Source organism: Apodemus sylvaticus, chromosome 10 (genome assembly GCF_947179515.1).
Source record: "Apodemus sylvaticus chromosome 10, mApoSyl1.1, whole genome shotgun sequence".
Classification (NCBI taxonomy): domain Eukaryota; kingdom Metazoa; phylum Chordata; class Mammalia; order Rodentia; family Muridae; genus Apodemus; species Apodemus sylvaticus.
Genome location: NC_067481.1, coordinates 849,257 through 1,134,197, shown reverse-complemented (window position 1 = coordinate 1,134,197; position 284,941 = coordinate 849,257). Strand labels below are relative to the sequence as shown.

The following is a 284,941-nucleotide window of genomic DNA, read 5'->3' as shown; positions in this document are numbered from 1 at the left end:
CCACTAGTGAAATTCACAAAATGCAGAAAAGCCCCCAGAAGGTCACAAGTTGGTATGGGAAGTGTCAGCAGTTGAAGCAAAGAAGAAACCTGTCTGTGGTGGGATGGGTATGAGAAGAAATGTGGTGTGGCTACTGGCTATCTTTAATTCCATGCCTTCTTGGAAAAAATAAATAAAAAGAAGGGCTGAACTGGGGACTTGTTTGCTGGACACGAGTAAGAACCTTAGGTGGGGGCCAGGGAAGGGGAGAAAAAGCACCGCAGAAATGGAAGCTAGCTCCCCCAGGAAACAGAGACCACAGTGAGGGGCTCATAGGCTGCAGGACAAAGGATAGTGAAACGTCCAAGATGATCATGGGAAGGTTTGTCTACACATGGTTAGGATAAAGAGAACAATCATCTCACAAGAATCCCTCAGCAAGACAGGAAGAGACCGAGTGGTGGACACATGCTCAGGGGGTGACAGTCCAACTGCTGTCATCTGAATGAATGTCCGCAGTAGCCTACATGCTTAAGGTTTGCTCTTGGAGTGATAGTTTGGGAAATGGTGGAACCTTTGAGGGGCTGGTGTGAAGCCTTAGGTCACAGTGGGACCTCAGCCCCTCTTTGCTCTCTATTTGAAGAGATACAGGGCTCCCCTCCTTCAGATGCTCACACCATGATGTACTACTTGCTGCCTTGCACCAGGACCCAAGGGCACAGGGCCAGCTGATCACCAGTAAAATCTCCAACATCGTGAGCTAAACAAGCCCCTTTCCTTCCTAAAGTGAATACCTCAGATACTTGTTAAAGAAACCGGAAGCCGGCTAACAAACAGCCCAACTGCTCACACCAGAGGGTGTGCCAAGCATGCTGTCAAAGATGTAGCACAAAGAAAGAGAGACATCTCTCCATCTGTAGAGTTAACTGTCAAAAAATTAAAAGTGGATGTTGATTCCTGTGCTCACTGTCTGGGATTTTCTTGTTTGTTTTGTCAGATTAACACAACTTGTGTCATCTAAGAAGAGGAAGGATCATTGGAAAGAACAACACCATTAGACCGGCCTGTGGGCAAGCCTGTGGGGTGGGCATTCTCTTGATTGGTGATTGATGTGGGAGGGCCCAGCCCATTGTGGGCAGTGCCAGGCCTGGGCAGATGGCCTCTGTATATACAGAAATCAAATAGAGCCAGCCAGTCAGCCGGGTTCCTCCATGGCGTCAGCCTTCATTCCTGCCTTGATTTCCCTTCATGATGGACTGTAAGCTGTAAAGTGACAAGAGTTGTTTTTGGTTGTGATGGTTATCACAGCAATAGAAAAAAACAAATTATATTATATTCCAGCTGAAAGGCAGAACAACAGAACTTAGAAACATATTCACTGTTTGGCAATAGGAAGACACTTGCTACATGAAACTCCGTTCTAACAATAAGACACTTGTAATTTGGGGTTATGTTAAAATTAGAGGGGACTGGAGAGATGGCTCTGCAGTTAAGAGCACACTGACTGCTCTTCTGAAGGTCCTGAGTTCAAATCCCAGAAACCACATGGTGGCTCACAACCATCTGTAATGAGATCTGATGGTCTATTCTGGTGTGTCTGAAGACAGCTACAGTGTACTTACATATAATAATAAATAAATTTTTGGACCAGAGCGAGCAGAGGTCCTGAATTCAACTGCAAGCAACCACATAACAGCTCACAACCATCTGTATAGCTATAGTGTACTCATATATACAAAATAAATAAATAGATCTTTTTAAAAAAAACTAGAGTCTCCTGTTTGTCCAAAATCACTACTAAAAGACTGACGAATTGATGCAGAGGGGAGAGTCATGATGCACAACTAACTGACACAAAGACTCACAGACAGAATATATTTTTAAACACGCCTACCAACACTAAAACCAATCAAAGTACAAGAAAAAGACAAAGACTTGAATATTTTATTAAAGAAGAAATCTAAAAACAAAAATGTGTTTAATCTCACTAGCCATCAAATAAATTAAGATTCCTAAACAAATGCTTTAATTTTTTTTGTTTTGTTTTTTGAGGTCTGATGTCATGTAGTCCAGGCTGCCCTTGATCTTGCTACATACCAAGGATAGTCTTCAACTCCTAATCCCCTGGCTTCAACCTGTTCTCTCAAATGCTGAGCTTACTGATATATGCTACTACATCTAGTTTTTTTTTTTTTTTTGGATTTGGTTTTTTTGAGACAGGATTTCTCTGTATAGCCCTGGCTGTCCTGGAACTCACTCTGTAGACCAGGCTGGCCTCGAACTCAGAAATCTGCCTGCCTCTGCCTCCCAGAGTGCTAGGATTACAGGTGTGCACCACCACCACCTGGCTACATCTAGTTTTTTAAAAAGATTAATAATTTTATGTGTTTAGGTATTTTGTTTATATATTAAATATATAAATATATATATTTACTGTATGCATGCCTTGTGTCATAGAGTTACTGGATGCAGAATTACAGACAGTTGTCTGTTACCATGTGGGTGCTGGGGATCAAACCCAGGACCTCTAGAGGCGCAGTTAGTACTCCTAACCACTGAGCCATCTCTCTAGCACCTTGCTTTGTTTGTTAATATGGTGTTGAGGAGCAAATCTATGGCCTCATGTGCATTAGGGAAGGAAGTGCTCTGCCCAATGAGCAGTGAGTGTCTCCATCCAGACTTTCAAAAGTCAATAACAAGAGGGGCTGGAGAGATGGCTCTGCGCTTGACAGCCCATGGTGCTCTTGCAAAGAACCTGGGTTTGGTTACCAGCACCTACATGTAACTCATAACCTTCCATAATTCCACTCCCAGGGGATCCAACATCCTCTTCTGATATGTATGGGCACCGGACATGTATGTGGAGTACCTACATAGAAAAAGGCAAAATACAAAAAGAAAAAATAAATGAAAAAAAAGAAATTTAAAAAACTAAACAAATGGGATCAGATAAAATGTAAAAAGAGCGTAGTACATGTTGGTGAGGGTACAGGCCACCACAGCTCTTGTAATTTACAGGTAGAAATGTAAATTTAGGAGTATGTGCCAAAGTTGAATTTATGTGTAAATCTCTGTATCCATTACTTTGTGTCTATGTGCTTATGGGAACTGGGACCCTGGCCACACACAAGGTAAGCACATTCTGTATGACTAGGCTACACACTCAGCCCTGTAACAGAAATGGAAAAGGTGTGTATTACGTGAGTACAGCAAAGAAAACCTCTGCAATCAGTAATTGGAAACCACACAAATTCCCATAACCAGGAGGATCAGCCGGCCACAGTGCAGCCATACGGAGGATTTACAATGAGAGCCAGTGGCCACACACACTGGGCGAGAACGCCGCATGTATCAAGGAGTGGGAGAGGCCCCCCAGAGAGCACACACTGTGTGATTCTCTTCTCTGCAGTGTAAATTCAGGCAAAGGTGACCCATTCTGTCAAAATCCAGGACTGTGACTATGCTGAGCGTGGGCTGTGGCTGGAAGAGGGAGCATGGGCTTCAGGAGCCTGCCAGTGTCACATCTTCACCTGGACTCGGGCGACATGACGTTCAGGAGCCTGCCAGTGTCACATCTTCACCTGGACTCGGGCGACATGACATTCAGGGATTGTAGAAATCCACTGAACTAGGTAATAGCAGAATGTGCCCCATTCTATACATATATTTCACCTCAAAGAGTTAAGAGGAAAGAAAACATGACAAAGGACCCAAGGAACAAAAAAGAAAGAGTCCATTCTGACCACTTTGACAACACAGCAGGTTAACAGAACATTAAGTCGGAAAAGTATGAATTCAAAGAGGATTTTGAGAGTATTTTCTTCTTTTCTGGTTTTAAAAAAATATTTTATGTATTTTATGTGCACTGGTGCTTTGCCTGCATGTGTGTCTGTGTGAAAGTGTCAGATCTGCAGTTACAAACAGTTGTGAGCTGACATGTGGGTGCCGGGAATTGAACTCTGGTCCTCTGGGAAAGCAGTCAGTGCACTCAAGCACTGAGCCATCTTTTCACCCCCCCCTCTTTTTTTCCTTTTTAAAACTCACTTATTTTTACTTTCTGTTTATGAATGATTTATCTGCATGCATATATGTGCTGCATGCACACATGTGATGCTTACAGAGTCCAGAAGAAGGCACCAGATGCCCTGGAGCTAAAGTTATAGGCAGTGGTGAGTTCCAGCACCAAGTGGATGCTGCCGTAAGTCGGACCTAGGGCTCTGGAAGAGCAGAGAGTGCTCTTAACTGAACCATCTCTCCAGCACCTTAAGGAGATTTTTAATAAAATGTAAAAACTAAATTGGTAAAAAGAAAATAGCAAATAAATAAATAAATTGAAATGACATCATTCCTGAATTAACAACCACAGAAACAGCTGTAAACAATTTATTAAAATCAAAATGCTCGACCAAGAAAGACAAGATAGTCATGGAAAGCCAGAGGAAAGAGACAAAAAAGATTAACTAGGACAAGTAGAAAGAGGCGAATGATCATGGACAATACAGAATGACATCCAGCAGAAACGAGCGGGGCAGAATAGAAAACTTGTGGTCAACACTCATGTTAATCCCTCATGATGTGCGAATGTTAGGGTGCTTGGCAAGGAACGTTAAGACTGCAGTGGAATGAAAGGTGGCCATGGACAGCATTGAGACAGAGATAATGTCTTAGATTGTCGATGTGGACAAAGCATTACACTGTGTCCTCTGAAGTAGTGGGGGGAGGAGGCCAGAGAGTTCATGTCAGAGAGAAGGGACCTGAGAAGATCACTGGCACCAATGTCTCTGAAGACCAAGAAAGGAGCCAAGAACCCTGGAGTGCAAGAAGGTTTTGGAAGCTGAAAAAGATAAGAAGACGCTTTCACACGTCAAGATAAGAAGGGCTCCACATAGAAATGATGTCCTACTGACACCAAACTGTGTAGAGAATAAACTTCTGCTGTTTTAAGCCAGTTTGTACTCATTTTTCATAACAGCAAATGGGAAATTAATGCAAAAGCAGTTGGAGATATTTTATGAACATAAAGCAAATTCCTCTGAAATTAACAAAGTATTTTTTTAATCTAGGAATTCAGAATACACACATATCAAAATTTTTGAGTCATGGCCTGATTGAGCAAGGTAAGGCAAAGAAAAACAACCTTCAAAAATTCCTAAAGAAAAGGCAAATCGCCCATCTAGCAAATCAGCTGGCATTATGTTTTCACCATGACAGCATCATCAGATACCAGAAAGATGGTGAATAAGTTACCAGGTATTGAGGGGGAGCATAGTCTAAGAATACTGTGTGCAGCCAAAGACAGACTCGTATTCTCAGTGCGAGCAAGTCGAGAAAGTTTTAAACTTGGGTGTAGCTATAGTTAAGAGTTAGCCAGCACTGAATTCATTTAAATGCTGCACAAATACTGAGCACTGATATTAAATCTACAAAACAAAATTGTGTGTTACAAACCTCTGCAGTATGGAAATTGCAAAACCCGGACATGGGTGAAGAGAGCAGAGCATGAAGCTGTGAACGCCTCACCTTCCACCATCAGAGCGTGGAGAAAGACTCTCCTTCTGGAATGTCCTTATAACAAACTAATGACCCAAGCTTTATAACGTTTATCTCTCCTCTACTTGTTCATTTTCCTGTCTTTTATCTCCCCTCCCTATTTTACTCCCTCCCATTCTGTTTTGTTTCTTCCCCCAGACAGGGTCTCATATTGTAGCACAGGCTGGCTTCAAACTCATGGCAATTTCCCCGCCTCTGCTTCTTGAATGCTGGAATTACAGGTGTGAGCCACCATCCCTGGCCTGCTCATCCCATACTATTTTCTTAGCCCTAAAAGAAATATGTAGTAAATCAAAACGCCACAAAGGCCACAACTACGGCATCAGTCCTCCACAATCTCTTAGACCATGTTGAAAACAGAATACAAAGAAAATCAACAGAAGCGCAGTGGGCCTTGCTCAAGCCAACCAGTAGCAATCCTGCTCACACGTCATCAACATTTTTCTCTCTGCCCACATCAGTCATCTGCTATGGGACTCACGACCCCTTTGGGGCTTCTTAAACGTTTCACTCTTTTGCCTCTGCTGAAGCCTGGGCTTCACTGAGCAGCAGGACCTGAAGACAGGGCTGTGTACACGTCCTCGCCCTCGCGGCAATGCTGTCCAACAGAGCTTTGCCCTAAAGGAAAAGATCTGTGTTGTCCAGGCTGGCAGCTACTGGCATTGGACCACACAGTTTTAGGCCCTTGCTAGTCCTTGTGGCATTGCCAGGGGGCTCGAGATGCAGGAGGCCGTCACAAGCCCAGAGAAGAGAGGGTGGCAGGCCTCAGGACAGGGTCTGTATTAGAAAGGTGGGTTAAAACCCCCACAATGACACCATAGGTAGTCACAGAAGTCTGTGCACAGCCACAGTCAGAGAGATGGATCACTGTGTGACTATTCCTGGATGTTCTGCTCAGGATTCTGCCACTCTGTCTCCTTCCTCTGGGGAGCAAGGTCTCAAACTCCAAACTTCTAGGACAAACACCGCTCACTGCCCTGGAGCCTGAGACGCTCTGGTCTCACCTGTGTCCAGTCTCCTAGACTCCCAGTCTTTTAGTTGGGTTCCTTCCTACACCCTAGCCAACTCTACAGGGTCTCTTAGACTCCTCCTCCTGGAAGTCCTGTCCATTAGGACAGAGAGCTTGGTGCTTGGAATCAAAGGCTGGAGTCTATCTAGTCTCGCTACTCTCTGCTTGCAGTTCCACGCACCAAAAGGTCATAGCCTTGGAGACTGCTGTCTCTTCTGCTCCATGGTCCGCTGCCTCTTTGCCCACGCCTCCCGTAATCCCACGCATTTCTCCCAAACACGTCGCTCGCACCTGCGATCTCCCTCGACGCCCACCCTGAGCCGCTTTGCGGACTCCGCCCACAGAGCGCAGCCTTCCCCAGCATGCGGGACCTAGCCCTGCCCAGCCGCTCCGGGGACCAGACCCACGCTGGAGAGGCCGCTCACACCGACACCCCAGCGCTGAGCCTCCAGGTGCTGTGGCCGCGCGCTCACCCGCCGGGTGGCCGTAAGGAGACTCGGCTGCTCCGTCCTGCAAACTGGCCAGGATCTCTCCCTTGCCCACGTCGCTGTCGCCCACCAACAGGAACTTAAGAAGAAAATCGTAGGCCCGCACCGGGCTGCCCAGGGAGCTCATCATGCTGGCCCAGCCACCCCGCCCATGCCGGCCCCAGGCTGCACGCAGGCGGCAGAGGGTCTCCCGAGCGCCGCGGGCCCCTCGAACGCCCCACCGGTCGGGGGCGCTTGACAGATGCAGAGCCCCGCCCACCTTACCTCGCCATTGGCGAGCCTCAGTTGCTGAGGTGTATACACATGCTCATTGGTTAGCAAGCTCGCCCATCTATTTCTTAACGCCTCCGCACCACGCCCACCGCCTCTCTTGGGAGGACTTGTTGCCTAAGCCAATGGAGGTCCGAAGGCCGAGCCAGAAGAAACAGAAGGCGGAGAGGTTTGCTCCTGCAACCAATGGGAGAGAGGTATAGCAAGGAGGGGCGTGGTCACTGTTTACTCCCTCCTCTGTATCAGTGCTTAACAGGAGCTGGCTCCAGATTGTTGTGGGAGGTATTTGAGACTCTGCCTGGTAACATGGGTTTGTCCCGCAGCTCCAGAGAGTTTTGAATGCTAGTGTGAGCGCTTAGTACATGTACATGTGTTCGTGTAGGCATCAGATGTAACTAAAGTTACAGGCAGTTGTGAGTTTCAGCACCAAGTGGACACATGGGCAAATGCACATCTAAAGGTGTCTGCTAGTGGGTTCTAGTAGGTCTCCACAGGTTTCTGTCCATGCATGTCAGTGTGTGTGTGTCCATGGTGTGCCTGTGAGGTTTGCTGGCAGAGAGCACTTGATGGGGACCTGTCTGTCTTTAGTCTTTCTGCTCAGGAGCATCTCACCAGTTAGGAACTACGATATTTAATCATAGTTTAGCATCTCTGCTACCTACATCTTTATACAACCTGAAGTGGGAGCACCTCTTGCACTAGTGCCTCCTCTCTGTTACGGAGCATATGTTTCCGATGGAAAAGAAAAAGCAGTGGCAGAAAATCACAAAAGCATTTGTGAACATTGTTCTAAGAGCCATGGTGGCGTTGTGATTCAGGACAAGGCCGGTTTGGCTCAGAACAGGCTGGTCTCAGAGCAAGGTGGCTGCTACCTCCTGGCAGGAACATTATCCTTTCAAAACCAGTTGATGACAATAAGCCCTAATTACGAGATACTGTTGCCAGTTTAGAATGGGTAAGTGAGATTGGGTTTTTCGAGACAGGGCTTCCCTGGGTAGCCCTTGCTGTTCTGGAACTGGCTTTATAGATCAGGCTGGGCTTGAGATCTGCTTGTCTCTGCCTCCTGGGTGCTGGCATTAAAGGCATTAGCCTCTATTATCTTTGGCTCAAGATTACACTGTTGCTAACCAAGATAAACCCGAGTTGTAATTATTTTAGAGCACCATGCCATTGCAACATTGCCTAACTGCCCACAGAGAGCGCCTTTAGAAAGCCTGCACCCTGACAGCCTTTCCCTACTGTTTCATCAGCTGAAGTTGCACTAGAGTGTATTAGATAAATTCTACTTTTGCCTTTTTCTGTCACAACTCATATTTCACCAGTCTATCAGTGTCATCCATGTGGGATGACAGCATTTGAGGTAAGAGTTTAGCCAGTGTGATAGCTTTCCTATAATCCTGTGATTGGTAATCTCCTCAACTTGATAGGACCTGAAATCACCTAAGAATCACACTTCTTGGCATGTCTGTGAGGGTGTTTCCAGAGAGTATTGAGGGAGAAAAGATTAAGTCGTTGTCGTCTAACATGAAGATGGCATCTTACATTAAGAGGTACAAGGAGAAGAAGTATCACTTGACTGCCTTCCTTTCAGCCTAATTGTATACATTGTTGCCACCGCCACCTCTAGTGCTATCCCATCACACTCCAGCTTCCTGCATGGACTGAATACTGGTAGCTTTCCAGGAATCGTCCAGGTCTTCTACTGTAGACCCGGAGCTGAGTCATCTTGCTTACTGAGCTATTAGGCTCTCAGCCTCTCCATCATGTAAACTCTATTGTGCAATTCAGTCTTATAAATCACTCTTTATTAAACACACACACACACACACACGCACATGCACACGCACACGCACATGCACCACAATTAGTTTTGTTCCTCTGAGAATCCTGCCTAAAACAAATCCCAACAGTAAGGAGGCTGAGACAGAAGTATTGTGCATTGGAGGCTAGCCTGGGTTAACTAATGATTTTGAGGTCAATCAGGACTACACAATGTGACTCTGTGTTAACAAAACAAAACTAACCCAGACAGGCAAGAATTTTACCTTTGCTACTTGCATCCGTTCTGGCTTTATTCTTTATTATTGTTCTTTATTATTTATTCTTATTATTCTTTATTATTTCTAAATGTATGTGTATGTATGTCTGTGTTAATGTACACTATTGTGTATGTAGGTGTCCACAGAAGTCTGACGTCGGATCTCTTGCTGATGGAGTTATAGGTGGTTGTGAGTCACCTGATGTGGGTACTGTGAACCAAACTTGGGTTCTCTGGAAAAGCAGCAAGCACTCTTAAATGATAAACCATGTTTACAGCCCCCAATTTGGACTTCATAGTGTTCACTTTGGATTACCAGTTTATTTTTCAAAATGTATTAGTTACTGACTGATTGGCTGATTGAGGTGCCGGTGAAGCCACTATTTAGAAAAAGAAGAGAGGCCTGGTATATAGCTTAGTAAAGAGCTTGCCTGTGGTGGTTTGAATAAGAATGGCCCTCATAGTCTCCTGTATTTGAATGTTTACTCACCAGGGAATGGCGCTATTTGAGAGAGATTAGGGGGCGTGGCCTTGTTGGAGTGGGCGTGGCCTTGTTGGAGGAAATACTTCACTGGGGATGGGCTTGGAGGCTTCAAAGCAACACCCCAGCTTAGCGTTTTGTCTCTCCCTGGGTCTGCCTGTGGAACAAGAGATAAAGCTCTCAGCTACTCCTCCAGTGCATACTTCCTGTCATGATGATAGTAGATAAGCCCCTGAAACTCTAAGCAAGCCCCCAGTTAAATGCTTTCTTTTATAAGAGTTGCCTTGGTCGTAGTGTCTCTTCACAGAAACAGAGCAGTGACTAGCACCTCTCCCCCAACACAAAGTCGTGGATTTGATCCCCAGCCGTGAATAAACTGGGCTCTGTGGTACATGCCTGCGGTCCTATCGCAGGGGAGAGGGAAGTAGGTAGATCAGAAGTCCAGGGTCCTCCTCAGCTACATATAGATTTTGAAGCCAACTTCAACTATATGAGACCCTGTCTCAAAAACAAAACAGAAATACGAAATAATAGAAGATAGAAGTAGAATTTTGCCCCTTCTCCGAATCCCCTTCCCCTTCCCCCCCAAAACCCTCAAAAATAGTTGGCATTTATCTTCCCATCTTTCTGAGGTCTCATATTCCATTTTGCTGTGGCTTGTTGCCACCTCAATAGGACAGAGTCCTCGCCTGCTCTGAGTTTCTTACCCTGAGTAGCTGGTCTCGGGTGGGTACTAAAGAGATGGCTAATGTTAACAGCACTGGCTGAATTTCTAGAGGTCCTCAATACCCAGCACCCACGTGGTGTCTCACAACTGTTTGTAACTCTAATTCCAGGGAATCCGATGCCTTCTTCTGGCCTTTGCAGGTACAAGGCCCACACATGGTACACAGACATACATGCGGACAGAACACCGTTCACATATGATAAAAGTCCTCAGCTCACTTCCAGGAATTATACCCAACAGCCCCTTCAGCCCTTTCCTCATGTGGTACAACACCAGAACATTTCCTGGAGTGGGTGACGAGTGACACCTGCCTCCTTTTCTTCCAATGGTTCTTATCATGTCGTAGTAGTCACTTCGAGGCTTATCTTTACTTAGCTGAAACATGGAGGCTACTACCTAAAGAGAAAAATCCAAGATACCTTGATATACTGAAGGATAGGCTCTAGGCCACATATGTGTTCAATATTTATGGTTTATATGCAATGACTTTGAATTTGGATAGATTCTATAAATATCTTCCTATATACATGAAATCACCTCTAGATGATTTATAATATGTAATACAATGTAAATACTAACATTAGCTAGATTATTTGTAATAGTTTTTCTTACTGTTTATAGAATAATGGCAAGAGATGTTCTGCTCATATCCTGTACAAATATACTTTTTTTCATCAAATATTTTTAGGCTGTGATAGATTGAGTCCATAGGGTAAAAATCTACAGAGGTCCAGCTGAAATGCCAGAAAAGACTATAGCCACAAGTAGATGGTCATTTTCCACCCTGAGATACATACGAGGACCACCAAACAGTGCACTCACCCATCAAGGATGTTTATTTCACTGGGAGGTGGTGGCACACACCTTTAATCCCAGTGCTTGGGAGGCAGAGGAAGGCAGAGGCAGGCAGATTTCTGAGTTCGAGGCCAGCCTGGTCTAAAGAGTGAGTTCCAGGACAGCCAGGGCTACACAGAGAAACCCTGTCTCAAAAAACCAAAAAAACAAAATAAACCAAAAAAAAAGCATTCCCATCCAGGAAGCACAGAGCTTCCTGAAGGATACCTGTCCAACCCATAATTTCAATAACTGTATAAAGCCCGGGCAGAATGTAAAGACATGGATTACACCACTAGCAAATCTGTTCAACCCAAGGCTGGGCTTCCAGCTCTGTCCACCTTTGGTTACTAAAAATTTTTTTTTTCTTGTGGTCAGACTGAAACCTCTCCCTGAATTTCTGCCTGTGTCCTAGTCAGATCTTTCTAAGTAGCAGGAGTTACACAAGGAGGACGGAGCTTAGGCACCGCTTATCCAAGGACAAATAACTTCCTGGAATTCTGGGGCCTGTTCTTATATTTGCCTGGTCTTATACAATTTTTACAAAGCTGTTGCTCATGTAAGAAAACAAACCATATGTTTTCACTTCTGTAAACAGGCTTGCTTGCCCCTGATTGGACATAGTCAGGATGTGTGGTTGACTGCACACAGGTGATTACACATAGACAGGAAGTAGGTCAAGGTGTGCGCTTGCCCCTGGTAGCACAAAGGCAGGAAGCACTCAGCCCTGTGAGTTTTGCTTTTATAAGCCCCTCACTAGTGTAATTTGGCATTAGATCTTGGGAATCCCAAATCTCTGTTGTAGACCTGGCACCAGTACTGAATAAAGCCTCTTCTTTGTTTAAAATTTATTCATGGTCAGACTGGTGATTCTGAGCAAACCGAGACCCATAACAGTTTGAATAACGTATTCCCCAAAGCCTTGGGACACTTGGTTCCCAGGTGCTGGCACTGTTTGGGAAGGCTCAGGAGGTATGGTTTTACTGGAGAAAGTATGTCCCTGGGACAGGGGCTTTCAGAGACTCGCCCATAATGAGTGTGCTCTCTCTGCTTCCTGCTCGAGGTTCAGAATGTAAGCTGTCAGCTTCCAGTTCCAGCTGCCGTGCTTTCCCAGTGTGGCAGATTCTTATCTCTCTGGAACTGGTTGTTAGCTCAACAAGTCCTTCTTCCTGTACGTTGCCTTGTTTATGGTATTTTATCATAGCAGTGGTAACTAGTAGGAGTAACTAATACAGTCACTGGCCTTTTTTGTTTGTTTATTTTGTTTTGTTTTGTTTTTTATTATTTATATTTTCCTTTATTTAAAGATGTATTTATTTATTATATGTAAGTACACTGTAGCTGTCTTCAGACACTCCAGAAGAGGGTGTCGGATCTCATTATGGATGTCTGTGAGCCACCACGTGGGTGCTGGGATTTCAACTCAGGACTTTTGGAAGAGCAGTCAGTGCTCTTAACTACTGAGCTATCTCTCTAGCCCCTGTTTTGTGTGTGTGTGGTTTTTCAAGACAAGGAGGGTTTCTTTGTGTAGCCTTGGCTGTCCTGAAACTTGCTCTGTGTGGATCAGGCTGGCCTCAAACTCACAGAGATCTGCTTGCCTCTGCCTCCTAAGTGCTGAGATTAAAGGTGTGTGCCACCATCACCCAGATCACTTGTCATTTTCAATATGCACCTTCACCAGAGCTCAGAAATCCTAAACAATTCACTTAATAAAATTCCTGAAGTTGACTTGTTAGGATTCTCAGCCTCAATATGCCTTTGACAGAAACAAGTTCTAGAAACTAGTTTTCTGAAAGCCAGGAGAGTTCCTTCTTCATGGCAAGTAGAGACAGGAACAATCCTAAATTATAGATGTCAAATATCAGGTGATTGCATCATGGACCCAGGAGAGTGGGCACCATTTCCAATTTTATTAACTTCTTTAGGCTTTTTAGTCTTCTTCCTGTGTTTAAAAGAATGCCATAGTTTATCCTGATGCCAAATAATCCTGTTCAGTCTTGCCTATAATGGTGAAAATTTTGGAATTAAGACTTACCCACCATGGTGGATTAAATATGCTTGGCCCATGGGAAGTGGCACTATTAGGAGGCGTGGCCTTACTGGAGGAGGTGTGGCTTTGATATTGGAAGTGTGTCACTGTAGAGGCAGGCTCTGAGGTCTCATACACATGCTCAAGTCTGGCCAGTGTGACACTGTCTCCTCCTGGCTGCCTTCGGATCAAGATGTAAGAGTTCTCAGCTCCTCTAGCACCATGTTTGCCTGTACACCACCATGCTTCCCACCCTAATGATAACGGACTGAACCTCTGAAACTGTAAGGCAGTCCCAATTAAATGCTTTCTTTTATAAGAGTTGCCTTGGCCATGGTGTCTCTTCAGAGCAATAAATCCCTAAGATACCCACCATATCTAAATGGACATTCCAAGAGAGAAGCTAGAATTTTAACCTTCAGTATCTGTGAATGTGATGCCTGTCATTTTAAAACAGGATTTCTGCACAGCTAATGAACTGAGATGAAGTCATGAGGGGGGACTCTAATTCAAGTCTGAGCATGAAAGGGATTCAGAGGCCTTTGCAGTTCATAGACCATACTGAGCACCAAGCTACCCACCTACCTTTCCATCCTCTGGGTATGACGATAGTACTGAGAATCCAGCATGGGGCACAAGAGCTGGAGCTTTACAAAGTCCTAGAATCCAAGTCTCTCCTCAAGGTCTGCCACTGTTCCACCACAAACCTCTCATCATATGACACAGACACTCACCGCTGTCATAGCCACCGCCCCTGAACTTTTCCATTGCTGCTCCCAAACACATGTATCAAATATCCTTAGAATTCCCCTGGGAGAGAAAAAACCTGGTTTTTGTTTTTTGTTTTTTTAGATTGAATATTAAATGTTAATGTGTTTTTCACTTTTAAAATTAATTAATGTAGACATCAGATTCACAATCAAATGGGCTTAAGAACTTTTTTTTGTCATGCTAGCCCAGAACCTCACACGTGCTAGGTCAGCATTTTACTACTGGGTCACATATCCAGCCGAGCAAGACTCTCTTTTTATAAGAATGTCTGATATAGACCAAACGAAGCTCAAGAAGAAGGAAGACCAAAGGATGGATACTTTGGTCCTTCTTAGAAGGGGGAACAAAATAACCATGGGAGGAGACACAGAGACAAAGTGTGGGGCAGAGACTGAAGGAAAGGCCAACCAGAGACTGCTGCACCTGGGGATACTATCACCAAACCCAGACACTAATGTGAATGCCAACAAGTGCTTGCTGACAGGAGCCTGATATAGCTCTATTCTGAGAGACTCTGCCAGTGCATGACAAATACGGAGGTAGGTGCGCTCAGCCAACCATTGGACTGAGGACAAAGTCCCTAGTGGAGGAGCTAGAGAAAGGACCCAAGCAACTGAAGGAGCTTTCAACCCCATAGGAGGAACAGCAATATGAACCAACCAGTACCCCCAGAGCTCCCAGGGACTAAACCACCAACCACAGAGTACACATGGAGGGACTCATGGCTCCAGCTGAGGATGGCCTTGTTGGACATCAAAGGGAGGAGAGGCTCTTGGCCCTGAGAAGGCTCAATGACCTAGTATAGGGGAATGCCAGGACAGGGAATCGGGAGTAGATGGGTTGGTGAGCACAGGGGAGGGGGTGTGGGGGGGATGGGATGTTTTTTGAGGGGAAACCAGAAAAGGGGATAACATTTGAAATGTAAATAAAGAAAATATCTAATAAAAAGAAAGAAAGAAAGAAAGAAAGAAAGAAAGAAAGAAAGAAAGAAAGAAAGAAAGAAAGAAAGAAAGAAAGAAAGAAAAATGTCCGGTATCCAGTTAGACCAACACCATTTGTTGAAGAAGCTTTATTTTTTCCATTGTATGGTTTTGGCTTTTTTTTTTTGTCAAAAATCAAGTATCTGTAGGTGTGTGGGTTTATTTCTGGGTCTTCAGTTCAATTCCATCGATCAACCTGTCGGTTTCTATGGCAATGCAATGCAGTTTTTCTTACAATTGCTCTGTAGTACAGCTTGAGATCAGGGATGGTGGTACCTCTAGAAGTTCTTTTATTGTACAGGATTGTTTTTAACTATCCTGGGATTTTTGTTTGTTTTTCCATATGAAGTTGAGGATTGTTCTTTCAAGGTCTGTTGAGAATTGTGTTAGAATTTGGATGGGAATTGCATTGAATTTGTGGATTACTTCCGAACCAGAGACTGAGGAAATTGGTCCAGCTTGAGACGCATCCCAAAATTAAGTACCAATCCCTGACACTATTAACGTTAATCTGTTAGGCTTGCAGACCAGAACCTAGGGTAACTGTCCTCTGAGAGGCTCCACCGAACAGCTGACTGAAATAGATGCAAAGGCCCACAGCCAAACACTGGATGGAGCTAAAAGTCTTATGGAAAATTTGGAGGAACAATGGGGGGGGGCACGGAGGGGATAGGAACACTACAGGAAAATCAAGAGTCAACTAACCTGGACCTTTGAGGGCTTACAGAGACTGAACCACCAACCAAAGAGCATACACAGGCTGGACCTGGGCCACCCTGCACATATGTAGCAGATGTGCAGCCCGGTCTTCATGAGGGGTCCCCTAACATCTGGAGCAGGGGCTGCTCCTAAAGCTGATGCCTGTCTGTGGATCCCCTTCCCCTAACTAGGCTGCCTTGGCTGGCCTCAGTGGGAGAGGATGCACCCAGCTTTACAGACTTGATGTGCCAGGGTGGGGAATACCCAGGGGGCATCTCCACCCTCCTAGAGGAGAAGGGGAGAGGTTTGGGAGAAGGACTTTGTAAGGGGGGAACCGGGAGAAGTCGGGGCAGCGATCTGGATGTAAAGTGAATAAATAAATTAGATAAAAAAGACTGACTGAAATGTCTCCTGATGGAGAAGAAGGCTGACAGTCACATAATGGAAGGAGCTGGACACAGCTGCTAAGGAGTGTCAGAGTCCTGCTTGCTCTCCTGCCCTGTCTGCAGATACCAGCTCCCTCCTGGAAGAGAAAGCACAGCTCCTACTTTTGCCTTGTGGGGATGAAATAACTTGATTTGCTCAAGCTCCATTTCCAAAGCCCATTACAGATCCACCACACTGGTAATAATAATCCACGTGTGCCCCTGAGCCAATCGATGGCACTGGGTGGGGAGGAGGTATGCAGCGCAGGTCATCAACCAAAGGAAAAGACTTCATTATGCTTGAGTCCCTGCATCCTCGGAATACACATAAATGCAGTCTCCACCTGAATATATCATTCAGGGCTTGGCTAGCTAGGCCTAGAGAGGAAGAGGCTCCCAGCTGGAAGAGACCAGGTAGAGATGGTGGGAGCCTTTCCCAGACTGCCTTTCACATCTACTGACCCCTCACAAAAGCTCCAGGTCATCTCTGACTAAGTGTCCCCCTCAGGTACCACTGAAGGAAAGCCTAGGGAATCAGGAAATTACCTGTTTCCAAAGGGCCAGGTTGCTTATGCTGCAGGCCTAAGAGGACTCCACTTTCAGACTCTGAGCTTAAGTGAGGAGAGCTCATGTCTCAATACAGTCCTTCTAGATTGTGTGTGTGAGTGAGAGAGAAAGAGACAGAGAGAGAGAGAGAGAGAGAGAGAGAGAGAGAGAGAGAGAGAGAGAGAACAGACAGAGAGGGAGGGAGGGAGGGAGAGAGAGAGGGAGGGAGGGAGGGAGGGGAGAGAGAGAGGGAGGGAGAGAGGGAGGGAGGGAGGGGAGAGAGAGGGGGAGGAAGGGAAGGAGGGAGGGAGGGAGGGGGAGAGAGGGAGGGAGGGAGGGGAAGAGAGAGAGAGGGAGGGAGAGAGAGGGAGGGAGGGAGGGGAGAGAGAGGGAGGGAGGGAGAGAGAGAGAGGGAGGGAGGGAGAGAGAGGGAGGGAGGGAGGAAGGGGGAGAGAGCGCATGTGCTCTGCCTCCCAGATGCTTGGGAAGTATTCACCCTGGTGCTTTGCCCCGTCCACTCACATTTTGAGTACGTGAGTATGGTAGCTAAAGAAACCCCATTTTGTGCCAGGCATCTCTCTTGATTCCTAATTGCCATTTGTCTCTGACAGATAAGTTCCCAGCAACCTTGACTCCTGCCGTCCAGATGTACAGCCATGACTATCTGCTTGTTATGCTATGACAAACTGCCAATGATGGCTTCTGTGACCTGCTTGTGCAGATAATCAAGGACTATTTTGAGGTCACTGTGACAATCTAATCTTGGCAGAACCGAACAGGGTTTTTGCCTTTAAATAGTCTTCCAGTGGCAGTGCACATCTTTAATCCCAGCACTCAGGAGGCAGAGGTAGGTAGATCTCTGTGAATTTGAGGCCAGTCTGATCTACGGGCCTAGTTCCAGGACAACAAAGGTTACACAGAGAAACCCTGTCTCATAAAACAAAACAAAACAATAAAAGAAATGAAAAAGAAAGTAAAAGCCCTCCTTTCCTAGCGTCTGCACAGCGCATCTCTGATTTAGATTAATGACTGCTAGCAGCCTTAATAAATTTGGCTAATAATAATTTGAATTGAGTTTGAGTGTCTTTTTTTTTTTAATGGTCTTGAACTCCAAACACTTAGGATCTGGGGACTAGCTTGGACTCTGGAACCCAGCAGAGATAGTGTGGGGACCACTGTTGCCCGTGGCTGGGGCAAGGCAGAACCTCCACCACTTTTGCTGTCTCATCTGTCCCTTACCTGGCTCTTAGTCACCCTTCCTATTCCTTACCCTTATCGGATCCTCTTTGTCTGCTGAAGTTGGCCAGACTGTGATCTCTCCATGCAAAGGCCACTGCCACACTCCCTGCGACTGGACCTGTTGGCATGTTTGACATTTACGCCTCCTTCTTCATTGATTCAGCGTGTTGAGGATACCAGAAAAGTGTGATTCTGGAACAAGCTGTGTCTTTTTAGCACCCACGTGCACACAGGTCAGACTCTTGTTTGCAAAACCTTGGCCCTTTCCACCAGGTCCATGGCCACGCTAGGTCGTTAGGAGCCTGGCTGCATCCTTTGCTCATCCATCTTTCTGGATCCCTTAGTGAGCTGAATGAAGCATGTGTTGGCTTCTATTTATATAAGGATCCGGGAACAGGTAATGGTACAGAACATGAAGCCGGAAGCGCTCAGCACTGAGAAGTGGGAGCAGCAATGTCCCAGGCTAATCAGAACCCAGACTTTAGAAGTACTGTACACAACTTACTCAGTTTTACAGTTAAGCTGCTTTTTCTTTTTCTTTTTTCTTTCTTTCTTTCTTTCTTTTTTTGTTTTTTTGTTTTTTTTTTTGTTGTTGTTTTTTTTTTGTTTTTCGAGACAGGGTCTCTCTGTGGAGTCCTGGCTGTCCTGGAACTCACTTTGTAGACCAGGCTGGCCTTGAACTCAGGAATCTGCCGGTCTCTGCCTCCAAAGTGCTGGGATTAAAGGTGTGTACCACCACTGCCTAGCCTTAATTTGCTTTTTATTGGACTCCAGACTACAGGATACTCAGAAAAGTTAAAAGCAATTTGGGAGGGGGGGCAAGGGTGGGGGAGATATCCTGGTGATGGAACCCTGAGTCTCAAATGTGCTAGGTAAGGCTCCGCTGAGCTACAATTCTATGCTAGGGATCCCAAATGGCCGAGAAACACCTAAAGAAATGTTCAACTTCCTTAATCATTAGGGAAATGCAAATCAAAATGACTCTGAGATTCTACCTTACACCAATCAGAATGGCTAAGAACAAAAATTCAGGTGACAGCTGAGTTTTTGAGTGCTGGTAAGGATGTGAAGAAAGAGGAACATTCCTCCAATGCTGGTGGAATTGCAAGCTGGTACAACCACTCTGGAAATCAGTCTAGCAATTTCTCAGAAAATTGCAAGTAGTATTACCTGAGGACCCAGCTATACGACTCCTGGGCAAATACACAAAAAATGCTCCAATGGATCATAAGGACACATGCTCCACTATGTTCATAGCAGCCTTATTTATAATAGCCAGAAGCTGGAAACAACCCAGATGTCCCTCAACAGAGAAATGGATACAGAAAATGTGGTACATTTACATAATGGAGTACTACTCAGCGATTAAAAACAATGACTTCATGAAATTTGCAGGCAAATGGATGGAACTAGAAAATATCATCTTGAGTGAGGTAACAGAAGAACAGACTTGGTATGTACTCACTGATAAGTGGACATTAGGAAAAAAGCTCAGAATACTCACAATACAACTCACAGACCATATGAAGCTCAAGAAGAAGGAAGACCAAAGTGTGGGTGCTTCAGTCCTACTTAGAAGGGAGAACAAAATAATCACAGGAGGTAGAGGGAGGGAGGGACCTGTGAGGAGGAAAGGAGGATAAGGGAAAAAGGGGGACAGGATCAGGTATGGGAGGAGATGGGGGGAAGAAGTTTGGAGCATCAGGAAATTGAGGTGTATAGCAATGGGGGATGGGGAACTGGGGGTAGTCACCATGAAGTCCCAGATGCCAGGAAAGAAAGAGGCTCCCAGGACCCAATAGGGATGACATTAGCTGAGATACCTAACAAAGGGGAGAGAGAACCTGTAGAGACCATATCCAGAGGTTATGCACTGATCCTAGTTGAGGGATGGGGCCACCCACCCATCTCAAAAATATTAGCACAGAATTGTTCCTGTGCAAAGGATATTCAGGGACAAAGAGTGGGGCAGAGACTGAAGGAAAGGCCATCCAGAGACTAGGGATCCATCCCATCTGTTGACACCGAACCCAGACACTATTGCTGATTCCAAGAATTGCTTGCCAACAGGAACCTGGTGTGGCTGTCCCCTGAGAGGCTCTGCCAGAGCCTGACAAATACAGATGCAGATGCTCTTGGCAACCATCAGACTAAGCACAGAGACCTCAGTGGAGGAATTAGAGGAAGGACTGAAGGAGCTGAAAGGGTTTTTCAACCTCATAGAAAGAATAACGATATCAACTAACTAACGACCCCCCTCCAGAGCTCCCAGGGACTAAACCACCAACCAAAGAATACACATGGAGGGACAAATGGCTCCAGCTGCATATGTAGCAGAGGAGGAGAGGCCCTTGGTCCTGTGAAGGCTCAATGCAGCAGTGTAGGGGAATGCCAGGGTGGGGAGGTGGGAGTGGGTGGGTGAGTGGGTGGGAGGGAGAGCTGCCTCATAGAAGAAGGGGGGAGGGGGAGTTGGATGGGGGTTCAAGAAGGGGAAACTGGGACAAGGGGATAACATTTGAAATGTAAAAGAAAATAACCAATAACAAAATATTAAAATTAAAAGGTATTAAAACTCTAAACCCACACAAATGTCTCTTTTTTTTATAGACGGTCCCTTCTTCTCATAGGAACCATCCTTAGGGGTAGTACATCAGAATGTCACTTGGAACATCTGGCTTGAGAGCTGTCATTGTACATCAGCTATTTTCATTCTATTTAGCACTGTTGGAGATTACTTGGCAGGGTGGAGGTTAATATCCACCCTGGGGGAGTTGGGCGGGGTCACTGGGCCATGTCCTCTCTTGGGGCTTACACATATCTGCTTGTTATTAACCATAATACCTCTATAACATCTATCGTTGCCTTTACTTTCAAGACTAGAGACTGCTGTGGGTACCAGGGCCCCAGTCTGTCTAGGGACCCCAGGAGAAGGTAGAAGACATATTAGATTTCCCTAGCTAAAGGATGGGCTCAATGGGGCCTGATGACTATTTCCCTCATCCTGTCCCCTTGACGGTCCTCCAAGGTGCTGATCGTCCATTCTTGTCAGTCCTTAGGGTAACAATAGGATCCACTCCATCTACTTTTGTCTTGTTTGCATAACTGGCGGTTGACTTTTTGTGTGAAAGATTTGCAAAATTTTCTGGAAAGAAAAGAGAGCTTTCTGTTAAGCTCGTTGTTCATCTTGGTGTTTCCTGAAATGAATAGATTTCATCAGATGTGACATGTCGGGTCCCAGAAGAGCCCCACCAGGCTGAGATGCATGGACCACAGACATGGGCATTCCAAGAAGGCACAGGATCTCTACTGGGGATAAAAGGCATTTATGGGACCATATGTTGTGCAAGGAGCTTATGATGGAAGAGCTAAATAGGGTCATGTCCTCAGGGTTTGTCCACGTGGTGACTGGAAGAATTTTCCACAACCACTTCCTGTATTAGAAGTCTTGTTTCTGACACAGTTCCAGAGCTGAGCCCTAGGACATGTCTTCTCAGGAATAACCCTGGCCAGTTTTGGCATAGTGGTGTCCCTAAAGACAGTTCAGGGAAGGTCCAGACTTCTGAGACCACAAGCCACTATGAACCCAAACCTATCCCTCATAAAATGCACCACCCTCCCAAGGTCACATAGTATGAACACCAATGCTTCCCCAGAAGAGAAGATAACTCCACAGATGTCAGAATGGAGAGCAAAGGTGCTTCTATGAAACTGTGGTAAATATACAAATTTGAACATTTGGGGGTAGTGGGTGAACATCAGAAGCCTCTGTTAGAACCACTCCTTGAGCTGGGCGGCTTATGCACAGGAAGCCATTATTTTTCACAGGTCTGCAGGCTCCAAGCTCAAGATGAAGGTAGGCTTGGTTTCTGTTGAAGGCTGTCCTCTTAGCTTTTAGATGGTGTCCTTCTATTATCTCTTTAAAAAGCCTCTCTCCCCATTTACTAGAAACTTCTCTTTCTTTTCCCCTTGGTCCCCTTCTATTCTTTTTTTTTGTTTGGTTTTGCATTTTGAGATAGAGTCTTACCATGTAGCCTAAATTCACATGAAACTTAGTCTTCTATCTTGGTTTGCCAAATGCTGGGATTACAGAATTCTGTCTCCATGCCTAGCCTCTCTTCCTCCTCCTGTGAAGCCATTAATCCTGTAGGATGCCTCTGCCATCACAACCAAATTTAACATTATTTTTTTCTTCAAAGTCTCCATCTACAAACACACTGAGATTACATCTTCAACATGATTGGTTTTCTTTTTCAAGACAGGATCTCTTCATGTAGCACTAGCTGTCCTGGAACTCTCTCTGTAGACCAGGCTGGCTTCTAACTCATAGATATCCAAGTTCTTTTGTCTCCTGAGCACTGGGATTAAAGGTGTGCACCACTACCACCCAGCTGCTTCAACATGATTTTACTGAGACATAGATGTTCATCCATAAAGAGGCTAATGGTGGGAAAGGATTGTGTGATCCAGAGAACCGGAAAGGTCATGGAGGGTGGAGCAGAGACGCTGGGCCAGGAGGTGTATGCTGCTGTCCCCTCAGCTAGCCTTTCACAAGACTACTCACTCTTAGCTTTTGGGACTATCAGAGGGCATCTATCTGAACCCCAGCTTTTCTGACAACAGGGGCAGATGATTCTAGCTGGATGAGGGAGCTGAACTATGCAGTGTAGGAAACCGAGTAGCAGTCCTGGCCTCCACACTATCTTCCCTCTCCTCAGTGGTAACCACCAAATATGTTTATATAATATCAGGTGTTGGGAACAAGACACTCACCACTACCAACAGTTGAGGACCACTGGTTGAGAGCAATGTGATTTGCATGTGGCGATCTCTTATCTAAGAAACCATTCTACCCTCCCAGCACAGGACCTGTTCCAAGGGGTAGGCTCTCATCATGGGGAGTAATGTTTACTCCTTTTCTTTTGTTGTGAGGGGATATATACATGATGTGTGTGTGTGTGTGTGCCATGATGTAGGCGTAGAAATTAGAGGACAATTTTTAACAATGAGTTTTCTCCTTCCATTGTTATGTGAGTTCCAAGAATGGACGTCAGGTCACCAGGTGTGTGTAGCAGCAAGCCCTTCACCCTCTGAGCCATCTTCCTGGCCTGAGGGTAATGTTTTATGGTGAAAGAGTCAGTTTGGAAAGATGGATAAGTTCTGGAGATGATGGTGGTAATGTTCGCTTAAGGACCTGAATGTACTTAATATTACTGAAGAGTAAACATGACAATGGTAAATTCAGATTTTCTGTTTCATAAGTTTTGATTCAAGTTAAGATTGATTTATTTATAAATAAATGTAAGTACACTATAGATCTCTTCTGACACACCAGAAGAGGGCATCAGATCTCATTACAGATGGTTGAGAGCCACCATGTAGTTGCTGGGATTCGAACTTAGGACCTGTGGGATTCTGGTGGCTGTTGAAGCTTGGTCTTTTGCTTGTATTGTAATGCTAAACACTGGCTCCCAAGGCCTGGCTGTGAGAGAGTCTACACATACCCAAGTTCATACTCCAAACCCTCAAGTTATCCCTGATTGTTGAATAAAGTTGCCTACAGCCAATAGTTGGTCAGAAGAGAGATAGGCGGGTTCTTGTGTTCCCTGGCTTGGGATCTGAGGAGACCTCCAGGGGGAGAAGAAAGGAGAGGAGGAAGCCGCTATGTGATGAGTCAGTTCTGAATACATGGCCACGAAGGCTGGCCAATTTGAGTTAAGAGCAGCCCAGATGGAACATAGCAAGTTATAATTCATGGTTATTGATGGGGAAATAGATTCTAATTGCATAGAGGGTAGATGTCCCATAAAAGTTGCATGTCTTTTATCCAGGAACGGAATGATCAAAGATGGGGCACCCCCCACCCCCCATTGAGATGAAATATTTTCTACAACAGGTGGCCACCTCCTGCTTTTAGCTTGCACTAGGTTGTAGAGTCTGTGGTGGCTGTTCAGAGTGGAAAATAAGGTTGGGTAATGGACAGGGTATCCTGGCCTGGATCACCCTTTGTACCTCTAAACAACCCTCAGGGTAGGGACAAATTACAACTCCCACCTACACCAGAAGCAACAGTGGCTCAGAGAAGCCACATGAGTAAAGGACCACCAGGGTTGCATCTCTAGAGCTGGTTGATACAGCAAATTAGCTTTGCCTTGTATGATGGTGCACACCATTAACCCCGGTACCCGGTACACAAGGCAGGCCTCTGTGAATTGAGCCTGATTATATATATATATAATCAAGGCCAGCCAGTGTAAATAAATAGCCAGGGTAGCCTTAGCTTTGTAGCAAAATATATCTAACATGAAAATTTTCATTTTAACCTTATTTTTCTGTGCTGGGGATTCTATCCCAGGACTTGGCATATTTCAGGCAAGTGCTTTACCACTGAGCTACATCCCTAGCCCTTTATAACCACTGTTTCCTTAAACTAAGCACATCATGCTATTATGTAACCATTACTACCACTGATTTCTAAAACTTATCCATCTCTTCAAGCTGAAACATTGTGTCCACTGAACACTAACTGAACAATTCCCCTCCTCCGGCTCTGGTGGCCCCATTCAACCTTTCACCTCTACCAGTGCTCACTCCAGAAACCTGTATCTGGTATATTTTACTTATCATGATGTCCTCAAGGTTTATGCAGATCAGAGTTTCCTTCTTTATATAAATACGTTTGTTCATTTATCATGCATCCAGCTGCTAGGACTATCTTGTACAGGTTTCTATGTGGATGTTTTGCCTTATCTTATATAGGAAGGGGGAATTCGAGCTCACACAGGAACTGTTTGGCTGTTTGAAGATCTTCAGGATGTGGGTTGTATCTCTGAAGAAAGCTTGCTCTGTAATTTGCAGAGCAGTTTGTGTGTTGTGACATCATTCCCCCTCCTCTGGCCTAGAACACAATTTCAGGCAGGAGGACCCTTATTGTAGAAAATGAAGATATTCTAGGCCATGTGCAAGAAATACCTTTGCATAAAATGAGATTTTTATCTTCACTGACTATAAAATAGTATCCCTTTTGCAGCTTTGTCTGGTGCCAAAAATCAAAATGTATCTAAGAACTGCAAATATGGATTGGCCGCGTTTATCTTAAACCAAGGGCTTGTACAAACAAACTCGTTCTATTTTCTCTTCCCTTCTGTGGAGAAGTAAATAGAAATTAACAGCTGGGCACAGAGTGGGTGTGTGCTGGCTGGTGACTCACCGAAATTCATCACGGTACTCCAGTTGCTCTCTTGCTATAGAAAGAACATCTATTTTAGGCAAAACTAACCTGTGGATGCCCCAGAAGTTCCAGAGCCCTGCCCCAAGGTCCATTTTAGAGTGAAGCTGCTTTCAGAGCTCTTGCCCCCTTGTCCCACCCTACCCCTGCCAGCATGTCTCATACGCAGCTGGGCAGCCCACCCCAACTCCAGGGCACCCACTCCTCCATCTAAAAGCCTGCCTTCAAGCTTTCCCTACCTGGTTTCTGCCCACAGTTCGCCCTATTCCGCCCATACTCCTTCCAAGCAGATCAACCTAGGTGGGTCCAGAGCCTACTAGAATTACCCAGTCTCCAAAAGCTTCTCTTATGTCCCTTTGTACTCCTGACTGACATCCTGCTGCCACAGGTCGGGGGGGCTTCCCCTAAATGGTGTTACAGTCCAAACTCTGCCGCGGGATAACCAGGATTCTTTGGTCCAGGAAGGCTCGGGTCCGGCAAAATGACACACAGACACTGAGGTGGTTTTTGGATCTGAGTGTATTATTCTGGGTATTCCCTGGTCCAGTCAAGTTAACATCTCAAATTAAGCATCACATTCATCTGTCAAAGCTTCAGTTTTTTCGGGAAGTACAGGGTGTTTGCCCATCATACGGTTGGCCAATTGGCACATGTGGTTAAACTGCTTCTTCATCGTGGTCCCACTGTTGCGCTAGCCCAGGAGCTGGGGAAGGACAGCTCCTGCACCTAGCCTCCCGGGTGCCAATGGCGGCATTGCAGAGTCTGGGGAGCCGCCTGGCCCGCGCCCAATCTCCCTGGAGCACCTCTGCCTAGTCTGTCCGCCGCATTCTCTGTGCTGTGCCCAGGGCCGCCCTAGGTGCCCTGCAATCAGCTCCGACTGCAGCCCCTAGCCCCAGCCTGGTGAGCTAACCCGGGAGTCTCTCTGAGTAGTAAGTATAAGCTGTATCCTGAATCACACCCGGATAAGCTAAGAATGTTGTTTTGGTCAAAGACTACCTAGGTGGGGTCTGCAAGACAAAAGCAGTTCCTCACAAGCTTCCATTGAGGCAGCTCTGAGCTCTGCACCAACTCAAATGAAAATTCTTTCTAGTTTGCCCAACACCCACTTGTTTGGCAAGGGCATTGTATAAGGTTCTTCAGATATAAATATCTTCTAGTCTGGGCCTATTGTTTCAAATCCACCTGTCCTGCAAGGGTGACTAAAAAAAAAAAAGGAACCTAATTTTAGGGTTCTTGGAAAATTCTACTGCCTGCTATTAATGCTTTTTATACCATATTTGGAGCCATACTTCATATATATCCTGTTGGGAGGTAAATGTAATTACATAAATGATTGGAGCAAAGCGTTTCAAAATTTTCTGGCTAGTGACTTACTACAAGATGGATTCTTTTACATCTTAATTTGCTTGGTTTTTCTTAGTCCTAGCTACTAGGCAGGAGGAGAGTCAGAAGTTAAGTAAAATTGCCAAGTGAGATTTTCGGCTTCTGAATAGGGTGTTCCACAAAGTCCCAGGAGACATTTCTCGCCTCAGTCTGTAAAATTTTGTTTTACAGATTTCACTGGGGCCACGGCGGCAATATGGCCCATTCAGACGTGGCTGACATCTACTGTTGGCCTCATGGTGGGTAAAGGATTGACTGGAGCCCCACTACAGAACAATTATTGAGTCCCCATGATCCCTCCAGCTAACATGATATCCCCAGCTGGCCAGAGCAATGGGGTAGGTACTGGATGAGATCTCTTCATTATAGATTTGCATGGTCAGGGAAGAGGCTGCTTCAATGTGTCTAGTATAGTGCTTGTACTACATGCAAGCCCCTGCCTCCAGACTCCATTATGTATCCTCATAGTAGCTGGCTGTGCCCCTGGAACATGGGCTTCTGGCAAAGTGTTCTCCAGAAGCTCCACTGTAATCTAACTGGGACAGCGAACAGTTTTCTCTTGCAAGAAAATACACTGGGGTTGGGGATGGGCTGGAGAGAGATGGCTCAGTGGTTAAGCACACTGACTGCTCTTCCAAAGGTCCTGAGTTCAATTCCCAGCAACCACATGGTGGCTCACAATGATACGTAATGAGATCTGATGCCATCTTCTGGTGTGTTTGAAGACAGCAATAGTGTATTCACATATATAAAAGAAAGAAAGAAAGAAATGCACTTGGGGGACTAGTAAGACAGCACAATGGTTCAGTAAAGGAGCCTACTATCGAGCTCATGACCCTCAGAACCCATGTGGTAGAGAAGAACTGACTCCAGAAAATTGTCTGCTGACCCGCTCACCCACACCCACTGTAGATAAATATATGTAAAAAATGTATCTAAATTCATTAAGAGATTATTCACCCATCTTGGGGTCCTTTTGGCAGCCAGGTGTGACTGATGGAGAGGCCAAGATCATACCACAGTCATGTGAGGAGCCTGACAGACCCAAGGAGCCAGCTCTAGTGTCAGGCATGACAAACAGAAGTGTGGTTGTGAGCCAGGCTAGTAGCAGCAGATGTCCAGAGAGTGGGTACCCCACGGTAGAGCCCTAGCAGGGATGCTAGTGTTCATCCCACTGTGTTCCTTTACTTCTTCTGCCGTGTTACCCGCTGGCCCAGACCCCTGTCGCCATGACTTCCCTGCCATGATGTGAGCTTCAAACTGTGAATAAACACTGTTCCAGTAATAATAATAATAATAATAATAATAATAATAAATAATAATAAATAAGCCATTGCTTTTTGTCAAGTATTTGGTCACATGTATAAGGAAATAAATTAACACAATCTCCTACCCATTCTTTGCGCTCTGATATGCTTTTGGCAGAACAACTGAAACAAATGATGAGATGTTTTTATGCTATATTGGACCTTGTTAACTTTGTTTTCACCCCTTAACAATTGAATATCAGAATCAATTGACACTTGCTTGGAACAGAACAGAAAGGAGTGGAACAGTCAGATTCTGTCTATCATCTATAAAAAGATTTTTGTTTGTTTGTTTGTTTTTGAATGATGCTAAACCTTGACTGCCTAACAGATTTGGAGGAGCTTCTGGAAGGAAAGTGAAAACCATGGTTTAAGGGTCTGAATGAAGTCTTCCTATGCGGGTGGGGGAAACACTCCCTGAAGCTATTCAGTTAGGTGGAAGTCCAATGGCAGAGGCAGGCTTCCTCCTTGCTATTGGCCAGGGAGGCTCCTGAGGCCCCCAAGTCAGAGAGGCCGCTGCCAGGCCTATTGACTGTGTACCAGAATGAAACGACAAGGTTAGAGCTGAAGACACTGCATTTTCTGGTTTCAAGACATGGAGAAATCAAGCTTGACGGAGCTGGCCACACCCTCTCTATTTGCTGTCTTTCATACTGGAAGGCACTGCATAGGCTATTGGGGAAGAATTGTTGTCAATAATCCTGCTTGGTTTTGGATTGCCATGACAGGCAAGAAGTGTCCACAGGGGCAATAGTGATTCAGCTGTTACACATTCAACTGAATTCCCATTGAATTTAAGGTCACCTACATTGGTGCAAACCCATGTTAGCTATTATAGCCAGTGTGTCATAAAAAGGCCAGAGTGAAGGAAAGAACACCCAACCCTGATGACCTCAAGACCAAAACCAGGGCCAAGGAACAGAATTCTACAACTCCTTGAGCATGAAATCCCACCAATCTGTAAGCTTGCCCCAAGACCAAAATTCCACCAACCTTAGGCCTCCCTGGAAAGCTCTTCCCACACCCTAGAAACCCTATATAGAGCCTGCCATCTGCCCAATTCCTCAATGTTTCTCATCCAAGTAGAGGCAGCCAGCTACCTGTAACCTCGTGGTTTTCCACCCAGCTTCTTTGTTCCATGAAATAATGACTCTGAGACTTAATATTTCATAAATAAATGTTTAGGTTGAAAGGATTGCTTGATCCCTGACCAGCTCATAACTTAATTACCTGTTTTTATTCTATTCTAAGTTCCACCATGTGTTTGGTTACCTCGCCTCCAGTTCCATTTATTCTATGAATGCCACGTGCCTGGTAATCTTTTCAGATTCATGAATCCGTCTCCCTAGATTTCAGGGCAAATCTCCCCAGCTTGCGACTCTTTCCCCAAATGCCCCAGCCCCTCTCTGCCAGAACACCCACCTCCTTTTTCCTGCCTCAGCTCATTGGCCATAGTTTCTTTGTTTGTTTTTAGTTACAGGTGAATGCTTTTACAAAGTGCACAGGAGAGTCTCTCTCCAGCCACACTCATGTGTTTTCCCCTTCCAATAAGTCTTGTGTGAGGTTTGTGGTGTGGTGTGACTTTGTGGTATCCCTTGGTTCCCAAATGCCAAGACACCTCCCAGAGCAGAGCTGTACCATTTTCATTGGGGGAAACCTCCCCCTGCCAGAGCAGAGCTATAACACTTAAAGCCTCGGCAGAAAGCTTGTGGCTGGAGATGTCACAGGCTCCAATGGAAAAGTTATTACTATTGTTAAATGGGTGTGATAAGTCTGTCAAATTGTCTTCTGAACATTTGTGTTTATGTCTTTAAATTACTGTTTTTGTTAGTCTCAGTTATTAAGACATGGGTATTATAGAGCTGTATAACCAGCTAAATACTAAGAAATAAAATGACTATTGCTGTGGCATAATAGTCTTAATTCTCCATCGTAAGTAGCAAAAAATAATTAACCATCCATTTCATACCATATTCTCCAGGGCCAAGGAAACATCGCAGAATGAGAAACAGAAAGAATTTAAGGGTCAGAAGAAACAGGTAGAGTACTGTGTAGTTTTTGTTGTTTAGTTGAAATATTCCCTTCTGGAAGAAAAGAAAGGGGATCCTAAGATTCATGGAGTTCAAGGGACTTTAAGATCCAGGAAGCTTATTAAGGTTGTAAGAGTCACAAAGCCCCTTTCCAGGTTATCTAAGCAGCTAGCAATTCTTAGGGGTAGGGGAGACTCTTCTGGGGAGCCTGCTTGCTTTATAAGTCATTATCTGAAGCAGCTGTCTCTGAGACGCCCTTGTACACATTGGCACTCCACGTTGCTAATGATAGCAACAACCTCTTTGTTTCACTAAGCAAGGCATGTGAGGTGTGGGAAACTATTAATTAAGGTCAAAGCCCACCCATGACCAGATAACCTTTGATCCCCTTCCCTTAATTAGTGGGGCTTCTCCTTCTCTGACCTTGTCTAGGGAATTCTAAACCCCAACAAATGCCTCGACCTGAGGAATGTCACATTGTCACTTTGTTAGATTGCAGGGTCAATTTCCTTTCTCCTGATAAGAACCTGTTCAGTCGTCACCAGAGATTCCTGACATGCCTCCCCATGTTAATGAGCCAACCCTAAGCTCTCAGCCAATGACCTCTGCCCATCCTGGATGTTCCTACACTCAGTCCCCTGAAACTGTATAAGCCTTGAATCGCCCCAAGTAAAGTTGATCTGCCTGCTGGTCCAGATGTGGTCACCGCTCCCACTACCCTCATGGACCGTATCGGCCGATGGATCCACGGGAGGAGAGACCCATGCGGAGGAAACGAGGAAACACTGTTTTTAGTTTTTAGCACCTAATCTTGAGAGAACAGACATTTGTTTACATCTCCTGGGGAAAGTCATGCAACTTTGAGAATGTTCTGGGGCCCCACTTGGAGCCTACCAAAATTACCAATTGTTTGAGGCTGGCTGTTCACAGAGAATTTTTTAAAATACCAAACAAAAGAAAATTTAAAAAAAAACAATAGAAATTGTCTTTAATCAAACAATAGTAAAATATTTTTCTTATGAATGAATAAATACAAATCTGACAAATTGTGCATATCCTTGTTCTATAATCAGCGTGTGTTTAGAAGGCGACATCAGTGAAAAGCACATGATAGAATTTACTTATTTGGGTAAAGTTTGCTCCGTGGGCGTAGTTGCTCGATGTCATAGCTAACGGCCTGTCTTTGATCCCAGGAGCACATCGAGTGATGGAGACAATGAACTCCTTAGTGGATATCCTCTGAGTTCTATATATAAACCATGGCACAAATGTGACACGCATATGCATAAATACTGTAATGAAAACTTTGGAAAGAACTGGAGAGATAACTCAGTGGATAAGAGCTTGTATGGCTCTTGCAGAGGGCCTGTTAAATTCTCACCACCTCTGTTGTGCAGCTCACAACTGATTGTCACTCTGCTCCAGGGGTTTGTGATAGCCTGACCTCTGACCCCCACAGCACATGCACTTACATGCACCTACACAGTCAAATACAGACAGTTAAGATAAAACTAAAGTATTATAATCTTTCTTTTTAAAAAATTATAAACAATTTATAAGGAAAATATGCTCAAAATATATTGCATGAACTTTTTTTCAAATAAAAAATAATTTATGAGCCAGGCGTGGTGGCAGATGCCTTTTAATCCCAGTGCCTGGGAGGCAGAGGCAAGCGGATCTCTATGAGTTTAAAGTCAGTCTGGTCTACAAAGAGAGTTCTGGGACAGCCAGGGTTGTTACACAGAGAAACCCTATCTTGAAAAACAACAACAAAAAATCCAGAGAAAGAAGCACAAAGAATTTATGCATATACATATACATATACATATACATATACATATACATATACATACATATAATTTTCTTGAGACACAGTTTCTCTATGTAGACCTGGTTATCCTGGAACAAGCTCCTTAGACTAAGCTGGCCTTGAACTCAGAGACCTGCCTACCTCTGCCTCCTGAGTGCTAGGTTTAAAGTTGTGTCCAATTGCCACCTGTCTGGACTTTGTTTTAAATGGCGAAATGCACTATGTACATGAGGAAGAGTATGACCATATGTCTACATTTCATTTAAGAGGAAGTTGTAAAGTGGCAACTTCAGTTATAAATCAAATCACTGTTCCAGATCAAGAGATACAAAGCCAGAGCTGCTAGATGGTCAGTGGGTAAAGACATCTGCCAATAAACCTCATGACCTGAGATCTATGTGGTGGGAGGGGAGCACTGACGGGGAGCACCACTACCCCAGGCTTTCCTTTAGGATGGTAGGAAGCAGCATCACCAGAAATCAAGGCAGTTAACTTCAGGATGGCCAACGGCTCTCAACTTCAAAAATGTCTTTATTTCATTTTCATTCTTGGAAACATATTTTCCCTGGGGAAGTTGATTTCTTTTGATTATAAACTATTAGTCCTCTATCTTTCAGCTTCCAGAGAAAACAGATGTTAATCCTTTTTGACATCTTTGCTATTCATATTATGGACTTCCTTTGCTTTGGGTATTTTATTACTTACCTGCTATTTGTCTAAGAATGAACATCTTATGATTTACAATGTTTCTGTGGGGCTAGAAAGCAATTATTTGGGTTCATTTCCCTGTTCCCACTTCTAAAGGCTTGCAAAGGCCTGTAATTCCAGCTTCAGGGGCATCCAACACCTCTGGTCTCTGCAGGCACCGGCACTCTTACGCAATGTGAACATACCCCCACATAGACACATGCACACGCTCACTGTGTGTGTGTGTGTGTGTGTGTGTGTGTGTGTGTGTGTGTGTGTACCATCCCAGAACCTAAGAGGCTCAGGCAAGAAGGGTCAAGAATTGGAGGCCAGGGACTGGAGAGATGGCTCAGAGGTTATGAGCACTGACTGTTCTTCCAGAGGTCCTGAGTTCAATTCTAGCAACCACATGGTGGCTCCTAACCATCTGTAATGGGATATGATGACCTCTTCTGCTGTGTCTGAGAACAGCGACAGTACACTCACATTAGGAATTGGAGGCCAGCCTTGACTTTAAAGACGCAGAGTCAAAACAGCTCTAATGTTTCTGGGACTTTAAATCAGAGGGATGGTGTGTTTTATCAGTCTAGAGCATGCCAGGTTTTTTTCTTTTGAGGGCTTAAACTATGAAAGGTTCTATTTTAAAAACAAAGCAAGTGCACCATCACACCCAAACACCACAGCAAGCATCCATTGGGTTTTATAGCTGTCGACTAAAAGCCAGAACCGGTTTTAGAACTCCCACTGCTCATGGTGACATGGGTATGCTGTGGTTTGCAGCTGTGTGGAAATGCATACGCAGTGTGAAGGGAAGATGGAGTGGCCACAGTCACTTTGAGACCCTTTTACCCACTATGTGCACTTGTCCTGACTTGCTGAATTAACCAGCAGGTAAATGCACAAAGAACTTAATACCAAAGAACACTTTCCAAGGTCCAAAATAGATTCCAGATCAGAGCTAATGTTACCCTGGCGGTCTGGGGGTGGGGTGGCGGTGCTCTTAAAAGTCAGATTTCACACATTAGCTTGGGTTCGAAGCCTAGGGCCCTTATTGCCACCATTAGTTTTTTTGATGTCTGTATGTCCAGGTTAGTCAGTATCACAAAAATCAAAAGTTTCCCGGATTCTCTGTTTCTGCTCTCAGTAGGTTCATCATTTTTCTCTGGCCACTGGATGCCATGTTGAAATCCCAGGCTATTATGGAATGAACCGCACGACCTGTTAAGGCAATGGTGAACACGATGCACTGGCTCTGTTCCCACCACTCCACACCCTGACTGGCTTCCAGTTCCATTCCTGTCCTTTTCAGTTTGTATCTTCCTTACAGTTTCTAGAAGTCCACTTACATCTTTGCAAAAACTTCTTGTTCTGTTCTTCATGTCTTTTAACCTCTCCTTCAATTTTCCTTTCAGTTTCTCCATGCCGCAACATCAGTAACTTTTCTGACCTTTTATTTAATGATTCTCTTCTCTTCTGTGTTTAATTTACATATAATTTACATATAGGTCTATAAAGATTTCATCCTGAGCTGGGTGGTGGTAGAGAGGCAGAGACAGGCCAATCTCTGAGTTCAAGGCTAGCATGGTCTACAGAATGAGTTTCAGGACAGCTATCCAGAGAAACCCTGTCTCTAAAAACCAACCAACCAAAACAAAACACCAAACAAAAAGCAAACAAACAAAACCAAGCTCACCCCACCACCCCAAAGCCACAGATTTTTTCTCTAATACCACATTCAGAAGCATAAGCAGATAAATGTCTGTGAGTTTAAGGCCATCTTAATCTATGTAGGGCATCTCAGGCCACCTAAGAGTAAACAGCCTAACCCCACCTTGAGATTTCATTATGCAGCTATTGTTTTTAACTTAAACAAGCTTAAATGATTCTTTTTTATCATTTGTACCATGTATCTTTGGAACTTTCTTCTTCCCTAGAAGATATTTTCAAGCTTGACTTTAAAAATTATATATTTTTATGTAGAGTGTTTTCTTAAGTGAGGGTATAGGAATCACTTGTGTGGAGGCCAGAAGAGGAGGAGGATCCCTTGGAACTGGGGTACAGGCTGCTGTGAGTTGCCATGTGGGTATCGGGAGTTGAACCCAGGTTCTCTGATGCAGCAGCAACTGCTCTTAATTGCAATCTCTTAAGCTCCCGAATTTCCTTTTTTAACATTAAAGGCATAACTGTCCCATTATGCACATGGTAATGCCAGCACCTGTCATTATCCGTGACCTACTGTTGTTTCTCTAGTGTGTTAGCTGACTTGGGTGCTATGCTGCTGCCAGGTTTAAACAACAGAAAGTTGGTCTTCACACATCTCAAGAGTGAATGTCTGAGATCAGAGTGACGGAGAAGTTAGGTTGCCTGCTAGGTCTGGCCATGGCTTTTTCTGGAGTCTCTATTTATGGGGTTGCTTGGTAATCCTGTTGGATTATGGCCCCACCCCGTGAGCTCATTTAATATTAATTACATCCTTTAAGGCTCATTTAATATTAATTACATCCTTTAAGGCACTGTCCCCACATTAGTTATGCTGGGATTAGTGACTCTATGCATTCTGAGGGAACACAAAGTATTCAGTCTACAGCTCTTGGGCAAGGCAGTCTGGTGAAAATGGTTTCTAACCCCCTCGTGGCCTTTAAGAATGAACTTTGGGGTGTGGTGGAGAAATGGCTCAGTGATTAAGAGCACTGGCTGCTTTTCTAGAGGACCCAGGTTCATTTCCTATCACCCTCACAGAGGCTAACAACTGTCTGTAACTCCAGTTCCAGAAGAGCCTACCCCTCTATGAGCACCAGCCATGCACAGGTGCACAGACATACATGCAGACAAGGCACCCATACACATGAAGTTAAAAAAAAAATACAGCTGGATGTGATGGTGAGTCCCTTTAATCCCGGAACCCAGGAGGCAGAGGCAGTTGGAGCTCTGTGACTGTAGGCCAGTCTGGTCTATAGAGAGAGTTCTAGGATCACCAGGGCTACACAGAGAAACCATGTCCTAAAAAACTAATAAATAACTGGGCAGTGGTGGCGCACGCCTTTAATCCCAGCACTTGGGAGGCAGAGGCAGGAGGATTTCTGAGTTCGAGGCCTGCCTGGTCTACAGAGTTAGTTCCAGGACAGCCAGGGCTATACAGAGAAACCCTGTCTCAAAAAAACAAACAAACAAACAAAAAACACCCAAAAAACTAATAAATAAATAAACAAATAAAAAATTAATTGATTTAATTAAATAAAAAGTTAACTCTGGGCCTGGAGTACTAAAACTGTGCTATGATTATCACTTTGGACCAGAGTATCTCTTTTGAAAGCCCAGAGTTGGCTCCTTTATTTTGTGAATACTTGTGGTGTTCCACGGCACTAGGGTGAACTTAACATGTTTCTTCCACAAGGTGGGGACAGCAGTTTTACAAGAGCAGGACAAGAGCAATGTACATAGTCAGTTGCCCTGCGTTTGCTCCTGTGGTGGGACCTGCTGGCCGGCAGAGACTAGTACATGCTCCTGAAGTTGAAGTTGCTCTCTTTACCGTGTAGTCAAAATATGGTTTCATCCAGTATTTAGCCACGCTGTCTTGCCTATCATGACTCTGATATCAAGAACAAAGGGCAGAAGTGTTTAGTGTTTCATATGTATATGTATATGCATATGCATATGTATATGATTGTGTATATGTATGTAATATGTATATGATATGTATATTATGTAGATGTATATTATTATGTATATGTAGATATATATGATATGTATATTATGTAGATGTATATTATTATGTATATGTAGATGTATATGATATGTATAGGTATATGATGTATGTTTATATGATATGTATATGGTATGTATATGATATATATGCCTATGTATATGATGTCTATGTATATGATGTCTATGTCTATGTCTATATCTGTGTCTAGACAGGTTCTTGTTATGTGGCTTAAGCTATCCTTCAATTTACTGCGATCCCCCTGCTTCCGATCCTAAATACTGAGACTAAAGGCATGGACTGTTGTGCCAGGCACCCCTGTCACTTTTGAGTTTACTGTCCCCTTTTGATTTCATTGTCCTTGAATTATGTAAAGGATTTCCATGAGATCTAGTGTTTCATTCTCTCAGTGCTTAAAATTAAAAGTAAAACTTGTGATTTTAAAAAATAATCTAAGTAATGTGAGTTTGGGTTGCAAATCTAATCAAGGGCAGACATTAACGACTTCTACCAATGGCACTGCCATTTTATTCAAGGATGAGGCTTCACGGGTGCCAGGTTCAGGATTGCACTTTACCTTCTTATAGCTCACGTAGACTTTTGGAGTCCTAGATTTATGAGAAAGGTGTTCTTCCACCTTTAACCCATCTAGTCCCATACTGCTACTTAGATCCATGTTTACCAAAAATAAAATACAATGAAATCCAGATTTAAATTTTTAAAACTCATTTTATTAGTATGTGATTTTCCTACATATATGTGTACTACGATCATGCCTGATGCCTCCACAAGCCAAGGGTTGAATCCCTTGGCAGTAGAGTTACAGACAGTTGTGAACTGTCATCTAGGCACTGGGAGTAAACCCGGATCTTCTGGAAGAGCAACCAAGTGCTCTTAACTGCTGAGCCATCTCTCCAGGCCCTAAACCAGCTCTTGACCCCATGGCAAGAACAGTTTTGAATTTTGACTTTTTACTCTGGGATTCTATCACCCAGGTACTAAGCCTACATTTCTCTCTATCTTGCCAGCTCTTTGATGGGATGTGTGGGTTTTTTTTTTTTTAAACTATTTCAACCAGTGTTTCTAGATGTTTTCAGCAGGCTAATGTACTGGCTGGTTTTGTGTGTCAACTTGACACAAGCTGGAGTTATCACAGAGAAAGGAGCCTCCCTTGAGGAAATGCCTCCATGAGATCCAGCTGTGGGGCATTTTTTCAATTAGTGATCAAGGAGGGGAGGGCCCATTGTGGGTGGTGCCATCCCTGTGCTGGTATTCTTGGGTTCTATAAGAAAGCAAACTGAGCAAGGCAGAGGAAGCAAGCCAGTAAGGAACATCCCTCCATGGCCTCTGCATCAGCTCCTGCTTTCTGACCTGGAGTTCCAGTCCTGATTTCCTTTGGTGATGAACAACAACGTGGAAGTGTAAGCTGAATAAACCCTTTCCTCCCCAACTTGCTTCTTGGTCATGATGTTTGTGCAGGAATAAAAACCATAAGACAAATTGTACCAGCATAGTGGGGTATTCCTGTGACAACCTGACCATGTTTGGGGGAGGATGTGGAAGGACTTTGGAACTTTGAGCTAGAAGATCCATTTGGTGTTAAGAGCTCTGTGGGAATGTAGTGTAGGAGCTTGGAAGACAATGTTGAGAACAGCGCAGAAGATGGAGGCCTGGCTTGTGAAATTTCAGAGGGAAGATTAAAGTCTCTTATCAGTGCCATTGCTATTCTGATTGTGAAGATTCTGTGGTTTTGGTTAGCTGGGACTGAAGAATCGGCTGTGATTAACAACATACCAGAATTACTAAAGCAAAACTTTGCATTATTGGACTATTGATACTGGTTAGCTAGAGCTAAGAAATTAGCTGTGATTAAGAAGAGACCAACGAGCCAGACAGTGGTGGCACACACCTGTAATCCGAGCACTCTGGGAGGCAGAGGCAGGCAGATTTCTGAGTTCGAGGTCAGCCTGGTCTACAGAGTGAGTTCCAGGACAGCCAGGGCTACACAGAGAAACCCTGTCTCGAAAAAAAGAGAGAGAGAGAGAGAGAGAGAGAGAGAGAGAGAGAGAGAGAGAGAGAGAGACCAGCATCATCACTGAGGTGAAATCTTCTGGGAATTGTTTTCTGAGAGCACAGAGGCTGTGTTCTAGAGATAGCCAAGGTTGTACCTTGTGCTGTGGCTGGATGTGGTAATGTGTAAGAGTTACCCAGGTGGTACTAGTTTTGAAGGCATGAAGGGGTCATGAAGAGCAGCTGAAGCTCTACACTGTGAGAGGCCACAGAAGGTCAATGGTGAAGGTGCAGCCTCAGTTGTAATTGATGGCCCAGGCTGCAGGGGTCATGCCAAGAAATTGAGGCTTGGCACCATGAAGAGAGCCTATGAGAGGCTATTGGTAAAATCTAGTTGCACCAGAATTCAGTATTGTTTTGGAGATGCCAGTACCATGAGATGACCACCAAGAACAGCAGCAGCAGTGGAGTACAGGCAGCTGGAGCCTAGAAGACAAGGTGTGTGCTACAGAGAGCAGAGCTGGAGAGGTGACCCAAGCCCTTGGAGGAGCCTAGAAGATCGTGAGTGGATCTCAGACATTGGACAGAGTTTGATTTTGCTTTTGATAGTGACTGTGCCCTGATATTTTTCTCTCTTGAAGGAAGAAAGTATTTTAGTGGAGCCCACAGTTAAGAGACTTAATTGTAAAAAGACTTTGGATTTTAAAAGAGATTGGATATTTTAAAGGGATTGAAATTTTAATAAGTAAGAATTTTCAAAGACTGGGAGGGGGGCTTTTAAAGTTATTTAGATCTTGGAGATGAATAAGAAAGTAAGGGTTGAGGCTTAATGGTTTGTGTGTCAAGTTGACAAGGGGTCAATCGTACTGACTGGTTTTGTGTGTCAACTTGACACAGGCTAGAGTTATCACAGAGAAAGGAACCTCCCTGAGGAAATGCCACCTTGAGATACAGCTGTAAGGCATTTTCTCAATTAGTGATCAAGAGGGGAGGGCCCCTTGTGGGTGGTGCCATCCCTGGGCTGGTATTCTTGGGTTCTATAAGAAAGCAGGCTGAGCAAGCCAGGGGAAGCAAACTAGTAAGCAGCATCCCTCCATGGCCTCTGCATCAGCTCCTGCTTCCTGACCTGCTTGAATTCCAGTCCTGACCTCCTTTGGTGATGAACAGCAGTGTGGGAGTGTAAGATAAATAAACACTTTCCTCCCCAACTTACTTCTTGGTCATGTTGGTCAACTGTGTCCATTTGATTGGGCACGGTTGTCCAGGTATTTGGGGTCTTAGTTGGGGTTTTATTTCTGAGAAGAGACACCATGACAGAGGCAACTCTTAAAAAGGCAAACATTTAGTTGGGGCTGGCTTACAGTTTCAGGGGTTTAGTCCTTTATCGTGATAGTGGGAAGTAGGGCAGCATGTGGGCAGACATGGTGTTAGAGAAGCTCAGAGTATTATACCTTGATCTACTGGCTCCCAGGAGGAGACTGACATCCTACAGTGGGTGGGGCTTAAGTATAGAGACCTCACACACAGTGACACACCTCCTCCCACAAGGCCATACCTTCTAATAATGCCACTGCCCAAGCATTTAAACACATGAGTCTATGGGGGCCAAACCTATTCAAACCACCACATTTGTTTAAGCATTTTTCTATTCGGGGCTGTTGTCTATCATCCCAGGACTTGGTCGGTTGAGGCAGAATTTCCCTGACTCTGAAGGCAGCCTGGGCTATATAGCGAAACCCTATGTCAATTTTAATCTTCCCTATTCCACCCCAGTCCATAATCAAAACACAAAAAGAATTATGTTTGCATCCTGTTAATAATTAAGTCAGTGGGCCTGGAGTAGGTCCATTTCCCTCCACAGTGTAAGCCAGTTAGAGGTCTTAACAGAACAAATCAACCATCATTGAGAAGGAATTTTGTGGGAGGAGGACCGTAACTCAGACAATATCTCTTTATCTCCAGCCTGCCAGCAGATCTGACTGATTCCAGATTTGCAGTTCCTTATGCCTCTTTCTTTAAATATCTATACACGTGTCCTGCTGGCTTTTCCATCTGAGCAAAATGGATTTTAACCTGCCGTGGAGGATCGGAAACCTGACTGAGACACAAGCTAATCTGCTAATCACATGCAATACAAAACCCCTGTATTGGAGGCAGTATGCCCCAGGACTTACACACTTAAAACAGTTTGGGTCCTGCACCGCAGATCACTGTCACAGATCCGGAAGCTCAGACAGATTGAGAGGCCACCTGGGGTGAGTGCTGGCACATGCTGGCATGTGAGCATCTCGGGTGTAAGTTAGAGCTTTGCCCCTGCAGGGGAAGGTTTCCCCAGGGAAAATGCCCTAGCTCTGCGCCATTGGAGGAAAGTTTCCTCTATATGAGTGTTACAGCTCTGCTCCACAGAGTCAAACTGCACAACGAACCTCATACAAGATATTTATTGGGAGGGAAAACCCAGGAGGGTGGCTACCTCTGCTTGGATAAGAAACAGTGGGGAGCTGAGCAGGACATGGGCTTCAAAGGGGGTTTCTTGGGGTGGGGAGCTTTCCAGGGTGGACTGGGGATTGGTGACATTTTTGGCCTAATCTTGGGGCAAGTTTAGAGCTTGGTGTGATTTCATGCTCAGGGATTGGTGTTTCTGTTTCTTGGCCCTGGACTGGGCTTGGAGTCAAGTCAGGGTTGGGGTGTTTTTCCCTTTGGCTCTGGTCCTTTTCTTAGGACAAGGGAGGGTTTGAGAGGGTCTTTATAACCATTACAGCTAGCAGAGTGAGGATAGACGGGGCAAGAAGGCAGTTCTGTTCAATAAGACTAGGTGACTGGTGTTGGTTCAAACTTCAATCTATTTAGGCATGTTTTAGTATAGGTTCTGTAGGTTGACAAACTCATGGAAAGGGTTTGGGAGAGGATCCGATATGGTCCAGCACATAGATCGTGCAAAGGTCACCGGGCAACCACATCTGCTCACAGGTTATGCATCCTTTCCTTTGAAGGAACAACCCTGTGTGTTACATTCCTGGTTCCTCTAGTGCTTACTTGTAAGCACAAGGACCTCTATCCCTCCCACAAGAGGGCAGGCCTCCCAGTCAGGGAAATGGTCCCGCGGTCAGCACATCCTTGAGAAAGAATACGTCATCCTAGCAAAACAGAGCTTCATCTCACTAACGGTTTCAGACAGAACCCGGATGGGCGGGCGTAACCCCCCTCCGTCTACACAGCTGTCTGGGAATTGTTTTGAACCGGTTTGAATTGAGAGAGTTCAGCACACCAGAGCAGCAAAGCTGGGCACCCCACCTGCTCACCCCGCTCCCGCTCCCTAGCGGTCGGAGAAAACTTGGCTGCAGTCGCTCTGCCTCTCAACCAATCCTAACCAGGCAGGCCACGCCCCTTCAAAGGTTTCCCCGCCCCTTCCGTCCTGTCACCCAATCCCGTCACTGGTCTGTGTCCGCCCCGCCCCGCAGCTGTACCCGCTTCTGCACCAGGCCTGAGCTGTGTTTGCAGAGGAGCTGCTCTCATGGAGACCCTGCTTAAGCGGGAGCTGGGCTGCAGCTCTGTCAAAGCTACGGGCCACTCGGGAGGCGGGTGCATTAGCCAGGGCCAGAGTTATGACACGGACAAAGGACGAGTGTTTGTGAAAGTGAACTCCAAGGCAGAGGTAGGGCCTCCGGCGCCGGGTCGGGAATCGGGCTCATTGGCCCGAGGCTAAAATGGGGCTCGGGTTTGGATCCAGGATGTGTGAGATCCTGAGCTGGCCCGGGCTGGGCTAGAGACTCGGTCTTCAGCGACAGTTTCTGGCCGCTGCCCACGCGTGACCGCCACAGCCAGGCTATTTCACTCTGGCCTCTGGCTTCCCTGCCTTTGCCTGCTGTGCCCGCTATGTCAGCGGTAGCTACGCAGGAGCAGCGCATGGTATTCAGAGACTGCGGTGCCCACTTCTTTGAGAAATGTCAGAGTACACGTGTTTGTCTGGAGCTTATTTCAACTCGCAGAGTCTTAAAACTCAGATTAAAGATCTTAAAGGATCAAAATAATGCACTCACCCCACCAGGTTCTGTTTGAGTGTAAACTTTTTCTGAAGCGCCCAATGGAAGATAGGGTGAGCCCCAAGGCTTCAGTTGTGTTCCTGGTCGCTGCTCTGTCTTTGTCATTTTAAGCTGTTCACTTCAGGTTTTGGTTGGAAGGGACGTGGATGGCTTCTGTAGAACTTGGCAAAGTCTTTTTAAACGAGACTGAAGGCATTTATCTTCTTGTTAAGCCCTACACCTCACACACCCTCCATGTTAGAATTGGTTTCTGTCACTAAGGCTGACTCAATCCTTTTGTTTCCCTTTCCTTCTTCCTTTCTGCCTTCCTTTCTTTTTCTTTTCTCATATATATATATATATATATATATATATATAAAGTACACTGTAGCTGTCTTCAGATGCACCAGAAGAGGGCGTCAGATTTTATCACGGATGGTTATGGGCCACCATGTGGTTGCTGGGATTTGAACTCAGGACCTTTGGAAGAGCAGTCCCTGCTCTTAACCACTGAGCCATCTGTCTAGCCCCTTGTTTCTGTTTCTTGAGTGCTGGGGTTGCAGGTTTTAGCCACGAGTCTAGCTTGCATTTGTGGTCATTTTTCTTTCACGAAAGGGATCTTGCCTCTACTAGCATGTGTGTTAACCTTTGCAATACCATTATTTTCTCAAGACTTGCCTTATCTTCAGACATCAGTTGAACTCTGTCCGTTGCCCTTGAAGTTTCACTAAATTGCCCTCAGCGACAGACTTCGTAGTCCTGCATGTTCTACAGCCAGGCTTCTCTGTTCTGGTTTTGCTTGTTGTTGGTTTTATATAGTACCCTTTCTTTACACAGTCCTTGGTATTCCAGCTTGATTTGTCTTTTCTTTGTGATGACAGGTTGAACCCAGGGCCATGAATATGCCAAGCAAGTGCTGTATCGCTGAGCTGTGTTCTCAAACTAGTGGTGTTTTTAAAAAAGTGTTTTCTCTTGTTTGGAGTTGAGTTCAGGTTCTTTTCTCTCTTTTTCAAATTTTGTTGTTGTTTAATTTCTTGAAACAAGATCTTACTATGTAGTTCTGGCTGGCTTGGAATTTGCTACATAGACCAGAATGGCCTTGACCTAACAGAGATGTGCCTACTTCCTGTGAGTTTATATTCTCTCTCTCTCAGGAAGAGGGTTTTGTTTGTTTTTTTTTGGAGGCACAGTTTCCATCTATATGTAGCCCAGGCTAGTCTAGAACTTACAATGGAATCCTCAGCCTCTCAAGTGGTAGGATTTGACATATTCGCCAGCATGAACTGCTGAGTTCTTTTTTTTTTTTTTTTTTTTTTTTTTTTTGGTTTTTCGAGACAGGGTTTCTCTGTGTAGCCCTGGCTGTCCTGAACTCACTTTGTAGACCAGGCTGGCCTCGAACTCAGAAATCCACCTGCCTCTGCCTCCCAAGTGCTGGGATTAAAGGCATGCGCCACCACCGCCCGGCTGAGTTCTTTTTTTTTAATATATAGATTTACTTATTTATACAGTTTTAAAGACAATATGCATGTATGTATATGTGGTATAGGATGTGTGTGTGGTGTCCAGGGAGACCAGAGACATCAGACTAGCGGCATCAGAACCTCTGAAGTGGGAATTACAGGTGGTTATGATCTACCTGGTGTGGGGGTTAGGAATTGAACTCAGGACCTCTGCAAGAGCAGTATGTACTTTTAACCACTAATCCATCTTGATAACCCCACATTTTCAAATTGAAGTCAGTGCTCTTAACCACTGAGCCATCTCTCCAGCCTGAGATGTGCCTCTTAACAGCTGCACAGTTCCTTTTAAAATGTTTCCTGCATTTTTTTTTCCTGTGCTGCCTTTTCACGTAGTCTCTGTCACCAGCATGTTGCCAAAAGTCTAGCTTCTCCTTCACACTCTAAAGAAGTTGGTGTGAAAGTTCTGTCAGGACATTGTTCTTATCTTCTCAGGAACTTTGGTCCTCTTAGTGATGAGTTCTAACATTTGTAACACGTTTACAGTGGGCTGTGTGTTGGCTGCTACCTCAGAAGTGTAGTTCCTCTCATTTTATAGGTGAGCAAACTGAAGCAAAGAAAGCATAAGTAGCTTGCCCGAGGTCACAGAGGCAGTAACTGTGCGCCCAAGTGGGATTTCCCCGGCAGCGCTGTAGGATGGGTGGTTACATTTTGGTGTGTTCACGGTGTGAAATAGTTTACAGCATGAAAGTATAACAAATACACCAGACCCCAGAGCCCACGTGACTGCATGTAAAATGATCACACAGCACTTAGAAGGCTGAGGCAGGGGTGTTGTGAGTTTGAGGCCAGCATGGACTACATAGCAGAACCCTGTCACATGAAAAACAACAACAAAAGCCAGGAACACAAAAAGCATGACCAAGCAGGCGTAATAGCTCTGTGCTGGTGGAAGCCAGAGTAGAGACAGCTGTCTCTGGGGGTGGGTAATGGCTGGACTCTTTTTGTTGGTATGTCTCAAGGCAGGGTTTCTCTGTGTAGCCCTGACTGGCCTGGAATTCACTTTTGTAGACCAGGCTGCCCTCAAACTCAGAGAATTGCCTGCCTCTGCCTGCCAAGTGCTTAGGATTAAAGGTGTGTGTCAAACCATGTGGTGGTGGCGCATGCCTGTAATCCCAGCACTTGGGAGGGAGAGGAAGGCAGATTTCTGAGTTTGAGGCCAGCCTGGTCTACAGAGTGAGTTCTAGGGCAGCCAGGGCTATACAGAGAAACCCTGTCTCGAAAAACCCACCAAAAAAAAGGTGTGTGCCATTACCACTCAGTGTGTCTGGACTCAATCTCTTGATGGTGATGCTTCAAGATTGATTGATTGATTGATTGGTGCTCATGGGAGGCAGAGGCAGGCAGATCTCTATGTGTTTGAGGCCAGCCTGGTCTACATAGCAGTTTTAAGAGAGCTAAGGTTACATAGACCTCCAAAAACAAAAAGCAAGCAAACAAGCAAGCAAGCAAACAAATGCAGTCCCACAGTGCAAAGTACAAGCTTGCTTATGCCTGTGCGACTTCAGCACTTATGGCCTCTGAAAGACCTGTCGGTTTCTGTCGAGTCCTCTGGCTAGGGTAAAATTGGTTTGAAATAGTAAGGCCAGAAGTAATCGTGTCTGCACGGTCTCTTTCCGGTGACCTTGGTCTCCTTCTCCATTGTTTTACCGACAGGCTAAAAGAATGTTTGATGGCGAGATGGCGAGCTTAACCGCCATTCTGAAGACAGGCACAGTCAAAGTACCCAAGCCCATCAAGGTTCTCGATGCCCCAGGAGGCGGGAGCATGCTAGTGATGGAGCATTTGGACATGCGCTCTCTGAGCAGGTCTGTCTCCACACCATCCCTTCTGGTTAAAAGCAAAGGCTTTATGTCTTCCTCCATGTGGGTCTTTTATTTTGGAATCTTGTATTGGGGTGTGGGGATAAGACTTGAGGCATGGCATAAAGTCCATGACTGTGCAGATGATGACTCTGTGTTATGAATGGTATGTGCTCTCTGTCAGATAAAAGCCAGAGAGATGATGCTCTCAGAGTGGGGCGATCACAAGAAGACTCAGCTGCAAAGTCTAAAAGACTAGGAAAGGTGGTCGAATGGCGGGAGCCTCTGTTTCAAAACCAAACAGAATTGAGTCCTTCTGCCTCCTCCTTCGGATTCTTGTTGCGTGCCACCACACCCAGTTCCCTCTTATTTCAGTGGAGTGAACTTTACGGTCCGTGTTTGACTAGCTTTAAGTGTCTTAAGTTCAGATGGATCCGCTGTCTGTGCGGTCCCCATCTGTCTGATGACACAGACATGTGTCATTCATTCAGTGCCTGTGTTTTGATTTTAGCCATGCCGCCAAGCTTGGGACCCAGCTTGCAGATCTACACCTTGAGAACAAGAGTCTTGGAGAGAGGCTGCTGAAAGAGGCTGGCACTGTGGGTAAGGGGCAATGTGAGCTCTAAGGGACCCCGGCTGAAGAGGGCTCAGGGATGGGGTAATGCTGCTGCCTGTGCCGGTGCCAAAGCAAAGGATGGTCACCCCGAGGCTGCGCATTTGCAGTGCAGTGAGCACCATGGGTATGATTGGCACAGTGTGTCCTAGACATACTGAAAAAATAGGAAATACTGATGGGTCTGAAGCCACCTGATGTTATGGTTGTTTTATGTCTTACTTTCCAGAAGGGAGTCTACTCAACGGTGTTTTGGCTTTCAGTACAAAGTGACTCCTTTAATCACGCTATCTTCTCCTCCATGAACACAGCATTCTCGAGGCTCAGAATGGCAGCCGTAATGGCACCCATCTAGGACACAGTGTGGTGTCAGCAGGCTGACAGTTGATACTCCATATGTACCCCGTGTGCTGACTCTGTTAGACAGAATAGCTGATGGCCAGAAAGCAGGCAATCCAGAATCTACTGTGTACAGTTCTGCTGACGGGTCCTGGTGACCTGTCCGTCCCCTGATAGTGTACTGGTAGTACAGTCAGCCTATCTTCTTGTCCTGTGAGGTAAACTAACAAACTCCATCAAACTGACTTTAAGACCTGTTGCTCCCAGTTTGCATGGAATTCATGTGACTGGGATTTTCTGAATTTTGGGTAGACACATGAAGCTGAGGCCATTTGAAAGCGTAGTAGTTTTATCTGTCAAAAATGGAAGGGCATCGCCACTGATAGACAACCTTTCCTGATGGGTTACAGGGTTGATATTTTTCCTCTCTAAAGAAATTAATTTTTTTAATTTATTGTTGACATTGTTATGAATCCCTCCCCATGTGCCCTCTGGTACTTGGTTCTGCTTCTAGATTAGCTAGTGTCCTGGTTGTTCAGTTCACATACACAGTTCTGGGTGGCCTGGGGAGTGGGGTCTTGCTTATAATGCAAGCATTAAGGGGTGAGGGCATATTGATTGCAAAACAACAAACCCACGCGCTCCAAGAGCAGACCCGAGGGTCTGAGACCCTCGGGTCTCCTAGAACAGGGGACCCTCGAGCCACCTTTCTTTGTGTCCTTTCTCATGACAGGGAAAGGAGGTGGCCAGGCAGAGAGGCAGTACGTGGACCAGTTCGGGTTTGATGTGGTGACGTGCTGTGGGTACCTTCCCCAGGTGAGTGGCTCAGAGCTCACCTCCACTTCACAGTCAGACTGGCCGCTGAGACCCAGCGGGGAAATTACCCAAGATCTCCTTTTCTGTGAGAACTTGTAAGTCTTTGCACCCTTTTTTCCCCTGATAATTTTTAAGAAGTTGACATGAAGTAAATAAACCTAATGTTAGATCAAGATGGATTTCAAGGAGGGGTGAAAAATTGTAGATTTTATTTTGCTTATTTTTATTATTTATTTATTTTATTTATGTATCTCTTTTTGAAACAGGGTCTCACTTTGTAACCTTGGCAGGCCTGGAACTCAGTATGTAGACCAGATGGCCCCAAACTCAAGAGCTGCCTGTTTCTGCCTCCCAGTTCCTGGTATAAAAGTGTGTGCCACCATGCCCAACTTATTTTTAAAGATTTATTTTAATTTATACACACAAACACACACACACACACACACACACACACACACACACACACACACACACGTGCATGTATGTGTATGTGTGGGTCCCTGCTGAGGCCAGAGAAGGAATTAGATCCTTTGAAACTGTAGTCACAGTGTCTGTGAGCACCCTGCCATGGGTGCTGGGTCCTCTAAAGAGCATCAAGCCCTCTTAACTGCTGACTATCTCATTATTTAGATATTATAAGTAGTGTGGAGATGATTTAAGTATATGGCAGGAATGTGTGGGTTCTATGCAAAGTACATTGTTTCATTTAAGAACCTGAACATCTGAGGACTTTCCTATGAGTAGAGGTGTTGGGCCCACTCCCCTTTGGATAGTAAACTATTGAACTCTCAAAAAGAGCACAGTGACATGGTATTACACTTTTCATGTTTCTGGTTTTAAGTCTGTTCCTCTTGGAGTCTCTGCCTAGAGAGTATTGCCTGATGCCCAGTAGATACAAAGTAGATAGGATGACAGTTGTGATGGCTAGTTTTAATTGTCAACTTGATACAATCTAGAATTACCTGGGAAACTGATGTGGTGGTGCATGCCTTGAATCCCAGCACTCAGGAGGCAAAGGCAGGCAGATCTCTGTGAGTTTGAGACCAATCTGGTCTACATAGTAAGTTCTACAACAGCCAGGGCTACACAGAAAAACCCTATCTGAAAAACCAAAACCAACCAAACAAAAATATCTGCCTGGAGTCACCTGGGAAGAAAATCATAGTGAGGAATTACCTGAATTGAGTTGGCCTGTGGGCATACCTGTGAAAGATTTTACTTGGATTAATTGATGTAGGAAGACCCACCCTGAATTTGGGCAGTGCTTTTCCTTAACTCTGGATGTGAATAGCTGTTTTTAGTAACTGCCTGCATAGTCCTTCCTGAAATGATGGCATATAACCTGTACTGCAAGATTAAAAAAGCACAAAAGCCCTGAGTTGGTTTTATTGCAGCAACAAATAGGAAAGCTCTTTGCCAAGACGAGTGAACACAGAATCTAGAAACTTTTGGATGTTTTATGGTAGGCACAGGGACTAATGTGTAGGAAGTGATATGTTAACACGCCTTGCACGGGGTTTCCTATGTGCTTAGGGTGTGTGTCAGCTGGCATTGGCCCTTCCTCTCCTACCTGTAAGTCATGATGCATGTGTGTTCACATGCAGATATATGCACATGCACATGCGTGCTTATGTGCATGGTGTCCTGTCCTCCTCTGAGCTGATTTACTCTCACATGACCACCTTCCTTCCTTCCTGGGTGGGAGACACCCATGGCCTGGACGTCCTTCCTTGGGAGCTCTTTTGAAAGAGGCTCCATATGACTTCTCTCCTCAGTCCCAGGCCAAGGTAAAATGTGGCCAGGTGGCTGCTGGAAGACGATTGGAAACAGCCATGAGCTCCAGAGGGTTGGCCGGCTCTGGCCTTTATGCCACTGTTGTTCTAATTAAATTGCTTTAGTTCATCTTCAGGCTTGGAAGGTTGCAGGCGGTCACCTGACCTGGCACACCCTGCTTACCATTCCTCCTGGGACACAGAGCCTGTCCTTCTGCTGCTTGGCATCTCTCACCTCTAACCTCCTGTGGCCGCCACCCCCTTCATGCTTCCTGCAGCCCATTTTACGTGGGATTTCTGGGCACATAAGCCTCCTTCAGTTCTGATGTTTTCTGATAAAGTCTGCTTTCTCCTTTACTGTCACCTGTGCAGGTAAATGACTGGCAGAAGGACTGGGTCACATTCTATGCCAGGCAGCGCATTCAGCCCCAAATGGACATGGTGGAGAAGAAGTCTGGGGACCGGGAAGCTCTTGAGCTCTGGTCCGCTCTGCAGGTGAGCAGGGCCTCAGTGCCAACAGCATGCCCCTCTGAGCCCTGGTAGACAGGAGGCACTGAGGCCGGGGTGGCATATAGGAAGCAGAGTGCTCGCCTGTGTCCCCATCTCTCTCCATGTCAGGCACATTGAGTACCTGCTCAGACATGTGCAGTGGCACTTAGGGAAGCACCCACGCCGCTGTATGACTGGTCACTTTGTTTAAGGCTCCATCTTCTTCCCTGCAGTTGAAGATTCCTGACATGTTCCGTGACCTGGAGATTGTGCCCTCCTTGCTTCATGGAGACCTCTGGGGAGGGAATGTAGCGGAAGACTCCTCTGGGCCCATCATTTTTGACCCAGCATCCTTCTACGGCCACTCGGAGTACGAGCTGGCCATAGCCGGCATGTTCGGGGGTTTCAGCAGCTCCTTCTATTCCGCATACCATAGCAAAATCCCTAAAACGCCAGGGTTCGAGAGGCGCCTGCAGTTGTATCAGCTCTTTCACTATCTGAACCACTGGAATCATTTTGGATCTGGGTACAGAGGATCGTCTCTAAACATAATGAGGAACCTCAGCCGATGAACTGGCTTCCCACGGAGGCAAGAGTCTCCTGTGGGTGTGCTGGGTCTTCTCATGAGACAACTGGACATCTAGATCAAGTCTTACCACCATACGCATCACTGTGAAGTGAGGCAAGTGCCTCGGGGTCAGGTGACCTGATTCCAGTGATTTGGTCAAGGAGCCCCTGGTTCTCCACAGTCCTTTCCTCTTCCCACTTATTCCATGACAGAATTTGCTTAAGATCCCTTGCTTCTTTCTTTTTCTCTATTTTTTTTCCCTATTCTCTCACATATTACATCCTGACTGCAGTTTTCCCTCCCTCCCCTCTCTCCTCAGACTCTCCTCGGCCGTCCTCCCCTCCCCCCAGACATCAACCAAGCACAGCATAACAAACCACAATAAGACCAGGCACATAACATCACATCAGGACTGGATGAGGCAACCCATAGGAGGGAACGGGTCGCACAGTACGCAAGGGAGTCAGGGGCACCCTCCGTTCCCATCGTTAGGACCCCCACAAGGTCACCAAGCTTCTCAGCCATAACCTATCTGCAGAGGCCCTCGGTCAGGCCCCTACAGGCTCCTGGTCACTGCAAGCCCCTGAGCACCAGACGGTCGATGGATCCTGTGGGCTCTGTGAAGTGTGGGTTCTCTCAGAGGAAAGGTTACAGAATTCTGATGTTGTGTACGTCGTCAGCCAGATTGCCTAGCTGGATTAGGTCTCACTGGTGATCTGAACAGACTTACTGAAGTTCAGGTGTAGTGAGCCACACTGCCAAGGTAGAACACTGTGAGAGACTGTTGCCGTGGTGAAGGGTGTTCACCATGCGGGGAAGCGGCCAGTGTACCCACCTCCCATCTTGTCCTTGCACATTATCAGCATCTCTGAGCTGTTCACAGTGATGCTTTGTGATGGTTAGACTTGATCTAGATAGACATGGAGCCCTCTTATGAGAAGATCTGAATAATGACCAATTCTCAAATCACTGACGTTCCACTTGCTTTGGTAGCACATCTGGACCCTGCTATAATCTCTCTCTCTCTCTCTCCTTCTTTCCTTCCTTCCTATTTTTTGTTTTGTTTTACAAGTCAGGGTTTCTCTGTGTAGCCCTGGCTGTCCTGGGACTTGCTTTGTAGGCCAGGCTGGCCTCGAACTTGGAGCTCCACCTGCCTCTGCCTCCCAAGTGCTGGGATTAAAAGTATGCACCACTACTATCTGGCTTTGTGCTTTTTTCTAAAGTTGTCATTCCTTTGCAACATATAAACATTAGATTAATATTTCTTTCTCTTTCAACATTGTAGAAATGGGAAATTTCATTAATGACCTTGATGTTGATAAATGTTGATAAAATAAAGTTTTGCCTAAATAAATAAAATTATAAATAAATAAAATAAATAAATAAAATTACAGTTGTTTCAGTGATGCTTAAAACTAGGATATTTCCAGCCAGGCAGTAGTGGCACACGCCTTTAATCCTAGCACTTGGGAGACAGAGGCAGGCGGATTTCTGAGTTCGAGGCCAGCCTGGTCTACACAGTGAGTTCCAGGATAGCCAGGGCTACACAGAGAAACCCTGTCTCGAAAAAACCCAAAACAAACAAAACTAGGATATTTCCACATTTATGTACTCAACATTTATCTTAGCTGGGTGCCAGAAAACATCATGTCTTACTTAGGGTTTCAGTCCTGAGACATGACCACGGCAACTCTTGTAGGAGAACATTTAATTGGGGGCTGGCTTACAGCTCAGAGGTTCAGTCCATTATCATCATGGCAGGAAGTATGGCAGCGTGCAGGCAGACCTGGTGCTGGAGGAGCCATGAGTTCTACATCTTAATCCAAAGGCAGCAGAGGAGACTGTCACCTCCACAGTGACACACTCCTCCAACAAGGTCACACCTAGTAATGCCACTCCCTATGGGCCTATGGGGGCCAATTGCATTCAAAATGTCCACACATTGTAATGCTATATAGTGATAATAGGCAGAACTATTGTTTTCTTTCTTTTTTGAAAGGGGATTGTATTAGTTACTTTTCTATTGGTGTGATAAAACATCATGCCCAAGGCAATTTATAGAAGAAAGACACTATTCAGGCTTACAGTTACAGAGAGTCAGGGGCCATGATGGAGGAAACCACGTGGCAACAGGTGGACAGACTTGGCTCAAGCTGGAAGCTGAGAGCTCACATCTCAAACTGTAAGCACAAGGCACAGAGAGTGAACCTGGAATAACCTGTAGCTTTCCTACCTCAGAGCCCACCCCCAGGACTTACCTCCTCCAGCAAGGCCATACCTCCTAAACCTACCCAAAAAGCACTACCAACTGGTGGCCGAGTATTCAAACATCTGAGCTAAGAGGGACATTTTCATTCAAACCACCATGGGATCTCATGTTGCCTAGGCTGGCCCTGGAATCCCTGGTCCTCCTCAGCCCTCTCTTTACCGCCTCTCCAGCTTGATTTCTGGTTTTGTTTACATTATTGTCATCCACACCCATAAAATTGACCCTAATACTATTTTAAGAGACTTAGTATCCCAACCATCTTGCCTCTGAATTGTCAATGCCTCTTTATAGCTCTCCCCGTCCACTCATGTCCTGTACTCACAGGTTCTTTCCGTGAGTAATCTGCTGTGACTCGCGTGAAGGAAAGTCCAAGGGACTGCAAGAGGGCAGGCTTTCCTTCTGAGATGACCCAGGAGTCTGTCCAGAAACTGATGACACATTCCCCTCAAATATGTCCCCGGAACTTTTTCGGCATCAGTTACACACAGTGGCTTAGAACCCTCCAGAGAGGAGGCAGACCCTACAAAGAACCTACCCGCCTCAAACCGCCCAACACCTAAGCTGCCAAGCAATGGAGCCTTCTTAGTCTGAAAAAGAATGGTCTGACCAACCTGAGATTCCATACAATAGTCAGAAGTTTCTGAGGGATTGCTAATGCTTCATGTTAGGGTGGTGGCGGGATGGGGGCTTGGGGGGGGGAGGTGGCAAATGGAGACACCAGTCCCATTTCCTCTAGATGGCTGTTCTGCCAGTCCTTTGTAGTGACATTTCCATGCCGTCAAGTCCGTTTATGTAGCATGGCCGTGAAGAATCATAACCAGTAGTGAGGGGGGCAGAGAGGGCCTGAGCGGGTTCAGGTTTAATGTGAACCTGCAAGATCAACTCCAAAGCCTCGGATTTATGAGGATGCAGAGAGATAATAAAGTTTTCCTCTGGTCTGAGTATGACCATCGATGGTGCTTGCAGAAAATGTCAATGGTAGCCCTGTCCTCAGAAATATTACTGCTCCCTACAGAGACTGCTCCTACTGACATCAATTAAGACTGCCTTCTTGATTTAGCTGCATACCACAACCCTGCCTACTGGTTCAGCTGTAAATAATAAACACATGATATTCTGGGATCCTGAAGCTTCACCACCAGAGAGCCCAGTACACAGCGTTTCTGTGTGTCCACGTGTCTGTGTTTTCTTCATTCCCTCACTACCCTAATTAGGTCAGTCCCTGGAGCCATGTAAGACCCAGTACAGAGAGGGAGACGGGGACATTATGCTTGGCTTTAGAGCCAGGTTAGAAAAGGTCCTTGGGGCGGAACCCTGCCTCTGGAATTCTCCACTCTGGCCGCCATGATTGGGAATGATCAGGCCACCTTCGGAGGCTGTCTCAATGAGCCTTGCTGGCCAGTGTCTGGGGAGCCCAGGTTCCAGTCATCCTACATAGGTGCCAGATACAAAAGGTATTCAAGAGCCTCCGGGGAACCCAGTCTCAGTTTGAGCCAGGGACATGTCCCAAGGACCACGGGGCTCACCAGCACTGGCAGGTTTTGCCCCTCTGTGGTATGAGGGAGCTCCTCAGATAAGCAATGTTAACCACAACCCCATGCATACGTTATCTCTTCATGTGCTTTGGGCGTCATCTTTTTTTGTTTGTTTTTTTTTTGTTTTGTTTTGTTTTTGTTTTTTTGTTTTTTGAGACAGGGTTTCTCTGTGTAGCCCTGGCTGTCCTGGAACTTACTCTGTAGACCAGGCTGGCCTCGAACTCAGAAATCTGCCTGCCTCTGCCTCCCAAGTGCTGGGACTAAAGGCGTGTGCCGCCACCGCCAGGTTGGGTGTCATCTTAATATGAGGGTGGCCAATAGAGGAACAGTTGTAGACACTGAGCAGCATGGTGCAGCCAGGTCTTCCATGACACATGCTGGGACGGATCTTGTCCCACTAGGGCCTGAGACTAGGATTCACAGGGTGGAGCCCCAAATACATTACGAGCTATGTCTCAGCACTGGGTCTGGTGCAAGTTAACTCCTCTATACTTTAGTTTCACCTTAGAGAAGGCAGGAACTGACTACAGACTTCTCTCACAGGGTCTTGTGAGGTTAGCTGACATTCACCTGTGCACTGGGAGGTGCTGAAAGCGCAGCATGGCTGATCCACCCACTAATCTTCCTAGTCCTCTTACAGCCAGCTGGAGACACTGCAGTGCAGGAGGGGGAGCAGCAGCTCCTGAACACTTGAGGGGTAGTGCAGACTGTTTCCTATGTCAGTCTGTGGATGTGTTCTTGGGTGTGTGTGTGCGCCCATGTACCCATGAACATATGTCTGCTGCTTTCCTAGCATGGCTGTCTGAGACTCAGGGTCACACCTATCCTGGGTGGAGTAGGCTGCTGCTATCACAACTTCCAGAGTAGCCTCTATCACTCAGCTGTCAAAAGGTGGCATCAAAAGGTGCCACTAGGGCCTAGCCAGGGCACCCCTATGGCTAGGACTCCACCCTTATCTGGACATCGAGAGCTTCTCCGTGGGATATCTGGGTCTCAAGGCTATGCCTTGGGTTGCAAGGATAAAGAAGCCCTGACCCAAATCTTCCTGTGCTCACTCCTGATTCTCCCAGTTGTGCAGAGAGCACAGGGCCTAGGGTGGACCCAGGTGGGTGCAGATGTTCTGGGATTTCACGTGCATTCTGTGAGGACACGAGAACACTCCCTTTCTGTCTCGCGTCTTTACAGAACACCCAGCACCAGGTCTGGGGTCTTGTTTTCCTAGGGTGGATGGAGCTGGAGGAGAAATTCTGGAATGAGCCTAGTAGGAGGGTGTCGAAAGCTTTTGCATCCCCCCTCCCACAGCAGCCCCGCGTGGAGCTTGCCCTGGAGAGAGAAATAAATGTCTCGTCCAATTCCACCCCCTCTTCCCCCTCCCGCCCCAGCCCGGGTGCCCCAGAAGCATGCAGGGATAGCACACCGGAGCTAGCTGTGAGCCAGTAGGCTGGTCTGACAGTGTTTTGACAGCGCTACGCCCCGCCCCCCGACCCGCCCGCTGCGTGTTTCCTTCTGGTCCAGTCCCCCTCCTCTGCGTCATCTCGCCTGCATTCTGGTCAACTCTCCATGGAGCAGCTGCTGCGCGCCCAGCTTCAGACCACGACACTGCGGGCCTTTGGGAGCTCCGGAGGGGGCTGCATCAGCGAGGGCTATGCCTACTACACTGACAGTGGCCCCGTGTTTGTCAAGGTCAACCGCAGGACGCAGGTGCGTTGCCTGGTATACAAGAATAAAGTCTGGGAAGGGGAAAGAGGAATGCATGATTCTGGGAAGTGGTGGACTAGACCTGGTGTCCTCACCCTCTGCTGAGGGGTCAGCACTGCAGGCAGGCTTCCTCTTGGGACCAGAGGGTTTATCTTGGCTGCATGATTGTTTTCTTGCTTTTGCTCCCACACAGGGGCTTTACATTTTCTGTAGTCACTGACCATGGGGGAGATGACTCTCAGCTGTAAGTTGCCTCTGCCCATGTCTGGTCTATGCTCTGACCTCAGCGCCTGGATTCTCCCAACAGGTGGAGAGGGGCAGGATTCCGAGGGCTAGGCTAGCACCATCCTCCCCCCAGATTCTGCAGGCTGTTTAAGATATCCCCGTTTAAGAATGTATAGAGCCCGGCATACATCTGTACCCTATCAACCTAGTACTTAGAAGGCTGAGGCAGGAGGATGGTGAGTTCCATGTCAGCCTCCACTACATGAGGAGAAGCTGACTCAAAAACAAAACCAAAACCAAAAACAAACTAACAACAACCAAAGAATGCATGGAAAACGGTAAGGCAACTGGAGACTGTTAGAGTCCTGAGAGCAAGCTATGATGGCACATCATGGTGCTCCCCCTTCTGTGGCGGGGAGGACTCCAGAGGTTCTATGCTCTGGGGGTGGGGGTCGTTCTGGATAGTGGTTGTAGTTTGGAGGACAGTCTTGGGGAAGAAGGGAGTCCTAGAGTAGCCCTTCTCAGTCCTCCCGGTATCATTAGAGATGGTGGTGAGGGGTAGCACCACCCTGCTTTCTGTGCACTGTTGGTTTCCTTTGGAGGTTTACCCTAGAGGCATGGCTGAAGTTTGCAAATGCCCTCCCACAACTGGACGCTCAGCACGCACCTCTGGGTCCCAAGCTTGGGTTGGCAAGTTGAGTAAACCTGTCTGACTTTCCTCCTTGAAAATGAGTTAAAGGGGAAGAATGATTTTCATGTGTGATAATAAGTATTTTGGCTTCAAGTTTCATTTTTTTTAATTAAAAATATCCCATTTGTTTTGTGTGTATGTATGTGTGTAAAAGCTCTGGTTTGCACATCCGTGATGTGCGTACAAGTCAGTGGATGACTTTTTGGGAGTTGGTTCTGTCCTTCCACCTTATTTTGTGGCAAGGTTTTCTTGCTTCTGCTGCCACACTCCCTGATCTAGGCCAGCTGGACTGAAAGATTTCATCCGATTGTCTGTCTTCCATTATGTGGTGGGAGGGCTGCGATTACAGATGCACACTACCACATCTGGATTCTTACGTGAGCTCTGGAGATCAAAGTTGGCTGATCAGGCTTGAATGTTTTTGCCCACAGCCATCTACTTTTAATTTTTAAAAATGTATGATTCCATATGTAAGAAGCATTCACAAACCCGGTGATAAATGCATTTGTCGGGGCTGAGACAACATTCATAGCAGAGCATTTGCCTCGTGTGGACAGTCTCCTGGATTCAGTCCTCAGCACCACAAATAAACAAGTAAATGAAATGCATGTTTGTAACCAGGTATAGTGAGCAATACGAAAGTTCGCCTAAAAATAAATGGGGTATTTGTAGAAATCACTTAGAACCAAGCTCCCGCGTTCCAGCAAAGGCCTTCAGGACAAGCTGGGTATATGGTTCTCTTTGCTAGAACTGAGCCAGGCCCTCCTGACCTCACCTTCTGACCTCTGCCTTCTCTGACTCAGATATGATCCCAGGTCACTTATACCACCCCAAGGCTGCCTGCCCCCACTTAGAGGCAGGAAGGAACACAGCCCTTGGAGGACTCAGACCCAGCTTCAGAAAGATTGTTGGCTCATGATTCACTTTGCCCACCTCTCCCATCCCCCATTGGCCCCTCCCTCCCATCCCCCACTGGCATACCCTGGTGACCCGTGCATCTTCTACAGCAAGGTTTTGCTTGTCTGGGTTTTCTCATAGGCCCCTTGAATTCTGACATCAGGCGTGTCCATCCAGTCCCTTCTTCCTGAAGGGGTCTCTTTTGAACACTGGCCTCGAGAGATGGATGTGGTGTTGTTTTTCAGTAGCTGAAGGCACTTGGTTTTCTGGCTTGTGCCAAGGGCCCTGAGTGCTTTGGTCTGGCTAGCAAGGTCCCTGTTGGGGTCCGGGGTTTCAAAGCTGACAGAACTCATGGTTTTTGGATGCAGGCCCGGCAGATGTTTGAGGGAGAGATGGCGAGCCTGCAGGCCCTCCGCAGCACTGGCGTGGTGAGGGTCCCTAAGCCCATGAAGGTGATTGACCTGCCAGGAGGAGGGGCAGTCTTTGTGATGGAGCATTTGAAGATGAAGAGCCTTAGCAGGTGAGTGCATTTGTGTGTATGGGGAGGGAGAGAGCCACCTGCACATGCAAAGACAGGGAGAGACGGACATAAATGTAGAGAGACAGGCACAGGAAGAGAGAAAGGAGTGCTGTGCACGGAAAGAGGCAGAACAGACAGAGACACAAGACACAGAGAGACAGAGGCACAGAAATAGAGAAAACAGGTGGAGAGGGATAGAAATGGAGAGAGAGGGATTGGGAGAGAGAGGGAGGGATGGGGAGAAAGAGAGAGAAGAGAGAGAGAGAGAGAGAGAGAGAGAGAGAGAGAGAGAGAGAGAGAGAGAGAGAACACTAGGTAGCAAGGGAGCAAGCAGCCTTGCTGAGATAGAAGTTGCAGAAATATACACACACAGAGAGAGAGAGAGAGAGAGAGAGAGAGAGAGAGAGAAGGGGAAAGAGAGAGGGAGGGAGAGAGGGGGGAGAGAGAAGGGGAGAGAGAGGAGAGAGAGGGGAGAGAGAGAAGGGGAGAGAGAGAAAGAGAGAGAGAGAACACTAGAGAGCATTCTCTGTTGAGCTGCTTACATAACTCAATCCAGTTGCCAGAGTCCTTTTTTTTTTTTTTTAAGGTCTGACAATGCAGTCCTGACTAGCCTGAAACTCACTGTGTACAGCATGCTGGCTGGCCTCTGCTTTCCAAGTGCTGGGATTAAGGGCATATGTCACCATGCCTGGCTGTCAGAGTTCATTTTTAAATATTTATTGTTATTACATATGCATACATGTATATTCTTACTATTTATGTACACATATATGTTTGCCTACATGTGTGTGCACCATGTGCATGTCTGGTGACCACAGAGGCTAGACAAGGGTGTTGGGTCCCCTGGAGCTATTGTTCCAGATGTTTTTGAGCTGCCATGTAGGTACTGGGGATCTGGGTCCTCTGCAGCCATCTCTTCAGTTCCAGCCCCGGGAAGCCATGCTTTTTTGGTTTTCCCTTATTAGATCTGAGATCCTGAAAGTGAAGCTTTTGTTAATTCTTCAACTTTCACAAGAGTAACAAAGCCAACTTGGTCTCTCTCTATTAAAATCTATAAAAATGATTTTATGTGTGGCGCTTTGGCTGCAGGTATGCTTGTGCACCACATTTGTACACAGTCCTCAGAAACCAGAAGAGGGGGTTGGATCCCTTGGACCTGGATTTACAGAAGGCATGAGCCACCCTGTGGATCCTGGGAACTGAACCCAGTTCCTTTGGAAAAGCAGCCAGTGCTCTGAACTGCTAAGCCATCTCTCTAGCCTCCAGAGTCCGTTCTTAAGACAAAGATGATTGTTGTCTTTCATTTGTTCATTTTGGTATGGATATTTTAGTTGTGAAGAGGCTGCATATAGTAAGTGTATTTGAATAAGTCCCTGGCTTTATGCTGTGTAGTAAGTATACTAATCCAGTTTGAGCTTAGAGAGGCTGATCAATTTCTGGCAACTTAATTTCTTTCTTTATTACAGCCATGCATGCTCATTGTATAAACTATTGAAGGACAAACTCTGGTAAAGAAGGCATCAGAATGTTCTAAGCAAGGAGTTGCCAGGGCTCATATCTCAGCGTGACTGTGGTCTCAGGGTCTATACTCCTTGTTAAAGGTGAGGACTGAGGCTGTTTTACTCACAGACTGAGGCTTTGTGCTGCATGGCCAGAGGCTGCTGAGATGCTACAGAAATCAAGGGCTTTTTTTTTTTTTTTTTTTTTTTTTTTAAAGAAAAGGTTTATTGTCTTGGAGAAATGGCTCAGCAGTTAAGATGCTGATTGCTCTTCCCAAAGTCCTGAGTTCGATTCCCAGCAACCACATGGTGTTACAGAAAGGGTTTATTGTTGTACTGTTTAGAGTTCCTTTAGAGCATTTAAAACATCTCTTGAAGCAGAGCATGCTATGTGTTGGCACTTGTTTGCTACTGTAACTGCTGCTGCCTTGTTTCCTTAGTCAGGCATCAAGGCTTGGGGACCAGATAGCAGAATTGCACCTTTACAACCAGAAGCTCATGGAGAAGGCCAAGGCTCGGCAGAACACAGTGGGTAAGTCCAGGCCGATTCATTTTGTTTTAAATCTGGGTCCAGCCTATCAGCTACCTTAGATGGGAATTCATGGTGCTTCTTGGTGGCACTTCAGAAATGGGTTGAATGACATACTAGCTTTCTTTACGGTGCATTAAACTTTTTAAAATCTCTCTCTCTCTCTCTCTCTCTGTGTGTGTGTGTGTGTGAGAGAGAGAGAGACAGACAGACAGACAGACAGACAGACAGACAGACAGGTGGGGTGGAGCGGGGTGGGGGTGGGGACTTGATGGAGCTAGAAGGGGTCATGTGACCCTTTGCAGGACTTGCAGTTGCACATTGTTCACCTGGGCACCAGGAACCTTTAGAAATGCAGCAAGTGCTCTTAATTTTGGGGCCACCTCTCCAGCCCTAAGTGCACTGTGAAAATGAGATGATTATGCAATTTTAGTGGAGCTGGTAAATGAATAGAATGGACTCCTGACCAACCAGTCCTGCAGTCTGTCCATTCTTGGCTAGGGTGCAACGTCCTGGCAAGCCTGTGCACTGGCTAGCCACTGCTGTGTGTAGTGAGCCCTCAGATCCCCTGTGTCTGAGCTATTTGTGCACAGCCAGGCATTCTCCCATGATCTGGTTTCCGTGAAAGTTGAGTAGTTTCATGAGATCAAGATCTCTGTTGACAGGCTGTGTGGCTGAGGATGCTGAGCCCCAGGGTGTGACCAAGTTCGGCTTTCACACAGTGACATGCTGTGGCTTCATCCCACAGGTGAGTGTTAGAGTGGGGGCATCCCCATTTAGCGATGACCAGTCCTGGTGCTGGCCACTGACCCCTTGTATGCCACGGAGTGCCAGTTTTCCACACACCAGGATGCTCGACTGTTGTTTCTGAAGGCAGAGTGCAGGCTGTGGTACTCAGGGTGGAAAGCTGAGGGGAAGGCTGCCTGAGCCAAACTTGGAGGGAGTAAACACTGCAGTCAGCTAGCTGGTCAGCATTCCAGGTGGGCACAATAGTGATGCAAAGGCCATGATGTAGGAGAGAACCTGGCCAGTTTAAGATCTGAAGAGGGCAGAGTGGACAAAGCTAAGGGTCCAGCCCTTATCATGCACGTTCTCTCCCAGGCTGTCTAATTGAGGTATATAATTGAGATGTAATTCCTGTAACACAAAAATCTCCATTTTAAAGTGTGCCGCCCAACGGTTTTTAGAACAAGCACAGTGTTAATGTAAATATCATCACTGTCTTGTATCCAAGTTCTGATCAGACCTGATTGCTTAGCCTCTGAGGTCCGATGAGGTCAAGTGTGTTCAGATGATACTGCTATAGATTCATTATTAGGTCTCATTCCAGAATATTTTCATCTCCAATGGCAACTTCCATCAGCAATTACTCCCCTTTCCTTACCCCCCAGCAATCACAAATCTACTGACCCTCTCTATGGTTTCGCCTGTTCTGGACATTTTATGTTGGGGACATTGTATAACATGTGACCTGTGTCCAGCTTCGTTCACTTTCCACAGTGTTTTGAGGAAATATAGATGTGGTTTGTGCAAGAACAGTTTTTTTCCCTTGGTAGATAATGTTTCACTATATCATTGGATCAGATTTTGGACTGGAATTCACAACCTGATATAGTCTCTCAAGTATTGTTATTAAAGGTGTGAACCATCGTGCCTGGTTTCATCCATTTTTAAAAAAGATTTCTTTTACTTATGTGGTGCTTGTGAGAAAGAGCATATGCCACCTATAGGTACCTGAGAAGCTAGAGGAGATGGTGTCTTATCCCTTGGAACTGGAAATAACAGGTAGTTGTGAACCACTGGATGTGGATGCTGTGATCCAAACTCTGGTCTTTTGGGAGAACAGCAGGCCAAGTTTCCAGTCTCCAAGCTTTCTTTTTATGGCTGAATAACATTGTAGCCTCTTGAATCACCATCTTAGAAACTTAGGAAGATCTAAAGAAGTCTTATTTCTTGGGCTGTCTACCTGCCCAATGTCTACCTCAAAAAAGCCATTTTTAGACCATATTTTGCTTTATTAAGAACAATTCTGTATAAGAGTCATCCCAATTTAAACCTGTTACTGCTTGAAGGGCCAGCATTTTTACATCTTTTCCTTGAAGCCTTCTCTGGCTAGTTGGGCTACTGTAGGTGGTAGTCAAGTGCTCCCTGGTGTGAGCTGGAGGTGAGTTTCTTATTTAGAAATGACTTGTGGCAAGATTTTTTATAAAGTCTAAGGCAGACTCAGGAATCCCAGCCAATAGGGAGCTGTGAATCTAGGTCCCAACCATACACAGACAGCTTTTCAAGACTCCCTAATCCCAGCCAAATCTGATTTTCCTGGTGTTACACACCTTACTAGAGAGAGCTAGGGACTACCAGGGCCTCTGTTACTGTAGGCAAGCATGGCTTGTTTGTCTTGAGTTACAAGTTGAGTTTAGGGGCTTCTTGTGGTGGGTCTTCAAAGATTTGGCTGATAGAGCATATCGTTTTTCTCAAATATTCATGAGTTAAGAAATGGAATAGTCTGTAGAAGTTGTATATAAAGCAGATAAGAATGGAGATGTTCAGAATGACGGAGGTTCGCTGAGTTCCCCTCAGACTCTGGGATCCTGAGGCAACTGTGATCAGAAGGGAATCTGCACACTGCCCTTCCTCATGTCTTTTACAGCCCCTTCCTGTAACCCATCCCTATCCCTGGGTCACTACAGGTCTACTCCCTGTCATTGTTGACTTGCTTGTGTTTTGTGACATTTTATATGACTATACTAAAATAGTAAGTCCCCCCTTCACCTTTTTCTCTGATCTTACCTATTTCACTCATGTAATTGCTCCGATATGTGTCCATATCACCTCTCTTGAGGTCACATGTCTCAAAAATCTGGTCCACTGTACAGACAAACTGTGGTCTCTGTTTATCCATTCATCTGTTGATGGATATCTGGGTTGTTCCTAGCTTCTGTTCTTACGAATAAAGCTGCTAGGAACCTTTGTGTACAAGTACTTGCTCTTGGTTGACTGTATGAGACCTGAGACGGAAAACCTGGGTTGTACAGTAGGTTCTTACTTAGGTTTTCGGAAACCGTCACATGAGGGCAGAGAGATGACTAAGAGATTAGTTCCCAGCAACTCATGGCTGCCTGTCACTCCTCTTCCAGGAGATCTGAGGCCTTCCTTTGCCTTGGCAGGCACCCATACATCCGCGACATATTCTCACAGAGACACATACACATGCATTAAAAAAAAATCTTAAAAACAACAATAAAAAAGAAACTGCCAGGGCTGGAGAGATGGCCCAGTGGTTAAGAGCACTGACTGTTCTTCCAAAGGACCTGAGTTCAATTCCCAGCAATCACATGGTGGTTCACAACCATCTGTAACAGGATCTGATGCCCTCTTCTGGTGTGTCTAAAAACAGCTACAGAGTACTTGTCATATATATAAAAATAAATAAAATCTAAAAAATAAAATAATTAAAAAAAAAAAAAGAAACTGCCCCATGTTTCCAAAGAGGTGGTACCAATTAAGTTCCCATGAACTGATATAAGAGTTCCAGTTTTTCATACTCTGATGGGTACTGAATGTTTTCTGAAATTGTTTGTTTTTAGTTGAAGTTATCCCAGCTAGAGAAAAGTGCTCACTCTGATATTCCATTTTGTATTCCGATCATCACAGATGAACAATAAATGCACATTTGCTAACTGTATGTTTTCTCCCCCCCCCTTCTTTTTTCTTTTTGAGACAGGGTCTCACTATATAATCCTGCCTGGCTTGGAACTTGAGATATTGACCAGGCTGGTTTTAAGCTTGCTATGATCCTCCTGCCTCTGTCTCCCAAGTGCTGAGATTAAAGGTATGTGTCACCATCTCCCAGCCAATTATTATTATTATTATTTTTTTTTGTTTTGTTTTTCGAGGCAGGGTTTCTCTGTATAGCCCTGGCTGTCCTGGAACTCACTCTGTAGACCAGGATGGCCTCGAACTCAGAAATTCACCTGCCTCTGCCTCCCAGAGTGCTGGGATTACAGGCATGCGCCACCATGCCTGGCTCCCTCCTGGTCAATTTTTTAAAACTTGAGCCTTGGGCTGGAGAGATGGCTCAGTGGTTAAGAGCACTGACTGCTCTTCGAAAAGTCCTGAGTTCAAATCCCAGCAATCACATGGTGGCTCACAACCTTTCGTAATGAGGTCTGACATCCTCTTCTGCTGTCTGAAGACAGCTACAAGTATACTTACATATAATAATAAGTAAATTTTTAAAAAAAATTGAGCCTGATATGTTGAATACCTGTAATCCCAGAAGTATGGAGGTAGAGGATGAACAATCAGGAATTTGTAGGTATCCTTGACTACATAGTGAGTTCAAAGTTGAGTCCCTGTCTCAAAAACCAAACCAAACCAAACCAAACCCACCTCTTTTTAGTGTCTGGGCAAGAGGTTCAGTTGATCAAGTACTTGCTGGGTAAGTGATCCCTGGCACTTCTGTAAACATGCTGGCCAGTGATCAGATCCCTAGCACTTCTGTAAACATGCTGGCCAGTGTTGTGTCTCTGTAATCCAGATCCATGGGGCTTGTTGGCTAGTGAATGTAGCCAAACTAGGGAGCTTCAGCTTTCAGTGAGAGGCCTTGTCTCAAAAAATAAGGCACAGAGTGTCTGGGAGATGAGTCAGTAAAGTGCCTGCTGTGCATGCAGCAGGATGTGAGTTTGGATCCTCAGACTTGGCATAAAGCATGGGTATGGTGCTGTGCATCTGTAACTATTGTGCTAGATGAGGAGAGCTGAGACAGGAGGATCCCTAGTGCTCACCGGCCATACAGTCTAGCCAGTTGGTGAGCGCTGGGTTCAGTGAGAAACCCTGTATCAGAAGAATAAGGTGCAAAGCTGTAGAGGAAGGTAAAGGACGTTAATCTTCCTTTTCCACATGCACACATGTGCATGTACAACTGAGTGCACACGTTACACACATATGCATACACACAATAGAGAGCAACGGAGGAAGGTCTTACATCAACCTCTGGCTTTTGTGTGTGTATACATGTGCACACATTACATATGGTAGATGGGGCAGAGCCCCAACAGCCACATTTTATATCTTCTCTCTGGCAATTCATACATTCTTAGACAAAAGTTCCTTATAAAATTACCTTATTGGTAAAATGTTACACAAAAGGGAAGTTACAGAAGGATGTTAATAGTAAGTTCAAAACAATGTTTCATTCTATAAACTCATTCTAAGTTCAAAGCAACAGTCTCACTTATCATAGTGCACACCTGTGGCCTCATCCTTGGACTGGACCTAGAATGAATGTTTTTCCTTTTCCACAATTCTGTCCCAAGCCTAGTTTTCTTCTCAGTGCAATTTATGAATGCTCATTGTTTTTCTTATTATGCAGCCCTTGCTCATTATTCGAGGAGGAGTGGCACATTCTACTCTTCATTCCAACTTTATTATATCCTTCTGGCAAAACTAAAACCATCCCCTTAATTATTTGAATCAAATCAGGAATGCTATAATATAATTATTTCATCTAAACAGCATCAATTTATGAAAATTCATCTTCATGTTGATCTGCAGGAAATTTGCCCAATAGGGTGGGCTGGTGCCCAAGAATCCTTAGGCTGTGTAATAACGACAGGAAAGGCGTATCAGCAGCGAGAAGCGATCCTGGGATGAAGTCTCTGGGGCTGTGCCTCTCGAGTGCACCTAATGCAGTCATGCATCTCCAGGAAACTCACTTGTTTGCTTTAGCCTTTCCTAGATGGCTTCTGTAACTTAGCAAGTTTATTGTGCTTAGCAAATTATCCACATATGAGTTACATCCACCATTTTTTAAAAACGGATTTTGTATATAATAGCTTGCATTTTGAAACATTGCTAAATCTACTAAGTTTTGGTTGCTTTGTATTTTGGTGAGAGTGTGGGTCTGTATTTTTCCCCCTCCTTCTCCCTTCCTTCTTTTCTTTTCCTCCTCCTCCCTTCCTCCCTCTCTCTCCCTCCCCCTCCCCTCCCCTCTCCTCCTCCTCCTCCTCCTCCTCTTCTTCTTCTTCTTCGTCAGGGTTGCTTTCTCTAGTCTTTGCTAATCTGGAGCTCAATATGAAGACCAGGCTAGCTTCAAATTTATAGATCTCTGTTGATACACACACACACACACACACACACACACACACATGTATGTATGTATGTATGTATGTATGTATGTGTTACTATTTTATTGGGTTCTTATATTACCCTTCTTTCCAACCCTTATTCCACCCTAATCCCTTTCAACCTTCCAAAACTATGTAGGAGAGAAAGAAGGTTAGAGGGGACAGGGGACACAGACCTCTTTTTATTACTTTCTGCTAGTTAAGGGATATTGAGTTTCTTGGGACTAGTCCAATCTTTGTCTTCAGGATATCTCCATCTTCTTGTCAAACTTCAACAACAGCAACCAGGAGCAGCAGAGGGAAGCAGCAGCAGCAGCAGCAGCAGCAGCAGCAGCAGCAGCAGCAGCCTCCACTACCTCCACTTCCTCCACCATCATCACTGCCACCACCACAACCACCTCCATCTTCTCCTCCTCCATCTCCTCCTCCTCCTTCTTGTTTTATAAAGTGCCTTTGCCTCTTTTGGGCTCTGGCATTTATACCCACTCCAGAGTCCCCCAGAATTAAACTATCTGCAGCTGGCAAAAATCATGCACCTTCTAGAGCAGGAGACAATCATAGTTATCGTCTGTGGATAAACTGAAGCAGCCCATATCCCACATCTGGGATTAAAACAAAAACATAGTCACATAACTAGATTTTTTCTGAGATAGGGTTTCTCTGTATAGCCCTGGCTGTCCTGGAACTCACTCTGTAGACCAGGCTGATCTTGAACTCAGAAATCCACCTGCCTCTGCCTCCCAGAGTGCTGGGATTACAGGTGTGTGCCACCACCGCCTGGCCATATCTAGGTTTTAAGAGAAACAAAAATTCTCACTGCAGAGATCTGCCTGCCTCTGCCTCTTGAGCTCTAGGATCAAAGGCATTGTCACCACACCTGGGTGAATTCCTCTTCTTACAGGGCTTCTAATCCTGCCATATTATGACCTCACATTTATGCCATTTAACTCTAAATTCTTCCCAAAAGCATGTCTAGACTGATCTTGAATTCACATTCCCCCACCTCCAGCCTCAGTCTCCAAGTGCTGAAAGCCTTATTTCTGAAAACAGTCACACAAATTTTAGGATGAAGACATAATTAAGACCTTATCAGGCTGGAAGTGAAGCTTCATCTGTTTCTATGTTCAGTTCCAACAGTCTTATTTTCATGTATTTAAAGCTCTGTTGCACTTTTATATGAATTTAGGAGTGTCACATACTTAATCCTCAAATCTTGAGTCAGAGGCAGGAGTTCAAAGCCAGCCTGGGATACAAGGTAAAACCCTAAACAACAATAGCAACACCCCACCCCACTCCCACCAGGAAAGGACTAGCAGATCCCATTTATTACTTGACCATATTTTCAATATGAAACAATTTCCTTTGTTATTTGATGGTAGTCTTTGCTCTGCCATAACTGTTGTCTGGCATGAATTTCTACTCATTTTTCTTTTTGTATTTGTCCTTTGACTATTGTGAGCAAATGTATACATTTTCTATCCGTTTAATATATTTCTGTATTTGTGTATAACCTGATTATTGGAATATGACTTTTTAAAAAGGTTTACAACTTTTATGTGTAGGAGTGTTTATTTGCATGTATGTATACATGTGCGTGATGTGCATGCAGTGCTCACAAAGGCCAGAAGAGGGCATTGGACTCCCAGGACCTGAAGTTACCAATGACTGTGAGCTACTCTGAGCTGGGAACCTACACCAGAGCTTCTTCAAGAGCAGCAGGTGCTCTTAATTGGAGAACCACCACTCCAACATATGGTTGGGTCTTGCTTTGTTGTTCCAATCTGTCTGTCTGTCTGTCTGTCTGTCTGTCTCTCCATGTGTGTGTTGCACTTGGGACTCATACAGACTATGCAAGCACTCCACCCCTGAGGTAGTTCTAGTCCAATCTCTGTCATTTAACTACACCATTTGTTTCTGACCATTTGCCCTTCGTGTTTGTATGTGGGTTTGGTTCTGCCAGCTTAGTATTTGTTTTACGGCTTTTTTCTAGTCCCCTTCATCCCTTGCAGTGGTTTGAATAAGGATGGCTGACACAGGCTCAGTATTTGAATGCTTAGTCACTGTGCCTAGGGAGTGAATTTGGTTGAAAAGATTAGGATTTGGAGGCAATTGGAGGAAGTGTGTCACTGCGAGTGGGCTTCGACGTTTCAAAAGCCCATGCCGGTCTGGTCTCTCTCTCTTGTCCTGTGGAGCAGGATGTACCACAAACATAAAGGGCCAAAGTTCCAAAACTGTGTGAGCAAGCCCTCCTCCCATTACATGCTTTGGTCCTGGTGTCTCTTCTCTTGGGTAAAGTGTTTCATGATCCACTTGTATTTTCAGTTGGCTCGCTGCTGTTTGCTGTGTTTTTAGTGGTCACTAAAGCTGTCCTGGGGCCGTGAGTCACACGGTCCCTCCTCCTGTTGCTCAGGTGAATGAATGGCTGGATGACTGGCCAACCTTCTTCACTCGACATCGGCTTCAAGCTCAGTTGGATCTCATTGAAAAGGACTATGCTGACCGAGAGACACAAGAACTGTGGTCAAGGCTACAGGTGAGCACCAAGTTTATTTCTCTGGGAAGAGGTTGTCCATTGTGAGCCTACAACATGCATGTGGGGGCCTCTTTGGATGAGTCAGAATAGGAAAAACTGACAGTAGAGAGGGCTGGCCAAGTTGTAGGTATATTAGCCACCACCTTCTTACCATGTAGGTGGGGGAGGGATGGGACAGACCCCTGCTTCGAGGTCATCAACCATTTCACTTGTCCACTCTCACTCTCATTTTTGTCCCCCTGTCAAAGACCCCAGTGTGTCACCCTTAATGAAGGCCTGTGTTCTTGCATCACTTGTTTCAAAATAGAACTCCAAAATATTAGAAACACAATTCATCTATCAGTCTAGGGTAGTGGTTCTCAACCTGTTGGTTGTGATCCCTTGGTGGCAGGGAGGTCAAAAGACCCTTTCACAGGAGACAAATATCAGATATCCTGCATATCATATATTTATATTACAACTCATAACAGTACCAAAATCACAGTTATGAAGTAGCAACAAAATAATTTTATGGTTGGAGATCATCACAACATGAAGAACTGTATTAACAGGCCAAAGCATTACTGAGGTTGGGAACCAGTGGTCTAAGGTGAACATGCATCAAAGAAATGTTATTTAATAGATGAAGTGCAGGCACATATGTGCAATTACATTAAAACACAGTTTAGAGGGTAGGTGCCAAGCACATATTCTATAGCATAAAACCCAAACAATTCTGAGGTAACAATTTTGGACTCATTTGGCAGTGACCAGAATGCTAGACAAAGTTACAGTGCAGTCAGGAGTCAGGCACTGTTCCTCACGGGGGCCTGGCAGATTATTTGGTTGGACTCTAGATGAATCCACGGCTCTCTTTATTTCCAAGCACTGGATAAGGAGCCCATGGGTCTCTGAGTCCCATGTTTGTAATAATTTCTCTTCTAGGTGAGGATCCCAGATCTGTTTTCTGGGATAGAGATTGTCCCTGCCCTGCTCCATGGAGACCTCTGGTCTGGAAATGTGGCTGAGGATGAACAGGGACCCCTTATTTACGATCCAGCCTCCTTCTATGGCCATTCTGAGTTTGAACTGGCAATTGCATCGATGTTTGGGGGGTTCCCCAGCTCCTTCTTTACTGCCTACCATCGGAAGATCCCAAAGGCTCCAGGGTTCGACAAGCGCCTGCTGCTGTACCAGCTATTCAACTACCTAAACCACTGGAACCACTTTGGGCGGGAGTATAGAAGCCCATCCCTGGGAGCGATGAGGAAGCTGCTCAGGTAGCAGAGGGCCGGACCTAATAAAATGTCAAACTGGCTCCCTAACCGGGAAAATTTTGAGTCGGCCTCCAACAAATTCCTCAAGCGGCCGTGAGGTTATGGCAGCACAGCAGGTTCCAGGGAGCTACGCACGTAGCTCAGGCTGATGCCACAGCAGCACTGTTTCTGGCACGCTCCCACCTTAGCAGCTGAAGGCCCAGGTACCACAGGTGAATAGGGAAGGAAAACACCGCGCTCTTGTGGCTCTGGTCATTCAGTTGCAACTGCTACCCAGACCCTGTCCAGAACCTCACTTTTTTCTATTTTTCGACATTATTTTGGGTATCCATGTGCACAAATATGTGTGTATAGATCAGAGTGCAACTTGTGGTTCTCTTCTTCCAATATTTGAGGACCCACAACGTATCTGAGAAGACTGCTCGGACATAGATTTAAGCCAATAGAAAGTCTTTATGAGCTGGTCAGTGACTACACTGGGTTATTCCAGATCCCAGCATAACAATGAGACTTCTCAGGGTGAACTTTTTTTTTTTTTTTTTTTTTTTTTTTTTTTTTTTCCGAGACAGGGTTTCTCTGTATCACCCTGGCTGTCCTGGAACTCACACTGTAGATCAGGCTGGCCTCGAACTCAGAAATCAGCCTGCCTCTGCCTCCCAGAGTGCTGGGATTACAGGCATGTGCCACCACTGCCTGGAGAGGGTGAATTTTTTTTTTTAAAGATTTATTTATTTATTATATATAAGTACACTGTAGCTGTCTTCAGACACTCCAGAAGAGGGCGTCAGATCTTGTTAAGGATGGTTGTGAGCCACCATGCGGTTGCTGGGATTTGAACTCAGGACCTCTGGAAGAGCAGTCAGTGCTCTTAACCGCTGAGCCATCTCTCCAGCCCGAGAGGGTGAATTTTTAACCACAAAAAATATGTTTTGGGTTGACATAGTTTAGTTATCAACAACAGTTAACCAGAAGCAGAACTAGAGAAGCACAAAAGCAGGATTGGCACATTCAGAGATCCCCCCCCACCCCCCCCCCAGGACCGATGGAATTTGAAGGATCAAGTCTCTGTTTTCAATTTGGCTGGCGGGTGCTGTCTACATGCTGAGTTTTACAGCCTGAATGACACTTTCATTGTGGAGTCAGATGTGAGGTTTGTTCTGCTGGTGAGCGCAGTGCCAGCAGTGTGCAGCCCACGCCTTTTGTCCGGACTGCTTTGGGTGGCCATGATGGTGCTGGTGATTGGTCATGGCAAAAGCCTTCATCTTGGAGCAATACCCCATTGCCTCCTACAAGCTTAAAGCATTGCCCTCCTTCCCGCCCCCTGCAGGCGCTCAGACATCATTGCCCCATTCTTGCCCCAACACTCAAAACCCTCCCCTGCGTTCAGACACCACCCCTTCATTCTGGCTCTTTCTACTAGTTCAGCATTCCTGCACTGTCCACGCTAGCTCAAAATCTTCCAGGTTCCCGCCCCCAATTTCAAACCCAGTTCTTTCCTTAACCTCGTTGTTCACGCACTCAAACTCCAGAAGGCTTCCAACACCCGAATCCACTCTGTCCAACGGCTAGTAAGGATAAGACCCGCCCGCTCCTCCGGCCACACCCTCCTTGGCTCCACCCACTTGAGGCTGTAGACATTGGAGGCTTAGTTTTCCTGGTGCTGCCCTTCACTCTGCAAGCATTATTTGCAGGCTGAGCTGTGACTTCGCGCGAGCTGTTTTGTTGGCTTGCGCGCTCCGTAGTTGGGGTCGAAGGTCTCAGGGCGGGGCTGGCCGCTCTCGTGCTGTATCTCCTTTCTTCCCGGTTGCCGGTAGGGATCTTACGGAAGCTGCAGGCACGATGGTACTGAGCAATGAACCTGCTGCGAGCGCCGCCGAGGAGGAGGTGGAGGATGATGCGCTTGTCCGCGCTTCCACCCTGGAAGCGTTCGGCGAGAGTGCGGAGACCCGCGCGCTGCTTCGCAGCTTACCGGCGGTGCACGGCGAGCGCGCGTCCCGGGAGGTGGCGGAGGAGCGGTTCCGCGGTGCGGGCGGGGCCCCGAGTCTCTATCTTGAGGTCTTTGCATCTGGGAGGAAGGGACCTGGGGGCCATATCGCCTGCCCGCCCTGCCGTGTCCGGGAACTGAGCAAAGCATACTTGGGACCTCTCTGTGGATAGCAGAATCGTTGAGAGCGAATCTGCCACCTACGAGCGAGCGCTCGTGGCGAGCAAAGAGGAGCGGGCTTGCATGGGGGTTGTGCTTCTATGGCGCTCCGCTATGAGACCAGGGCTCTGCAAACTCAGAGCACCAGGTTTATCCAGGACCTCCGTTCCAGGCAGGGCAGGAGAGTGGACAGTGCCATTAGATTCCTTTGGTGGTTCTAAATCCCTCAAATTTAGGTTAGCCTTTACAGTCGTTTGTAATGGGTACTGTCATAGTTTTTGTCAACCTTACACACACCTAGACATACCTCGGAAGAAATTTCAAGTGAATAATTGCCACCACCGGATTGGCTTGTGGACATGTCTTTGCGGCATTTCTTTAATTACTAATGATGAAGGACAGCCCGGCCCACTATGGGATGTACCATCCCTGGCCTGTGGGTCTAAGCTGTATAAGAAAGATAGCTGAACTCGAACCTAGGAACAAGCAAACCAGCATGACTCCTCCGTAGTTTCTGCCTCTGTTTGCTTTAATTCATCCCTACACTTTCTTCAATGATGGGCAGTGAAAACCAAATAAACCCTTTCTTCCTCAAGTTGGTTTTGGCCAGTTTCCTCACAGCAACAGAAAACAAACTAAGACAATGTTCAGATGGGCCCTTCGATAATTAGAGTTTTGTACTTGAACAAAATCATCTCTGTGGATTCCTTAGCTAAAAAGATTCTCTGTCTTTTTTTGGTTTGGATGGACTCTAGTTTTTTGGGGGGTGGTGGTGGAAAGACAGAGTGGTGGGCTTTGTGGAGGGGTCTGAAGTGGCATTGAGAAGTGCGGAGGCAGAGAAACCACTGGGTTGGGTAAAAACAGATTAGGGGTTGGAAAGTAGGTGACCAGGGTTGGGGAGGAGTGGGAGGGCACTGTGCTTAGCAGGGGGAGGACTCAAGAAGTGGAAGGGGGCTTGACAAGGAGGGGAGGTGGAGTTGTAGAGAGTGAAGAAAGGGATGGAAAGAAAAGCAGTTGGAGCATCAGCAGATGTAGAGAGGATCCGAGGGGAAGGTGTGCAGAGCAAGAGAGGAATAGGAGGTGGGTGTGGCCACAGTGGTCCTCAGGAGCCTGGCAGATGCTGGGCAGCTGTGTAGCATCTGTTAGCAAGAAGCCAGGTGTGTCCCTGGGCGTTACAAGGACTAGGGAAACGCTAGCTGTCCCATTAGAGTCACGGACAGGCAAGGGTTTCTAAGGCTCACGTGGTTTGAGTTTCATGTTATTTTCCTTTTAGTAATTATGGACAAATACCAGGAGCAGCCCCACCTTCTGGATCCACACCTTGGTAAGCATAGATTTTGGTGGTTCAATATCAAATGATTGGGAAGGTCTGTGTGTACTGCTGGCACCAGTGTGTGCTGTCAGCAGGTGTCCCTAGGGCTTTTGTCTTTTTTTTTTTGGATTTGGTTTTTTCGAGACAGGGTTTCTCTGTGTAGCCCTGGCTGTCCTGGAACTCACTCTGTAGACCAGGCTGGCCTTGAACTCAGAAATTCACCTGCCTCTGCCTCCCAGAGTGCTGGGATTACAGGCGTGCTCCACCACCGCCCGCCTGGCTTTTGTCTTTTTATTTATTTTTTTGTCTGATATCAGCCTTGATCCTGTGCAGGTGTGTCTAAGCTGCTTTCTGCTTGTCGCTATTGAAAGGACACATCTTTTCTTTCTTTGTTTCTTTCTTTTTTTTTTTTTTTTTTGGTTTTCTGAGACAGGGTTTCTCTGTATAGCCCTAGCTGTCCTGGAACTCACTCTGTAGACCAGGCTGGCCTTGAACTCGGAAATCCACCTGCCTCTGCCTCCCAAGTGCTGGGATTAAAGGCGTGCGACACCACACATCTTTTCTTGTGTATGTTTTAGTGTGATATGTGTGGATAGCTGTTATCTTCCTGGCAATTGTGCAGGGTCCTGAGCTTTACAAAGGCCCTATTTTACCTACACAGCAGCCAATGAGGTCATCTGTCACCTCCACCTTGTAGAGAGACACTAAGGCTTGGTTTCAGGACATTAGTGTAAGAGTGTTGCATAGGACTATTCTCTAAGCCAGACAGCCACCATCTGGAGTTCAGCTGTGCACACTGATTATCCAAGTTGGGCTTATTGACTATTTACATCCCATCATATGGAGGCAAGAAGGATCACAAGACCCTCACTTGAGTACCCATAGCTCTCTACCACCTGTTGTATACAACTCTGCCCTAAATGCAGGTGGCCTTGGGAAGGGCCTAGACTCCAGGTTTCAACCTATGGGTTGTGACCCCCACAGGGGTCACATCAGATATCCTGCATATCAGATATTTATATTGTGATTTATAACAGTAGTAAAATTAGAGTTATGAAGTAACCATGAAATAATTTTGTGGTGAGGGAGATCACTACAACATGAGGAATTGTATTAAGGGTCACAGCATTAGGAAGATTGAGAACCTCCCTCTATTTATATGTGTGTATATATGTGTATATGTATATATATATGTATATATGTGTGTGTATGTGTATATATATTTATATGTGTGTATGTGTATATATGTGTATGTATATATGTGTGTGTATGTGTATATATGCATATGTATATATGTGTGTGTGTGTATATATGTGTATGTATATGTGTGCGTATGTGTATATGTGTATGTATGTATATATGTGTATGTGTATATATGTGTATGTATATATATGTGTGTGTGTGTATGTGTGTGTGTGTGTATAGGTTAGACAAGATTAGGAGAGGAGAATCCCATCTATGTTAGTGTCACTTTTATAACTGTGTTGACATTTTTTCTTAACCCAGCTAGCTCCCAAATTGAGATAGAACTACTTTATCTATTTACCAATTTTAAGGCACAACAACTGAACAGTATTAGTCTATTTTTAATCTTCTTAGCTAATCCTAGGGTGCTTACATTTACCCCTAGGAAGAAATTTTAGCAGCAGAGAGTGACTTTTGTTTGCTTTTCATTGCTTTTGTTATATCTGAGCCTATTTCATGTTAATTACATTTTTGTTTGGCTTTTCTCCTTTTCTGTTTGAGACAGAGTTGTAGCCCTGGCTGGCCTCTAATTCATGGAAGTTCTCCAGCCTCAGCCTCCCGAGTGCTGGGATCACAGGCATGAACCACAACTCTTGGCTTGGTTTTTCTTTTTGAGGTAGGGTCTTGCTAGGTAGCCCAGGCTGGCTTCAAGTACTCTTGATAATTTTTTTTAAGTCTTGTTTTGAGCTTTTGTTCCTTTTTTCTTTTTTGGGAGGCTCCAGCCGATTTAACCATTGTAGTAACCTTACAGTCCCTGTGTAAGGTCTGTTATCATAAGCCACACAATAAAAATGAGGAAACTGAAGTACAGGTCTGAAAGGTGAAGTAGGTTGCTCCATGCCACACAGCTGGTGAGGTTGCTGGCAGAATTTATACATCTCCTCCTCCCCTTAGCCTCTTCAAGATGCGTCTTCAGAGGGACCAGTTGCGGGCAAGTGGTTGATGTCAGGCTGAAGGGCTGGCTGTGCAGAGGGTGGCAGAACAGTAGGTGCCCTAGCCTCATCTGATAGTTTTGTCCCCATGTAACAGGTGGCACTGTCCAAGAAGTGGAAATGCTGTGTGAGCTCTTCAGGTAGCAGCTTTGACCTGCCCTTACTGCCAGGACTTCTCTGCCGTGGGGCAGAGTGTGGTGCTTCCTGTGTTCCATCCGGTGCTTCATAACGGTTGCTGTTCATTCTTCTGGGAAATAGAAACAGGCCCCTTTTTGAAAAAGATGATGCTTGCTGGTGCTGGTCCTTTTCTGTGTGTGACACACTTTATGCCTCCACTTTTGCCTTTCAGGTTTATGTGTGGTATGTTAGCCATTGTGGTTTAATATATTTGGGTTTGGATGTTATTAGTCTCTTCTTTTTCTTTGTTTCTGAGACAGGGTTTCACTATGTAATCTAGACTGGTGTTGAATTTACAATTTTACCTGCCTCAGCTAGCGTTAAGATTATAGATATCTGTCACCAATTCAGTCTCCTCCTTTGTGTTTGATTTTTGATAGTAAGCCCAGAATCTAATTTTTAATTGATTATGTAAGGCTTATTTATTAATTATTATCTAGTAACCCTTCTTCCTGTTTGAAATACAATTTTTAAATGTAATTTCTATTTTTATGTATATGTGCATGTGTCAGAATTCTTGGAGTTGCAGGCAGTTGTTAGCTGCCCAACGGGGGTTCTGGGAACCAAACTTGGGTCCTCTGCAAGGGCACAAACACTCTTAACCACTGAGCCAGCTAGCTCTCCAGTCCTGAAATACCATTTGATGCCTGTATTCAGTATTTATATACTGTATTCAGTACTTACACAGCTTATATAAAAGCTTTGGATTTTAGAACTTCAGTTCTGTTTCATTTGCCCCTGTATCATTTGTTTTTGTTAGTTGCTTTATGGTATATTCTCTCTAGCACCATAGTGTTTATTTTGTTATTTTGTAATCCTTTCATTAGTGCAGATAATATTCATTGTTTTTTTCCAATCTCCAGAACTGACAGGTCTTCTTGGAGCTTTGTTTGGTACACAGATTCATATAGAGGAGATGTTTTTATGAGATTCTCATTTGGCTATTATGAATAACACTGCTTTAAACCTGCATGTTCCATCTTTGGGCGGCTGTGTTTTAGTTTTTCTTAGGTGGCTATCTTAAGAATGGGATTTCTGGGCTGTGTAGTAAATGTGTATCTTGTGATAGGATGCCATACTATTCTATGAAAGTTGAGTCCTTGTGCATCCTCACCAACAATGTATTCGGGTTGCTGTTACTTTGTAGCCTCTCTAGGCAGTGTTTCTGATTTCAGTGAGCAAGTGATCTTAGCCCACTGTGGTTTTACTTTGCATTTATTAGGTTCAAACTCTTTTCTATTGAGACCAGTGACACAGCACACAGGTTGTTTTGTTGAGTCTTCCATGCGTGTTTGAATGAGTCTGTTGTATTGTTGGAATAAGGTGGATGATAGTGCTGTTGGTGTCCTTACTGATTTTCTGTTTGCTTGGTCCTGTTTCTGCTTTCAGTGTTTGCTTTGCTTTGGGGTTCTGGCATTTGTTGTATCAGTCACTCAATTGTTTAGCCTTCACAATGAATTGATTTTTCTAATTAGAAATATCCTCTACGTTTTGTAATATTTTTTCTTAAGCCTCTCATGGTAGCAAATACTCTGTCTTCTTTTTGTCTGGATTCAGCCTGTCTTCATCTTTTAATAGCTAAGAGGGTGTTTTCATTTAGCAATGTTGTCAGCATAGCTAGGTTTGATCAGCTCTATTGGGATTTGCTTATTCTTTATCCTCTTTCCTTTTTGTTTTTTTTTCTTCCTTTTTTTTTTTAACCCTTTTATTTTATATTAATAGTTTTTGGTGTTTGCTGTTTTTTTTGAGAGATGGTCTTACTATGTAGTCCTGGCTTGTTTGGAATTTGTGTAGACCAGGCTGGCCTTAAACTCACAGAGATTCATTTGCTTTTGCCTCTGAGTGATGGGATTAAAGACATCTGCCATTGGCTAGGTATTCTATTTTATCTTCACTATATGTAAGTAGGTTTTTTTTTTCCCCTCCAAGATAACCCAGAACTCATTACAGTCTACCCTCAAATAATGTACATTTCATTCATGGTGCAGAAGCTTTGAGAGAAGATTCTTTTGTTTCTTCCTCCTGTTTTCTGTGCCACCTTCTTAATCACAGAACTTACTTTTGTATCTGTTACAAGTTTTTCCTTAAACACTCAATTTTTAAATAAAATATTTACTTTTATGTGTATGGGAGTTTCACTTGCAAGTCTGTGTATTGTGTGTGCAGTGCCTGCAGAAGCCAGAAGGGGGTGTTGGAGCCCTTGCAATTTTAGTTATAGATGCTGTGATGCACCATGTTGGTGCTGGAAATCAAACCCTGATCCTTTGGAAGCGCATCAGGCAGTACTCATAACTGCTGACTCATCTCTTCAGCCCCTCAAAAAATTTTTTTTGGAAGACTTTATTTTTAATTTTGTGTATATGTGTGTGGGTATGTGCGGGTCCTTGTGGGGGCTTGAAGCCCCCTGGAGCTGGAGTTACAGGGGAACCAAACCCTGGTCTTGAGCAAGAGCAGTAAGTGCTCTTAACTTCTGAGCTGTCTCTCAAGCTGATACTCAAATGCTCAAATGTTTTTTTAAAAGAAATAAAAATTGAGGCTGGGCATAGTGGTACAGTCCACATGTCCAAGCACGTGGGAGGCAGAGGCAGGCAGATCTCTGAGTTCAAGGCCAGCATGACCTACATAGGGAATTTACGGCCAGCCAGAGTTATATGGTGAGATCGTTGTCTCAAAATACAAACAAAAACCCTAACCAAACAACCCAAACCAAAACCAATCAAACCAAACCAAACCAAACCAAACCAAAACCCGCAAAACAAAAAGAAATGAAAAATGAGGAAGTCTATAACCTTTATGTATTTATCCTTTAAAATACATCTCTTATAAAACAAAGAGTGTACCTTTTAACTCGGAGTGACTGTGCCAGCTCCCTCCTACCACCTCGGGTCTTTGGTGCCCTAGGAAAGTTGACAGGACACAGCACAGAGTCTTGTTTGTGGTCGATGGTATGTGAGTGTCTCTTGGGCATTGGATTGGCTGGGAGGCCGGTAGGATAGTCAGTGGGGTGTGGCCGGAGCTCTCATACCGCGAACAGCCAAGTTGAACTCTTCTCTCTCCCTGTCTGTGCTCTCCTTTACCCTCTCCCTGTACTGGTTCTGAACTTAGACTTTGAATGGATAGGAGAAAGCTGTGCTCTGCATGACCCTTTTTCCTCTTTTAGTTCAACCTAGCCTATCGGTAAATCAGAGCAGTTTTTTTTTTGTTTTGTTTTGTTTTGGATTTGTTTTTTTCGAGACAGGGTTTCTCTGTATAGCCCTGGCTGTCCTGGAACTTACTTTGTAGACCAGGTTGGCCTCGAACTCAGAAATCCGCCTGCCTCTGTCTCCTAGAGTGCTGGGATTACAGGCGTGCGCCACCACCACCCGGCTCAGAGCAGTTTTAATAGGCATCATCTGTAAAACACACTGTCGTATACTTGAGATAATTTCCCGGTGTTAAAAATGGGAACATGTGTTAAGGTAAATTTTTTTTTTCAGAGATGCCTTTCATATCTGTTTTTCCCTAGAGTGGATGATGAACTCATTGTTGGACCTAGTACAGGACGAGACATCTGTGCCCAACCTTGTACACCTGGCTTTTAAATTTCTTTATATCATCACCAAGGTAACGTTTGTATAGTGCTGTGGAGTGGACAGACACTTTCCTCATCCAACTGGGGAACGTGGTTCTTCAACACAAGTTGTGGGTTTTCATTTTCTTTCTAGCCTGCATTGGGTCTCGGGTCTTAGTGATCTTGGGGTCCTTAGTTAGAACAAAAGGTTTCTTATAAGGAAAAAGCAAAAAGCCTTGATGGGAATGGAAGTGGTGTTGCTTCTTCTTCTTTTTTCTTTTTCCTAAACAGGTTCTCACTCTGTAGCTCTGGCTGTCATGGAACTCACTCTGTAGACCAGGCTGGCCTTGAACTCACAGAGAGCCACCTGCCTCTGCCTCCTGAGTGCTGGGATTAAAGGCATACACCACCATACCCAGCAATAGAAGTATTCTTAAGCTATAGTGTGAAGATGATTTACTGAGGAATCTTATACTTCCCCTTTGCAGAAGAACATCTGGGCTGATGGTCTGCTTTCTCCAGACGTAGAGATTCAGGAGAGACTCTGTGTAAAGTTTGAGTCTCAGGGAACATGTTTTAGCATTCTTACAGTATAGCAGGGTGAGGCTTTTGGTTGTTGATAGAATGCAGCTTGTTTTATAAAAGTGTTAGTGGGGCCATTTGAGGCTCATAGGGACTTTGTTTTCATAAATGTCAGCGAGTAATCTCTTATCAGGATAGAAGCAGAAGTTTTTAGTTTGTAGCATATCTCTGATGCACACAGTGCGACTTGTTGGACAAATTGGGACAGAACACATATAATGAATAAGTAAGAGATAGAGATAGCTCTCTCATCCCTTTGGTCTTGCTGAGTTGTGTCACTGCACTGTGACAGGATCTCCTCAGTCACTGGGCGGCACAGAGAATGAGTTCTGATGAATGTATCAAGGTAGCTATGCTGCTGCTCATTCTGTGATCTAATTGTACAGTGTACTCCATATTCTATATACTCCAATGTTGTTTTCTTTGGCAGGTTCGTGGATATAAAGTGTTTCTGCGTCTGTTTCCTCATGAAGTAGCTAATGTTCAGCCTGTGTTAGACATGTTTACAGGTCAGAATCCTAAAGACCATGAGGTAAGTTCTTCCCAAGCCCTCCCGCTGGCTGCCCTGGCACTGGCAACTCCATCTTCCAACTTTCTTTGGTTTTATCTTAGGCTGTTTTTAAAATTTTTCCTTCTGCTTCTTTAGCATCTACACATATTAGTTTATGTTACTCTCTTTTAGAACCTATCCATTATATGAAGCAAAGAGTATGCCTTTTTTTCCTTTCACATTGGCTTATTAATTTTCACAGTGCCACAAAGAAGTCCCAAATCTTTACAATTCTTTACCTGCTTCTCATTTTTTTTTAAAAAGGAAAGCCCTAGAATATCAAATTATGTTTAAAAAAATTTTAACTGAATTATTTAAAGTTATAACAATGATAGAATGTGCCAGTCGACCAAAATTCTAAACTATTGAACCTTTGAAGTAAGAATGAACCGTGACCGGATCTCACCCGTTTCACAGCTGTTCCAGCTGAGCAGCTATCACTAATGCGAGTGCCCAGCCAGTGCCACTCACACGCTGCAAGCACACGTTCTGTACATCTGACACGCCGAGGTTAAAGCCGTGTTTTACCAACTTTTAAAATTAATGCAAAAAACCTTCCACAATGTCAATTGTGTTGAAAAACTCCAGTAAAATTAGCCAGCCTGTTGATCTGTCATGGTCCTCTGACTAATAGAGCACAGACATTTTATAACTATACAATTTATAATAAGCAACTAATAAATTCTGAAATGTTAGTATTAAATAGTTTACCGTCTCCTTTCTCTTATAGATTTTTATATTCATGCATCTCATTTATCTTTCTGGTAGACTATTAAATTCCGGATTTAAATATGACTAAGCATAAACTAAGACAGATTGAGTGTGAATGTCTCAGCCGGGTACAGGCTGTTAACGTGGAATCAAGCTGAACCTGAGGCATACATGGAGAAAGTCGGATTTGACATTGGGTTCTTCACAGTTTGGCTTGTCCATGGCTCAGATTATGAATATGTGCCATAAAGCTAACCGCATCACATATGGAACGTCCAATACTTGAAGAAAGGCCCCTCCGATGTTAAACCTTGCAAGATGTGGAGTCTGAAGTGGTAGGAAGCCATATTAGCAAGGTTTTAAGACCTAGTCAATGTAGACATATGCGTGGAACTTTCCATTTAAATTACAGTGTCTATCACCAAAAGAACCTAGGCTGGCAGTGCTATAATCCTAATCAAAAGGGTAACATTCCATCAGTCTTCTTCTGTTAGTCACTAGACTGTCTTCCTATTATCTGGAGATCACAGTAGACCCCACTTCAGGCCATAAGAGGCGTTGCCTGAATGTAGTGTGTGTCCAGTACTCAAGCTGCACTCAACATCCTAAGCGTCACTGTTTAATTCAGTGTGACTGTGTTAGGTCTCTAAGACCATGACAGGTCCATGGTGCCCTAGGAAGGCTTACAGGACACAGCACAGACCTGTGCTTATTGTGACAGTGGGCTTGGGGATGTCTTAGGGCCTACAGTAGGCACTGGGTTGGTGGAAGGCCACTTGGGTGGCAGTGGATTCTCTTCCTCTCTTTAATTATTATTTGAGATAAGTTCTTGTTATGTAGCTCAGACTAACCTGAAACTTATTATGTGGCATAGACTGGCTTTGAACTTGAGATCCTCATACCTCAGCCTCCTGAATTTTGGGATTAGAAGTGAAAGAGTAGATGCCAGAATGCTTGGCTGCTTTTTCCTTTACTTTCCCTTCCCTTTCCCCAATCCCTTCCTTCCTTCTTTCCTTTCTTCTTTTCTCTTCTCTTCTTTTCTTTTCTCTTCTCTTCTTTCTTTTCCTTTCTTTTCTTTCTTTCTTTCTTTCTTTCTTTCTTTCTTTCTTTCTTCCTTTCTTTCTTTCTTTCTTTCTTTCTTTCTTCCTTCCTTCCTTCCTTCCTTCCTTCCTTCCTTCCTTCCTTCCTTCCTTCTTCCTTCCTCCTTCCTTCCTTCCTTCCTTTTCTTTCTTTTCTTCTTTCTTTCTTACTTTCTTTCTTTCTTTCTTTCTTTCTTTCTTTCTTTCTTTCTTTCTTTCCTTCTTCTTTCTTCTTCCTTCCTTTCCTTTCTTCCTTCCTTCCTTCCTTCCTTCCTTCCTTCCTTCCTTCCTTCCTTTCTTTCTTTCTTTTTCCTTCCTTCCTTCCTTCCTTCCTTCCTTCCTTCCTTCCTTCCTTTCCTTCCTTCCTTTCCTTCCTTCCTTTCCTTTCCTTTCCTTTCCTTTCCTTCCTTCCTTCCTTCCTTCCTTCCTTCCTTCCTTCCTTCCTTCCTTCCTTTCCTTCCTTCCTTTCCTTCCTTCCTTTCCTTTCCTTTCCTTTCCTTTCCTTCCTTCCTTCCTTCCTTCCTTCCTTCCTTCCTTCCTTCCTTCCTCTCCTTCCTTCCTTTCTTTTTTTGAGATCGGGTATTATTGTGTCGCCCTGGCTGGCCTGGAACCTGTTATGTGAATCAGGCTGGCTTGGAGCCATCCACCTGCCTTGCTTTGTGAGCGCAAGGATTCAGGGTGCACCCCATCATACCCAGCAGCTTTGCCTTCTGTTGGAATCATCATGATTGTGCTTTAACTCCTCAGACATGGGAGACTCGCTACATGCTTTTTACTGTGGCTCTCTGTGACCTGCCTGATCCCTTTTGATTTTTCACGCCTTGATGGGAACCTGCCCACTCAAACTGGAGAAACTCGAGTACCCATAATGGACCGAATTCTGCAAATAGCAGAGGGTAACCATGGTCACAAACCTCTTACAGTTAATTGTCTTGAGATGAGAGTTTAGTTGGATAAACTTTTTGGTGCACATATTTATATTTGCTTTCACTGGCATTACTGCTCTCAGTGATCCTCAGCGCTGAAACTGTGATATTATGTAGAGGTCAGACGAATTACTTTAGCAAATCTCATTTCTCTACAGATAATACAAATGTTTGTTAAACGTAACGGTAATATGTAAGGGGTTTCGGGGCAAGAGATGGTTAGAGAAACTATTCACTTTACATTTAATTTTGAATATTGTGTAAATAATACACAATTGTAGGAAATCTAGAAAATGAAGATAAAAACGCTAAATTGAAACTTGTCAAATTCTTGCAGTCTTACTTGGTGGTCAGTGACAAGGCGCGAGATGCAGCTGCTGTCCTTGTGTCCAAGTAAGTCTTGTTGGCTGTGCAGGACTGTTGACTGAGATGTGACTGTCCATTGTAAGCCTGTTTGTCTTACGTACTATTATGTATTTTGTGTGTGGGTGTGTAAAATGAATTATTTTTAATATAAATGTTAATAGTGAATTAATCCGGCGGCTGTATTTCTTACCTTTGCTCACCCCCACTAACTATACAGAGAAACCAAGATTTATTTTGAGCTGCATCTCCATACTGAGCAGTTAAATGATTTATAATAACCCCTATGCTAACCTGGCTCCCTCCCAGCCATGATCCCAGATACTTGCATATTATCATTGACCTGGTTCTTTGGGCTGCAGATGTTGTTTCTCATGGGTAGCCCGTTTTGCAATTTGAATTATTTTTTTGTGGGTAGACCCTAAAAGGCGGACAGGTTGATGTTTGGCTTGCTGTGAACGACCCTTATGTCTGGGTATCGTCCCTTGTATCCCTAATCTCTCTAGAACTTTTATCATAAAGGGATATTGGATTTTGTCATATAATTTTTCTGCATATAATGAGATGATCATGTATTTTTTTCTTTCATTTTGTTTATATGGTAGATGACATTTATTGATTTTCATATAGTGAACCATCCCTGCATTTTTGAGATATAGCCTATTTTATCATGGTGGATGCCCTTTTTAATATGCTCTAGGACTTGGTTTGAAGTTTTTGTTGAGTATAGTTTCTATTTTGTGGAATAATTTGAGGAGTATTGGTATTAACTCTTCTTTGAAAGTCTTGTCCAATTCTGTGCTAAAACCATGTAGTCCTGGGCTTTTTCTGATTAGGAGACTTTTTTTCCCCCTCCTATTTTCAAGACAGGGTTTCTCTGTGCAGCCCTGACTGTCCTGGAACTCACTCTGTAGACCAGACTGACCTCAGAGTCAAGAGGTCCGCCTGCCTCTGCTTCCCAAGTGCTGGCTTTAAAGGCATGTGCTGCTACTGCCCAACTTGGTTGGGAGACTTTTAATGACTGCTTCTACTTCACTAGGGATTGTAGGTTTGTTTAAGTTGTTCCTCTGATCTTGATTTAACTTTGCTTAAGTGGTACCTATTGAGAGAATTATCCATTTTTAAAGTATGTCATGGATGAATTCTCTGGATTTCCCTGATGTCTGTTAGGTTCCCCTTTCATTTCTGATTTTGTGAATTTGTATATTTTCTCTCCATCTTTAGTGAATTTGAATAAGGTTCTGTTGAACTATTGCTTTTTCTCAAAGAACCAACTCATTGTTTTATTGACTTCAGCTCTGATTTTCATTATTTCTTGTCATCTACTTCTTTTGGGTGTGATTTCTTTTTTTGTTTTAGAGCTTTCAGGTGTGCTGCTGCCCCCCACCTCTCTCTCTCTTTCTCTCTCTCTCTCTGTAAGTGCTCAGTGCCATGAGCCCGCCCCTTAGAACCACTTTCATCGTGTCCCATAAGTGTGGGAGAGAGTTGTTCAGCTTCTGTCAGTTTTCTGTTAGCTTGGTGCTGTTTCTGTTCTTGGTACCTAGCTTTAATCAGTTGCTGGTAGTCTGATGGGAGGGATTCAGGGAGTTATTTTAGTTTTCTTGGATCTGTTGAGACTTGCTTTGTGTCCAAGTGTGGTCAATTTTGGAGAAAGTTCCATGAGATGCAGAGAAGGCATACATACATATTCATGCACGCATACATACGTATATACATACTATAAATATATACATACTATACTATTTTAGAATAGTAACCAGTTGTCTTAACTCTCTGCCAACCCTCCTCCTAGTTTCCAGTCCAGCCGCATTTCTGCTCAGATGGAAAGGTATCCTGGGACTCACAGGAGCCACACAGCTCTGAAGGGAGAAAGTATCTCAGTGGAAGGGCACCCTGGAACCATGTGGCTCTGAGAGGAAGCCTCAGAGGGGCTGCAATTCCCAGGGGAGGGTCTCGCCTGCTGAGCTGAGGCACTCCAGAGCCTCAGCCCCGCTACTTCTCCTCATTGCTTTTCTTCTTGTTTTTTCTGACAGAGAGTCACACCAGGCAGGAAATCTCAGGAAAGAGATTTATTGGAGGGTCCAGGCTGTGCTGGGATGAGTCCAGGAATGGCTGCCCTCTGCTTCTGGGAGCTCACATCAGGGAACTGGAGGAAGGGAAGTTCTTTATAAAGGATTTTTCAGGGCAGAGATTTCCAGACTGAGGATTGGTGGAATTTCAAGTCCTGAGCTTGGGGAGCTGCTCAGGAATTGGTGGCTTATATCTGGTTTCGTCTTTGTTGGGTAGGATTTTGTTCCTGTGTGGTAGTTTGAATAAAAATGCCCCCCATAGTCCCATAGGGAGTAGCACCCTTAGGAGTTGTGGCTTTGCTGGAGGAAATGTGTCTCAATCACTTCCTGCTGCCTGCTGATCCTGACGTAGAACTCCCAGCCCTTCTCTAGCACCATGTCTGTCTGCCATGTGCAGTTTGGGCTTTTCCTCCCAAGACTTTGCTCTCCAAAATAAGGACTCTGAGACCTAAATTTCATGAATAAATACCTAGGCCAAAAGCTCTGGTTTGTTTACTGACTAGCTCATAACCTAATTACCCATTTATTTTATTCTGAGTGCCATTTGGCTGGCTACCTTATTCTCAGATTTATGTGTTTATCTCCTCATCACAGTTTAGGGTGACCCCCTCTCCTCTTCTGTTTTCCAGAATTCCCCTCCCTCCCCACCCTGTCTCTTGTCTGTCTGTCTGTCTGTCTGCTGGGACTCCCACCTCCTCTTTCCTGCCTCAGCTCATTGGCCATAGGCTTCTTTATTGGCAGTTGAATGCTTCACAGCACAGGAAATTCTCTCCACAGCTTCCATCCTGGTGCGGAACTTCCCGCCATGATAATGGGCGAAGCCTCTGGAGCTGCAAGCTAGCCCTAACCAAGTGTTCCTTTATAAGGATCGCTGTGGCTATGGTATCTCATCACAGCAATAAAGCCCTACCTAAGACAATCTGATAGGTGCTTATGGGGGTGGGGTTCCTGGTAAAATGCGTTTGTGGGTGTTGGGAACTAACACTTAGGAATGGAGATAGGCTAGGGGGTCTGAGGGATTCCCGAGGGAGGAGAGCAGAGTGTCAACCAGAGTCTGCTTATTTTGTCTCCTTGGAATGGGATAGATAATGAAGAAGGGTCACCCGAGGTCTACAGCAGAGCTGGGAATGAGATCGGATCAGCAGGGACAGAAGGTGAGGGGTGAGCTACACACAGCCTACCTGGTCCCCTGGCAGGAGTGGCCTTTGGGTTGGCAGGGAGTGCCTGCTGGTGTTGGGGGCTCGGATAAAGCCGTGAGTCAGGGGACAGAGGTTAGGAGGGTAAGATCCATGGGGTCCACAGGAGATGGGGGAGGGAGTGGGGAAGAGTGCAGCAGGTGCTCTGTTGAAGAGCTGGGGGTGAGACTGGGGGATTGGGTCTGAGGAATAGAGGGAGAGGTGAAAACCTGCAGTGCAGTTTGTAACTTTTTCTTTTTTTTAAAATTTGGTTATTTTTACTGTTGAAGCTTATTAAGAGATTTAACAAGTAGTCATTTATGTTTCTCTGTTTTTGTTGTTGTAACAGAATTAATTTCATCTTGAATTTCTTTTGGTATAGGGTAGAGGTTCTCAATCTGTGGGGTTTGAACAACTCTTTCATAGGGTTGACTAGCAGATATCCTGCAATATCCTGCATGTCAGATAGTAACATTATAATTTATAACAGTAGCAAAATTACAGTTATGAAATAGCAATGAAAATAATTTTATGGTTGGGGTCACCAGAACCTGAGGACTGTATTAAAGGTTCAAAGCATTAGGAAGGTTGACAGCCACTGGTATGGAGTTTGTATCAGGAGGAGTTTTCCTTCTAATAGCTAATGACCAGTTCTAGGATAATTTTGTAGATATTTTGTATTTCCACTGATCTTTATCACTTTGTATTAGTTTGAAGCATGTGTGATGTTTAGAGAGTGGGGATTGTTACTTCCCCTTTGCTATTTCACTCTGAGGCTATGTCCCAGGCAGTCCAAACACTAGGATTCCTGGTATAGCTGGCTGGGTGGGAATCCTTGAGCTCTTAGGTAGAATTCACAGGTAGGCAGTGAAAAACTGCATGGCTGGTCTCGGTACCTTTTGTCTACCTTAGCGTTCGGTAGCATCAAACTGCAGGAATAAACAGGCAGAAGCAGCAACAGGTGGTGTCCTCTCAGTGCAAGCTTCTGTTAGTAGTGTCCTTAGTTCTACAGGTGCTGCAGTTCCCGAGAAAGCCAAAGGTACTCGACCCTTAGTTTTATGAGTCTCCTCATTCCTTGGCAGCAGCTGGTGTGCAGGTGCAGGGATTGGGATTCCTATGTGCTATGTCATGTCCAGGGTTAAAGCTTTCTGGCCTGGGTACTTTGAGACTCCAGGACTAAAGCCGTGATGGTTCTCAGGAACACTGGGGCAGTAGTTTTTCATTTCTGGCTCTAAGTAACCTCTGCCTCGTAGTCTCAGTTCCCTGCTCTTGTCTTCTCTTTACTTTTGCTGTTATTCTTTCCCCATCCGTGTGCGTGTCTGTCCCACTGCCTGTCACTGTATGACGGCACAGTTACCAGCCGTGCGCATGTCTGTCCCACTGCCTGTCACTGTATGACGGCACAGTTACCAGCAGTGCGCATGTCTGTCCCGCTGCCTGTCACTGTATGATGACACAGTTACCAGCCGTGCGCATGTCTGTCCCACTGCCTGTCACTGTATGACGGCACAGTTACCAGCAGTGCGCATGTCTGTCCCGCTGCCTGTCACTGTATGATGACACAGTTACCAGCCACGAGCTTGGCTGTCCCGCTGCCTGTCACTGTATGACGGCACAGTTACCAGCCATGTGCGTGTCTGTCCTGCTGCCTGTCACTGTATGATGGCACAGTTACCAGCCGTGTGCGTGTCTGTCCCGCTGCCTGTCACTGTATGATGACACAGTTACCAGCCGTGCGCATGTCTGTCCTGCTGCCTGTCACTGTATGATGGCACAGTTACCAGCCGTGTGCGTGTCTGTCCCGCTGCCTGTCACTGTATGATGACACAGTTACCAGCCGTGCGCGTGTCTGTCCTGCTGCCTGTCACTGTATGATGGCACAGTTACCAGCCGTGCGCGTGTCTGTCCCACTGCCTGTCACTGTATGATGACACAGTTACCAGCCATGTGCGTGTCTGTCCTGCTGCCTGTCACTGTATGATGGCACAGTTACCAGCCATGTGCGTGTCTGTCCTGCTGCCTGTCACTGTATGATGACACAGTTACCAGCCATGTGCGTGTCTGTCCTGCTGCCTGTCACTGTATGATGACACAGTTACCAGCCGTGCACATGTCTGTCCTGCTGCCTGTCACTGTATGATGACACAGTTACCAGCCGTGTGCGTGTCTGTCCTGCTGCCTGTCACTGTATGACGGCACAGTTACCAGCTGTGCGCATGTCTGTCCTGCTGCCTGTCACTGTATGATGGCACAGTTACCAGCCGTGTGCGTGTCTGTCCTGCTGCCTGTCACTGTATGATGACACAGTTACCAGCCACAAGCTTGGCTGTCCTGCTGCCTGTCACTGTATGACGGCACAGTTACCAGCTGTGCGCATGTCTGTCCTGCTGCCTGTCACTGTATGATGGCACAGTTACCAGCCGTGTGCGTGTCTGTCCTGCTGCCTGTCACTGTATGATGACACAGTTACCAGCCACAAGCTTGGCTGTCCTGCTGCCTGTCACTCTATGACGGCACAGTTAGAGTTGTTGCTGTTCAAAGGCAGCTGCCTTTGTTGATTCTAGTCCCTGTTGCTGGCAGGCACCAGTCTTCTGGCTCTGCCTCTTTTGTAGTTGTCACTGAATCTGGATGCTCAGCTGCTTTTAGTGTGGCCAACGGATGGCTCCATGTTGCCTTTTCTTTAGCTGTCAAATCGGTAGCTCGTAGTAAGTGTGCTTACAGTTTTCGAATGTTTAATGGTGGACTTTGCTATGGGAATAAATCTGTCCGTATGAGTCCTGGCAGGATGAAGGTAGAAGACAAATACTGGACTGTGTAGGTGCTGACTAGGAAAAGAATTTGGTCATCTCCTGCTAGAGTGAACAGGTGACACTGAGGTCGGGCAAGAATTGGACCATGTTGTATGGAAATAGGGAATCTAAACCCTCGAGCATGTCTTATGAGGTGTGGCCCGCAGGAGGAGAGCCTTTGCTGTAACTCATATGATGGTGAAGGGTGCCAGCTGTCCACGTGTGCTTGGTTCTACATACTCTGGGAGGGGCTGGAGCAGCTGTGATGTACTTGCTGACCAATATGTGCTGAGGGGGTTTGTTACCCAGACCGGCCCTCTGGTTGACTGGATTTGGGACCCAGTGTAGATGGTCATGGCACTAGAGGGCGAGCGGATGTCAGAGCTCCAGTCCTGCCTCTGCTCTGGCTGCTGCTTCATGTGACTCCCTCATGGGTATTGCATGTGGAATGCCCTAAGTGAGCCCCTCCGTTCCCAGGACCTATAGCCTCCGTCCTTGGTATACAGTTCCACTACTCAGAAGTGACCACCTTACGATACCTGCTGACACTGCCTTGTCCAGGTTCCTACTGGAAACTGTAGCCAGGGCATCCATCAAGCCTGCTGCCTGCCTGCTTTGGTCTGAGACTGTAGCCAGGGCATCCATCAAGCCTGCTGCCTGCCTGCTTTGGTCTGAGACTGTAGCCAGGGCATCCATCAAGCCTGCTGCCTGCCTGCTTTGCTCCTATGGTCCCTGGTTCCTGTACTCACAGCTGTGCGTCTCCTGTTAGCTCCTTTTCCCCTGACACAGCTTTCCCACTTGACTGTGCTCCTTCTTGTTCAGCTCTCCTGTGCAGCTCCCCGTGAGGGTGTCGTTGAGCCGCCTTTGGGGAGGCAGCACCTTCTGGTTCCTCCTCTTCAATTTGTCTTCCAGTTCCTTCCTTCCCTTGCCCTTCCTTCCCTCCCTTCCTCCCTTCCCTTATTCTTCCTCTTCCCTTCCCCTTCCCCCTTCCCTTCCCCCTTTTCTTTTCTTCTTCCCCTTCCTCTTCTTCCCTTCCTCTTCCCTTCCTTGTGTGTTTGCTCCATTATAGGATCTGTCTAGAGTCACTTGAGTCAGAGGTCTGGATTCACATTGTCAGCCGGATGTTGGGTGGAAGGAAACAGGCTTGTGCAACTTGAGGTTGTGTGACCCATAGAGGTTGTGATAGAGAAAGGTCCTTGGGTTGGGGTTGGTTGTTAGATTAAGTTGTTGAGAATATATCTTGAGTTAAGGGTCATGCTTGGAAGGAGCTGGAGCTGAGAAGTAGGTAGATGTTCCCTGGCTGTGGTAGGGTGAAGATGCCCATTGATTGTGAAGCTGCTGGTTAGTTGGGGCCCAGGAGAGAAGGAGGTAGGGTGCGAGGCCTGTGAGTAACTTTTTGAGAGACCCTGATGGCAGTCAGCTGCTGGACCATTGTGGTCAGGGACCTGGTTTCCGAGAGAGAGAGAGAGAGAGAGAGAGAGAGAGAGAGAGAGAGAAAGAAAGGAGAGATCCGGGGAGAGGGGCATGCAGGCTGAGAAGTCTGGAGGCAGATCCCTCATGAGGGATCTGAGGTGACTGGCAGATGTGTGTGGCAGGTGGTGGATTCGGGCGAGTTTTCAGCACTGGAGTCTCACTGGTCATCTCCTGTGCTTGTATTCCCCTGCAGGTTTATCACACGTCCTGATGTCAAACAGAGGAAGATGGCTAGCTTTCTGGATTGGAGCCTCTGTACCTTGGCCCACTCTTCCTTCCATAGCATTGAGGGCGTCATCGCCATGGATGGGATGCTGCAGGCCCTGGTGAGCACTGCTCTGGGGCTACAGGAATTGGTGCTGCGCCCAAACCGACGTTCTGATGTTCTGTTTGTCTCCAAACTGTTGGTTCCATTCACTCTATGTTCCAGTTACTGGAACGTGGTGGGAATAATTTGTATCACAAGCTTGTTTCATTTTCCACTGCTGTGAGCTTAGTGTATAAGGCTGGAAGGGAGGGGTGGCTCCCAGGAGAAAGCTGAAGAACTGTGCTTCACCACTAGAGGGCAGTGGTGCCCGCAGAACTGCAGCCTTTAGTTTTGTTGTAAAGCAGTTAGTGAAACTATCCTGAGTGAAAGGAGACAGAGGGCTTGAAACCTGTTAGCATACGTGGGTTACTGAGTTTCTAGTGCCTGAGTGTAAATTCAGACACGGACCCATCTGGAGGTCCACTGTGCCCATCCTGCCTGCTGCTGGCCTTCTCGGCTTGTCTGTTGTGTAGGACTGACAAAAGAAGCTCTGGTGTGAAATCACAGTGAGGACCTAGGAAGCTCCTGGACTAGTATTCAGGGGGTCACAGATGGACCCCCCTTAAGGCTTTGCTTGGTTTTGATGGTCAGCATTCAAAAGGCCATGGTGCCTCTCCAAGTCTCTCTAGGGTTAATGTTAACCAAGTTACAGAGGCTCTCTGAGGCCATGGTATCGAGGGTCCGTATTTTGGACAAAGACATGGATAGCTCTATAAGGCTCTGGTCTCTAGGGTTTGGCATTCTGGAGGGTGCAGATAACCTTCTGAAACTGTAGGCTCCAGGGTCAGGAACCTCTTCCCTGCTTTCCTTTGATTACACTGGATGAGATTTGAGAGTAGTTCTTGTCCTTGTCTTGGAGGCAAAGGAAGTTGACAGGTCACTTAGAAGTCGGATCCTTTGGAGAAGTTTGGAGCCAACCAGGCATACTGGCATCTTGGGCTGGGCTTTCTACACACCTTAATACAGGTCCTGATGTGGGGTGGGAGGTGTCTGGCCCGGTGCCAGTCACCGTGGGAAGGGACATGCGTCCTGGAATGGGAACGCAAGTAGTGAGGCTCTCTGGACTCCTCTGTCTGCTTCTGAAGCTGTGTGTGCCTTGGCTGTGGGAAGGAGAGACGTGGGGAGCTCTTCCCCTTCAGTGAGGTTCCCGTGGTCGTCAGAGGTCTGCCAATCGAAGTATGCAAGAAGGAAACCTGAGAAAATAAGATGTTTCTTGTGTCCTGTGCTTCTACTCTGCCGCTTTACATCACTTTAAAACCAAGATGTGATGTGCTTGCTCTGAAGACGCTGTCTATTATAATTGCAGGGCCCAAGAGATGGCTCTTTTGTTGCTTTTCCAGAGGACCCTAGTTCCCAGCACCTACCCATGTTAGGAGGTGCATACACAGCTCCCTGTAACTAGTTCTGGGAGAGCTGATGTCATGTCATCTTTTGTCTTCTGAGGGCACACGAATGTGCATGTACTTACACACAAATGTGCATGTACACCCAGATGCACATCTATAAATAGAAATTAAAAAAGTAAAATGAAAAAAAATTATGGTTGTCCCCACTTTTATCAGTTGTAGTGTGTACATGTGGACACACACAAAATAAGTAAAAAAAGTTACGATGAGATGTCAAGTTCTGCCTGTGGCAGCCATCTTTGGGGTTTGCAGGGACAGCTGGACAGCCCATATCTTGGGAGGCTTTGGTTCCAGCTGTGGGGAGAGGTGACTTGAGAGGCTTTATTGTGATTTTCATTTTGATTGCAGCAGTAGAGGTTGGTGCAAACTGTGGCTTACCCTGAAAGACAGCGTGAGGAGGGAGGAGGGAAGAATGGGGCAGAGGCCACAGCTGTGTGACCACTATGCCATTGATTTATAAGTGGTACAGGCCGGAAGGTGGTGGCGCACGCCTGTAATCCCAGCGCTTGGGAGGCAGAGGCCAGCCTGGTCTACAGATTCCAGTTCAACCAGGGCTATACAGAGAAACCCTGTCTAGAAAAAACCAAATCCAAAAAACCAAAAAAAAAAAAAAATTATGGTAGGTGTTGTACATTTGTGTTTTAGGCACTTCTGGTGAAGAGGTAGATAGAAATAGCTTATTCGAAAGGTTTGGGTATAAGTAGGTTCCTAATATTTTTGGCATGAATCTTTAAATTTCTTCTTTTCTCTTTACATTTGTTTGTTGCACGTGTGGAGACCAAAGTGTTGTTAATTGTTGAGCCATCTTTTGAGCCCAGCAGCAGCAGCAGCAACAACAATGATAAAGACTTTGAAACAACTTGGACGTTTTCTGTGTCCCTTACATGGTTCCAGGGATTGAACTCAGTCATTAAACTTGATGACCAACTGATCCATCTCTCTGCCTCCCTGTGCGACCTCCTTTTCTCCCCACCCACCCACCCCTTTCCCACCCCATTCCCACCCCGTTTGTTTGTTTGTTTGTTTGTTTGAGACAGGCTTTCTTTATGTAGCCTTGACTGTCTTGGAACTCTTGTAGACCAGGCTGGGCTTGAACTCTGAGGTCTACCCACCTCTGCCTCCTGAGGGCTGGGATTAAAGGCGTGTGCCATCATGCCTGGCTTTCTACCTACTTACTCATAGCCTTGGTTTACCTGGAACTTGTAGCACAGGCTGGCCTTGAACTTGTGTTAATACTGCTGCTTCTTTCTCTTAAGTACTGGGATTTCAGGTGTGCACCAACACCTCTGGCTTGACCTGAGTCTTGAAAGTTTTTATATCAAGAGATACAGGAGGGTCTGACAAAATGTAGCTAGAGTCCGTTAATCCTTGGCGTTAATCCTTGGCGGTGCTTGCGGCAAGGGTGTTAGACTTACCTAGCATGTATATGGGCCACATGGGAGGACAGGCATATAATTCATCTCAGGGGATTGATTTTAAATTGTTTTTGTTCAGTTCTTTGCAGTCTTAGGGGTTAGGGGTGGCGAGAAGGATCTCGCTTTATAGCTTAGGTTAGCTTCTGTTAGCAAAGGTTATGGGTGCGTATCACTGTGCCTAGCTAGCAGCCTGCATTTTTGGAGGGGATTTAAGGTTTACAGCCAGCTACCTGCCAGCCTGGCCCAGGAGGTTTTCTGCTCTGCGCTGCTGCCCATGGCAATAGAGATTGCGGCTGGCAGGGCAGCCAGGCTCCCTGCTTAGGTGTAGTAGGCCCTGTGGAAGGTGGTGATAGCTTGTGGGGCTGTAACAGAAGACTGAGTGGAGATCCTGGCTGACGTGCCTGGAGCGGTCGTTCCTCAGTGACTACTCTGCCTTCTTGTTCTTTTTGATCACCTGGGTGTGTGTGCAGTTCCCAAGGTTTCTGGTTCTCCTTATTTGGGAAGTGCATGGGGCATAGATTGGGCCTAGGCACTGTAGGACAGTTGCTGTTCTATCCCTTGCCAGTTATGCCAGTGGGTTGAGATTCCTTTTAGTGACTTAAACCAGCCAGACATGTGTGCCTTTTATTTGGATATCTTTAAATTCCAATGTTGAGGAGAGAAATTCTCTTTTTCCTTCCTCCTAAGGTGTAAAAAGGGTTCCCAGAGGCTTAGAAAGTTGAGTCTCCTACCCCCCCAGCTGGGTGTGTTGACAAGGGAGGAGAAGATGAGACCCAATTCTCTGCCGGTGGGGCAGAGTACTTTGGTGGTTTGGCAACAGCACCTCTGCTCTATCTAGAGAGATTTGCCCCGAGGAGGGTGAGCAATTGTCTGACGCAGACAACTGAAATCCTGGGAAGTGGCTGAATGAAACTGCTGCAGACCAAGGCTGTGGTGGTCTCCTCTCCCAGTGCCTAGCTCTCCACCGCCCTCCCTGGGCCCCTCAAGCTTCCGCTTGGGGTAGCTTTGTCTCCACTGTCTCCCTCTTGGCTGCTGCTTCTCTTTCAGAGGGTCACTTGGGTCTGATCTGGCTCCAGGGCAGGAGGAAGTCAGGCTCAGTGGGTGGAGCAGTTTCACCATGGGCTTGTCAGACCTGAAGGCAGAGGGCTGGGCGTCCTGTGCGTGATGAAACTTGCAGGTGCATTGTGCTTGGGACTGCGTGTCTCCTTTGATGCACTTGGCTCCATCTCTATCCACCTGTTCATTAGTGTGGGCTAGGCGAAACAGGTGAACTCTGAACAAGTCACATCGAAACTAGGATTGATTTTATTTCCCTCGAAGCATAGTCCTCTCACAGCATCGATTCTTAACTCCTGTGGGAAGGAAACAAGGGTTTGGCAGCTCCGTTTCTCTGGAAGGCCCCTGCACTCTTAAGTATTAGTATTGATGCAAAGTGAGGAAATTTGAGGATAGAAACATGTTTTAAAATAAAACACCGTCACGTAAATGTCCTTTCCCTTTGCTTATTGGTCAGTCGGTGGTTGTGTGCTCGTGGTTTTCCCTTAGGTCAGAAGCTTCTGACCACAGTGGCCTCTTTGCGTTCCCTGCAGTGGTTATGGTGTGGAACGAACTTTTGTTCCCGAAGACAGGCTGCTGGTGGGGAAGGTACTGCCTGTGTGGACTGGTGGCAGGGGATGTTCTTTTGTTTACATAGCATCTCCCTTTCACAGTGATTTTTTTTTTTATGTTTCCTATTTTTAAAATTTTGGAATTTGCCAGGCAGTGGTGGCACACACCTTTAATCCCAGCACTTAGGAAGCAGAGGCAGGAGGATTTCTGAGTTCGAGGCCAGCCTGGTCTATATGGAGAGTTCCAGGATAGCCAGCACTACATAGAGAAACTGCCCCCAAACCAAAAACAAGCAAAATTTAAAGTTTTGTCATTGATTAAAGGTAGAATTCTTACTGGACTTATGGTTTGCGGTATAGCTCAGTGGCAGAGACCACGTCTCTAGCATTCTTGTAGCCCTTGGGTTACCTAGCAGTGAGAAAAACAAAAAGTCACAAAGTCCCAGCAAAACCCAGAAACCTCACAAGCAACAGTATTAAAACTCAAGAGATCAAATGTACCAGCGTCTACAGGCCTGTCTTAGATGCTGCGTGGTGCTCCCCACTATGCGGTTGAAAGGATGAAAGGGGTCAGGAGCCTGGGTACAAGTGACTGTTGACTGGATTACCTATGTGGGCAGGCGTGAGGAGCCAGTATCCTGGACTTGGCTCTGTCCAGGCCGTCAGCTGCCTGACCAGGCTGTCCTGGATTTGGCCCCTGAATAGGCTTTGGCTATGCTTGGCTTTCTTCTCTCCTGGTGGCCTGAGGCATAGGTGTGGTACCTTGCTCTATCTGGAAGAGAAGTGACAAACCTCTCTTGCCTCAGAGTGTGTGGAGACTAACTAATCAGCACTGGCCATGCTCTTTAGCTTAGCCTGTCATGGTCTTGTGGACTCTGGCCTCTTTCTCGTGGGCTTCTGTGGAGCCTGATTTCTAGCGATGTTCAGGCTCAGTGTGGCAAGGGCAGAATGTCTGGGCGCTGCGCCTTGGTGCTCAGGCAGCTGTGCTTTTGACTTGATTTGTTTTTTATATTTTGTGGGAGTGGTGTGATATATGTACCACAGTGTTCATGTCGGGGACAACTTGCAGAAGTAACTCACCTTTGACCTTGTGCGTCCGGGGATTATAGAGCAGAAAGTGCCTCTACCGGGAGCCATCTTGCTAGCCCAAGGAGGAAGGCTTTGGGTGGAGAAAGTGGATGACAAATGGTATGGGGATGAAGCACTGTTTGCAGAGAATGCTGCAGACATTGATTCTGGGAAATGAGTTTCTGAGCCAGGCTTTGAGCAGACTCTGAACAGCTAGCTCTGGCTGTTTCTGGTTTCATGTAGCTCAGCCCTTTACATAGATGAACCCTGTGGGAACATGCTTGTACATGTATGTGGCCTCTTCCTCCTCTTCACTTTGAGTAGAAAGACAGTACTATCTGCCCATCTGCTCATGAGGGCTGGGTTAGCAATGGAGGCCGGTGGGGAGCCCCCTCCACCTTTAGCCTCAGCCTGTGGCTTTTGCTGCAGGGCATTGAGCACCTCAGCTCCACCTCCTCCTTCTTTCACCTGGCCCACGGGCAGGTGTTGATACCTGGTCGCCAGCCCATACTTTCCTTGGCCTTCCTTCTCCCATGCTTCCCTCAGGCTTGGCCTTAGATGTCTCATCTCTGATTTGCCCTTGATCTTTGTTTTCTGTTCTCTGTCCTTGTTCTAGAGCCCTCATTCTGTGGGCCGTGGGTACACTTGTGACACCTGAAGCCACAACCTTACCTCATGCTTGCTGTCCACCACTTGTCCTCCTTAGCCTTGTGACTGTAGAATACACACACACACACACACACACACACACACAGAGAGAGAGGGGGGGAGACAGAGAGACACAGAGACTGCATATGTGAGAGAGACACAGAGATTGGTTATGTGTGTGTGTGTGTGAGAGAGAGAGAGAGAGAGAGAGACAGAGACAGAGACAGAGACAGAGACAGAGAGAGATGCAGAGAGAGACAGACTGAGGCTGCAAGCCTGAGGCTGTCCCTGCCAGTGTTTTCCATGCCTGCTATGTTTGGTTCTCATGTCGCCCTTGCCTTACCCAGAGCTTCAGCAGGCTTCCCAGCTACCCCCCTCCCCCCATGATACCTTCTTCCCATCCCACAAGTCTTCATCCTACAGTGGTTCCTCAGTCTCTTCGCCCTCACTCCGGCCTACCGCATCTGCTCTGCTTGGTCTTCATCTTCTCCTCACAGGGTGGCGAGCCGCCCTTCTCTTAAGCACCTCCGCGGGGCCCTTACATCATCATCCTTGTCTGTTCGGTTCCTTGTAGCTATGTGCTGTTCCATGGTCAAGAGGGGACAAGGAGTGAGAGGCACCGGAGGGAGGACCCGCCAAGGACGGCTGGGGCATCTTCCTGCCCTCTGAGCCCAGAGGAAGGTAGCGTGGAATTAGTAGGCCAAGTTTTCTACACTGGGCATCTGGCACTGTCTTTATGCTTGTACGTGGGTTAGGACACTGCACCGATGAGGCTTTGAACGTCTGTGTGGCTGGTGACCCACTGCCTGGTGACTGGAGAGTCTGGGCCCCTGGTGGCCAGTGGGTTGACCACCTACATCTCCTGTAGGTAGTGGGTTGGCCAGCCCTCTGTGACTGAGACAACAAAATGTCTGTATCAGCTCCCTGAAATAGTTTCCTCTCTGTTTTTTTTTTTTTTAAACCTTTGGGCAGTTGGCATTCTGTTCTAACAGTTGGTTCTTTTCGCTCATCCTGTAAACTCTGTGGTTTATGTGTACAGGTCAGCTATCCTTTAGACTAGGTCTCCTGCCCTGCCAGACCAAGGGTCTGGAATCTGTGCATTCTGTCAAGTATCCTGAGTAAATGGAAGACTTTTGTGCTACCCCCCCTCGCCCCTCCCACTCTGACATAGGGTTCTCGTGTCATCAGGCTTGTTTTGTATTAGCTAGTATTAGTATTCATCTTTCTAGCTCCAGCTCTGGAGTGATGGGATTATACACCAGTGCCACAGTGCCACCGTGCCCCTCTTGCTCTGTGTTGGCTTTACGGGTACTATGTGCCCTGCTTCTAGTTTCACATAGATCAGCACTTCACATAGGTGAGCCTGCTTCCATGTTGTTGGCACTGTGCTGAAGATACAGTGTTTGGTACCGCCCCTAGCCTTTGCTTCCTCTAGTCTCCATTCACTGGGGCAGCACTGACCTTGACTGTAGTGGGCAATCTGAGGCTCCGTCTCTGACCTCTGGCTCCTCAGCCATACTGGGCACCCCCTGTGGGCCGCGGGCCTTGGCTCTGTAGGCATGGCTCCTGCCTTCCAGCCTTGGAAGCTTCATGCGGTTGGGATGCCCTCAGTCCTGGGCTCTCAGGAGGAGGAGCCTTGCCATACCTTTTTACATTTGCCAGCTGATCAAGAAATGGTTACCTATACTTAAGAAGCACAAGAAATTGAAATAAGTAGTAATAACACAAGCTTGTGGGGATGGAGTTATCTGCCTTCAACATCTGTCCTTTTTCCCCTTGTCCACGGTCTTCCTATTGGTGAGTTCTCTCTTTACATTATGGAGGCTGCAGTGAATGACTGTGCTTTTGTTATGAAGAATCGATTCTCCTGAGCTGGCTGTGCTGGTACATGCTTGTCCTCAAAGGCAGGAGGATCTTGAGTTTGAGGTCATCTTGGGCTGTATAGGGAGATCCTGTTTCATCTAATGAAAACAAACCTGAACCTGGTGTTTTAGCTTTCCAGTGTACAAAATGCTTCAGTTACAGTGTAATTTCTTTCTCTGTGTAGTGGAAGAGGGTCTTGCTTTGTTTTTCCTGGAAATCTTGCCTCTGGCATGTGGGTCAAACCTGAAACTGCCCAGTGGGTGGTTTATCCTGAGAATTGGCCTGATCCAAGAGTTCAGAAGAGGCCCAGAGGTAGCCATCTGCAGAGCTATTCAAACTAGAAATGTTCAGTGCAGCCCATGGTCGGTTGGCCATAGAGCTGGAGCTGTGCGGAGGGCATTGATAACTGATTTCAGCAGTCTGCCTATCAAGAAGGTGATGTCTCTGGCCTAGATATTACGTGTAGGGCTGGGTCCTCCCTCTCCAGTGTCAGCTTACTGCCCTTCTTGGGACAGTGAGTTCTTCAGGATGTCTCTACTATTATTCTTCATAAGCCAGTAGAGGTGCTAGTCCTCAATTTTTCTGGGCTCTATTCTCTGGAAAGAGTTTCTTCCCCACACTTTGGAAGACAGGGGTTCAGGAGTGAGCTGTTATGGATGCCTTTGCATTGGTGAAGGCATAAAGTGAGGGTAGTTCCTCTGTCCTTGGTGAGGCCTGGCTTGGTTTGGGTGCCCAGCCTGGGGTGTTTGTGTGAGTTTTGGGAATCTTTTTCTGCCCAGGTTTTGATCTCCTGTATGACATATTTAAAAGTCTTACAGTTCCCTTACCAGTGGTTTGCTAAGGCTTTCATGATGGAGAATTTTTTTAGTGTTAAGACAAAGTCAAGGGGCTGGAGAGATGGCTTAATGGTTAAGAGCACCAACTGTTCTTCCAGAGGTCCTGAGTTCAATTCCCAGCAACCACATGGTGGCTCACAACCATCTGTAATGGGATCTGATGCCCTCTTCTGGTGTGTCTGAAGACAGCTACAGTGTACTCCTATAAGTAACATAAATAAATCAATCTTTAAAAAAAAGACAAAGTGAAGGAGAACTGTTGTTGCCCCGTCCCATTGAGAGGTGGCATGGGCACAGCAGCGTCTTCATGAGAGGCCAGAACAGATCTGTAACCAAGTGCTCTGGTAATCCGCCATTTTAATGCTGTGGTTTCTGAGTTTGGTCTAGTGCTGGTCAGTGCTCCCAAGGTTTCGGACTGGTGAGCTTCTTAGAGACCTTGCATTTCAGTGACAGCCAGCCCTGGGCTGCAGTGCAGGGCCCTTTCTCCAAGGGCCTGGGGTGGAGTTGCTTTTCTTGGCTGGAGTCTGGCAGTGCCTTCAGGGAGCCTCAAACCAGCACCTCTTGCTTGGCAGCTGGGTGAACTTGCTTCTGTGTGGCTCTCCAGCCTGTGATTTACGGGGCTCAGAGAGCATGCCCCAGGGAGGGGAAGCCGGCTTGGGTGGGTAGCCGTGGAAAGGTGTGGTGTGCTTTAGGATGATTACTGGGAAACTCGTTTTGTTTGCACCTTGCACTGGGCTAGTTTCTAGAACAACAAAAACAGCCCGGGCTGCTCCTCCTGTGCCAGAGGTGTTTTCTCCAAACTGTTGGTGGGGTAATTGCCTTGGTGCTGCCTGCGCTTTTTCAGAAAAGCAGGTGGCTTTAGGTTGGCTCCTAGTTCATGCGTCCACAAAAGCGGGGTGTGTGTGAATCAGCTGAATGCGCAGGTTCCTCCGAAGCCGAGAGACGCTCGCTCTCACTGATCAGCGCTGGGAAGGGGAAGTGCTATGAAGGAAAAAAATTTAAGATGAAGTCTAGCCCATGCTGGCTGTAAACTTGTGGTCCTCATGCTCCAAAGTCCTCCTAAGTGTTGTGAAGATGCCTTTTATTTGAAAAATCAAAATCCTACATTCGTTTGTTTTCCCCCTTTCTTCATACTTTCTTCCTGTGTGCTTCATGGAGGGTGGCTGTCTGACTGATTTCCTCAGAGCCTGTGCTCAGAGCCTTGATTGCCTTGGAAATGAAGTCCTAGAGTCAGGGCGGCAGGAGTTGATGCTGTACTCATGAAGAGGGGACAGACCGGGCATTTACAGCTGTGGGAGCCTACTACATGTCTGTGGGCATAGTGCCAGGGCATCATCTCCCCCTTGCCTACTTGGCCTGCTCTCTTGCACACTGACACCCCCCCCCCCCCCATGGCGCTACATTTATGTCTGAGGTCTCATTGATTTATCTTCAGACGTGGTTCGTGTCTCACACATGACGAGATTGTCTGTATTCGCCCACCGGTTCAGGAACCGATTATGTTGTGGCTCTTTCCGACCCCTACCTGTATGCTCCAGATTTCCACTTGAGAGATGTTGACGGTTTAAATGTATGACTCATATGTAAAATGTATGATGCTTGGTGTGTTCCCCACCTACCCAACTTTATGTTATCTTCTTCAAAACCAAACCCAAAACTTCCCATTAAAAACACAAAAAACGGAAACCATTACAAACAACAAGCAAAGGACCAGTAAGACAGGGAATTCCCAAACAAAATGGAACAGAAAGCTCACACAACCCAGCAAAACCCATTGAGTTTGTTTCGTATTGGTCGTCGTGCCGGGCATGGGGCCTGCTCTGGAGAACTGTTGATGTGCCCGCCCAGTGACACCTCATGGAGGAACTAATTTTTCTTTGTTAGCAGGTATCATTTGCAAATAGCCTCTTGGCTAGGGCTGGAACCGCCTGTCCGATTTCCCCACTCAGCGATGGGATCTTAGCCAGCTTGAGCGCATGTGCTGCCACAGCCTCTGTGCGTTCAAATATGTAGCAGCCCTGTTGTGCCTGGAAGATGCCGACATCACATCTGGCTCTCAACAGTCTTTCCATAGCCTCTTCCACACTGATCCTCGAGCCTCGAAGGGAGGCACTTGATAAAGACATCCCATTTAGGGTCAAGTACTTCAGAGTCTCTCTGTGCACATTGTCCAGTTGCGACCTCTCTATTAATTCCTGACCACTGCAAGGTGTTGTTCTGTTGTGAGCTGAGCGAGGCACTGAGGAGAGCCAGAGCCTAGTGTGGCCCTAGGGAACAATTCCAGTTAGGTCTGCACAGAGACTGTACATCGGCGTTCACTTGGCAGGGAGCTTTGTAATCCAGACCTGTGTTTTATTCGTGGGGTAATATGTTTGAAAACAAGGGAGCTGTGCCTTAGAAAGGCTCAGTGTGGTGGGCACTGTCCCCTTCCATTCTTCATAGACCCAGGGAAGAAGATGAGGTCTGGTCCCATCCATTGTGGCAGTGGTGGCCTGTGTTGTACGATGGTCGACTGTGCCCAGACTCACCTGGGAAGGCTGGTTCTGACTTTTCTATCCAGCATATAGACGGAGTAGGAGGAAGCTTACATAGTCTTGTGTGTGTGTGTGTGTTCTGGGGATGAATTCAGGGTTTTGCACATGGTAGGTAGTCATTACCATTACACACACACACACACACACACACACACACACACACACACACACATTTTTTTTTGTTTTAAGATGCTTTAAAGCTGGGTGTGGTGTGACTAATGCCTGCATCCCCAGCATTCTGGAGGCTGAGGCAGAAGCAGGGTTAGAAATCTCTGGCAAGCCTGGCCTGTAAAGTAAGATCCTGTCTGAAAAAATAAAGACAAAAAATTAGAAAAAGACAAAAATAGGAACCATTGTAATCATGACCTGCTCTTTCAGTATGAGTGATCTCCAGGCCAGGGGTGCCGCCTTCTGCCCTGCCCCCTGGCTGGCCAGTATGCCGCCCTTGTGCTGGCTGGCTCTGCTTCTTTTCACTACTCTGCCACGCAGTAAGCTGACTTTGATCTCATGACTTCCCAGTTGGAACCTGTGTCCCTGCTTAGCAACGCCTTTGCCTCTGCATCCTGTAAAAGGAACCAGAAAATTTTGTCTTTCCTGTCACCTGCTCTTGCCCACTCATTCTGCCTTACAATGACGGGCACACTGCATGTTGGTATTTACGTTTTCAGTTAGGTGGTCAGACTGTCTTCAGTGTAACTGGCCTTCTGTTAGACTCCCAGTATCTTTGTTATTGTGAATAAGCCCAGTGTCCTGTCCTGTCCTGCTCTGTCCTGTCCTGTCCTGCTCTGTCCTGTCCTGCTCTGTCCTGTCCTGTCCTGCTCTGTCCTGTCCTGTCCTGCTCTGTCCTGTCCTGCTCCGTCCTGTCCTGCTCTGTCCTGTCCTGTCCTGCTCTGTCCTGTCCTGCTCTGCTCTGTCCTGTCCTGTCCTGCTCTCTCCTGTCTGCTCTGTCCTGTCCTGCTCTGTTCTGTCCTGCTCCGTCCTGTCCTGTCCTGTCCTGTCCTGTCCTGCCCTGCCCTACCCTACCCTGCCCTGTCCTGCCCTGCCCTGCCCTGTCTTGTCCTGTCCTGTCCTGTCCTGCTCTGCTCCACCATCCCCTAGTGACTGGGAGAGTTTTTTGCCTTTGGAGTTTACGTCCAGCATTTTCATTATGCTCAGTACTGTTGGATCTAAGCCGTGGTGTGTGCTTGTCTTCTGATCTTTGCTAGTCTTTAGCATAGGCTCCTAGTGTATTTTCCCCCCTCTGGAAACTTGTGCTCCTTCACCTGAGCTGCTGCTGTGTCTGGGCAGGTCCTTACACAACTTTATTATATGCTGTCTGTTTCTAGAAGTTATGGAGGCTTTTTGGTGTTAGACTTGCGCGAAATAGTGGCTTCTTGAGGTCACAGTCATGCCAGGAGTTGGTATCCCACCCAGTTAAATGTTTTAGTTTATAATTTTTTTAACATTTGTAAACTAGTTTAATTAGTAGACTAAAAACATTTTCACAGAGTATTCCAAGTAGATATTTAATAATCAGTGTAGATATCAGACTTATTCTACCCTAACAAGTCAGAAAAAAACCACAGATTTTCCCCCAGTATAATATTTTTGTTAATTATTTGGAAATTTCATATAATGCACCCTAAACACTCTTGCTTCCTATTCCTGTCAGGTCTGCTCTCCCATCCTTGCACACCCTCTCCAGACAAACCAAACAAACCACCATTCCTGTCAGGTCTGCTCTCCCATCCTTGCACACCCTCTCCAGACAAACCAAACAAACCACCAAGTCCAATCTGTGTTGCCCATATCCACTCTGGAGCATGGTCAGATTCCCAGTGGCCAGCCCCTTAAGAAAACCGAGGTCTGCTGGGTGGTGGTGGCACAGGCCTCTAATCCCAGCACTTGGGAGGCAGAGGCAGTTGGATTTCTGAGTTCGAGGTTAGCCTGGTCTACAGAGTGAGTTCCAGGACAGCCAGGGCTACACAGAGAAACCCTGTCTCGGAAAAAAAAAAAAAAAACAAAAAAAAAAAACAAAAAAAAACAAAAAAAAAGAAAGAAAACCGTGGTCCATCTGCCAGGAGCCATCACTGTGAAGAGCTAGCTACTCGTCAGCACTTAAGTCTTCAATAGCTTCCTGTCTAGACTGCTTCTTTTTCTGAGGAGGTGAAAGGAGGTTGTCACAAAAGCCTTCTGTGTCCCTCATCCTCAGTTATGAGTGCAATCATCGACACTACTGCAAAGGAAGCTCCCCTGCCCTTTGGCAGCATGGAGCTGGAGGCAGCATGGATCATGGACACCGACGTGGTCTCTGTTGGCAGCACTAATCAGGGACATCAGCCTGGCCTCTGGCTGCAGCACAGATCACAGAAGTCTTTTGAGGAGACTTAATCCAGAAAATGAACCATTCTTCATTTTGTTGCTTCGAGTCAGGGTGATCATGTGCTTGCTTGGGCGTCAAGTCCAGGGGCAGAATCTGTGCAAGCTGCCGGCTGCTGCGCACCACCCTGCTCTCAGTGTGACTGTTCTGTTTGCAGCTCAGGACATCTCCATGGCTGTGTTCTCCCCCCTGTCCTGGCCGCCTGAGGACTGGCTCCCCATTGACCTCCCATACCTGTGGCCAAGTCCCTGGTTTTACGTCTCTTTGCGGCGTGCACCGCCCCACTCCAGCATCTTTCCCTTCTCTTATTTTAAAAATATTAAATTGTGTGTATATGTGTGTATTTGTGTGTGAGTTTGTCATGTATAGTGCCTATGGAGGCCAGAAAAGGCTGTTGGATCTCCTGGAGTTACAGGTGTGAGCCACCTGCTGTGGCTGTTAGAAACTGAACCTGGGTGCTCTGGACGAGCAGGCTAGATACTCTTAGCCCAGTGGTTAAGTGACCATCTCTCCAGCTTCCCTAGCTGCCTTTCTTAAGGTTGAGAAGACTTTTTTTTTTTTTTTTAAATAAAACAATTGGACTTTTATCAGAAAAGTGATCATGTGTTCTTATTTATTATTAAGTTAATCTGACATATCATATTAATGGATTATTGGATGCTAACCTAGGCTTGCATACTTTGCAGATGGGGAATAAACCTCATTTTTTGGTGTAAAATCCTTGTAATTTGTTGTTGGAGTTAGTTTTGATATCCATAGAAACATTCTTTATGTGTATGAGTGTTTTGCCTGCATGTCTGTACGTGTACCACATGCATGGAGTTCCCATGGAGGCCCGAGGAGGGCAGTGGAGCCTCTGGAACTTGAATTTTAGGTGGTTGTGAGCAGCCATGTGGGTGCTGAGAACTGAACATGGGTCCTTTGCAGGAGCAGCCAGTGCTCTCATCTGAGCCTCCTCCGTCCCCAGAGTTCCTGTTTCTTGGCCTATGCTAATTTCTTCTCAGGGGTTTGCTCTGTTGCCCTAAAGGTCATGAAAACTTTACTGCCCTCAAGTCACCGTCTTCTGACATTCATGCCCCGAGTTTGGACATTTATCTCTGTATTCGCTGCTCTTTTTTTTTCTTTGCTGTTTGCTGTTCAAGATAGGGTTTCTCTGTAGTCCTGGCTGTCCTGGAACTAGCTCTGTAGACCAGGCTGGCCTTGAACTCCGAAATCCGCCTGCCTCTGCCTCCAGAGTTCCCGGACTAAAGGTGTGTGCTGCTGCTTTCCGGCTCTGTTATTTTGAAGTGTGCTGGTACACATTTTGTATGCTCACTCTGCCAGCCGAAGGCTTTCCTACAGTTTTCTCTTTTTAAAGTGCTGGGCCTGTGAACCTGCGGCTTCATTAGGTAAGGCAAGTGCATCTACCCCTGAGCTTGTACCCTCAGGGCTTCTTTTTAAAGCAAGAAAAGTTGTTCCTCACACAGAGCAGATCTGACTTTAGTTTGCTTCCGAATTGTAGGCGATTTGAGCTCATAATGCTTTAGGCACGGTAACTATTGCTCGTTTGATGACTTGTGGTCTGTGCTCAGACTGCTCTACGGTTAGGCCAGTGCCTCATGTGGACAGCAGCGGACACACCCGTGTGATGCTTCTCCCGGCACTGCACAGCTGAGGGGGAGACTTGGTAAAGTGCCTCTGACTTAGTGCCGTCTGTAGCTGGCGACACAGCATCTCATGGTTTTTGGAAAATTGGGAGCATTCGTTTTAGTAATTATTTTTTTAAGTCAAGACAATTGGGATTTTGACTATTTGAGAGCTGATTGAGACCTGAATGTTTTTTTGTGAAAATGAAGCCTTGTAATGTTCGGATATATTTGTAATGTGGATATACTGGCTCATTTTAGGTTTTCTTGTTTTCATAGGTTGTCTTTTATTTAATATGGCCCTGACTTTTTTTCCACCCATGGGTAAGAAAGGGAACAAGGGCAGCTGTGTACCTGTTGGGGAGGTGGGTACTTCCCTGAAGGGGTGCTTTGGTGGGATTCTGGGATGTGCTGGCCCTGAAAGGTGAAGTGAGGCCAGGCCCATGGCTGTTCTATGGATTTTGTCCTGCCTTGCTTTTCCAGCCCGGGTCTGTTTTGCAGGGAATATGTGGTTCCTGGAGCCTGTGGGGGTGGGCGTCTGTGGAGTTATAGGATACATAACAGTTTAGAGGTGAAAGTTGATTTTTTTGCATGTGAAGTTTGACCTTACTTTTTTTTAACTTAATGTTTTTTTGATTATTTGGAAATTTCACATAATGCACCCAAATCTCATTCACTTCCCAGTCCTTCCAGGTCCCCATTGTCACTACCTGTTCTGAGGGAGTTCTCCTGAGCACCTTGGGGTTTGGGGAGCCAACGAGCATCACAGACTTCTGTGGGTTCTCTTAATAGGCACTGGGTGGTGCTGGGACTCTGTGTGTGTGTGTGTGTGTGTGTGTGTGTTGGGGGGCGGCTAACAGGAAGGCTCCTATGCAGATGACTAGATACTGACCGGACCTGATTTTATATTTGATGCATGTGTATATACGTGTTCTTTTATTTCATGTGCTTATGTCAATTTTAAATGATTATGATTTGTGTGTTTATGCTTATGTTTTACTGTTTGTTTGTTTGTTTGTTTGCTTTTCGTGACAGGGTTTCTCTGTGTAGCCCTGGCTGTCCTGGAACTCACTCTGTAGACCAGGCTGGCCTTGAACTCAGAAATCCGCCTAACTCTGCCTCAAGTGCTGGGACTAAAGGCGTGCGCCACCACTGCCCGGCTGCCTGTTTGTTTCTTGAGACAAGGTTCTTCCTATGTAGCTCTGGCTACCTTGGAACTCACCGAGTAGACCAGGGTGGCTTTGAACTAGTGGTGATCCTCCTGTTTCTGTGTCTCAAGTGCTAGGGTTCTAGGCACGTATTGCCATGCGTGCCTGTGCTTGTGTCTTTCCTGTGTGCAAATTTGGGACCAGTGCAGTACCAGTGCTCTCTCTGGAAGAGAGAGAGCTGTTGTTCCAGTGAGAGGAGCCAGAATTCCAGTGAGGATCTGTGTTTCAGTGAGAGACGGTGTCCTAGTGGAAGAGAACTAGTGTGTGTGTGTGTGTGTGTGTGTGTGTGTGTATTCTTGTGTGTATGTGGTGTGCATGTGGGTGAATATGGGTGCACACTAGTCACGATGCATGTGTGGATGTCAAGATCAAATTCCAGGAGGACCAGTGCTTTAGTGTGCTAGTGAGAAAATCCGTTCTAGTGAACATCACATAGTTTTTGGCGGCTGCCCTCTAAATGCACTCAGTACAGAGGCTGCGTGGTGTGCAGCTGTCATCATAGGAGGGGAAAGCCTGGAAGGAACTAGATGCAGTGGCAAACTGCGGCAGAGGGTGGAGGTCAGTCCTGTGAGAGGCGAGGAGGGCGAGACCCTTCTTCTGGGTCGATCAAGGTTGTGAGAGATAAGGAAAGACTTAGAGGCTTCTCACATTTGTGTGGATCTGTAGATCTCCATGAGACCTTCCCACCTCTCTGCAGTTCAGTCTGCATACTGCAGGTTAGGATTTACGCTCCTCAGGGGACCAGACATCATTGATGTACTCTTGCTGTGAAGGGACCTGACAGAAGATCCCTCTTCTAGACTATAATGAACTGAACCCTTGACTTGGTGTTTGTTGGTGTACGCTCAGTGAAATCCTGGAAGATGCAACGAGTTTGTTCTGATAACTTGTGTACGTTTTAAACTTGGAAATGTTTTTAAAACATGCTATTTTTTCAGGCTCAAATATTTAAGCATGGAAAACGTGAAGATTGTCTACCCTATGGTAAGATTCATTTGGAGGAGAGTGTCTGCGCTGTGAGTTTGTGGGTATAGTCAAGTGTGCTGCTCTAACTTTTAATTGAAGCGTGTAACAGCCTGTAGCTTTGTGCGTTCGCACACTGTCATAGTTCTTTGACTTTTTGCTTTTGTGAGCTTTAAAATGACTATTCACCTATTTGACATATAGAAAAGTTCTGAGATCTGGGTTTTGCAATGCTCAAAGTGCCCTGACTTAATCTTGGAGGGGCCTGGCAACAGTAGCATGGCCCTAGGTCACCCAGGAGCCCATGGGTGTTTTTTTCCTGTTGATTCATTCCTCCACATCATCCTGTCTCCTCTCACCCCACCATCTGTTTTCTCCTTCACACCCCCTCACTGTTCCATTCTCCTCCTTACCCTGTTCCCTTTAGCCTGTCACCTTATCTCCCCATCTCTCCTTTCCTCTTATCACCACATCCCTCCCACTGCCTCTCCTCCCTCCCACTGCCTCTCCTGCCTCCCACTGCCTCTCCTCCCTCCCACTGCCTCTCCTCCCTCCCACTGCCTCTCCTGCCTCCCAATGCCTCTCCTTCCTCCCACTGCCTCTCCTTCCTCCCCAATGCCTCTCCTCCCTCCCACTGCCTCTCCTCCCTCCCACTGCCTCTCCTTCCTCCCCAATGCCTCTCCTTCCTCCCCAATGCCTCTCCTCCCTCCCACTGTCTCTCCTCCCTCCCCACTGCCTCTCCTCCCTCCCCACTGCCTCTCCTCCCTCCCCACTGCCTCTCCTCCCTCCCCACTGCCTCTCCTTCCTCCCCAATGCCTCTCCTTCCTCCCTACTGCCTCTCCTCCCTCCCACTGCCTCTCCTCCCTCCCCACTGCCTCTCCTCCCTCCCCACTGCCTCTCCTTCCTCCCCAATGCCTCTCCTTCCTCCCCACTGCCTCTCCTCCCTCCCACTGCCTCTCCTCCCTCCCCACTGCCTCTCCTTCCTCCCCACTGCCTCTCCTTCCTCCCCACTGCCTCTCCTGCCTCCCACTGCCTCTTCTCCCTCCCACTGCCTCTCCTCCCTCCCACTGCCTCTCCTCCCTCCCCAATGCCTCTCCTCCCTCCCACTGCCTCTCCTCCCTCCCACTGCCTCTCCTTCCTCCCCAATGCCTCTCCTCCCTCCCCACTGCCTCTCCTCCCTCCCCACTGCCTCTCCTCCCTCCCACTGCCTCTCCTCCCTCCCACTGCCTCTCCTCCCTCCCACTGCCTCTCCTTCCTCCCCACTGCTCTCCTTCCTCCCCACTGCCTCTCCTCCCTCCCACTGCCTCTCCTCCCTCCCACTGCCTCTCCTCCCTCCCACTGCCTCTCCTTCCTCCCCACTGCCTCTCCTCCCTCCCACTGCCTTTCCTCCCTCCCACTGCCTCTCCTCCCTCCCACTGCCTCTCCTTCCTCCCCAATGCCTCTCCTTCCTCCCCAATGCCTCTCCTTCCTCCCCACTGCCTCTCCTTCCTCCCCACTGCCTCTCCTTCCTCCCCACTGCCTCTCCTTCCTCCCCACTGCCTCTCCTTCCTCCCCACTGCCTCTCCTTCCTCCCCAGTGCCTCTCCTTCCTCCCCAGTGCCTCTCCTTCCTCCCCAGTGCCTCTCCTTCCTCCCCAGTGCCTCTCCTTCCTCCCCAGTGCCTCTCCTTCCTCCCCAGTGCCTCTCCTTCCTCCCCAGTGCCTCTCCTTCCTCCCCAGTGCCTCTCCTTCCTCCCCACTGCCTCTCCTTCCTCCCCAATGCCTCTCCTTCCTCCCCAATGCCTCTCTTCCCTCCCAATGCCTCTCCTCCCTCCCACTGCCTCTCCTCCCTCCCAATGCTTCTCCTCCCTCCCACTGCCTCTCCTCCCTCCCACTGCCTCTCCTCCCTCCCACTGCCTCTCCTTCCTCCCACTGCCTCTCCTTCCTCTTAATGCTTCTCCTTCTTCCCACTGCCTCATCTTCCTCCTCTATCACTTCATATCCCCTTCCTATTACTTCATTCCCTCTTTATAGCAGGATTTCTCGGACCTGCCAGAGGAAGAATAACAAATAAGAGAATAGGTCTAGCTTAAGCTGTTACCCGGCTGGCTCATCTGACTTAATTAACCCAACCGTCCTAGTCCATGTCCCATCCGAGACCTACCCTATGTTCCATCCCATGCATTTGTCTTGTCTCCAGAATGTCTTTATCATACTCTTCTGCTCCACTTTAGTTCCCTGAATGGCCTTTGTAGCCCAGGGTCTCATGTAAGAGATGTCATTATGCTCCCTTGGGTTCAGTCTCCTGCCCCAGCGTTGCCTCCGTTCCAGCACAGTGCCGAGTGAGCCCTTGAGTGATCCCTTTTGTCCATCCTTGTCCCTGTGTCTCTCAGGCCGTGCAGCAAGATGGCTTCCCCTGTGCTCTGGGCCTTTTCTACTTTTTGCTGCATGGTGAAGACACTAAGTAGGCTTCACACTAGCCGTTCTTGGCAGATAACCCGAGGAGAAAAGGGGTCTCGTGACCAGGGCTCAGGGATTCAGTGTGGCTTATCTCCCACCTCCTATCTCGGGCCTGTGGGATCAGTGTGTTTGGGGGGTGCATGCCACCTCCTGCCTCGCCATGTCCCGTGTTCTCGTCCGCAGCCAGCACTGTGCTCCAGTGCCTTGATGGGTGCAGACTCCCTGAAAGCAATCATATCTTGCTGCGGAAGTTCGGCGTGAAGCTTGTCCAGAGGCTGGGGCTGACTTTTCTGAAGCCGAAGGTGGCCGCGTGGAGGTGAGTTTGGTGGCCGTGTGGAGGTGAGTTAGGCATGGGACAGGGCTGTGAGGACTGAACGGCAAACACTGTCTTCTGCTCTCATTTTTCCTTTGGTGTCTGAGTGACCCTGGTTTTGAGGGGAGTGGTTCCCCCCTTGGCTGCTTTCTGACTCGATATCTTCAGTTGGAGTGGCTGAAGGAGTGGAGATGGAGAAGCTTGCTCTGCCTTTCCCTAGGGTGCTGCTCTGCAGTCTGCTCTCAGAGAGGACGCGGCTCACTGTTGAAGGGTTATTCAGAAACAGGTGTCTTTTCTTGCTGGTGGACACAGGCTCATCTAATATCCTCACTGTACAGTTTGGTTTTTTTCCTTTTGAGACAGAGCCTTGCTGTGTAGCCCAGGGTAGCCTTGAATCTACACTCCTCCTGCCTCAGTCCTAAGCGGAGATTCTAGGCACATGCCGTTGTGTTTAGAAGGGACCATTGCCGCTGTTACTGCTGTTCTTATGGTCCTGGAGCTTAAACCCAGGGTGTAGTGCAAGTGTTGTACGACTGAGCTCTGTTCAATTAGTAATGGGTGTGATTTGGGAAGAATTTTTTTTAATTTTATTTTTTAAAAAAAAATTTTTTTTTTCGAGACAGGGTTTCTCTGTATAGCCCTGGCTATCCTGGAACTCACTCTGTAGACCAGGCTGGCCTCTGCCTCCCAGAGTGATGGGATTTTTAATTTTTTTATTAATTATTTTTATATGCTTCATATTTTATTCTCCACCTTGCCAAACCCTGTTCACCCTCCGACCATATCCCATACTTCTTCTACTCCCCTTGTCTCCACGTGGATGTGGAGATACCATCTGACCTCTAAACTCCTTGGGGCCTCCAGTCTCTTGAGGGTTAGGTGTGTCATCTCTGAATGAACACAGACCCGGCAGTCCTCTATTGTATGTGTGTTGGGGGCCTCATATCAGCTGGTGTGTGCTGCCTGTTTGGTGGTCCAGTGTTTGAGAGATCCCTGGGGTCCAGATTAATTGAGACTGCTGGTCCTCCTACAGGGTCACCCTCGGCTTCATTCAGCCTTCCCCAATTCAACAGCAGGGGTCGGCTGCTTCTGCCCATTGGTTGGGTACAAATGTCTACATCTGGCACTTTCAGCTGTTATATTGGGTCCTCCAGAGTATGGTCATGCTAGGTCCCTTTTTGTGAGCACTCCATAGCCTCAGTAATAGTGTCAGGCCTTGGGGCCTCCCCTTGTGCTGTTTCCTACTTTGGGCCTGTCGCTGGACCTTCTATTCCTTGGGCTCCTCTCCATTTCTATCCCTGTAATTCTTTCAGACAGGAACAATTATGGGTCAGAGTTATGACTGTGGGATGGCCCCCTTCTCCCTCATTTGATGCCCTATCTTTCTGCTGGAGGTGGGCTCTGTAAGTTCCCTCTCCCTACTATCAGACATTTCATCTAAGGTCCCCTCCCTTTTAGTCATGTGAGTCTCTCACCACCCAGGTCTCTGGTCCTTTTTGGAGGGTTCCCCCAACCTCCTATCTCCTGAGGTTGCCTGTTTCTATTCTTTCTGATGGCCCTCAGGGCCTCAGTCCTTTTCCCTCCCCCAATGTCAGATCATGTTCCCTCTTCCCCCTCTCTCCCCTCTCCCCCCTCTCCTCACCCTAGCCTCTTCTACTTTCCCTCCCAGGTTCCTCCCTCCCTCCCCATCTGTGGTTGCTTTTTTCTCCCTCCCAAGTGGCACTGAGGTGTCTTCACTGGAGCCCTTTAGCTTGTTGATGTTTCCTTCTTGATTTCTCTAGACTATCTCAGATATTCAGCACTTTTTTTTTTTTGGCTAACATCCACTTACTAGTGATGTCCTTATTAGTGATACATGTCATTTTGGGTCTGAGTTACCTCACTCAGGATATTTTCTAGTTCCATCCATTTTTCTGCAAAGCTTAGTGTCCTCATTTTTAGTAGCTGAGTAGTATTCCATTGTGTAAATGAACCACATTTTCTGTATCCATTCTCCCCCCGCCCCCTGCCAGGGTTTCTTTGTATAGCCCTGGCTGTCCTGGAACTCACTCTGAAGACCAGGCTGGCATTGAACTCAGAAATCCGCCTGCCCCTGCCTCCCAGAGTGCTGGGATTACAGGCGTACGCCACCACTGCCCGGCTTCTGTATCCATTCTTCTGTCGTGGGATATCTACGTTGTTTCCAGCTTCTGGCTATCACAAATAAGGCCGCTATGAACATAGTGGATGTGCCCCTGTGGCATGGTGGGGCATCTTTTGGGTATATTCCCAAGAGTGGTATAGCTGGGTCTTCAGAAAGATCTATTTTCAATTTTCTGAGGAACCTCCAGATTGATTTCCAGAGTGGTTGTACCAGTTTGCAATACCACTAGTAATGGAGGAGTGTTCCTCTTTTTCCACATCCTCTCCAACATGTGTTGTCTCCTGAGGTTTTGATCTTAGCCATTCTGATTGGTGTAAGAATCAGAGGGTCGTTTTGATTTGCATTTCTCTGATCACTAAGGACTTTGAACATTTTTTTAGGTGCTTCTCAGCCATTCGAGATTCTGCAGTTGTGAAATCTCGGTTTAGTTCTATACATCATTTTTTTGATTGGGGTGTTTGGTTTTTTGGTGACAGTGCCTGTGGGGCAGAGGTGAAGGTAGCACACGTGGTTTTCTGCTGGGGAGAGAAGCGCCCTGTCTTGGTCCACATGGGGCTCCCCACAGGGCAGAGAGCCAGACAGAAGCTACCTGCCTCTTTTGAAGTCACTTTGGAGGTAAGCTTTGGTTACTCTGGCATGCTGACTCTGAGGAGGGAGTTGCTTGGTCAAGGCTAGTGGTCAAGACTTGGGTCAAGGTGGTGGTGCAGTGGTGACCGTGAGCCACATTTTCATTGGCTTTTCTTGTTCCCAGGCAAGTGGGGGAGCTATTCAGAGCTTCAGTTGGCCCTGAATAGGCCAACTGAAAAAATGGGTCCTGTGGTCTGGGCTGAGGTCAGAAAGTCAAGCAGGTGGAGAAGGCAACCACTTGCTTGTGAACAAGAGTGAGGCCCTGGTATCTTTCATGTGCACCCATAGCCAGGCTATGAACACCAGTTGCTTTCTGCTGTGAAGCTTGGTTGTGGAAGGGTCTTGAGGACTAGGGAATACATCTGGCCTAGGTTGGCTTTCTTGAGGTTTTTACGGATGCATCTGGCCTAGGTTGGCTTTCTTTGAGGTTTTTACGGATTGAGATTTCTGCAAGCATCCCGTATGATTATTCTGAGGGACACTAAGTCGATGCAGTTACCAAAACTTTTACTTTCAGCGTCTGGTTGAACCTACCAACTTGAGATGGTTTTGTTCTGCACAGGTATCAGCGTGGCTGTCGGTCTCTGGCTGCCAACCTGCAGCTCTGTGCCCCGGGGAAGAGTGAGCAGAAGCCGATGTCTGACAGCTTGACTTCTGATGGGGATGAAGACTATGATGTCCCAGAGGGGGTGGAAACTGTGATAGGTAAGTAGAGCCTGCGGTGGATGCGTCATGCCTCCCTCTGCAGTACAGTGTGGGCTTTTCCTCTGTTTACCCTCTCAGTTGTCGTCTCCTGGTTACCTTCCGATACCTCACCTAGCACATGGTCCCTGACTGACCTCATGGACACTGGGCCCAGCAGTGCCAACTCTCCACCGTCTGTCTCTTCTCCCCTCCCCATTGCCTCTCGGCAATCCGACCTTAAGTTGCTCTCCTTGGGTGTCCCCAGGGGCATGGACTTGGAACATGGGACTCATGTTTTTAGCCTCCATGTTCTTGTCCAAGCACGCTTTCCTTAGTCGTCATCTCAAACCGCTTTAGGCCTCCATACTGATGGGACCCTGGTCTGTTCTCAGGCAGTCCCTTCTTGTGCCCACCCTAAGGCTCACCACTCTTCTGCTTTCCTGCCTCAGGCTGGATGCAGTGTGATCCTCAACCTCTACTTCTTGTGAGGATGCTGGCTAGGAGGCGCAGAGTTAGCCAGCCATCTCTCTCGCCACATTCAGTCAGCCCGTGTTTTTCCCGCAGACTCGTCTGTACCCACTGTCTACGCCATCTCCTTGAGCAGTGGCTGTTGCTTCTGTGCCCAGCACTCACCCTGCGTTTGTTTGGTCTTTCCTTTGACCCCTGATGCCACCTGGGGTTCCCTTTCACACTCGTGGGTCTGCTGCCCAACCCTTTAGATGTTTATCCATGTCAGTTCTTCTCGGGTCTGCCCTCGATCTGCCCTCGAACATTGGGACCATACTGGGCTTGCAGGGAGCATAACCTGGGATAACCTTCTTTCTGCCTGCCTCTGTGCTGGTCCCCTTAAATCTCACTTTTCTCTGGGGAGGCCTTCTCAGATGTTTGTTTCATTTGAACTCCCCTCCCATGACGTTCAGAGGCCTTTACCCAGGGAGGCGTCTGCTCCCTGCTGACTGTCCTATTGGGTTAGCTCCTCTTGTTAGAAAGTGACAGAATTGCCCTTTTTCTGTGACTAAAAACAGTCATTGTAATTAAATTTAAGGTCCAAGATGGAAGAGATAGCTCAGCTATTTAGAACCCTGGCTCGTTTGGTTCCCAGCACCTATACGATAGTTCACAGTCATCTGTAACTCAGCTTCCAGGGGATCTGACCTCTCTTTTGACTTTTGCAGGTACCAGTCACACACATGGTACATATAAATACATGCAGGCAATAAGCTCATGCACATAGGATAACATTTATCCTCTTGGGCATGGAAAGTAAGACCTCTCGGGCTTGCAAGATGGCTCAGAGGGCAAAGGGGGCAAGCTTGACAACAGGCTTGATTCCTGGGCTTTGTGTGGTAGAGGAAGAGAGCCAGTTCCCCGAGGCTGTCCCGTAGTCTGCACATTCATGCCCTGGCATGCTCGCATCATGCCCTGGCATGCCCGCATCATGCCTGTCCCTCCATTCTGGCTGGCCTGGAACTCTATGTAGATCATGCTGGCCTCGAACTCAATTGAAATCCTTTGCCTTTGCCACCTAAGTGCTGGGATCTCCAAAGTGCCTTGAGGAAGTCCTCCTGTCTCAGCTTCTCAGGTGCTGAGGTTAGGGGCATGTGTAACCTAGGGCTGGCTAAAATAAAGATTTTTCAGCACCATGCATTCTTTGGAATCCATAGAATCCATAATTCTGGGTGTATTCCTCTATAGTGAAGAACAGGATTGGCGGGATAGTTGAGGGGTAAACAAGAGGATTAGGATTTTCTGTGGGCTGATGGTTCTTTGTGTCCTGGTTTTTGCAGAGCAGCTGTTGGTTGGGCTGAAGGACAAGGACACTGTGGTGCGGTGGTCTGCAGCGAAAGGGTACGTATGGACGGACGCCCTGGGTGCTGAGTGCCAGAGGCACAAGAGTGGCAGATGTGTCTCAGTCAGTGTTGGTCCTTAGAAAAGTCTCCATTCCTTAAAAAACTTTACATGGGATTTGAGAGTTGTAAATACTTTGTAGATTTGCAAAAGATAGAACTATCGTTTTATATAATGTACATTTAAAGATAATCATTGGCTGTGTACATGGCTTTAATCCCAGCACTTGGGAGGCAGAGGCAGACAGATTAATATGAGTTCAAGACCAGCTGGATCCACGTAATAAGTTCCAGGCCAGCAGAGCTGCATGGTGAGATCCTGCTTCAGAAAAACCAGAAATTAAAAAAAAAAAAAAAAATACTGAGGTGGAATTTTAGGCTTCTTAAAGTGATGTGAGGCCAATATTAGCAGTAGTTGATTGATATAAATTCGATGTTCAGGCTGTTGTCGAGACTCTGTGTGGCAGCTGTAAAGAGTCTTGCTTACAGGCTTCCCTGGCATCACAATGTAAAGCTCTCCACAAGCTGAGGGGGCTGCTGTGGGCATCTGTATTTATGCCAACAAAGTCTGTCCTGGTGAGGGAAAGACGGATACACGCACAGTGAGACAGGCTGGAGGAGCCTCTCTCAGGCCTGACTTCAGGCCTCTGGCTTCCCTCTGTGCAGGGCCTGGGCTATCCTTTGTGGAAGTAGGACGGTCGGTCTGGGTAGGCGAGGGGCCAAGGCTGGAGCTTGCAGCATCTGTCTAGAAGAACTCAGGGCCTCTGATCACTGATGGGCTAGTGTCCACGTTACTGTGCAGAAAGATGACCACGTACCCTATTCACACGCCCAAGGAATCACCTGCCCCGACCTGGCATGGCTGCTGGGCAGTATTCGAGACTTGCCTACTCTGGGTTAATTGCAGACTGAGCCATGGTGGTCATGTACAGCTGATGGACTACTGCTTCTCTCTTGCAGAATTGGTAGGATGGCCGGAAGGCTGCCCAGAGAGCTGGCCGATGATGTGGTGGGGTCTGTGTTGGACTGTTTCAGGTAGGTATCACTCTCAGAGGAAAACCTGTGGCTTTTTGTTCTCGGCTGTTACTCTATAGTCTTTAAATTGAGAAGTTTAATTTTTCCTTGTTAAGTTAAACTTGACAATTGCAGTTATCTGATGATGTTGTTTCAACATCATTACATATCTAGAACCTTTAGACAGAGGTGAAGTCAGTGTCGAACCTATGCAGATGTAGGCTTTTATCTTCAAGTGAAGGCTTTGGGCCTGTACTGTGAGTGGACAGAACTTCTTAAAATAAGGGAACTTTCTGGATACATGTCTCATGTTGCTACTAGCTCCAGTGGCTACTGAGACTCTTGAGTGACTGAGGCCTGGCTTTGGAGTTGCATTGTAAAGAACTGAAGTTTCTGGACATTGTGAGTGTCTGGGGCAAATGGCGTGTGTGTGTGTGTGTGTGTGTGTGTGTGTGTGTATGATTGCACATGGGTAAGTGTGGTCCTGGCCATAGACTGCTGTTGTGGACTCAGATATGGGAACATTGGTTTTGTTCCCCCAGTGATTGTCCCTCTGGGTGCAATGGTTTCTTGGCTTTGGAAGTAGAGGGCTGAGGAGGGCATACGCCTTATCCTACAGTTAATTTACATGTTTCTGGATTGGCTGTACAGTTCTGGGCCTGCTGTTCTGTGCGGCTGTGACTGGCAGGAAGTCTGTTCTCAGCACTCTGAGCCCTCCTGCACTAGCCCTTGTGTCTTTAGAGATGGCCCACCAACAACCCAAAGTACACGTCCTTCTGAATTGGGCCTTTCATTTTGCCTCAGGCTGCTTCGTGACAGTTTACAGTTTAGAGGAGACGGTGCATCAGAGACTGTTTTCACATGGTGGCAATATGTGGCAGAAAACCTTCTTCTTGAGACTGCTCTATGGAGTGTGAAGAGAAGACATCGTGGATAGTTTCTTTTCTCAAGGTTCTGTAGATGCTGGTGCTGCTCTCCCTGGGCTTTGTGCTGGCAGGTTTAGGAAGAGCTGGGTTCCCATCATTTACAAGCCTTCCCTGAGTTTCAAGCACTATTTTCCCACCCCCCATAGGGTATTTCTGCATATTCCCTCTGGTCACTTAGCATTTTTTATCCAGGTACACCCTCCTCCCCCAACTTTTTTCTACATTTTCTTACCTCCAGTTTCTCTGGCATCCTGAGTATATTCTCTTTTGAGTGCTGCAGGGTTTTAGTGTATACGGCTTCTCCTAACTGTTGTTTTTTTCTCTAAGCTTGTAGTCTCTGACTGTTTTTTTTTTTCCTCCAAGCTTATAGTCTCGGTTTAATGTTGGACCCTATCTCATTTAACCTTCTTAACAGATGGCAGATACAAAAGTGCATCCCATTTTTGTGCCTGTGTTCTGGAGAGAGGAAAAGTTGTTACTACTTTTGAATCCTTAGTCCCAACACAGAGGGAGCATGCTGATGGACAGAAGGGTCAGGATGTTGGGCCTGTGTGGAGGCCTGAGTCTTCCCGCCTCTTCCTGCAGTCCGTTCATCAGTTCATCTCAGCATTCTGCGTTTTCTCTCTCTGGATCCCCAGGCTTGGGGGCCTAGGCTTAGATTTGAGAGAGTGGCTTGCCCTTAGCACTTGGCTACGGTTTCCTGTTCTGTCCCTGTTGTGTCGAAGGCTGTTGTTTATGAGACGTGAGTCTGCAGTAGTGGTTGCAGCTTTCCAGGCCTACATGCCTGATGTAGTTGAGTCATTGTTGTGTTGATGGACCACTGGAAGAGCAATTAGTGCTCTTAACCTCTGAGCCACCGCTCTAGCCCCTCTCTCCACTTGAAATCCTGAGGGACATAAAGATTTAGAAATGGAAAAACAGATGAATATTTGTAAATGGAACCAGATACCAGCACTTAAGCAGTAGAGGTAGGAGGATCAAGAGTTCAAGGCCAGCCTCAGCCACATAGTGAACATTGTGAACTTGAGACCAGTCTGGGCTACAGGAGACTCTGCCTCAACTAATAAAACCAACCCTCTAAGATTTGAAATGATCACGTAGCCTCTGAGCAGACACCTGGTAAGACATCTGACACTTTAAAACAGTGTAATTCTGCGTGAGTCATAGCAGTTGTGGGGAGTGGGAGGAGAGCTGCATCTGACATGAAGGCCCACAGTGTCCATCTTGAATACATTCGTGATGTCTCCCTCTCTTAGTAGTTTGTGTGCAGAGTGGCTGTCAGCCGTACAGTTTAGTGATGGTTTTCCTACACACTTCTTTACTGTCAAATGAATTCAGCCAGTGTAGGTAAAAGCCTGTCATTTAATTTGCTTTTTTTGTGATGTGCATTTCCACGTTTATGTTGGCAACAAAATACAGAAACCTTGGAGCAGCCCTGACCAGTCAGAACAGTCACTCACATTGTAATAACCACAGGCCACACCCTGAAGAGAACTTTTGAATATACAGGCACATTGATTTTAAATATAAAATGTTACTTGTGAGATCCAATTTATTTGAGTGCAAAATTGGGTTCTTGTAGTCCCGGTTACTTGGAAGGCTGAGTGAGGATTGCTTGAGCCTTCAAGTTTACAATCAGCCTGGGAACAGAGCCAAAGCTGACACCTTTGAGAAAGATATTTGAATGCTCTCCCTCTCCCTCTCCCTCTCCCTCTCCCTCTCCCTCTCCCTCTCCCTCTCCCTCTCCCTCTCCCTCTCCCTCTCCCTTCCCCTCTCCCTCTCCCTCTCCCTCTCCCTCCCTCTCTCCCTCCCTCCTCCCCTCCCCTCCCCCTCTCTCCTGTCCTCTCCTCTCCTCCTCTTCCCCTCTTCCCCTTCCCATTTCCTCCTTCTCTTCCTTCAATGGGATCTCATGTGTCTTAGCAGTCTAGGTTTAAACTTCTTCCCTTTCTGTCCTTTCTTCCCAGGGGATTAGGGGCACTCAACACAGAGACCATCTTATTTTATCAGTTCTGTAATCTTGAATGTGATCACTCACGTAACAGTGGAGAGTTGGGTGGAACCTCTGCCGAGTCTCTGCTGTCTGAGGAGAGTAGGCTGAGGCTGGAGCATTGAGGTCATGGTGGCAGGACACTCTATCAGGCAGGTGATTTGGTCCGATGCTATAGATGGTTGAATGCCTCAGGGCTGGTCTTTTTTTTTTTTTTTAATTCACTTTACACCCTGCTCACTGTCCCTCTCCCTGTCACACACACTCCCCTACAATCCTTCCCCATCCCCTCTCCCCTTCTCTGAGTGGGTGGGGGCGCTTTAAGTCTCTACGGGGCTAGGTGCTTCCTCTCCCACTGAGGCCAGACAAGGGCAGCCCAGCTAGAAGAACATATCCTCTGAACTGGTCTTGTGTCAACCCAAGTCTTTTCATTATTATTAGGTGTTGTAAAGAGCAGTTTTGATGTGGCAGTTAAGTTCATGTTAGGTTAGAGTGTCTTATTTGTGTAGCCAAGAGGTAATGTAGTTCTAGCAAGGCTTATGGGCCCAGAATATGGACCAACTTGTGTTTCTTGCAAAATTGTGGGCTTTAAACTTGGAGTTGACTTTAGAACTCTGGTTTCAGTTTTCAGGAAACAGATAAGGCATGGCATGGTGGATGCCTGGCCCTGGCAGAGCTGGGGAGACGAGGTCTGTTGCTACCATCGAGGCTCTCAGAGGGTGAGTAACTGAACCTCGTGGATCTGCGTGGGGGGGGGGGGTGTTCCTTGGTGTGGCTAGCCATGGACACCAGTGCTTCTGTGGAAGGGCAGGGCACGCGCATATTTCTCAGGTTTCTTTCTCACAAGAGCCTTTACAATGTACTGATTACCTCTTTAGCCTATTGCAGCAGCATGCTGTATGAACCCTATGTGCTGGATTTGGAGGGTAATATTTGGTCTTCTTGTCTCTAGAACCGCCCTTCACTATTGAGAGGTGCTTGGAGCTGCACTGTCCCGCTGGCTGACATAGCTGTGGCAGCAGTGGGGCTGAGCTTTAGGATAGGGGGCACAGCGCAGGGCATATGCAGAAAGAGCATGAATCTGGCCTAGCTGTTGGGTCCTGGTGATGTGGAGTCAGAGAATAGAAAGGCTATGGCCATGTGCCACCATCTGGTTGGTGGGATTGTCCTTGTTAGCGGTTGAAGTTGCCTTGTGAGTAGAAGGAAAAGGAATGTAAGGAACAGATGTGCTACAGAGATTGTGCAGGGTATGGCTTCTTTCTAGAGCAGTGGTTCTCAACCTTCCTAATGCTACCTAACTTTGATATAATTCCTCATGTTGTGGTAACCCCTGGCCATAAAACAATTGTGTTGCTACTTCAAAACTATGGTTTTGCTACTGTCATAAATTATAAGTATCTGATATGCAGGCTATCTGATATGTAACCCCTGTGTAAGGGTTAGTCAACCCCCAAAGGGAGCATGGCCCGCAGGTTGAGAACTGCTGGTCTAGAATCCGGTGGTTGCATCTCACTAATGCCCAACTGCAGTGTCAGTACTGTGCACTGGAACACAAGGGGCTTCTAGACCAGCATTCTATTTAGCCTTTCCGCTTTTAAAAAAGTTCTATTGCAATAATTTACATACTGTGTAGTCTATCCACTTATAGTTTATAGTGGTCTCTGACATATTTGGAGTTGTGCAACATCATGTAATTTAACTTCAGAACATTTTCTTTGCCTCAGGCTGGAATTGTGCACCACAGAGCAGCCACTCCTACCCTGCTCCCAGCCCTAGGCGCTCTCTCTCTGTTCCTCTGGCTGCTGTTCTGTTTTTGCCTTTTCAGACATTTCATGTAAACAGACTGGTGTTTGTTGTTTTGTATCTGAACTTGGTGTGATTTTCCGAGGATCCCTGTGTGGTGTGCTCCATTCCTTTGCTGCCGATGGGATTTCCACCGTAGGGAAGGAAGCACTGCTTCTTGCTTAGTCTTACCATTGTGGTTGCCTCGGCCTTTTGACTTTTTATGTAATGCTGCAATGGACTTTTGTTTATGAGTTTCCGCACAGATACGTGTTACCATTTGTCTTGAATGTAGATCTGGGAGTGGAGATGATGGATCAGTTTAAGAACCATCAGGCCAGGCTTTCTCTTTTTAAAAAACTTTTCTTCTTCTCTCATACGTTACATCTGCAGTTTTCCCTCCCTCCACTCTTCCTACTTCTCCCTCCCCCAGGGCCACTCCTCATCTATTTCCCTTAAAGAAAAAGAAAGGAAGGAAGGAAGGAAGGAAGGAAGGAAGGAAGGAAGGAAGGAAGGAAGGAAGGAAGGAAGGAAAGAAAGAAAGAAAGAAAGAAAGAAAGAAAGAAAGAAAGAAAGAAAGAAAGAAAGAACAGGATTCCCAGGGTTATCCTCCGAACATAGCATAATGCAATATAATAAGACTGGGCCCAAACCCTCATATCATGGCTGGATGTGGCAACCTAGTAGGAGGAAGAGAGTCCCACGCACAGGTGAGAGAGTCAGAGACGCCCCTACAGGCCAGACTCTTGTCATGGCTGCCCCAGTCTACATTCCCACCAGCCATGTGTGAGGAGGCCCTGCTTTCCTCACATCCCTGTCAGTATTTATTTTTGTCTTCCCTCTTTAAAAAAAAGTAATTGCCATTGTATTTGTTGTGGGATGTCAGTCACCTTACCATTGCTTGGTTCGTGTGTCCCCGATGACCAATGAGGAAGTCTGAAATTGCTCAGAGGTCTTGCTGGATGGTGGCCGCTTTTACAGCTAAGCCTGCCTCTGCTATCAGGAATTGCGGCAGGTGTGGCGAAGTTACGCTATTTTGTCAGGAAGGACTATACAGACATAGTCTTTGGGGGACCTGGGACAGTTTCCCAGAATGATAAAGCCCATGTGTTGGTTTAGCCCTTTCCTGTGGTCAGCAGGACTTTGCAGACAGCTCAGCTGTGGAAACCTTGTTTTTTATAATTTTTTTTTTTTTTTTTGAGACAGACTGTATAGCCTCTGGCTGTCCTGGAACTCACTCTGTAGACCAGGCTGACCTTGAACTCTGAAATCAATCCGCCTGCCTCTGCCTCCCAAGTGCTGGGATTACAGACATGTGCCACCACTGCCCGGCTGGAAACCTTGTTAATAAGGTTCTACAACTTGGCTCTACGTGGAACCTACTCTAGTCCCCCTTCCCTTTGGTTTTCTTCCGTGGGATTAGCCTGTATGAAATATAGCTGGGCCATATTTCAGAACCTCAGGCACCACTGATCCACCAGCCGCAGTGAGGATACGGGTGCTATTGGTGTCATAAATGCGCAGTGTCAAGCTGCCGGTTAACCCTGTAAAACATGGTGTGGATTCAGTTAGTCCATGGTCTTCTGTTGGGAGTTGCCCTTCTGTCCTGCACTGCCTCCATGTGAACTGCACCTCGTTGAAGCTTCTCTCTGTGCTGGGGGTATCCTGTACTGTGTTCTGACGGGGGGAAGCATCATGACAGGGGCGACAGGTACTCTGGAGCCTGTGTGAAGATGGTAACAGTACGCCTGAGTATCCTAAGGATGGCTTTATGTGTTTACGTTAGACCTCGCCCCGTTCCTCTGAGGGGTCTTACGCTTCAGGTCGTAGCCAGCGCACACAGCTGAGCACTTGCTTCTTTTCATAGCCACTGGGCACCAGTTTTTGCTAAATTGTCAGAAAACAAAAACACTACAATCCGAACCTTTGGAAATTAGAGGCAAGAAAACCAGGGATTCAAGGCTGTTGTTGGTTACATTGAGTTTGAGGTCAGCCTCAAACTTTTCCGGAGATCCTGTCTTTTAAGAAAAGAGAAAAGGCAAAGCGCACATCTGTGGTGAGGCCCTGGGTCAGCGCTGTCTAGGAGAGGACAAAGTGTAGACACGTGAGCGCCTTGGTAGCCACAACCTTCGCTTTCATCCCAGAGGACATGGAAGCTTCCTGGGTGCATGCCAAAGCTGGGGAGGAAGTGATTTGGGGAAATCAGATTGGCTTTACCGCAGCCATACACACAGCAGACCGGATTATTGGGCTGAGTCTCAGGAAGGGGCCGCTGGTCACCTTTGAAAGAGTATGCACGGTCATCTTCATGTACGCACAGGGCAACATCCCCACGTACCGTGCCTCAGTTTGTATTTTGGTCTTTGCTTGGTGGCTCAGGGCTTGGGCCGTTATCAGAGGACTACTTAGTCTTTATTTCAGGGGATGCGGGTGCTTTATGGGTCCTGGCCTTAGTCCTTTTGTTTCTTTGGGTACAGGGCCACTCTTTGACTCCTGTGTACTATGAAATATCCCATAGGGCATCATGATAAGCCTGGGAAGGCTTGTCTAGGGTTTTGGCCATATTTTCTCTGTGATTATATTTGATTGGTGTTAATATTCTGAATAGAGTGTATACCTGCGTTCCTAATTTTGTGTTCCTCCCCCCTCAGTTTTATGTTTTGAAACTAAACAATTTTATCTCTTTGGATGCTTGGTTAAAACCTTTTGTCTTCTTTTTTGCTGTTTTGGCTCAATGGAGGATTTTGTGCCTTGTGTGTTATGAGCTTCTTGGGTATGTAGATACCTATCTTTTTTCTTTTTTTTTTTAAGTTTTATTTATTTATTATATTTGAGTACACTGTAGCTGTCTTCAGACACCCCAGAAGAGGGCGTCAGATCTCATTAGTTAAGGATGGTTTTGAGCCACCATGTGGTTGCTGGGATTTGAACTTAGGACCTTCGGAAAAGCAGTCAGTGCTCTTAACTGCTGAGCCATCTCTCCAGCGATACCTATCTTTCTTCCAGACTTGTGATGTGCTCAGCCTTTTCGTCCCTAAATGCTCCACGTGCCATGCTCTTCTGTCTTGCTCTGGGAGAGAGTTTTAGGTGTGGAGCTGTGCTCCTTTCTGTCCCTCTGGTCTCTCAGGTTCTATTCCTCTGTTATTTTTGTCCCTGCTCCTCATACTGGGTGGTTTCAGTTTCTGTGCTCAGTGATTCTGCTTTTTACTTGTGCAGATCTGACTTTAAGCCCCTGTATTAGTTTCTTTCCTTAGAACTGCGACCAGTCACAGGGCAGAAGTAGTTAAAAGAAGGAAGAGTTTGAGTGCGCGCACTGGGGAAGGCGCACCAGTAGGAGTACCAGGCCACCGGCCGCATCGCATCCATGGTTAGGAAGCAGAGGAAGATGTTGTAGCTCACTTTTCCCTTCTTGTGTAGTGTGGGACTCTCGCTCAGGGAGTTGTGCATCCCACATGCAGGATGGGTTTCCTACTTTAGTTAACTCCCTCATAGACACACCCAGAGATTTATCTCCTGAGTAATTATGGACCCAGTCAAGCTGACAGTCATCACACCCCTCTAGAGTACCTGCATTTCAACTGTTGACTTTTCAGTTTTAAAGCTTCTGTCTCTTTGTTGACATTTTGAGTTTGTTCAGATAGGTCGGTCTTCAGTTTCCTTTGCGCATTTAAAAAGACTTTGGTAAGTCCGAATGTCGGGCTGCTTCAGAGTTGTCTTTTCTCCTGTGTTTGCGTTATACTTTTCTGCTCTTTTCCTGCCTTACAATTTTTGTTTTTGTTGAAAACAGAATATTTTGAATATTTTTTTTTTTTTGAGACAGGGTTTCTCTGTGTAGCCCTGGCTGTCCTGGCACTCACTCTGTAGACCAGGCTGGCCTCAAACTCAGAAATCCACCTGCCTCTGCCTCCCAAGTGCTGGGATTACAGGCTTGCGCCACCACCGCCCGGCCTTGAATATTTTAATAGGTGCCTCCAGAAGAAATCCCCCTCCACACAACCAGGCAGTTGCTCTTAGGATGTACTGAGGCCCACTGTGTCCTATATCCCGGTGACTATGATCTGTCCTATATCTCAGCATCAGACATGATATAATAGAGTATCTGTGAGTACTGAAACTAAGTAGTTTCCTTCCTCTAGCATTCCTCCGGTTGTCATAAATGTTTGATTAGTATCCAGAGTTCTGCAAACATTGATCCTATCAGTTTTGGCCAGTTTAGCACTTCAGCCCAGAACTCCTGTTTGCCTCACTGCATGACATCATTCAACAAGGAACATTCGGATGGTGTTGTGGCATCTGTTTGGGTCCTCTTAAGTAGCAAATGCCTTATAGAATTAAATATACAACAATTTTGTTGGGAGCATGCTTGTGAGAGAGATGGGGAGAGGAGACAGGAAGGCTGGAGCTCTCCACTGGCTCTGATGATACACATGTGGGATGTCTGGCTTTTCATGTACCAGGTGAACAGGTCCCTGGGCAGGGAGGGCCATGTTGACCAATGCCTAGAACAGGTGGGCGGGGCCATGTTGACCAATGTCTAGAATAGGTGGGCGGGGCCATGTACCAATGCCTAGAGCTGCACTGTGTAGTTTTAGCATTTGTGCCATTTTGAGCTTCCAGATATACCCAAGTTTGTAAGAAAATGGAGACTATATTGTGGCATCTTTGACTTTGCTGCTGGGTGAATTGTCACCTGTACTGTTTTTTTCTTCAAGGGAGTGTCTGTGTTTTGTATCTGTTTTTTCCTACCCTGTAAAAGGTGGTATGGGACAAGGACAAATCACCGCTGACCACTGTTGGGATTGTTTAGAAAGGCTTTTGTTTTAAAATCTAACTTGAGGTACAGTTTGCTCATATGAAATGTAATTCAATGAATTTTGGTATATTACATTTTCATTAAAAAAAACCCCTCATGTTAAAAATATATGAAACAGAAGTTTGTTGTTGCCATTTCCAGTCATTCTGCTCAATGCCTGGAATTCTGCTCAATGGAATTAACCCTATTCATGCCGTTGAGCAACCATCTCATACATCCGGGTCTAAATCATCTGTTGCTCCAAATAACCTGCTTCCCACACCACATGACTCCAGTCTACTTCTCAGTCCTACGTCTTTCTTCCATCCTTGGATCTTCGTGTAAGTACAAAGTGTGTACAGTGTCTTGGATCTTCGTGTAAGTACAAAGTGTGTACAGTGTCTTGCCATTTTTGGCTGGCCCATTTCACAGAGTATAACAATCTCAAGACCCGTCACAGTGTAGCACACTAACACTGCCCTGCCTTTGTAAGCGATGCTACAGTGTGTTCCGTGGAGAGGAGGCAAGACTGTCTCTTTGCTTTAGGTCTCTATAGTGTGTCTAGCATGACCTAGGATTACTACTAGGTCATGTGGTGGTTCTGTCAAACTCATCTTGAAAGCTTGTTTTTTGTTTAATTTTGTTTTATCTGTAATGTAAATGTGAGTACGCTGTTGAAAGCTCCCCTTGGAGCAGCTGTCTGTGGAGGATGGTATTTTTCCCTGGTCTCTCTGATCTAAGGCCCGTGGTACCAATGTACAGAATAATTTCCTGCAGGCTGAGCACCTCCTGTTTGGTAGAGTAGTTTCTCATGCTTCTCCCAGGCATGGGTGGCAGATGGCTAGGTTCTTCTTGTTTGTCATTTAAGATGACAGAGGCAATGGGCGAGCTATCCATCATACTTCTTCAGAGCCTTGGGGCCTGAGTAGAGGGAGGGCTGAGTTCTTATGTGGGTTAAGCGTGCCAGGGTAAGTGCCAGGCTTTGGGTCATGCGCATGGGCCTTAGCGTTCCGTTCATCATCCCCCCCCCCCTTCCCAGCCTTTACTTGTCGGGGAGCAAGAGGGGTCATGCTTTTGTTTTTTGCCAAACATATTGGTATATGTTTGGTAAACGTAAAGAGTCAGGCTGGAGGGTAAGATAATTGTATTTGTTGTTGTTGTTGTTTTTTATCATAAGAGAGTAAGTTTGGGTTAATATATGTGGTGGTTTTGATGGTAAAGGCCTTTCCTAGCCCCTTGGGTGGAAAGGGCTGCTCCTGTCTCACCAGGTTTGACAGAGGTCTTTCCTGCTTCTATTAATGGTCTGCAGTGCTGGCCTTGTGTCTTCCGTAACTGCTGTGAAAACCCCCGCATCCCTCCTTTATGTTGGTATCTGGAGTTTTATATGTATTTAACTAGTTGCAAAGTGTTTCTCTATTTCTAACACCATCTGAAGGTAGAAAGTATATCGGTCAGCTTCTCTGGGCATCCTTCACTGGGGCTGGCTGGGAGCTGGGAATTGCTGGCTGAGCAAAAGGATTTCTCGAAAAGGAACCATGAACTCCTGTGCTCAGGGCCTACCTTTGGTTCTAGCATGTGGGGTGAAAGGTTGTCTCTGTCCAGGAGCAGTAGGAGGGCGACTGGGGAATTCGAGGAGTGGAGCTCTTCCTGCAGCATTAGTTGTCAGGGCTCCTAAGCTTGTCCTCCAGGCACTCTGAGACTCGGGACTCCTCGATGGTCTTTGAAAAGCTCCACGGGTGAGGAATACCACATGCATGGACTCTTTGGCTACTAATTTCTCTGCCAACCCCGGAAGCACTTTCTTAGTTTCATTGCTGCCTCAGCTTTCAGCTCTGTCTTGCTGAATACTAAGGCAGAACACTCTAACGGATGCCATAGACCTTATGTTGGTCTTTGTTTTATGTGTTCTCAAAGTTCACACATGGATTTATTGGAAAATTAACATGTACATCACTTTAGGGAGTGGAACGTGAGCCTAAATGAGAAAGTTTGCTTTGACACTGTAAGCAAATAGAATAAGGTGATCATACCTTTACCAGTAATACTCTTCCCTGGTGGAAATAATTTACTTGTAAAATCAGCCTCTAGATGTTTGTGAACAGTTCACTTAGAAATAATCACAACACTTCTTACATGTTGATGCTTAACCTCAAGATGTTTGTGGCATCAAAACACATAGCTACATTTAATAGGAAAACAGTAACACGGTAAAGTTTTAGTCCTTGTGAAAGGTCTTTTCTATGAGTCTGCTCACACCTCTGAGCTAGTTCTGTATATTTCTCTGATGTGTCACAAACAGGAAATGCCTGTTTAATTCATCAGTCCTGGAGAATATAAGCCACTCAGATGACTTTTTACAACCAGAAGTAGAAACACCTTTTAATATTTATCTTAACGTTTACAAACTGAACAAGATTACAGCCTTTTGTCCTTTTTGAGAAGAAAAGAAAAACTGTATTTATAAAAACTGACTTGATTAAAAAGCAAAGGTGAACTGTGGGAATCCTGGTTGGCTCAGCACTTAGGAGGCCGAGGCAGGGAGACCACAAGTTTAATGCCAGCTTGAGCCACATGGCAAGATGGCACCTCCTCCTCCAAAAAGCAAAAAAAAGTGAAGATGCTGCTTGAAATATAGTCTGGAAAGCTCCTCTTTAGCCACGGCACAGAGAGCACGTGGGGCCTCAGGATACTCGGGTCCTTTTCCGTAGAGTGAGCACTCTGGGCACGGCGTCATTCAGCTTTGGCTTCTTAGCTCCTTGCTGGGATTTTCCTGTCTCCCTTTGACTTGTCCTCTTTTGTCCTTTGGGTCTGGGGTCACACTGAACCTCCTGATTCTCTGTAGAGCTGACGGTGGGCACATCTTGACGGGCAGGTTCCTGGGCTGCGCTTTCCTCATCGCCCACCCGGACATTGCCCGGGCTGTAGGCTGCCAGCTGACAGAGAGCGACAGCGGCCGTCTGCTTCTGTTCGTCACCACTGTCTACCGTGTGTGTGTCTGGGGTTGTCCCTCTGTGAGCCTTGCCTGGCTGCGTCTCCACATGGCTGGTCCTATCTTCAGAACCCTTTGTATCAGTCTTTGGAGCAGCAGCAGGCCCTGCACCTTGTGGTGGGCCGGGGAGGGCAGGCCTTGGGGCCCAGACATTGCAGGGATCCTTTATGGACAGATTGAGTGGCAGGTCCTGCAGCCCCGAGAAGCCCAGAGGGTCTGCCTGGGCGTTGCTTGCATACATGGGTCCATAAGTGGCTGCAGGGTTTGTCTCCAGCTTCTTGGAGAGATTGAGGGGGCCTATTCTGGAGTGGTCCTCTGGGCTGGAGGGTGGGGCCTCAGTGATGAGAGAGGTACTGCTCCCTATCTGGGCCGGAGGGTCACTGCTCATGGCCTGGAGGCTAGAAGAAATGAAGAGAAATTTTAGGGAAATGATCATGGAAAGCATTCTGAACAAGCGTGGACTCTGTGTTGAACAAAGCTACACTGGAGGTTTTGAAAAAGAGATTGCCTTACCTTTTGGGGGACTCTGCTCTGTGTGCTGCAGGTTGAGAGCGCGGACTTTCTGAGCCCCTCTGGACAGGTTTGAAGGCGGTGGAGCTCTGCTCAGGTTGCTGGAGCGGCTCCAGGCTCCCTGAGGAGGCCGCTTTGTTTGAGAGGTCACACAGGCCTTCGAACGTTTGGCTTGTTTGGGTGAAGTTGGTGGGGCTTGGCCTTCCCGGGGAGCCCGTGGCTGCGCTCCCTGCTCGGGGGCTCATTTTGACCTCCTCTGCATCCCTTTGCCCATCTTTAGAAGGACCTTTTGCCTCAGGAGCTGGGCTTTCCTTCTCAAACTCTGTGTGTTTCCTGTGGGAGTTTGAAAGGTTTAACTCTGAGGGGCTTGAGGCTGGGTAAACCAGGGCTGCATCTTCGAGCGATCGAGAACTCTGGTCTCGTGTGACACCAGTGACCGATGGGAGCCTGAGGCCATAGGAGGGAAATGCAGACTCTGGTCTGTATAATCCATAAGGGATCGGCAGATTAGAGTGGTACTGCTGGAAAAATCTGTAGTGGTCATACGTCGACGGAGATGTGTTCAAGTGCTTGGCGAGTGGCCCAGGATGAGGCAGGAAGTGCCTTTGGTCTTGGGCCCCGTAGACAGACAGCAGAGTGGTCTCACACTCAGGTGTGTTCCCCGTTAGGAGGTAGGGGGAATAGATGGCAGCCAGCCCGTGCTCTGTGTAGAAGGGATGGGGGTACTCTGGGATCGCGGGGTGCATGTAAGGGGAGATGGCACCAAACCCCTTTGTAGATGGGATTTTGTGTGGAAACTCTGGAGGGAGGAATGGGGAGCCAGCTTTCCAGGGATAACCAGGAGCATGGAATGCAGACTTGGCATGGAATGCGGTGGCTTTGGTGGCAGGAGCCTCTGTGTCTTCTGGCCCCCTCAGTCTGTGCTCCCCAACTGGAACAAATGCTGAATGTCTAACCCCACCGTCAAGGCAAGGCTGGGTGCTGAGAATGGTTTCTGGTGTCATTTCTTTCGGTAGGGCTGGTTTCTGGGGACCCTTGTGGGCTCCCCGAGCCTGCATTTCTAGGTTTTCTTTGGCATCCTCCTTTGCAGAGCCCTGTTGAGACTTTGGATCAAAGCTGGAGAGTCCATTTAGGAGAGACTTGGAAGTGGCTGGCTTTGAGGTGGGCTCTGGCTGGTGGGTCTGCTTAGGGTCCAGAGGGCTAGATTTGGGACACTTGGGAACACGATCTTGCTCTGACACTAAAGTAATGGAGTTTTTACAGAGACCGTACTTCATGTGATTGAAAAGATGTGACTTCTCATTACATGTAAAAGGACACTGGAAGCATTTGTACTTGAAGGGCTTTCCTGGGGGCCGTGGAATGTAGTGTGGCTTTTTTGGTTTCCGTTCCTTTAGGAGACTCATTATCCTTTGTGTTTGGACCTGTGGTCTGCTCAGTGTGTGGTCACTGCTGCTTCCTCTTTGACCAGGATGCGGTGGCTCTGAAGGAGGTGAGCACTGTCTTCCTTCTTGCTCTGAGTACTTTGTTTGAAGCCAGCTCCATGTGCTGAGGGCCTAACGAGGAAAGCTCCTTCCGCCTGGCACCTGCAGCTGTGAAGGCAGACAGGGACTGGTATCAGGTGCAGGGTTAGAGGGTCAGTGTCTGCGCTGTCACACTAAAGATAGACTAGGAGCTTAGTACCTTTAGAAAGCAGGTGACACTTGCATCCCTAACAGTCTGTTCTCTTGGCTGCCAACATCCTGCGATATTTTCTAAAGGCTAACGTGCAAGAATTTCCTGGGGACCAAGAGAGCACAGCGTCACAGGTGATCCTCGGAGGCCTGGGATCTGTGTCCTGCAATCTGGACATCCCCTTGGTTCACTTGTTTGGGGTTTCTGATAGGATTCTGTAACCAGAGCCAACCCCCTACATTACTTAGTGATTGTGCTGTGGCATTGTTTAGCTGCATGCTCCAAGGTCCTGCGAGCTAAGCTGTTACTATATTATGCGTGTGAATATTCACAATTAAAAATATTTAAGACATAGGGCTTACTCTCCTGCTCCTAAAACCACAAAAGCCCATTTTATCAGCAGGTATTGTACTTTCGGGGTGGTGGCGGTGATACTCAGGTCCTTCCTTAGCTCCATCACTGGGTAAATGTTCTTACCCACTGAGCTACACCCTTAGCCCTAGTAAGTAGCGTTTATGTTGGATCCACACAAACCTGAATGCTAAATTTAGGTCAGCTCAGTTTGCAGTGTCGTCAGGGTGATTTGCGAGTCCCCGAGTGGCTTTTATGTCTTGCCACTCATCAGTGTTTGGGAATAACTCACAGGTTTGCCCTTCCCTCCCTTGGATATATATAAACCTTCTCAAGAGATCAGAGCAGCCATTCCCAGGTAGAGGGAGGAAGCTATCCTGCCCCAGGCACCCCTTGTACCTAGATCATACAGTGAGTCTGCTTTCTAACCCAAAGCTGAGCAGTTAGTGAAGCTGCCTCCCTGGACATCTAGGGTGACTCTGGGTGGCCTTGGGTAGAGGGCAAAGGTTGAGCCAGGCTCCTTGATTTATATAGGATATATGAAAATGGAAAGGTCTCCTACTTAGTATTTTAAACACTTAAAAATAACATTCAGTGGGAATCATTTAAGAAATGTGTTTTCAGCTACAAAACTGAGTTTGTAATACACATGTAAAGCCCTGTAAACCATACCTTTAGAAATATAACTAAATTCTTACAGTTAAGTCCTCACTCTTGTCTGCCTCCCCCTTGCTCCATGCATATGTGCGTGTGTGTGTGTGCGCACGCGCGCACAGCAGGCAATAGGGTGGAGCAGCTAGCTACAGGAACAGGCTCTTTATTTCTGCTTATGTGCTTCATATTTCTGAGGATGCTATCAGGTTTTATTTGGTTTATCTTCTAATTTATACACACACACACACATATATGTATGTGTGTGTATGTATGTATGTATGTCACTGTGGTACCAGCAATTCTATCACTTAGGGTAGACTAAGGCAGAGGGTCTCAAGTTCTCAAGTTCAAGGCCTGCCTGTGCTGCTTGGCAAGACTTTTTTTCTCAAAGTTAGAAGAAGTCCACAAAGAGCCAAAGTGCCCTTCTCCAGTTACCTTATTTATTATCAGAGTGTCAGGCTCTTAAGTTGTTGTTTGGGAGAGCAGTGGCTCAGCAGATCCTGAAAGTAGTTCACTGTGAGAGTCTGCGTGGTCGTGAGGGAAGCACCAGTCTTAGGTAAGAATATCAGGTGCTCCGTGCGGGGGAGAAAGGAGTAGGGGAGACTGAGCTATCAAAGCAGGTCCTGCTTGGACCTCTCTTTTGCTGCAGAAGCTAAAGTGAAGGCAGAAGTCCGATGTCAAAGCTGATCACGTTAACACTTAGTAATAGCCTTGTGACTTTTCTCTTCCTTCTTACTAAAAGGAAAAATGTAAAGAAACTCTGTGGGCCCAGCTTATACCTGGAGTGCAGTTTCCCTGCCTGTGTCAGGGAACCTGAGCAGCCTTCCTTGTCTGACTCGTTGATGAGAGCAGCTCGATAAGTCAGTGGGACCTGTGCTGGCATGCTCATTACACTCTTGATTCTGAAGGCGTGAGAACCTCTGCAGGTCAGGTTCCCATGGCTGTATAGGATATGTCATGGCACAGATCTGAGAGAGATGATTTCATCACTAGCTGGGAGCATCATGATCAGAATGATGACAGTTGCAAACATTTGTCGAGTGTGAGCTGCTCCCCAGTTTCTGGGGATAGACACGGGACAGTGTACTGTGTACTGGACAGGCTAGAAGAGCCCCTGAGGATATAAGGAAATAATGACGGGCCTTCAGAGAAGCAACTGTAGTAACGCCACTGATGGTTTCGGGCAGAAGAAGTAAGCATACCACTGTGGTTAAATATTGAACAACTACAGTGGTTAAATAAGTACATCTTCATGGTAAGGTTTTCTTGTCTTACAAGAGAGAGGTAGTTTAGAAATCACAACATGTTGTCCTAAAGAATAACTGAGAAAATAATTATTACTGAGTGTGTGTGTGTGTGTGTGTGTGTGTGTGTGTATGTGTGTATGTGTGTATGTGTAATGCTACCTGAAGTTTTGGTTTCAGCCTCTGCCTTTTTATTTTTTTGGCTGCTAACCCCAGGGCAGTGAGCAGGCTGGGCGGGATAAGCAGCCGTGGCTCCTGTGCAAGGGCTCCAGACTGAGAGTCTTTCCTGAGGTTTGTTAAAACTGAAAGGGAATGGACATAGAAACCGGCTGAGGCTCGGCTATAATCGTTCCAGTAACTGGATAAACTGACCCCCTCAGGATTTCACAATTGATAATTAAAGCAGAGAGCTCACTGCTTGAAGGCAGGTGTAAGGCGGGCGTAACTCAACTATAAAACTACTGTGTTAGAGAAGTAAGTGGGATAAAATTGATGCTTTTGTAAGCTTTTGAATGATGATGTCAGCCTGTGAGTTCTCTGTCCTAACCAAGTGAGGTTTATGACTATGAAGAAATTAACCCACAGCCATGACCGCAGCCAGGCACATATGTCTGTGGGCACGGAGGCTTACAATAAGTCCTGTTTGGTCAGTTTATACCTGCTGGACTTTGTACTGTCTGGCAGCTTCTGGTGTTAAATATTCCCAAAAGTGCACATTGTTGCCAAAACAGGAAAGCCAAGAACTTTGACTATTTACAGTAAGTTTGGATTTGCATTCAGAGGTAAAGCTTTTCCTAAAGGCATAAAAAGGGTTTGTGGCTTTTCCTTTTTGGGGGTGAGCCAGATCCTACTTTGGGAATACATCTCTAGAAGGCTGGCTGTGGAGCTATGGCTGTCTGAGAACTGTAGTGTTAGCATGAGTGGTGCTGAAACAGTCCCAGAGGAATTTTTCCTGGCAGCATATCCTCCTCCTTTCTACTTCCCATATGATGGTCAGGTCAGGGGGTTTGAGGTTGTCTTCCCACAGACACCCAGCCTGGGTTAAAGGCTTTTGGTAGAGAGCTATTCTGTCTTCCTTGGGGAGCCCTGTTCTTAAACGTGCCTCTCCAGACTGCCTTGGCCCCAGACTTCCTTCTCTGAATCATCTTGCATTGCAGCATACATTATGTACAATAATACAGTGCCCTAAAAACATGTACAGTATTCAGCTTAAGATCTGTAAGATGTGCCCCCCCCCTTTTTTTGCGGATATATATCAGCTGTGTGACTTGAGTCTTCAGTATCTCTTATATTCAACTACTTGACTTTGCATTCAGAAAGGGCCCTGGGCTGAGCGCGCCTTCCTCCTGCCCACAGGCGTGCAATCCGGATGCCTGCCCATACACACAGTGAGCACCTTGCAGTTTCGATTGGCCACAGGGTTCTGTTTGTCTTTAAAGCACTAGGGCTTCAGCAGTCCCTGAACGTGGACAGGGAGTGCAGCTGCTGGTGTCGAGGCAGCAGTGAGGGGCTGGCATGTTTTAAAAGTGTCTAAGGGGCTTGCACTTAGAAATCAGACAGGAGGAAGAAGAATTTAAAAGAACTCTGATAGGACACAATAGAGGTAATTACAGCCTTGCTTTATAGGACAGCGATATGACGGGCTAGGCAGCTATGCTTGTCCTGTGAATTGACCTGCAAATCAAGACAGTGCTGTAATCCTCCTCCTGGTGGTGTCCAGCTGTCTGGCACAGAGCCTCGCAGGTGGAACGTTGTGAAGGGCATGCTATAATTACCGCACTGTGATGTGGCGTTATTGCACCACTCAAGGGCACGCCACTGTCGTCTACCTGCTGGGGTGTCGCAAGAACGAGATTTGTGAGTTTTGCTTCATTCGAGCTTTTGCAGTAACTGGCCGACACTCCCTCTCAAACTTTCTGTTCTTTAAGATGAAGGTGAACTTAGGACGGCCATAACCTTAGAAGAAAGCAGTTTTCTAGAGTGTGTTTGGAAGAAAGAATCCAGAAAACAAATGAGTTCTGTCGTGTCGGCTCACTGCATGCACAAGGCTTCCCGACCAGCATTGCCCCAGAGCTTACCTTGCCTCTTGTTTCTTTAACACAGCAGTTTAAAATATCAGAGAGCCTTTGCTAACGCTCAGCCAACACCAGGATGACAAATGTAGGCGTCTCTGCTTAAATTAACTCTGATTTGGTCAGATTTGGACGATTATTCCGTCGGTAATTATTTTCCTACAGATTCATGCTTCCCCCCACTCATGTACAATCTTAACAACCAAACAAAAACTTAAACTTAGTTGGTTTCTTGTTTTTGAAAGATTTTATCAAAGAAGCAGTTATTTTTAACTTGAAAAGTTTTAGATGTTAAACTAGAAATGAAACCAAGCAGTTATATATAGTTGTATCTCTACATACATATTTTTGCCTCTTTTATGTCAAAATTTATTGTAATTTCTTTGAAAAGTAGGGAACAATTAAGCAATACTATAAATTCATCTTTTGTTTTTTAAAATAAATTTTATAGTAGAAAGGGAGGCTTGATTTCTAAATAAGCTTGCTCACAGCCTTGGAGTAATGTATCAACCCCATTAGGAGTTCTGTAATTGTGGTCGGCATCCCCGAGGTGCACCTGCTGCGTTCTGAGTAATCCCCAGGGACTCGAGAGAGCAGGAAAGAGCAGACAACAGCAGACGGTTTACCCTGACAGATTCTCCAAGACACATTAAAGAGTAGTTTTGAAAGAAAACTTGAAGAAATTGTAAGCACTTACCAAAGGTGGGCAGTGCTGGGATGCGGAGTCCTCCTTCTGTGTAAGGTGCTGAGGGCTGAGAGCAGGATCTGTTCTCACACTGGCTCGATGGCTCGGTGAAACTGGAGCCGGCTGTTCCAGTGGGAGGGATTTAAGTGTAGGAGTTGAGCCCTCAGGGCGTAGAGATGCACCTGATATTCCTCCGCCTGCAGCTACAATTCAAGTGTTTGCACCCACTGAGCTCCACGTAGCCTCACTGAGCCGGGATCCAGAGAGTCCTGTGCCACTCCAGGTGCCCCGCAGGACTCTGGGTTCACTGTGTGGGGTCCTGTGAGGGCTGCCCAGGCGCAGAGGACTCAGGACCCCTGGATGCAGGTATAGTGCTGATGTGCTTCTCACAACAAGCAATCGATGTTCATTTAAGATCCAGGTGGAGCTTTGCTTCAGTACTCTAGCATGTGAACCCAGAAGCAGAGAAATACAAATTCATCTTGGAATACATGTCACTGAAGAAAACATTAATATTGGTGTTTTTGCTGTGAGGCCTAGAGAAGCCCCTGGTCACCTTTGTGATTTTTAAATCCTTCTTCTCAAGGATTTTTGTCGAGGTCACCGGGAGAACTAGGGTGGCAAAGAGGATGCTAACCTTGTTGCCTTGTCACAGGGACCTGCCAGAACATGCCCAGGGCCTGTACTGTTGTGGAGCTGACATGTGCTGTCTGTCATCTGGGCGTTGGCAGAGCTCCCCTTCATACCCCCCTCCCCTTTAAGCAGTAACTTAGATTTTTAATTTTGGAGCCATTTTACACCCCTCCCCCACACACTGTTTACTAATTTGCTCTGAGGCTGTGCAGGCTACAGAGGAGGCTAGAATGTGATGTCAGTTCAGGGACAGGGAAAGGAGTGTGCTAGCTGGCTAGGCTCTTGGTCATACCTGAGGCTGCTGGCCAGGGCCAGAGCACGGAGACACCGAGACAGCTGAGAGGCTCCCTGGCGTTGAAGCACCGGTGTCCTCCCCACACCCACTTAAGACTTAAGGTTTTACTTGCCTTCATCTTTATGTTTAATTCTTTAAAACTTAAGTTAGATACTTTGTCTCATTTCTGTGAAGACTCCAACCAAATGCGCAGTCTTCTAAGAACAGCACTTCCCCAGGATCTCTCTGCTCTCTAGCTGAGTAGCAAGTCACCTTAGGCTCTGGTTTGAGACATTCACAGTTTGTTGCATGTGTTGCTGCGGAGGTTGTCTGTACCCGTTCCTGGGGCAGTGTTTCTACTCTGTGGGTGTTTGCTGAGGCTCCCCAGTATGGTGAAGTCCCCTAGCTACTGTGCCACATTAGGGAACTCCACAGAAGATGATAGCCTTTGGATATCTCAGGAGATGTAAGAGAGCAAAATGGCGAGGCAAGGCGGAGAATTACCTTAGCACTGTTTCTGTTGCTCCTCTTTTCTGGAGCAGCTGGGGCAGGTCGGCTTCTAGGAAGGCTGGCAGGAGCTTGCTGGATATCTTACCCTTTTCCCTCCACTCTCACTCCCCTTTTGCTGAGTGTTTTTCACTCCTTGATTCTAATTTGCAGCCTGGATAGCAGGTGTTTTTAACTAATCTTAAGTCTTCTGTCTCTGTGTCACCGTCCACATCCTCTTGGGGGCGGCCCCTCCCTGTGTGGGACTGAACTCCTTGAGTCCATGCTGCCCTCTCAGTCCTATCTTTGCTGCGTTATAGCTCCTGCATTTCCATCCCTCTTCTCTCTAGCCTCCTGTCTTTTCTTTTCTGCATGTCGCAGTCAGTCAGGACAGTGCTACACTAACCCCCTAAACACTCGGACAGACATTGGCTTAATGTTCACGGTGCTTTCTTCAACGGAGAGTTTTCATGCAGCAGGTGTTCTGATCTAAAGAGTGACATTGAATGAGCATCCCCAATTTTGAGGCCCAGCCTTGCCACCATTTCCCTGCATGGCCTGGCATCTGTGGCCCGATGGTATCCACAAGCTCTAGATTTTGATTAAGGGCCATCTATAGCTTTATGAGAGTATATGTAGTCTCCTCTTCTTTCTCCCCATATTCTCAGCTTCCTTAACGATATCTCCTGGCATTTCCATGAAGCACATTCCACAGGCAGGATCTCTGGTTTCTGAGGGTTTTGAGTGGCCGCTCTCTGATACCTTGTTCTAACTGCTCTGAATATTTCAGTGAGTTTCTCACAGGATAGGAGGGTTTGGGTGTAGGGATTCAGCTCTGCTGCAGACTGGGGCTTCTTTACCGCTGCTGGTGAAAGAACTCTCAGAGTTGATAGCCAAGACTTCAGGCTTTTACTGGGTTCTGTTGTGTAGGCCAGGGAGTGGCAGTGCTCCCTCTTTGGCCCCTCACCGAAGGTTCAATGTGTATGTGGCCTCCTAAGGGTTCTGTCTGTGGCTGTGTTCTCTGCCCACTTTGACCTCTTCACTTAGGCCATAGACAGTGAAGGCTGGGGCTGGAGGGATAGCTGAGCACTAGAAACACTGGGTGCTTTATCAGAGGACCTAGATTCAATTTCTAGCACCCACACGGTGGCTTGAAACTGTAGCTACTGTTCCAGGGGATCTGATGCCCTCTTCTGGCCTCTGAAGGCACCAGGCATGCACATGCAGGCAAAACACCTACAGATATTTTACAATAAACAAACAAACAAACAAACAAACAAATAAATAAAATTAAAAAAATAAATAAAGGAGGAGGCCTTTCTTTTGCCCCTAGTGAGGACTGAACCCTTGTGCTGGGTCTCAGTCCTCTGTTTGACCTAGCTGTCTTGGTGACGTTTCTGAGAAGTGAGTGCACTCTCAGGGGAGAGGACTGGGAGTGGAGGTTGATATCTCCTGAGCTTCTTCCACGCGGGTCCTTACGCTGAGTGCGACTTGCATCATTCCCCATGGTCACAGGAACTGCTGCATACCTGCTTTATAGGAGTTAAATGAGCACAGAGGAGCTAAGCCACTTGACCCAGGAGCCTAGTCCACAGGTAATAATTTCATCATGTGACACGGGAGGTCAGCCGGGGTGTAGAGTGGGTGTCTGGGACAGCTGCCACCTCTGGACAGCAAGCTGCATCCCAGCTGAATGCAGATGGTGCTGTTGGGTAGAGATGGTGCTGTGAATCTGGTCAGCTGCATCGGAGACTCTCTTCCGGGCCCTGCTGGAGCCATCACGGCACGCTTTCCTGCAGGGTGTGGAAGGGCAGAGCAGTGTGGTTGGGCTAGCCTGGGTACTCCTCCACAGCATGGCTTAGCTCTAGTTCACTTCCTGTCCCTTCAACATCTCTTTACCTGTGCTTGGGCTGTCCCCGCGACGCACCGCAGGGCTGTGCAGTATGGAAGAGGGTTTGCCAAGTCTGTTGAGTCCTCTCACACAGCGGCCCCTCTCACAAAACATCTTTGAAGAAAGAGGGGAAGTCACTTATTTTCCAACCTCCTGACAAATAGTCACAAGATGATTTTTCCTGTAACTTTTTTGTGCTCCTTCTGTGAGGAGCCATCTGGAAGGTAAAAAGGAACTGGGAATTCCTTCTGACATCTAGTGATGTCAGAAGTCTGGTCTCAGCTTCCTAGTGCCCGTAATGCCCGGGGAGCAGTTGTAGGCAGCGGGCAGCTCGCTCTCAGGCTCTGTACGCCGATTTCCCCTGAGCTTGAGCTCTGTGCTGGTGACATGACAGGAGTACAGGGTCCCTGGGTGACAGGAGGACAACAGCAGCTCCATCCCGCCCAGTTCCAGATTCCTGGGGAGTGCACATGGTTCTGCGGTTTGTGGTAGTTGTGTACTCCTGAGCTTCTTAAGAGGAATAGCAGAAGGCCCAGGGCCTGTCCCAGGTTTAGGAGTCTGTCTGTGTTTGGCCTCGCCTCCATGGCTTCTTTCCCATTGAAGAGGGTATTTTTTGTTCTTTGGATTTTTTTTTTTTTTTTTGAGACAGGGTTTCTCTCTGTAGCCCTGGCTGTCCTGGAGCTCACTCTGTAGACCAGGCTGGCCTCAAACTCAGAAATCCGCCTGCCTCTGCCTCCCAGAGTGCTGGGATTACAGGTGTGCGCCACCACTGCCCGGCTAGTTTTTTTTTTTTTTTTTTTAAACTGGAATTTCTTTTCAGTTAGGATTGTAATAATGAGAGACTATCCAGGGAAATAAATTATTTTGCCAAGCCCTTAATAACGCTGGCCTCGAGCTAGCTCTGAGGTGATGGATGGTCCCTCCCAGCGTGCCTTCATCTGCTTCCCAAGCTTCCATCCTATTCCGTCTGTGTTCCCCAGCTGGACGGTGGGAAGCCCGTTGCTGGCAGTGTGGACACTTCCCTAGACTTGGCTCTGGCCCTAGGCACAGCTCTCGTTTTGCTCACAGCCACAGGACAGACCTGGAGTGGTAGCCCAGGGGCCACGTGTTGCTGTTCAGTAGACAGAGCTGTTCCAAGCTTCTGTAGACCCAGCGTGGATGGGGGATGATCCACCTTCCTCCCTTTGTGCTCTTACTGCCTAGAACCTCTCTAGGGTTGGCCAGAGGTGGGCTGCGATCACTGACTACTCCAGTGAGGCCTGTGTCCTTAGGGGTCCTTGCCTGCCACAAGGCAGAAGGTGGGCATGTTAATGGAGCCCTTAGTGCTGCCACGCAGACAGTAGGACTCAGGTGTGTCCAACCTTCTGACATTGGAACACAAAGTTCTTATCTACAGAGTCCATGCCCAAGAGCCTGCAACTGAATTACCAAAAAGAAAAGAAAACAAAACTAAACAAAACACCAAAGACCGCCCCCCCAAAAAAACCCCAAAACCAAAAACAACAAAATCCTCTCAATATTTAAGTAGCTTTACAGTTTTGTGTAGGGCTAGGGCTACATTTATCTCTCTCCCTCAGAGTGTATGAGAAAGCTTTATTGCTCCCATGTTCTCCTGAGAGGGTGGGTGTCAAGTTCAGGGAATCCCATGGCTCAGATGTGAGACGCCGTCACTTAAGTCTTAGTTTCTTGATTAAGGTGATGCCACGCTAGGCTTTTACAGACTGGAGATGCTTTATCTTGTTGAGTACAGAAGACACTTTTTCTACAAAGGCCCATGAGGGTGAGTGGTGTCTCTCAGAGAGGAGCCCCTGTGGCGGGAGGCCTGGCTGCACCAGCATGTGGCCTGTGGGCAGCTTGTGTAGGGCACTCGTTCTTCTGGCTCTTCTGCCTCTGAGCGGAATGGAACCAGGTTCCTGTGGCTCTGGAAGAGCCTCCAGGGTGAAGGATGGAGGGTGAAAGGCTTTCTGTTTGTGTTTGTGTAAACAGTCCCTGGTTCTTCCCCGCCCTCCTAGTGTTGTTTGGCGCTGACGCTCTCTGTCTAAAGGGAAACCTGAAACCCTGTGCAGCGGCTTGCTTTGTCTTCGATTGGGAAATTCAGTTTGGGTTTGTGAACCCCGGCCAAGTCTTGAGGATTCCCACAGTTTTCCTCACCTGTCTCTTCTCCCAGCAGTGCCAGCAGTGCAGCTCTTGGGCCTTGTTTTTCTGGCCCTGCCTGGGACTCATTTGTTTTCTGATGCAGCTCAGGAGTTAGATCTCCTGGGTGCTTTGCTTTGCTCCCAGCTGTACGCAGAGGTTAGTTAAACCGAACAGGGACCAAACAGGGACAGGTAGAGTTAAAAACTGACAGACGATTTCCTTTCCCCCAGCCCCCCAACCCCATGTTATACATCCTATCAGCATAAGAAATATGGTGGCAATATCTTCAACCCTTCCTCCCCGACTGGCCTCTCCAGAGTGGAGGACCTGTTGTCTGCTGTGCCATATTGTTTACCAGCTTTTGTCTTCAAGGTTCCTCTTTCTGCTCCACTGTGTCCTGAGCCGTTCAGTTTGTTGCAGTGAGCATCTTTTAGCCTTTTACTTTTTCCAAAACATTCATTTTGATCTGTTTCCTCTTCTCTTTTCCTTTTTTAAAAAAAAGATTTATTTATTTATTATTATTATATGTAAGTACACTAGCTGTCTTCAGACACTCCAGAAGAGGGCATCAGATCTCATTACAGATGGTTGTGAGTCACCCTGTAGTTGCTGTGATTTGAACTCAGGACCCCAGAGGATTCTTCCTCTGGAAGAGCAGTCAGTGCTCTTAACCACTGAGCCATCTCTCCAGCTCTCTTCTCCTTTCCTATGTAATGTTTTTCATCGCTTCTTTTCTTAACTTTGTAGACCAGGCTGGCCTCAAACTTAGAGAGATCCACCTGCCTCTTGCTCCTGGGTGCTGGGATTAAAGGTGTGTGCCACCAAGCCTGGCAATTTCATCTTTTATTTAAACATTTCCTATAGTGTTCTAAAAAACTGTTCTCGTTCTCTCTCTCTCTCTCTCTCTCTCTCTCTCTCTCTCTCTCTCTCTCTCTCTGTGTGTGTGTGTGTGTGTGTGTGCATGTGTGAAGCACATGTGCCCAACCATGTGTATAAACACGAGCATGAGCTGGCCAGAGGGCAATCTCCGGTGTCATTCCTTGGATACTTTTTTTCTTAAAGATTTTAGTTTTAAAGTGTGTATAAGTATACAGGTGCATGTAGCAGCCCAGAAGACTGTGCTGGATCCCCACCCAGCATGGGTGCTGGGAACTGAACTTGAGTCTGGTTCAAGAGTCAGTAGGTGTCCTTAACCACTGAGCCAGCTCTCCGGCCTTCCACCTTACTTTTTGAGACAGGGTTCCTAGTTGGCCAGGAGCTTCTCTAGCAGGCTACTGTGACTGTCCAGTAGTTCCTTCAGCTTCCTGTCTGTCTTCATCTCCTCAGCCCTGGAATTTCAGCACATACCACTGTGCCTGGCCCTTTTTTTTTTTTTTTAAACACGGGGTTCTGGGGATTGAACTCAGGTCCCCTCACTCATACAAGGCTTTCCTTTACCGATCGGACTGCCTTCCAGACCCACTGAGTCAGTGACATGTGGGGTGTATAGTGTTGCACAAACATTGCTTCTCTCTTGTTCCATCCCAATCACAGTCGCCATATTTTCCCCAACACTGTCTACTGCCAGTTTGCTTTCTGTCTCTGTGAGGTAGAACTTTTGGATGTGGCTTCTCTCACTGAATACAGTGAATCCAAAACTCACTCACATTTCAGAATGTCATTCCTTTTTAAAGATCGAGTACGATGATGTTTGGGTTGTTTCCTCCTCCTGGCTGTCATAAGTAGTTTTGCCATTGACATTTCTTCAGCAGTATTGGTTGAGTGACAGTTTCCCCCTCTTCCCTCTTGGTACACACCGGATCTCATGACTGTCCCCTGTCCACCAAGCTACTTTTCATAGCACAGTACGATCCTGATCATCTTCTCACGTATTTGTTGCTGTGTATCTGTTTGGGCAAATGTCCTTTCAATAGATACATTTCATTTTGGCTGGGTATAATAACATATATGTTATCATCTTGGCACTCAGGAGAACAGCCTGGTTTACCTAGTAAGATAATGTCTCCAAAGAAGCAAACCTCAAAAAAAAAAAAAAAAAAAAGCCATCATCCCACTCCTGGGGTGTGTGTGTGTGTGTGTGTGTGTGTGTTTGTGTGTTTATGGAGGTGCTGTTGAGAGACATTTGTTTTTTGAAAGAGAGTATGTTTCTTGGATGACCTTGAAGTTGTGATTCACATGCCCCAGTCTGCTTAATGCTAGAGTTTCAGGTATATATTTTCATGCCTGGGGAGTGTATATAGTATGGATAGCAAACCCTTACTAGATACATGATTTGCAGATATATCCTGGAAATCATTTCTTGGCAGTATCTCTGTTGACATCAGTATATATTTGCTGTTCTCTGTAGTGTCCTTTGCTTAGGTGTTTTTCTGTGTGTGTACAGTATGTATTTGATGTGTCTAAATACATGCACACATGCATTAACAATGGGCTTTTAGTCAGGCAGTGGTGGTGCACACCTTTAATCTCAGCACTCGGAAGGCAGAGGCAGGTGGGACTCTTCAGTTTGAGGCCAGCCTGATCTTCAGAGTGAGTTCTAGGACAGCCAAGGCTACACAGAGAAACCCCGTTCCAAAAAAAGGGGGGGGGGTAGGGCTTTTAACTGGGCATGATGGTTCACACTTTTACTCTGAGCAATTGAGAGTGAATATCTGTGAGTTAAAAGTCAGCCAGGCCTACGAAGTAAGACCCATCTCAAAAACAACCAAATAAACCCCCAAATCCTAAAAGGATTAAAGTGTCTTTAATCCTTTTGCTTTTATTTGGCAATCATTTAGTCAGAGTGGTGACTATTTTGTGTGAACTAGTTAATGTATTATCCAGTAAAGGAAAGCGTCTGCGTGTCAAGGTGCTGTGCGCCCCAGTTTTTGTTGCTCCTGTGCGTGTAGGAGCCATGTGTGAGTTGTGTGCATTATAAAACTGCCCTCCTTGTGTTACATGGTCTGTTGTGTTTGCTTTCAAAGGTGGACACCAGCTAAGGGCCAGACCCGACCTCTGATGCTTCTGAGCATGGGTGACAGTGTCTTGGCTCCACAGTACATTCAGGGAACCTTTCTACCTACGTCTTTCTGTCATTGTAGACACTGTGATGGTGTTTATGCCATCTGATGAAAATAATTTAAATCACATATATTTTTATTCTGTCTTTCATGCATGTCAGGGCACACATGTTGAGGTCAGAGGACAACTTTTGGGGGTGTTTTCTTTGCTCCTGTCATGCAGATCCCTAGGGAAATTGTCAGGTTTGGGGGCAAGCATCTTTACCTACTGAGCCAGCTCACTGGCCCTTCGATGAAAAATAACTTAGGGGGAAATCTTGCTACCTAATCAAAACCTTTGATTGACTGAGCTTGCCCTTACACTGTCCCGTCCTGTCTCCTGTGCTTTCCGGGCCAGGCTTCCTGGCGACTGTGGTGATGTGTGGCCCACTGAGTTCACTGTGGAGTCATGCAGCTGATTTTGCTGGATGAAGAACACAGGTTCTAGTTGAGGTTAGCTACGGCAGCAGTCCCTGGGCCTCGAGTGCTGGTGCACTTGAGAGTCATTCTCCATGAGCCTTTGTGGGGGTCCCAAGTGTGTTCTCTGCTCTCAGTTTTATATAAGCTTGCTGATCTCTGCTGTGCAAGGGCATTGTGACCAGACCGATGTAATAGTTCCTGATACACAGCTGCTTGCCTTCCCCAGCCACACTGGGCTCCTGGGGCTAAGAGAAGGGACTTGAGTTCCATCTAGCCAGTAGATAAGAGCAGAGCTCAGCCTCTACTTGGGAATCCAGGCTTTGTTTTTGATCTAGAGTCCAGGTGTAGTGCACTCACCCGTGGCCCCCGGTAGTGTCTTCAGGGCTGTGTCTTCCATGTACCTCAGCCTTTTGTTACTGTGACAAAGTACCTGGCATAAAAGATTTATTGTGGCTCAGATTTTAGGTCTTTCAGTCCAAGGCTGGCTGGACCCATTCCTTTGGCTCAAGGTACAGAATGTCATGGTGGTGCAAGTATATGGAGGAGGAAGGGGTAGCTTCTTCATGGTGGCAGGAGGGGCAGGGGGGAGGGAGTGAGGGAGGCATCTGAATATCACTGACTTACTTTCTCTAAAAGCTTCTACCTTCCAAAGTTCCTCCTCTTCCCAATAATGTCATCAATTAAACATCCATCAATAGATTAGCCCATTAAGTGAGCACCCCTATAATCGGGTCACCTCTCAGTGGTTGGCTCCACCAGCTGGGAGCCTAGCCTTTAACACAACATGGTTGTGACACTTGCAAACCATAACCATCCTCCTGCAGTGACTTAGTTTCCCAAAGAAAATGGATGCCGTGGAAAATGAGTGTTGTGCCTGTGAGCTGTTCCTGCAGGTGGTAGGCATTTTTTTTTAACCCAGTCCCTGTAGTAAACACAAGTAATGGGGGTTAGAATTCATAATTGCAGACACCAAGAGAGCATCCTTTGGAATTGGTAGGCAAGGCTGGCTCCCTGGCAGTACAGTGGTGGAAAGTCTGAGACCCAATCGGCGGGCCTGTACCCACCAGGTCATGACGGGAAAGCTATAGACCTGTGGAATGATGACATCGGAGCCTCTCCAATTACTTAGTTAAAGATGGGTGCCAGGCTTGAGATTAAACCATGTTAGATGTGCCCTCTGTAACCCTGGGCCACTTGCTTCTCCTGGAGTCTGGTGTATCTGTTGTACTATTGCCTTGAGTTAGGGCCCATCCCTGACACTGCAGTCTTCTGGGATCCTGCTGTCTATGAAATTCCTGTGATGTTCCCAGAGGCTAGAGCCAGGGTCACCGTCTTGGGTCACTGGTGGCCTGGGCCTCGGGGCTGGGGACCCTGGCTGTCCGTCCGTCAGGTAGAACTGGTCTCGACTTCCTGGTTTAGCCTTTAATCCTCCAGGACGCTGCTTTTGCTTCTTTCATGCTGCTGTGCTTGCCACTCTGTCATTAGCTGTGGGTGTTCCTGTGCCAGCAGCACAGCATCAGCAGAGGAGCACACCCTTGGTCCTGGAGGCACCGGGCCTTGTGGTTTTGCCATGCCATGTCCTTCTGCGGTGGCCTGTGGTGGTGGTGGTGGTAGGCCGGGACTGACAGGCCCTTGCCTCTGACAACTGCTAGGGTGGTAACAGAAGGAACCAATGGCAGAGAAAAGGGAGCCAATGCTAGGTCTGTTGGAAATGGTCACTTAGGGATTCTAGGAGTGTTTAACTAGCAAAGAACCAATAGGATCACTTGAAAAAGACTAGTGTAATACTGAGTATTGTAATACTGACTAGTGTAATACTGAGTATTGTAATACTGAGTATTAACCTGGAGGGGCTTGACTAGGCTGGAAGTCAGCACTGGAGCGGCCTTGAGAGCCAGCAGATATTCTGGCTGACTGATGATGGACAAAGGATTGAGTCTTTTTTGTTAGCCTGGTGGTCTTTTTGCATGCCTTTGCTGGGCACCACTAAGCTCCTATCAGGAGCCCTAACCACACCCCCAGAGACCACGTTTGTTGAGGTACTTGTGTGTTTGGGCAGTTGTGAGAAGCATATTCCTTTGCCCTATGTTGAGGATTTTGTGTTCTTTTTCCCTGGGAGTCTGTGCTTACATTGCTTGGATATCCCAATTTGATTTTGATTGAATAATACAGAATGGGGCACATGGGTGTGTTGGCATGTTTAGTAATGGAGAACATAGAGAAGGGGAGGTGCAACTGTGTGGATTCCCTGCTCTGGGCACGTGATATGGAGCCTGTGGTACTGTGTATATGTTTTATCATGGGCATATGAAATGGGGTCCGTGGTACTGCGTATCCTCAGTCATGGGCAGGTAGGATGGGGTCTCTGGGGGCTGCATGCATGCTCTGACACGGGACAGGTGCAGTAATGAAGTCTGTGGGGTTGTATGCACATTCTGTCGAGACAAGAATCCAAGGGCTGGGATGTCCTGGAAGACTTACCTATTTGCCTCTTAGTCCAGCAAGGAAGGGAAATCCCTCATGGGCTTATTTTGGCAGAGGCCTCCAGTCTTCTTGTCTAGGCCCTAAGTTTAGGCCTCAGTTGGCCAATGCTGGTAGAGTGGGGTTTGGTGGGCCAGGAATCAGTGTTCCTGTGGATGTCTAGCTTCCCCTCCAGCCTCATCTGCCATCTCCTGTTGGCCAGTTGCTGTCAGAGCATCTGACAGCACGTGGATACCATACTTCATTAGTTGCAGCTCTTTTTTCTCCTCTACCCTTGTGATCTGGAGCAGCGCCTTGCATTTGAAGATGACTCTCCATTCCGGTGAAAGGGCGGATGGCATAGACCTGTTGTGCTACTTTGGTGGTAGCTGCTACTGCCAGGGTGTGGCATATGGGTGGGAGGTGGCTAGAACCCTGGACTGAGAGATAGACACTGCTGCCTTTGGTTAGCTGGCACGTAAGTAACACCTCCAGGTAGGGTGCTCCTTCTGGAGAGACACACACGCCCCTGGGGAAAGTGCCACTTGACTTCCGCCTTGTCTGGAAAACCTGCATGGTCAATCTTGGTATCTTCTGCCAGGGACTGGCTCAGCTGAACCAGAACTCACAGGAATTCATGTACCTCATCTTCCTGAGTTCAGGAATTACAAATGTGAGCTATTAAGCTTGGCTTCACATGAAGGTTTGCCTTGCATGCTAGGACAAAGTTGTACTGTTGTGTATTTTCTCAGACATCTTTGACTATAGCCTAGTGGGTGCTTTCTTGTCCTGGATCCCTACCGCTCACCAGTGCCTTCTTCATGTATGTCTTCCTGGTAACATTTGGAGGAGGGCCTTTGACCTTTCCATTCAGGCAGGTGCTAGACCATGCTCAATCAGTACAGCTTTCCAGAGTTCTGTGCTTTTCTGGATGCAGTGTCAGTTCTTTTGGGCTCTTATAATAAAACAGCTCATACCAAACAATTAATTTGTAGTTCTGCTGTACTAGGGGCCAGGAGGCGAACACGGGAAGGAGCTGAAGCAAAATATATAATCTTTTAAAGCATTTCGGTCCTAGAGGTAATGTTGCCTAAACTACCCTTGTGGCTTTATAGTGTCACCATAAGACTTGTGTGCCCCCAGTACCGCTCCCCCGTCTCCCCTCTGTTATTGATTTCCAGTCACACCCATCAGGAATGTATGTTTATAGTGCCCCATATGTTCTATTCCCTGTTACATGGATTTCATCTCATTCTCCAGCTGATAGGTTTGGAAGTGGATATGGGCATTTCCCTGATGTGTTTGTCACTGTTCTCAGCAGAATCTTCTGTACCACCCATGTAGGTGTTTTGGGCTTAGAATTTCTGAAGGGTCCTTCCCTAGTGAGACTTCATTTAACGTGGAACTGTCTTCTCCTGTGACTGAATTTCTTGGGGGGCGGGGAGCACATTTGGAATGAAGGGCACTGCTAAACTGATACTGTGTACCTGCCTGTTGGAGTTTCTCATGAGATCTTCAGGACACCTGACTGGGTTGTGTGACAGATGGGCCTTGGCTCTTGGCTGTATAGTTGGAGGGTTTCTGGGACCCAGATGAATGTAGAATCTTTTTCTGGATTAAGTGTGGGCTTACTGTAATGACCTGCTTGGTAGGTAAACCCCTGAAGTGCCTTTGGAGAGTACTGAGCCAGATGATATCTGAGAATGTGTACCCTGCAGCACTGGGCATGGGGTGAGTTGTCCCTGGCCCTTCAAGGGCAGGCCAGATCCACAAATCTGTCCTTCCTTCCCACACAGTTGAGGATTCCATGGTCATAGGCCAGATGTTGCTGCTTCTGTAGGTTAGTGAGGGGCTTTGGGGAAATTCTGACACGGCCTGTGGGAAATCAATCCAGAGGTCTATGGAATGTGATAGTCTGTGGATCTTCCTGTCTTCAGCGCATCCAAGGGGCAGTTTTCCTGAGCAAGTTGAGCTACATTCTTAAGGACGGTACGATGGCTGTTGGTACAAGGGGCAGGTCCTGCAGCCACACCTGGTTCTGGAAGCTGGGCCTCTGAGGCTCAGGCTTGGTGGGCAGGCTTCTGGATCTGAGTGTGGCTCCACTCATGGAATGAGTGGCTCAGGATAGTGGATGGACTTGGCCATAGCTTGGGAGACACTGCTCTCTGTGGTGTGTCTGTCTGTCCATGGCCAGTATTCTACCTATTGTTGGCCTCCTAGACTGCATTAGAATAGTTGGTTTCTCATACTCCCCTCTCAGGATTGCTCAAACCATGGTATACCTCTATCTCTGCAAGTTCTTTGCCATCGAGTTTGAGTTGGGAAGGTCGAGCAAAGCCTGGGGTTTGCAACAGACATACCTCAGGAGCCTGTACAACCCACGATTGCCCAGCACGTTAACTTGTTTTAAATTAGTACAGCTGAGTGGCTGTCCAGAGATGTAACCGTGTGGTGTTTTTTATGGGCTGGTTATTTCTGCTTATGCAGATGATAGCTTAAATCTTTGTGTCCCTGGCTTACAGGCTCTACAGTCCCTGAAGTGAGGAATGCGGGGCTCTGGGGGTTAAATCACTGGAGGCCGCTGCTTCCTTAGGCAGCTCGTGTTAAACAAATGACACGCTGTCTAGAGAGGCATGTTTAAATTACCTTGCTGGACTCCCAAGTTGCCAAAAGGAAGCCCTCTGGGGTATGATATATATATTTGACATGCATTTGCAGTGTGTAATTGGAACCATGAGAAAGGTTTTTGTTCAGAGCTATTGAACAGTTTCCTTATTTTAAACCTGTTGAATCTGGAAAGGGCTGTTTTTGAATTTCTGTCTGATTATGAGTATAAAGGTGGCGGGCAAAGAGGTTCCTATTGCAAATCCCCATCTCCCTCCCCTGAGCCCAGCTCTGTGAGTGCTCAGTGTCTTGTAGCCACTAAAGATACTCTGACTTCTGTGTCCTAGACCCTTGAATATCAGAGCTGGAAACTCGGTGTCTTCCTTTCACATGGCAGAGGCTGGACAGATCAGGAGGTCATCTTCAGAGCTTCCCTGCCCCCCAGGAGCAGCAGAAGTGGGCCCAACCCGTCTCTGTGTGCCAGGCTGCTGCCCTCACCACTCTGGGATGAATCAGAGCAGCAGTCTGGCTTCCCTTTTTTTTTTTTTTTTTGTTACAGGATCAGGCATTGCTCTTTTCCACGTTGTCCGTTCTATAAATCAGTTCCTTTCCAGCGATCCGTATCATAGCACCCTGCCCTTACCAGGCCAGTCTCCATTTAGCACACAGTCATTGGTGATCATTGCCTCACGCCAAGTTTGTTGTTAGCTCCTGGTGTTTACCGTGCATCTCTGGAGGATGCTTTTAAGTATCTCAGCACAAGAAAAGCCAGGATGCTGTTCCTGAAGACTGCTGACTGGCTATGGGCCAGAATAGGGGAGGACAGTCAGGCCTCTGCTGGGCAGCATTGGCATCTCTAGGTGGCTGGGTGGCCTGAGGCCCTAATGAGCTTCACTTTCTGCTTTTTCTAGCTTAGAATTGTGGAAGGGCACAGGCATGGCAGTCTCAAGCGTGTTTTGACATCTGAAGGGCCTGACTGTCTGGAGACAGGCAAGATGTGAGTGGGTTCTTGGAGCCTGCACCTCCTGTGGCCTCTTGGATGGGATGGGTAGTCAGAACCATCAGACATCCTCCCAGGTGGTTGGTTCTCTGAACAGTAAATAGGATTACATCTGAGAAAGTCCATCAAGACATATCGTTAGTGCATTCGGACCCATCACTTAAGTTTCTTGTGGCCGACTATGTCACAAGTCCCTGAGAAGGGCTAGTTTCCAAAATTATCTTACTTCAGTTTGGGGACAGAAACCTGGGTGCTCTGGCCGGGCTGGCTACTATGGTGTGGGAGGTCTGTGCCTGCCTGTTGGGGTTGCTTGTGGGTGGCATCAGTTTCCTGGCAAGGTGTAGGAGAGACATGAAGTGGACATCGGGAGTGCTGACACTGCTGCTTGTAGTTGTCTGTCTGGAAATTGATTTTGTCCTGTGGAGTGATGAGTTGACACTTAGAGAACACATTCAGGTTTCCCTGAGGCCAGAGGCTTGCTGGCTGGCCTTGCCCAGAGCATCTGAGCTGTGGTACCTACTGAGCTCCAGGGAGTCTAGCAGTGACTCTACATATGTGGACACTGCCCTCCCACAGGTGCCACAGTCAATTTTCTTGACATTGTTTGCTCCCTAGTGGGCAGCCTGTTAATTAACGGAGTTGTGAATTTGAGCTATATACTAGCAATCTGGGGGTAATTCCAGGTTAGCTAGGCCTGTTTCAGTAGAACAGAGGACCTTTTCAGCATTGCAGATTGGATATAGTTCAAGTCAAGATAATTGTAGATATAATTTCTAATCCATAGCACCTAAGGTGGTTGTCTGTTGCTAGGTTTATATTTAACCATTAGCTCTGTGTTCTGGGAAACATCAAGTGTGTACAGGAGTAATGAAGAGTCTATCAGATAACTGGGTGCACTGCTCCTGAGAGTCTGCCTGGTGGTGTGCCTGTTTCCTGGGGTCCGGAGAAGCCTGGTAGGATAAGGGAGTCTCTGGAACATACTCTGCATTGGGAGTTCTGGGAGAGGAGGGGACTGTAAGGCTAGTCGGGAACTGGGTAGGAGCTATCGGGATCTCAAGAATGAGGTGAAGGAGCCAGCCTTTGTGATCACAGAGTGCCTCTGGAAAGGATGGGAGGTTGGGCCGGGCCAAGTTGTTGGAATAGAGGAGCTGTTTTCTGTGCATGGAGCTGACACAGAGATTGGCTGGGAAGATGCCAGGAATAGCTGGCTCTGGCATGACTGCTTACTGGACCCTACACTATGCCCAAGACTTCAGTGTGGCCACTTATATGAGAAACTTCTGGGAAAAATGGACTCTATCTTGGACATCTAGAAGCCACAATCTATTCCTAATGCTGTGATATTCAGGAACTGAGACTTGTCAGGGCATAGGCTTTATTTGGGGGTTCTTAGCAGGACCAGCCTAGGTGACCCCACATCTGAATGACAATACACTACCTCCCATATTGTTCCCTTAGGATGTGTGTGTTCAGAGCCCCTTGCACTTGTCCTGTGCACATTTTACAGCCTCTGTGAAATATGCTGGGTGTGTGAAATAGATTCCATTGAACCATAACTATTTCATATTTATATAGGAAAATCCTTAGAAGCAGAAAGGCAGAGATTTGGTTTTATAACATTAATAGTCCTTCGGGTTTTTTTTTTTTTTGTTGTTGTTGTTGTTGTTTGGTTGTTTTTTTCTTTTGCCTGTATATTTCTAGGTGCTATTTTCTGGTGGATAATGGCACATGCACACCCCTGAGTGGCGCCCTCCTCACACTGTTGGCAGACACAGGGTTGGCACTTGTGTGGTGAGGATGCAGAGCACAGGTTCAGAGGGTGGCATGCATGCAGTCCTAGAAGCAGCGTATTCCATTTGTCTCGCCTTTGGAGTCCCTGAACACTCACGTGCTCTTTGTGTCTGCTGCTGGTATTTGACTTAAATTCCTTGATTTATCTTTCCGCTCTGAATCCTCCCTTGATGGCCTTCAGTGTTTGTGGTGAGCTCCTGCCAGTAAGGCTAATCACTGAACCCCAAGTTGCTTTGGAGCCCCCCTGGCATGTCAAGGAGAATGTAGCTACAGACCCTGCCAGAGCCATGATGCCAGCGAGAGGCTCTTCTGTTGCTCTAGGTAGGACACTGGAAACTGAACACAGGCCTCACACATACTCCACACCAGTTCTGTACCAGTGAACCATACTCCTAGTCCTCAAGTTTACACATTTTAAAGATACCAGCGAGAGCTGTCCAGTGTTCCTTACTACAGCGTGACTGCCTCACCGGGATCAAGAAGTTGACTTTCAGCATGCTCTTTTAGAAAAGTCCATGTTGTGTGTGTGACTTTGAATGAATAGCCTGTCTGTGCATTGTAAAAATCAAGATTTTTCTTAAGTTCTTCTCTATTGCTATTTTCCATTACTACTTGTAAGAGGCTTTTAAGAATTAATAATTTTAAGAAAAATCAATTGTTAATTGGTTTTCTTACAAAATTAAATTCTAGACCATTGAGATGGCTCAGATAAAGCCACTTGCTACCAACTCTGGCACCCTGAGTTGGCTGCTTGGATCTCACATAGTGGAAAGAGAGAATTAATTCCTGAAGGCTATCCTCTGACCTCCATACCCGAGCCACAGTGTGCGTGCATCCACCCACATCCCACCCCCCCAGTAAATACATTAAATTCCTTTATGTGATTCAAAAATGTACTGGTTCAGCTTTAAGAAGTGTATATATCTTTAATAAGTAGATCGTCACAAATACATGAATACACAGAACAGAATATATAGTAACATTTGTTTTTATTCTTTTTTGTGTGGTAAAAGTGTGTGTGTGTGTGTGTGTGTGTAGGCCAGGGGTCAATTTTGGGTGTCTTCTATCTCTCTCTTTTTTTTTTTTTTTGGATTTGGTTTTTTCGAGACAGGGTTTCTCTGTGTAGCCCTGGCTGTCCTGGAACTCACTCTGTAGACCAGGCTGGCCCCGAACTCAGAAATCCACCTGCCTCTGCCTCCCAAGTGCTGGGATTACAGGAGTGCGCCACCACTGCCCGGCCAAGTCTTCTATCTCTTTCTACTTTATTTTTAATACAAGGTTCTTTGCTGAATATAAAGTTGCACCTATTTGGGAAGATTAGCCTCCCAGCAAGCCACGGGTTCCTCTTATCTCTGCCTCCCTAAGTGTGCAGCACTGTGCCTGGGTTGTGTGTGTCCTGGGGATGTAGACTTAGGTCCTCAAGCTTAAGTGGCAGCCACTTTCCCAGCTGAGCAGTTTCCTCAGCCCTGACTTCACCTTTTGTTGGCATCTAGCTGTAGTATACAGGATTTCAAAAGGGCATTTTCATAAAAGTGTATAATATACTTTTACTGAGTTCCTTGCCCCATTCCCCCTCCCTTTCCCTCCTCTTAGCTCCCTTCTGTTTTCCCAAATGGTTTTGCTTCTGCTTTCATGTCATGTGTACACAGGATTTTTGCATAAAATCTAGGATATACAAATGAAAGAAAAATGTGATATTTATCTGAGCAAGCTAATTTGCTTAATGTGATAATCTCTAGTTGGATCCATTTTCCTGTAAATAGCATGATTTCATTTGTGTTTGCTTTGTGTGTGGAGTGTGTATGTGTGTGTGTGCACGCATGTGCGGCACTGTTGATATCCATCTTGTTTTTTGACAAGTTCTTTCACTGATTGGAACTCATGGGGTTGGCTGTGGTGTTGTCCACTGAGCTCCAGCCATCCTCTTGTCTCCTCATTTGCCAAGAGCTGGGGTTACACACCCTAACATGCTCAACTTTTAGATAGGTGCTAGAGAGCCGGGTTCAGGTCATGTTTGCATTACAGACACTTTATTGACAGAACCCCCTGAATTGTTTTCACTTATGGTGGAATAAAACATAGTTGTTTAGATGTACTATATTTTATTCATATGAGTACACCACCATTGCTGTCTTCAGACACACCAGAAGAGGGCATCAGACCCCCATCACAGATGGTTGGACCAACCATGTAGTCACTGGGAATTGAGCTCAGGACCTCCAAAAGAGCAGTTGGTGTTCTTAACCGCTGAGCCATCTTCTCTCCAGCCCTTATTTTCTTTATCCATTCTTCTCTTGATGGATACCTAGGTTGGTTCTATAATTTAGCCATTTTGAACAGTGCTACAAACAAACACTGATGAATGTGATGGGCATGGAGGCACCCACCTTTAACCCATGCGCTTGGGAAGCCGAGGCAGGCAGAGTTCAAGGGTAGCCTAGCCCGGTTCACATAGCAGATTTGAGGCCAACTAGAGCTACACGGTGAGACACTGCCTCAAGCAAACAAAGCAAAAAGCATTGATGAGCAAGTGTATCTCTGATATGTTGACTGTGAGCCCGTCAAGAAAATACTCAGAAATGCTGTAAATACAGGAATAATGTAATGTTCTGGTATTCTTGCACACATCACCTCTTTGTATCAACTGCTGTGTGTGTGTGTGTGTGTGTGTGTGTCTGTCTGTCTATCTGTCTGTCTGTTTGTCTCTGTGTATGCATGTGTATCAATTGCTTGGTTGTATATGAGAACCAGAAGAAGAATTCACGTGACTTTGTCTCTTGGCTACTATAGACATTTTATATGGTCAAACAAGCAGACAGTCCTGCATACAAGGCAACCCAGGACTGGCTTTCTGTGTCTGTGGCCTCTTCAGTCCTGGAACTTCAAGGACCCCTCTCTGGTCCGGGTCTGGTGCTTCCTCCCCTCTCTGAGGTTGTTGAAGTCTGTGATGATAAGATTTGGATGGTGTCCTGTGGCTTCACATCCATCTGCCTCACTTGTAGGGGGTCACCAATACTCCCCATAAACACACGGCCCTTTCTGTCTGGTGCAGGCTTCTAACTTTTGCACTCTGTTGGTATGGCCATAGATTTGGCAGCCGAGCTGTGGCCATTGTTCTGAAGAACTGTCGTTCCTTTATGCGATTCTTGGGAAACCCAAAAATGCCCTTTCACCTTTGAGCTGGTGGACTCCCTTGCCTCTCAGGGTATTTTTGTTTTTCTCTTGAGCAGATTTGACTCCTGTCTGTGGTTCATCCTCATGGTACGCCATCAACTGTTCACTGTTTTGTCTCCCGCCAGTTGTCTCGGTGATCCTGAAGGCCCTTACCTACGATGAGAAGCGGGGCGCCTGCAGTGTCGGGGCCAACGTCAGAGATGCCGCCTGTTATGTGTGCTGGGCTTTCGCTCGTGCCTATGAGCCTCAGGAGCTGACACCTTTCGTGACTGCCATTTCAAGGTAAAGCCTGTTGGTTGTGCTGAAGAGTGGTTGTGTCATGTGGTAGACGTACCTCAGATCAACATACCATTTGCCTGTAACCTGTTGGCTTTAGGTAAGCCATTCTCTACAACTAGCTGCCAATATCAGCATCCTTGTGCTCCACCCCTTCCCTCTAAGAGGTGGACAAGATAGGAAAAGACTACCTTATCTTGTGGAATGGGACAGGACCTGCTTTGTGGGGAGATAGGGTCCCAAAAATGGCAGTCCAGGGAAGCAAATGGGTCCCAGGTTTCACTTCAGACCTTTCCGGATGTTCAGAAGAGATTACATGCGTGGGAATAGAGTAAAAGCTCAGTCACTAGAATACTCTGGAGCCGTCCCACAGTGTGCTGAGGACAGCGACTCATTGGACTTGCCCCAGTGAGCATGGGAGGCCCCACTACACCATTCATGCTGTGATGGACAGACACACTGAGCTACCTGGTGCCCTCCTTTGGCTCCTCAGAAACACAGTGAAGCTTGAATGCTAAGAAAGCTCACTGCTACACTTCCCTACCCCCAGCTTTATGTGTTAATTGCTACACAAACTGAAGAGACATCTGTGTTGAGGGCACACTTGTTCTGCATCCTTCCAAGGGAAAGGAAAAAGAAAAAAAATACTCCAGAAAGTCAGGCAGAAGACTTCTGGTACCATGCCTGAGGCCTGACGTTTCTGAGGTCACCGAACTCCTATTAAGAGCCCACAGACCCAGAGCCCCTGTACCTAGGACCCCCATTGGCCAGAGGTACTGGAGTCTAGTGACCAGGCATATGCCACACCACGTCTAAGAACACTTCCCTGCCTCACAAAGTGAAGGTGAGGGCAAGTGTACTGGCCATACAACTTGGGAGATCAGAACAGATAAAACCAGCCTCAAGAAAAGCAGATATCCCAGCACTTCCCAGATTTCTGAAAGTGTGAGTCAGATGCTAAATTTCCAGGACCCCCCTAGAACACCCTTATGGTTCTAGTCACCCTCACCTCATTTCAAGCCTCAGCTCCAGAATACTCCCCCTGACATCTGACTGGGGGAAACAACCTGCTTTCAGCAGAGAGCCGTCCTGGACCTATCTCATTCTACAAAGCATAAACATATACTGATAGGGTCCAAGTCAGGGCGGCGGGGCATGACATATGCACAGTTACCAGGAAGCTGTGCTGTTGGTTGTAGACTTGGTTCTGGGTGGAAAAGGGCAAGAACCCAGCTGCCCAGGGCCTTCTGCTGAGTCTCAGGCCTGGTCCATAGCTGTGACCTCCCTGTTCCCCCTCCCCCCACTGCCATGTATCCACTGCCATGTAGATGCATCCTCTGTTTCTGTGTCTGAGACCTTGAGGGAGGTTCTTGCAACGGTTTTTTGTCCTCATCTTCAACTTTCTCGTTGTATGTTGCGTAAGTAGCAAAAACTGTTTCTGCTCTTTTACAACTGTCCTGGAGCAGTGAAGCTCCTTTACATTGGTGGCATCTTGCTCAGTTCCACAGGCTCTGTCAGGTGGGTAGCTTCAGTCCGTGTTCCATGTTTTCCCCCTGAAGATGAAAAGAGGATACAGTGTTGAGTAGGAGATAGGCATAAAGCCAGGCATGATCCCGATGTGACCGCGGTGTGACCCCGATATGGTACCTAGCATTGACCTGCCAGGAGATCGTGAAGGCTGGGAGGAGGCTTGGCTCTGTCTGATGTGTGTTTGCTTCTTGTTTCAGTCTAACAGTTCTGCTCAGAGCCCAGCACACCTCCAGGATGCTATGCTGTGCCCTTCTCCCTCTTCTGATCCAGGATGCAGGGAGGCAGATGGCCTGAGGGAGAGAATGATAGAGTACAAGGAGCAGGAGCTGACCTGCTGCTGACCTGGGAGCGTGTGGCCATGTTAGAGGGAGCGTGTAGCTGTCTCATACTTCATTGTTGTTGAGTGTGGGGACTCAAGGCCATTCTGCGGCTTTGGAAGGCAGGAGGTACAGATGAGAGGTCCTAACCAACTTGCTCATGATTGGAGGAACCTGTCCTGTGGGGCACCTGGTCCTGAGGGGAAAGCCAGGGTTACACAATTGCCACCAGAGTGTCCGCCTTCACTCTCGGTAGACTTTGTAAAGGAAACAGGCATCGGTGAAAAGCTTGGCTCTGAGGTTGGCTGCTGTGTCTTGGTGTCATGGCTGTAGGTGGTCTTTGGGTTCTGCTCTGTCTTCTCCAGCTCCAGCTTTCTCCACACTTAGAACTGTATGGCAAGGAGCTTCCGTAGCCGCCGAAGGAATGCGATACCTTTTGCTTCAGGGTCACCATTTACTCCTCAGAGAAGAAAAGGCAACTGCACATCAGAGCCAAAGGTCCTCCCTTCCTTAACAGGCTCCCGGCATGTCATGGCTGCCTTGTCAGGGTCCATGCCTACCTCCTGCTCAACACTCTAGTGAGTCAGGGTCCATGTTGGGAGGGGGCACAAGAGGGCTCTCTGCTCTGGCCCCACACAAGCTCTTAGCCACGAGGTTACTGTTCGAGGGCTGTAGAAGGTGGCCCAGTCTGAGCTTGGCATGGTCTTCCCAGAACTTATGTGAACGGAACTTGCTCTGAGTAGGGTGTGCCACAGAGAGAGGTGTTGGGTTGAGGTGTGGTGTGCTGTGGTGTGAAGACTGTGGCTTCTGTCGAGACGTGGTGGGTGAGCACAGAAGTGTCCTTCACTTCGTGTCCAGCTCAGTCTCCGGAATGACCCTAGTTTCCTGGCCAAGGAGAAGTTGTTATACAGCCGTCTCTACCGTGGTCTGCAGAAACTCTTGTGGGTCCACGTGTTTCTTTGGGCTTACAGAGTTTGGACTTGCTGGCTTATGGGACAAGCCTGAGGGGTTGCCGGGGAGGTCACGTCTGCGTGTTGTGCATGGAAACTGCAGCTGTCTCATTGCAGGGCTGCCGGCCTCTGCTTCCCAGCCGTCTGATCCTAAGCTGGCAGCCAGCAGATGGGCAGCAGTGCCCTTTGGAGCTGAGCTGCTGCAGATTCCGAGCCGGTTAGACAGGTTCTGAAGAACCTGTGCCTGCCCTTCCTGGCCCATCTGACTCCAGGCCTCAGCGGGGGAGGGCATCTGGTGAGTCAGGTGCGCCAGTGAGCTTGGGGCATGCACTACCTCCTGCCTGAAGCTCTGTGTGTCTGAGTATCGGTCGGGTGTGCCCTGCAGACCTGCTTGTGAGGTTCGTCATGAGTGACCGTGCTTTTTAATTATCAGGTTTTAAGCCCATTATTTCTAGCACATGATAAAATCTTGGTATCTTTACTTTCACAAACTCCTCAGTGTATCCTGTACAAGTACAGTTGAGATCCAAATATAGTTCCCAGAATGAAATAGAAAGAACCAGGGAGGCGATGTGAGGAGCCCTGCTGCACCTTGGTGCCCGATGCCCTGGAAAGCCACTAACTAACCTTTTCTAACTTTTGGTTGAAGAAACTGGATTAGTTGTTCTTACCCTACAGTGTTAACCCTGCTTTGGGAATTTGAAAAGATTCTCAAGGCTTATTTTTTATCTTTTTGAAATTGTTTTGATTGTCTTTTGAAACCATCTTTCTTTGTCTTTGAGCAGACAGGTAGAGCCAGAATGGCTGTTTTGTGGCACAAATCTGGCCTCCTGACAAGCCAAGTGCAAGGCAGGAGTAGTAAGATGTGAAGAGGAGATGTGATGGTGTGGTTGTGTGTTCTGTAGGTGATTCCTTCTAACCAGGAGTCAGAATCTGACCTACAGGAAGGAGAGGAGACCAAAGCGGCGGCTGCTGCTGCTGCTGCTGCCAGAGCAAGCGCTCTGCCTGTCACCTCACCTCCAGTGATTTCCTCACCTGAAACTCTTTTGTAAGCTGAGCTCCAGTTGACGTTCACTCCGCCCAGGCACAGACCCGCCTGTGCCAGGGGCAGCTCCTGACTCTCACCTCCACTGTGCAAACCGGCTGGGCAGCGTGGGCTGCCTGTGAACGGCCTGGGATTGGCTCTGTAGGATCTCTTCCTCCAGGGCAAGATTGTCCTGGAAAAAAAAAATAAGGAAATAGCAAGCATTGCTCAAAGCTATGTCTTATTCTTCTCAGCCTCTCTGAGTGGCCCAACTTCCAGAGAGAAGACTGTGTTGAGGAGAAGGCCAGCAATTGGAGACAGTCTTGGTCTTCCAGGCCCAACTTTGTGCTGGCTTGGCTGTGACCCCAAAGCACATGGTTCTGCTTCTGACTTAGAGAAATTTAGTAAAATGCAGGGCTTATATTTTAATGTGATTTGTAACTTAAAAAACATGGAGTTTCACATTGAGTTATTAACCTTCAGAATGGAAGTGTTGTCGTTTCCCATGTAGAAGCCAGTGTGCTTGCTTTGAAGTGCTACACAGTATCACACAAATGAAAAAAGATTAGTTTGGGGTGACTGCTGGTCTCACTGTGTATGCTGAGCCAAGGTTCTGCTGTGGGGAAGGAGAGGGCAGGCTGAGGCATGCCACTCACTTTCCCTAGATTTGTACCAGAAAGAGGATCCTTTCTGTGTGGTTAAATCCTGGTGTGCTATCTCACAGCTTGCCCAGAGAAATTAAGCAGGTGGGCACACCCACAAACGCCTCTCCTCATATGGTGGCTCGCACTGAGGTGCCAGGTGTTGCTCTTTAGGTTTTCTCTGAAGTGAGAAGAGCAGTGATTTTCGCACAGGGTCGTCCTGCTGTGATGAGTGAGGCCCAGGGGAGGGATAGCACTCATAAAGAGCAGCAACTTAGAAGGACACCTTCCTATATCTGTTTGGCTAATATCATTAAACCCCTTTGCACTTGAAACTTATTTGTGTGTCTAAATAAGCCAGTGTTGTTCTGAAAGCAGAAGACTAGTTTAAAGGGATGTAGTCCAGAGCTAGAGAGATGGCCCCTGGCTGAGAGCACTGGCTGTTCTTCTAGAGGACTTGGGGTCAGAGCAGCCCTCAAAGGGCAGCTTACTGGAGTCTGTAACTCCAGTCCCAGAGACTCTAAAGCTCTCTTCAGGCATCCTCAGGCTTGGCACACATGTGGTACACAGACATATATGCAGACACCCCACACACATACATACAAATAAGTAAAAAGTTGAAAACAAAATTTAGCCCAAATTGGAAGTCTTTAAAAACCTGCTATAGTTGGGCAGTGGTGGAACACACCTTTAATCTCAGCACTCCAGAAGCAGAGGCTCATCTCTGTAAATTCCAGGTCAGCCTGGTCTACTGGGTAAGGGTGCCACACAGAGGATACACAGAGAAAAGAAAACCATACGTTATATCATAAGTCCAGGCAGATTTGTTTTAGTTAACTCAGAAGCTTACTGTAACTTAAAAAGCAGTGTTTTCCAAGTATTGTCACAGTTACCCGAGTATAATCTTTGAAGGTTAACGAAATGTGTAAACCCTGCCTTGCGCCTGTAATCTTAGCACTTGAGAGGCTAAGGGAAGAGAATTACTATGAGTACAAGGCAGCCTGGACCACAGAATGAGTTCCTATCCTGATACCTTTCCTTAAAAAGAAAGAAAGAGTATAGTGAAGCAGTGTCTTAAGGCATTTGCTTATGGAACAGCTAACGTAGAAGAGTGTGAGGCTGCTGCTTCTCCCGGCTGTGCTACTTCTCCCAGCTGTGCTGCTTCTCCCGGCTGTGCTGATACCTGTTACATACAGGTGTTCTCTGTGCCCACAGCCTGGCCTGGACTCCAGCCCCCTGTCCCTCTCCTTGTGGCTCGTGCCTCACTTTGCTTACTCAGACCTTGGAGGGGTCTGCACGGAGCGCTGTGTGCGTGTGCCACGTCAGAGACCAAGAGCTGTCACCAGCAGTCTCACTGCTCAGACAAGGATGGTTGCAGTGTTCCTAGGCCCTGAGGATTATGGTAGCTGGGGCTTTGGGGAGCACGCAGACCTGTCACAGTGGTTGTGGGAAGGGTGCCCCATAGCAGGGTAGGTGGCTAAGGCCTGCCGCATCTGCCTTCCAACTGGACATGTGCCACGTGGAAGGAGCTGCTACTTGGGGCCTGGTGTGTTAATGCTGAGCACAGGAGAGATGCTGCAGATTCACGTGTGTGGTAATCCCTCAGCCACCCACACACCTGAGAAGGATAAGAAGGGCTGGGAAGAGGCCCCCAAAGCACTACCCTAACCCTACCACCTCATCAGGTCTTATCTGTAGCTGTAGAACTGCCTAGTAATACGTGGAAAGTGCTTTAGGAAGAACTGGGCAGAGCCCCATCCCTCGGAGAAAGGAAGTGAGTCTCATGCTGGCATCAGCTTCTTGCACAGCTATGGCGTTATCTCCACAGGCTACATAGCTGTTGGCATTCTCCTCACCCCATGCCCAGTGCCTGGATGGATAGAATGTGTAGAGGGCTGTGAAAAGCAGCTTCATTTCCTGAATGTGACTCCTCTAGAATGAACACCTGGTTGAAATTGGACTTTGGTCAGTTGGCCTGGGCAGAGTAATGTTCTTTCTGCTCCTATCTTCTAAGATGGTCCCTGAACCTTGAGTGTGCGTGTGTGTGTGTCTGTGTGTCTGTGTGTGTCTGTGTGTCTGTGTGTCTGTGTGTGTCTGTGTGCTCGCACATGAATTTCTTTTTAACAGCAGTAGGTATGTGGTGTATGAGTCACTAGGAGACCACACGTATGCAGGCCTCAGTCAACTTTATGTTCTGAAAACTGTTCACAAAAGCTGCTGTGATGTGCTAAAGGTAGGAGCAATTTTAAAATGTTGATGATGAGGCAGGATGAAGCCTCTGTGGTTATAAATCAGATCTCTCTGCTTCTCGGTGTGGCAGACAGTGATTACCCCAAGCCAGGGAAGTGGCGCCCTGCCCCTCTCCCATTTTCGTATTGGAATTTAAGAGAGTTCTTTGTCCCCCCTCTTGTTGCACAAGTTCTCTCCTGTGGCACACACCTGCTTAGTAGCGTTCTGATTTTTTTAACATTAAAGTAAATGCACAGGTGCGCACTTGTGTTTAAAGACGTATGTGTGGAGGTTGGAGGACAACTTGCAAGAGTCGGCTATCTCTGTTACCATGTGTGGCCCAGGGATCAGCCGCAGTCTTCAGGCTTGGTGGCATGCCCAGTCACCTTGCTGTCCTCAGTTCCTGTTCTTGAGCTTTTTTTTTTTCCCTTCTTCTTAACTTTCTGGACCCCAAAGACCTCCTCATCATTTCTGTTGTCTGGTAAGCCCTGGTTGGTATTTGGAGTCAGGCATCTTTCTCCCAAGTGCCGCTTTCAGTGAGTACAAGGCTCCAACTTCATCTGTGGAGGCGTCTTGTCCCTGCCTGGACCCATAGGAGGCAGTGGACCCAGAAAGTGGGATTCAGGAGGATAAACTGTGACCTCACAGCTCTTACCTCCTTTGCATGATACACAGTGACCACTGCATGCCTGGGAAAGTTGAAATGAGATTGAAAACCAGACTTGGCTGGTCTGTGGTCCTTGTACCTTGCTGTGTCCTGAGAACATCCCTGGGATGTGGGAACCAAGAAGAGGAATCCCAGATGGGGAAATGCTTCCCTGCGAAGTGTTCCCCTCAGAGGGTGGGACCCATAACAGTAACTGGTGGTGGATGCAGGAGAGGTGAGAGGCATGAGATGGGGAGGAGGAGTTTCTAGATTCCGACAATAATCAAGTTTGACATGTAAGAAATGACTTATTAAAGCCTGTTGAGTGTCTTGAGAGCTAGGAAAAGTTGAGTTTGTGTGGTGTTATTCCTTCTGGCTGTAGGAAAGATTGAGACTTAGAAGCTGCCTCCCATGTGCTGTTTCCATGGTGACTGCTATAACTGGCTGCCTGCCTGTTAGCAGGTTTCTCATTACTTTAATACTTGAAGTACACCACTTTCTAAAGCAAAGGCTTATTTTGACCTGTGGTCGGAGTCCCCCTAGCTCAGAGGCTGCGTGTAGTAGCGGCCTTGCCAGCAGAGTCCTGAGCGCTAGTATCCCTTTGAAAGGGGCAGAGAGCAGAGTTTATGGTGTGTCTTTTGTGAAGCCCAGAGGATCCAGCTTGGTCTCCATCCTGCTGACCTCATGTAATCCTCCTTATGTCCCATATCTCTCAGCCCAGATGTAGACAATGCATGCCCCATCATGCCTCACACTGGATCAAACCCGTGGGAAATGTTGAAACCATATGTTTGGGTGCTTCCGAGGGTCAAGCCGCCTGCAGGGTGCACGGAGCGCTTGCTGCTCAGTGTATAGGGGTGCTGGTGTCAGCCACCCAGCTGTGGCCAACTCTCATCCTCTAGAACCGTTTGTCATGATGCCAGCATGCCAGAGGCGCTGTGCTCCGGGGCACTGTAGAGGCACTATAGGACATTTGTTAGGGCTGGGGCTATCTATAATGTTTGCTATCTTTGAGGTTACTTGACTCTGTCGTAGCCTGTAGAACCTTGAGCTTCCCATCTGTTAGGCTCGTCCAGGTGTTCAGAAAGTGAGCAAATGAGTGAACGCTGTAACGACGGCACATGGTCTATGCCTGTGCTTGTTACGTGTACATAAAACAACTTTGGGTATCATTGTCAGGATCCACCTCTGCTGAGGCAGGTTCTCCTGTTGGCCTGGTGTTCAGCCATTAGGCTAGACTGGCTGGGCAACAGTCCCAGGAAACCTCCTGTCTACCTCCCAGCTCTGGGATTACAGCACACACCACCTCACCAACGTTTTTATGAGAGATCTCATGCTTGCAAGACAAGCAGTTTACTGACTGAGCTATTTTCCCAGACCGTGTGTATTTCATTTTAATTAATCGATTTCCTTGTTTTCATAGTGCCCTGGTCATTGCTGCTGTATTTGACCGAAATGTGAACTGCAGAAGAGCAGCCTCTGTAAGTTTCATTTTCCTCAGTGCATTCCTTTCCTGGAGGTGGGGCTGTAATTGTTGCCAGTGTCCTGTATGTGGGTCTCTTGTCTCTGTGGAAAACCCATACCCCACGACAGCAAAGGAGATCAGATGAAAACAGTCACCATGGTAACACTTGTAGGGTGTTAAACTCTTGAGGAGGTCAGGGTTAAATAAGCATAGGGGGACCGGTTTATGTTCAGTAACCAGACCGAGTTCAGGGTAGCCCAAGCTCTGCAGAGAAGAAGAAGTTTATCCTGAGTTTCTAACCTTCATGACATGGCAGGACTGGTCCAGGGATGCCGGGATGGGACACTGGAGGCTTCGTGCTCTAGGAGGAGCTGTTACCAAGCTGTAGTTAGCTCTGGTTTCCTGGCCACATTAGAGCAGATAGATACCCCTGGGTGTGCTTCAGCCTTGCAGTTGCTCATGGGCCCTATGCTCTGAGCTTAGTTACCCAGGTCCTCTGAGGTTCAGCGTTTGGCATGGGTCTGGATAGAAGGAGCTTGAGTAGCTTTAGGTACCAACACAGGCGTTGGCTAGAGTCCCTGCTCATCTACTTGTGGCTTTCCATTTTTGGGCTAGTAATGAGACTGAGTCCCATGAATTGCAAGGGGAAGAGACAGTGAGATGTTTTCCCAGGGTTGCCTGCATATGAGGGTGTGCTGTAGCGGTGGCTGACTCCGCATAGGTGACTGCTGTGATCAGTGACTGAGGCCAGGTCCATGAGTGTTTTGGGAGGCTGGACCCCGGAGGACCCCAGATGAGAAATCCTGGCTCTGTCAGGTGCTGGGATGCCTTGCAGTTTGTGGCCGTCTTCCCCCTCAGACAGGCCAGCAGTTGAACATATTCAGGGATATTGGGAACTGAGGGGGAAGTCTCTGAGAGAGGTGCAGGCTGAGACTTGCTCCGGCTGAATGTGAGGAGTTGGGAGTACCCATGATTGGAGTACCCATGATTGGAGTACCCATGATTTGAGTACAGGGCTTCTTCCACTTCCTAGTTTTAGCTGGTCCTGGAGATGGACTGTGAGTGATGTACTATTACAGCTGCTTTGAGACTGAGGGAAAGGTCGGGATGGTGGTATGCAGCAGTATTTGTTAGTGCCAACCGATATCCAAAATATGAAGGGACTGTGGCTGAACTGGCAATGTCACAGATACATTCTGTGTGGATCAGAGCCAGTTCCCAGAGTAGGATGGAAAGGACACCCCTGAGGTTAGGTGGAGCCATGGAGCTGGGGGAAGGAGAGCATTGTCCTGGCCTGCATGGTGGCGGGAACATCCTGTTTAGCAGGCTGAGAAGTTCCTGTAGCTACTTTCATTTTAGTCATGTTTTAAAATTATGAACAGGTATTTGATTCTGAGGTAATGAAGTGGCCTTTGGCCTTTGCTCTGGTGACTTGGTATGCGGTGTAGTTGCTTTTCAGACTTTGAGCCAACCCTTCATTCTTGTTCTGACTTCCCCTGTGTACAGTCCCTTCTCTTGTGTTGGACTCAGTCTCTCAACGTTCGTTCTCAAGAACAGAATTCCTGAACCTGAAATTTCGTGAGGGGTATTAGTCTTTTGTCTGCTTTTGAACCGAAGGTGAGCTAGCACCACGGAGAGCATAAGTAATTCTCTTCTATTTTGGTCCATCATCTTTAAGAGATTGATGTTTCTCTGCTTTAATTATTTGGTAGTATTTTTCTTAACCCATTCTAGCAGTTCTTTTCTTTTTTTGGAAAAAATTTCCATGATTTTCTGTAGTTTTTACTTAATATAGACCTGCCCAGCTTTCGCGTTTCTCAAGTGAAGGCTTTTCGCTGTCTTCTGTGTTGCTCAATGAAGTGATTTGCTGTTACCCCAGGCTACCACTGATTTCACCTTCCCCCTCACTGTGGCCCCTACCTTGTTCCACTGCCTGTCACAAGTGATGGAGTTTCCATCTTGTCACTTGGCTGCTGGCCTCTGACCGCCCTGCAGCCACTGTGCACTTAGGCCCTGTGCGTGAGTCCCTGCGCGTCCCCTGCTGCCTCAGCCCCGTGTTTGGTGGCTTCTCAGGTGTGAAGACCTACTGTGCAGGGCTCAGCAAGCCCAGCTGCCCCTGTGCTGCACCGTAGGCTCTTGGCCAAGGGGCCATGCCACTGGCATTCTGGTCAGGTGGCTTTTGAGGTTTTGCTGGCTCAGGATGCCTGTGGTCTTCCATGGCTGCTGTTGGCTCTCTGCCTGCATCTGTACCGAGAAGCAGCCAGGATGCAAGCACCTCCCCAGAGTCCTTTAAAACTGTCTGTGTTCCCATAGGGACTCCATTTTGTCTGCAGTGTTAGTGGGAACTCAGTGATTTCTTGAGAGGTCTTAGCAGTCTTGCCTTCATAGTTAACTGATAGAGAGTAACTGTAAGACTGATATATAATAATTTTATAATAAATCTGTACTAATGTTTTTATGTTTTCTTTATTGTCTTCTGTAACCTAAGACATATTTATGGGAAGCAACACTAAAAATCAAAGCCTTATGGCTTTATCTGGATTGGGTCGAAATGAAAAAAAAAAAAAAACCAACCAAAGACCCTCTATAAATCAGTTTTTTTTTTTTTTTAGTTTGAAATTAAAATCCTATTAAACTAGCAAGAAATTGTATTCCTTTTAAGTTCGGCACTCTTTACATAGTAGACTGTAGGATTTAAACACAGGAAAGTGAGGGACGCCTCAGTGTCAGGCTCATTTGAAGGCATAAGGGTTCTCTCGGTGAAAGAAGAGCGTCTCGCTAGGAGCTGCTTCTTTAGGCAGACTCTTGAGTTCGCTGTCAGGGTGTGTGAGATGTCTGGTCACCTGGCCAGAGTCCAGGAGGTTGAGCAATGAAGTGCCCAGAAGCTCCCAGTTCTGTGGCCTTACCTTTCATTTGATGGTTGTCCCATAGCCTGTTCCTGGGTCCCTCGTCTGGTGGCCACAGTGCTTCTAAAGTAATAGAGCCATCGTTTTGGATCCTCATTAGAGTTGGATGTCTTTCTGGTGATCAGCACTCAGGGCCTGGATAGTAGAGTCCTGGCACAGCTTGGTGGAAAGAATTAGCTCATGGCTGCTAACGACTCCAGGTTTTGCACTCTAGACGGTATCCAGCAGGCTAGACATGCTGACTTTGTGAAAAGGCCAGTTCTTTTTTTTTCTTTTTTTTTTTTCCATTTTTGTCTCTTATTTTGACATTATTGAGATTTCCCCTGAGGAGTTATAAGAATACAGGACAGTCTGAGTGTCTGCTTTCCCTTGCACTCTACCGCCTAACATCTCGTTATACTAAGATAACTCAGCAGTTCTGGTTAGGACTGAGCTGTATATGTCCTGTGTGTGTACATGGTTAGTTCTGTGTGGTTCCATCTCACACATATCTGAGAATCTCCTACAATCTAGGCACACAGTAGTCCTTATCACAGACGCCCCTGCATGATCCTTTTAAACATGGCTGCTTCTCTGTTTACTATCTACTATCAGTCTACTATCCAATTTTGTAATGCTGTTACATCACTGGGGACTGGAAGTCCCAGGTCACTGCCTTCTGCACAGGTCCCACAGGTGAGTGGGTCTGCTTTCTGAGTGAGCCCTGGTGTGGTAGGGCATTTACTGTAAAAGGGCATCTGGGTGCTACTAGCTCAGGGCTCTCATGGACATTGTAGTGAGAAGGCTGGAAGTTTTGTTTCTTTAGAAACAGCAATATTATAAGAATGTTTTCATTTTAATCCTAGGTCTAGGGATATGGGGCTGCTTTGCAGCAGCCGGCTGTGATTTTTCTTGTGCTCTAGTAGAGGCATCATTTTGCCAGATAGATGCAGATAGTTTCTGTGATTATGTGATGTTTGGAATTCTGAGAATTTTTCAGAGGATGTATAAATGCTCGAACCCTGATAGGGGAAGAAATTAAACTTAAGGATCTCTCTCTCTCTCTCTCTCTCTCTCTCTCTCTCTCTCTCTCTCCTCCTTTCTTTCCTATCTAGTGATAGGAGGAGAAACAAGGTGGTGGTAAAAGAAAAACCAACAAAGTAGTTAAGACCAGCTGTAGAGCACTTTAATACATGCTCTCCTGTGAGCGTAGTTTCTGTTTCTTAGGGTATATGCATAGTGTATAATTTCTGGGACCCATCTTCTAGGATGCTGCTAGACAATGCCTGTCTTTGTTCCCCACGGTGGCTGCATTACTATGTGTTCTCCCACCTTTGCTAAGGCATGTGTCACCTAAGATGGGTTGCCTGGTTTCTTCCTGGGTCACTACACTGCTTCATTTTTGCTGCTAAGTTTGTGGTGACACACTTTCCTGGACGATGCTGAGTCTGTTTGCGGCGCTCATTTGCTGTCTGTGTCCTCCTGAGTTTCAGTCATTGTCTAGTCGGATGGCTAGTTTTTATTGATGGAGCTTCGAGAGTTCTTTGTGGATTCTGGATATTTGTCTTTTATATTGTATATATATTTTGCAAATACTTACTTAGTACATCTTCATAACAGGTTTCAGTCTTGCTTATCTGTTTCTTTGGTGAGTACTTTCAGTGTAAAGGTCACAAACCACTTAACCCTGTTCCTAGCATTCTTCCTTTTTCTGTGCTGATAGCATATTCTGTAGTGATATCCCTGTGGTCTGTCTTCATATTGTGTTGGGTGATGCCCTAACTTCCTTATTTTCAAGATTGCTTCAACATAAATCTTGTATTAGTTTTTACTTTGAAGATGTTATGTTACATTGTATTTAAGTTGACATTTTATCTCTTTACATCACCTTTCTTTGGTGTCTGTTTCTTTAATAATTTCTGCAAAGGCCAGGTGATGGTGACTCAGGCCTTTAATCCTAGCACTTGGGAGGCAGAGGCAGGCAGATCCTTGAGTTCCAGGCCAGCCTGGTCTATAAGCCAGGACATCCAGGATTACAGAGAGATATCCTGTCTTGTAAAAACAAATACACACACACACACACACACACACACACACACATGAATTGACTGTACAGGGCTGGAGCAGTGGCTCAGCCGTTAAGAACATTGGCTATTCTTCCAGAAGACCCCACTTCAGTACATGAAGTACCATCCATAGCATGCTACCATCCATAACAGTTGTAAGGCATCAAACATCCTCATCTGACCTGCCCGTGCACTAGGCATGAGTGTGGTATACATATATACAGGCAGGCAAAATATTCATATATACAAACAAAACAAAACAAAATGTAAATCTTAAAGGGAGGGGTTGCAGAAGTTACAAAATGGTAAGAAGCAAAAAGTATCCTGTTTTTTTTCTTCCCCTCTTGAAGCATGATGGTGACTCCCCTAGTATCTCTGCCCCTACTATGAGGCTCTGTCCTGGAGATGCCACACATTTCTGTCCTGGTGCTTACCAGTCCTGAGGAATGGATGTATTAGTTCTGGGATCCTGTGATTCAGTTTGCTCTCTTTCTTTGCATATATGAGTGCGCTCAACCCCCAACCCATATTGGAATGTCTATCTAGGTAAGAGGTGTTTCTTATGTTACACCCCCCACACATACACACACCCTGTGCCTGTTTCCAAGTCTGCTCTCCAGGATGGCACACCGTGTGTGTTTGTGTGTAACTTCACTCCATCTCTGAAGCTGGTGTCAGTGCCTGTCTCTAATCCCAATTGGAACCCAGCTGTGTATGCTTTGTGGAAAGTTGAAACCCACTAGGCAATATGGGGTCATTGTCATGTTGGTCAGACAGTCCTAGGTTGGACAGTGTGAGAGACAGGGAAAGTGGTCACCCAACAAAAGAGAGTCATCTGTACAAGGTTTACCTAGAAATACTTAGTTTTCTTTAAATTCAGATGGGACGTGTCAGCCCTGATTCAGTGCCTGGCATGTAGGCCTCAGGTAGCTCAGAGAGCTAGTTGGAGACAAGTATGCCCTCTAGGAGGCGGCTCAGAGGTGTTGGGGATGGTGAGTTATGATCATGGAGTTCCTAAAAATGAGTGCGTTAGGAGTTGGCTTCTACTTACTGACCTGCGTAGTTCTCAGAGTTAACTCCCCAACCTTCATTGGGGCATTCGTGCGAAAACTACTCCTAGTGAAAGGCCACTGCAAGGTTCCATCTGATCTTCTAAATAGAATTCTTACCCTGTGGCTTTAAAGAGCACTGGGACATAGCAACAGTGACAAGCCACCCCCAGGGCTCTGGTCAGCCAACAAAGAAGACTTTTATTTAAAAAATAAAGCCATGGGTCATTTACACTGTTCTGTGTTTGTTTTGAATTTATCTTGTGGTGTTTAGCAGAGGCAAGCCTCACTCACCTGCTGTGTTTGTTCTCTCTGCTCCTTAGGCTGCCTTCCAGGAGAACGTGGGGCGACAGGTATGGCCACTTTATAAATCTTTATTTCTGAAACTTCCTGTAGGCTTAGAGGTAGGAACCCTGGCAGCTTTAGTTTCATATCTTCTTGTATTGTTGGGTGTGGGTAATGAATGAAGCTTACCTCAGAGCAAGCCGATAAACATGGCAGTTCTGATCCAAGGCTCACCATAATGTGACCTGGGAACATTGATTCCCACATGCCTTTCAGGAGACACCATGCGCGAGGGTTTTAGGCAGGTTAGGATCTTGCCTCACATCTTATGGTGTCTTGTGGTGGGCTGTCCATGTGTCAGGCACCAGGTGGCTTGTAGGAGGTGAGTGAGTCCCCGGATCTTGTAGGTCCTGGCCCTTCCCTAGCTTGTGATTTGGAGGCTGGTTCCTTTGTAATAAGTTCTGGCCTCACCTTCCAGAAACCCAGACCCCACAGCTGCTCTATAGCTGTGCTTGGGGTTGCTTAAACTGTGTCCTTGACTCTTGGTACTCATTGCAGGCCTTGAAAATAGGGTTTAAATTCATTCATGTCTAAGATTCTGGCACATTGGGGTATAAAGTAGGTCTAGCCGGAGGCTAGAGAGGGTCTAGGGCATTGGTTCTTCATCTGTGGGTGGCTACCCCTTTGTGGGTGGCCTAATGACTCCTTACACAGAGGTTGCCTAAGACTGTCAGAAAACAGGTATTTACATTATGATTCATAACAATATCAAAACTACAGTTATGAAGTAGCAATGAAAGTAATTTTATGACTGGGGATCACTACAACATGTGGAACTGTATTAAGGTTCAAAGCTTTAGGAAGGTTGAGAACCACTGGGTTAGGTTCTGAACAAGGTGGCAGCTACCAAGATGACTCTGGACTGGGAGGAATAGTCCATGAGAGAAAACAGCTAGGAATGATTAATTTAGGGCTTTATCTTAGTTAGGGTTTTATTGCCATGAAGAGATACCATATCCATGGCAACTCTTACAAAGTAAAACATTTCACTGGGGCTGGCTTACAGTTTAGAGGTTTAGTCCATTTCTGTCGTGGCCGGAAGCATGGTGTTGGAGAGATCATTGAGACTTCTCTGTGTCTGGATCCACAGGCAGCAGCAAGAGACTGAGCCACTAGATCTGGCTTGAGCTTCTGAGATCTCAAAGCTCAACCCCTAGTGATGCACTTCCTCTAACAAAGCCACACCTACTCCCACAAGGCCATACCACTTAATAGTGCCACTCCCTATGATCAAGCCTTCAAACATGTGAGCCTGTCTGCCACCATTCCTATTCAAACCACCACAGGTTTCTTGATAGCTGGTGGCTTGGGCACTTGTTACTGCCACGAGCAAGGAAGGTAGAAGGCTAGCCCTGCACTATAGTGCTGTGCAGAGTAGACGCTTGTGATGGATGGTGGGCTTAGAGAGGTCTAGGCCAAGATGGATGTGCTCTAGGTGAGAGAACCTGCCAATGGTTTGTTGGGTCAAGAATATTGTGAGTACTGATGTGTCTCTAGTAGAGGATGTGCCAGGTAGGTGCGGGTGGTGTGTGCCTGGTGCTTCTCTTGACTTTTACTTGTTAGACTTGTTCTAGCTTTGTGCACAGATAGGCTCATCTCCTATCGGGATGGAGCCACCTCTGGGCCAATAATTATAAAGCTTTCTGCATATTTACATTTGTTAAGAAAGTTATTTATATGGTTTCTAGATTGTAATATTTTTCACCACAAGTGATAATATTAGGTATTACCAATCATGTGACAGTTTTAGGGCAGGGCCTCCACAAGGAGTATTCTTGGTGGATGAGGATGGGACCTGCTTCTGGTTTTTCAGTTTGGGGGCCGATGGCTGCTTCAGCGGTGCTCTCAGAGGCTGGGCTATTAGCCCTGAGCCTCATCCATCCACACGGCAGCCTGGTGAGATGTAGGCCTAGTCCAGGTTTCAGAGCCAAGCAGGCGCTTGCCTACCGTCCATTGGCCTTCCTGCTCCCAGAGGCTCTGGAGGGCTGTGCCATTGTCCTCGCGAGCGCACAGGGAGGCCCAGCACCAAGAGTAACCACGTGAGCACTGTTGAGATCCAGTGTCACTTTTGTAGCATTTGAGCTGAAACAGGTTTGAAGAAGGAGTTGTCCTGAGCACAGCACCTGGCCGAGCAGTGGATGAACACTGACACATGTGGACTGACACACGAGGCAGGCCTCCCATGAGGCCTCACATGGCTTGGCTTCAGCTGCCTGTTGTCACCTCAGAGGCTGTTTCTCACCTTTCAGTTTTTTTCTCTACTTTTACTTTTTCAGGGTACTTTCCCTCATGGAATTGATATTTTGACTACAGCAGACTATTTTGCAGTTGGTAACATATCTAACTGTTTCCTGATCATAAGGTGAGTTTTAATGCATGTAATCTGACTGTAATAACAGTCTCTTTGACTTGGCTGTCAAACATCACCTTCAATATTTCCTTCTTCATTATCACGTGGTCTACATATAACTTACGTTGTAGAAAGGGACTTGAACTGAGAACAGCTTCTGAAACCGTTCTTGTATCAAGTTCATTCACCATGGTACACGCCGTAGAAGATGGGCAGTTGCTGTGCTAGCCAGGGCCTGGTTCTCTGGTCATTAATCTTTTCCTTGTCCTCCTGGCTCGGTACTCTTCTGCCTTGGAACCACACAGGGAATAGCCACAAGCCCAGCTGTGCATGTCCTTCTGGGTGACAGCTTTTGCACCAGTGCCACATATGTATTGATCTTTCAAAATGACATTTTGGATTCGGAAGTGACTGTGACTGATTTTCGTTGTTGTTGTTTGTTTTAATAAAAAATGTGTTCCAAGTTGAAATTATCTGATTGTTTCTCAGATGAGTAATAGAGGTATTTGAGAATTTAGGTCAAGAAATAAATATTTAACCCTTAACTACTGTTTTCAGAAATCACATCCAATTATTTTTGCTTGTATAATTTAAGTACTAGGGAGCAGTTTCACACTCTAACACCAATGTGAAAAGGGTATGATGTTTCATGAAGTAATTTATTTGCCTTGTATTAGGGGAAACATGGCAAGTACATTTTTAAAGCATTTCTGATCATTGTAAACCCTAGGGTTAGATTTCTGACAGCTCTGCTGTGCCCACCGTGCAGAATTTACACTTCTCTATAACCAGCCTTGATAGACTTAAAAAAAGACTGATCAAGGGAATAATAACAACTAAAAACAAAACCAAAAGGTGACCAACCTCTTTTCCAGGAAGAAAGTGACCAAACTTGCCCTTGCCTGTGTGCCGTTGCCCCTCGGTCCAGCACTTCCTGCCTGTGTCCACATAGTCTATGTTCTCTGATTTTAGTGTGTGACAGTTGTATATGAGTGTCTATACCCTTCTCTCAGAGATTCTTAGGTAGGAAAAGTTGGTAGTTTGGCTTATTATGTCTATTCTGTAGAAGTACACGAGGGAACATGACCTAGCTCTAGTGTGCAGGGTTTTCCAGTACATTGTTCCTTTGTGACTCCCAGATCTGAATAGAAGAACGAGGACAGTCCAGTAGCAGGCTTTACACATCCTAGTACCACAGAGCCTCTGGCCAGGGTCTCACCTCTCTAACTGGTATTTCTCTCTCAGCCTGAATCTTGGAGGGCAGGATTCACAAGGATAATAGCAGATGCAAGATTTCTAGAAGGCCGTGGCTGAGAGCAAGGTGTGGGGCCTCAGCCAGCAGGGAGGTGAATATAGCTTGTCCTGAGGTCCCTGTGATTAACAGTTTTATATCAGCATGGTAGAAGCTAAAGTCATCTGAGATGAGGGATCCATGGTTAAGAAAATGCCTCCATACAGATTTGGCTATAGGCAAGTCTGTAAGGCATTTTCTTAATTAGTGGTTGATGAGGGAGGGCCTAGTCTACTGTATGCGATGCCATCCATGGGCTGGTGGTACTGGGCTCTATAAGAAAGGAGACTGATCAAGCCATGAGAAGCATGCCAGTAAGCAGCACCCCTCCATGGCTTCTGCATCAGCTTTTGCCCTGTTTGAGTCCCTGTTTCTACCTTCCTTCAATGATGTGTAAGCGTAAGCCAAATAAACCCTTTCTTCCCCAAGTTGCTTTGGACATGGCATTTGTCAGAGCAATAGAAATTGGACATAAGACAGTTCCCAAATGCAGTGTGCTTGTTCAGCATTGGGTTCTGGTGAACAGAAACTGATTTGGTAGTTAGTCCAGTGGAGGTGGTATTGGGGCACTAAGCTGTGAAGGGCAGAGGATGAATGGGGGGTGTGAGGAAGGGTAGACCTGGTGCGTCCTCAGAGACACTGGACCCTCTGTTGTGTCTGTGTTGGATTTCTGGGCTCGTAACTGTCCTCACTCGGGGCAGTTCCAGGCTGTCGTAGAGGACATGGTTTTTGTGAACCTGCTTGGTCTGCTATATTGAGCAGATTCAAAAGTGGCAGAAGGTCCCTGGGGAAACATTAGTTGTGACACTGCGGCTGCGGCTGACCTATCACTGTAGGTTATAGGGCTCACTTTTGAGTATTAAAGGCATACGGTAGACTGAATGTGTTCGGCATATGTATCTTGATATATTGTAATGTGCAAAGCCGTAGATTCACAGGAAAGGGCGAAGTGAAACCTATGGCCCTCTGCCGTGTACCCGTTGGGAATCTGAAGATTCTTTCACTGGACATAGTGGTTCCCTCTTGTAGGCGCTATTTGCCACGGCGCCTGCTGATCAGCTTATGATAAACAAAGCTCTTGCAAACACGTATTTAGAAGTCTTTATGTGGATGCATATTTTAATTCTCTTATGTAAAGACTAAGAGGAGATTTAACTTCGCATGAACCTGTGAATGTGTGGTTTTGGCTTCTCCATACCTTCCTGAGATTGGCAGCCGTCAGCCTTTGAGCACCTTACTATTCAGAACATCCATCTTTGCTGATGGCCACATTGGACACATACTTCTATGTGCCTATTGCTCTTTTATTTCCTTTTGGTGATGCTCCTAGGCAAATTAGGCCAGTTTTTACCTGAGTTTTCTTTTCCTTATATTCTTTTAGTACAATCTCTTTGCCAACTGTGCCTTTTCTTTCCTGTATATCACTTCTAATCGTCTTACTAATGTGTAATTAACATATTACATGCATATAAGTTAAAGCTTGCTGAGTCCAGCAAGGAGGATACTTAAACGGTCAGGTGGGTAAGCTGTCAGGGTTGCTAGTGTTACTTGTTACCAAACAAATTCCGTTTTTATTATAGATTGCTTTTCATTTTGTCCACTCTTTTCCCCTTAGCAGGATTATTTAGCGATTCATTCATTTTAATGTTGTGTCAAGATGTTCAGAGGGCTGGAGAGAGGACTCAGTGGTTCCTATTGCTATTGTTGCAGAAGATCTGAGTTTGGTTCTCAGTACCTCTGTCAGAAGGCTCACAGCTACCTGTAACTTTAGCTACAAGAGGTCCAGCACCCCTTTCTGGGCTTCTCAAGTACCCAGACACACGTGGTATATGCCAACACAGGCCACACACACATATGGATGAATATAAAAGTAACTAAAACAGATCCCGTGCATCAATCAGACCAGTCTACCTAGAGTCTACCTGCCCTTAGCGTACTCACACTATACATAACCTCTAGGCCTAGGCTCAGTCAGACATCCTGTGTTCTGATCCAGTCTGGTGAGTTCCTTGGACCTTAGCTGGCTTGTACCTTCCCCACCCACAAACCTAGCTTGGTGCATATCTTGTGTGCTGGCCCAGTTTGGTAAGTCCCTGAAACCCTGCTTGCCTGTGTCATTCCTTCCCCAAGGCCCATAGATAGCCTCAGTCACATAGTCTGTATGCTGGTCTACCTATGTGGTGTGTCACCCTCACACTCCCTAGGCATAGATAGGGTCAATCAAGCAGATCCAGTTTGTCCCAGTTGCAGGCCTTTTTGCTTATTTCTCAATCATTTCTGAATTGAAGTCATCTCTGTTGCTCTGGTCTACACACCAAGCTCCACCAGTTCTATAGAAATGATCATTACCAAGATGAACCCAAGGACACAGGATTTAAAATAATAGTCGCAAACTTCATCAAAGGTTTTGAGACACATGAAAATGTGTGCACACAGCCCATTTTATCTCAGAGAAGAACTGCCGAGTGATGACCAAGAAAGCACACACATGTGGCAGACGGAAATGAAGACAATTCAGGATGGGGACCTAACCCTAACCCTGAGTTCAGTAAAGAGATAGAAATATTGAAGAGCACTCAAGCTGAAATGAAGATGACTCTGAAAGCTCAGTCACTCAATCAGAAAACCCAGGGGTAAGCCATACAAGTAGAGTGGACGGTGTGGAAGAGAGGATGCTGAAGACAAAGTGAAGGAATTAGATACTGGCAACAGTATGAAAAATAGCTAAAAAACCAGTCAAGAAAACAATCCAATTTTTAAAATGGGCCCTGGGGTTTGTACACGGTTTTCAAAAGAAGAAATAAAATAGCTAAGAAATATCTCGATAGAAACGTGAAATAGAAATGTGAAAAGTGTTTGCTAATCTTTAGCAGTTATGGAAATGTCAATTACAAGTACTTTGTCTCATTTTACCCCAGTGGTAATGACTCAGATCAGGGAAACAGCTGGAAGACAGCAAGTGCTGACAAGGATATAGGGAGAGGGGGGACCCTCATTCCCTTTGGTGGGATTGCATAGTGGTGCAGCTACTCAGAAAATTGATGTGGAGAGTTCTCAAGCTAAAAGATCTACCATGTGACTCAGCCAACCTGCCCTTTAGGATATACCTAAAGGCTTCCACTCCCACTCCGCAGGGAGTTGCTCAGGTGTGTTCATTGCCACCCCATCCACAGTTGCTAGGGCATGGAAACAATCTTTCAGCTGATGAATAGCTGATGGAAGGGTTGTATACACACACAATGGGATTCTCTTTATCTCTAAAGAAAAATGGAACCATGAAATTCGAAGGCAAATGGATAGAACTAGAAGATATTATACCAAGTGAGGTAATCAAGTCCCTGAAAGTCTGTTTTCTCTTATTTGCGGATCCTCCCTTGTAGTCTTTAGATGTGAGCATATGATCTAGAGTTACCTAAGAAACGAGAAGGTACCATGGTGGTGGGGGGTACTGTAGAAGGGGAGGGGCATATTCAGTCACAGGGAACATAGGGAAAATGTGGGGAGTGCTTTACCTGATGAGGGGCTAGGGACGACAATATACAGAAAAGGAAGGTATAAATGACACTTAAGGATGATTTAAAAAGAATCCATGGGGAAACATTTTATGTTTACTAATAAATACATAAGTATATGTGATATATAATCAAGTAATTTACATGAAGTTATACTACTTATTTGTAATGCTGCTCCCAAGAGCCATAGACTATATCAGTTAAATTTCTGTTGCTTTGATAAAACACTATGCTCCAGAGAACTTACAGACGAAAGTCGTTATTTGGGTTTTCGGGTCCAGAGAAATAAGACCTCACCATGGCAGCAAGCCTCAGGCATGGTGGCTGGAGTTCACATCTCGACCAAGAAAAAGGAACGTAGTGGACTAATAGTAGGTGAAGCTACTCCCAATGATATACTTCCTCCAACAAGGCCGCACCCACGCAAACCTTCCCAACAGCACTACTACCTGGGGACTAAGTGTTCAAATGCCCGAGATGATGAGGGGCATTTCTTATTCAAACCACATTATTATTTAACAAAGACCCCGGTGCCAGGCATGGGAAACCTCCTCATAAGTTATTGGTCAGGCAAGTTCCGAGAGACACCCCCCCCCCAAAAAAAAATCGAATGGGTCATTGCTGCTGCCCTTGTTTACCTTCTAAGATCCTGTTGCTGAAGAGACAGCACACGTAAGACTTGGAGGAATTGAGCTGGAACTAACTTAGAATAATTCTCCCTGAGGACTCGCTTTCACAGAACCTGAGGGTGCTATGTAAGCTGCCAAGGGAGAAAAGCAATGAATAGTTCTCTTTGGCTGAAAAGCCTAGGAACCACAACAATGATAGCACAGCAAAATATGTCCAGAGCTACCATAGTGGCACTTCTATCTTGGGTGTAATGAACAACAGTCTAATTGGGCTTAAGAGCTTCTCAATAGGAGGTACTGTTATCCATGCCTGGTACTGTAAACCTAGCCAACTACTTGTGGATGATGAGGTCATGATCTCTAGAGGAGAGCCTACAATTGCCATTTTTTTTTGAAGCAGTATAATTTCCAACTGCTTTCTAAATACCCATCCGTATACCCATATAAGGGTATACCAATAGGTAAATATAGTTCTCACCCTAAATCAAAGAAACTTCTTTTTGCCACAGAGTAGTCCGTCCCCAAAATCCACAACTGGTAAAAATTCAGAGAACAACTAACCTTTGGTACCTATCCTCAGTAGACCTGCAACAGAACTCCTACACCCAAGGCTCAGGGAACATCATGGGAGAGAAGGTAGAAGCATTGTAAGAGCCAGAGGACTAGAATATCTTCTGTGGGATAGTGTCTTCTATATGACTGGGAACTCTACCTGTGAAGGTTTAACAATATGATCATGTAAACGATATCTGCGCCGTGACACCCTGAGTTCACACGCCAATGTAGATGAGGAAAATGTCACAAGGCCCCATCTCTAGATGAAGAGCTATAGGCGATTAATGACTGCCAACAGAAGAAGAACAAGTCTTCTCCAGGAACAAGGCCCCTAGTAGGTTATCTAGTTCCAAGTGGTCAGCCTTAACCATATTAAACATATTAAATGAACTCAGCATGTTGTATGTTCTAATGATTGAAGAGGCCATGACGTTGTAAAGAAGTTGGAGAGTGGATAGGAGTTGTATGAAATTCTTTAAAAAGTTAAAAAAAAACAAAAAACAAATCAAATAGAATAAAAATCTTAAAAACAACAACAACAACAACAACAACAACAATGATGGCAAGCCAGGTTTGTTGATGCATGCTTTCAATCACTGCACTTGAGAGGCAGGCTGATCTCTGAGCTTGAGACCAGCATAAGCTCTATAGCAAGGTTTAGGCCATCCAGTGGTACATAGTAAGACCCCGGCTTCAAACAGAAGTCCATTATTTTGTGCTGTTGTGTGCCCATGGCTGAATGGCTAAGCAGCCTGCCTCTCTTTCTCTCATTGGCTGCATGTGCACGGAGTGCTGTTTCCAGTCACAGTCTGGGTACGCTGCTGAGCTGTATACACGGTTTCTTGACGATGCTCTCCTGTTTTGAGTAGTTGCGGATGTAGGCAATGTTTGGATCATCTGGTAGATAGCTTTTACTTTGGTAGGAATGGCCAAAATGGTTTTTACCATAATTATTAATTTTTATTCTTAAGAGCAATATATGAAGGGGCTGGCTCCTCCAAGTTCTCCTTTATTTTTTAAAGCTTTAAGTAATACATAAGTAATGTCTTAAGAGAGCTTTGTACGTGTGCATCATTGTATGTGCTCACATCTCCCCTTTGCTGCGGCTCCTAATATTGTGTCTTTCAGCGTGTTTATTGCTGGCTTCCAGGAATACACCAAGCCAATGATTGACCACCTGGTCTCCATGAAGATCAACCACTGGGATGGGTAGGTTTTTCTCTGTGTGACTCTCCCTCAATGGGAGGAGTTCAGTCGAGCTTTAGAAAGTTCATGAGTGCAGTTCACATTATAGATAAACTGTTTTAAAATAATTGTTGCTGAGAAGTAGAGAAACTTCCAGTTTCTATGTAGCATGCTGTTAAAGGTCTGTCTGTCTCATTACTGCAGCTGTTGGTCAGGCAAGTCTGAGATGTAATTATTTCTGAATACCTTGTCACATGTACTAGGTAAGCTACAGCTTCAGTCCAGCTGGAGTAGCCTGGTCTTCACCAGCTGGCCGGCCGGCCTGCAAACTGATTCTTCTCTGCTTGGTGCCCCCTAGGTATCTTAGATGTACTTAACTGCTGAGCAGACTTTAGTGGTAGTTTTCATAGTTACAGTGGACGCTTTGGGGCTATCTTGGCGTTTCACAGGTAGTTAAGTGTGTCTTTAAAGAGGAAAGGCAAGTGTGTAACTCAGAAGTAAGCACTGTTTCAGTGTTTTGCCACCACTTTCAGGCAGGCCTGGTCAGCCAAGGTACAGCGGATGCCAAGGGAATTAGCAGTATAATCATGGTGTCCCTTCCATAATTCCCAGTGTCAGAGTGCTTTCTTTGTAGTCCACTGGGGAGTATGTTTCAGCTTCCAAAGAACTAAAGCCTTCAAAGTATTTTTTAACTGCCGCCATGTTTGTGTAGCGTGGGGCTCTCTGGGGTAAAGATCCTCTGGCCCGAGCCTCCATGTTACTCACACACATCTTTCTGATTTATTTGTTATTATGAAATGGTTCTCTTTGTTTCATAGATGTTTGTTTCATGTTTTCTTCATGTTCTCTTTTATGTTTTCTTCAAGTATAACATGATATTGAAATGTGTGCATGGGCTATCAGCTTTTTCTTTCTTTTTCTTTGTTTCCACTTTCTTTTCTTAGAATTATTTATTTTATGTATGTGAGTACACTGTAGCTGTCTTCAGACACACCAGAAGAGGGCATCAGATCCCATTTCAGATAGTTGTGAGCCATCATGTGGTTGCTGGGCATTGAACTCAGGACCTCTGGAAAAGTAGACCATGCTCTTAACTGTTGAGTCATCTCTCTAGCCCTCAGCTTTTTCTTTAAAGAGACAGATAGTTAATGCCTTAGGTCTCTGTCTCATATAGCTCTGGCTATCCTGGAACTCACTCTGTAGACCAGGCCAGCCTCGAATTCAGAAATCTGCCTACCTCTGCCTCCCAAGTGCTGGCATTAAAGGCGTGAGCCACCGCCACCCGGCCACTTTTCTTTATATAACCCTTAAAAATATAGAAACTATCCTTAACTTAGAGCCTTACACAAGAAACGTGAACAATTTTTGACCTGCTGACTCTTAAGACATCATTTTTGTTATAGCAAGTGTCAGAATTCTTTTTCTTGTTAGTTGAACAATATTCCATTATCTCTATGTATTTTATTTTACCTATCTGTTCATCTCCTGATAGACCCTTGGGTGTTTCCATCTTAAGGCTGTGTGAATAATGTCGGTGTGTGTGTGAGCATGCAAATCTGCCATTCCTAACAGCTGCTGTCACTTCTCAGGGCCATCCGAGAACTGTCTGCAAAGGCGCTGCACAACCTGACTCCACATGTCCCTGAGTACGTGGCCACTCACGGTAGGTTTGCACACTGCCGCCTGCAGCACTCATATGTGTGCACGTGTGTGCCCCTCCCCACATCCATACACCGCAGAAGTGGACTGTCCTCACAGTGGTTGGCGATGAGGTCCTGTCTGCTGCTGAAGCGTAAGCTGTGGGCTAAGTCAGGGTAGAACATGAAGACAAATGCAGTGTTTATCCAGCGGCAGCTTTGGGTGACATCAGGCACAGGCACCATCCAAAGAACAAGGAATCTATGGCTTGCACTGTGCAGGTTAGGAGTGATGGCAAGCTCCAGGGCTGATTTGAGTTGTCGGGGCTTCTAGATTGGCTTGTACTTGAATTTGGAGCTATTCTGCTTTCTCCGCCCTAAGTGCCAGAGGCTGAGGTTTTCTGCTCTTGTTGGGAAGGAGTAACGAATGGAAGTGCCTGTCACCTTTCATGGATGTGTGGCCTTTGCGCTACCTGCTCTCCTCAGGTAGAGCGCTGCCACCACCTAGCAGGTAGAGGTGCAGACAGGAAACCCTGCAGACATGAGCTCTTTCTCAGTTGTCTCTCACCGGGCATCGGTGCTTGGATGTGTATACTGATGTTTATGCTGTGTATATGTGTGTACTGATGTATATGCCTAGCTGTCTCTGCTGTGTCCTACCACATTGCTGGGTTGCTCAGAAGGGGCCTGCCCACCAGAAGCAGTGGTGGTGACCCTGATAGCATCAACGCCCAGAGGAAATACTTGTCAGTAATGTGTTGCTCTGTGTGTGTCTCTCAACCCGACTGCCACAGTACTCCCAGCACTCCTGGTGATGACACAGAGTCCAGATCTGCACACGAGACATGGTGCCATCCTTGCCTGTGCAGAGGTCACCTATGCCCTGTACAAGCTGGCCGCACAGAGTAACAGGTAGGAGACGCCATTTGTGAAGCCAGGGAGTAGTCTGTGGTGTTTGGGTTTGGGAAGAGCGTGCCTGCTCTGATGGTTGCGCGTTTGCATATTTATGGCTCCATTTTACGCTGAGGTGGTCAGTGGTTGGTAGTCTTAAGGTTTCTGTGCTTCCTCAGCTATCTGGTTTTTCCTCAACATCCCAAAGCTATGACTCACATGACAAGAGCAACTGTTCAAAGGTGGCACTTGTCATTTGTCACTGTGTGTGAATATGGGAGCGCGCATGCACTCACGTGCCAGAGAACATGTGTGGAGGTCAGAGGAGACCTTGGGCTGCGTCCTCATGTTCCACCTTGTTTGAGACAGTGTCTGTGAGCTTCCGGTGATTCTCTGGTCTACACCTCCCGTCTCCCTGGGATTATACATGCACAGCGGATTACACATACAAATGCACTACTGTGTCTGGCTTTTCCCTGGGACTGGGGATCTGAACTCAGGTTGGTTGGCTTGTGTGGTAAGGTATTTTCTTGATGAGGCTTCTCCTAAGCCCCCAATTTGTCACTTGAGTAATGTAAACTACTTGAAAGGGTAAGTTTGAGCTAGGTGGTAGTGGCACCTTGAAGGCAGAGGCAGGCAGATCTCTGAGTTCCATGAAAGCCAGGGATCCCCTATCTGGGGGGGAAACCCCGCCCCCCCCCCCCAAAAAAAAAGAAAAAGAAGGAAAGGGTAAGTTCGGAGGTTTTCCTTGAGCATCTCCCCTCTCCCGGCACCGCCCCCCCCACTCTGTAATATAACTATAACGTAAAAGGTCAAGACTATGCACAACGGTGCATTCCAAGAGCTGTGCGGTTTTCTTATGTCACCGTGCAGCCGACTCCTCAAAAGTGAGGTCTTAGTGCCTTCGAGTCTGTGACCTTCCCTTCCCTTCGAGCTTGAACCTTGTACATACGTCCTTTATGGGTGTGTTAGGTGATTAGGTCAAATTGACCGCAGATGGGCAGGCACAAGGACTTCATTCCTACCTGCAGTTAGTCCCAAGGACCCTTGGTTGTCCCCTGGCCCCAGAGCACAGCTCACAGTCTATACAGGTGCAGTGGGCACCTGGTGTCGATGGCCTTGCTCTCCTTGTTGTGGCAAAAGACACACGGGCCATGACGTTCCTCAGCAGTGCATTGTGAGGATGTGGTACATTTGAGACCCATTCCCAAATTGTTGGGTCGGTATGTGGTGTCAGGCAGTACGCAGGAGATTTCAGACCTCCAGGGCATTGGGCCTCAGTGGTTCTGCCTCTCACTTAGAAGACTAGATCTCTCAGGGAATTGGAGCTAGTTACCATGTAGCTCTGCCTGGTGGACCTAAGTGCTGGGTTGACGAGCAGCAGCCTTTCTGAGGACAACAGAAAACACCAGTGGGAATCCATGTAACCCTGTAGGGGATTTACCTCTTCCACAGTGTCAGCAGGAGCATAATAATGTTCAGTAAAGGCACTTCTGTCTTGACCATAAATAAGGCTGTGTCCTCCGCAAACTGACTGTAGGCACATAAAGGTGTAGCACTCAGATGCCCACCTTCTGTAACCAACACAGATGTCTGTGTGTGCATGTGTATAGTGTGTGTGCGTGCGTGCATGCATGCATGCATACCTGTGTGTGTGTGTGTGTGTGTGTGTTTGTGGAGGCCAAAGATTGACATTGTGTGTCTTACCTTCCCTGGTTACTCTCCATCTTGTTATTTGTTTATATTTCAAATCGTATTTAGGGGCTGGAGACATGGCTCAGTGGTAAAGAACAGTGCAGAAGACCCAGGTTTAGTTCCCGACACACTCTTGGTGGCTCATAAACTTGTAACTCCAGTTCTAGGGACTCTAGTACCTTCTTCTGGACTCCACAGATGTCAGTCCTGTGTGTGGTACACATACATGTACATGTTGGCGAAACAACAAAAAAAAGTGTTGAAATGTTATCTGTCTGTCTGTCTGCCTGTCTCTCTGTCTGCCCGTCTGTCTGCCCGTCTGTCTGTCTGTCTATCTATCTATCTATCTATCTATCTATCTATCTATCTATCTATCTATCTATCTGAGGAAAGCAGAAATAGACAGAAGCGCGTGGGCATGAATTTGCTATGATGTACATGTGAAGTCAGAGGATAGCTTAAGGGGAGTCAACTCTACCTTGTGGGCCCCAGAGATTGAACTCAGGCTGTCAGTCTCTGCAGCAAGTGTCAACAAGCCATCTGGCCAGCCCCCAACGCAGCTTTGCATAAGGCTGAAGTGGCACATCTTCAGGGGCTGTGAGAGCATGAATCAGAAGCTGATCTTTCAGAGCTAATGTTTTCTTTACTGTGAACCTGGGCTCCAGTTTAATCCTTCCGAACTCAGTGCTGTGTCTCACCTGCAGGCTCGTCACAGACTATCTGGATGAGAAGGCGGGGCAAAGCCTGAAGCAGATCCACCAGCAGGTTTGTGTGGCCCATCTGAACCTCCTCCACCTGGACAGGATCTGCTTCTCTGAGCATGTTGTGTTGACCAGGACACGATGGCCCCATGGCTCTTCCCACCAGCTTGACTCTTGGGAGGGTTTAATCTGGAATTGCTCACTGGGATATATTTGTTCGCTGGGGCCAGAATCCATTTTGTTGGGTGGGATTGCGGGGTGGGTCTCAGGGCTGTGTTGGTGTCTCACTGTGGGCCTTAACCGGGGTTCCCAGCTGGGGGATGGACAGGCCCCCTCTGTTTGGACCAGGCAGTCCTTCTGGAGTGTTAAGTACCCATAAAACAAAGGCCTTTGAGCCTGTGATTCTAATCTCCACTATCCTGAAATTTAATACTGAATTTTGCACATTTTGGGGAATAGGAAGAAAACATGTATATTTTTTTTCTGGGAGTTTGAGATTCTCAAAGCCTTGTATGACATAAAAGAAAAAGTAATTTATTTCCTAAGCAATTAAATTGTTTCCTGTAGATACAATTTTCCTCTTTTTATAATAACGAGCTGTTTGTCTCAGATAATAACTACTATGGTGAGGCCATTTGATTAGTTTTGTATTTCTTGCTTCCGAGTGGTACCTGGCGTTCTCATCCAGGGCTTGAAGTGAGGGTGTCAGGGATCACAGCCCCACGCAGTGACTGAGGGAATGGAGGCCATCTGTCCTCTGTGCTAGGATCTCCTGCTTCTGAGGAACATGGATGGTGACACGGCTGCTGCTTTTATTTTTGTGAGAATTACAGATGTGTACGAAGGGGTTTGTGAACTGACAGTAGTTGTGTGACTACTTAGCAAGTATCAGATGTATGCACAATAAGAAACTAAATTATACCCAGCAAGGGTCAAACACACAACAAACTGAATTACTTCTGAGTCTGAAGACAGAAACCCTAGAGCCATTTGGCAGGGTTAGTTTTATGCTTGAGAGGCTGTCCGTGGGCCAGGATGAAAGGGGCCACCCTCTTCCTTCCTGTCTGTGTGCCTTAGTTTTTCTTTAGAAACAAGGCACCTGAAGAACCCAAGCAAGGCCAGGCACAGTGAGGTGGGGGCCTTCGTCCTTGGCCCTTCCCGATTGATTTTCTGACAGTCAAAAGCTCAGCTCTGTCACCCTGCCGTCATTGTTGTGTTGACAGTCATCACTATATACATCACAAATTCTTTAACTCAAATAACTGATTTCTGCTTCTTTAATTTTAGCTTTATGATCATCATCTCTATAGGTAAGTCTACAGAGTGAGGACATCTTGTGTGTTGTCTGGAATAGTTGCTTCACTGAAGCACTTAAATTACATCTGTGTGTGTGTGTGTGTGTGTGTAAAACACATGCCATGTGTACTAGTGGAGGTCAGAGGACAACTTGTAGGAGTTGGTTCTTTCCTTCAATCTTGTGGGTTCCAGGAATTTAGGTTGTCAGATTTGATGAAAGGAACCTTTATTTGTTATCCCTGGTCATCCTTGTAAGTAGCCAATAGCTGACCTTCATCTGTCCTCACTCTTACTTTGTAGGCATGCGCTGTCACCCAGCCCAGTACTCAAGGGAATTGTGGTTGCAACTCTTTGGTGCCTTTAGGCTTTTTAAAAGGAAGCTACAGTCACAGGTCACAGCACGCCACATTTCAGTGTGTCCTTTGCAGTTCCGTGACTGAAGACCGTTGTGTCCTGCCTGGTGAGCAGGTGTTGCCCACTGCTCCTGGTGGCTGTTGGCTCTCAGGCCCAGAACCTTTGAGTGCTCTCTGTCTCTGCAGTCTTCCTTTTTTCAGATTCCATGAAGGAAGGATAGTATGTAAAGCCTTTAGGTCTGGTTCTTTCTCCCAGTGCTTTTGAGATTCATCCGTCTTATTGTATATATTATTTTGCTCTCTTGCTTTATTTTAGTTTGGGTATTACCATGTCTCATTCTGGTCTTTTAAAAATACTTATTTTGATCTTATGTATATCGCTGGTTTTTCCTGACTGTATGTCTATAGACAACATGTATGTGATACCCGTGGAAGCCAGAAGGTGTCTGATATCCTGCACTTGGTTGTTAGCTGTTGCAGGGGCAATGGGAATTGAACCTGCATCCTCTGGAAAAGTAGCCAGTGTTCTGAACTGCTGATCCATTTTTCCAGCCTTGAGATTTTACTCTTTTTCTTCTTCTTCTTTTTTTTTTTTTAATTCATCTTTGTTTTTCTGTTCCCTAGATCTACCTCTGAGCACTGGGTTAAAGGCATATGCCAACACATCCAGCCCTCATTCAGTTTCTTGAAAATACCCACCTTTTCACTCCTGAAGCAGTAAGAGTGCTGTAGTTTGTATCTGAGTCCTGTTAGACACAGGATTTCCCCATTTCCTCTTCCCTCTCTTTCATTTCTTGCTGTGTTGTTTCTTTTTGTGGTGCGGGGCTGAGTATTGGAGTGCCCTGGAGCTCTTGTGGGGCTGATATCCCAGTCTGGGCCTCTGGGCTTGTCAGAACTGCCACGTAAGCCTCACCATCTTAACCACTTCTCTCTGTGAGGACTTTGAAATATTTTTATTTCTTGCTTTTGCCATAACCACCTCCTGGAACCACCTAGGTTTGAGTAAAGAACTTGCAGAAAACTTACTAAAATTATTTGGGGGACTGTAAAGATGGGTCAGGAATTAAGAGCACTGGCTGCTTTTCTAGAGGACCTAGGTTTGATTCCCAGCACCCACATGACAACTCACAACCATGTGTTAATTTCAGTTCTGGAGTTTTAATGCTCTTTTCTGGCCTCCATGGGCACCGGGTATGCAAATGACACCCAGAAATACATGCAGGCAAAACTCTCATATCTTAAAAAAAAAAAATGTTTTTCTATTTAATTCTTACCGTGATTGCCTAAAGCTACAGAGGAGACTTTTAATAGTATAGAATTTGGAAGAACAGTGTGATTTTATTTGGAGAGCTTGTAAGCTACAAGGTGTCAGAGAAGTGCCACCTCAGTCCCCAAATAGGAGGATAGGCACCTTTTGAGGGTGAAGACACAGGGGTTGCTGCTGTCTTTGGTGGTCATAGTGTACTTCTTGGTGACACTGGGTCAGGCTGGTATACTAGCAGGATTAGGGAGGCTTAGGGACGACTCCAGCCCTCATCACCATCTCACCTCAGCGTTGGAAAGCAAATGTGGGGGTTTTCTATTCTGCTAGCTATCCTATAGATTACATAACCTCTTTTTGAATGGTTGACATCTGATAAAACTCATCAACTTCAATTGTGTACTATTTGGCAAGCGTTTTCAGAGGCACAGCGTGTAAGTACCCCCATGAGGTAGGTAGAACAACCTGGTGTTCTTCACCTCGGCACCACCCCCTTGGTCTCTGCAGCCGGCACCTCCCCAGCTCAGCTCGCTTTCTGCTGCTCTGAGTTACCATGTTTCTTCTATTCTTTCTAATCTTCTGTTAATTATGTTTGGCATAATTTTTCTTTTACATATTCAAGTTCTTAAAAATGTCTCTTGGTCTTTGTGTCTCCCCACCCCCCCTTTTCTCATCCTTCTGCTTTACATTTCTTTCCATTCTTTTAGACAATATGAGCAGTTAATTAATATGAGCATCATTGACCTCATGTGTGAATTTCTCTGTTGTTAACTCTCATCCAAAGCAGTGTTAGCCTGCTTCTGATTCACAGTCACTCTGAGGATCCTGCCAAGGCCCTTCCTTCCAGACTGGTGGAGATGGTTCCCAGCCTAAGTAGATCTGAGAGGTGCCCTGCCGTCTTCTTTCTTGTGTCTCCATCTAGGCAGGAGTTCTTCCTAGCACATGCAGCTCAGCATCAGAGCCTACACACAGGTCCTCACCTGTTCTTTATGCCTGTGTGTAGCTTGTCCTGGCTACTTTGCAGGTTCTTTTTCCTACCTTCTATTCCCCCAGGGTTTACTCCGTTTTAGTTAGGGTTTTACTGCTGTGAACAGACACCATGACCAAGGCAACTCTTATAAGGACAGCTTTTAATTGGGGCTGGCTTATAGGTTCAGAGGTTCAGTCCAGTATCATCAAGGCAGAAGCATGGCAGCGTCCAGGCAGCTGTGGTGCAGGAGGAGTTCAATATCTTGTTGGAGAAGACTTGCTTCCATGCAGCTAGGATGAGAGTCTTAAAGCCCACACCCACAGTGACACACTTCCTCCAATAAGGCCACACTTCCTAATAGTGCCATTGTGCCATTCTCTGGGCCAAGCATATTCAAACCACCATACCCCCTATCACTAGATAGGAGAGAAGGAAAGAGGTGAAGAGAGATCTATGAATCCAATTTCTTTCTTCTTTGCTTATAGCTGGTCTTTGCTACATTGTGGGTTCTTCTTTTTCCCACCCTTTATCTCCCTAGTTTCACCCTCTATCACTAGATAGGAGAGAAAGAAGGCTAGAGGGAAGGGAAGAGGGAGAGAGCCCTGAATCTAATTTTTCCTTTTGTTTCTTCTTTGAACGGAACTACTAACAAACTGTAGCCACCGACCCCCACCTATTGGATCTGTAGCCTTTATATATTCCGAAAAATTCCCACAATTGCAAATACCACATAATTGCAAAAACAATCTGCAGCTGGCAAAACCGTGCTTCTGCTAGAGCATGAGGGAAATCACGGTCAGCTGCTGGGGTCAGTTCAAAGCAGTCTCATTTTGCCACACCTGGGATTAAAACTAAAACACTTTCTTATTTCTGTGTTTTTAAACAAACCATAATCCCTGATTTTCACTACACCTGTGCTGTAGGCTCTGGCCTTTATGTCTTCACCTACTCAGCATCCCTTTCTTTCAAGCCTGTCTTGACAGGAAATCAGGACTCCACTTGGCTTCCCCTACATCTTCTGCCCATGGAAGTTTCTATAGCCATGCCCGGATATACTAGAAGCTCTATGCTACACTTCCTTCTAGTCTGCTGTGCATCACACATTTTTTTCTGGCTTCCTAATTGTTTAAGGCAGATCTTGTTGCTGTTTGGCCTAGAAACCAGAGTGTCTCCACACCAGTGCTGTTTTCTCCTTTGGGCACTTCCCAGCTCCTGCCACTGCATTGGTTGGGCAGCTCCTGGTAGGCAGGGTGATGATGAACATGAGGGTACTACGGCCTTGGACCGTGTGACGCCCATCTTGGCATTGTTGTAGAGTGTGTTAAGCAGCATTTGGGATGGGTTCTGCGTGATATATCGGTGATGACCAAGAGTCCTATGGAAGCTCAAAGGACAGAAGGAGTCTGCCAGAGGATGATCTTTTCACAAAAATTTTGGGTTTTTCCAAAAATGTAGCTCATTTTTCAGGCACTTTAGTGGGGCGTTTCATGTGTAAAAGAGTTTAACTATCTTTTTCCTTTGGTTTTCAGGGGTCTTGGAGGAGAGCTTATGAGACAAGCAGGTAGGTCTGGGGCCGGAAGCCGCTGGCCTTCACTTCAGAATGGGGGAAGGGTATCCTGAGGTCAGACTAGTCCTCCCAGTAACAGGTGGTAGCTGTTCCCTTCTGTTGGCGACCTCACTACTGCCCCTGGCTTGCTCTTGTCCCAGGAGTATGCAGACGTGCTTCCTACATCTGGTCTAGTATATCAAGCCATGGGGCTCTGATGAGTCTTACATGCTACAGAACTGGTAGCTGTGGGTGGGCATGGGGATATATCAGCTGTAGATTTCTTTATAGTCAGTACTGCAGAGCAAGGAATGGTTTCTCAGATTGTATGTTAATGTCCATAGGGATCTTACAGCATAATCAGGTCAGTATATTCCTAGTTAATTGAATGTGACAAAAAACTCAGGGTCTTGCTGGCTTATCTGGGTCTCAAGTTGGGCCAGAAACTGGTCGGCCATTCCATCAATTTTCTGCACATCTTGTAGGCAGGACAAATTTGGGGACAAAGGCTTTGTGACTGGGTTTGTGTCCCCATCCCTCTATTGGAAGTCTTGCCTGGCTACAGGAAATGACAGTTTCAGGTTCAATGTCACCTGTTGCTAGGAGTCTTACCTAGAGTCACCCCACAGATTCAGGGGAGTTTCCATCATCTTAGGTTTCTGGGAAAATCCCAGAGATTCCCTACCAGCAGCAGCAGCACCACCACCAGCACCACCAGATTCTGGTTCCCTCTCCTTCTGTCCTCCCCACACTCGATCCCTCCTGACCTCTTTCCTACCCTCTCCTCCTCCCAGTTCCTTCTTTCCACTCCCAATGCCTATTCTGTTTTTCCCTTCTGAGTGAGATTCGAGAATTCCCCCTTCCGCCTTCCTTGTTATTTAGCTTCTTTGGGTCTGTGGATTGTGGCATGGTTATTCTGTAGTTTATGACTAATATCCACTTATAAGAGAGAACATACCATGTTTGTCTTCCAGGGTCTCCTTTTCTCACTTAATGAGCTTTTCTAGTTCTATCCATTAAATTTCATGACGTCATTGTTTTTAATAGCTGAGTAATATTCCATCGTGTAAACATACCACATTTCCATTCTCAGTTGAGGGACATCTGTGTTGTTTCCAGTTTCTGGCTAATACCAATAAAGCTTCTGTGACCGTAGTTGAACAAGTGTCCTGGTGGTTTGGCGGAACATCTTTTGGGCATATGCTCAGTAGAATAGCTGGGACTTGAGATAGAGCTATTCCCTTTTTTTTTTTTTTTTAGAAACCACCAAATTTGTTTTCAGAGTTGAAATCAGCTGTACTAGTTTGCACTCCCACCAGCAATGGAGGAGTGTTCTATTGCTCCACATTATCGCCAGCATGTGCTGTCACTTGCGCTTTTGATCTTATCCATTCTGCATTTCCCTAGTGACTAAGGATGTTGAACATTTCTTTTCTTTTTTTTTTCTTTCTTTTCTTTCTCCCCTTCCCTTCTCCCTGTTGTTCTAGCTCTGCTCACTCTGGCCCATAGGTGTTTTGTTTTGTTTTGTTTTGTTTCTCATTATGGATGGTTGTGAGCCACCATGTGGTTGCTGGGATTTGAACTCATGACCTCCGGAAGAGCAGTCAGTACTCTTAACCATTGAGCCATTTCACCAGCCCTATTGGTGTTCTATTCAGGAAGATGTCTCCAGTGCCAGTGAGTTCAGGGCTATTACACATTTTCTCTTCTATCGGATTTAGTGTATCAGGTTTTATGTTGAGGTCTTTTATCTACTTGGACTTGAGTTTTGTGCAGTGTGATGGCTAAGGATCTATTTGCATTCTTGCACATTCAGACATCCAGTCAAACTATCAACATTTGTTGAAGAGGCTTTCTTTTTTCCATTGTATAGTTTTGGCTTCTTTGTCAAAAATCAAGTGTCTATAGTTCTTTTATTGTACAGAATTGCTTTAGCTATCCTGGATTTTTTTTTTTTCATATGAAGCTGAAAATTGCCCCTTCGAGATGTGTAAAGAATTGTGTTGGAATTTTTATGGGAATTGCATTGAATCTGTAGATTGCTTTTTGGTAAGATGGCCATTTTGACTATGTTAATTCTACTAATCCATGAGCATAGGAGATCTTTCCATCTTCTGACATCTTCAGTTTCTTTCTTCAAAGACATGAAGTTCTTATCACACAGGTCTTTCACTTGTTGGTTAGAGTTACACCAAGATATTTTATATTTGTAGCTATTGTGAAGGGTGCTGTTTACTTAATTTCTTTCTTAGCCTGTTTATTGCTTATATTAAGGAGGAGCACTGGTTCCATGTTTTGAGTAATTTTGTATCCAGCACTTTGCTGAAGGTGTTTATCTGCCTTCTGGGGCTCTCTGGTAGAATTTTTGAAGTCACTCACGTGTACTGTATCTGTGAATAGCGGTGCTTTGAGTTCTTCCTTTCTGGTTTGTTTTGCCTTGACCCCTGTTAGTCGTCCTACTACTTTAGCTAAACCTTCAAGTACTGTGTTGAGTGGACGTGGAGAGAGTGGACAGCCTGGTCCTGGTCTTGATTTTAGTGGAATTGCTTTAAGTTTCTCTCCATTTAATTTGACTTAGGCTGTTGGTTTGCTGTATGTTGCCTTTATTGGGTTTAGGTATGTGCTTTGTATCCCTGGTCTCTCTAAGACTTACTGTGAAGGGGTGTTGGGTTTTGTCAAAGGTTTTTTCAGCATCTAATGAGAAGATTTTGTGGGTTTTTTTTCTGTTTGTTTGTATGGTGGATTACATTTGATGGATTTTCAAATTAATATTTGATGAATTTTTGAACTATCCCCGCATCTCTGGGATGAAGCCTGCTTGATCATGGTGGATGTTGTTTTTCATAGGTTCTTGTATTCAGTTTGCAAGTATTTCATTGAGTATTTTTGCATGGAAGTTCATAAAGGAAATTGGTCTGCAATTATCTTTCTTTGTTGAGTCTTTGTGTGGTTTTAGTATCAGAGTGACTGTGGCCTCATAAAATGAATTTGGCCATATTCCTTCTGTTTCTATTTTGTGGAATAATTTGAGGACTATTGTTATTAGCTCTGTTTTGAAAGTCTGGCAGAATTCTACACTAAAACCATCTGGCTCTGAGCCTTTTTGTTTGTTTGTTTGTTTGTTGGTAAATTTTTAATGATTGCTTATATTCCCCTAGGGTTTATAGGTCTATTTAAACTGTTAAATTGTTTAACCTTGACCTTGATTTAACTTTAGTAAGTGGTTTCTATCAAGAAAATTGTTCATTTTGTTTAGATTTTCCAATTTGTGGAGTACAGGTTTTTCAAGTAAGACCTAATGATTCTTTGGATTTCATCAATATCTGTTATGTCTCCCTTTTCATTTTTGATTTTGTTAATTTGATAATTTAGTTAGTTTAGCTAAGGGTCTGTCTATCTTGTTGATTTTTCTCAAAGAACCAGCTCTTGGCTTCTCTGACTCTTTGTATTGTTTTCTCTGTTTCTAGTTTATTGATTTCAGCCCTGGGGTTGACTATTTCCTGCTGTCTATTCCTCTTAGGTATGTTTGCTTCTTTTTTCTCTATAGCTCTCAGGTATGCTGTTAAGTTGCTAATATGAATCTCACTAATTTTTTTATGAAGGTACATAGTGCTGTGAACTTTCCTCTTAGCATTCTCTCCTGTGTTTCATAAGTTTGGGTATGTTGTGTATTCATTTTCATTGAATTCTTTTTTTCTTCCTTGACCCAGTGGTCATTGAGTAGAGAATTGTTTAGTTTTTCTGAGTTTGAAGGCTTTCTGTTGTTGTTGGAGTCCAGCTTTAATCCATAGTGGTCTGATTACATACATGGAGTTATTTCAATTTTCTTGTATCTGTTGAGACTTGCTTTGGGACTGAGTATTTGGAAGAAGAGATGTTATACTTGGTAGTAGACTTATGAAAAGGATGCCTATTGGAATTATCATATTCTCACGTATCTGAACGTGTGCCATCAAATGTAACATGGTGAGTGGCCATCAGCAGAATATTATGGACACATGTTTGCTTTACATTTTTATATCGTTTTTGAGGAATTACAAATTATTCTGAAGAAAAACCACTCAATGTATTTTCATTTTAATGTAGTAGATGTGAAGAGACCAGCTGGGCTGTTGTACCAGTGTAGAGGGAGGAGGAGGAGGAAGAGGAGGAGGACGACGACGATGAGGAAGAAGAGGAGGAGAAGCAGGAGGAGTAAACATTGACAAGCAGGGGTCAGGGGTTAGTGGGGGGCCTGAGCCTGGGAAGCTCAGGTGTGAAGAGAGGGACACAAGTGGTCATTCTGGGGGAGTGTGATGGAGGGTCTAAGTGATGACTCTAAAGAACAGATGTGCGAAGGCACCAGTGAATAGGCATGAGGACAGATGGAGGAGTCACCGCGGGCAGGCGGGGGCTGTCTGTGCCCACCTGTGTCACCTGTGTCTGTTCCTGGTCCTATCATTACAATGGAGGCTTCATCGGTTATCACCATACTTCAGGGAGTTTGTCTCTGGCCCTGTTGGCTGGCGTGAGATTCTAGGTTTATAAATAAAAGAAATACACTGAAAATTCTCTTTCTGCATTGCCATATGATGTGTGTGTGTGTGTGTGTGTGGGGGGGGGGTGGACAAGTGGGGATGGCCGGCACAAGGGAGGCAGGTGTGAGCATCTCAGGTTGGGTGGTGCCCAGGCAGGCCATATCCGGCAGAGACTGACTGCTCTGAAGTATGGCCCTTCGGCTAGTTCCCCACCAGGCTCCTCACATGGACAGCTCTTCCTCTGCCGACAGAGGTGCTCAGATGTAAATGCATTTGACCCACTGTTTTAATTGTCTTCTCTATGTGATTTAACTCACATGCCAACCTGTTGCGTTCCTACCTGTCGATACAGTCATTATTTTATGTCACAAATCAAAACAGCAGCACTAATAGATGACTAGCATCCACCAGAACTTTAGGCCAAAAGCCCATCCAGGCCTATCTTTGAGGACGTGTGCTTTATTGATCCGATTCGCAGGACTAACTGTATTGTGCTTCCATTATGATCTTGTGCCTTACACCTGTCACATCCCCAGACATCCTCCTGTCATATCTTATGGGTTCCTGGTGCTTATTTGCCCTACACCTGTGGAGCCCTGGTGCTTACCTGCCCTGTGTTTCTGAACCCCAGGTGCTCCCTATCCTGCACTGGTGTGACCCAGTGCTCACCTCCCTTATACCTGTGGCCTCAAGATGCCCCCCCTCACACACACTTATGGAGCCCACATAGTTGCCCTCTATCTATCAATCTGGGGTACTTGCCTGCGTGCCTCTGGGTGCTCATTCAAACACCCTATGCAGCTATTTGAGACTTTGCTTCTGGGGGGAATGCGTAACTGAGGCAGTGAGAACAGTGAGAACAGCCATTGCTTCCTAAGTGAGTAATTTTGTTTGTTTTGTTGTGGTTGTCTTTTTTTGTGAGACAAGACTGACCTCAGGGCCTGGATCATTGAACTGCTTCAATTGCTATTACAAAATATCAGAAAAAGCAGAAAAATCTCAGAAAGAAAGGCTTATTTTGATGGAACAGTCCCGTTATGTGTATTTTTAGAAGCACGCTTTTCCCAGCACCATGGCTGCACTATCAGCCCACTCCTGGTTCCCTTTTGTTCCACCTGGCTTAGGCGGATCTGTACCGCCAGCACTGACCTGGCTTCTCTTTCCTACCTGCCTTATGCTCTGGGAGTCCAGCCCCTGACGAACATCTCTGGCAACCCACCCCCAGCAGAGCCGCAGGCCCTGGCTTCCTGAGATCTTACATGATTGCAAGCATGGCAGAAAAAAGCCCCTCTTTCATTCCCTGCATCTCTCTTTTCCTCCTGGGACCTAGAAGCCCTGCCTGTACCTTCCACTCAGCAATTGGCTTGGCCTTCTTTATTAACCAGTCAAGGACCAATTTGGGAACTAGACCGTAACATCAGCTCCTCCCCTTACACAGACCTGTCATGGCAGGGAAACTGAGGCAGTGAGAACAGCTGTAGTTGTAGCTCTAGGACTGTGAGGAGCTGGTTATGTAGCATGAGTGTCTAGGAAGTATAGAGATGGGGTAATGTTAATGTTCTATTTTATTTGGTCATCGAGAGAAAAACCATGCAACGGTGCTGCCCACATTCAGGGTGGGTCTTTTCTTCTCTGGGAAGCTTCTCTAGTAACTCTTAACAGACTAAATACAATCAGGTGATGGTCCAGATTATCCCAGGGCTCAAGTGAGGCTAAGGTGCTCTTCCACTGAGCTGTCACTGACGTAAAGTGTTCTTAACCTTACTCGGATCTCTTGAGTTCACACAGGTTCTTTAAGAGGGCTCCCCAAGCTCCTGTGTTCAAGATAGGTCTGTAGTGTCTTCTTCCTAGTATCCATCTGGGGAGATAGCCTGGACTGGCTATGACCTGGCCAGCATGGGAGGTGGGAGGGAAAGTCAGGTACTGGTTACGCACTGTTTAAGGTGTAGTGAGGTCAGCCATAAGAGTTGTTTTGGAAAAATAATGTTGTTCTTTTTTCTTTTTCCGTAGTGTGCATCTTAATAGAGAACTTGTCACTTTCCAGAATGCCCTTTAAAGGGGACACCGTTATTGGTAGGTGCTTTCCTCAACCACATATAGATAACATTTCCTTACACGGCTGTTCAAGTTCAAAGTAAGAGGTGAACCTGCCGGGTGGGTGGCTGATGGGCTACAGTTTAAAGGATCACAGCTTGCTATTGTCTTGAAATTGCTGCAAACTCAGTCTCATCCTCTTCCAGATAGGGCAGGGAGTCCTACTGGGCTCCATCATTGGCTGTGGCTCTGCCTGTCACCATTGTGCCCAATCCCGGGCATTTCTCTCCCAGATAGATGAAAGTCTAGATGACCAGGTACTTATTTATTACCTAAGTAGTCAAGGGCAGGCCTCCACAGGCCTGCCTTCCCATATTTTAAAGTTACTAATTTTATTTAGCTGGAGAGAGTAAGTATATCTCAACTCATTTATTGGATGTAGTTGAGTCAAAGTTGTGTTTAAATTGTCAGGGATCAAAAGAGATTGAGGGAGAGAGAGAAAAAAAAAAGATCACTTGAAGATTGCAACTGTAAACAAAACAAAAGTTCCCAAACATGATGTGCAAGTCTCTGGCTCACAGGGACTTGCATTTCCCCATAGTGGTGGTGGTAGCAGGGTGCTAGGGGCGAGCTGACTTATAGCAGCCTGAGCCGGGCTTCTTCCCGGAACTGCGGCCCCTGGGCTTTTGTGCAGTCAGAAGAATGTTCTCTCTCGAGAGAAGTCACAGTTGGCTCTAAGAGTGAGCAGAGGCTCTTTGTTCTCAGTTGGCAGAGGAATCTGAGGTGGGCTGTTTCTCTGCTCCTTTGGCAGGCGGTTGGCAGTGGCTGATACATGACACTCTCAGGAGTCTTCACCTTGTCTCAAGCCATTCCAGACAGCAGATCAAGGTATGCTAGGCCAGATCTCTCTCCTCTGCACAGAGCAACAATAATGCTGTCCACAGTGCCCATTCAGTGGCCCCTTCCTGCACTAACCTGACAGTCCTCAACACTGTTGTTGGGCCTGCATGATTTGCACAGGTAGGTTAGAATGACCATTGGTAACCACAAACTTTACACTTTCTGTCTTTACCAACATTTTCCCCTCTAGTTTGATAGTAATGGCTCGCTTAGGTCGTGTCTGAGTATGGGCGAGCTGTCTGTGAGGTTTGGAAAGTATTAACACGAAGATGAGGAAACATGGAAGAGCAGTGCTTGAGCAGCTAGATGTATATGCTGTGTATGTGTACCGATACATATGCTAGATGCTCCAGCTCACGCCCATGCCTCAAGATCAGGTGGCCGTGCAGGAGCAGAGCTGTGACATGCATGTGACGCATTCTTCAGGTGGTAAGCTGTGATTGTTGATATTTTGGAAAGGCAGTGATGTGTCAGGTGAGGCGTGGAAGCACATTTATGCTTACACAAGCCCTGCCAACCTGTGTTTCCTTCTGTTTTGTTTCTTAGGCAACATTATCATTCTGTGGAAATCTGGAATTGTGGTAGTTTTCCTGGTTAAATTTGTAGGCCTCATGGTTGATGTCCCAGAATTTTCTTTTAAACCACTGTGCATAAACAAGTCCCACCAGCCTTGACTGTGATATTCTTTGCTGCTTCCTTAGTACATGTAGCATCTGTGTTGTGTATCAAGGGGCCTCCCGGTGCTGGTCTTCATCCTGTCCCTCAGTTCCTTTCTCCTTAGTTTTGTGGAGAGGTTGAACGGAAGGCTTGAATTGAGTTGGAGTCATCTACTGTAGGGTTAGAGGGGCACTGCGTCAGTTCTGGCTGCTCGGAAGAGCTGAGAACAAAGTGGGGCCTGGTAGGTGGGATCTAGCCTGGAACAGAGAGAGAAAAGAGGGGAGAGCTCAGGCTGGATCTCACAGGGAGGAGTCCTTGACTTGTTGGCGGGTGGCTTGGCTTGTTGGCGGCTGGGAGCACTGAGAGGCCCTCCACGGGACATTAGACGGCCAGCTCTTTAGTTGAAGGCCTGCTCCCTGGCTCCCCACGGTGGATCCCGATGAAAAGAGGCAGTCCACGGTTTCAAGGCATTTATTGTCATGGCAGAAAGTGGATGAGTAAAACTGTACCCCCTTCTCAGAGAGGCCCTGAGGTTAAATACCTTTTGCAGAGAGGAGTGTCTGGGAACGAAAGCTTAATTGGCTAAGCCTCTAGGCCTCTTAGGTACCTCATTAAATTGGAGGTCTGTCTTGAGCCTACGTGACCACAGGTCTTGTCCTCTACCTGTGGAGGGCCTTGAGACATTGCCATTATGTGACTGATGGCCACAAATCTATGGGAGGGCTGTGGCCTCGTGTGGGAGCCTCGTGCCGGGAACCAGGTGAAAAACTGTCCCTCAGGGTCCCTGGGTTCCAGCCTTTACTCAGCCAGGACCCAGGCTGCCGTTCAAGGTCCTACAGTCTACTGCAGACTGTGGAGGTCAGGGTCCAGGGATATGCCATGTGACCCCTAATCTGGGTGACACTGCACCATTTAGCTTACTAGTTACTGGGGCTGAGATTGCTTCCAAACCCTCTGTTCCGCATACCCTCCTGTTTGAGATGCCGGTAAACCCTCGTATTCTGTAAAGCAGGTCCCACCAGTGCTGCTTTGAGCCCTTGTCCACATAAAGGACACACTCCATCCCCACACTTCTGCTGGAAGGGAAAAAATGCTTTGTTTCATATTAACTGTACTACTTGAGAGTGCATAGAAATTGTACCGTGTGGAAGAAGTAAAGAGTCTTCACTTTAGGTTTCCTGGTACAGAGAATTTAAACTGATTGGTACATCTGACAGGACAAGCCAGAGTGTGACAATGACATACTTTGAATTATTTTTTTTAACATACTCCCTGTGCTCTATTGCAGTGACCCGGTCACCCACTTTCACTCATGTCCTCTTCTGTTTTAGGAGGTGGCTGTCTCTGCCCTGGCTGCCCTCTACTGTGAATACTACGAGGAAGAGCCTGGGGAGGCAGGCTTGTCCATCGCGAGTGAGTGAGCTGTATGTTGGGCCTAAAGCAGGGCTCTGTGGTGTCCCCAGGAGCTGGGTGACACCCAGGAGGCGCGGGCTGGGTCGGCCTGGGAAGCAACCCCTTCTGGTCACCTTTCTGGAGTTAATCTCTTAGGATCCACCCAGCTCATGCCAGGCGACTGGGCTACAGGAAGGGCGGGGCAGGTCTCGGTCACACAGCAGCCTTCATGTAGCTCCCCTTGAGGCACTTGGGTTCAGGACGTGTCCTTAGACGTATCCAGACAGCACAGCTGCCTAAGGAAGCATCCTAATCTCTTCACCAGAGCAGGACTTCCTGGAGACTCTGCAGAAAAGTCTCTTGTCCAATAATCTACATTTACATTCTGTGATTTTGCAAAAATATAAAAGTACTGTGGAATTTGATATTCTGGCAGGTACTTTTTTTGTGTATGGTATATATCTGTGTGTTCATGTTTGTGCACGTTGAGGTCAGAGTTTGGTGCTGGGTATCTTCTTTAGTTCTTTTTTGTTTGCTTGTTTTTGTTTTTGAGATAAGGTCTTTCACTGAACCTGGGGCTCACCAGTTATGCTGGCCAGTGAGCCCCAGAAGTCCTCTTGTCTGCCCTCCCAGTGCTGGGATTATAGCTGTATGCTACCATGCCCGGCTTTTTTACATGTTGGGGATTTCAGCCCAGGTGCTCATGCTTGGGCAGTAAGCACTTAACTCACTGTGCCACCTTCCTAGCTCCCTGGAAGACTCTTTCTCTGTTCTCTTCTTCTTTTTTATTTTATATGTATGTGTGTCTTGCCTGTGTGTCGCTTGTGTGACTGATGCCCACAGGGGCCAGAAGGTGTCAGCTTCCCTGGGAACTGAGTTAAAGATGGTGTGACCTGATGGCAGACTTGATACTTAATACTTTTTTACAGTATGTATTAACCATGAGCAACTTTATATGTAGCCTAGATTTTAAAAGTAGAGCAATAATGCCACGTTGTACTTTTCGAACAAAGTACCACGTTACATCTGTTACAATAAATGGTGTCCCCATTGGTGTGTTGAAACATGAGGAGACTAAAAACAGCCCCCCCCCCCCTCCTCACATGGCTGCTGAAGTGAATTTACCCTGGTATGTGCGAAATGAGAGTGTTATATTTTTCTGCCCACACATCTGAGGATAGATAAGAGTATATTTCTGGGGTTTCAGTGAATGGGTCCTAGCAGCCACTAATGGCCAAAGTATGACTGGTAGGACTCAGGGATGGTATCTACCTCCCTGCCACCTTCCTGAGCTGTGTTGTCAAAGAACATAGCTGGCTAGTCAGTTTTAAAATTCTTCCCCTTCTGGCCCGCTCCCCGCAGGCTCTGACTCCCAGATGTTGCCACTGCGCTCTGAGTGTCCTAGAACTTGGGACACTCAGTTACCATGTCCCAGAGCTCTGCTTTCAGCGTGGAATTGTATTCATGCCTTTGCTAGTGGATGTTGTGTTTATCATAAACATTTATGTTCTTAATAAGTAAAGGTGAGAGTTTACTTATATGTGTCTTCTGTTCTGATAACTATCTCAAATTTATTTTGCTGAAGCCATGTGGTTAAAATTCTCTATGAAAGCTGGGTTTGGTAGTGCATCTCTATAATCCCAGCTGAGTTATTGTAGCTTTCAATCCGTGGGGTGCCCAGAACATTGGGAATTCAAGAACAGTTTGGTTTAAATAGAGACTTTGTCCCAAACAAATACAAAGGGGGAAAAAAACCCTTAAGGAAACCTTAAAAACCACCGTATGCAATCTTCCTTGTATCTTATGCATTACTTTGAAGGTCTGTCTGCATCAGAGCATTGTCCTGGCTCACTCGATGCAACTAACTTGTGTTTCTATGGAGTCCACGAGGCAGCAGCCACATCTGAACACTTCTTTCTTTTCAGAGGAGCTGATTCCCCAGTACCTTGCTGAGCTCCAGAGCCCAGAGGAGATGACCCGGTGTGGCTTTTCCTCAGCTCTAGGTGCCCTCCCATGCTTCCTTCTCAGGGGCCATCTGCAGCAGGTGAGGGTGCCAACAGCACGGGGGGGGGGGGGAGGGGGGCACAGATGTGAAGGTTGGGAAGGAATTCCCAGAGGTAGCACATTGCCATGCAAGGCAGTGGCTGTTGGACCTGGACTAACCTGCTCTTGCAAGATACACTTACGGAGCTGTGTGCAAGTCTGTAGGGTAGGCAGGCACTGTCTGAAGAAACTGTGACTGCCTGGATGTGAAAACAGTAGCCTCTGTGCAGTAGCTAGTGCCCCCAACGAACGAACCTTCTAGGCTTATACCCATCTCAATTTATTTCCCTAATAATGGAGCTGCGCAGTTAACATTCCTTCCCAAGTTCCGTGTACCTTAGGTTACTTGTGTCCCACTGTGTGTAGCCACGATGGGAGGTGGCTGGGTATGGGTAAAGGCTGCCAGCCCTGTGTCTCAGCCTGGTGCCCCATGGGCCTCTGCCTGTACCTCAGAACACATCATGCACTACTGTTTTGCTCCCTTTTGGGACACTATTACACCTATCATGGCAGTGGCAAGGTGGTCCATGCGCTGCTCTGTTAGGTGCCAAGTGGACTTCTCAGCATTACCAGGCCCCTCACCCAGCCCCTTTGATCTGGAAAGACTAAGACACATTTCCTCTGCTGGATCCACCATTGAAAGTCTTGAGTTAGGAGGCCTGTTCATTTCTTACATCTATTTTGTCGCCCCAGGTGACACATGGGGCGTCTTCTCCCTCCTTCTGTACCCTTTTCTCACACTGTCTCATCCGCTCTGGTGTGGCCTGCTCTTTCCCTGGTGTCTGACCTTGTCAGCATCCTGTATCCCCTGTCCTGTGTAAGCTCTGGACATAGTTCCAGTCTGGCTCTGGAGACTTTCCTTTCCACACTTAACTTAGTCCATTAAGCTCATCCATGTTTCCTCTCCAAATTGAAACACCAGGTTTGGTCCTATCAGCTCATCCTAAGATCCTCTTGCTGTCTGTCCCCCTTGCCATACAAGCTGGGATGCACTCAGACAAACTCTCCACATTTGCTTCTATATAAACTGGTGTCGTTTCCTCCTGTGGGACCAGATAACTTTTGATGGTGTGCCAATAGGCCTCTTTATCCTTGTACAAAGACCAGTATATCTGTCATAATAACTGCACTCACCATAGGGTTTGTCCACTTGAAAATGTGGCTATAAATGAAAGAGATTTTAGAATGGAGCTGTAGAGATGACTCAGTGGTTAAGAGCACTGACTGTCATACCATAGGTCTAAGCTCAGTTCCTAGTAACCACATGTTGCCTCAAAACCTTCTATAATGGGATCTGATGCCCTCTTCTCTCTGATGCCCTCTTCTGCCATGAAGCCTTACATGCAAATAGAATATTCATATGCATGCATGCATCCACATATGCATAAATAGAAATAGTATCCCCGGGCCTACACAGTAGCTCAGTGAATAAATCATTTGTTGGGTAAGCCTGGTAATCCAAGTTTAACCCCTAGAACTTATGTAGAGAGTACCAATGCACAAAGTTTTCCTCTAACAACATCCATATACTGGCTGCAGCATACTGATTGTATAGACACACAAACGTGCACGCACACACACGGAGGTGGGTGGATATATAAGTATTTTTGCTCATTTGTTGTTGGGATCTAGAATACCAGCTGTTCCCTCTAGGAGATGGAAACCATTGACAGGAAGCTGTTGTAGGGACGAGGTCCGATCATGACAGGCGCTGGTGTTTGGGTGAGGCTGCCGGATGATCTCTTTTCATTGAGTCCTTCCAGAAGCAGACTCAGGGCATGTTGCCTTGTGTGGGAAGTGGCTCCTGTGAGCTGCCTAGCAAGCCCCACCCATGGCTACGATGTCCAGAGCCACTTACCTGTCTGAAAAAGAAATGTGTTGATAGCCATACTTGGTAGTACGCACTCACAGCACTGAGGATGGGGAGACTGGATTCTCAGGTTCAAGGCCAGACTGGGATACTTAAACTGACTAAAAAAGTGTGTTTACTTGGTAGTTGATACTTCTTTTGGGGACCCTCTTGCCCTTAGGTTCTCTCGGGTCTGCGAAAAGTCACCTGTATTTCTCCCAATGATGTGAGCTTTGCTGAGGCCAGGAGAGACGGTTTGAAAGCAATCTCAAGGTGAGCCTCTAGCCTGGAGGGTGGGCGTCCGCAGGCACCACGTGGATTGTCTATCAGGCAAGCACAGAGCAGAAATGTAGAGGTGTTTCCAGAGCACCATCAGGGAACATTTGCATCTTCACTTGAAAACCACCTCAGAAACCGAGGAACTTGTGGTTTGAGGCTAGCCCTGGCAACATCGAAGCTTTATATGAAACCAAACAGAAACAAACCAAGCCATCATGGGGGCTCGGGAGCAGCACAGTGGCAGAGTTCTTGTTCAGCTTGTACAAGGCTGTCGGTCCTTTCACAGTACTGCTAAATAAATAAATAGATAGGCTTGTACAAGGCTGTCGGTCCTTTCACAGTACTGCTAAATAAATAAATAGATAGATAGGCTTGTACAAGGCTGTCGGTCCTTTCATAGTACTGCTAAATAAATAAATAGATAGATAGATAGATAGATAGATAGATAAATAAATAAATAAATAAATAGGGTGGATGAAGCTGTGAGTTTAGACATTCTGCAAGGCCTGAATCTTGTGTCTTGGTGACTTTTGTGTGTAGATGCAGTGTGTAGGGCCATGTGTTCCTCTTTTAGTTCCCTGTGGTCCTTCCTGTAAGCCTAGTTACTCCCCTGATAGCAGCAGTAACTATTTTCATAGGGGTGGAAGAAAGAGCCAGCCACCTTGCAGACTGTGGGGGCGGTGAAGGTGACTTCACAGTGAGCGCCATTCTGCACCCGCAGTGGGATGGGCGCTGGTCCCCCCCCCCCAAGTCTACCCCCGAGGCTCCTCTGACATGCCGAATGTTCCCCTCAGCAAGATACTTGAAGTCATTGTAATGTGAAGGATGAGCTCACAGACATGCATATTTTAATTTCAGAATTTGCCAGACGGTTGGTGTGAACACACAGGGGCCCCCAGATGAAGTCATCTGCAAAGAGAACATCTCCGAGGTTTATGCCGCATTGCTGGGCTGCATGAGCGATTACACCACAGACAGCAGAGGGGACGTGGGAGCCTGGTAAGAACAGTGTTCGTAGTACGCCTCCCTTGCTGCCTCATAAATGCTCAGACATGGGAGGGCACGGCATCTCATGGTGCCCAGGGCTTGAAACAGTAGGCATGAAGTCACCGTAGGAACTCTCGCGCGGCTGTCTGCCCTGGCATCTCGGGAGCAGCAGTGAGCTGGTGCTCTCCTTCTGCTCAGGCTTCCACAGCCCTCTGAGTCTGCCTGATTGTCTTCTGTCTCCTCCGGTAGGGCAGACGCCTTGTGAGGCAGAGAGCAAGGCTAGTCCGCTGTTGTCTAGTAACAGCTATGGCTGGCGCCTGCCTCCTGCCCCCTCCCGCTGGCTCTGCATACTGTAGTGACGAGTTCAGAGGAGCTTAGAGAAGATTGGTCTTGGTCGGTGTGATCAAGCATGGAGAGAGCGTGTACCCTTGCACACGATGTGCCAGACTTTATTTTTCTGACATGTTCTTCCTGCCTCTTCATTTTCCCTTCCTTTCCTTCTGGGTGCCAGCCATTGTTTCTTTTCACATGTCCTTGCCCAGTGTAACACCCCACGTTACAGATCACTTTGAAGGCTGCCCTGTCCACACCTCCCAGAAACTCAAGCAGTTGGGCCATGCCAGACAGGTCCTGAAGGCCTCTTCCTTTTGTGTACTTGTTGTTATTGTTGTATAAATGTTAATTAGTCTGTGTTCTGCTGATTGACTCTGATTTTCTACTCTAAAGCTCATTTTATAATTTTAATGTCATGTAACATTGGTCATTAGTTTACAATTGCACTGGGTCTTCCCATTGTCTGTTTGCTGGCGTTTCCTGTGTTCTCCTTATTGTAATTATCTTTTCCTCCTCCTAGGACACCTCCCTCCAGGTCTATCAGCTGTTATGGATTGTGTTGTCCGGATATATCTGTGTAGACACAGAAAGGCCTTCCCTGTGGCTGACCTCAGTCTTATGAGCCTGGTAAATGGAGGCTCTGAGGGACCCCACAGCCATTTCCAACCTTGCCACGATCTCCCCAGCAGAGCTGAAATGCTGTGCAGGTCCCAAAGCTACAAGCGATCCCCACCTACCTGCTCTCCTGTAGCATCCCTTTGCAGACCCTTCTAGAATGTGCCACAGGGTTAGCAGCAGGCAAGCAGGCATTGTGAACCCAGTCCACATGCGGCCAGTGACCTGGGTCTGTGATAGATATTGGCAGATCCTAGACTTCTTTTCTGAGGCCCCTGAATTCTCAAGATACCTGATTGACCTAGATTACTTTGTAGTTTAAGACTGAAAAATGTGAATGTTGAGTGTTTTTTCCATGAAAGATGTTAACAAACATCTGTTTATCCAGTACAGGGCACTGAAGACAGACCAGAGGAACAATTTCATCTAAGTCTAGCTTAGAGGGTCTTGTAGTTACTTAGAGGGGCGAGGAGCATAGGTAAGGGGTTACTTGCATAGGGGACCAAAGGGCAGCTGCATCACTGAAAGGCACTCTCTAGCAGGGGTGACAGCTCACAGAAACTCCATCTCTGGAGACTTCTGCTTGTAGGCAGCGCTGCCAGCTGAGGCGTGTCCCCTCCCCAGCAATTTTTACTGCTTCTATACCTAACCCTGGGTAGGTTTCATTAGCTTCCCGAGCCTTATAAATTTCAACAGCTTCCTGAGTCTTAAGGTCCTCTCCTCCCTTCCAAAGTAGTTTCTCTTTGGAATAAATAGTTACACAAGAGTGTATTTCCTTGCAGTCTGCCTGGCACTGGGACAACGCCCTTCCGGGCAAAGCAGAAAGGTTCAGTGATGGGGTTCTTCCCCAGACCTGGTCCTTAGGACCTTACCCTCTGTGGTATTTCTTGTGTCTTAACTCTCTCTGCAAAGGGTGGACCTCCAGGATTCTGCTCCTGGGAGTCCAGTGCAGAATTACCAGCAGTGAATGGTTCAATTCCAGACACTTAAAAATATTTCTCTCTTATTTTTTGAGATTATAATTACACCAGGTCTCCTATTTCTCCTCTCTCTAAACTCCCAAAGACCCCGCTCCTTGTTCTTTCAAATGTATGGCCTCCTTTTTCATTAGTTGTTATGCACTGTGTGTGTGTGTGTGTGTGTGTGTGTGTGTGTGTGTGTGTGTGTGTCCCACTCTCAGCATTCCTTAGCTGCCTGTAGTTCTTTGTGTAGGGTTGAGGCCTCCGGAGCTTTGCCCACCCTAATCTACGTAAGCGTGTCCATTGTCCTTGTTCATCTCAGCTTTAGGAGTGATGTTGGGGAGACATTACACTCTCTGGTCCTCACAGTGCCCCTGCCTTCTCTTCCATAATGAGTCCTGATGCTTAGAGGCTCCACAGTTCTGCATTTTGGGAGCAGTTTCCTTGGTGAGGGGGTGAGGACTGCACTTCTCTGTGGGTTTAAGGACCCATGTTTAAATTAGGGATTAACTAGTGTAGTGGCAGTTGTAGGTTCTCCTCCAGGAACCCTGACTTCACAAGCCCTAGCTCATTGGCTGGGCTTCCAGTATAAGAAGACCTGATTTCCCTCTGAGCAGGTATTAAATCCAATTAGAGGGCTGTTAGTTACACACACAGAAGGAGGAGAGTAAAAAACCAGTAATGAGTCTGAAAAGTCATATGGAATTATATAGTGTTCCCTCCAAGAGCCAGATTTTCTAGTCAAAACCCTAACAAGTCACAAGAAGCCCTCTTCTGAGTTGTTGGTCAGAGTTGTCTAAGAAAGTCCTAAAACATTATAGGCTACTGCTGTTGCCCTTGATTGCCCCCCAAGGGTGGAAGGCAGGTCCCTACTGCTAAAGATATCATGAGTTTCAGACGCTGGGCCCAGACGCCTCTGAACTGGAACTGACTGAAAGCCTCTTCCCTGAGGACTAATGTCCATGATACCAGAAGGCTCCATGGAAGCGTCCACAGGAGGGCAGTAACAACAGCTGCCCAACTATGGTATATCTGAACCGCAGCAATCAGCACGGCATGATAAACCCTATGGTCACCTTAGTGGCACACATACCCTGACATCCCTTTTTGTTGTAGTCTTTAATTCAACAGTATCTAGACCTTCCTCAGGGATTCTAGATGTTTTTGAAATTCTGACCTTCTCTTTAGTTTGCTCTGTATTTTTCATATTTTTCAGATACAGTTTTTGTAAAGACTGCATATTTGGTCAATCTGTTGTTGCTACTGTTATTTTAGCATTTGTTATCTATTATTTATTTAGTTAGTTTTTAACTGATTTTCCTAAGTTATAGTTAAATTGCAGGGCTTTGTGTTACAGAGTTTTCTTTTAGCCAGTGGTAATATTCGCCAGCCACAGAGTACCACAGAGATCTACTCTGTTCTCACCTTCAGGTCACTGAGAATGGCATGGCTTTCAGGGAGGGGTTCGTATGGACGCAGGTGCGAAGCCACCATGGTTTCATTAAAGTGGCCTTGCTCCAGATTAAACGGCATTGTAGAGCATAGCTGTGGGTGCTTTTACCAAGAGGCCTTCTGAGGCTCAGGCCCTGTCTCTTTTTCCTATTCGTGTGCTCAGCGATGTTTCCTTGTAGCTGGATTCTGCTGTGTTATTTGGAGTTTCATCCTGTCTATCACGGCTTAAGAGGTGGCAGGCAACATGAAGGAAACGTACAGGTTACCCCACAGTGTGTCTGCACGTGCTTTGTAGTTGTGTACCTGTAGACCCTGGCACTTGTCAGACCTACCTGTGTCCCTGGCACATTTCCCAGGTGTGTACCTGTGTCCCTCAGCACACTTTGCAGGTGTGCACCTGTGTCCCTCAGCACACTTCTGAGGTGTGCACCTATGTCCCTGGCACACTTGACAGGTGTGCACCTCTGTCCCTGGCACACTTTGCAGGTGTGTACCTGTGTCCCTGGCATACTTTGTAGGTGTGTACCTGTGTCTCTGGCTTACTTTGTAGATATGTACCTGTGTCCCTCAGCACACTTCGCAGGTGTGCACCTGTGTCCCTGGCACACTTCGCAGGTGTGTACCTGTGTCCCTGGCACACTTTGCAGGTGTATACCTGTGTCCCTGGCACACTTCGCAGGTGTGTACCTGTGTCCCTGGCATACTTTGTAGGTGTGTACCTGTGTCCCTCAGCACACTTCGCAGGTGTGCACCTGTGTCCCTGGCACACTTCGCAGGTGTGTACCTGTGTCCCTGGCACACTTCGCAGGTGTGTACCTGTGTCCCTGGCACACTTTGCAGGTGTGTACCTGTGTCCCTGGCACACTTCGCAGGTGTGTACCTGTGTCCCTGGCACACTTTGCAGGTGTGCACCTGTGTCCCTGGCACACTTCGCAGGTGTGCACCTGTGTCCCTGGCACACTTCTCAGGTGTGCACCTGTGTCCCTGGCACACTTCACAGGTGTGCACCTGTGTCCCTGGCACACTTCTCAGGTGTGCACCTGTGTCCCTGGCACACTTCACAGGTGTGCACCTGTGTCCCTGGCACACTTCGCAGGTGTGCACCTGTGTCCCTGGCACACTTCACAGGTGTGCACCTGTGTCCCTGGCACACTTCTCAGGTGTGCACCTGTGTCCCTGGCACACTTCTCAGGTGTGCACCTCTGTCCCTGGCACACTTCACAGGTGTGCACCTGTGTCCCTGGCACACTTCACAGGTGTGCACCTCTGTCCCTGGCACACTTCACAGGTGTGCACCTGTGTCCCTGGCACACTTCTCAGGTGTGCACCTGTGTCCCTGGCACACTTCACAGGTGTGCACCTGTGTCCCTGGCACACTTCACAGGTGTGCACCTGTGTCCCTGGCACACTTCACAGGTGTGCACCTGTGTCCCTGGCACACTTCTCAGGTGTGCACCTGTGTCCCTGGCACACTTCTCAGGTGTGCACCTGTGTCCCTGGCACACTTCTCAGGTGTGCACCTGTGTCCCTGGCACACTTCTCAGGTGTGCACCTGTGTCCCTGGCACACTTCTCAGGTGTGCACCTGTGTCCCTGGCACACTTCTCAGGTGTGCACCTGTGTCCCTGGCACACTTCTCAGGTGTGCACCTGTGTCCCTGGCACACTTCACAGGTGTGCACCTGTGTCCCTGGCACACTTCTCAGGTGTGCACCTGTGTCCCTCGCACACTTCTCAGGTGTGCACCTGTGTCCCTGGCACACTTCTCAGGTGTGCACCTGTGTCCCTGGCACACTTCTCAGGTGTGCACCTCTGTCCCTGGCACGCTTCCCAGGTGTGCACCTCTGTCCCTGGCACGCTTCGCAGGTGTGCACCTCTGTCCCTGGCACGCTTCCCAGGTGTGCACCTGTGTCCCTGGCACGCTTCACAGGTGTGCACCTCTGTCCCTGGCACACTTTGCAGTCTTCCACCCCTTTGCCCCTGGCATGTTTTGCAGTTGTGATCCCATTTTTCCCCAGCGAGCTTTGCAGATCTCCCTCCTCACACCCCTGGCACTCATTGCAGATATGCCCTGGTGTCCCCACAGCACACCTTTCCCAAGGCTTGCTTTGTGTCCAGTACCCTCATCTGACTTTGGGGAGTCCCTGGAACCCTGGTCTGCACTTGTCTGTGAGTTTCCCCTCACAGCAGGAACCTGGTACAGGCTCCATAGAGGGTCTGATTGAGGCAAGGATGACCCCAGGCCTGAGAGTGTGTATCTTCCTTTTCCTGACTCTGGCTGAATGCACCTGCATCCCAGTTTAAATATCTGCCTTTGCTCTGGGATTAGACCAGTATTTTTTTCTTTGATACAAATTCATGACAGACAGCTCTGTTTAGTAGCAAAGTAAGTCTAGGATGGATCCGTTGGTTGCTCTGTTTGTTTGGTGAGAACCAGAAGTGCCAGCCTTGTGCAGAGAAACACTTCAGGAGGCCAGCTTCACATGGGAGGAGGCTGTGGGAAATATCTGCTATCACAGTGTGTGCACATGTCTTAGGCTGTGCGGAGACATGTCCAGTCTGTCTTCAGGTGTTAGGAATGAATCCTCTTGCTTGACAGAATGAGAGACAGCACGTCCCTCATTCCCCAGTCAAGGGATTTAAGTAAAGATGGCCAGTTGCTGGCATTGGGTTTCTCTGACGTCAGGTTTACACTGTGGAATTTCTGTAATCTCTGAAACGTACCCTATGCTTGGGCCTTTTGGAACTAAGTTTGTGTGTGGCCAGTGGGTGTCTCAAGACTTTTTTCCCCTCATGAGCTGCTTGTAGAGTCTGTGCTTATAGAGCCCAGTGGGTCTGGTTGGTGGAACCAGGGCTTGGGATCCCTGTCCTAGACTGACCTCCTCATGTCTCCTTATCCACAGGGTCCGTGAGGCCGCCATGACCAGCCTCATGGATTTGATGCTTTTGCTGGCACGGACAGAGCCGGTGCTGATTGAGGCCCACATGTGAGTATCTGAAGCCAACTTGGGCTATCCTGGGGCCGTAATGCCTTCTCAGACAAGCTTATCTGACCCCTGAACTGGTCCTCCAGAGTCTAAGGATCATGGCTAGGGTCCTTCACCTGACCCCGTGTCAGGATCCCTAACACACACACACTCCCCAACCCCATACCAGGACCTCCTTTGAACTGGCCTGTTTGATAGTCAGCTTCAGAGGGTAAGGCTGTAGTGGTCTCTGAACTTAGGGCTCTGTAGCTGAGTCTCATGCCAAGATGGGCTGCCATCCTTTGATCCAGCCCGTGGGTTCCAACCTCCTCTGCCACACGGTTGAGGCCCTACATTAGCCATCTGGTGTGTACTGTGCCTTCTCAGCCTGGCCTCTCCTCCTTCTCCACCGACCTGCGATGCCATCGCCTCTCAGTCTTGCTCCAACAGTACAGCAGCATCCACGTGAACTGGTTGTGTGGCTCCTGAGATGCTAGGGTAGGCAAGGTGCAGTCGTACCCATCCTGCATTGGTTGGTTTTATGTCAACTTGGCACAAACTAAAATTATTTGGAAAGAAGGACTCAGTTGAGAAAATATGTCCATAAAATTGACCTATAGGCATTTTCTTGATTAATGATTTATGTGGGAGGCTCCATTCCTAGGAAACTAGTATTGCGTTCTGTGAGAAAGCAGGCTGAGCAAGCTCCCTTCACAGCTTCTGCTTTAGTCCTGCCTCCTGCCTTCCTTTAGTGACGGCGTGTGACCTAAGACCCTTTCCTACCCAAGTTGCTTTTGGTCAGCCTGAAGTGGCTTCAGCAGCTGCTGACAATGAGGCGACCACGGGTCCCCACTGGCCTCATACGTGTGCCCTCCATTTGCAGCTGTGAGCGTGTCATGTGTTGCGTTGCCCAGCAGGCAAGTGAGAAGATCGACCGGTTCCGTGCTCACGCTGCCCGGGTGTTCCTGAACCTCTTGCACTTCGACAGCCCTCCCATCCCCCATGTTCCCCACCGCAAAGAACTGGAAAGTCTGTTTCCCAGGTACTGCCGGATACAGATCCCCTCGCAGCCCAGGCCCTCCAAGCATAGCCTTGAGGAAATCACTTTCTTTCAGGTCTGATGTGGCCACTGTGAACTGGAACGCACCTTCCCAGGCCTTCCCTCTCATCACCCAGCTCTTGGGATTGCCTGCCTATCGATACCACGTTCTGCTGGGGCTGGCTGTGTCTGTGGGTGGCTTGACAGAGTCCACGGTGAGGAGGCATCTGGCTGTGCATAGCAGGGACATAGGCTTCTTTCCAGAGGGTTCTGTCCCCGATGTGTGCATTTCACATGTCCACTGTCTTATCAGCCCCATACCTGTAGGACCCTCATGTCACTGTAGTTTGCAGTTGTTTGTGTTTTTTCCCCCAGTCATTTACTGTCATTGTAGTATCCCTGAGAAGCAAAAAGCTAGTCATGCTTTTGCCCACAATGCTGCTTTTTGGGTCGCAGGTCAGACATTCTACACAGAGCCTCTTTGAGTACATGAAGGGGATTCAGAAGGATGCTCAGGCCCTGGAGAGCTTCAGCGAGACCCTCCTAAAGGTCTTTGAGGACAACCTCTTGAATGACAGGTGAGTGGTGTCTTCAAACAGGGTACCTGTGCCCTGATCCTATTTCCACAGAGTCCAGGTTTCCCTGGGACACATTTGTCATAATAGTTGAGGAACAGGGCCACGCCAACTCCCAAGTTCTAGCCCCAACACTCATCTCCAGACCCAGGAATTCATCTCCCCTGGGCCTTGCTGGTCCCTAGGCCTGGCACTGATTGGCAATCCCTTTCCCTTGATGCACTCCCAGCAGGAAAATGACTTTTCTTTGTGTGTGTGGAGATGCAGAATACCAAGTGAGGTGGAGTCAGGTTCCATTCTGTAGGAATATTCTCCCTCCATCTTTTCTTGTCTATAATAGCTCCCTTCCCCCCCCCCCCCCCCCCCCCGACATAAGAGACCTGAAAGACAAATCCTGGATGTCTACACCATGGATCCTTTCCTGTTCACCAAAATTCCCTCCTGCTCATCCGAGCCCTCCCAGCTGTTCACTTTGGCAGACAGGCAGGATAGTTACTCTGTCTGTCCTTCTTGTTGCCTGGCCAAGGCCTGTTGTGGGCAGGAACTGACTCACTTGGGTATTTCCTGTTCCCCACCTTACAGACAGCTATAGTGGACACTGTAGGGACACATCTCTGCGGATGCACATCCCCTTCCCTTGGGTACTCACTGAGTAATGCACAGCCAGGTCCCACGGATTGCTCGTTACCTCCTGGAAAGCTGCCGGCCCTGTCTGTGGCTCACCGGCATTGACGCTCGGTCTCTCAGGAGGCGGTTCTGGTGGACACTCAGTTGCCCTCCTGGTGTCTGTTCATTGCCATGGCTTGTTTAGGTAGGCTTTCCTTCTCACTGTTGTTTCAGGACAACTTCACTATACGGGGCGAGTCTTTGTCAGAGTTGTAGTTTGAAGGACCCAGCTACCACCTGCCCTGTGCTTCAGTGAGCAAATGTAGTCGCTGAGGAACCTTTGTCTAATTTGGAGGTCCTAGAGAGCTCCTCTGGTACTCTTCCAGAAGTTCCAGCTTTAGGTTCTATCATCAGCCCTACAGTCTGAGAACACACAGAACGAACTCAAAACAGTTTAATGTTGCAAATGGGTGTCCAGACATTCATTCTGTCTGCTGGACAGTACACTGCACTTGCTTTGTACCTTGTCAGAACCTGTCAAGTTCTTGTCACGTGTACAGGTGAACGTGGCACTCTCTCCCAGGCCATCCGAGGTGTACAGGTGAATGTGGCACTCTCCCAGGGCATCCGAGGTGTACAGGTGAATGTGGCACTCTCTCCCAGGCCATCCGAGGTGTACAGGTGAATGTGGCACTCTCCTAGGGCATCCGAGGTGTACAGGTGAATGTGGCACTGTCTCCCAGGCCATCCGAGGTGTACAGGTGAATGTGGCACTCTCTCCCAGGCCATCTGAGGTGTACAGGTGAATGTGGCACTCTCTCCCAGGCCATCCGAGGTGTACAGGTGAATGTGGCACTCTCCCAGGGCATCCGAGGTGTACAGGTGAATGTGGCACTCTCCTAGGGCATCCGAGGTGTACAGGTGAATGTGGCACTCTCTCCCAGGGCATCCGAGGTGTACAGGTGAATGTGGCACTCTCCTAGGGCATCCGAGGTGTACAGGTGAATGTGGCACTCTCCCAGGGCATCCGAGGTGTACAGGTGAATGTGGCACTCTCCTAGGGCATCCGAGGTGTACAGGTGAATGTGGCACTCTCCTAGGGCATCCGAGGTGTACAGGTGAATGTGGCACTCTCCCAGGGCATCCGAGGTGTACAGGTGAATGTGGCACTCTCCCAGGGCATCCGAGGTGTACAGGTGAATGTGGCACTCTCCTAGGGCATCCGAGGTGTACAGGTGAATGTGGCACTCTCTCCCAGGGCATCCGAGGTGTACAGGTGAATGTGGCACTCTCCTAGGGCATCCGAGGTGTACAGGTGAATGTGGCACTCTCCCAGGGCATCCGAGGTGTACAGGTGAATGTGGCACTCTCCTAGGGCATCCGAGGTGTACAGGTGAATGTGGCACTCTCCTAGGGCATCCGAGGTGTACAGGTGAATGTGGCACTCTCCTAGGGCATCCGAGGTGTACAGGTGAATGTGGCACTCTCCTAGGGCATCCGAGGTGTACAGGTGAATGTGGCACTCTCCTAGGGCATCCGAGGTGTACAGGTGAATGTGGCACTCTCTCCCAGGCCATCCGAGGTGTACAGGTGAATGTGGCACTCTCCCAGGGCATCCGAGGTGTACAGGTGAATGTGGCACTCTCCCAGGGCATCCGAGGTGTACAGGTGAATGTGGCACTCTCCCAGGGCATCCGAGGTGTACAGGTGAATGTGGCACTCTCCCAGGGCATCCGAGGTGTACAGGTGAATGTGGCACTCTCCCAGGGCATCCGAGGTGTACAGGTGAATGTGGCACTCTCCCAGGGCATCCGAGGTGTACAGGTGAATGTGGCACTCTCCCAGGGCATCCGAGGTGTACAGGTGAATGTGGCACTCTCCCAGGGCATCCGAGGTGTACAGGTGAATGTGGCACTCTCCCAGGGCATCCGAGGTGTACAGGTGAATGTGGCACTCTCCTAGGGCATCCGAGGTGTACAGGTGAATGTGGCACTCTCCTAGGCCATCTGAGGTGTACAGGTGAATGTGGCACTCTCCTAGGGCATCCGAGGTGTACAGGTGAATGTGGCACTCTCCCAGGCCATCCGAGGTGTACAGGTGAATGTGGCACTCTCCCAGGGCATCCGAGGTGTACAGGTGAATGTGGCACTCTCCCAGGGCATCCGAGGTGTACAGGTGAATGTGGCACTCTCCCAGGGCATCCGAGGTGTACAGGTGAATGTGGCACTCTCCTAGGCCATCTGAGGTGTACAGGTGAATGTGGCACTCTCCTAGGGCATCCGAGGTGTACAGGTGAATGTGGCACTCTCCCAGGCCATCCGAGGTGTACAGGTGAATGTGGCACTCTCCCAGGGCATCCGAGGTGTACAGGTGAATGTGGCACTCTCCTAGGGCATCCGAGGTGTACAGGTGAATGTGGCACTCTCCCAGGGCATCCGAGGTGTACAGGTGAATGTGGCACTCTCCCAGGGCATCCGAGGTGTACAGGTGAATGTGGCACTCTCCCAGGCCATCTGACATCTGTGCATCAGGAATCCTGTTCTTATCTCTGCTGTAGGTAATTCACAAGAGAAGCCTCATTGTTGCCAGCTATATTCTTATTTCCCGTAGTCATTTGGCATTCTTGTAAGCACCATAATGCTGGTGTGTCTGTCTCTAGGAATTTGACAAGACCGTCTTGACTCTTACTCTATCTAGGAAGAGCTATCATGATGTTAAGAATATTTTGTTGTTGCTGCTGTTGTTAGTTTGTTGTATTTTTTTTCTTCAAATGTGTCAAGGGCATGCCCCTGTTTCTCACATGAGTGTCTCTTGGTTCTTGGGCGTTTCTGTGAGTCTCATGTTTGCTTATTACTTCCTCTCAGGGTGTCTGTATCGCTGCTGAAAATGCTGGACCAGCTTTTGGCCAATGGGTGCTTTGACATCTTTACTGCCGAGGAAAAGTAAGTATCTGCTTGCTTAGTGCTCTCTGTCTGACAAAGCCTAGTTCCACAAATTTCAAACATTTTTTATTTATTGATTGATTAGGATCTCAGAAGCCAGAAGGTAATGCAAACTCAGGCAGCAGACATCAGGATGGGCTGAAGTAGTGCCCTGCTCTCCAGGTGGGAAAGTAGACTTGGACAGGGGACATGGCCCACCTGCTAGGGCTCTTAGGCAGAGAGGTCCGGAAGTTGGAGCTTGAGATATGACCAAGGCTGGATGGACACAGGACAGTCTATGGGCCGTGTTCTGAAACCCCGGAGTATACTTGTGTCCATCCCAGCTGGACAGAGGCTATGGGGCACAGGGCGCAAAGCAGCTGTTTTCTACTTGTGTGGTTTGTGGTGCCTTAGCATCCTTTTCAGAGGAGGAGACAGCCATGAAGCATGGTATCTCTCTGGAGCTACTTAGGTGCCAAGTTGCCGTCCTGAGTGGGTGATACCATCTTGGTGATTTTTGTTCCTGTGAATACCTTATGGTCTTCACTGAATTCTTTCTTGGTTTGGGCAGCCTTGTATTTCATGAAGATGTCTGAGCATCTACTGTTACTTAGAAACTGCCTGGTGATATTGGATCTTGCTTTATACTAACTGGTGGATTCAAATCACCAGGATCTCAGTTGATCTCTTCCCGCTTCTGTGCCTTTGCCCATTCCCGCTTACTTTCTATCTTCTGCCCCATTAAAAGGATCTATGCCCAGTTTTCATATAATCTTTTCTCATGTTTTGTTTTTCTCTCTTGACCTTGGGCAATGTCTTTGTACTTACTTGCTGACAGCATTCGGGTGAACCCCTAAGGCTAGGAGTTCCATTGTCTTGGTGCTCCCCCTGAGATCCCACATGCCTCACATACCCAGGGCTGCTGGAGGACACCAGCCTGCTTTCCTTGAAGTCTGTAATCTTTGGTTTTTAACTGTTTGGCAGGGAAGTTAGATCTCTCTCTGCTTGATGCCCAAGATGGCTTTTTCCCTGATACTACAGGGCTCTCTCTGATACCACACAGCACTGACTTTCTAAAACCTGCCCGTATAGCTTGAAGGATCACAGGGGCGTAGCCTGGCTATGATACTCTCCTCCACATCGCCGGATTCATCTAGGAAAATGATCCAAGGATTTGACATTTATTTTTCTGGCTTAAAAATTTCAAAATAAGATATTAGGGAAACATGTAATGACATAAATGTTTTACTTCTCTCTTTTGTTCTTTATGGAGTCTGAATTTTTGGCACATACAGATGTAGGGGTGCCTCACACATCAGATGCTTCCATTTTTGGAGGCACTTCTACTAACACTTTTTTTTTCTTTTTAATTTTGTAGTGTTTTAGTTTTCATTATGTTTGGACTTTGTTTGTTTGTTTTTTATGTCAGTTGCTAATAGTATATGTAGTTTTATAAAAATTCAACCTGACAATCTGTTCTTTTAACCGAGTCCATAAATCTATTTCATTTAATCTTACTAGTTTTTACATTAAAGTAATTTTGTTTGTTCTATGTTTCTACTTTCTCTGGTTAGCAGAATTGTTTTCATCCATTCCATTTTCTTCATTTATCTGGGGCTTTTATTCTTTTCTGTGCTGTTGGAGCATTCCTGATATTATTTCCATTCACTGTGTTTTTGTACAGTTAGTGCTTGAATGGAAAAAAAAAGAAAAGAAAAATGAGAAGGACATGTGTGTGCCTAGGTACAGTGGAGGAAAAGGTTCATTGTAAATAAGAGGCAGAAACTTCTGGGAGAGTCTAAAGCGAACATGACCCTGAGCTGGGCCTTGAGAGGCAAGGGGAGAGCCAGGAGACCAAGGGCCCAGGAGGGTGAAGGGTAAAAGGGGCAGACTCAGCTAAACTGAGTGGATTATATACAGAAGGGCACCTTGGGGGAAGGGTGGGGTATGCCAGCCGTACCCTGAAACAGGTAGGGTGAGGGATGCTGGGAGAACCTGGTGGCCAGGAAGACATGGCAGAGATTAGACTCTATTGTTGGAGGGCTCACACCTCTTGAATTTGCTCACTGGGAGTCTTGCAAGAACCCTGGAGTGTAGACCCACTGGGTTGCTGGGGACAACAACGTTGAATGTAGACTTAAAGGGTCCCAATGAGACCATAGACTATGGTATGTGTCTAGAAGAACATTAGAACTGTGCATACATCCTGTAGGAAGACAAGCTGAGGCTGTAGAGTCATTCCTATGCAAGCTGGGAATGACAATGACCACAGCTCTGAGAAATACAACAGCCATTCTGTACCCAGTAAGCACTTTAGGGCGCTAGTTAGAGAAGAACTGGACTCCTGTGACTGGACCAGCCAGGGCTGACCTGGGTGGGGGCTGCTGCCATGGACTGTCCTGGAGCGCAGCAGCCCAGCTTCAGCGGTCATTCCAGGGCTGAAGAGGACTCCTCTGTGACCTAGGCCTATCACACGGGTTCTTCCCATGTAGCAGCACTTGCTGGTAGAACCTTTTCTGTTGGGGTGGGTCACTTGGATATGTCACATCGTGACTATGTCAGGGCCTGCCTGCCCAGCTGTTGAATACATCTCTGCTGTGTATGTTGAGAACCAAAGAAGTGGGCAGTGCCACACGTCCCAGCACTGATGCCACAACGCTGTGCCCCATTGCTCCATATTCCTGTGAGAGATGGACTTACAATAATGTCTTCTCCTTCAAGCCACCCCTTTTGTGTGAAGTTGCTCACACTTTGTAAGGAAGAAATCAAGAAGTCAAAAGACATCCAGAAACTTCAGTCAAGCATTGCAGTGTGAGTTTAAAGTGTTCCTGGGTGGTGTCAGGAATAAGAGGGATTTGGTGGTTCTTGGTGGGAGATAACGTTTTAATTACAAAGCAGCTTGAAATGGACGTTCATTTTGGAAAAGAAAAATCAGACTACTCCTTTCAGCAGTGGTTGGGGGGGATTGGCCAAAATAGGAAAGCCACATGTCTCATTTGTTCATTCTATACATCTGTCACTTGCTCCGGCACCTTGCCACCCCAGGAAGGAGAACACACCTGTACTAGTCCAGGGGTCTGGGCACATGGGCATGCGCATGCTAGCACAGACAACTGGTCATGTACTGGCAACCACATAGGTGTAGACATGTACACATGGATGCAGGAATCTGGGCACGCGGGCATGCACATGCTAGAACAAAGATCTCACTACGTACAGGCAAGCACATGGAAGCATGTTAGTATACAATGCACATGTGCATACAAGATAGGATAGATCACATGGGAGCACACTAGTGCACAACACACACACAGATCTCTACATAGGTATGCACACATATTAGCACACGACTCAAGGTTCATGCTGTGTACTTTCTGGGTCTCCCATGCGTCTTGGGTCCTTGGGTAACAGTACAAGCGTGGCACAGCTCCACGGTCTCCTGTGGGTCTCCTGCAGGCTCTGTGGAATGGTGCAGTTCAGTGGTGATGTGAGAAAGAAGGTTCTTCTGCAGCTCTTCCTCCTCCTTGGCCACCCTTTCCCTGTGGTGAGTGTGCCTGCCCCACCTCAAGCCCACTTGGGTGCTGGGCTGGGTAGGGAGAGCATGGGAAGCACTGCTGAGGCATTAACTGGGGCATTACAGCCCAGGGTTAGGAAGTCGGAGAACCCGCACAGTGGCCTTCCGAGGTAGAGTGCGAAGTCCGAAGTCCCCCCAACTCAGCCTGTGTGTCAGAAACACACACTGCCAGAGTAGATCAGACCACGGATGAAGTAGTATGTCACAGGCAATAACCAAGAGAGGTAGTGAGACAGACAGATTCCCTTGTGAGAGTTTCTGCTGCACCTCTTGACAGCAATGTCTGTGATGGCAGAAGTACCTGGGCCACGGCTAAGTTCATTTTCCTCCGTTCTAAGACACTTTGGGCTCTCTAGGTGGCAATGGGCTTCCCTCCTGTTGACCTGCTATTGTCATTCCAGATCCGGAAGAGCACAGCAAGCCAGGTGTATGAGATGGTGCTTACCTATAGCGACTTGGTAGACGCTGAGGTGCTTGAAGAGGTCATGTCTGTGCTCAGTGACACAGCCTGGTGAGTAGGGCCTGCCTGGCCTGGTCCGTGTAGCTTGGGGTGGAAAGGAGATATTTCCAACCCTCAAGAGCTCAGGGCCATCTAACAACTTCACACAAGGCCGAGGACACATCCTGGGAGCTTCAGCAGGAAATTGTTTAATGTGCAGTTGCTTTTCTCCTCATGTGAGCAAGGTGGGCAGAGCGGGTCAGACCCCTGCTGGTTCTCAGTAACTGGACTACAGCGTGCCACCAAGTGGGTGTCAGCTAGCTACTGTCATTCTGCTGCTGCAGAATATGTGCGGATATTGCTTCCACCTTTCTAATAAACTCATCCCTAGCAAGGACAGCTGGGAATCTTTAAAACATGTATGCATGTGTTTGTCTGGGCTTGTGTGCATGTGTGTGCAGTTGCCTAGGGATGCCAGAAAAGGGTGTGCAATTCCCCTGCATCTGGGGTTGTAGGTAGTCGGGAGCTGCCCTACGTGGGTACTAGGAACTCTGCTCCTCTACCAGAGTACAACCCCTAGTTTACAGAGAAGCTATTTTTTAAAGTAATTTTACATAGAGAGAAAACCATGTGTAGTACTTCTCAGCATTACATATTATTCCAATGAAAGCAGCCAACAGCTGAATTCTAAGAAAATGCTCCAGAAGTCCTCTTGGCCTGAGGTAGCATTTCTTGTTTGTCCCTAGAGTGGGGTGTGACTTGGTCCTGTGACAGAGCCAGGTTCTCCTGGTGTCGCCTCTGGGGAACACCACCACATCTCAAGGGGTGGGAGCTGAACCACTTGATACAGGGGACTCAAATGCTTTCCTCTATAGGGACGCAGAGCTTCTGGTTGTAAGAGAACAGAGGAATCACCTGTGTGACCTCCTTGGCGTGCCCAGACCCCAGCTGGTTCCAAAGGTAATACTTTTAATATTCTGAGGACACATGGCACCTGTGTTGCCTGCTGTTCTGAGTTCTGGTCTAAAGTAAACCAGGTCCCACGGTCAGTTTTCATTGCGCCGTTGCTTTCTCCAGACCAACATGGAGAGCTGCTTCTGCTGCCAGGGTGGGCAGCTTCTGTCTTTGTAGCGTGCTGGCTGCATGGTGCCATCTAATTGCTGGAGGCCACATGTAGTCTTCTAGGAATCCAGGAAAGAGGCTGTAGGTCCCTCATCATTCCTTGCCTTGGTGTATGTCCTGTTTGGGGCTCTGCTCCTCTGAGGGCACCTGTCCCAACAGGCTTCCATTCCCTCCGCCCACCGGGGCCCCAGCCTTCCTGGCTGCCTGTGCTAAGGCCTGTCCTCTGTTGTGTCCCTGGGCTCTCTTCCTGTGTTCTGTGGCTCAGTCCTGGAAATATGCTCCCAGCTTCATGCTTTGACTTTGGTGTTGTGGTCTACTCTAAGGTTATATAGTGTTTGCACCCAGGACCACCAGCCGGGGTGGCCCCGCCCACAATGGGTTGGTCTCTTCCACATCAATCACACATTAAGAAAATACTTGACAAGCTTGCCCCAACTTAAGCTTAGACATACACTTCTCAATTGAAAGCTCCTTTTCCCAAATGACTCTAGCTTGTGTCGAGTTGCCATGAGACCAGCCAGCACATGCAGCCAGCCCACTGCTTCTGAAAGCTCTATGTACCGACTCCTCAGAGGGAAATTCAGTTTTCTTGGAAAAAACTCTTATGTGAGGGGAGGATCACTTTATGCTTCCTGTGTTAGCTAGTCCCAGTCCCCAGATGATTCAGGGTCTTGTCACCACCATTGTCAAGCGACTGCATTTTGGAGTCTGTTTTATATGCTGGATTGTAGTATCAATCTGTAAGTCAATACAGACTGTATGATGGAAGAGGTTTGGATTATACAACAGCTCATGGTGCCCACCATGTCTCTTCTCCAGTTTTACTCTGTCCAAGACTGTCTATAATCTTGATCCTTGGTTTAAACTCTCAGAACTAGTTTGTTAGTTTGCATACTACCAGCCGGGTTGGCCTGGGACTGTTGGGAGCGAAGGTCCTCGATTGACACTAGGCCCAGACACTATGCCCTTGGAAGGTTGCCTATGAGTCCTACAGATGGAGATGCTGTCAGTGTGATTGGTCTCTAGTTCATGTACCACTTGCATCTCTGCTTAGAAAGTTCCCGTGATAGTTGAATGACTTTTAGTTTGTTCTTCAACACCTCTTTCTGATCCCCCCCCCTTACTGGGTTATAGTTACTTTTGCTGTGACAAAACACCATGCCAAAGGCAACTTAAGAGAAAGCACTTTATTGGGTTTATGGTTTCAGAGGGTTAGTGTCCGTAATGGCAAAGCAAAGACATGGCAGTAGGAACGGCTGAGTGTACACATCTTGATCCACAAACAGGAAGCAGAATTCACTGGGAATGTAATCCTTTGAAACCTCAAAACCACTCCCAGGGACATGCCTCCTCCAAGAACATCACACACTTCCAAATCCTTCCCAAACAGTTCCACCAGCTAGGCTGGGGTATGCACACCCGAGCCTGTGGAGGCGTTCTCATTCACCACCACATCCACCTGGTAGCTCCTGTATGCTTTCCATAGCACACCTTCCTGGGGGGCTTAGCTTGATAATCCCATCTCCAGGTCAGAGGCCTCTCTGAGTCGTGCTTTTCTTAGCATATACATATCTTTATTAACAAGCAGATGTGCTGATCCAATGGCCAGCAGTGGACTTGCTTTTCTTCCTGGAAGGCGCTGTTAGATGGTTTCTGTGGTATAGGCCTAAGGGTCTGTCCATTTGTTTCCACCCTTGCCCCTGGGCTCCCTGTCCTTATAGAACTTGAGTCCTTCAGGAGCCCAGCAGCATCCTGGAGGACTGCAGATGAGCGGGGTGTGTGTGTGCATTCTAATCAGTCAGCCGGTCCCCAACCTCCCGCTGGACCTGGCCTGCAGCCTTCCCAGTGCTCTTGGTGTGGCCTGCCTGGTCTAGGGGCTAGTAGACCTGGTTCTGGTGTGCCTGACAGTGGTGTCTCTTTTCTTCCTTGCTGGATAAGAGTGGATGTATTTCAGATCCCATGAGGTAAGCCTTGGAAGCCCCCTTGAGTGCTATTCCCCAGCTCCTGCAGGTCCCTTTTGGTGGACTTTGCTAGGTTCTGTGTCTCATCTGCTCTGTCCACTTTCAGGATGGAAGTCTGTTCTCTGACATTCTGAGAAACACTTTTTTTCAGTTGTGAAGCTCCCTGTATCGAGTGAGACACCAAACCCATTAGTACACATTTTTGTCATTTTACTCCATCTGCTGAGGGATTAATGTCTTGTACTTGTCTCAAATGTCCTTTAATTATGTTTAAACTTTGGGGGGGGGGTGCATTTTGAAGCTGCACTACTACTCTTGACAACTCTTTTGCTCACTGTGAAGTGTGGCAGCATCTGGTTCCTGTCACACTTTCAATGTCTATGAATGTTATAGTCAAGATTGTGCCTTAATACCATTTAACTCTTTATTAATTAGCGTTTCATGAATTCATGTTTACTGTATAATTACAGGCAAGTTTACATCCATCATCTTGTTTCCCACTTGACCTTCCTGTTTAAAGTTTCTTTCCCCCTTATCTGAATTTCATTTCCTACCCAGTTAACTGGTTTCACAGCTCTGTTCTTCTGTCCCTGATTTCCCTGAGGCCAACCCTCTTTCTTGACACATACACTATCCCTGCCCTTGACCTCCAGCTGCAGAGCCTGGTCTGAAACTGGTTTGTTCTATTTAGGGCGTGGTCTTGCCAGTCAGCTTCTTTCCTTACTGTTCTCTGTGCTTTGAGTTGGCTTTGTGCCTGAGCTGTCATGTCCCTGTCATGTTGAGAGGTTTTTTCCTCTCTGTCGGCCCAAGTCTTCCCAGGGCTTCCCCCTGCAGGAACCATGAGATATGCAGGTGTAGCCTGGTTGCTTGAGTGGCTCTAGGAGTGGTGACAACAGATGGGGCAATGGTATAGTCTTGGTTTCTTATGCAGTGTGCAACTGCTCTTTATGTTGTTAAAAAAGTTTAAATATCTGTGAACAGTTTACTGATGTACTCTGGCAAGGACACAGAGCCATAACTGCACAATCCCAGCTGTCAGGATTCTGGTCGGCAGGCTTTAGCCATAGCAGAGAGGGTGGAGTGGTGAGCAGCCTGACACTGCCATGTCTTCACAGCCTGTTCCGGGAAGCTGAGCCTCGCCCACCCAGCTGGGATGTCTTGCCCTGAGGCTCCACCTCAAGCTTTACCATCATGGAAACTTGGTGCCACAGACTTCTGAGAAAGGTCGCGCCTGCTAGATGGATTGGGAGGCTATCCACAGAGAGCAGTACTTCCTCACGCATGCTGTGCTCTGGTGGCCTGGACTGCCCATACGCTTGCTGTCACCAGATGTGCTTCTCATTAAATCATGTATCACACAGCCCAGCCTCTGCCTATCTCTGGGACGTCTATGCAAAAGGAGCTGGAGGATCTGCTGTGGGCTCCCCTTGAGTGCTTTGCAGTACGGTTTGTGTAGCGTGACGGGTGTGGAGTTTGAAGTACTGGGCAGATGCAGGGGCAGGCAGCTCTCCTCCCACGTGCTCAGCCAGCCAAGTCACCAACAATACTACAATGGTCTGAGCAAGAGACCATCAGAACCCAGCATCCCTGTGGGGACACGGATGGCCACTCTGGTCCCAGGGCCTACCTGTCCTGCTGTGGCTGTCCCTCTGTATCTCAGGCCTGACCCTCAGTAAGCTGTTGAGGATGGACATGTGGCTGAGACGGAAATCAAGATAACGTCTCATAGTGAAGTGGCCAGGGCCTCAAGCCAAGGCCTGTAGGTAGTATGTGTTCTCTCAGGGTAGGTCTGCATCTCATGGAGCAGGATGTGAAAGGACACCCTGCTGCCTTTATCGGGATCCACTTTCCAGGCCTGGGTTGCAGCTCTGTCGTGCTGCCCTGGTAGCAGGGACTTCTGAAACCTGGGGCCTGGCTCGTACTTCATTCCAGTCTTGCACACCTCTTTCCTAGACTCAGCATTCTCTGTTGTGAGTAGGAGCCTGGCTGACATCAGCTGGCAAGGCCCGGTGCGAGACAGGCTTTGATGTCGTGTCTGCTGGGAAACAAATGCACTATTTTTAGTATTTTAAAACACAATTCCAAACATGACATTTTTAAGACATGGAGACCAATTGGTTTCCAACAGACCTAGCAGAGTAATGCCCCTTTCAGTGAGATTTAATGATGGTTGAAGTAAACGGATTTTGTTCCCGGCTAGTCACCTTTGCATGTAGATCCCACCATAGGCAACTGTCCCCACTGGATGCCTAGTGGGATGGAGAGACTTCAGCAGAAAGGGTTTTGTTGTGGATAGCCCTGGGCTTGTAGTTTGATGTTAATTCCACTCCTCAGAGGGGCTGCAGATGAGGAGTTGCCTTGTGAACCTTCTCCCCACCTTAACTTTTTAAATAAAGGCTTAAGGCCAATGATTGGGCAGGAGGAAGGGGAGGAGCTGAGTGTTTAAGGGAAGAGCTACTAGGGATCAGCAGGAGAGGCGACAGAGAGAGAAGCTTGTAGCCTGGAGAAACTGCAAGTTATATGGGACAATATAGATGGAAATAGAGTAGTGTAGTGGGAGATCTGCCCAATCTCAGCTTATAGCTTATTTTGTTACTGATTGAGTTGAGATTTCTTTTACGGGGAATTGGGTTGGAAACAAAGTAGCAACAAGGTTTCTACTAGGGTACTCGGGAGGAGAGACCTCAGCAGGAAGGGTTTCCACTGGGGTACTCAGGAGTCCTCCTCTCTGGGTATCTCGACACCTGATGTGGCCAGGATGGTCCATCAGGGCAATAATGCTGAGTGATATGTCAGACTCAGCAAAGAGCAGGCTGGCATGTGAGCGCCTAGGCACAAAGGAGTCAGGAAAGCTCTCCAGTGGGCACGTGCCCATGGAAGTTTTCCCTTGGCCTCCTGTGATGCCCATGAATTAAGAGCGGGAAGACAGTAGCTGGGGCCACTGTGCCCAAGGCCAGGTTCCTAAGCCTAGGAGGGAGCAGGTAAAAGGCCACAAGACCTGATCAAATCGGGACCTTAGAGAGCTGTGTGCCCTCACTACTGGTGGAGGAAAACTGCCCTCACAGGAGGGAGCTGTGGCTCTTGCTGGGTCTTCAAAAGGAGCCATCCAGTGAGTCCCCCAGAAAAGCCTAGGTAATTCCAATACAGGAGGACACAGCCTCTAAGATCTGTGTGAAAGGGAGGCAGAATAGACGAGGCTCAGAGCCTACTGGTGTCGCAGCGTGCACCCACCTAGGCGGCAGCCTCAGCTGAAGTGGACGAAGTCCCGACCTTCTTGCAAGTGCAGCGACTTCAGGTTGTCTTCGAACTCGCCTCCAGTGAGGTCCTTTGGGGAAAGAAGCTCCTGCTCAGTCAGACTTCCTCTTGCAGAGTCGCCAGGGGCTGGGATTAGACCTGCTTAATCTACCTGCTAGGTGACTCACCATGAACTTGTCATCCTCTACAGATTAAGGAAGGGGCCTGGAGGGAACCAAAGGCCATTGAGAGCAGCAGCTAGTGCTGCTGTTCTATAGTTCTGTTGGTCACCAGCAGCAGTGAAGTCCTGAAAGGTGCCTTTGTCACCTGGTGCTGGCCCTCTACAGGAGGCATGCGAGCCACTCTCAGTCGGTCTGGGCTGATTCACCTTTCCTTCTGTCGATTCAGGGAACACTACGTACTCTATCTGCCGAGAGCCCACCCTGTCATTCCTCTTAACTGTCATCCTCCAGTCCCCGACTGGAGCAATGCCCATTATCTTGCTAAAGGATAGCCCAGCTATTGGCAGACAAAGTCTGGGGCAATCTGGCAGGATGTGAGAGGAACCACTCTGTTCCTCTTTACTTTGAGGCTTCTAAGCTAGGCTGTGACCCTGACTCTACCTTCTCACATCACAATCAGTGGTTAGAAACAGGAAGTGAAAAACGTTCTGCCTGGAAAATCATCAATGCCCACAGTGGCCGCACCTGCTGCCCTTCCTCGTTTCCCTCACCCGTCCTTTCCCTGCATTCGGAGAAGATCAGGCTTGGGCCAGGAGAGGTCAGAGGCAGCCCCGTGAGGCCCCATGCGTTTAACACTGTTAAACACAGCACTACTGGGTGCTCCGAATAGTTAACATAATCCTGTGAGAATGAGAGCAGAGAGTGTTTGCAGGACACAAAGCCGACTGTGCTGTCACATTCCAGTAGAGGAAACCTCATTACAAACATGGCAGAGGAAATCTAGGTTTCCACCAGACGAGTGGTGCACAACCGTGAGTGAAACACTCCCACAACCACAGCAGGAAAATTCTCCAAAAGGGTAGAAACAGTCCGCCTGCCCATGTAGGTGGTCTCTGGAAGTGTTCAACCCGATTTCTACTTCTCTCCTGTGATAAACCAGAGAAATGGGAGCTCACAGCAGCATGAAGCACAACTGATGGCTAGAGATGACTCCCACATGCCAGGGTCCTCTCACGCCAACAGGATGCGATAGTATGCACAGTGGACGATCATACATAGGTGCTGAGAAAAACCAGACAGAGGAACATGGAGTTGGAAGTGGTAAGCAGACAGGTCTGTGTGAGCACAGGGCTGTGCTGATGCAAGAGCCATCAAGCTGGGAGTGTCGTACGGTGTCTTGCTGCTCTTCTGTGAGCCTGAGCACACTGCACAGGTGAGCAGCTTGCACATCTCCTTGGAACAGCATCTGCACTGTTTTTACGGAGGTTGTAACTGTGCTCTGTGAATGTGCATCGTCTGTATTCTAATAAAGATACTTATGAAAAACAGGTGAAGGGGTCAATGACCTGCAGGCCGGTGCTTGCCCGTCTGTATATCATGGGACACAATACAGTAGTTTATTTAAATAAGAAAAATATGAGAGAAATTCTGGAATAAGGAAGAATAGCTCTCCACTGTGGTAAGGCACTGGAATGCAAACAGGAAATTGGTAGAAAGAGACCCAGGAGCAGAAACAACCATCTTAGCCAGCTCACTCCTAGTAGAAGAATGGGCTGCCCAATATGTGAGACGGAGACAGTCAGATGTACAAAAAAGAAAACTTGAGATTCCTAGTTAATCTTTCCACCAAAGTAACCTTTCATTGTATCACAGAATCAAGAAGCAAAAGTCCTGATACCGATGTGGGCAGTGTTCTATGATGTGTCATGATCAAGAATAGCCATCTCAGAATGAAGCAAACTTTCACAAGGGGAAATAGAATAAGTGACCCTAAATGGCAAAAATGTCAGTTTATAAATTAAAAACTTTGGAGCTAGAGATGGCTTCGGGAAAGTGCCTGCTGCACACACAGGAGGACTTCTGTTCAATCTCTAGCACCACTACCAAGGCTGGGTGTAATCCCAGGACTGGGAAGCCAGAACGCAAGGACCCCTTGGGCATGCTGGCCGGCTAGTCTTGATGAATCAGCCTGGCTCAATGGGAGAACCTGTCTTAATGATGAAGCACTAGAAGGCTTCTCTACCAGCACAAACAAACACACATGCTCACCAACAGAAGAATATTCAAAATACACATCACATCACGGGTAGGCCTGTCTTCCTCAGTGTGTTAAGAGAAGTGCTGTAGAAGATGCTTGGTAAAGGTGCAGAGCTAAGGAGGGGCCTTCCATTCCCATAGTGTCACCAGCTTAATGCTGTTCCTGACTGGGCCCACATGGGGTTAGTCATTGGCTGCTGTGTGACATCACTCTTAGGAGGAGACATAGACACACATCTCACTTTCCGAGGGGCTAGAACCCAGGCCTAACCCTGCCATGACCTGAGATGAGCTGTCATAGACTGGAAGCCATAGGTTGAAACACAGGCTGAGGCCTGACCTGTGCCCTCCAGCATCTCACCAGCATAGCCCACCACCTACTGTTCCCTCCATGACCTAAGAACTTGTGGTGGATGACGGCAGCCAAAGGCTGAGCTGCCTTTGCCAAGGGCCCACGATGTCGTCCATCATTGGTAACAGAGAGGTAAGTGACACAGCCATCCTTGGAGCCAGAGACACCGTGTTCTGGGGCTGCTGACATTCAGGACGGCCATTCCTCACCTGGCAGGTGTCTGGACATCCCCATTAGGACTTTGGAAGAGGAAAACTACTCAAGAAAAAAGGCGTCAAGCAAATCATACACAACTTACAGTGCGATCTTTAGAAATAAGACTATCCTGGACTCAAAGCTTGAACACAACAGTGGGTGGCAGGAGTGATGACAACCCCTGCTGCTTTCAGAGGCCAATGGTGAGCAGATGCAGTTTGGCAAGAGTGAGTGATGTACAAGGCCTGCTTGGCTCTGACGCAGGACGCACCCAGGAGCTTCTTAGTGCAGAGTCAGGCCCTTTCACTACAGTGAGGAGGAACTGTGGACAGGAAATAGGGCTACTGACCAGCAGGACTCTACATGGTCAGTGACCTGGAGCAGGTCACATGAGTAAGACACACTGGGCCTCACAGCCCAGCATACATCCCTTCCAGATGGGACTGTGATGGATGCTGTCTGTTAGAGAACATGATGTTTGTTACAGGGGAGAAATCCCTATGCAGGACACCATACTGCCATCATAAAATCAGTTAGTGTCGTCGCCATCTTGAAGTCAGAAAGGGCCAAGCCTCTTGAGGGAGTGTCTGCCCTGAGCTTGACCTACAAGGAACAGTGTCCAGAGTAGATAAAGAAAGTCTAGCCTTAGCTCCAGCAAGACGCTTGCTCTCTGGTCATTTTTGGCACAGCTGTTAAGAGACCCATTTCTTGGAGAGTCTGGGATTCCTTTCTGCACTGACCACAAGTAACCTCAGTTTGCACAGGAACAGAATGCTTGGCATCTATGCCCACATGACCAAAAACGGAGAAACCAGATGAACTGAAGGAGGGTTCTGTAGCCCCACTGGTCACCACCAATGTATTATTATACACATGGGCAAGGCTATCCTTGAGAAGCATGAACCACAGCACCTTGAACATATGATGGCTGGGCTCAGAACGATGGCTTCCGGTGTTTAAAGGAAAGTACAGAAAACAGCTTTATAAGGGTGTTACCAGGTGTGTCCTCCTCCTTCACCACCACCACCACCACCACCACAGCCACTGTCACCAAGTCCCTAGTACCCCCAGGCTATTTATTACTCCCCAGTTGCATCCAGCCCACAGAGCAGCAGTTATGGCCCCTAACCAAGTTCAGGGTGTCTTTATGGCCACAAGGTAAGATGTGATTTACCGTAAGGGTGTAGGGAGTGGGCTGTCCCAGAGCCCATGGTCAGGTCTTGTCCTTGGTTTTGCTCTTAAGATCAGAGCAGGACAGCTGATACCCAGGAGCCCTGTACCCATAGCCAATACTCACCAGCTTCACACAGATGACAAAGGGCGACTGGGCATCTTGGAAATGCAGGATGGGGACCTTTGGCTTGGGTCTTTCCTACAGAAATGGTGCCAGCCGTGAGTCATTAGGGCCTCACACAGAAGGAACTCTTGAGACCTGTGCTAGCCACAGTCTCTGCTCACAGTAGCTGGTGATCAAGTAGCAGATGGGAGTCTTGGGCCAATTGGGACAGAACAGGTGGTGGCACCCCAGATTCTGGCAGCCCCAGCCACCAGAAGAATGTTACAATAACAACCAACTCTGGCAGGCCAACATTGAGACCCAGAGTGAAGGAATATGTAATCATTTCCCCAAGGATGGGGCAGAGTCCTAAGGGATCCTGGAGACTCTTGGGAGCTGAGGGCTCATCTCTTGGGCAGAGCTCAAGTGAGTGTAAGGGGAAGCTGGCATGGTATGGAAGCCCCTTCCTTGTAAGGGGCTTTGGTACTCTGCCACATGGCTGCTCACCTGTGAGTCCTCGTGGCAGTAGAAGCCCTTCCTGATCTTGTTCTCGTCAACGTCACAGAAGGCCACCACCTGGGGGTGAACACGTGCTAGCAGTTAGATGGTGGTAGGGGCTATAAGATAAAGATGAGATACCATTGGGAGAGGCAGGCTATTGGCCAACAGGATAAGGAGGAAAGGGTCCTACCTTGTGCCGGCTGGCTGCAGTCAGGCTGCGGTATAGCTTACGCCCCTGCTTGCCTGCATTCCAGATGGTGAAGGACTTCCAGCGAGGTAGGACTTGCTCCTCTAGGAAGTGGACACGGTGAGTCCAGATGGTCATTCTGTAGCCAATAGAGAGGGAAGCTAAGGTGGCCAGGTTTGTGGGCTCCAGTGCCACGTCACTCATTAACCCTGGAACATACTTGAGTGCCATATCCTGCTTAGGGCTTGGAGCACACCAAATCTAAGATATCTGAGATCTGCCTCTGTTCTTTTGCCACCTCTCATAGCATGAACCACCACGTAAACCAGAGCCCTCTGGGATGCTTTGGGCCACCCACACTGGTCCTGCTTTCTAGGTGGCATGTAGCGTGATGGATGGGGCCCCTCTCTCCACAGCTGCCAGTCCTAGCACACGAGTGGCTCCAGTATCCGGCAGCTGTGCCTACATAGATGAGGGTTCATTCGAAGCCAGTGGTTAGCGTCACGTTTCTTCATCACTCTTCACCCTATCTTTTGAGGCGGGGCAAGACTAGCTAGCCAGCAAGCTCCAGGAAGCCCCCTGTTTCTCTTCGAGGCACTAGGATTGTGTGTGTTCTCATTCCCAGCTTTTTATGCTGGGACGTGAACTCAGGTCCTCGTGTTTCCGCAGCAAGCACTTAACCGACAGAGCCGTCTCTCTGGGCCCAAATGTAGACATGAAACTAGTCCTTTTGAGTTAGAAAGTGAAAAGGGATCTGCAGTAAGTGGACCCAGCAACGCTGCCTCATTTCCCAGCTTAGCCAAAGCTCAGAAGAAAGGTCTGGATAAAAAGTCACGTTCACACCATAAGTGAACTTTCTGCCTCAGGCTGTCCCTTCCCTCGGAGAATCCCAAAGATGTCCTTTTCTGAACACAGACAGACTGCCCCCAGGCAGCGGGCCCTTGGATGCAGATCTCCAGGGCTTCTTTCTTCTTAGGCCCCTGAGCTGCTCTACTTACCTGCTGTCCCTAGTCTCTGTGTGAACCCTCGCGTCCTGGTCCCTTGGATGGAAGCGTCCTTGTATTTGGGGCTGTACCTCTTGTGTCACTACCTACATCAAAGCATGTTTTCCCTGCTCAGCATTTTCCTGAGACCTCCCAAGTTAAGCATTCTAATTAGGGTTGTGCTGAGCTCAGTGGTTTTGGTAGGGTTCCCTAGAGGTACTGGGGACCACATTAAGTGAACAGCATTTAATTATGAACCCCAGCCAGTCCTGTCTATGGCTGTAGTGCCCCCCTTCAATGACAAAGTCACAAACAAGACATACATACAGCACATCTCACTGCAGCCAGACTATCACCCAAGGAAATGGAAGACCCTAAGAGTGAGAACCTTGATCTCACAACAAAGGCCTGATGCAAGGAGCAGATATTTCACCAAGAATGGCCCTTCTGGTTTCTATTCCCCAGCAAACCTTAGTGTGACGGGACCAGACAGGAGGCAGCAAGGTAGTCAGTGGCACAAAAGCAAGACTTGCCTTTGGGGGCATCTGTTGTGCCTAAGTATGGGTGAGGGTTCTCAACAAAGCAAGTGTGAAGAAAATCCAGGCACGGGCTGCTCAGACCCCATGGTGCCCCAGCAGGCAAACCTCCAGCCCCATCCTGGCCACAAGGGTCTCCCATCTGCCTTCAAGTGCCGTTGAGGAGACCTGCTAGGTAGGTTCATGGCTACACAAACACAGGAGATGTAGCAGGGGCTACTAGGCCCCCTCTTTCATCTCAGGCTCTTCAAGGATTGCCCTGTCCAGGGAGCTGCTTGTCCTTATCTGACCTTATGAGGACCACCTGAGGGCCTGTCTCCACGGTCTTGGTCACTACAAAAGGTCTGTTCTGTTCAATGCCTAAGCAAGACATGACGTTCATATGCATATATATGCGTCAAATCCAGGGATCTACTGACAGTGCACTTGTGTGGTCTGAGGGCACATGTGCAGGGAGTGTCTGTATGCATCTCTGCATGTATGTTATATGGCATATACACCGGTAAGTAAATGTGTGCTACAACAGCTCCCGTTAGATATCCTATACACACCCTGGCTGAGTCTACTGGGTGTCTCTGTGGAAGAAAAACCCTGTATGATCTCATGGATTCAATCTATGAAATTCATTGGCAGGATGGTGGGTTTAACTATACAGTGAAATCAACTTGGTTCCCCAAGATGCTGGGCACCAATGGTTTATTTTATAAAGGGATTACAAACATGTCTGCCAGGACTGGGCTTGTGCTGACCATGGTTCCGTGCTCTGGCAGATTTCTTCAAGCACAAACCAAACACCACTGCTAAACCATTTAGCATTCCTCTACCTGTGAGGTCGAATGTGTACAAGGGTAAAATACAAAACTGAAGATCTTTCCAAGAAGGCAGCAAGCAGTAAATGCGCTTCCGATGAGAGGCCTGTGGGGGTCTTTCAACCACACTCATCCCCGGTGCCTTGATGGTCAGGGCTCTGATTAAAGGCCCTGTAAGGCCTTTAGCATCCTTAATTTTACTAGGTGGTCTCTAACAGGATGCAGGCAGTCATAAAAAGGTAGGAACATCCTGCACTGGTCTTGCTTCTCCTAGGAGTCTACCTAGAGAACAGGCTATCTGGCACCTAGGACACCCATCTCTTCGCCTGGGGGGTTGGTGGGGGGAGCCCCTACTTGCAGAAGGTATGGCCAATGACCAACGGCATCTGTAGTCAGAAAAAAAGGCCGTAAGAACCTTGCTAGGGGAACACAGCGAACGACCCACTGGTCCTGCCAGGTACCACAACAGAGTGTGTCCGCATAGGCAGCCTCAGGCTGGACGCCAAGGATTAGGACACCAGTGGTGTCATGTCTAGTCCCCCCCATCCCTATTTCTGAGGTACATCCTGTTGCTACACACTCATCTGGAGAAAGGGCCTTATCTGGTCCTCTTTAAGCCCAGCACCATACTGCCACAGGAACAACGTCACAAATGTATTTCTCTACAGACCTCATCTGGGATACCAGGAAGCAAACAGTTTGTAGAGTACAGGCAGCATGGGTGCTGTGAAAGGCTAAACACGCATGATCTGTAAGATGACACACCAGCAAAGGCATATAGGGATGACGTGACAACATACTAGGTCCAGCCACTTGCAAGTTTAAGGAACGTTTGGTTTCCTGGAGATGCTACTCTCGTGTCCTATTGGCATCTGAAGTACTCCACATATACATAAAGAGAAATGACACAGACTCAGGCCATTTTGAACTTTAAAAAATGACAGAATCAAGACATTGCCACTGAGGTTTGGACAAATTCAACTCTCAAGCCAGCCTCAGGTTGTAATTACAAGCTTTTATCCTGGGAGGTGCCGCAGTTCACAGCTTAAAGACTTTAATCCAACACAGAAACTTACATTAGATCACTTATTTTTGTGCTGTGGGTGGCAAAGCTTACTGTGCAAACACAAAGGAGTGAGCTCTGTACACACAGGCTGCTCTGTACACACAGGCCGCTCTGTTGAGAGACAGGAGGAGTGCCTGTTGGGTGGGCTACATCACCACCCAGGTGGCTTGCACTTTGCAGGCCAGCATGGGAAGGACCTCCCTCACACAGATGACCACATGATCCCCAGGCATCTCACGCTCACGTGGCCTGCTAGATGATGCGAGATCAATGGACAGTGTTTCTCGCCAGCCAGTGGAATCAGCATCCAGAAACAGCTGCAGCTTGGTGCGCAGACAGCCGCCGTGGTGCTTTGTCACGCACTCTACCTCTATTGGAGGACCATGGGAAGGGACTCCTTCCTGGGACAAGCAGTGCTGTGTTTGGTTTAGCACAGGGTGATGTAAACCATACTAGCTGATTTTTAAACAGTCATAGTCTTGCTGTGTATCTGTTTCATGCGCCCCTAGCATCGTGGGACCGCCGCTGGAGTGATTAGTGACAGGCATTAGTGACAGGTCTTCCACTTGGTCTCCTGTACACCTGATGTTCCAAAGCACCGAGCCTGGTTTACCTCGCAGTACACAGCAGCTTCCTCGTCTGCTTCCTAAAATGATCTTGAGAAGACTAATAGAACTTCCTTCTTAACCATGCTATAGGATACGCTAGAAAATCCCCTGGCCTGGCTATCATTTGTAAATGTTCTTAAATAACTAAACTAAAATTTTTACTTTTTGGTCAGATATCTGTGGGGTGGCTAGCATTGTTAATTCCCTGTTTTATTTTTACGCCAATCTTGCCAGTGCTCCAGCTTTTCCTCTCCTAGCCCTGGCTTCTCCTCCTTTACCTGGAGTCTATTTTGTGGCTGTTTCAGTGACTCCTGCTGGAGGCTACAGCCTATACTTTTTTTTTTTTCTAATTTCCTTTGTGATTTCTCCTTTAGTTACTTAATTTCTACATGTTAGATTTTTCAAGATGCTGTCATGATTTCTGACTTAATGCTTTGGTTGCTGAAGGTAAAAATGTTTCAGTACTAGCATTCCCTATGCAGAAATCCTACCCCAGAGATACTGAGGATGTGAGGCCTTTGGTAGATGACACCCCAGAGAATGTGGAGCCTCTCCTGGCATTTGAGAACACAGCAGGAAGATACCACTTATGGTCAACATACAGAGCTATAAGAAACAAATACCTACGGTAACAAGCTATTAGCCTACCATGGTTTGTCATAGGAAATGGGGCAGCTAAGATGTTCATGACATACCCTATACAGTTTCAGTCATTTAAAATTTATTAAGACAGATTCTACAGCTTACTGCAAACCTCTCAGAGCCTTGCTAGTCTGCAGGGCTGCTAGAATCTTCTCAATCATTAAGTATTCTCTATTTGTTTGTTAAGTGGTGAAAAAGACTGATTAAATCTACACTGCATGTGTATTTGCCTGTGGGTTTCACTGTGTGATCTGAGATTCTCACAGCCCCTCAGAACTGTCAGGTCCTCTGAGCATCTTTCCTAGGAGCTGGTCCTGTCTGTGTCTGCCTCCTGACAGCAACCCTGCAAAATGGCCTCCAAAGCTGTGATGAAGTTCAGATCCGGGGGGGGGGGGGGGGGGAAGTTCTGCTGGACATGAAGCGGAATCTTTTAAATGGTGCAGGTCCACGGTCCAGGGACCCCAGAGTCACCGAGATGTTGGGACAGTAGCCTGGGTGGTAGATGTAAGAGACTCAGGAGGGAATTCCCACTCAGACAGGTTAAGAACAAAACCACTGCCGCTTCAGAGCTGTAAGCACATTGCTGTAAACCTGTGGTTTGGGCGATAGAGTACCCAGAGGCCACTTCCCCAGTGCCCGTGGGCTGTAGGGAGCCAGTCTCCTAGCACAGGCACAATTCACTTCACCATGAGGTGGCTGATCTAAGTATCTCACACGCAGTATAGACTGAAGAGTTAGCCAGCCCACCCTCTTTTCCCCTATCTGCATCTAACCAGTGGGCTTGGAGGCCAGAGGACAGTGGGCTGGCCAAAGAAAAGTGAGAGTGGATCATGAGCTATGGCCACCAGCTCGGCCACCAGCCGTGACATCTCCCTCCACCATAAGGACTGTTAGTTTGTCAGTAGCGAGACATGCTCGGCTGGAGCAGATGAGAATACGTGGAGAGCAGCCTTCGCCTCATGCTATCAGGGAATCGCCTCATGCTATGGCGTTTGATGATGTGTCCTGCAGAGATCAGGACATCCAGTAGCCTTGATGGACTTCCCACAAGGGTAGCACAGCATACTCTGACCTGCGTAGTGGTATGGCCTGTATCCTGCCATTACGAGCCCTGACTCCACCAACCATAGGCCGACCTAGTCACACAAGTGACTCACAAGTGATCTAGGCCTGGCTATACCTGTACCTCACCTGCTGTTGGACCGTCCCAGATGCTTCCAGAACTTGGTCCGCCCTACTTACTCAAGGACGGAATGTGTGGCTGCACACGGGTGGTATCGGTAGAGGAGCAGGCTATGGTCCACCCGGAAGACGCCCCCGCCTTTCCTGAGGTGCTCATAGAAGAACAGAAGATCCTCTGGAACCCCCTGCAGAAGCCAGAGGACAGTGCTCACCAAGCTGGACACCGACCCGAACCAGCAGATGCTATGGAAGGGTGTTTTGCTTAGAGCCAAGTATGGTGGCACTTGTGGCCTGGGTATCTGGGAGGCAGAGCTCACCCCATAGGATTGCTTGAACTCAGAGGCTAGTGCTCGACAGGGACACCACAGCCAATAAAAGAAAAGAATCTACTCTGATACGTAAAGGTGATGTGGGCCACGAGAGAAATGGAGATTGTTTTTCTCAGCAGGTAAAAAATGGAGTCTAAGACAGATCAGAGGGTGAAGCAGAAGGGAGGTTAGTTGAGGGTCTCAGGTCCCAGTTTTGCCTTAAATTCTACTCTGTGCGTCAGAAAAGGTCTTGGGGCAACAGAAAGAACCATGGGGTAATCAATCAGCGAGTACAGAGCGGCTTCTGGGCTGCAAGGCCTTGAAACTGGAAAGCCCACTAGAGTGGAGAAAAGGGGTCGATAAGCCCACTTCCCAAGAGGCCCTCGGAGAGATGCTAAACATGGGAGAGGTTGGGTGAAGCAGAAAGCAAGGAAGGTTGAGGAATTAAGAGTCTCACCCACAGGGTCTGTTACAGGTCTGTACTTCATCACCACAGGCAGAAGGGGGGGGGGGGCGATGTTGAACCAAGAACCAGGAAGTGCGAGGAAGAGGTTGAAAACCCCAACCTAGGGAAACCCACAGAGAGCCCAAATTCTACCAGGTGGCACTCACCTGTCCTCCTTCATCAAATGGGCCCACGCAGGAGAACCAGGCACGAGAGCAGAACCAGGTAGGCATGATCACCGTGGGGCCGTGGGAGGTGAACACCTAAGAGAGATTAGCACCCGTGATTCTAACGGAAAAGGACAGCTTGTTATAAACAACCTACGACCTGTCGCTCGCTCCCAGCATTAAGACAGCTTAGGCTCCTTCTTCTGTGGAAATGAGGATCTACAGCACTCTATAGAAATTGGCCCACATGATGAACTGATGAAAATTAACGGAGGACACTTCCAGGTCCCCACTCTGGTTACAGAGCACAGTAGGCAGCCCTCTGTTTATGCAAGATGGTGAAGCGGTATGTGGGAACCAGTGGCGGACATGCTGCTTTTAACCGCAAGAAGAGAAACCTGAAGTAGCCTGAAAGGAGGCGGCAGCACTGGGGAGGGAGGCGGAATGGCCCCCAGGAGGGTGTAAATATCAGAACTGACTCAGGACAGAAAACCCCGAGCGATTGTGTGTGTGTGTGTGTGTGTGTGTGTGTGTGGTTTTTTTTCAAGATAGAGTTTCTCTGTGTAGCCCTGGCTGTCCTGAAACTCACTCTGTAGTCCAGGCTGGCCTCAAACTCAGAAATCCACCTGCCTCTGCCTCCCAAGTGCTGGGATTAAAGGTGTATGCCACCACTGCCCGGCTCCTGGAGTGATTTCTAATGAGCTTGAAACTTGAGCCTTCCCACAGAGAAGCCCAGGCCACGCATCTCTCCAGTGTACACTGATGAATGCTGAAAGAACCCACACCCTCTTCACAAACTCTTCCAAAAACAGCTCAGCAGAGAGGTCTTTCTAAATCTCTGGCTATCAAAGCCAGAGGGAAAACATCACAAGAAAGCAGCACACAAGAGAGCAGCGGTCCTTATGAACAGAGCCGACAGAATGCCGGTGAACTGAGTTCAGCTGTCACAGGAGAGGACCATGACGTAGGAGCAGGTGGCATTTACTCTTGGATAACTGCACCAGGAACAGATTGAGGACAAGAACCTAAATAGTTGCTGTAGTGTTTGGAGAAACCCAGTGCCCTGCCAGGGACAGCCTTGGGCTGTCAGAAGGATCAGCAGCAATGTGCAGCAAGTGTAGTGAGCACAGCACTCAGCTGAACTCTGAGCCCCTGCTGCTCATAACTCTAGGGTTTGCCCTGCACTTGGATCATAACCACACTTTCCCATACGCTGCTCCTCAGTAGCTAACGCCTGTGCACCCCTTAACCCCTGATCCACATGTTTATAGTTCCCTGGGAACTATAAACCCTCCCATCACACTGACATGACATCACCTGTTTATGATTTGCCTTGACTACGTGGTCTGGGCCCAGCCTCAGCTGATCTTAGGACAAAAGATTCCTGGGAAAGAGCAGCCCGATCTTGTTGGATGTGGTAGCACACGCCTATAATCTACGCACTTGTGAGGTACGATGGCATGCCATGCACACATTCTTATGAACAAATGAATAAAAAATAATAATAAAAAGAAAAATTTAAAAATTGGGCTCAATGGATAAAGGTCTTTGCCACCAAGCCTGGGAACCTGAGTCCAGTCTCTGGAAACTGACACGGTAGGAGAAAACAGTCTCTCCCAAGCTGTCCTTTGGCCTCCACATGTGGAAAACAGCAGGAACCTTCCCACACACAGAATCAATCCATCCATCCATCCATCCATCCATCCATCCATCCATCCAATCAATGTTTAAACAATTTTAAAACCACACCTCTGTAATCTCAGCACTGAGGAGGCTACTGCTAGAAGATCAGGGATTTAAGGCCAACCTGGGCTACATGGTATTCTACCTCAAAATAAATAAGTAAAAATCAGCTCAAAGGAGACAGCAGTGTGGGGACTGGGGTCTCTCTGAGACAGGACTACCCTGGATGGAGGTAAAGGTTCCTGCAAGGAAGATGTACCTGTGCCGCCTACTTCAGGAATCTGCCCTGTATTAGTCTGCCTTTTTTGCTACCTCCCCAGTACAGCATCAAGGGTCTAGGAGTAGCTTTTGGCATGATGCCTATCTCACTGTCACAACACTCAAACAATTCTCTATAGTGGTAGTGTCCACTTGAGTGGCGAAGGTGACTAGGTTCCAGGCTGTGGTGGCTAAGCAGGCCTGCTATCAGTGGTAACCACCTGTCCTAGTTAGGGTTTCTATTGCTGTGAAGAGACACCATGACCACAGCACCTCTTATAAAGAAAAAACAGGGGGCTGGCTTGCAGTTTCAGAGGTCCCATCCATTATCCTCCTGGCAGGAATCATGGTGGAGTGCAGGTACACATGGTGCTGGAGAAGGAGCTAAGACTTCTACATCCGGATCAGCAGGCGTCAGGAGGTCACTGTGAGCCACTAGGCCTGGCTTTGAGATTCTGGGACCTCGAAGCCCACCCACTAGTGACCTGCTTCCTCTAACAAAGCCACACCTACTCCAACAAGGCCACAACTCTTAAAAGTGCCACTCCTTATTAATGTGTGGAAGGCATTTTAATTCAAACCCTCACACCACCACACCACATCCCATAACACAGAGAAGTCCTCGATAATCAAGTTCCCACCCCTCTGACGGCTGGTTCAGTGACAACCTCCAGCTTGTTCCAAAGAAGTGAATGTAAAAAAAAAAAAAAGAGGTATATTGTCTTTTTCTCTTTTTTGTTTGAGACAAAGACCTCAATTTCTTTCCATCTGTGCCCCCAAAAGGAAGAGAATTAAGTTTGTCATGCCCACATCCTTGCTATAAAAGCCTCCTTCCCTTAGGTGCCTTTAGAATCAGGTCCTACATGGGCATCTCTAATCCCTTTGAGTCATGTTGGAAGAGGAAGGGATGTCTTCCTATCAAGGGCTTAAATACCTGGAAGGTCTGGTAACCACCACTCACACTGAGATGCCACATGTGGCTATGTTTACACACAGTAGGTCTATGTGCTCCAAAACCAAGCCGCCAACACTAGGGACCCCAAACGCAGCCAGCTTCAGACTTCTGGACTCAACCTGTAACCAGAAGCCTTAGTCCATCTCATTTGCTTTCCCGCACCCCACTTTTTGCCTTTTTTTTTTAATTTTTATTTATTTTTTATTTTTTTGGAGACAGGGTATTACTATGTAGATCAGGTTGGTCTGGAATTCACAGAGATCCTCCTGCCTCTGCCACCAAGGTGCTGGGACTAAAGGTGTGTGCCACCACACCCAGCTTTACTTTCTTTTTAAATTATTTTATATGTCTGAGTATTTTGCCTGTATATATGTACATGCACCATGTTCATGCCTCTTATCCACAGGGGTCAGGAGAGGGCATCAGATGGACAGGAACTGGAGTTACAGGTGGCTGTGAGTCATCCTATGGGTGCTGGGAATTAAACCTGGGTCCTCTGCAAGAACAAGTGTGCTTAGCCACTGTGCCAACTCTCCAGCTCCTATGTCCACTTCTTGACACAGTGACTTACTGTCTACATAACAATGGATTCCAGGCTTAGGATGAGGGTCTTAAAGCCCATACCCACACTGACACACCTACTCCAACAAGGCCACACCTCCTATTAGTGTCATTCCCTGGGTATCTTTTAAGAATAGGATAATATTGGGTGCAAACAGGAATAACCTGACTTCTTCATTTCTTATTTCCATCCATTTTCTTTCTCTTGCTTTATTGCTCAATAGACTTTCAAACACTTCACTGAAACAGAATATAGTGGATACCTTTGTCTCACTGTTAATTTTAGAAATGCTTTTCAGTTTTCCCTACTCAGTATCTATGACACACCGCCTTCACTACATTGAGACGTGTTCCTTCTATTCCTAGTTTCTTTGTGGCTCTTACCTTGAAGGGATGTTGAACTTGGTCCAGGCTGAATGAAGTTGAGCACATCAGTCTGTAAAATCATGCATTCACATTCCTGACCACACAAAATGTAGGCAATCACCACACACACTTCAAAGAGACAAACGCTCTCTCTCTCTCTCTCTCTCTCTCTCTCTCTCTCTCTCTCTCTCTCTCTCTCTCTCTCCAGGTACAGACCCCATGTGAACATAAACACTGAATAGCTGAAGGGTGGTGGACTTGGCAATATAGGATGAACCAAGTCAGAGCAGTCAACAGGGTTCTGGGGATTTGTTTATCCTCGATGAGTGGGCAGCCCCAGTGACTGTCCCTTCAGGTAAGTGCTAACCTGAGAACTTGTTTCTGCTTGGAGGTTTTAAAGTTTGGTTTCTGACAAGACAGCACTTACAGGCTTTAAATGCTTTAGAAACTTGCTCATTATTGGTTTTGCAGTCTTGTAAAACTGCCATTCATTTATTCTGGGATTAACCCTATGTTCTCACCTGCCATGATATAAAATGGCAGTGGGCACTAAGCTTGGTCCCCAAAAGGGCAGCAGGAGATTCACTCTGAGCACACACATCTCCCTTTACCTCAGACCCTAACTGGACATAAAAACAACCCTGTCTGATCAATCACTCTGACCACTACAGCAAGTCTACCTGAGCAAGAAAGCCTGCGAGGACCAGAGTCCTTGACCAACTGTCTCAGGGCCATGGTTTCCCTCAGGAGACAGGTGTTATTAGGCCTTGATGCACTATGAGAAGCCCAGAGTTGCCCTGGAAGAAACCCAACCTTTGCAAGTTTTGAGGACGCTACAAAGATGCTACAGAGCAAGTTATCCCTGCTGGTGAGCAAGAGGTGGGTGTGGGGCACCTGGTCACTTCATAGCCTCTTTTCTACCTCTGCTACTTTGGGGACACAGGGAGGGTAGTGGACACAGGCCAGCTTTCTCAGTGCAGAGGCTCCCTACTTTCCCCAGTCCCCAGGGAAGGCCTCAGGATACCTGGCCTGGGTACTTGATCTCACAAGGCTCCTTCCTCATAGGGCGATAAAGAGAAGAAAGACACCCTGCAGGACACAGCAGGGTTGTGGTGCCTTCCTCAGGGTCCTAAAACACTTGGACCAGCTCTGCTGACCACAAGGGATCACAATAACCAGGAAGGGAGTCCCACATTCCTTAGCACAGGCAGATCTTTGAGATGCAGTGATCAGAAAGTTTGTAACATATTTGCATGTTACACAAATTTGTGTGTATACACACACACACACACACACACACACACACACACAAGCACACTATCCAAGTTAAGAGGCTTCTGCATCAAAGACTACAATCAGCCTGAAAAGACAACCCTCAGCATGGGAGACAGATCCAAATGTTGACAAAGTTCCTACCAATCCACAACAAAACCCCAACTGCTCCAATTAAAATGGGCAAAAGATGTGATCAGGCATTTCTCCACAGAAGATAAAGTGAGCTCAACACATACATGAACAGCTGCTTAGCTTGGCTTGGCACCAGAGAAATATAAGTCAAACCCCTGTGAGACGCACCTTACCCCCAGCAGGATAGTGCTGTCAAAGCCCCCCAAAATCAGATGCTGATAAAAGCTGTGGAAAAGAAATCAAAGACCCCTCCCCCAAAACTGCTGGTACAGCAGATAATTCAACAGTTCCTCAAAAAAAAAAAAAATAGAATTACAGTATGATCTGGAATTCCATCTTGTGGGTGTGCACCAGAGAACTGAACAGATGTCTGTAAACTCACACTTGCAGGAGCCAGAAGGAGACAGACTCAGATAAGCATGTCGCCCAAGTATGTTATGGAGTCTGACTGAGTCCCAAAAACTCAGTTCTGACAGCTGCTGAGGCATGGATGGCCCTATAGACACCCTTGTAGGTATTGAGATTCCAAATCTCACTATCAGATGGACTGGAAACTATACACGTAGGTTTCAGTCAGGTCTTAAAATCTCCAAGTCTAACTGAAAGGATCTAGGAGACTTTGTGGTACCAGTTGGCGACTAACTCGGACATATGGGCCCCTGCTTACTCCAACGAGAGCTCAGACTCAGTCACCAAGTGCTGGCAGCCCACCAACAAGCAGTTTTAAAGGTTAGACAAACTGACTATAGGGACTCAATACAGTGGCCCGGCACCTGTGAACACTAGTCACCTGGACTAAGAGTCTCTCCCACGGGTTTGGAAAAGACCTGGTTGTGAGGGCCCTTCTCACCACACTTAGGTACAGAGAAACCACTCTCAAAAGTTATGGTGGGAAACCTTGCCAGGCTGCCACGTTTCAGCCCTCTGTGGATGCCTAGTATCTTGTGATATCATTATATAAATGAACATCACACCAATATGCTCAGTTCCAAGGACAAGGTCACTGTACCACCTCCGTCAACATGAGCATAGGAAAATATTTCCAGTGAACTGGTTTGCCCCAGCTCATTAAGATTTCACATATGGGTGGCTTAATTAAAAATTTTAAACTTATTCCTGTCCATTCATCTTATGTGAACAAGATCAGATTAACACATTTCCTGGTTTACAAAAAAAGTATTAAAACTTTATGAAACTAATGATGGATACAAAGGTTCTGACCATTCAACTGAGAGGGTCTGGCTTGCCTGTGGTAGACAGATGCCACTGGACCAGGCATGGCAGGACCTGTGGTGGGGGCAGGGCCCTGCTTATATCCTAAAGCTGATATATATCACCTCCTTCATGCCTGGGTTACCCTCCCTTTGCGAGAAATCAGATAAGTCATCTTCTAGAACTGTCAGTGTGGCGGCGGCCATGGCCTCACTTGCTCTGACTGTTCTAAAGTTTGGGTGTGAAGTCTGCTGAGGTTTTGCCATCAATGGTAAGTACACTTGGCTAAGCTCATTTTATGGTATAAAAGCATTAACATCAATCTGAGTGCCTTGGGACATATACTCAATTAAGTGAAACCCGTATCAGAACCTACAGAACCATAAATGCCCTGGTAAAATCTGCTGTTCTGTTTTAGCACAAAGAATATGAGGAGGGGAGGAGCTACCCAACTGGAATGAATGTTTTCACAAATACTAAGTACTTTAAAAACAAAAACAAAACAAAAGATGTAGACTTCAACTTGGTGTCTTAGGAATAGAAGTTACGTTAAAGAAAGAAGATGAGATACTTATTGAAACTTATAGACTTCACTAGTTATACCTCACAGGGTGGAGTATGAATTTTTCTTAGAGAAAGAGAACAAAGGTTTTATACAACTATTTCTAGATTCTGTGGTTGATTTTTTTAAAGATTTTATTTATTATATGTAAGTACACTGTAGCTGTCTTCAGACATACCAGAAGAGAGCATCAGATCTCATTAAGGATGGTTATGAGCCACCATATGGTTGCTGGGATTTGAACTCATGACCTTTGGAAGAACAGTCGGTGCTCTTAACCACTGAGCCATCTCTCCAGCCCACTGTGGTTGATTCTTATTTCTAAATTCTAACTTGCTGTAAGATCATGTCTAAGCCAATAACAAAACTTCTAGTATTCTGATATTTTAATATCAACATAGCTATAAAAATAAACTTTAATATGAAATTAAATTTTTATGGATTTTAGATTTAGTAAGACTGAAACACTAATAAAATATTTCCTTCCTCATTACACACAGCGAGCTTTGAATGATCACAGGCTAACCTGCTGGAAAATGGTAGTTTTCTTGGGCCTGTACCTCTTAATGCCTTATGAAGCCTCCCTAGAAGTGAGAAAGATCAGCACAGTTACCTACTTCGATATAATCAATGTCTGAAACTTCATGACCGCTGACTTATTAGACTTAGGTGGAAACCACTGAACTACGACTGAAAGCATACTCGTTGCAGGCCAGTGCTTACTGTCTCACCAGAATCAAGAAGCTTAAAATGAAAATGAAGTATACAAGTCTCAGCCACTGGGGGGACAGCATGATGCCTCAGAGCTCTCTCATGTCTATAGACAATAGGGCCCCTGGGTCACCACAACCTACAATATGGGGACCACATCCAATGCCTTCTAAGTCAGCACTAATTTTTTCCTTTATTTAATTTTGTTAAAGGTCTTCAAATGAATAGATTATAGAGTGGTCAGCCACAAAAAGAGCTAGGCCTAGTCGTGAAAACTCTCAAATTTACAAGCAATAAAACTGAGTCCTAGAAAGCTCCTTAAGGTGTCTCTGACCCTGCCTTCAGAGAATCCTTGAATCCTGCCTTTACAGCATGAATGTCATCCTTGTCGTCCCTGGCCTCAGAGGGGTATCCCCAGACAGCTATCAAGGCTGAGTGCATGTGTGGACAATACCTCTGGTCAGGTCCACTGTCTATGCCTGGGGCCATGTTTAATGATGTGGCCCTAGAATGCATTTCCAGCTTCCCTTCTAGACTGAACTGGAGCCTGGCGGTGAGGTAGGATAGCTCAAAGCGATGGCAAGAGAAGCCCAGGTCATGTGACACACAGTTGAAACAGATGCAGAATGTACAGGGTGGGAAGGGCCAGGCATCAGAACAGACCCTTCCCCCACAAGGAGAGGACTACGACGACAGCACAAGGCCTGGAAGGAGGTAGGAAGCTGCTAACTAAGGGCTAACATTGCAGAAGAGCTGTGGAAACACAGAAGTGATCCCCGGGGTGGAAAAGCTAACCTCGAGCCAATATCAACCCTGCCTCACTGAAAGCTCAGTCACAAGGGCATTCAGCAACATAGTCTATTAGAAGTGAAGACTCAGGTCCTACCAGCAAAGACAAAAATATGGGGAACAGAGATTGTATCAGGAATGTCAGAACCCCAGAGAGAGAAGGGCTTGCATAGTGTCATCACAATAACTTTATATGTATTAGAGCATCTGAATCTTTGGGGGAAAAAAAGACCTTCCTCCAGTGATATGTAAAGCAGTGGCGTGTGAGGCCGGGGCGTGGCGTCTCAGTAGAGCACAGTGTGCTGAGGAAGCCTGGGGCCATTCATGACATGACTTTGTTCTCTGGACATCTGTATAGTCCACATTTCCCAACTTTAGAAAATAAAAGTTTAGAGAAGGCATGCTCTGTAAACAGAGCATAACCGAGAAATAAACAGAAGGGTCTATAATGATCTGCCCAGTTGTCCGTCCCTCCAGCCCTCCTAACACACTACATTTATTCCAGCAATTAACAAAAGTGGAGATCCTTAGCAGTCATCACTGTGCCATACTTACATCTGAGGCGTTTTCTACTGATCCAGGTTTGGGAGTTGCATGTAACCAAAGAGAAAGAGCCCAGACATGCTGTTGCCATCCCTTGAGGCTCTTGCTACATACGCCAACCCAAGGCCTTGGCCATTTGGGATCCTACGAGGTAAATAGGCACTACACCATACTCTGACACACCAGGCCCAAGGCCTGTTCTCCTTCCCATACTCTTGGAAGAACCAGGAATGTCTATGACAAATCGCTTGGACTCTCAGAAAACAGCAGGTAGCCCTACCACTCTTTCACTGCCACAGAAGTATCCAAAAGGACCCAGTCTGACCCCCTCAGTTCACCTTAGCACTGATATCAGCTGAGTAGTCCATTCTCAGGAGTCTGGCCCACTGAGGCCTCAAGAAGCAGCTGAGCAACCCTCTCTGGATAGATCAGCCCCAAAGTCACTACACAGCCTTAATTTGCAAAAGGAGGCATGGGCTTTAGGACCCTAAACATTCACCTTATACTCACAAACACAACTATGTTGTTGACCAGAACACTGTTGACCAGGAACTCAGATAGGGGACTGAGTTCCTTCTTTCTCTTGGGGTCTCCTTATAGCTCTTCAGGATGTGGATCTGTCACCTCAATCTTATATACTCTTTCATCCTAACTAGCTTTCCAATTGTATTTACCAATAAATTTCTGGTAAATGTTTTGTGAATATTTGAATCCTGAGAAAAGGTCGAATACACATTCACACACAATCAACACTGACAGGAACTGAATCCTATATTTTATCGTTCCCATGGTGGGAGCAGTAGTGCACCTTCAAGCTCAGAACTCAGAAGGCAGAGACAGGTAGTCTTTGTGAGTTTGAGGATTGCCTAGTCTATGTTGCAAGTTCCAGGCAGCCAGGGCTGGATTCTAAGCACAATACTTGAGATACTGTCCAATACTAACCTGACCCATCAAAGGTCAAAACTACCTGGGTATGCCCCAACTACACGCTGTCTATCAAGAGCATGCAGATGAGTGAAGATATAAAGACCACACCCTAACAGAATGTGCCAAGAAGTTGGACATGGTCCCAGGGGGCTCTAACTAGAAGCAGCTGAGTCTATGAAAGGTCAAACACTCGATGACTGTTACCTGTGTCAGCAGCTGATCAGATGTCAACTGGTTGATCCAACGTGTGTATCGCTCTGTAGAGTCTGGGGGGTCTCTACTCACTTGGCAGCCTATGATCTGTGGAAACAACAAATATATTTTAAGGCTTTGTAAGGATGGCTGATGGCTGATGGATTGGGGCTGATTTAAGCAAAAATCCTTGGCATCAAGGGCAAGAGAGTGCAAGATGCCAGGCCCACATAAGTCTATGCCTGTTACTTGCTGCCGTGCCTCTGTAGCATGTTCCCTCTAGAACCATATTGTGCCAAATGTATAGAAGCCAAAATGTGCATTTTCTGCCTTCAGTGGCCTAAGCCATGGTCATGGCAACAGAAAATTGACTAACATACTTGGTGATGGTATGCTTTGGCTGAAGTTTAGGCTTCACAAAAGGAACAAGAATCTGTGAAACGGCAGTTGGGTTGAAATTCTTGTATCACTGGGCAGACAAAGGTCAATGGAATTCGACTTAGGGGCTCTCACCATACTCACACTGTGGTAAGAGATGAGACTTTACCCAGAAATGAAGCTCCTGCTTGCTAGATGGGCTAAGTGGTGAGACTATTACACCTAGGAGTAAAGCTTTCAGTTTACTGGGTAGAGAGGGTTTGGGGAGACTGTCCTTGGGATTTGGTTCCTGCCTTACAAAACGGATGAAGGTCAGTCAGACTCTACATGAGGGTGAAGCTCTAGCTTCACAGGGTAGAAAACTCTACCTCAGATTCTACATAAGGGTGACCTCTCACCTCACAAGCAGATAAAAGTCAGTAAGTCAATAAGACCATTTAGCTACTGGTGACGCTTCTGCCTCACATGATAAATGAGGGCTAATAAGAGCATATGCACCAGAGACCTGGGCAGTGAGACTCACGGGACTAAAAGAGAGGGACCTTAAATGAAATGCCTGACAGCAGGGAGAGGAAACTTATAGAACCCACCTCCAGCAGGAAGATAGGGCATCAAATGAGGGAGGGGGGGACCATTCCACAGTCTTAACTCTGACCCATAATTGTTCCTGTATTGAAGAATTACAGGGCTAGAAATGGAGAGGAGCCCAAGGAATAGAAGGTCCAGTGACAGGCCCAAAGTGGGAAACAGCACAAGGGGAGGCCCCAAGGCCTGACACTATTACTGAGGCTATGGAGTGCTCACAAAAAGGGACCTAGCATGACCATACTCTGGAGGACCCAATATAACAGCTGAAAGTGCCAGATGTAGACATTTGTACCCAACCAATGGACAGAAGCAGCCGACCCCTGCTGTTGAATTGGGGAAGGCTGAATGAAGCCGAGGGTGACCCTGTAGGAGGACCAGCAGTCTCAATTAATCTGGACCCCAGGGATCTCTCAAACACTGGACCACCAAACAGGCAGCATACACCAGCTGATATGAGGCCCCCAACACACATACAATAGAGGATTGCTGGATCTGTGTTCATTCAGAGATGATGCACCTAACCCTCAAGATATTGGAGGCCCCAGTGAGTTTAGAGGTCAGATGGGATGGGGGTTAGGGACATCCACATGGAGGCAGGGGGAGGGGAGGAGGTATGGGATATGGAATAGTCAGAGGGTGGACAGAGGCTGATGGGGTGTGGAATAAAATATGGTGTATAAAAATAATAAAAAAATGAAAAAAGAAAAGAGAACAGCTGTAGGGAAGTTCATTCAGTAAGAGTTCAAGGGTGTGGGCCTGAAGGAACAGGAAGAGATCATACAGCTCTGCTGTCTTTGAAACCCCTTCCTGAACTGTGACACAATTGGAAATTGTACTCTGGAGAGAGAGAGAACCCAGGAGGGGAGGTTGGTGGCCCCTCAACTCTTCTACACTTAGTGCTTGAGACTCATGTTCTTATGCCTATTTCTACCACTGAGCTTGATTTTTGGGGCCCACAGGACACTCCTGACACTGACAGCAGACACCCACACATTCTATGTACAGGATTCTGAAAAGAACTATGAAAGATCTACTGTTTATGTGTACCGAAGCCACTGACCACCATGTTTGTTCGTAGCAGGCCACCTGAGTGGGCTAATATCACCTTTCTGCCTTTACCTTTGTATCCTTGAAGCTGTGCTTCCTACCATTCTTCCCCCCCCCCCCCCCCCCCCCCCGGGGCTCATGAATCTAGTGGGAAGACCCCTTGTGGGCATTTAAGGATCCTGTAGAATCAACATGAGGTTTCCTACAATAACTTCTCAGTTCTGGGACTGAGTTAGGCTGCAAAGGTTCAGGAGACAGATGTGACAGGAATAAAAAAAAATAATAATACATAAATAAATAAATAAATACATAAAACAAAAAATCACATTTAGAGCTGCTAATAACACCCAAAGCACAAACATCCAACGATTCTGCAGTGATTCAATGGAATGCATTCTAACAGTTGCCATCAGAGGTCTTCCCTTCCCAAGTGGTTTTTTTGTAAATGGCCTAGAAGTAACAACAGGGTAGGAACACACCACCAACATTCATTTCATTCCTTCTGAACAAACTAAACATAATAATGAGCATAGCCACCAGCCAGCAACTGCAGACTGGGGCTTTGCAAGCCGTGATTTTAACCCCAGAATCATAGTAACTGCTGCTTCTCACGCTAATTTTGCATTACCGAGCCAATTGGTTCTGACATGCTGAGTCAGGAAGAGGAAAAGAAAGGGCAGGGGTACTCCACCCGACTCTAAGGCTGGGGGGAAAGTACAGAACAAGGTTCTCTGCTGAAGACTGGACAGAGTGCCCAAGACTTCAGTGAGGTGAAGCAAGATAAGTCATAATCTTTAAGCAGTGTTAAAATGCAAATCAAGGTTGATTTCACTGTTAGAAAAATTGACTGTTTTATTTTTTAAATTTCTTAACATCTCTAAATATCACAGTTCATTTCAATGAATGTTACACACACACACACACACACACACACACACACACACACACACACACACACCTCTGCAAAATCAAGTTTGTTAATGTAGCCAACCTGTTTTCAGTTTTAGTTTAGAAGTTAAAACATCTGAAAAGAATATGGCTCTTTTAAATGTCAGTACTTGTTACAAAATTCTTTACAAGTTTCCAGTGAATATAATATCAAAATAAACTGGAAATTCTCATTTCTGAGTAAACACACAGCATCTTACATGAAAACATGAGCACCAGCTGCAGATGCCTCTTTTTAGTCGGGGCAGGGACTGGCAGAGTCACTGAGGACCCCGCCCCACAGAGTTGGAGGCACCAAGCGGTCTCAATTCAGAGCAGTGTGCTTCTGATGCCATGCTTGTCTTTTATTCTCTGACTTTATAAACAACATTACCTCACTGTCAGCCACTGGGAGGAGCCTCTGGAAATCCCAGTGTTTATTCACCTTATACACAGCACAAAAATCTACCTAGGGAGACTTATTCCTGACAAAGAGACCACACCAGAAAACAATCTGTTTCCCAATATGATGAGGAGACCTGCCAACATCTCTGGAGGCTGAGGTTGACAACCTTGAACTGCTGGGTGACATCCAGTGATTCCGATCCTGGGGACACCATTACTTCTTGTTGCATGTGGAGTTCCCATAGGCCCCACAACAGCACACGTTGTCAGAGCTGTTAGCCTTCTGACATCTTTCCCAATTAGAGAGGGGGATGAAATGGAATATTCTATGCTTTTTGAACTTTTGTTTTTAAAAAGCAATTTTAGAGTGAGGTCACTAAAAACATATTTTTTTATTTATATAATTTAAACAAAGTTGTGGTTCCCTGGTTCTATTTACAGATCTTCATTTTCCAAAACATACCTCACAGAAGTCTGGCAGTCACCCTGGGACCCTGAGTCCCCCAGAACCTTTTGTAATTACAGTGAAGGTATCTATAGGTCCCCTCTGCGCCTAGAAGGACAGTGTGTCTTCTGTTATTTCTATCTATTATCACACAACTGCCTGCATGGTCAGAGTGGCTTGTCTCCCTGCCCTAAAACTCTATACTAGAAGTGGTTCTGAGATCTCCTGTGTCAAAACTGAGCATCTACCCTATATACAAGGAGAAGTGGCTAAAGGGGCCAGAGGCAGCATCAAGGGTAGGTTGGGTGGGGTAGGCTTGGAAAGACAGGGTGAGGCAGGCAGTCTGAGTGACAGGACTGATCTGAGCACATGGCCTACTGCACCAAGCCCCGGCCCTGAGAGTCACAGACTGCCGCAGGGATAGAGGGGTGGTACCCCATGTCTAGAAACCCCGGCCCTGAGAGTCACAGACTGCCGCAGGGATAGAGGGGTGGTACCCCATGTCTAGAAACCCCGGCCCTGAGAGTCACAGACTGCCGCAGGGATAGAGAGGTGGTACCCCATGTCTAGAAACCCCGGCCCTGAGAGTCACAGACTGCCGCAGGGATAGAGAGGTGGTACCCCATGTCTAGAAACCTTTCAAGGGCAGTCATGGCATTTCCTCTTGCCTTACAGGTACACTCCACAGCATCTGTGCCATGCGTGTTTACAAGTCAGCAATTCCAGCTCAGAGCACATAAGCCTTCAGCCTCTGACTTGAAACAGACCAGGGTATGCCCTATTCCAGGAGAGGCAGACCTGAGGGCTGTGTCTAGACACCCACGTGCCAGGGAGCCGTCCCCAGAATCAAAGGGAAGAGAAGGAGAGAAATAAGTAAAAGGTGCCAATTTTATAAAAGCAAATGGTATGTGAGCTACACTTGGGGTTCACAGAACAGTTGTCCTGATCATGGGAGGCTTAACTGAATGCCTAAAAGCATCCTTCAGGGAGGTTGTTTTATGAGCTTTTTTTCCTTTGAATACTTTGCTCATCAGAACCAGAGTAGGCCAACTTGATCTCACATGGAGTCAATCGCCCTGATAAGCAGCAGCAGCCTGTCCTGGACGAGAAGCAACATGGGAAAAGGGAATCAGGCGTCATAAAGCAGGGAAGAGAGGGAGAGGGGAGAGAGGGAGGGAGGGGAGGAGAGAGAAGGAGAGAGGGGGAGGGAGGGGAGGAAGGGAGGGAGGGAGGGAGAGAGAGAGAGAGAGAGAGAGAGAAACCTTTCTATCTGTTTCAAAGTGACAAATGCTTTCCAAATTGATAAAGGTAACAGGACAGAAAGGCAGCAGACACTAAGGGGACACAGAAAGAGAAAAGAGCCCTTCACGTAGGAAGGAGTTTGCTTGAAGTCTTTCTCCAACCCAGAGTTGACAATTCCAGTATAATTGATAAAAGTCAGCTGTGAAGGTTTACTATGTAGGGACAATTTGCTTTTTTACTGAGATATTTCATACCAGAGTGTCAGCGTGTTTACGGCCTAAGCATATACAGGGGTGTTAGCGTGCTTATGGCCTAAGTATGTATGACTGTGGTACACTTGGCCTGCTCTTTTCCAGCTGTTAAACATCAGGTTTTTTGAGAATCTCTCAAAAGTGTAAACTTTGCTTACTGTAAAAACATGTCTTAGTGCCCTGTAACCTAATACAGTAAAGCTTCCTATGGTTTTCCTTATCTGCCTCTAACCTTGTCCAATACCCCTTAGAAAGTATTCTCCCATCTCACAAAAGGAAACAAAAGAGGAAAGAAACAATGTAACTTTAGAAGCCATTAAAGTTATGTATAGCTACTGATAAGAGTAAGTGACTACCTGAAGTGACTCTCTTTTAAGAAATCTATGCCTATACTTGGAAGTATAGTATCTTTTCCTAAATACTTTTCTATTGATGCCCTGCTTAAATCTATGTTTAAAATCCTCTTAATAAACTCCAATTCTATGTCATAGTAACTTATCCAGAAATTCTTTTCTTTGGTAAAGTTAAGAGTTCTAATCTCACTTAGTGGCGTTCTCACAAGAGAACACCCCAGGCAGCAAGGTGAAGTGTATTCCCAGTTCCTACTCATGTTACCATTATCCAGAAGCAGGTTTATCTCCAAAGGGAGCCATCCTCAAGGGATCACCAACATGGCAGTCATAAATCTCCTCCTGATTTGACTAGTTGACTGTAAACAGATTCTTCCTAATCCCAAGGAATATCTCTATTTTTAAAAATTACTGGTGCCAGTGGTGATGGCCTACACCTTTAATCCCAGCACTTGGGTGGCAGAGGCAGGCAGATGTCTGTGAGTGTGAACCCAGCCTGATCTACAGATCGAGTTGTAGGAAAGCTAAGGCTACAACCTTAAAAAATACAAACAACAACAACAAAACAAAAGAGCCCCAAACTGGCATTTCATTAAAGGGGTGACAACACAGAAAGGTGGACTCACGCTGGTTGGGTGCTGAACGGCAGCTTCATATTGCATCCTCACTCTCTGAGGCATCATGACATCATCCTGTAACGAGCACATTTTAAACACATGTGAAGGGACCCCAGCTCAGTAAGAGTAGGCACACAGTCTAAGGCTACATCAGCAAACATGTGAGCAGTCAGTTCAGATATCCCTAAACCACGACCCTCTTCAGTCATCAAGGAAAAGCATTTATGTGATTGATGAGAAAGAAGAAAACTCTGGCAGTCTGAGTGTGGCTCAGGGTGAAGAACAGGGACCCTTGTGTGCCTGTGTGAAGCGTTAGAGTTGTTCTCAGAGGTGTTCTGGCATCGTCCAGTAAAGCTGGGGGTACAGATTCCCTAAGACTTAGTGACTTTACCATCTGTGTAGAAAAGGTTCTCTACCCAAGTAAGACTGGGACAGCACTTTCCAGACATGGAACATTCACGTCAGTAAGTACCAGATGGAGACACAAACTACACACATTACTGCTCCCAAAGTCCACTCAGTGGGGAACGCAGTCACAGCTGCTCAGATCAGCAAATCCGGGACAAGAGAACCGACGAAGGATCTCGTCACATACCTAAATTCAAACTCTAGCAAAATTTAACACATTATTTAACAAATGCACATATAGTGAAAACAATAAAGAAAAGTGAGGACAGTGTGGCCCTAAAAGCCCAAATTGAGGTCCCTGTGAACAGGAAGTTTCTGGAAGCAGCATCGTAGCAGATACTTCATGTGCTGACAACAGGCTGTTCCTTATATATGCTCCGCAATATACGGTTTTGTGAATTTATCTGTAGCAATGTTTCATTTCCTAGTAAAATAAAGTATTTTTAGTGGATGAATAATCGACAAAGATTTAAGTATTTAAAGGGGTGTGGGAGTAGGTGACAGGGAAATAATACTAAGTTAAGGGGCCACCTGCCACTTCAGACTCCTTGTGCTCAAAGATAAACATAGAAAAGGAGTTGTGTTGTATACCAACGAGGCTGACCCAGAACACTGGAGAAACCAGATGGCTACTCTATAACGGTACCAGGAAGAGTAGAAGGCAGGAGATTTCTTAGAGTCTCTTAGTAGTATCATGCTTTGCACCTAAAGCCAGAAAGAAACTGCAAAAGCACAATCCAGGTACATGATGAATGGCCCAGACCTTTTCCAGAATAAAGGTGTGAGTCACCTTCTAGATAAAGAACCAACTCCACTGAGGTGAAGAAGGATGAGAATTATGAAATGGAGGCAGAAGAAGTCCAGAAGTGCCCATGGCCAACGCTTCCCGCCTCTGACACAATGCTGCTTCCAACTACCTTCTGCTCACAGTGACCTCAGTTTGGGCTTTTAGGGCCCTCATCTTTTTATTATTGTTTTCACTATGTGTGCATTTGTTAAATAATGTGGTAAATTTTCCTAGGGTTGGGATTTAAGTATGTGACGGCATCCCGTCTCTGTTCTCTTGCTCTGGATTTGCTGATGTGAGCAGCTGTGGCTGCGTTCACCACTGAGTGAGCTTTGGGAGCAGTTATAATAGCTATGACCACGTGACCATTACAGAAATGAGGGCATCAAAGTTATAATGCATGTCCACATTAATCTGTAATTAAACACAGCAGGCAAACACCTTTGTCTTCTTTCCTCTCTTATTCCCCTCATCGCAGTGTTGGGACATCAGGCGGCTCTGCAGCAGTTGAGTGACTCTTTGGGGAAGAGACTGCCTGTGTTCAGTGATAAGCAGCATGGTTACATGGAGTATCACAACTGTGCCTAACTCTGGCTGGACCCAGGCAAGCGCTGCTGAAGGAGAAGTGTGTGCATGCCGGATGAGCAAAGGGTGACGCGTGATGGCTAACTTCATGTGTTAACTGACTGGCCGAAAGGCTGCCCAGAAAAGTGGCCTGATGCTCAAATCTGTGAAGGTGGATCTGGGAGAGCTTAGCATTTTTATCAGTGGACTGAGCACGCCTCCACCACCCCATCCACCCACCCTCCAGCCTTCCTGTTCAACCTCTCTGGGCTCTGACCAGTAATACACATGGAATTAAACAAGACTCCAGTTTTACAGCTCAGAAATCTACGCAAAAAGCAAACAATGCGCAGCACTGCTCTCAAGAGCCTAAGGATTATTCAGGTGTGATTTCTACCACTTCTGCCATTGAGAGTCGGCAACTACACGAAGAGCAAAGAGAGAACAAAAAGAATTAATACACTCATCGGCCAAACTAAGGAAGATGTGGTGAACAGACATTCAATCCAAAGAGTGAACAGAGAAGCAAGTGCTAACCCTTACAGAGCACGCTAACTAATAATATAAATAAGCTCTTTGTTTTGGGGGGGGGGCACCAGAAAGAGAAGAAAGTGATGGAGACTCTGTAGAATGAAAAGGTGTTTTTTTGTAAATGAAAGCGAGGGAGAACTTTGATAACAATCCAGGAAGTGTTACTGTGCCACGGAGAAGGTAACCCCTTTCCCTGTCATGGAAACCAAATGACCCGCAGGCTCCTACTCCAGCTGTGGGCACGCTCATGGTGAAGGGTTAACCCAAATCAGCTGACATTTGAGATGCAAAATGAGGGACTAACAGACCAAATGCAAGATGCTGCCTGCCATCAACCACAGAAGCAGACTGTGTTCTCTCAGGGCTCATGCCCAGGAATATTACCTGGAGCTTTCTTTTCACACTGAGAAGCGGATTTGAAACATTATCACTGGCATTTCTGGAATGCATGAAATTACCACAGGGGCTGAAACTCCACGATTATGAACAGGGACTCATCACTGTGGAATGATGGGGCAGCCTGAGAAAAGAAACCGGAATCATCGCAGAAAGAGCATGGAGGACCTGGAGAGATAGTCAGGGGACTTCCTGCCTGCCTGTCTAAAAACTGGACTTCAGTTCCCAGCATCAACCCATCAAATGGATCACAGCCACCTGTGACTGCAGCTCCTTAGGACCCAACATCCTCTTCTGGCCTGCTTTTTGCGTGCACACACACACACACACACACACACACACACACACACACACACACATACTTTTTAAAAATTAGTCAAGAGAATGGAGGAGAAAAATGATGATAGGCATCCAGTGAAGTCCCTCTAAGAAAGTACCCTTGAAAATGACAGGTGCAGAGAGGCCTCTGGGGAACATTAACAAACAAAGAATGTTAAAGACCATACCAAAATGTGCCTGCCGCAGAGAACGCAGTCACCTTGTTTTAAGGCTTCCCGTTTGGTTTTTGGATGAGATGTGGAAACTTAGGGAGAAACATCCTGCTCAGGTCTAACTCCTGTGAACTGAACTGTGGGGGACAAGTAAGTACAAACCCAGTCACTTCCTGAGTCTGTTCTGAAAAGCAGTGTCCAGTGTTTTTCACACTCCGAAGGGCTTCTTAACCCACAACACTCTGATATATGTGGTTTCCCCTTATCATCAGTGCTGTCCAGCCCTAACCATGGAGCCATAGACAGTAGGCCAAGTCTGTAAGACACCTGGTTCCACTCCTCATGCGGTTGAGTCTCTGCAAAGGTCGTGTCGGTTTAACTCGGACATCTGTGGTTCCGCCCTTGATGATCTCAAATAAAACTCTTGTGACAACTGGAAGCCATAGAATGTAGTGTACCAGACAGACAACTATCACATGCCACTGGATGGCACAGCAAATCACTGACCATCATTGCTATTCTGCAAGCCAAGCAGAATGCGCTGGCCAGATAAGTATTTCCCAAACCGGAAGCTCTTCTTCCTATCACCCCCCTTCCTCTCAAAACTATGCACATTCCCCAAACTCCCAGATAGCAAGAGCATATAAACCCTGAATCACGTTAGACTAGAGGTGACGTGTGTGTGCTATGGTTTCCCCCTTTCACTATTATCAATCATCAACTTCTCCTACTTTATCTCTCTCAGTTCGCTCCTAAGAACCCTGAGGGGGATGATGGAGCTGTCTTTAGTTCTGTATCTCTGAAGAACTCTGCTAGGACTTCCCATCCAATGTAATTCTTATACCATCTGGAGTAGCACTGATCCCTGGCTATAGCTCATACCCTTCAAGAACATGCCCAATTCAGATGCCATATTCCTTGGCTACCAATGGGGAATTTCCAAGTAATCTTATAGGTGCACAGGACTCAAGGAAAACAAACTATTTTCAGTTGACTGGAAGAGACATAGTAGAGAACATAGGTGGACAGTCAGATGATGAGGCAGATACAGAGAGACCCAAGGGGCTCAAGTACAGGGCTTTCTATTCCCAGATGGGACCTTGTCTTAATGGGGGAAGGTTTGCTTACTCTGATCCACTTTAAGACCACAATATGACTTTTATAACTTCCGTTTCTTTCTTTCTTTCTGAGTCAGGGTTTCTCTGTGTAACCCTGGCTGTCCTGGAACTCACTCTGTAGACCAGGCTGGCCTCGAACTCAGAAATCCGCCTGCCTCTGCCTCCCAAGTGCTGGGATTACAGGCGTGTGCCACCACTGCCCGGTATAACTTCCATTTCAAAACAAGGTAAGCCGACCGAAGTTACAGACAGACTCACAGGAAATTTTGTAGTTCCCTCCCGAGAGATTGCTATAAGAGAGAAAAGTAAGCAAAGAGACAGGAATGAGATACAAGCCTCAGGCCCAGGCTGCCTCCTGCTCCCATCTCTCCTAAACTGCAGAGGCAGCTCTACACAAGCTCAGCATCAACAGCCTGGCGTGTGTTCAGCGTAGGGGAACAACCAGCACCTGAAGGTGGAGCCAAAACTTCAGAGTAAAGCACAGCAGAGCGGCAGCTCACATAGGGCCGAAACCAGTGACATTCCTCAGCTGTTCCCTAGAGATGAAGTGGGCTCTACACAGCTCATGCCAAAGCTGTCTGGTAAATAACCTCACACTAACACGGATAGGTCAAATACAAAAATCACACACGGTATGTGACACTTCCTCAACCAGCTGGCAACATCTGTCTTCAGTAAGTTACTGACAAATGTGCTATCTAAATACAGTAAATACGACATTATGCAGAACTCTGACTTCAAAATGTCAGACCTCCCAAAGCAACCCTGTGGGTCAGTTCTCCTCTTGTCTTTAGCAGGGGAGGGAGGCTTCATTTCCTGGTCTATGCATTTTCTCATCTCCGTGTACCTGGAATCATCTACTGGAAACAAACAAGACTTGTAACAGCTGCATAAACCAATGGCTAACATTTCCATGGGCCCTGGTGCACATGTTTCTAAGAAGCCAGGAGCCTAACCTATGAAATAATTTAGGTATATAAGTTATATTTTTAAGACAGACTTTGCTTGCTTTGCTTTATTCGGAGAGCTTTTAAAGGCAGCACAATTTGTACAGAGTCCCTGTTAATCCATTACAACCAAGTGTTCTACTCCTAAGCATTCCATAAATGCGACTGTTCTCTGATGGTCTGTCCGTGTTCTTTGCCAGTACTTGGCCAGCACACAATAACCGGCTTCTCATTTCTTTCATAATAAACAACCTAAGGCATATCTACATACAAATCTTTCGCTGAGATACTAAGAGGTGAAAACTAGGAGTCAAGTTCTCAAACAAAACGCACATCCGTGCTGTCCACGTGGTGCTGATTCACACTGTCTGAAATACTATCTACATTTTGAAAACACTTAATTGAGGCCAGGCCTGGAGGTGCGCACCTTTATCCCAGCATGTGGGGAGCAGGAGCAGGTGGATCTCTTTGAGTTTGAAGCCAGCCTGGTCTACAAAGCCAGTACCAGAACAGCCAGGGCTACATGGAGAACCCTGTCTTGAAAAAAACAATAAGAAAATACTTAACTTGCTTTGTGGAAATATTTTGCTAATTAGTTTGGTCACAAATTTAAATTTTAATATAACTTTGTTCGGTTTGAATTTCTGTGTAAGTCTACCTGACACCTACGTGTTCTCTCTTTATCTTTACTTATGAATCTGCTTCAAAGTTTGCCCTAGCTGTAGGAACTGTTTCCACTTCCATAGCCCTTAAGTATTACATTTGCTTATTTTTATATTTCCTGTGGTCCTCTTTTACATTTTATATGACGTTATTTATTGTTAATTAGATGCTAGCAACAACCCATTAAACTTGACTTTTGAGATTCAACCTAATGTATCTAACTTATTTTTAAGAGCCTACTAAAACCCACCATCATTATTTGGTCAATTTATACAAAGGCACTACAAACAAAACAGAGAGCTACTTACTGAATCTAAAAAGCAAAGGTAGGACCCTGTGCTCTGGGCGACAGCTCGGTTTTTAGAATATCCAACTGTTAGAGAAAGAAAAAACAGTTCTTTTAGAATTCAGTTTTCGGCAGCATAAAGCTCAGTGTACTTCATACCCCCAGAAAGCCAAGGCCATTCCACACGGCCACTCAAACTTCAGGTACAATTCTGAAGGAATAAAAAGAAGGTAAACAGAAAGCAACATCCGTGTTCCGTGATGCTATTAGAGAATGCCAAGGACAAGGCATCTGGAACTGTACTAAAATAAAAACAAAATATTCCCGAGGAGCATGCAAAAATTTGTTTTCATGATAGCAGCACAAAGCAAACTTATGTGTGACTGGTTGGTAAATGCTTCAATCTGGATTCTTTGTGGAAGGCCAGCTGACTGGTGCGAGGTGACTGACAATGTCTGCCACACCTGGGTGTGTGCACACCCAACCCAGATCATGCCAAAGTCCGTACTAAGCATCCAGTGCTCAGCACAGACCCAAGAACTTTTAGTCGTGATTAGTCATCCTAAAAGCCCAGATCTGGGGCAGCCTAAGTTGAAGGAAAAACAAAACAAAATCAAACAAACAAAACAACTTAGTTGACAGTGTCCAGCCCAGGGTTCCACACAGCAGTGAAGGTGACTCTTACTGCAGGACACAGCACAGGGGTCAGACCCAAAGAAGCAGACTGCTGGGACACGGAACTCAAGCAAAGAGGTCCTTCTGGGCTAAAAAGCTGGGAAAGTGGTTGTCCTGGATGGAGAATCCAGCTTGTCCTGGGCTTCAGGGGCTGGCATGCCTTATCCCCAGTGGATACACATTAAAGCATTTTACAAACAATTTTCTTCAAAGATACTACAAGCCAGTTATGAAAACTTAGACCAAACAAACAAATACCCCACCACTGCAACTCAATGAATGAATGGTGCTGAGGAAGCAGAAGAACTTAAAAGCCACCACAAAGGATTTCAGAGAGAACTGTGCTGTGGTTGACATAAACAGAAAAGCAACAGTGCAGGCAGAACCCTGGGTGCAGGTGAGCTTAGGATGGAGAACAAACCACTTCTGCAGGAGCTGACTGCTGGGCTGAGAGGGCTCAGCTTCCCACTATGCACAGGAGAGCTACAGAGGTTTGGAAATTTGGGGCACTGTACAAAAATCAACACAAGCTCAGCTGGGGTGCCAAAGGCAGATCCAGCCAAGGGCGTTCAGACCAGAAGAGGGCGCTAATGCGGCTTTAAGGAGGGTGAACTCTGTTCCTAGAAAAAGGACCAACACCTGACTCACATCAACCAGATGGTTACATACACTCCTGATGCCACTGAGAAAGTTACACAAAACAAAATAGATGTGTACAGAGTTGAAACAATAAATCTCTTTGGTATTTGAAGTTGAAACAAGCTTAGGAAAGTTGTCAGTCCTGAGAGAACACCAGCCAGTTGTACACACACACACACATAAACACACACACACACACCACACACATATACATTGGCCGGAGGAAGAGAGACAGAGAGACAGAGAGACAGAGACAGGGACACCAGGGGACAGGAGGAGGAACGCTGTGACTTAAAAAGGAAAAGCAAGACAAAAGACAACAGGAAGCTGCCCTGTTTGGTCATGGGCCTAAGATCCAACCCAAACCTGCATCGTTCTGCAGGGTTGATATGAAGTAGCAGTTTAATTTTCAGCACTAATCTCTAGAACTTGACCAGTCCAAACCAGTTAACAACGGCCCAGGTTTTCAAAAACCCTAAGCATAAATAAAAGCAGAGGAGGAGATGACTAAAAAAGGTAATGCGATAGCTCCTACCCTGAGACAGACTTGCAACCACCAGGAAACCCCAGAGCCACCCCTGCAGATCAAAGCAAGCAGGTAGAACACACACCTCCCGAGACCCTCAACGACAAAAACAAGTCCTTCTTCACAAGCCCCTTAAAATTAACAGAATTTTGTCACAAAAGTTGCTTATGGAAAGTCAGAGTTTGAGAGAGAGACTGAATCCTTGAATCTGTAATGAAGGGGTTCATTACAGGGGTTCACTGAGGATGCTGGAAGTTTCTCACAATGAATCTTGTGTTTGGCAAAGACAAGGAATTTGCTTTAATATTACTGCCTCGAAGAAAGTCAATGTTTGTGTGTGGGGGCTCCATGTTTGGGGAGGCCAGTCCCTTTGTGAGGGTAGTTGGTTGCTATGGTTCCAACAGGAAAAACCTAGCTCCATAGAGATATTAACATTCCTCACTCCTGGAGAGGAGCAGTAGGCTGTGGTTCATTCTGCCTTTAGCAAAAAGCCACACGACAAAATGTTCTTCTGTTGTTATATGGTTATATTATTTTTAAAAAGTGAGTCTTAATCACCACTACAAATAACCCAGCATTCCTGAAAACAAACTGTTTGAATTTATATTATCTAATGACTAAGGCAACATGTCCTACTTGATATATTACAGGAAAACATGTCTTTCCAAAGAACCAACTAAATATCTCTGTGCCATGTAGGATTGCCATGAATTCTCTTTCGTTTCCTACAGACAGTAAGGTGATGTCATCTCCTGGCGCTCTACCTGGGGTCCTGAGTTTTACATTGCACTTGTCAGAGACGGAATGCAATCGGACCTGATATGACTCAGTGACAGGCAATTCAGGTTTTATGAACTCTGTCTTTAAAGCGGAGGCAAGAAACGTCAGTTTTCAAAATGCCCTTTCTAGTCAATGACAGAAGCTGAAAAATCCCTCTTAACCTAAGAATATCAAAGAACATTTAGTTTCAAATTCATGTTTCAGAGGTTGGAACACACGTTGTGTAGGAACCCATGTAGTTTTCAATTTCAATGTAAAGACAATAAAACTAGGAAATAATTTCCAGGAAATATTAACATTTTCTAGATGCCCGAGATGAAGACAAGCAGAGAGAATGTTGCCATTCCTGGGTCTCATTCCTCAGGTGCTGTCCATTTTCTTTCCTGAGACAGGTCTCTCCTGAGCCTGGATCTCACTAAGCAGGCTGGGCTGGCTGTCCCTGGCTTGGCCTTCCTCCAAATATGCCATCATACCCAGCTTTTTTGACACACATTCTGGGAATTAAACTTGGGTCTTCCTGATTGTAAAGGCAAACACTTTACTGACAGAACTGTCTCTTTAGCCCTAGAAAGCAGTTCTATTTAAATTTTGCCTTAAACATTATTTATGCTGTTCTGCTTCCCCAAACAGCACTCCCGAGGCAACATCTCTTAGGGTTCATCCTGATGAGTTTCAGCAGCACAACAGTGCTGAGTTCAGCTCCCGGCACCTACCCTGTGCCTCACTCATAACAACAAGTGCCTCACTCACAATAATGAGTACAAGATAAACTAAACGGTAGCAGGGGACCACAGAGGGCCATAAAAGCAGGCTTGCAGAGTGGGAGCAGGTGAGTACAAGCTACTTTGAGAAGGCAGACAAATTATGTCCAAGGTCCTTAAGGCACTGAGACCCAGTATTCCATGCTCCCTAGATTGGTGTCTGCATATTGGGGGGGGGGGCAATGATAGACCAAAGACTAAAATGAGAACGGGGCGACACACTCTCTTAACAATCATCAAGTAAAGCAAATATGGTAGCACAGACCTATACTAACAGGAGGCTGAGGCAGGAAGGTTACTCCAGGCTGATGCCAACCTGGGCTATACAATGAGATGGTGAAGAAGGAAGGAGGGCAGGAGGGCGGGTGGGCAGGCAGGAAGGATCACTAAGCAACAAAGAATGGATGAATCACTAAGTGACGAGGAAGGGGGCAGAGCAGGACCACCAAGTGATCTGACGAGCAGGTCCTCTACCATCCATATTCCTTAAAACGGCCATCCAGATGCAATATTAGCAGCAAAGATCAAGAGCAGGAAGGGTAGCTGTGAAGCACCAGGTCTGGTAACACCACCAAGGTAACACCAAGGCTCAGCGGTTAAGAGCACTGATTGCTCTTCTGAAGGTCCTGAGTTCAAATCCCATCAACCACATCTGTAATAAGATCTGACTCCCTCTTCTGAGGTGTCTGAAGACAGCTACAGTGTACTTGTATACAATAAATAAGTAAATCTTTAAAAAAAAGAAAAAAAGAAAGCCAAAAACCCAAAACAAAACCACTAAGTTAGAATTTGATGAGACTATAAGACAAACAGTTTGAAAAGATTAAACTTCAAAAAAAGTTTCAAAACTGAAGTATTAACTATCTTTTAAGGTATCTTTCAGAGAAGATACCTTTTTTTTTTTGTTTTTTTATTCGATATAATTTATTTACATTTCAAATGATTTCCCCTTTTCTAGCCCCCCCCACTCCCCGAAAGTCCCGTAAGCCCCCTTCTCTTCCCCTGTCCTCCCTCCCACCCCTTCCCAGTTCCCCGTTCTGGTTTTGCCAAATACTGTTTCACTGAGTCTTTCCAGAACCAGGGACCACTCCTCCTTTCTTCTTGTATCTCATTTGATGTGTGGACTATGTTTTGGGTATTCCAGTTTTCTAGGTTAATAACCACTTATTAGTGAGTGCATACCATGATTCACCTTTTGAGTCTGGGTTACCTCACTTAGTATGATGTTCTCTAGCTCCATCCATTTGCCTAAGAATTTCATGAATTCATTGTTTCTAATGGCTGAATAGTACTCCATTGTGTAGATATACCACATTTTTTGCATCCACTCTTCTGTTGAGGGGATACCTGGGTTCTTTCCAGCATCTGGCAATTATAAATAGGGCTGCTATGAACATAGTAGAGCATGTATCCGTATTACACGGTGGGGAATCCTCTGGGTATATGCCCAGGAGTGGTATAGCAGGATCTTCTGGAAGTGAGGTGCCCAGTTTTCGGAGGAACCGCCAGACTGATTTCCAGAGTGGTTGTACCAATTTGCAACCCCACCAGCAGTGGAGGAGTGTTCCTCTTTCTCCACACCCTCTCCAACACCTGCTGTCTCCTGGATTTTTAATCTTAGCCATTCTGACTGGTGTAAGATGAAATCTCAGGGTTGTTTTGATTTGCATTTCCCTAATGACTAATGAAGTTGAGCATTTTTTAAGATGCTTCTCCGCCATCCGAAGTTCTTCAGGTGAGAATTCTTTGTTTAACTCTGTACCCCATTTTTTAATAGGGTTGTTCGGTTTTCTGGAGTCTAACTTCTTGAGTTCTTTATATATATTGGATATTAGCCCTCTATCTGATGTAGGATTGGTGAAGATCTTTTCCCAATTTGTTGGTTGCCGATCTGTCCTCTTGATGGTGTCCTTTGCCTTACAGAAACTCTGTAACCTTATGAGGTCCCATTTGTCAATTCTTGCTCTTAGAGCATACGCTTTTGGTGTTCTGTTCAGAAACTTTCTCCCTGTACCGATGTCCTCAAGGGTCTTCCCCAGTTTCTTTTCTATTAGCTTCAGAGTGTCTGGCTTTATGTGGAGGTCCTTGATCCATTTGGATTTGAGCTTAGTACAAGGAGACAAGGATGAATCAATTCACATTCTTCTGCATGCTGACCTCCAGTTGAACCAGCACCATTTGTTGCAAAGGCTATCTTTTTTCCATTGGATGTTTTCAGCCTCTTTGTCGAGGATCAAGTGGCCATAGGTGTGTGGGTTCATTTCTGGATCTTCAATCCTGTTCCATTGATCCTCCTGCCTGTCACTGTACCAATACCATGCAGTTTTTAACACGATTGCTCTGTAGTATTGCTTGAGGTCAGGGATACTGATTCCCCCAGATTTTCTTTTGTTGCTGAGAATAGTTTTAGCTATCCTGGGTTTTTTGTTGTTCCAGATGAATTTGATAATTGCTCTTTCTAACTCTGTGAAGAATTGAGTTGGGATTTTGATGGGTATTGCATTGAATCTGTATATTGCTTTTGGCAAAATGGCCATTTTAACTATATTGATTCTACCGATCCATGAGCATGGGAGGTTTTCCCATTTTTTGAGGTCTTCTTCCATTTCCTTCTTCAGAGTCTTGAAGTTCTTGTCATACAGATCTTTCACATGTTTGGTAAGAGTCACCCCAAGATACTTTATACTGTTTGTGGCTATTGTGAAGGGGGTCATTTCCCTAATTTCTTTCTCAGCCTGCTTATCCTTTGAGTATAGGAAGGCCACTGATTTGCTTGAGTTGATTTTATAACCTGCCACTTTGCTGAAGTTGTTTATCAGCTGTAGGAGCTCTCTAGTGGAGTTTTTTGGGTCACTTAGGTAGACTATCATGTCGTCTGCAAATAATGATAGTTTGACTTCCTCCTTTCCAATTTGTATCCCTTTGACCTCCTTATGTTGTCGAATTGGCCGAGCTAGTACCTCAAGTACAATATTGAAAAGATAAGGAGAAAGGGGGCAGCCTTGTCTGGTCCCTGATTTCAGTGGGATTGCTTCAAGTTTCTCTCCATTTAGTTTGATGCTGGCTACCGGTTTGCTGTATATTGCTTTTACTATGTTTAGGTATGGGCCTTGAATTCCTGTTCTCTCCAAGACTTTAAGCATGAAAGGATGCTGAATTTTGTCAAATGCTTTTTCAGCATCCAATGAAATGACCATGTGGTTTTGTTCTTTGAGTTTGTTTATGTAGTGGATTGTATTGATGGATTTCCGTATATTGAACCAACCCTGCATACCTGGGATAAAGCCTACTTGATCATGGTGGATGATCGTTCTGATGTGTTCTTGGATTCGGTTGGCAAGAATTTTATCGAGTATTTTTGCATCGATGTTCATAAGGGAAATTGGTCTGAAGTTCTCTTTCTTTGTTGGATCTTTGTGTGGCTTTGGTATCAGCGTAATTGTGGCTTCGTAGAAGGAATTGGGTAGTGTTCCTTCTGTTTTTATTTTGTGGAATAGTTTGAAGAGTATTGGTGTTAACTCTTCTTTGAAGGTCTGGTAGAATTCTGCACTGAAACCATCTGGTCCTGTGCTTTTTTTGGTTGGAAGACTTTCTATGACTCCTTCTATTTCTTTAGGCTTTATGGGACTGTTTAGATGGTCTAGTTGGTCCTGATTTAATTTTGGTATTTGGTATCTGTCAAGGAAATTGTCCATTTCCTCCAGATTCTCCAGTTGTGTTGAGTACAGGCTCTTGTAGTAGGATCTGATGATTTTTTGGATTTCCTCAGTTTCCGTTGTTATATCTCCCTTTTCATTTCTAACTTTGTTAATTTGGATACTTTCTCTGTGCCCTTTGGTCAGTCTGGCTAAGGGTTTATCTATCTTGTTGATTTTCAGAGAAGATACCTTTAAAGTAGCAAGAAACATGATACACTAGAAGGTAAAGAGGTGATGCTTTACAATTATGAGAAAAATTATTTTGCGTATAGAATTCTTTGCCCAGACTAAGTAGGACTTTTAAAGGCACTGCAGACAAGCAGGAATCTTAAATACTTTACCATCTATATCCCAGGCACAGAGATCATTTTAAGTAGTAGCTCCAGAAAACTGAAGAGAGATAAAGTAAGAAAAAAAAACATTTTCAATGGGAAATAAAGAGAAAATAAGATGTGAAACCAGAGTGTTACCATGGAGACGAGATGGTTCAAAAGTCTATGAGGTTGCAACACTGGGAAATCCAGCCCCAGGATACTGCTGCTCCCCCGCATCAGCACCTCATGCTTACATTACTTCTCTGGTCTACCTGCTGGACTACACTTACTGGCAAAGCCAGTAGCAAAAGAACTCTTAGGACAATAGCCCCTCAACAGGCTTCAACAATGTAACTATATTATAACAACAAAAACTCCAGAAGAAAGAACGGGTTTTCACTAATCAAAGCATTTATTTGTAACAAAGTTTTTTGTTTTTTGTTTTTTGTTTTGTTTGTTTGTTTGGTTGGTTTTGGTTCGGGTTTGGGGGTTTTCGGTTTTGTTTGTTTTCGGTCTGGTAGGCCCTCATCACTGGGAGGAGCAGCGGTATGGTGGGCCCCCCTCCCGTGAAGCTGTAGCAAGGCTCTCTCACATCCCAGGTTCTTCCTGGCTACCAAGTGGCCACTTGCTTCCTTCTACCAAGTCAGGGGCATTCAGGACTCTGCCATCATGAATGTCACTGCACATTATTGTAACAGCATGCTTTTTCTACCCATCCTCTTTGTTCCCAGAAAGAACGGCTCTGAGATTTAATATTTATTAATAAATGCTTAGACCGATAGACTTGCCCCTGTTCCCCGACTTATCTCATATCTCAATAACCCATTTGTTCTATTCTACGTGTACCACATGGTTGGTCAGCTCTCCTCAGGTTTATGCAACTGTCTCCTCCACAGTTTAAGGCAAATCCTGTGCCTGACTCTTTCCCAGAATTCCCCTCTCTCCCCCTGGCAGATGTCCCACCTTCTAATCCTGCCTCAGCTCATTGGCCATAGGTGTTTTTATTGATAGGTGATGCTCCCAAGGAGCATATAAAAGATTCTCTCTATACATTATCCTTCTAGACTTCTCACTTCATGCCAAGCAAAAAATGCGAAAGTAAAAAAATAGAAAAATAAATAAAAGTATAATATCTAATCAGGATTAAACCATCTACATAGAAAGTCCAAAACAATGTGTGAAAATCTAACTAAAGGTAGAGGAGAAATAAACAATGAAGTTGGTTAATTCCACCTCAGGATCCTGAGCTGTGTAGACTAGGTAACTAGACAGCAGTGAGGAACCTGATAGCTTTGAGGGAACTCACTTCCCATCTACGTAAAACAGGAGGGACCATTCCTTCTCTTTTCCATGAGTATTTGGAAAAGGAAAATGAACTGCATGGAAGGAGAAGAAAAGAAGGAGATGGGGAAAGAAGAAGAGAGAGGTGAAAAAGGGAAGGGAAGGTGCAGAGGAAAAGTGCTTCAAGATGAATGGGTGGGCACCACCCTCAGGGGAAGAGCTGGAGTCAACTGAGAGGTAGAAGGGAAATCACACGTGCTAATCACAGAGCCATCTACCAACATTCACACTGTCAGTAAAAGAGAAAAAGTTTGAAAGGATCCGCTGCCAGAAGGCAATCACTACGATCACTTAGAGAAATGTTTTTAGAAGTCCTCAAGGCAGAAGGACGGTAGTACAATGGGAATCTCTATCTTCAGAAAGCAAAAGATGGCTGGAAAGAGATGTATGAGGAGATATGAGAAATGTCTTCTCTTTGTTCATATTTCTTTCATAAAACTACAAACCAAATTAGACAACACGCTGAGGACTCATAACCACGTAAGGATAAAGTGTGAAAATGTTGGTAGCAGCAGAGGCCAACACTCTACAGATCTTGACTCTGACGTATGCACTCAAAGGGAGGTGGCCAATAAGTTAAGGGCGCATGCTCTAAGGGCTGACCACTAAGACAGCATAGCAAGGAGTTAACGTCACGAAGGTAACCTAAAGTTGTGCTTCAGCATGGCAGCATGAAGTGTTCTGCTCCTCAGAAAAGCTGCTGAGAAGTACTTACAAAACACCACTATGGTCTCTAGAAATGACTAGTCCAAAGTATACAGCAAATGAAGATACAATTATCCAAGAAGATCTCCCCAAACTTGGTGAGTACAGTGGATGCCTGCAGTATAGACCAGACTTGGCTCCCTCTCCTTCCCTCCCAGCTCTGCAAAGCAGAAGCCAGAGGCAGGCACAGGGCCTGGCTTAAGTTTTTGAAACCCCAAAGCCCACTCCTAGTGACACACTCCAACAAGGCCACACCTCCTGATCCCTCTCAAGGAGTGCCACTCCCAAATGACCAATGAGCCTGTGGGGCCCATTCCTATTCAAACCATAATGGCCAAAGGAATTTGGAACTGGCAGAGTACAGTTCACAAAGGTGCAGGCCTCACATGTAATAATGTGGTGATACCCAGGCCTAGATACAACATTTAAAAAAATGCAAGCTGGGCGGTGGTGGTGCATGCCTTTAATCCCAGCACTTGGGAGGCAGAGGCAGGTGGATTTCTGAGTTCGAGGCCAGCCTGGTCTACAGAGTGAGTTCCAGGGCAGCCAGAGCTACACAGAGAAACCCTGTTTCAAAAAACCAAAAAAAAAAAAACAAAAAAACCAAAAAAAAAACCAAAAAAAAAAAAAAAAAGCCAAAAGATATGAGTATGTCAAAAGGTATAACCCTCCATACTTACAAGAAGGAAATGGCTGTCACTTACAGGGCATATTAATTAGGGTTCCAAGGAAAAACAGGACAGGGTGAATACATATTAAAAGAGCATTTATTGGGCTAACTTAAACAATATGTCTGGGTAATCTATCAATGACTAACCATTGCTAAAATTCCTTCCTTGACGAAGACATAACATCTACTGTTCCTCCTAAGGTCTCAACAACAAACCCAGGTATGATTTCGCTCACCTGGGGAACTGATGAGTTTATTAAATTTACTTACAGAGAAATGAGTGAGGGGTTATGGGCAGGATTTGGCCATGTTGAAAGGTCTGCAGGAATGACAACTTCCCTGGGTCTACACAGATGGAGACCCCTCCCCTGGTCCTTCCATACTATATCCTCTAGTCTTCTCCCAAGATACTATGTAATTAGGACAAAATTGCCTAAGAATTGTTGGGAAAGATAGCTGGATACTCAAGTGAGGGTTTCATGATCCTTCCCAACCTCTTCTCCAATGAAGGTAGACAGTCAACGGGCTCAGCTGTGGTGATCTTTTGTGAGCAGGCTCTGTACAACTGACAATGGCAATAGTTTGGCTCAGTCGGTACGACACTTTCACACTGGAGACGTTGGGAACCCTGCAGTCCATGCAGCTGGGTACCTCAGCTGGGTCCAATCTGATGTGAAAGGCCTGGAGGAGAAGCTGGGTTTTGATATTAGACAAGAATGGCAGTAGCAGCTTCAACAGCAACAGGTAGGTGACCCTGCCCATGAGCATTAAGGATGCAGGCTGATGCGCCCACATACAGGGTAACACTTCAAATAACATGATTAAGAAAATCCCTCACGGGACTTTTCTACTTTTCTGCTACTGTGATAAAACACTCCCACCAAAAGCACTTTAGAGGAGAAAAGGTTTTATTTGATTTATATTTCCAGGTGATAGTCCATCACTGTGGGAAGTCAGTGCAGAAATCCAGCAGGAGCTGGAAGCCTGAACCTCAGAGGGGCACTACCTGCGCGCTCACTTCCTGGCTTATGTTCAGCTAGTTTCCTTCTACAGCCCAGGACTACTTGCCAGGGAATAGGGCCATTCACAGTGAGCTGAGCCCCCTCCAGCAATTAACAATTAAGGAGATCGATCCCTCACAGACAAATCCTTTAGATCAAACTGATCTGGGCAATTCTTCAATTGAGAATCCCTTCTGAGGCGATTCTAGGCAGTATCAAGTTGACAGTAAAAGCTAACTAAGACAGAAGGAAACCTCAGTGTAGCTAACAGCTGGCTTACTGTCAGAAATGAGGAGGCCAGAAGCATGCATCACAGACAGGAGACCAAGATTCTCACTCTAAAATGTGAACGATAAACGAAGACATTCCCAGATAAATTGAAGTCGAGAGAATCTGTTGAGAGCAAATCAGCCTTAAGAAAAATCCTAACGTTCTTAAGGCTGAAAAAATTAGCGAACCCTCAATCCACTCAAAAACCTCAGCACTAGTAAGGGCTGAACACATAATCGTAAGAGATAATATAAATACATATCTTTTTTCTTCTACTAACAGACTTAGCAACTGTGTAAGGTGCCAAGTGGGGAGGGAGGTGACTCACATGCAGGTTTGTGCCCCCAGAACCCATGTAAGAAGCCAAACACAGTACCTGGCTAGGTATACTCTTTAGAGTGACAAAATCTTTTAACCTGTCGTGGCAACCTCCGATGCACTGCTAAAATACCCAGGAAAGGCTGGGCAATCTGGAAAACCAACTACTTCATTAAGATTGCCTAACATTTTGATAATCATGCAAAATGCTTCATTGTGGGGCAGAAAATGTGGGCTCCAACAGACACGCATGTTGCTCCAATAGACATGCATGTTGCTTCAACAATGTTGCTCCAACAGACATGCATGTTGCTTCAACAATGTTGCTCCAACAGACATGCATGTTGCTCCAACAGACATGCATGTTGCTCCCAGAGAAGGCGGTGGTGCTCATGGCCAACAGCATGATGCCCAAAGTCACCCCAAGGGCATCTGGAAAGCAAGTCAGCTCTTGAGAAACAGTTGCTTCATTGTTGGAGAAATTTGGGCTTTGTGTTGAACAAGAAATAAGACCTCAATGAGATGGAAGACATGTGGCTGGCCAAAAAGATGCCAGCTGCACTGGCAACGCTGCTCCCTGTAAAGCTATGTGGCCCCAGAACACTGGTCTTGGGCCCAAGAAAGCTTCCTTCCTCCAGGCTTTTATTAACACTAAAATCTCTGAAACTTTAAGTGAAATGCAGTTGGGTTGATCAAACAGCAGGCGTTTAACAGTGGCAGCATGTACAACCCCAGAGTGATCGATATCACATTAGAAACTGTGCTGCTCCTTCTTCGTGAGGTATTTATGTGACTGTTGCTTCAGTGCTATACAATGAGTACAAGCAAGTGCTGGCTTTGTCTGTGGAGACTGAGAAGCCCTTCCCACCTTCTGAAAAGGTCAACTCTTGACTGACCCAACTGCACTGTGGCTGCTGCTATCAACTTCTTACTGTTGCCTAGTGCTAAGGAAGAGATGGAAGAGTCCAATGAAGATGAAGGATTTGGTCTCTGAATGATAACCCCAAGGCCACCAACTCAGCCAGCTTTTGAAAAAAAAAGTTTACTCCTCTTAAAAATAAATAAATAACTAAAATAAGCTAGATATAATGGTGTGTATCTATAATCTCAGCACCCTAAGGCCAGATGGGAGGCAGGGAAAGGAGAATCACCCGAAGCTTGTGAGCCAGCTAGGCTGGAGTTCAAGGTGAGAACCAACTTGTAAACGTCGCCCTCCAATCTTCATGGCCATTGCCACGGCGTGACACTGACTCTCAGAACTCTTCCCCCGCCTCCTGCCTAACTTAAACACTGGCACAATGGCATAAGACAACATGCAAGCAACATATTACTAATATTATAGCCTATGGAAATTAAAGTTGTTGGGGCTCAAGGGATAGATGGCTCAGTCATTAAGAGCACTGGCTATTCTTCCAAAGGTACTGGGTTCAATTCCCAGGACTCATAAAGTGGCTGACAACTGTCAGTAACTCCAAGTCTGAGGACTCTGATGCCCTCTTGCAGACTTTGATGGTACCAGGCATACACAAAAGATGCCCAAATGTACATGCAGGCTCAATGCCCATACACATAAATAAATGAAATTAAAACTGCTACAGGGGGCTGGTGAGATGGCTCAGTGGTTAAGAGCACTGACTGTTGTTCTGAAGGTCCTGAGTTCAAATCCCAGCAACCACATGGTGGCTCACAACCATCTGTAATGGGATCTGACAACCTCTTCTGGGGTGTCTGAAGACAGCTAGAGTGTACTTACATGTAACAATAAATAAATCTTTAAAAAACAAAACAAAAAAAACTGCTACAAAACTATCCTTCAAAAATGAAGGAATCAAGAAATTCCAAATAAAAAATAAAAATAAATAAAAAACAAAATAATTTTAAAAAAAAGAAATTTCAAATAAATAAAAACTGAGGAAGTTTGTGGATTGGCCACAGGGACAGTGTTGAATCCTGGGACAAAACAGGAACTTGAAGTCAAAGAATGTAAACAGTACCGATACGTAGCAGCACAGGCAAATATAAAAAGGACCGCACTGTCTTATTTTGATCTGTATATATTTGCAATATGACATGAGATGACATGTAGGACAATATAATCCAGGTCAATAGGCACAATTTATAAATGTAGCTCTATGGTCATACAACAAAGATGTAATTTTTGTAACATTAAGTAAGGAGTGGAGAGGTGTGAGGAACTGAGACTAAAATGCTATTAACTCAACCTAGATTAATGGTGAGATGACTATTATACGCCCTACACATAGAAACGAAACAAGAAGGGAATCAAACAGAACACCCAGAAACAAGTAATCACCCGCCAAAAAGCAGAATTATAAGACTGGGGAATGAACAGAAGAGAGAGAAGACATTTAGAAATCAGAACAGTTAATAGCAAATGTCCTCCTTATAGGTAAAGACAGTCATATTTAAATGGATTAAATTCTCCAATTAAAAGGTAAAGAGTGCCAGAACAATTTATTTACTTTTTATTTATTTATTTAGGTTTTTAGAGACAGAGTTTCTCTGTATAGCCCTGGCTGTCCTAGAACTTGTTCTGTAGCTCATTCTGGCCTCAAACTCAGAAATCTGCCTGCCTCTGCCTCCCAAGTTCTGGGATTAAAGGCATAAGCTACCATCACCTGACTAAGGCAGAACAGATGATGGCGTTTCTCACCATTTTAAAAATTACTCGTCTAGACAGCTTACATCTATGATCTAAGCATTTGGAGTAACTGAGGCAAGAGAATCACCAAAGCCAGCCTGAGCTACACAGTAAGACACTGTCTCAAAACAAAATAATAATGAATTTTAAAATGACTCCTCCAAATGTTGTAAGGGATCCAAAGGCACACAATGAGATCAAAGACAGCATGTAAAAACTATCCCATGCATTAATCCTAAAAAAAGCTGGGTGGCTGTGCAAACACCAGGTAAAAACAATTTTATTCCTAAATGATTTTAAGAAACAAGTAAACAAACAAAACTTAACATCATTATACTGCTAAAAGAATCCATGGGTCAGAAGACGAAAATTATGACCAGAAAGCCTTGGTGTAAATGAATTACCAAAGTAACCAACATAGCTAGTTGGGGTAAAAGGAAAGACTCAAACCACTGAAACACATCACCATGAGTCTTGCCAAGGGCTCAAAGGGCTGGGGCTGGAGACTCTGGACACTGTGTTCAGAGAACCTAAGTAAAGTTAAGAGACTCCTGACATACAAACTAAAAAGTGAGGACTCAGGAACAAAGCAAAGAAATGAGCCCAGGATCCAATGGCTTCCCCAATGAAACAAGAGAACTAACACTAGTCCTTCACAAATGTTTCCAAAAATTAGAATACACTCCCCCTCCCTAAGCTGTCCTAGAAGCCAGAATTTCTGATATCCAAGCCTCCAAAAAAGTGGTGTAAGAACGGGAGACCAAAAACAACATTCCTTATGAACACACATACAAAAAAAAAACAAAAAAAACAAAAAAAACAAAACAACAACAACAAAAAACTCCTTAATAAAAGCCGGGTGCAGTGGCTCACACCTTTAATCCCAGAAATTGGGAGGCAGAATCTTGTTAAGTTCTAAGCCAGACACAGTGAAAACATGTCTTAAAAAAAAAAACTTTGAAAAGAGATGGGGAAACAGCTCAGTTAGCAAAGTGCTTCCATACAACCATGAGAAACTGTTTCTCTACTACCCACATAAAAAGCAGCACATGGTGCTATATATCTATAATCTTAGCCCTGGGGAAATCAGACAGAAAGAGCATTAGCCAACTAGTCTTGCTCAGTCAGTAAACACCAGGTTTAGTAAGAGACTGTCTTAGTCAGGGTTTCTATTACTGCACAAACATCATGACCAAGAAGCAAGTTGGGGAGGAAAGGGTTTATTCAGCTTACACTTCCACATTGCTGTTCATCACCAAAGGAAGTCAGAACTGGAACTCAAGCAGGTCAGGAAGCAGGAGCTGATGCAGAGGCCATGGGGGACTGTTACTTACTGGCTTGCTTCCCCTGGCTTGCTCAGCTTGCTTTCTTATAGAACCCAAGACTACCAGCCTGGGGATGGCACCACCCACAAGGGACACTCCCCGACTGATCACTAATTGAGAAAATGCCCCACAGCTGGATCTCATGGAGGCACTTCTCCAACTGAAGCTCCTTTCTCTGTGATATCTCCAGCCTGTGTCAAGCTGACATACAAAACCAGCCAGTAGAGAGACCTTGTCTCAAGAAATAAGGTAAAGAATGATGATGAATATCTAGCCTCCACACTCATGAACATGTAAACATGCATGCATACAACACACACACACACACACACACACACACACACAGAGCAATCAGAAGGAAAACTACCTCTATTTTTGTTAATACATGACACTGTCTTTAAAAAAAATCCTATGTGTGCAAATAAACTAATCAAAGCTGTAAGATCTACAGTACCAACAATGAGAAAAATGAGCAGTCCAAGTAGGAAATTAAGAAAACAATTTATTTGGGTGAGAACATACATCAACAGTTGAACGTTTGCTTGTATATGCAACAAAGATGAACAGAAAATAAAACAAAAAGCTACAACTGCCAAAAACATGGTACGGGCATAAGGATGGCCACATAGATCAATGGAGAGCAATCCAAAAAATGAACTTGTGTCTCTGCAGTTAACTGATGCCTGACAAGTCTCAGGACAACCACCCGGATAAAAAACGTCTCATAAGAAAGCTGTTGATGACAGGCATGGTGGCACATACCTCTAATCCCAACATTTGGGAGGCAGATGGATATCCGAGTTTGAGGCCAGCCTGATCTATAGAGCAAGTTCTAGGACAGCCAGGGCTACACAGAGAAACTCCATATTGAAAAACCAAAAGAGGAGGGGGGTGTGGGGGAAGAGGGCAATAAGTGCAAAGAGCTGTTGATGATTAGAGAGATGGCTCTGTGGTTAAGAGCACCAACAGCTCTGTCCAAAGTTCCATTCGCAGCACCTAGGTGGCAGCTGACAAGTGCCTGTCATTCATCTCCAGGAAGCTGACACCCTCTTTGGTACGCATGTGGTACACAGACAATATACCAATAAACATTAAAAAAAGAAAGAATACTGAATAGAGTTGAAACAAGGCAGATAGATCTCTGTGAGTTCTAGGTCAGTGTGTGTGTGTGTGTGAGAGAGAGAGAGACAGACAGACAGACAGAAACAGACAGAAAGAGAAAGAGAGAGACAGAGAGACACTGAGGCCCACTTGGTTCTCAGCAGGCAGCAGACCTAATCACCAGACCTGGAGATTACCAGGATCTGTAGGTGTTTTAGTCAGGAGGCTAAACATTTATAAAAATTAATAGTTCTGTCATATAAGAATTAACTCAGAATGGACTGAAGACTAAATATAAGCTATAAAAGGATAAAAATCCCCTAAAGTAAAAAAAAAGGAGTAATTTCTTTACTACTTTGATGTAGCGATAGTTGCTTGGGTACTGACGCCAAAAGGCATGTCATGGAGAAAAAGAAAACTGGATTTCATCAACTGAAAACTTTCGTGCACCAAAGGTAACTACCACAAGAAGCTAAAAATAGAACCCAAAGAATATAAGAAAGTGTATGTAAACTATACATCTAATAATGCTCTGGTGTGCCACACAGACACACTGCTTCTATAGCTCAGCAGTGAATAGAAAAACTACTCAAGGAAACAATGGGCAAAGAGTTGACCCAAAGATGTGCATAGCCAGAATGGAAATGCAAGGCTCAGCATCATTAGCCATTTGGAAACACAAACAAACCCACAATCAAATACCTCACCCTCACTAGAATGACTATAGTAGTAATTACAAAAGAAAATGACAAGTGACAAGTTATAATCAGACAATGAGTCAGCAGGACCCACTGGAAAGTGTGAAATAGTACTGTGTCAGTTTGTGTGAGTTTGGCGGGTCCTCGAGTTGGAAAATATAAAGCTATAAGATATATGCTTAATAAATTTGAAAAGCAATGTTCATGTACTCAAAGTGGTTGAAAACTCGGTGTTCAAACAAAAATGTGTACACAAGTATTTGTATTGGCACAACTGACAAGAATTTCCAAAAAGTGGAAAAGTCTAAATGCCCATCAATTGGATAAGCAAAATAAAGTTTATCTGTACAACTGAATTATTCTCTAATAAGGAATGAGGTATTGGTATGTTACAATAGATGACTATTAATAACACTGTGCTTAAGAAATTATAGACATGAACTACATTGGCGATTTCCTGGAACCTGAGTAACCCGTACACTTAAGAGAGGGTCATATAACCAAGATGGAAGTGTGAGCAGATTCAGTATCTGATGAGGGCTTCCTGAATCATCGAGGTCATTTCCTTTTATCCTCACACAGGAGAAGCGTAAAGGGTTATTTGTGGCCCCTTCTATAAAGCACGAATCCTATTTCTATTCATGAATCTCCACTCCCCGAGACAAAAAGACAACACCTAAAACTACACAAGGATTAGGCTCCCCTACAAACTGGGAGTGAACACAAACACAGAGACAGACAGTCAGACAGACAGACAAACAGACACTGAGGCCCACTTGGTTCTCAGAAGGCAGCAGACATAATCACCAGACCTGGGGATTACCAGAATTTTTTTTTTCCAACCAGGATACTTTTCTCCAGATTGTAACAATATGAACTCATTTAAGTTTGTAGGTTGCTAAGAAACCATAATTACAATTTAACAAGTTACCTCCTCTGGGAGAAGGAGAGTCATGGCCTCCGATGACTACAGAGATGCCAGAACCTTCCAGTTTCACCTTCCATTTTTCAATGATGGCCCCAGACTTGTCCTGCAAGTATGACACAGCAGGTCAGGAAACTTCCCTCAAATGTGTTCTGTAAAGTATGACGTCACCCAGCAGCAGGCCCATAAATACCTTGCTGGCATCATTAAAGACAGAGAGTTCCATGGCGCCTTCGAAGTCTTGCTGTAAAACAGACATCAAGCACTCGTCCAGCCACTGTTCGGCATTGTACACTGGGAGGATGATAGACTAGAATTCGGAGAAACAGGTTAACCAACAGCCACGGAGAACTGCACTCCCTTCTGCATCTGTGAAAGGTTTATCCCACGAGATGAAGCCCTGGGCTTCAGGTCTAGAACCAGGCCTCATGATGGGGCATGCCCAACAAACCAAAAATGTCTACTTCTCCTCTCTAAGTTTTTGGCATTCATTTGGTTCATGATATTCAATAGGTCTTAGGTACCCCTTTGGTTCTTGATGCTTTTAAAAACTGTTCCATTTGTTCATCAGTTAATATATTGTACACATGACCATGAGGAATGAATTCAGGTTACCAAGCTTGGTGGGAAGTGCCTTTACTCACTGGTCTATCTATTCCCATTCCCTTCTAGATTCTTTTGAAAGGGAGGGGAAACCTTAAACACATCTAAATGATCCCCTCATTCAATGGTAGACTCATGATTTTAATCACTAGGCAAAAGCACCATCATTCTGGTTAAACATCTATCTCCTGCTCCTGAGAACCAGGCTCCAACAGAGTGACCCCCTTGATAGGGGTCATCACAGGTCATCGAAGAGCCAGGCTGGACCACGAAGACATGGAGAGGCCCTTAATCTTTGTTCTGCATTTGAATTCTGGCACCAGCGCTTTTTCCTCAGGGAGTCTCACAAAGTCAAATTTCTAAAGTAGTATGGAATAAAATCACTGAAACCTGACAACCAAAAGAACAAGGAACTGCCTCAATTTTATATAATACAGCAAGCAGTAAAGAATAGTCACGGAAATTAACAGTTGGCATCACCCTTAAATTAACGTAAGAAAAGAAAATTGGCCATGTTTCTGAGCAGGAAAACCAATAGGTTAGGTAGATGTGAACATAGACATATAAGTATGTTACATAGCTATATACAACACAGACAATATAATCTCTACAGACAAAGCCTACAGATAATATAGACAGTATATACGTAGATCACTATAGACACCATTTTCACTTAATATACATTAAATTGCTGAATCTGAACATGGATATAAGAAGCTTATACAGGAGTGTTGAAGACACAGTTCTTTACAAATGAAATGCTCTTTGATGAGCTGATGATCCAACGTGGTATTCTATCCCTGATTATGTTTGAGACCATGCTGCTTAAAGACTTTTTATTTATTTATTTAGCTGCTGGGGATTGAACCCAGGGATTTTCACATTCATGTCAGAGTTACACCCCAGTCCTCTGGATTTACTTTGTAAAGGAAAATAACATTTTTAATTTTCTCAAGACCTACAAGATTTTAACTGAAGAAGGGTGTTATGACTCATGTGTTATCAGTGTGACTCAGACGCTGGGGGGTTTCAAGGTCATCCTTATCTGCATGTGTTGCAGGCCAGCCAGAGCTACAGATCTCACAACATAAAGACGATATAAATTTCTCACAAAGGCCTTGATTAACCGGTTTCCAATTTCAGTTAAGACTGGCATGAAAAATACAATCACTTTGGCGATGTGTCTGTGAACCATACTTAATGTGTCCTGGCCCCTGACTTCTAACCCACCGGCTAGGTATTAAGATAGGTGTGGCATGGCGGCGAGCAGGGCTAAGGGAGAGGGGCGTCAGAGTGATGGGCAGGTAGGTGTGCAGGTTAGTGTACCGTAGGAGCTCGGACAGGAGCTCCATCTGTGCATCTGTCCACATCGAAACGGAATGGTGGGAACCCTCCAAGCTGAGGTTCCTGAACCCGTGGTAGCCTACATGAAACCTAGAGGCTGCGAGCCCGAGATAGGACGACTACCGTGGAGGAAGGGACAAGAGGACAGGGCCGTGTCTCACCCGCCCATACCTACCACTAGGGCCAGCGAGCCGCGCATCGTGGCGTCCTCGGGTAGCTGCATAGCGCGGCGGCTCCACTGCCCTTCTTCCACAGCTCTGCCTCGGAGGCCAAAGCGTGCTCTGCAAGCTCCAGGAGGCGGTGCACGGACTAGACCAACTTCCGATTGGTGCAGAGCAACGTCACTCGCTAAGTGACGGGGTGGGGGGGAAACAACCACATTCTATTGGTGTAGAGCACGTCAGTCAGTCCGAGAAGGCGATACTTCGAGCAGAGTGCCCAGTGAGGCGGGCTGTCAGTGTTCTAAGGATGATGGCACCCGTGGAGCGGGAGGGGCGAGCTACGGTTCTCCAGCGAGCAGCTAAGGCGAGGAGAGTTTAAGGTGGCCAGGGCTGAGTGTGGGCGGAGCCTGGCCGAGCAAAGGGTTGGGCTTCCGGAGTCCGTGGGCGCTCCTGGCTTTCTGCCCTTGTAGTTCTCGCTTGCCTCTGCGGCTTCTTGGCTGGTGAAGTCGTCCTGCCCCACCTGACGGAAATAATTGCAAACTAAAGTCCGCAGCCAAACCAATGTTATAAAAATACTTCAGAACGGGGAAACTTGTGAGGGGCGCCACCCTGTGCAAGTAGGTGGTTACTTATCCAGACCCGACCACAGGTTGGGCCTGTATAACTTTAAAAAAGAAATGCCAGTAAGTTTAAAACAAACGGGAGACATTTCATCAGAATCGTGTTTGGTCTGACTGCTCCAGACAAGGAGCAAGGACCCCCCTCCCGGAGGAAGGTTCACTGGTCTGGATTGGGTCTGTCTGGAACGAGCCAAAGGTAGATAGTTCTTACAGACCCAAGGCACTGGTGTGGGCTGCATTCGGGCACATGACGCTTAGTCAAAGCCAGATGGCAGAGTTCCTATGCTACACAGAGATTCACTGTCGGGGGGCTCCTGGGGGGTGACAAGGGAAGGACATGTTCTATGAACTGTGGGAGTCCCAAAGTTAGTCCCATAGAACCAAAAGGTTTCACTAAATTACTTCCGAAGGACAGGCAACAACCTCTGGGCTGCATGGGAAACCAGACAGACATAAAACACCTGATTACTTAATGTAGATAACC

General features: G+C 46.6%; 7 protein-coding genes and 1 long non-coding RNA gene across 24 annotated transcripts in view; 5 read left to right on the top strand and 3 right to left on the bottom strand.

Annotated features, from left to right (window-relative positions):
• The window catches only part of Rab40b (RAB40B, member RAS oncogene family), a 33,880-nt gene extending 26,610 nt beyond the window's left edge, over positions 1–7,270 (bottom strand). The window contains exon 1 of the mRNA XM_052196822.1: positions 7,012–7,270. Coding sequence (XP_052052782.1) covers positions 7,012–7,156 — 145 coding nt within the window. The 5' untranslated portion in view covers positions 7,157–7,270. The remainder of the gene's footprint in view (positions 1–7,011) is intronic.
• An 18,727-nt stretch (positions 7,271–25,997) lies between these two features.
• LOC127694603 (uncharacterized) lies at positions 25,998–31,086 on the top strand. Its single transcript, XR_007979828.1, has 4 exons — positions 25,998–26,219; positions 26,845–27,011; positions 29,962–30,019; positions 30,503–31,086. It is a non-coding gene; the product is annotated as an uncharacterized LOC127694603 (long non-coding RNA).
• Positions 31,087–41,676: 10,590 nt separating this feature from the next.
• Positions 41,677–50,466, top strand: Fn3krp (fructosamine 3 kinase related protein). The gene is made up of 6 exons (XM_052196149.1): positions 41,677–41,875; positions 45,416–45,567; positions 46,073–46,164; positions 47,247–47,329; positions 49,474–49,596; positions 49,824–50,466. Exons 1-6 carry the CDS (start codon positions 41,735–41,737, stop codon positions 50,160–50,162), a joined length of 930 nt encoding a protein of 309 aa, XP_052052109.1. The 5' UTR covers positions 41,677–41,734; the 3' UTR covers positions 50,163–50,466.
• A 4,983-nt stretch (positions 50,467–55,449) lies between these two features.
• Fn3k (fructosamine 3 kinase) lies at positions 55,450–70,001 on the top strand. Its single transcript, XM_052196294.1, has 6 exons — positions 55,450–55,663; positions 57,842–57,993; positions 59,933–60,024; positions 60,687–60,769; positions 68,560–68,682; positions 69,607–70,001. Exons 1-6 carry the CDS (start codon positions 55,523–55,525, stop codon positions 69,943–69,945), a joined length of 930 nt encoding a protein of 309 aa, XP_052052254.1. The 5' UTR covers positions 55,450–55,522; the 3' UTR covers positions 69,946–70,001.
• Positions 70,002–71,624: 1,623 nt separating this feature from the next.
• On the top strand, positions 71,625–227,363 carry Tbcd (tubulin folding cofactor D). The gene is given in 40 exon segments (XM_052196288.1): positions 71,625–71,961; positions 73,355–73,405; positions 79,253–79,350; positions 80,310–80,411; positions 82,967–82,990; positions 82,992–83,114; positions 83,483–83,538; positions 91,208–91,340; positions 108,829–108,874; positions 111,473–111,605; positions 114,935–115,077; positions 116,844–116,904; positions 117,864–117,938; positions 121,455–121,549; positions 157,616–157,772; positions 166,527–166,584; positions 172,892–172,921; positions 175,190–175,275; positions 182,379–182,459; positions 184,025–184,098; positions 184,867–184,984; positions 187,363–187,423; positions 188,647–188,669; positions 192,769–192,800; positions 199,313–199,375; positions 200,148–200,224; positions 202,225–202,306; positions 204,211–204,329; positions 206,359–206,450; positions 207,315–207,455; positions 213,704–213,787; positions 214,650–214,808; positions 214,882–215,020; positions 215,262–215,383; positions 218,851–218,928; positions 221,629–221,718; positions 222,364–222,451; positions 222,883–222,992; positions 223,796–223,880; positions 227,119–227,363. Coding segments are annotated over 40 exon segments (3,591 nt in total). The 5' UTR covers positions 71,625–71,777; the 3' UTR covers positions 227,137–227,363.
• Znf750 (zinc finger protein 750) lies at positions 129,431–137,694 on the bottom strand. The gene is made up of 3 exons (XM_052196289.1): positions 137,596–137,694; positions 130,907–132,495; positions 129,431–130,791 (listed from the first exon to the last, which is right to left on the bottom strand). Exons 2-3 carry the CDS (start codon positions 132,307–132,309, stop codon positions 130,086–130,088), a joined length of 2,109 nt encoding a protein of 702 aa, XP_052052249.1. The 5' UTR covers positions 132,310–132,495; positions 137,596–137,694; the 3' UTR covers positions 129,431–130,085.
• Positions 215,789–218,715, top strand: LOC127694697 (uncharacterized). Of its 14 annotated transcripts, none has more exons than XM_052196296.1 (7): positions 215,789–216,626; positions 217,105–217,182; positions 217,302–217,340; positions 217,577–217,927; positions 218,084–218,200; positions 218,318–218,356; positions 218,396–218,715. In XM_052196296.1, exons 1-7 carry the CDS (start codon positions 216,444–216,446, stop codon positions 218,501–218,503), a joined length of 915 nt encoding a protein of 304 aa, XP_052052256.1. In that variant the 5' UTR covers positions 215,789–216,443; the 3' UTR covers positions 218,504–218,715. The 14 variants fall into 14 exon arrangements, 7 of the variants coding, with proteins under 7 accessions (XP_052052256.1, XP_052052258.1, XP_052052261.1 ...); XM_052196299.1 differs by lacking the exon at positions 215,789–216,626 and adding an exon at positions 216,667–216,868; XM_052196298.1 differs by lacking the exon at positions 217,302–217,340.
• Positions 227,364–227,467: 104 nt separating the features above from the next.
• Positions 227,468–284,114, bottom strand: B3gntl1 (UDP-GlcNAc:betaGal beta-1,3-N-acetylglucosaminyltransferase like 1). 4 transcript variants are annotated; one of them, XM_052196291.1, is made up of 13 exons: positions 283,852–284,112; positions 281,923–282,039; positions 281,736–281,835; positions 263,343–263,407; positions 257,139–257,204; positions 250,892–250,987; positions 240,714–240,809; positions 239,854–239,978; positions 233,971–234,106; positions 233,787–233,855; positions 233,301–233,375; positions 229,235–229,328; positions 227,468–228,041 (listed from the first exon to the last, which is right to left on the bottom strand). In XM_052196291.1, exons 1-12 carry the CDS (start codon positions 283,897–283,899, stop codon positions 229,248–229,250), a joined length of 1,074 nt encoding a protein of 357 aa, XP_052052251.1. In that variant the 5' UTR covers positions 283,900–284,112; the 3' UTR covers positions 227,468–228,041; positions 229,235–229,247. The 4 variants fall into 4 exon arrangements, with proteins under 4 accessions (XP_052052251.1, XP_052052250.1, XP_052052252.1 ...); XM_052196290.1 differs by having other exon boundaries at positions 227,468–228,038; positions 283,852–284,109; XM_052196292.1 differs by lacking the exon at positions 257,139–257,204 and having other exon boundaries at positions 227,468–228,038; positions 283,852–284,114.
• Positions 284,115–284,941: the final 827 nt, after the last annotated feature.

What these genes read in the sequence shown, in the direction of transcription:
- Fn3krp (XM_052196149.1), top strand. Translation starts at nt 41,735, where the DNA reads ATGGAGACCCTGCTTAAGCGGGAGCTGGGCTGCAGCTCTGTCAAAGCT. An exon ending in AAGTGAACTCCAAGGCAGAG is followed by an intron (nt 41,876 to 45,415) that starts GTAGGGCCTCCG and finishes TTTTACCGACAG; the next exon opens with GCTAAAAGAATGTTTGATGG. An exon ending in GAAAGAGGCTGGCACTGTGG is followed by an intron (nt 46,165 to 47,246) that starts GTAAGGGGCAAT and finishes TTCTCATGACAG; the next exon opens with GGAAAGGAGGTGGCCAGGCA.
- Fn3k (XM_052196294.1), top strand. Translation starts at nt 55,523, where the DNA reads ATGGAGCAGCTGCTGCGCGCCCAGCTTCAGACCACGACACTGCGGGCC. An exon ending in AGGTCAACCGCAGGACGCAG is followed by an intron (nt 55,664 to 57,841) that starts GTGCGTTGCCTG and finishes TTTTGGATGCAG; the next exon opens with GCCCGGCAGATGTTTGAGGG. An exon ending in AACTGTGGTCAAGGCTACAG is followed by an intron (nt 68,683 to 69,606) that starts GTGAGCACCAAG and finishes TTTCTCTTCTAG; the next exon opens with GTGAGGATCCCAGATCTGTT.
- Znf750 (XM_052196289.1), bottom strand. Translation starts at nt 132,309, where the DNA reads ATGAGTCTCCTAAAGGAACGGAAACCAAAAAAGCCACACTACATTCCA. An exon ending in AGAGCAGAGTCCCCCAAAAG is followed by an intron (nt 130,792 to 130,906) that starts GTAAGGCAATCT and finishes CATTTCTTCTAG; the next exon opens with CCTCCAGGCCATGAGCAGTG.
- LOC127694697 (XM_052196296.1), top strand. Translation starts at nt 216,444, where the DNA reads ATGTTGCAAATGGGTGTCCAGACATTCATTCTGTCTGCTGGACAGTAC. An exon ending in AGGGCATCCGAGGTGTACAG is followed by an intron (nt 217,341 to 217,576) that starts GTGAATGTGGCA and finishes CGAGGTGTACAG; the next exon opens with GTGAATGTGGCACTCTCCCA. An exon ending in AGGGCATCCGAGGTGTACAG is followed by an intron (nt 218,357 to 218,395) that starts GTGAATGTGGCA and finishes CGAGGTGTACAG; the next exon opens with GTGAATGTGGCACTCTCCCA.
- B3gntl1 (XM_052196291.1), bottom strand. Translation starts at nt 283,899, where the DNA reads ATGCAGCTACCCGAGGACGCCACGATGCGCGGCTCGCTGGCCCTAGTG. An exon ending in TCTTTAATGATGCCAGCAAG is followed by an intron (nt 281,836 to 281,922) that starts GTATTTATGGGC and finishes TCATACTTGCAG; the next exon opens with GACAAGTCTGGGGCCATCAT. An exon ending in CATTTGATGAAGGAGGACAG is followed by an intron (nt 239,979 to 240,713) that starts GTGAGTGCCACC and finishes TGGCTTCTGCAG; the next exon opens with GGGGTTCCAGAGGATCTTCT.